Source organism: Ictidomys tridecemlineatus, chromosome 4 (genome assembly GCF_052094955.1).
Source record: "Ictidomys tridecemlineatus isolate mIctTri1 chromosome 4, mIctTri1.hap1, whole genome shotgun sequence".
In the NCBI taxonomy this organism is placed as follows: Eukaryota; Metazoa; Chordata; class Mammalia; order Rodentia; family Sciuridae; genus Ictidomys; species Ictidomys tridecemlineatus.
The window spans coordinates 156,928,276-157,216,633 of NC_135480.1; the positions used below are offsets into that span (position 1 = coordinate 156,928,276).

Sequence of the window (288,358 nt, forward strand, 5' to 3'; positions counted from 1 at the left end):
CAGTCTTTTTTATTTTATTTTGAAGCAGTCTTGCTAGGTTGCTAAGGCTGAACTTGAACTTGTGGTCCTCCTGCCAAAGCCTCCCGAGTAGCAGGGATTATAGGCATGTGGAACTGCACCCAATGGAGAATCCCTTTTCTCTACTATGGACAGTATTATGTGAAGAGTGAAACCCATAATGTCGGGAGCTGCAACAGCACAATGTGACTGAGCAGAGTTTTAGCTTTCAGAATATCCTCAAACTGATAGAGATGAAAGAAGAAGGAACCAATAGTCCTAATGAAATGGTAGAGCTGCACTTGACCAGTTGAAGAATTAGCTACCCTTCAGACTTCTAGTGAAATAATAAATCCCTTTATAATTTAATGCACTCTGCATTATGTTTTCTGGCACTTGAGCTGAAAGCTTCCTCAATGTTACCTGAAAACAGGCATGGATAATGGGTTTTAGAATAGATGACTAGATGAGTGAGGTGTTTAACCTTGGTTGCCATATTCTATATATGTACATTCTATATGCATAGAATGTATATGCATATGTATAAAAGTCTATATATCCACTTATGTACATATGTAAATATACATCTTTTTCTATCTTGAATCAGTATGACATAGTAGGAAAGAAATTGAGCTTAGGAGTCATTCAGCTTCTGCCACTCCCTAGAAGTGATACTTTGAAAAGTTTATTTGTCTGAACCTTAGCGTCATCAGCAATAAAATGTTCTATACTCCCTACTTCATACATTACATGAGGATTAAATTAAATAATATAAATAATTAAATAATATAATCTTGGCACAGTTGTCTTATAGACACATGATATATGTTAAGTATATGATATCTACTGATTTTGTTTCTTACATACAAATGAAAAAATATTGAGTACTTTTCCTAGGCATTGATTACAATGATTAAAAATCCCAATATGAATCCTGTTCTCAGGAAGCTTATAGTTTGATTAATAATGATGCAAATAAAGGTCTAATTCTGAATTGAGATGAGAGATATGAAGTAAAAGTAAATAGTGCCATGAAATTGTGTAAGAGATGCACCTGACTTTGTCTGGGATTAAGAAAGATTTTATTGGGAAAGTGGAGTTTGAGTTTGAGAACAGTGATGTGCTGGTGAGGTCATCATTCTAAGCTAAACAGAAAAACAAATGGAAAGCAAAAACATGCAGTTACTTGTTCCTGGATGGTAGGCTTCCAAGGTCAGATCATCTTGTAACCATTTATATTCTCTGCACCTTGCACAGTGGCTGGCTTATCATAGACAGGCATAAATATTTTGTACTGAATGAATGAACTCCTCTAAATTTCGATGTCCTTGGAGAAAGAGAGTTAAAATGTCCCCTCCTTGGAGATAAGGGATCAGAAGCATACAAACACACAGTAAGACCTCAATAATTGGTAGCTCTTATTGTTGCTACTGTTATTTTTGCCTTATAATTTGCATATATTATCTCTGCTACTACATTATCAGCCTTGGGGTGACATCTTATTTATCTTTGAATATCCTAAGGTTCTTAGCACAATGTCTTACATAGAATAAATTCTCTGTAAAAAAAACAAATCAGAGAATAATTGACATCTGAATTAGAAATTCAGTTGACAGGTTAAGGAAATTATGTAGCCTACCTTGGTAGAGGATTATAATTCCAACTCCCATTGAAATCAGGCTTGCCATATGATTTGTTTTGGACAATTAAATATGATGAAAGTCCTTTGTGGTGTATTTCAGAAAATCTTTAATAAATCATTCACCATGTTCTCACTCTCTTTGTTTCAGACAAGAAGACCATTATTATTCCAGAGTGTGGAATGGACCATTGTGCTCCAGTCCAGAGTATGGGTCCTGGAGTAATATAGTGCCGAGATAGAGCCAACCTATGATGAATACATCCTGTGTGCAAGAAACAAACCTGTGTCTTTACACGCCCCCCCAAAATACATATGCTGAGAAAATAATTTTATCAAAGCTAGGTTCAATCTTCACTGAAGGGAATGCTTAATTCCAAGTTTCTAGAATACAAATAAAATGTATAGGGAAAAAACCTCTAAAAAACTGTTGTAAGAACAAGTCAGCATCATGTCTGGAGGAAAAAAACCTAAAAACCCTTCTGCAGAATATTCATGCAGATAATTAAAATTGCACAGCTTTAATGTCACCACTCAATCTAAAATTATCAATCTCTGTTTTACTCCTTTGCATACCACTTATAGCCATCTAATATTTTTCCTTTTCAGTTGCTCGATGGATAAATTGATTAATTTTTGAACTACGTCTCACCTTGCTGGGATGGAGGCTCCATAGTAGCAGGGATCCTATCTGACCAGTACCTTTGTTGTATTTTCAGCCCCCCAGAGCTGTACGTTGCACACTAACAAATACATCCTCACACATATAAAAATAATACCGTGTACTGATTATGGATGTGAATAGAAATGCAAAAATATAACTAGGAATTGGAAGTGTAAACAAAAATCTTCAGGGGGTGGAATGTAGGGTGGGTGGGAGTTTGAGGGATGGGACTCAGCATCCCATGGAGGGAAAATTTCTTTATATCCCAAATGGTTTAATTCTTTTTAAAAAATGACTAAATGCAGAAGATGGCAAAATGATAATCATCTATTCTGGCCATGAGAATTTTGTATTTGTTATAGATCCTTTTCTATGCTTTTATGTCTAAAATTTCTCAAAACAAATTTTAAAAAAATAACAAAAAGAGGAAAGTCTGAAAGGAGAAAAGTGAATTAATACCTTGTGGTTTTATAGGATCTAAAGTTTCTCTGAAGTGCTGTTACCTATAGTTGATAATCATAATAATATTGAGGTAATTATTATCAACCTTTTTTTATGAGAGGAAAATGAGGCCAGGATTTATGAAGGGGATTGCCTTGGGGACCAAGCAAGCCAGGGCAATGTTTAGCTGAAAACCTAGGGATAATTTCTATTTAAGACATGACACAAATATGCTTCAGATGTGAGAGGTAGGTAAAAGGTAAGAAATTCTCTCTGAGGCCTCTGGATAGGAGACCTCAATCTAAATTGACGGAGGACCAACGAGCAAATATTTTAATACAAAGAAAGCATATTCTAAGTGATTTTAGGCAAGTTTTCAAACTTTTTCAAGGCTTCTTTTTCTCCCTTATAAAATGGGGTGATTACCTACATCACATGGTTTTTGCAAGGGTTAGATTTTCTACTTTCTTTAAAAGCCATCACACATTATCTGGACATTAATAGATGTCTGATATTTGTGTATTTCCTCCCAGTTTCTTACACTCCCACATATTATGATGAAACATTAAAAACTGCCCTTTTTACATATTAAACTGGTTGTAAATAGGCCATTTCATGAGGTTCATGCTATCACTCCATTAATGTTAGCTCCAATGGAGCTATCAGCTTTCCCATCTGGAATTTACATGTGAGCAAAGGGCAGAACAGAGTTTGAATGAAAGAGAGAGCTGTTTGGAGCCTAGGCTTTAGAGTCTATTTGCAAGTACAGATAAAAGGGATATATGCAAAGATGTGAGGAAAAGGAGATTCCAATTGGGGGAGATAGGTTTACATAATCAGAATAAGGCAGTTGCAAACTAGACAGCTGCTCAATAGCTTTTGGCATCAAAATATATTGACCAGCTGGGATATCATTAATGCTGAACAATTTTATCCTTATGACCACATATTGGCCAATTAGATTGTTTTTGACCACCAAAGGGTATAATATATTCTGTTGTAAATGTCACATGTGTATCTATGTAGCTCATATTCTATTACATTGATGTGTTTCATAATACACACTAAATATAAATGCATTTGCTTCTTTGAAACACCATGTTAGATAGTGTGATTAAAGAGGAATAGAATTAAAATTTAAATTGATTTCTTTTCAAAAATTAATTAGTTATTATTCCATGAAACATTTGTTTGTGTGTGTTCGTGTGTGTGTGTGTGTGTGTGTGTGTGTGTGTGTGTCTAGGCACGAGCTCGCATGTGTATGTACTGAAGTAAAGGAATCCAAATCAAGCAATTTTTTAAAATGAATTTTTGAATAATTATTAAAAAATAATCTGGTTGGGAAAAGTCAATTCGGCACAATGTCACAATGTATGCATACAAATAAATACAGGCAGGAAAGACAATTGCTAAATGACAGTGGTTCAAAGGCTTAAACCACAGGCTGCTTACAAAGTCAGAAGAAACCCATGGGTCAGTGTCATAACCCCACAGAGACATTCAGAAACACTTCTAGCTGGGTCATGTCCCAGTGGTACCTTTAAATGATGAGACAGACAAAACAAATAAGGGCCAAACATAAGATATTTACATGCCACAACATTTCCCAGAATGCTTCATACACTAAAATTCAATACATCAAAACATTCAGAATATTGTCAGACCTTTTCATTGTAGTCTTTGCTGAGTAGAATTTATCTTACAAAGTTTTATACAATACTCAAAAACAGTGACCCAAACTCAGAAACCTTTCTTATTACCTAACGCAAAAGCCATGTGGATATTTCACCATAAATTATTTCAATTTTAAATTATTTATTTACAATTTTTTAATTTGACCTCTGCTGAATTTCTTGTTTACTTTCATTAGTGTTTCTGGAGTGAGCTTTAATCATGGTTCTCATCATATAGTTTTTCTTTCTCATAATATAGGTAGCTATTTGGCTACCAAAGATTGTTCCTCTTCCCTATGTAAACTACTAAAAGTAGCATCAATGTTACTTCTTCAAAGACAAACACCAGCCATTAAGAACTTTATACAAGGAGGCCAAGTGCATGCCTGTGATCCCAGCTACGTGGGAGTCTGAGGCAGGAAGATCACAAGTTTGAGGCCCTCAGTAACTTAGCAAGACCCTGTATTAAAATAAAAAATAAAAGGCTGGGTTTGTAGCTCAGTGGTAGAGCACACCTGGGTTCAATCCCCAGTACCACCCCTCCCCCCCCAAAAAAAAAACAATTTTAAAAAGGAGGAGGAAGATGGGAGGGGAGGAGAAACCAAGCAAGTTACTTCAAACATCTATGAAAAGAATCATCTGATAGAAAAAGGCAAAACATTCCCTGAATCACAAATGCAGCTACAAGCATGAGAAATCCCTTCTAAAAATATCCCAACTTTTTTTGTTTGTTTGTTTGTTTATTCCTGCTGGTGACTTGACAAGCTATTGAAGAAGCCCATTTTTATGATGTAGTTTATTTCTTTCCCTTAGACAGAAGGCTTTTAAAATTTTGAAGAAAATCAATCATGTACCAGTAGTGGAAAAGGACTTTGGCAATCAACTGGGATAGTCTCTCATTTGTAGATGAAAAGCTTAAGATGATGCAAATTTTTACAGCTCCTTAACATTCTACAACCAGTTAGTGGTAGAGCCATCACTAGATTCCAAACATCTATCAAAAACTAGAAAAATATTATTTCTTCTAAATATTGCCATCTTGTAACTACTTTTAAAACTACCTTTCCCTTTAAGCATTATGTACCCACTTATCATTTCCAGACTGAATAACCATTGCCTGGTTGTGGTGGTTTTGCTTTTCAAAGGTAATAGTGGGAAAAGTTTTTAAGTTGAAACCTCTGGGATAAATGAATCCTGGGAACCAGCCTGAAGGGGGTGTCCATCTCCATGCTCTGTCGTCACCGCACACTGGCACTCCTCCACCTGCATCACTACCTTGATCACGGGAGCAAGGCCAGTGCAGTTCAGCTGCAAGTGCACTGTGGTGAACTTAGCAGGTGAGCAGTGGGAGCAGAAGGTATGGGGGTGCGGTGTCACTCCAGGAAAATGAACAGACCCGCACTTCCCAAAGCAAAGGTTGTTCTGAACAACGACTTTTTCACAGTCTTCATGGGTGATGGTCTAAAAGACAAACACATTTCCATTATGTTATCTTGAGTCATTTCCCTATTGTACATGATGCAAAGAAGCTAGAGAGTGTAAATCAGGATAACAGACTAAAATTTCCATAGCTTTTCCATTTTGGATACATTTTGTAATGTCCAAGTGAGGGTATCTATTAGGGCATAAAGCCAACTTAACTAAATGTATTGAGTAAATTATTAGCCTTTTGGTATCCTCAACTTAATATGAAAATAGTTGGTACTATAAATGTCAGACTAAGACATTTTGTCTAGTTGAATGTGACCAATTGGAAAAATTCTAATGACAAACTTCTTATTTAAGTACTCTGTGTTACCATTTTATTCCTCACAGTACATTTCCCATAGTAGGCTCTCTATACATATTTTGTTCAATTGATCATAAAATAGACCAGAACATCACAAGTTTAATTCTGTCCTATTTTGCAAGAACTGTGGTGCATTCAAATCTACAAAGTTGCATGGCAAAGTTGCAATGTATGCACCTGTTACATCATCTTTGCCTCTCTCGTAACCTCATACACCTAGTTTTATGTGCCTTCCAAAATATACAAGAATCAAACATCTTAATTATAATTTAATTAGCAATATAATTCAAAATAAGAATTTCAAAGGAAATTTGATGGCTCAATTCTTAGAAGTAATTTTCTAATTGCACATGGGCCACAAAGCAGTCATTATTATTTGATAATTGACTTGTCAGTGCTGCATATCCTTGCCTTTGCAGGCAGAATACTTAACTGCCTCACACAGTCAATTGTCTTATAACACTGCCTGCTTAATTGGATAGAGTTACTGGACTGTGAAATTTTACTTTTCCCTGCATTACTTTTGGTTCAACATCTTCATGTTTACGTATCTGATGCATTTTGTCTTAATAGAATTGGAATTGATCGTGGTAAGTATATGTCAGCCAATACAACATAAATCTGGAGATAGGGTGGGGTAGGGGATGTCATATCACATCTAGATTATTTTTTGAGAGCTTATGTAAAAATAAGTTAAACTAAATCATTTTCTATCACAATACTAGAAATAACACAGCAAACATTTGTCCCAAGAATCTCAATATAGTTTGAGGTTGTGGATAGCTTTTTAAAAGTTGGATAGCTTAGACAACTATTAAAGAAACTTTCATAAACCTATGGTTAGGTGTGAAATAGATTAAGATTGTCACAATGAATGTGAAATTTGTTTGGGGAAAAATTCAGTACGTCCCATGTCCCACCTTATCTACAGAAGGAGTTGACCTGTTCACCCACATCCCAGAGGTGCAGAGATGTAGCTACAAATAAGTCCTGTGATTACTCTATATTCCCAGTTTCCTAACTGAGGGCAGACTTACTTCTCTGGATAGGACACCCCCAGTCTAAAAATAAGTAAATAAAACAGAGCTCTGTGTCCTTTGATTATCATATTGACAGTACCATTATACCATTCTTGTAGCATTTCTGGCATGCCAAGAAATAACAGAGAGATGAGAAGGAGATGTAGGGAATAGGATCATACTTTGCCAAATCCTGTGGTGACTATCTAGGACCAAGTTTGAAGTTAAGCAAGACTGATTCCCCACAGCTGCTTCCCCTCCTCTCTCCCTGTCTCAGCTATTTCCCATCTTGCAAACCCCAATCTACTCTACCCCCAGGACACATACCTGGCTGAAGGGCACTGTCCTACAGGTTTCCCAATGTACTTCATGGCTTTTGATGGGCAAGATGACCCCTTGAGAGGCTGGACCTTTTCTGAACATGAAGTGGTGCCAGAATTTCTTGGCTTCTTCTCGAAGAGGAGACTTCTCTATTTTCTTCCTTTCCATTGGCTGAGGGAGGGCCTGGGTCCCAGGTGGGGAGTACTCACTTTCTAAGTCCCCAAGAGGGTACAGTTCTCTCTCAGGCTTCTTCCAGATCCTGCCAAACATGGACAGCATCTTCTCTTTCTGCCTCTGGTCTTCCACTGCCAGGCTGGTGCCTATCAGGTGTGGCACTGCAACAAACAGATCGGGCTTGTCCTCAGCTTCCTCTTGGTTGCTGGTGGAGAGTTCTCGGCGGCTCCTTTCTAGGAGCAGGAGGGAAAGAGAACTGTGACTTCCATGGTCATCCAGGCGCCAGCCAGCCTTCCCCAGAGGCAGGAGCACAAGCAATTGAAGTAAAAGCAGATGCATGCTATCAGAGCCCAAGATTCCTTTCGGTTCACAGATGGTGAAGCCCAAAGAGGCTCACTCTACAGGACTGTGAACAGGACAGCCTATATAGAGAGACCTGCCTGGTGGGATGGAGGGCAGGTGGTCAGTAGCCAGGCGGAGTAAACACATTGATTGTTTGCTTGAATTATGTGGTGCTAATGGTGTCCTGCCTTCACTTTGGTTTTGTGTATTTTAGAAGGCCCCAGTGAAAGCCTGAGACCCAGGGGGTAATTAACTGACAGTTTAGCTCTCTGTCTGAGACTTAAAGAGCTGTATTAGCAAAAACAGCTCATTCTTTGCTGGATTTCCCATCACTGTTATTAGAAGAAGGAAGACAGTCAGCTAACATTTGGTGTATTTCTTTACTGTGTTGGGATAGAATAGGCATGACATGTTTTTGAGAGAAGTGTATCAGATAAAAATCAAGGGCACACATTTAACAAAAGACCAGGCCCTTAGGAAAACTATTTACACACACATACACACACACACACACACACACACACACACACACACACACACACACACACTACTAAAGAAGTATATCAAAATGGTATGGAAAGGAAAGAAAGAGGGATATTAACTTTGTTGAGAAAGAGATTTATCACCTTTTACTTCTATGTGGATTAAGGTGGCTGTTGTGTAGTAACAGAGTAAAGGGAATAAATACATTCTCCCTTTCCATACATGGAAACTCATAATTCACAAGTTAATACTCTCACATTAAGTATCAAATACTGGGTGCTAAATTTCACACCTGGCCAGTCCTCAGTAAACTTTACAATTGTCCTTAAATTTCTCAGCAAGAATCCTAAGGTATATCAGCTGACTGCTCATCAGTCTTCAACGAGGATGGAAAAATGTTCCCCAACCCCCATTATCAACTTGTCTTGGGAAGGTGGATTCTAAGAACCAGGTTTGATGGCTTCCGGTGTGAGGCTGGCTGCTCAGTTCCTTACCTTACTGAATCCACATCTTCCTCCTTTATTCTAGTAATTGATGATAAGGTTAAATAAGATTGAGACAGACATGAGTTTTCAGGGATAAAAAGAAAACTTGTTAAATCACTATCTAAAATCAGCCAAGGGAAGAGAAACAATTGCAAACTTGAAACCCCAGAACTGAATCCAATCAACTCACCACACCATTCCAACAGCATTCCCTCTGGGAATCAACGAAGTGCTTGCTTATATTCCTTCCCCTTTTGATTCAATCATCACATTCCCTTCTTCACAAACACAAATAATCCTGAAATATGTTTCCCTTTTTTAAAGTAACAATTAAGATTTCTTTCCAAAGAGTGGCCAATTGGAATATATCTTCTAGGCTTTCGTGTTCTATCGTGATACTCATGCCTGATTTCTATGAGGTAAAGCCTCAGCTAAGTCCCTTTACTTAGAATAATGAACTATTTTTAATAGTTCATAATTATATGAGAAAAGATACATTTTACTAGCTCCAAATACCTGTGGAACTTGTGCTAAAATTCATTTAAGGTGCCACTGAACTATAATGAATAAATCTTAATATTTGCTATTTCTTTGAAAACACTTTGAAAACACAATTTTTTTCAAAAATTGCCTGCTATTTGAAATTTAGTCCCTGCTCTAATGTAGGTTAGATAGTCTAGTGATGTTTTACACTCGCTATTTTTATTGTTATCTGTAGGGATGTCAACCACTTTTCATTATTTTTTTAGTCCTAAGTTCTTCTTCCTCTGAATCTGAATTTTTTGGGGAGGGGGGTGGGCAGTGCTTACAGGGGCTTGAACTCAGGGGCACTTGACCACTGAGCCACATCCTCAGCCCTATTTTGTATTTTATTTAGAGACAGGGTTTCACTGAGTTGCATATCGCCTCGCCTTTTGCTGAGGCTGGCTTTGAACTTGCCATCCTTCTTCCTCAGCCTCCCAAGCCACTGGAATTACAGGCATGTGTCTCCGCGCATGGCCTGAATCTGAATTTTGATGCTGATAAATTTTATTTAAAAATTACTCCTGGAGCTGAGCAGTGATGCACAACTATAATCCCAGCAAATCAGGAGGCCTTGCAAGTTCAAGGCCAGCCTCAGCAACATAGCTAGGCCCTAAGGACTTGGCAAGAGCCTGTCTCAAAATAAAAAAAATAAAAATAAAAAGGATTGGTGTTGTGGCTCAGTGGTTAAGTGGCGCTGGGTTAAATACCTGGTAATGAAAATAAAAATTAAAAATAAAAATCACTCATGGAGAATTTCCTTTTGCTATTCTGTCATTCCTTACTGAGAAAATGTGCAAATATCCTGAAGGGTAAATCTAGAAAAGAAAAGCCTTCTGTGATGAGGACAATGAAACAAGCCTGATTCTGGTCCCTTTCTTTTGCAGCTAAGGGTAGATGACTTTTTTTCACCACCACATGCTCTTACCAATTTCTAAAAGTACGTATGTGATAGTTACAGTCTACTCTTAAGAACATAAATAAATATTTTATAGCTTTTAGCAAAACTTTGTGGTTTCTGCCAGTCTTCAGTTGGTACTGGCATATAGTTACCTCTGAGTTTGGGTTAACCAAATGGAGATAGGTCTGGAGGAGGCCTCCACACACAGCAGGAAGCTGTTGTGAAGAGAGCATCACAAATTGTTGATGTACTGTGTACCAAATGCCACAATGAAACACAGGCCTGAGCTTGCAAGTATGAGTCCAACCAAAAGGCAAAATCCGCTTCCTGGGCCAATTTCAGGCATGCTTGAGAGTAGGGGGCCAGACTCAGCATTCATTCACTCCAATTTACAAGTATGCTCAACTTGTAAATATGACTTTCTGTTTTCAACTTGGCCTGGTTTTCAGAGGCTCTCAAATGTCTTCAGAATTCCTACAGGGCTTCATGAGAAGGTGCCTAAATAAAATGTCTCTGTATGCTAGTGACACTTAGAAAGCAGAGGGACAGGGCTGTGAAACCCAAGGTGTTGAAGATGGGCGTCTTGGTGCCTTTTCAGAGAAGCCTTTGAGAGGACAATAACAGCTACATTTTCTGTCTTTACAGAATCTCAGAAGGAAACTGGAAATGTTTAGTGCTTTCTGAAGGGAAACAGCAGGGCTTTTTCCTGAAAACCCCAATCTCAAATCAACAAGATGGGAGATGGTGTTGAGGCAGAGGATGGGCACAAAGCCTAGGAGAAGGAAATTCAGGTTGATGGAATTGTGGGAGAAATATTTGGGATGCATACCATTTCCTCATAACTACTCTTCTTTTCAAAATGTAGAACAACAAAGGTATTATGAGAGTTTAGATTATTTTTAAAAACTTAAAAGGAACATTTTTTTTTGCAGGGAGGGGACACTGGAGATCAAACCTGGGGGAACTCTACCACTGAGCTATACCCCCAGCCTTTTGTAATTTTTATTTTCAGACAGGGTCTCACCGAGTTGCCCAGGCTGACCTAGAAATTTTGATCCTCCTGCCTCAGCCTCCCAAGTACCTGGGAATACAGGCATGTGCCCAGCTGGAGAAACCTTTTTTCCTTGTTTTCCAAACCACAAAGAAAGAGGTAAAGTGAGTTATTTCCCCTTAAATGATTTTTGTCAGCAATTTAGTTTAGTGACTTATTTAAAATGTAGAACTCTTCCTGCTCCCTCCCCCTGTCTTTCCTATGGAAAGGACACAATGGAAGAGCCTCATTCTCCAGTATTTTCCATATGCAAGACTCATTCATTCATTTATTCGTATAGTCTATATATGAGTGCCAGCACTGTGCGAGGTCCTGGGGATAAATGATGAGGGTGTCCTTGTCCAGGTCTCTTGGATTTGCAATCTATAGTAAAAATGTAGTTCAAAGTAAGTAATACAAGGAAATTTTATACAAGGAAAACCATTTCTGTACTTATCAAGGAAAACCATTTCTGTACTTATCAGGAATTTTCAAGTAGATCCAAATGCCAAAGACACAATCAACAGGACAGTCTTGTGTTAATTTTATTGAGTAAATGCTTTTTGAGCATGAGGGAGCCCATAAACCTGGTGCAATACATTTCTTTTATTTTGGGGGATGGGTGCTGGGCATTGAACCCAGGGGTGCTTCACTACTGATCTGCATTCCCAGTCCTTTCACTTTTAATTTTGAGATAGGATCTTGCTAAGTTGCTTAGGCTGATCCCAAATTTGTGATGTTCTTGCCTCAGTTTCCCAAGTCACTGGGATTACAGGTCTGATCTACCACATCTGGAAATTTTTGTTTGTTTCTGAGTAAATAATAAATTCATATTGTAGCAAGATTCAAATAATACAAAAATGCACATGAAAGATGGATCTTCTGACATCCTACCCTACTTTACTGCATAAGCTACCCATCCCTACTATGGAAGCAACCCTTGTCGTTGATTTTTCTTTTCTTTTTTCTTCTTTTTTTAAAATTTTTTTAAAGATAGACACAATATTTTCTTTACTTCATTTATTTACTCTTAGTTTTTTTTTTTTTTATGTGGTGCTAAGGATGGAACCCAGTGTCTTACATGTGCGAGGCAAGTTTCTACCTCTGAGCTGTAACCCCAGCCCTTGTCATTGATTTTTCAATCAATCTTTTCAACTGTCACCCAAAGAGACCAAAATGTGTAATTGATAGAAAAGGTCAAATATTAAATAGTTTAACAGCCTACAAAAATTCCTCATTTTCACTGTTTTTTCTTTGGGCAGGGAGCAGTTACTGGGGAATGGACCCAGAGATGATTTACCACTGAGCTACATCCCTAGTCCTTTTTAATTTTTATTTTGAGACAGGGTCTCACCAAGTTGCTGAGGGTCTCACTAAGTTGCCAAGACTGGCATTAAACTTCCAATCCTCCTGCCTCAGCCTCCCAAGTTGCTGATATTATAGGCAAGTGCTACCACACCCATTTCCCACTTCCACTTTTAGGAACTAAATCACTAAATACAATCTGTTTGTAGTTTCAATGATCTCGTTCCCTCTGTTCAGAGCAATCCAATACCACTGAGAAGCATCTGGGTTTTTTGTTGTGTTTTGTTTTGTTTTGTTTTGTTTGCAACAGAGGATGTATCTATCATTTTACACAAGTTACAGACAATAATGTGTCTAATCAGCAGCTTACTGAAAGTACAAAAAGAATTCCCACAAATCTGAGAGGTGGGCCAAGGCAAGATGGCCTTTACCATGTGTCCCACCCTCTCAACAGCCCATTCATCCCCCATAGTACACACCTCTGCTTACATCCAGTCCAGGATGCTTCACTAAGACTAAGCCTCTGTTATCCTCCTTCTTCTTCATCTTAACTTTTGCCTTGTTTTTCATTTTGCTGAAAGCTGCTTTCAGAACTGAGTAATGTAAATGGAAGTAACTTTGGACGTAAAGCCAGGAAAAACTAAGTCTGATTTCTGGATCTGCTTTATACCTTGTAAACTGTATGCTCTCAGGCACTAACTTTATGCATCTAAACATCGCCAGGGACAATACTGCTTTCCTTGTCTTCCTCATCTAGCTTGTTACCTTCTTTTCACTCCAACTCCTAGAATCTCTCAGTGTCCACAGGGATGAGTCTGATAATTTTGTATTGAGAGTACACTGTCAATAGAACATGGATGTGCCTTTCAGTTCCCTGGCTGAGATTCGATGACCCCCCTACTCCAGGTGGCCTCCTCACCTCATGACATTCTGACCCTTGTTATTGTGAAGAACTGCTGCCCCTCTGAACGGTGTCCTTAGGTCACACTGTCTCACAACCAATCCTGTCATCTCAGTTCTCTCAGTTGCTCCTTCTTGTAGTACTCCCACAATGGTAATTAAATAATTTTTTTTGGTGTTGACTTTTGTTTAACATCTGTCTCCCCTAGAGTTTACCTTCTATGAAAGTATCACAATATCAAGTGACTCTTTCTTAGTCACACTCTCAGGGTGTAGAACAGTTCCTTTCACATAGTAAATCCTCAAAATGATTGTCTTAATACTGAATGGATGAGTTCATCAATCAATGGATATCTGTAAGGCCTCTGCTCTTCATTTCCTTCCCCATCCAGCTTGGATTTCATGGTCCATCACTTCAAACCTCTGTAATAGTTTCACTTTCCTTGCCTTCACTCATTGCCTTAGACCCATCCAATATGATTCCAACCCCAGAGACTTCCAGCAGTGAACATTCCCTGGACATACACCTGGGGCCAGAGACAGTGACAAAACAGCGAAAATTGATTCTATATAAATGTCTTCAGTCTCAAATGAAATCTCTACTCTGCCCAGTGATCTCTACCTTACTATACTCCAGCCAGCTCTCTTCATTTTCTATATAGGTTACTTGAAGTCTTCCCTAATTATCTCAACCTGTTGACTACTCTACCTACTGTCATTTTTAGTAAATGACCTCACTCTTTCTTCTGCAGAGAAACATAGAAGCCATCAAAACATACCAGCTCACCTCTCCTTTCCCCTCTACTCTCCAAATCACATCCCTTCCAGCCTGCTTTGTTGGCGAGTCTTCCCCAAGTCAAACTCCTTCCCTCTCCTGGCTGCCTCCCACTAGCATTTATACAATAATTGATTGTTTCAGATTCTTGAAAAACATCTCTTTTGATTCCATAAAAGTTTTCAGGTTCTGCACTTCAGTGTCATCATGTGACATCTGTGTCCAACCGGCTCCACTGTCTCAAATCCCCTCACACCAGACCACTCAAGTCTGGCTTTTGCTCCAGCATGCCTTTAAAACTTGCTTCCCAGGATCACCCCTGCCTTCTTGTAGCTACTCAAACTCTCTACAACATTTAATTAATTTCTCATGAAATGGGTCCTAAACAGAATGGAGAAAGACAGGGAAGTCAGAGTAGGCAAAAAGCTATGAGAATCCCAAAGTTTTAGGCTACAACGAGAGCAGACCTGCCATCCAGTCAGCTCCCAAGTAGTTGAGGATTTATAAGGAAGCCATTGTGCCCATAATGCTGGGTTGGTTTTTTTGTTTGTTTGTTTTTTTTTTTTTTTGGACTCTGAAAGCTGGGTTCTTTCTTTATTCAGCCACTTAGTGATTCCTTGGGTTTGGCTTAATTTGGGTACATGTGTGTCTTCTTAAGCAGGGAGTGACAACTCTCCAAAGGCAGGGACTGTGTTCGTTGGAGACTGTGTGGTTAGCAACTCTGGGCACAGGGATTTGGTTTAATTCATTTTTCTGTTTCTTTCCTGTCCCTGGCCCCTCTCTTTATAGTTAGGAGGTTAGTGAATGTTTGTTTTAACATAACGAATCTAATACAAATGTGGATGGAAACTTCTGGCCCAGGTCCTTGTTGTGCTTTGACTTTCTGAGAGGTATCTCTCTGTCCCAGAGAACTTATCCTTCAATCTCTGTGTTTAGACTCTTATTTTTAAATCAAATTTGCACTGAATCAGGAAAGGCTCAGAATAAACCATTCTTTATTTCCCAGCCTGGCCACAATCTGAGAGTAGGTCTTTTGGACTTTGTCACATCGCCACAGTTTCCAGGCAAGTCTCTCCTGAAGGACAATGACACTCCTGAAAAAGGTAACTCATGCCAAGGGCTGCTATGTCTGTTAGGTAACTTCAGGAAGCTTGTAAATGGTCGCACTCCAGCTGGAAGATGGAGGTGGTATGTCACCAACAGAAATGAGTGTAGGGGCATCTGTCTGAAAACTGTTCCCCTCCTGGCCACCTTGCCAGTTTCTGCTGATACAATGCAGGCAGCTTGGGGGAACCATATTGTCCCTATAAGCTCATAACACATGGACAAATGATTAAAAACACATGGAAAACAGTTCCACAGCTAAGCTGAAATTCAGATGGGAATGGAAAATCAACTTGCAAAGCTTTCAACTGACTCAGGGCCAAATGTAGGACAGAATGCAAAAAGAAGTTGCCAAGAGAGGGAAGTTGAGTGGGGGGAGCAAGTCATGGATAGGAAACCTAAAACAATGACGCCTTTGTATTGACAACCCTTCTCTAAGGCTCCCCAAGAGTAGGCACCAAAATCAACTCTTTGGAAATATTAAAACCTCATTTCATGAAAGATTTTAGACAGATTTATATTTTCTACCCTCTATAAATAAAAGTTGGCTTGACTATCTTGGCACCACCTATGTAGAAACATAATCTTAAGTATCTGTAACATAAATATTAAAATATTACACATTTTCCCTCGGAGGTGCAGGAATTAAGTAACAAGGTGGCACGAGACAAACTGTGAAAAATCGTGACAATAAAATGCAAAAGCAAAGCAGATTTTCCAGCCAGGGTTTGCCTTCTGCTGTGTACCTGATGTTGGGCCCAGGTTTGCCATAAAGCTGAGCAGGACTTAGACATATTTGCAAAAAAACTCCAATTTGGTTCAAATATGAAACTCTAAGAAGCCTTTACTTGTGTCTACTCTCCCAAATGACCTCAGTGATTCTGCCAGGTAGGAGAGCTGTAGGCAAGGAATCAATTTACTGGGAGCCAGTCTCTGCTGGTCCTGTCTGTTAATTAGCTTCTTTCTTGAATCCTTCCTGACTCCCACATAGAAAGAACCACTTTTCTCTCCACTTAGCACCATTTAGATCTTCAAGTGTTGATTTGGAGCTTGATTTGTAAACACAGTCCTCTTCTGTATATGCAAAAAAAAAAAAAAAAAAAAAAAAGTGTCCTTAAATGCTGAATGCAAAAGGAAACTTCAAAAATGTGACTCCAGGAAGAGTCATGTTTAGAAAATAGCTATTACCCAAGTCCAGTCCATTAGCAAAGCAAACAATCCTTTATCAAGTGAAAAATTATTCCTGAGAATTTGTCTTTTTAGAATGAGAGTTGTGTGTGATGGTTCTTTTCTGAAAGAAAGGAATACTGGGGTTTTAAAAGGGCTCCCACAGTCATAAGCCAGGCACAGTAAAACAAATACCATGTGATCTGCACAATCTATAGAAGTTGAGCTCATAGAAACAGAAAGTAGAACAGTGGTTAACCAGGGACTGGGGTGAGGATTGGAGATATGCTGGTTAAAGGGAACAAAGTCTCAGAGAGGGGGAATAAGTTCGTCAGATCAACAAAACTACACCGTGATTGTAGTTAATAACAGTGTGTTGTATTCTTGAAAATTGCTGATAGATTTTAGGTACTCTCACCACAAAAAAAAATAAGTATAGGAGGTAATACATATGCTAATTAGTTCCACCGAACCATTAAACAATATGTACATATTTCAAACAAGTTATATGCAACAAATATAGACTTTTTTTTTTGTTTTTCATAAAAGCAGGGGGCGGGGGCTCCCTCATTCATCTTGATATCTCCAAAAATAAAAATATCTCCATGTCTAGCACAAATGTCCTAACATGTGGGAAAGTTCTCACTGGGAATAAAGAACCTTAAAACCCCAATCCTCCCACTCACAGCTCCTCCTTTCTGGGGAAAAAATTGATGGGAAATCACTGATGAAAACAGGTCCTGTTGGAAGTTATTGTTCTTCCAAGCAGAGGCTGGCTTTTCATCACACACACACATACACACACACACACACACACACACACTCTCTCACACACACACACACACACACACACACACCATAGAGTGAAGCTTTTAATTTTTATCTTAGATTGAGGGCTTACTATGTCCAAGTCATCTTCTTTATAGTTTTCACATTTAATTTTCACAGTTCTTCCAGGAAATTATTGATATCTTCATTTTATTTGTGAAAATCCTAAGTTTGGGAAATTTAGGATTCATGGCTAGCAAACATAGAATTGAGATATGACCCCACCTCATGTTTTTCTCCCATCAGTTTGCCTATTACCATGAAGCTATTAAAAAGGTGCATATATTATTTTACATTCTATTTTAAATTAACACTATGTGAAAGAACTATCAATTTAATGAGGCAATATAAAATTCTATTAGTTTTTTTTTATCATTGGACATTTTAATCATATAATTTTGCTCCAAATATTTATGACCCTGAAATAAAGACATCTTCATGCCCATTCATGCCTATCTGCTGAAGATTTTCTAACATGTTAGAGAAATTGTTTCTTTTTTCTTTAAACAATTTTTGTTGAAGTAGATTTGACAAATAATAAACTATACATTTAAAATGTATGACTTGGTAAAATTTGACATATATAAGAGTATATATTTATATCTATGACACTATTATTGTGATCAAGATAGTGAATATATCCACCACTCTCAAAGCTTTCCTCATGATCTTCCCACCTAACATCTGATTTATTTTCTGCCACTATTACTTAGCTTACACTTTCCAGAATTTTCTATAAAGTACTATATAAATGTGTACTTTGTGCTCTTTTTTGGTCAGGTTTCTTTCACTCAGCACAATTACTCTGAGTATCATCCACATTGTGTCAATAACTCATTTGTTTTATTCCACTGAACACACATTCCATAGGTTGCTTATTTATCCATAAATGGACTTTTGGGTTGTTTATAGTTTTGCCTATTACAAATTAAACTACTATGAACATTCACACGTACTTTTTTTTTTTTGTACTGGATATTAACCTGGTGGGGATTACCACTGAGCTGTATCCGCAACTCCCTTCCCACCTTTTAAAACTTTTTATTTTGAAGCAAGTTCTCACTAAGTTTCTGAGACTGGTCTCAAACTTGTGATCTTCCTGACTCAGCCTCCTGAATCTCTGGAATTATATATGTACTACAATGCCTGGATCAAGTGTTAAATCTTTGAATAGAAATTAGGCTTTCTTTTCTCTTAGTTAAGAGATGCAATGGCTATATCATATGGCAGGTATATGTTTAACTCTTTAAGAAACCACCGAATCATTTTTCAAAGTGGTTGTGCCATTTTATCATTCCACCAGCAGTGTACAATAGTTCCAGTTTCTCCACACCCCAAGAACAGCTGGAATAGTACATCTTTTTCATTTTAGCCATCTATTAGGTATGTAGTACTATCTCATTGTAGGCTAAATTTATATTTTCCTAATGACCAATGATTTTTACATATCCTTGTGTTTTTATTTGTGATCCATATATCTTTGTGTGTGTGTGTGTGTGTGTATGAAATAACGGTTAAAATCTTCTCCCCATTTAAAAAATCCCATTTTGAGTTTCAAGGTTTTTAAAAATATAGTCTAGATACCATTCGTTTATCAAATGTATGCATGTAAACTTTCTCTCCCAATCTGTGTCTTGTCCTTTCATTTTCTTAACAATAACTTGGTCAAGATGTATTATCCGTCTGTATATCTTGCTTTGTTTGAAATGGTCAAATTTTGTTTACAATTTTTTTCCATCAATATTCATGAGGAACCAAAGTTTTCTTTTCTGCTAATATCTTTGTATAGTTTAGTTTTGGAGTAATATTGGCACGTAATGTGGAAAGTAGCCCTTCCTTTCAATCATCTGAATGAGTGTTTTGTAGAACTGGTAATATTTCTTCCTTAAATATTTGTAGAATTCTGTAGTGAAGCTACCTGAGACTGGAGTTTTCTTTGTGAGAAAGTTTTAAACTACAAATTCAGGTTTTTTTAGTTACACGACTTTTTAAAATTATTTATTTATTTATTTTTGAGCTTCTATTGTTTGTGTTTTCAAAGAACTTATTCATTTCATTTAGGTTGTTGAATTTACTTGTGTTATGCTATTTATGATATCCCCTTACTGTCCAAACTTTATAGAATCTACAATAATGCAGATTGTTAGTAATCCATGTCTTTCTTTGTCCAACTCAGTCTGGAGATGCACACACACACACACACACACATACACACACACACATTATATACATATAAATTCTCAATGAGTCAGCTTTTGATTTCATTTGCCTTCTCTCTTGTTTTTCAGTTTGCCATTTCATTTGACTTTCGTTCAGATCTTTATAATTTCCTTATTTCCGTTTTTCTTAAAGGGCAAGTGAGGTTATTTCTTTCTAATAAAAGCATTTAGTGCTATAAAATTTCCCCTAAGTATTGCCTTAATGGCATCCCACAAACTTTGATATGTTGTTCTCATTTTTATTCTGATAATCCTTCTTAATTTCTTCTTTGATTTCTTTTTTAACCTCTGTGTTAAAGAAGAATATAATTTAGTGTCTAATCACTTGCGGATCTTTCAGAAATATTTGTTATTGCTTTCTAATTTGATTCCACTCTGGTCCGAGAACACATTTTATATGACTTGAATCCTTTTAAACTTACTAAGACTTGTTTTATGTCCTACAGTATGTTCTCTTCTGGTAAATGTGTCATGTACTCTGGAAAAGAAGATACATTCTGCTGTTGTTGGGTAAAGTGTTCTATACATTTCATTCGTGTTACTTTGGTTAATAGTGCCCACACTTCTATATCCTTCTGATTTTCTAGCTATTTATTCTGACAGTTACTGAAAAAGGGGTATTAACATTTCTGACTATGAGTATAGATTGATCTATTTCTCTTTTCCATTCTACTAGCTTTTCTTCATTTATTTTTAAACTTTGTTATTAGATGCATATATGTTTTGGATAATTAGATTTTCTTAATGTATTGATGACATTCTAAAGTGCCTTTATTTATTCTTTGCAATGTTCATTCATCTAAAATCTACTCTAATATTACTATAGCTGCTTGAATTTTGACTAGGTTTAAGGTATCATATCTTTTTTCATCTTTTTTGGTGAATATTCTATAGAATGGCTTCATCGTGGCACATTTGCGCATACATAAAAACATAATTTGTTCAGTTTCACTGTCTAGTACCTTCCCCTCTTCCCTTCCCAGATTGTCTTCCTCTACCATACTGGTCTCCCTTCTAATTCCTCCTTTCTTTTACTTTAAATGTATTGCATATTTACATTTAAAGTATATTTCTTATGGACAGCATACAGTTGAGTGTGAACATTTTTTTTTCCTTGTCAGGTAAGTTGAGATTGATTGCTTTTGGAAAGGAAAAATACAGATGGAGATAGAAGCAAAAGGTGAATTCATACATCATTGCTTGGAAAAAGTGTTGCAGGTTACCATGAGGCCTTTAATGGAAGTGTTGGTTGATTTTTGTTCCTTTCTGTCTTAAGATAAACTGAACTTTATTGCCTAGCAGAGTATAAGGCCTATAAAAACTGCTCAAAATGAACAGTTATATGTGCATGTTATGAGGATAGTATATTCATTTCCTGCATGATCCTGCTCTAAAGGCTTGTAAAGTTAATTTTAAGAAATCATGGTGTTCTATATATTACAGACATCCAGACACTCTCTGCCATTAGTAACATTTCTTTTCCATGATTGATGGGGAGAAAGGAGAGGGAGATCAATGAAGCAGTGCTGTAAATTAAAAAATATGTCAAATCAGCATTCCCTTCTCCTTAACCAACACACACACACACACACACACACACACACACACACACACACACATAAAATAAACAAAAATATGGGTGAGACATAGGGAAAAAAATTGCAAAACGTAGATAAACACATCATCCCATTTGTAGTTTTTGAAATAAATTTTATTTGGTGATTTTTAACAGTATGTTTTATTGAGATACACTGCGTAACACAAAATAAACCAATTTAAAGTGTTCACTTTGATGGCTTTTAGTATATTTACTATGTTATCCAACTATCATCATCACCTAACTCCACATTCTCAAAAAGAAACCCTGTACCTACCTATTAATAGTTTGTCCCAGTTCCCCAATTCTTCCACTAATCTATTTCATCTTTATAGATTTGCCTATTCTGGACATTTGATATAAATAGATTCATATATTATATGGTTTGGGGTCTACTTTCACTTACAATAGTGTTTTCAAGTTTAAGGTAAATATTATCATACTTATCATTCAAAGGTGTTTTACTGAAATATAATAAAGCCATTTGCTAAGGATAGGATACTATGTGGAACAGGGGAAGAGATGCAGCCTAGCATTAGGAAGACCTTGGTTGTAAGTACTGATTTCTTCTGAGGATCTCAGTCTTTTCATCTCTAGATGAGATGATGTCATAGATCTCTCCCTTTAATTTCTGTTGCCCCAGAAATCTCTAAGGTACAGAGATACATACATGTCATTTCACCCCCCCCCCAAAAAAAGTGTTACAAAATCAATTAACTACATCTGAACCCCTCATATCCTAACAATCCTGGAGACAGGAAATTTGGGACAACTGCTATCAATAATACTTTGACCTGATTATAAACTCAGGAAGTCAGCACCAGTTCCTTAATCAGGAGAGAAATATCACAAAAATCACCCTAAGCTGATGTATCTGAGTGTGCTTCCCTCCGATTCTAAAAAGTGATAATGTAATCAATGATTTTCACTGTGAGTTTCTCCCTGATAAAAAGCTTAAGGCTTAAAAAAAAAAAAAAAGCTATTAGAAATTTGCATATAATTGCCAAGCTTTTATGCTTTCGGTTTCCTATCCCATTCACTACCATTTCTTTATATAGAACAATGCCAGTTGCAGAGTTGACACTTATTGAATATTTGTTGAATGAATGATAGGTATATGGACGAATGGAAGTCAGATAACTAGAAGCTGCTCTAAACAGTAAACACAAGAGACATACGAAGCTTTCTACCCATTCCTTCTTATGATAGACAGACTCATTGAGATTTAAAAAAAAAAAACAAACCCACATGCCCCTGGGGGAAAAAATATAAAATGTCAAAACTAAAGGAACAATACCTGAGAACTAGAAATAAATTTATTTTTTAAAATGTTGATACAATACTAGATAGAGTACATTTAATATGCAGCTTTGTTGTAGAAATCAACACCAATTTATGGCTTAAAATTACACAGAACCATAGTGTTAATTAAAATAGGTACATAGCTTTTGGGCTGTATTAAAAATAAACAAAAACAGAAATGCAAACAAATGTCACCTGTTTTATTTTTTCCACTCCTTGGAAAGAGAGGAAATGATTATCATATGCCTTTAAAACTTATTTTTAGCAAATTATATGTTCTGTAGTAAAGACCCATATCAACAAGATTCTGGAAAGTGACACACTGCTGTGCTGGGTTAATGCCCTTGGATACAGGGGAACTTTCCCAGAGTCAGTGTTCAGGTGTGGGGAGGAGAGCTGGTGACACTCAGGTCCTCCTCCCTGCCATTCTTTTTCATAGCTACCATCATCATCACCCTTTCCTACATGACCCTTCTGCTCAGCCACTCTCTTTCTCTTCTATAACCTCCATTCCTCCACTCTAATATGTCTAGTTTTTATAAAAATCAAACCAATCTCCTTTATGATAACATTTGCAATTATAGTTGTGTCATTGTCAATGCAGAAAAGAGTAATAAATTTATCATGCCAAATTTATTACTCAGTTTCCACACAGTTGTTATAGTTCTAGACTTCCAGTTTTAAATAGTTTATACACTTTTAGACTTCTAGTAGGAAGTAATAGCCCTTAAATTCCTTATTCTCAGAACTTTTACTTTTTCCCTAGGATTTAACCTTTCTGGTTTTTTTTCCCAGGAACCCCACCTTTCCACTCTGCAGAGGGCAGTGAATCACAAGGAATTGGCTAGAGCTGGTATGGAGGATGGGTTTGGCGTATTTGGGTTAAACACCAGAGGATGCTTACGTCCTGTGCATATAGGAATCAGCCATCTAATGTAAGGAGCTCCCTTCCCTTACTCTGAAATCACATGGAGACTTAACTAAGAGACAGAACGTCTGAGTCTTATCATAACCTCTCTATGTAAAATTTTCCATTAGTCAAGACTTTGATAAATGAACAGAAATAAAACAAATCTGTCATGTTTTCATATCCAGAAACTGGAATAACTTTCTCAAACCATTTTTAGTGTCTACAACACTCAAGTTATTATCATAGAAAAGCACTCTGGTCTTTCAGAATCCATTTTAATTCTGAAATTACACTGGTGCTCAGATAGCAAGTTACATTTGGCACAACCATATTTTTCAGTGATTGTGAAAACAAAAATTTTAATAAACATTTCACAAATAAAGTTCTAATTTCCCTATAATTAAGCCTTGATTTCAGAAGGGAGTTCTGTGAAGGTTACAATGTGTTCATTGCTATGAAAATGTTTCACTCAGCTGAGTTCATAAATTAATAAGGTACTTTTCCATTAGAGAGTCTAGTTAACACAGCATTTCTAAAAATATTAAAGATTTAAGGGCTAAAATTGCATCGAAATCTTTTCTGAGAATATAAGCTTTCAAAGGCTCTGTTTTCAATATTACTTTTCTTTGTTTGTCAGCATAGTTCATGGGAACACTTCTGAGGAAGCATTATTTTCCTTCCAAATGTCAACCATCACTCATAGATACTCCTTATTCCAAATGTCCTTGAGAAACACTAGTTGGTACAATAAACACCAACAAAGATGAAGAGATTATGTTACTGCAAATTTCATATGACTCTGGAAGCCTGGGGAAACCCAATCTTTAGCTTTGGAATGGCACAATGCCAACATTCATGCTGGAAAAGGAGTTTCCTGAGTAGCGATGGGTAGGTCTCTAAAGTACAGATAGCTCCCTGAATTCTCATCTGAACTACACCTTTGAAGTTGAACCTCCATCTGCAAGATTCTTCCAACTAAAAGAGAATTTTTTTACATCCACAGTTTCTAATTTTAGGTTTCACACTGAAAGGTCCCCAAAGGGATAAACACACCCTTTGCAATTCAATGTTGACTTAATGAATGAAGGGGTCGTTCCTCTGACTGAAGTGCTAGGAGCACCTGTCATGGAGGCTGCAGAATAGACTCACTTGATATAATGAGGATAAAAATATCTAACGACCATGAACATGGGCACTGCTTAAGAAATGGAATAGGGGGAGGGAGCAGGTCTTCTGGAATAAGCAAATCTTACACCTCATAATACTGCAGGCATTTATTTTAAAAGGTACTGAAATACAAAAATTGTATTTCATCCTGTAAGAAGTATTCATTTATCAATCTTCCTGAAATACTAATCTAGGTACTCTATTTTTACTGGATAGAATCACAAAGATGTACACACTCAGTCAAGACAATTTGTCTGTATTGAGTAATCTTCAGAAATCCTATAAATAAATAGATGAGAACTCTCTGGTGGCTTCTGTAGAGCTAGTTACATTTAGAGTTTCCTGGAGCACATGAAATTTTGAGGTTTGCCCTTCATACAGTTCTTTGTTTGCCATTTCCCTCCTCTTTGAACCAAAACACAGTTCTTTCCAGGCTTTGAGTATTGAGGGGGCTCTCTCCTCCAGTTGGTGAAGGTGACAGGTTCGCCTCCAATCCATTCCCAGTGGCCAGCGTGTGCTTGGTCATTCAAACCTAATGTGAGCCAAAAGAATGTGCCAAACAATTTTATTACATTGACACTTAGATAGCCTTCTAGTCTATTGTTCTAACCACAGTTATGACATGCCAATGTAGGTCCAGGTTCTAAAACAAAGAATAGGAACTAGGAATACTATAAGACATAACAGTGTAAGACTTTGGAATCAGACAAATTTGAGTCCAGATTCTAGCTCCACCAGTTGCTAGCTAAGCCTCTTTGGGCAGGTTACTTATGCCACTGAGTTTCCTTTTTGTCGTCTAAGGAATGGGTATGAAAATACATGTAGGGCTGTTTGGAGGATTAAATAAAATAATGTATATAGAACTCTCCACATATGTGTTTAATAAACATCAGCCAGTGTCAGTATGTGTATCATTCTACACATAGAACTCTTATCACAGGGCTATAGGTATTTTCTTGCTCCTTGTTCTTCTTCTACTTTACTTAAATGTCTTGGTTTTCATATTTGAAAGTAGCTTATGAAGTATTATTTTTAGTCTGGAGCTTAAGATGTTTCAATCTGCTACAATTCCAATAAAAAAAACGGTTTTCTCTTCTTGCCTCTCTATTCCTACTGGCAATTGGTGCAAATTGCATTTTAATGTTGTACAGCTTCTGTAATATTTTCTTAAAGAAGTATTCTTCCCCCTCACTCTCATTCATTATAGAAATAACAAAAGAAAAAAACTGAAGGGATCCATTTTAATAGCATGATCTAACATTTTCCAACTCAAATTTGACCCTTACAACAGTCCCAGTTACAGAGCATGTTATCTTTCCCAACTGATTTTTAGCCAATATTTTTGGGTGAAATCAACTGAAATGTTTTTGTTTAGAAATACCCTATGTTCATGTAGATTGCTTCCTTGAGTTAATGATCAGATAATAATACTATGCCTAAGTACTTTGTGAGCACAAAGTCTTAAAAAGCATGGTTAAGGATGTAGATAAAACTTATGTTGCAACCCAACTCTTAATACTCTCAATTCATTTCTGAATTTAAAGATCCACTAAGTATTACAGAAATTTTGAGAAGCCAAGACTGGATTTACCATAATTCCCTCAAATACAGTGCCTCTAAGGAGCAGTTAAGAATACTGACTTTGATGTGCCCTGAGAATTCTATTTCCTAAAGTAGCTTATAAAGAACTTGTTATTATTGTCAAGATTATAGAAAATAGGGCTGGGGGTGTGAATCAGTGGCAGAGCAATTGACTACCATGTGTGAGGCACTGGGTTCGATTCTCAGCACCACATATAAACAAATGAATAAAATAAAGATCCATCAACAACTTTAAAAAAATTGTAGAAAATATTTTAAAAACTTCAGAAACCAAGGAATAAAAGTAAAAGCATCTATAGTTCTTGAGTAGAGGTAAACTATTTCAAATTCTTTAGCATATATTTCTCTATATTTATACATATACCTTATGCATATGAATTTCTTTTTTATTCTAAATTATTCATTATTATGGCTGTGGATTTTGATTTTTTTATTCACCACCTCGTCACAAATGCAAAGCATTACATATTTTACATATAGTATGTAGCCAACATATCTTTGTTGAATCAATTAATAAACAAGCATAAGGCATTTTGTCATGCCTTTAATAGCTAAAACCTTATAAAAGCATTAAATATATTTTATTTCAATATTAAGTAAGTGTGCCTTCACATGACCATATTATAATTTAGCCATTCCCTATTTACAAATAATTTTAATTTTTAAAGTTTAGAAATATCATTGTAATATATTCTCCTAGCTATCAATCTGACCACATCCCTAATTATTTCTTGGAACAGATGTCTGAAAATGAAGTATTGTGTCAAAAGGCTTAAGATAAGGTTTAGTTTTTGGTGCTAGGAACTGCTAGTTTCAAAAGACAGATGATTAGACTAATCATCTAATCATTGCCCGTTATTGCAGACTACGATTACTTGGTTGCTAGAAGGGAGCAGGAGGTGTTGGTACCTATTCTCTTTGTGTTCTGCCTCCCTCTTCAGCATAACAGATACTTGCCTATCCAAAAGGGCTTTCTTCCACTGATGTCCCAGAGCCACTGCATGTGCTGCCTGGACAATACAGTTACAAGATTTCCCAGGTGTCTATACACAAATGAAAATAAGAATGTCAGCAACAGGGAATTGACATTTTTGCTCATACAAAATGCATAACATAATAAAAACAATAAGTTTAAAACACCAAAAAAGGTGTTATATGTAGAAAGGATTTTTCCAAGACTTTAATACTCTATTTTTTCTTTCATGAGTGTCTGCAGGGTAGGGATAGTTGACAACAGGGAAAGTGTTCTTATAGTACCTACACTTTAAAAAGCACAGTTCAATGAGTTTCATGCATCTTTTTGTAAAATTACCAACTGCTTACTTATAAAAATTAATTACTTAATGAAAAAAATACTTTATCTCTTATAAGAGATTTTTTTCTCTTATAAATTTAGCAATTATCCAGTTAATTTGATCAGTAAGGTGAGTGGATTATCCAGACAAAATGACTTAAGATCTAAATTTTGAGTTTAGTGTATTTAGTCAAATTACCCAATAATTATAACCATTTCATTATACTCAGTGAAATATGTATATCCCATTATCAAAACTTCATGTATTTTGTAGAAGTTAAAGCATCTGTTCTTATAAACACATATAAAAAATTTCCCATAAAACAGAATTCTCTCTGAATTATTTTTGCAAACAGTTGAATTATACAATAAGGAATATTTGATTGTGCCTAACTCCCCAGCAGTTCTTATTAAAAGCTCTTTTAAGATGCTTTACTATAAAGACAATAAATTACATCTTTTCTTTAAAAAAAAAGTTTTAGAATACAAATCCACAATGTATACATGTATCATAACATCACATTGTGCCCCATAAATATACATGATAATTTGTCAATTAAAATTAAAAGGAATAAGTTTTTTTAAACTGTTTAAAAACTTGAAAAATCAAACAAAAAATCTTCATGATTTCTGGCCTGGTCAATATCCATTGACATGAAAATAAGTAGAAAACAAAATTAGCAATATTTATAAGGGTTAGATGACGATTGAACTAAATTTTATACATTTTTCCAAAGTTCAGATTTATTTCTCTAATTTTGCCACATACATTAAACATAATTTGTCTGTTTCTTATTGATTTTTCCTCATTACTATCAGTGCTTTGCTGCTCTATAATGCAATGTGGCCTTTCTGGTCCCTGAAATATGTAAGACTCTTTGCCCTTCCACCAAATGACTTCAGGTACTGAATTTGGGTTCTATGACTTGGTTCTGATCTCGTTATTTACTCTCAGCTCCTGTCTGACAGTTACAGCAGGTAGGATGGGGCAGTTTTCCTCCCCTTTTTCTCACATCCAATATGGTCATTCTAATGTTCTGTGGGCTTAGAACACAGAATATCAAACTCTGTTCAGTGTAGGCCAAGGGAGGGCTTGAGTGGCTGCCTCAGCCAGTATTGTGTAGTGGACAGAGCAAGGGACATGAGGGCTCCACTTCCTTTTCTACCCCTTCGGTCCTTACTGAACTCCCTGATTTCCTTACTGAACTAATTTCCTTATTTCACCAACCTCACACACTCAACTTCATCATCAGGAAGCAATGGGTTTATTCAAGTATATTCAGCTTTCCTCTAGCTTGAAGATTCCTGAAACTATCTTTAAAACAGACTTTGTAAGTTATGTTTTAGCTGCTTAAATACAATTTCAGTTTTCTATCTGATTCTCCAAAAAGCAGGACATCCCATAAAAGAACCAGATAGGAAAATAGCTTTCCTTCAGATCGGTCAAGTGCTAGAGTGCAGTTATATACAAAAGAAATATTTGTGTATTTGCATGTTGATTATTTTATAAAAATACCATTCCTTTCATTTTTGCTCATATACCCATAAAATATTGTGAATATTGTCTTATAAAAATGTGCATTGTAGATATAAAAATGAAATATATAGCCACACATACACAAATAAAAATCCTTTGGAACCTCTGAAATTTGAAGGCATTCAAAGTACAAAATTAAAAACAACGCCTAATTTTTCTGGTTGTAGAAATAAACACCTTATTGTACACACATACAAATATATAACAACAAATCCCATCAATATGTAAGACCATAATGCACCAATAAAATGTGGAAAGCGAAAGAAAGAGAAAGAAAGAAAGAAAGAAAGGAAGGAAGGAAGGAAGGAAGGAAGGAAGGAAGGAAGGAAGGAAGGAAGGAAGGAAGGAAGGAAGGAAGGAACATCTATTTCTTCTAAAGTTTTTGATTAAGTATCAGTATATTTCAGGGGGATTCTTTAAGAATCAGCCAGCAGGGGTTCCAGACACTCCTGTGGGAAGACAAAATGGTTTCATAGATAATGATCTATAATAATAGAATTACCAATGTACAGTGACTGCCTAAGGAAATGAGCAGATGAGATTACAATATGTAAATTCAAGAAATGCCTAATCCAGGAGTCTGGCTCCTTTGGGTTAGAAAAATAATAAAATACCAATGGGGAGGAAAAGAGATTGGAGATAAAGATTGAGTTGAGCTACTAATCTGATTAGGAACAAGGGATGAAGTAAAATGTGCTGTTCCTATTGAAACAGAGGCATTATAAATGACCCTCTGTAAAAGATCTTCCAGTATACTAGTGAGGGAGCCCCAGAACAGAATTGAATAATGGCCCCTAGGACTTCAGCATACTATATGCATACTAATCCTAATTACAGAATATAAAACCATTTTCTAAAATACATAATAAGAATGTAAATCTCCAGGTTATAAAATGTTAAACTGTGACTTTGACCCAAAAGGAACTGACAATTCCAGAGGAGTACCCATTTCTAAGCCAACAGAGTAAATACAATGAACCAGGAAAGTAATGAATGGTGGGAAGCGTGAATGCCCAAAGGATGAACAAAAATATGCTGAAAGGGAAGAGGGGACTTTGGGGTTCAGTAAACACTTATTCTGAGGAAGTGGCCTTACCACCCAAAAATGTTGCTCCTGGAATGATTGATCCAAGGGAATATGATGATCTTTTATTTTTATTTACTTTTAATCTGCTAGTAGACAATTTTTGAAATATCTGTAACTAGTACATATAAGTGTAGTCATTCTTTTTGTCTTTTTAAAATAAATGCATGTTGAAGCATCATGAAAATGCAATCAATGGAAAGGTTTATATTTACATCCACTCAGTTTTTACATCCATTCTTTTTTTTTAAAAGAGAGAGAGAGAGAGAGAGAGAGAGAGAGAGAATTTTTTAATATTTACTTTTTTTTTAGTTTTCAGCGGACACAACATCTTTATTTGTATGTGGTGCTGAGGATCAAACCCGGGCCTCACGCATGCCAGGCGAGCGCGCTACCGCTTGAGCCACATCCCCAGCCCCCATTCTTTCAATTAAAAGTATAAGATTAGAAGTTTTAAGTGATGTTTTAAAAATACCACACCACGTGTATTTTCTTTACTTCCCTTACACACCTGGAATATCATCAGGAATGGTATTTGAGAGATATTTTAGTTTCTGAATCAATATGGGGGATAGGTAATATATAATTTAAAAAAGTTTATTTTACTGATAATGAGTTGTTTTTCTAAACTGGTGTAAAAGCTCCAGGTGTCCTTAAATTTTTTCTCTTGTTCTGAGAGTTTTTTCAGTTTTATATCTAAAAAGAAGTCACAGTTTAAAATGATTTCCTGAGACTAGAGTTTATCAAAATAATTCCAAAATAATTTGAGTAATAGTAGTTCTGAATCTGCTTATAAAAGTACTGTTGGATGTGCTTGCTATGATCACTCAGATAGATTAGCAGGGGAGGTGGGAATTCTTTAGCTATTATCATGGATTTCATAATGGGTTATTCAAGAGCAAAATGTTTTTCCACTTCCAGTATTTCTAAACTCATTTATTTTCTAAAATATGTAACCAATAAATATTGCTTGCAGCTCATATTATTGTATTTAGGCCCAGGGAGCTTCTTAATTGGACCTATAGTAAGACATCAGATCAATAAATACTAAATACTGTTTTAAAATTCAGTATTTTTCATATTCTTCACAGGGAAGGGAATGTGGTAAGGAATGACCAAATTATATGACATTAATGATGTAAAAATGTAGTATTTTTCGACTTGCCACAGAGGACAGCTGGATCGGGAGAGTTATTATGTCTATTTCTTTGATGAATAAGGAATTATTTAGTTATTGGATTGTGGGGCCAATACAAAAGAATAGTACTGTAAAAAATATGGTCTAGGGCTAGGGTCATAGCTCAGCGGTACAGTGCTTGCCTTGCACACGCAAGGCACTGGGTTCGATCCTCAGCACCACATAAGGTAAAGAAATAAAATAAATAAAGTAGGGGCTGTGGCTCAGTTATAAGGCACTTGTCTGGCATGTGTGAGGAGGCATTGGGTTTGAGTCTCAGCACCACATATAAATAAATAAAATAAAGGTTTGTCAACAACTAAAAATAATAATAAATAAATAAAGGAAAGATATTATATCCATCTTAAAAAAATCTTTAAAAAAATATGGTCTGGTGCTAAAGGTTTAGCTCAGTGTCAGATCACTTGCCTAGCATGTGTGAGGCCTAGATTCTGTTTCCAGCACTTCAAAAAACAACCAACCAACTCAACCTCATCAAAGTATGGCCTGATCTAGCCATTTCCAGTTCAATAAATGCCCAATAAACATCTGTTGAATGAATGAATCTATAAACTCAGAACTTGATTTTACCTTAGGTTTGCCCTGAAAGGTTAGCTTGATTTAAGTCCAAAGAAAATTTGGAAATCATAATTTAATAAAAATCTTAATAGTTCTTTGCTGTGAGAGATACAAAAGTCCTAGCACATAATTTTGAAAACCAACTTTTGGTTAGCCCAACACAAAGAAAAGAAATCCCCTGTACTGATGGAGCTAATTGGAGAATTATAATGGAAAAGTAACTCCTATCTCTTTCATTTACTTACTTAGATGACCATAAATGAATGTTTTTCCTTCCTTGAAACTTTTTTATTTTAATCTGTAAACTGTAGCTAATAATACCTGCTTTCCTCACAAAAGTGATGGGAGGATCAAATAAGCTAATACAGGTGAAAGAATTCTGTAAAATATAAAGCATGACATAAAAGTAAGGCGTTATTGGCAAGAAGGCACATAGAACTGGGTCAGGCTAGTGTAGGTCATGGGTGACAATGCTTAAAACCAAGTTGCAGATGAAATCTTGGGTCAAGTATGTGAGGAAGTAGGAAGGCTTTTAAATTAATTTGGGCCTTAAGTTTATTATTGGTAAGATTGAATTGTACAATATTAATGGATCTGTGAAGAAACTCTATAATTAGTGTTGCTACTCACCATTAAAAGATAGCTGCAATTAAACTGACTGATGATAATAATTTTAGGGTATCAACAAGAAGTTATCAACAATTTTACTGTCAGTTTCCAATATTTTATAAAAATGATTTTTAAAACCAAAAAGCTAGAAGATCATCATCTCAGAATAAAGAATAGTCTTTCTAATTAAAGATAATTGGCAACCGTACATTAACACCTGTGAATGGGTGAGAAGACATTTCTCAACACATGCTGTCCTTATTTTCTCACAATATTAAGACCCAATAAAAGCTTCCCTGGAGACCAGTGGTTACCAGCACTGTCCTTTGAGAACCATTGGAAGATGACCAATAAAGGGTCCTCCAAACTCAAAGTTGGCAGGGTTGGGAGTGAGGGGGAGTCCTGTCCATCTACACTTTTCTAAAATATTTTTTTAGTTGTTGATGGAAACTTTATTTTATTCATTTATTTATATGCAGTGCTGAGAATCGAACCCAGTGCCTCACACATGTAAGGCAAGCATTCTACCACTGAGCCACAACTCCAGGCCTGTCTATCTACATTTTACCAGAAAATCCTTGCAATGACTTAATCTTGATAACCTTGACTGGAGTACAGTTACATTTGCCTTCATTTCCTCAATAAAGAAACTGTAATTCTCCCTTTGGCAGCTTTTTGCAATCTTCTCCTTATCCATCCATGGAATAATTATCCAGAATAAGACATAGAACCTTCCATCATTCTAGAATATTACTTTGTGCTCAACTCACAATCCCTGCCAGCGATGATCATTTGTTAATAGCAAGATTAATTAGATTTTCCTATTCAAATAAATGGAAACATACAACATGTATTTTGCTGCACAAGGCTCTTTTCTCTATATCTGGTTTTTGATTTATCAATAATTCAACCACATAGTTAGAAGTTACAGCATTTCATTGCATTTCATTGCTTAAAGAAATTATAGAAAAATTTATTCTCTTGTCAATGGAGAAAATATCAAGCACTTCTACAAATCAATATCAAGAAGACAAATGGCCCAATTATTATTACTATGAATAATTATTATAAAATCCTTTCATATTTCTTAGCATATGTTTTTATTTCTCTTGTTTTAATACCTAGGAGTAGAATTGCCAGGTATAGGGTACATAGCTTTGTAAAAAACTTTCAGACATTCCTACAAAGTAGATGCACCACTGTATACTTCCATCAACAATACATGAGAAATAATTGCTCTGTGTCCTCGTTAGCACTTGATGTTGTCATCTTTATGATTTGACCTTTTTAGCAAGTATGAAATGATATTTCACTGTGGTTTGAATTTTCATTTACAGATATCTAGTGGCACTGAGGACCTTTTAATTTACTTATGAACCATCTTCCAGTTTCTTGTTCAGTCTCTAAGTCATGTGTGAAGCCCTTGTCTTAATGGTGTCTTTGGATAAGCCTAACTTTTAAAATTTGGTGAAGAATAAGATCTGATCAATATTAACTAGGTATCCCTCTAGTCTCAATTTCCAGCTGTAGAGCACATTAGGTTAATTGCATTGTTTGGATAATATCTAGGTTGGCAAGTCAAAAGGAGGGTCAGGGATGGTTGCATATACATTTTAAAAGTCCTTCTGGACTAGATAAGTTTTGTTGTCATTATCTGACGTGAGTCTTCCTTCACTAAATGCTCTATTTCCCAGTGAGCCTTCATCTAGCTTGGCTTTATAAGCGTCAGTACTTATTGTCAGAAGCCTGATGCTGTAAGGCCTTTCATTACTATTTCAAATCAAGTATTTTCAAATCAAGGGGCAGGAATTCCTAGCACATAAAGAAAAAAGAAAAAAAAAAGGTACCAGAACTTAAAATGCTGCTGACTCAGAAAAGCTCCTGTGACTTTCTCAAAAAGACTAAGACAGAGAAAAGGAAGAAATATATACATTATTAAGGTTAATCACAAATTCATTCTAAACTACAAGCTCCTCCACGCTCCTCAAACAAAGCCATTCTGTTGAAAGAATGAATCTGACTTGCAATTCCATGAGAAAACAGAGAAATTATGCAAGAGAGGATCAGTCAAATGTGAAAGAGGGTTCCTTACTGTTCCCTGCAAGCTCGGGTAGCCGTGGTCCAGGTGCCTTTCTGCTTTGGGATCAAGGTGTGACAGTAGCCTGAATGAAGGTGCCATCCAACTGGACAAGATTTGTCTTCCACTTCCTGAAAAATAGTTGTCTGTGTTCACACAACAAGGGACTTTACAGTCTAGAGTCTGCTCTCAACATAAAGAGTCGTATGAATCACTTGACTCCAATGTCATCACCGCAGTCACCCTAATTCCACTCATCATATTGAAAAATGCAATGGCTTCATATAGAAAACACTACCACTGTAAGCAAAGTTTCAGTGTTACACCTTGGACACTCTGGTTAACTAAACAAAATAAGTAAACATCTTTGAAAGTCATCTCTGTTTAATAATGTATTTTGTGATAAAAAAAAATAAACAAACACTTAGGGGCGTTATTCCTCTTGACCCTTTAGGTGTAATAAGGGCAGGCAGGAAAGCATGGTTGGTAGTCACACACCAGACCATTCTACTAGCCCATCACAGGGCACACTGCAGGTAAAGGTGCTTGTCAGTTCAGCCTGTTTCCCACCTTGGTTTGGGGGCTCCAGGATTTCCAGGCAATCCCATTGCATCCATACAGCTTTTGGGTGCTTTCTTCAAAATGGAAGAGTCCCTTTAATTCCATTGTGCAATTCTTTGGAAATAAGGGCAACTGGTCCTAAGGGAAGAAAAGGCAATCTGGAATTGTCTTCACGTAAGTTGATAACACACTTACCTCCTTTGGATCTTCATTTGTTGGGTAGCTGTTTGTGTTGAGCATACGATCTCCAAGCTTGGAGGCTATTTTGTGAATTAAGTGTGTTTGTTGCCCAGCAGTTTGTTATAAAGTCAATAGGAAGAAAAAAAGATTTTCCTACCTGTCTGGGGAAGTGAGAGTCAGTTGTGGATTCCACCTTATCTACTGCAGGCAGCTCTGCCACTTTCATTGTCTTTTGTGGCTGACTAATAATGGATACTTTGGCCTTCCTTTGGGGAGGTGGGGCACTGTCATCTTCCAGTTTCAAGGAAGCTATCCCATGATACTTGAGGAGAGCAAAAAGTAACAATAAAGAAAACGCTAAGATAGTAAATACAAAATTTTGTTATAAAAATGAATAAGTTCAAAAATTGTTTCCAAGTAAAAAAAATTTTTCCTACTATTCAATCTTCTAAAACAAATTTCAAAGTAAATTTTTTTAAATAAATACATAAATAATAGTTTCATAAAAATTTTACATCTATAAAGAAATTTAGCAATTCTCTGACTATGCTTACATTATAGATGATGTCTGTTCTGTTTCTATAAACAGAAGATGGATGAACCTGAAATCACAAAGGACAACATGAACAAAATTGGCTTGAATAATGATTAGCAATAGAGTAAAACCCTTCCAGTAAGATATTAATGTTCAAACATTTTAAAAAGCCCGATAACTAAGTTTTTTTCATGCCCAATCATTGGAATTTTATTTAAAAATATTTTTAGTTGTAGATGGACACAACACCTTTATTTTATTTATTTATTTTTATGTGGTGCTGAGGATTGAACCCACTGCCTCACATGTCCTTGGCAAGTGCTCTACTAAGCTACAGCCCTAGCCCAATCATTGGAATTTTAAAAGATATTAGGTCTAAACCACAACTGATAATTGTGTTGATTCATGGATATATGTCTCAGTTAGGGAGAAAAGATAACTTTATTTTTTAACACATCTGTAGCACACAAAGAAGACACACATACTCACTCTCAAGAGTGTGGCTAGTTAGAATGCTGTGCCGAAAAGGTCAAAGTCATGACTTCCACACTAAAGTGTATCCCTTCATCTCTTTTTGTTCTAGGGTCCCTGGTTATTTTCTGTTTCCATCACAAAAGGAACCAAAGCGGAAGTCATGATGAATTAATGTATGGATGAATCAATGGATCTATCACCTCAATTAGAATAATTAACAAGATGAGGTGGTATTGTGACTTTTGCATATAAAAGGCACCACATGACTCTGCAAGAAATCATGGTTTCCACTCACTCCGAGAATCCGTACAGCTTCTTCGGTGTTTCAGAATGCTTATTAGCATGCATCACACACATCCACTCCCACAAGGTCCCCATCCTTACTGCTTTGCCGTTCCAGTGGGTCCTCAGCTTCCTCTGAGAAAGAGCTGTGGAGTCAAAGCCCTGTAGGGAGTCTCCCCTGGTGGTCACCAGCTGCTTGGAAGATGGAGGGGGTCTTCTTTCCAGATGAAGGGAACCAGAAGTGGTGGGCGAGGGAGACCCTGGATGCAACGGGCGCCAAATGCCCTTCTCCCATGTGTTGGGCTTGCTTTGGTTGGAGGAGTATGAAGGATGGCAATGTCCTGGAGGCATGCAAGATGGCAGGCGGTCAGTACACTTTACACAAACAGATAAGCGATCACATTGACACAGCTCCTGGAGCAGCCTGTCATTAAACTTAGATGGATGGATTTCCCACCAGATGTTGCCTTTTTGCCATTTGCCAGAAACGCCTTTACTCTCCATCAGTTTCCACCCAGGAAAGCAGTGCCCTTCTGCACACCTGTGGGGTGATTATGAAGTCGTGAAATTGATTTCACAAATCAGAAATGAAAATCTTTGTCATGGTTTTATGGTCACTCTGTACGCTTGGGAAATAGTCTCATTCTGCTTCCTCCCACAGTTCTTCTCAACATTCCAGGCTTATTCACTGATCAAGTATTTTTACACAAGCAGAGTTCAGGTTTTCCCTGATCTCCTACAGGTAGCAACTGGAATTGCTGAAAGAGTCCTGTATTCAAGTAATAGTCATAAAAATTTGCATTCAACTATTACAAAACAAAAACTTAGTCAATCTTATCAGAGCTGCTTCTATGAGAAATCTTCCAATTAGTATTCCTGGGAAAATATGAAAAAAAAAATCTAAGACCAGAACCCTCACCTGGGTATTTTGCTTGTTTTGTTTATATTATATTTTGAAGTGCTGGGGTCAAACCCAGGCCCTCCCACATGCTGGGCAAGCACTGTACCACTGAGCTACACCCCTAGCCCAAGATACTTTCTATTTCATATAAAAATGTTTAATTCATATATGTTGTGTAGTTAATGTAACCAGGAAATTCCACTGGAAAATAAATTTGGTGAGGAGATAGGTGGAAGGGAGAGATGCTGAGAAAACATGGCTATTATTAGGAAAGAGGATAGTGCCCATTTTAGTATGAGGAGAAAAGAAAAAGGAGACAGTAGATTCCAGGTTTAAAAAAAAAAATAACAGACCACAGAGCATGGCAGGTGTGAAAGCGGGGCATGGGATGGTGTCTAGTACTGGACACTTGTCAAATACTAAACAGACAAGACACTAGAAGGGATTTTGGAAGAAAAAAAAAAATCAGAGCACCAAAAACATTTACTGCTCTTCGTTTTATTTGGTTCACAGGTTGTTCTTTAGCGTATACTACCCAGGACCTGCTTGGCTCTGTAACCCAAAGTTATTCATTAATATTCTCCAGCTGCTTCTGAATCCCCGAGCCAGCTGCATCTTCGCATCTATTTTGCTCCAATTCCTTCCCTTCTTAGAATTTTCCTGGTCACACTGCAGTGGGAGCTCGGGTTTTGGGCTTTGAGAGCTCTCTTTAACCGAGGAAGATAATTACAGCCCTTCAAACTCTGGGGGAAAATAATTGTCGATAGATTCTCACCAACATTGTTTCCCCCTCGGTGAGAACAACAAACGGTTAGGAAAAAAAACAACCGCGGTGCTGACTTGTTGCTTTTCTCAAGCAATAGTTCTTAGCAGGAGGAAAACCACATGAAGCAGAAACTAGCATAAAAGGCCTGCATCATGACGGAGGCTGCTTTCTTGACAAGAAATTAAGCATTCTGATTTGAAGGTGTTATCAAGCATGTTGGCTGTTGAAAGCAAGCAGCCATGGCGCCAGGACCGCTCCTGATTTCAAGATGAGGATCAAAAGAATACCTCCTTTTGAGTCCAAAATTTTCACTGCAGCTTTTGTCTTCATGCCAAGAACTGCATTCACAGGGGAGTTCAGAATTACTTCAAAGACCTCATCATCTTCCTCTAATCCGTCATAGGTAATTGCTATATTCCACATCTTAGTTGACATTCCTACAAGAAGTAAACATTTTAATTACTCTTTAATTGCTATTTCAATCACCTAGGTGTCAGAGAAATATATTAATTAACATGTCTACAGCTAGACTGCAGTAGCCTGAGTGAGCTATTGTGTTGCCACCAACTCGCTGAAGCCCTGCTGTTCTCCCCAGTACTATGAAAAGACCACATTTGTTCCTGGACAATGATGATTCGGTTTCAATGCAAACACTGTAACAAAAAAGTAAGCCGAATTATGCAAGTGATGAAAAAAAAAATGGTTAGTAGATGAGATCCAAGATGTAATTTCCCCCCCAACCTGTACCTTCTCAAGAATAAACAAGTTCTATAATCTTAAACTCTTAATACTTTCAAAAATCTTAAGGTGTTGATGCAGACAGAAGTGATTATTGGATGGTACTTCATGCCATTCATGGAACTCTTGAAATGATGGATTTCTACAGACGGCTGCCTGCATCAGTTGCTCTACTTCCTGTGATCCATCCAGCCCACAAATGCTTTTTCTGATGATGTAATACCCAGCAGTTTGATATCCTCCTAGAGAGAATTTACAGGCTGGGGATTCCAGAAACAGACTGAGGAGCCCACGTATTTCCCTCTTCCTGTCCCTCTGTATTCATGGAGTTATAGCTGAGCTTGTAACTTTGTAAACTTAACAAGACAGTTTTGATGTTATCAATATATCCCAGCCATCTTCTCACCCTGAGGATAGGAGGTAAAGCAACCCCAGAGACACAAAATATGAAGTTGGAGAAGCTTTAGAGATTGTCTAATCTGGAACAGTTTTCACGATGTGGATTGCAGGACATCTTCCTGAGTTTATTTAGAAGAGAAAGTGGAGGCAGGAAGTAGAGAATGCTGTTTAGTGGAGAAAGTAGGCTCAAGCTTATGGTTTAACCTCATAGGGTTAAATTTGAAAAGCTCTCTCTGCCATGTACTCATGGCCCATTTGAATGCTTTTGCTCCCATAAATCTTTCTGTATAAGGTAGTTAAACATTTCCTAGCCTTCTCTTCTAAAAGTGAGACTCTTTTTTTGCTTCAGATTGCCTTCTATGATTTATGCCTCTCAACTGTGTCATCTACATGACAGCCCCTTTCTTGAAAGTATGTTTTATGTAGATCTCATGACCTAATCAAAGTCTCATTAATCCTCAACAGAATCCAAGGAAAGATGAAACTGTTCACTTATCCTATTCTTGGCTGCACTTACAGGGGAAAATTAGGTGTATTTGGAATAATTTTATTTTAAAAAATTAGACTTACAGCTAATTTATTAAACTTTCAGTTATAGACTGTATTCTTAAATCAATTATATTTGCAGTCTTTACAAAAACAGAAGTTGATGCACCTAATATAAAATACTATATAATTCCCATCTTGTGGATGGATGAATCAATCCACCAAAATATACATTTTTATACTTAAGTGCTTACTTTTGCATTAGATGCTATGGAGAATACCAGAAGTATAACATAAGCCAAACTTTAACCTAAAGGAATTTAAAACTTCTCAGAAGACAAAAGACAATTATGTCCATGAGCATCCACAAAGGATCAGCTCCAAGATCCTCCTCAGATACCAAAATGTGGCAGCAAACACTCTAGTTACTTACATAAACTGGCATAGTACTTAGACATAGCCTATATATATATCCTCTTGTATACACTAAATCATCTCTAGATTGCTTATAATACCTAACACAACGTAAATTCCATGTAAATAGTCATCATTATACAGTATGGCTTAGGGAATCAAAACATAAAAGTCTGTGTATGTGCAGTACAGATGTAATGTTTTTCAATAATTTTTATCTGTGGTTGGTTGAATAGGTGGATGAAGAACCTGTACCTACACAGGACCAATTGTACCAGAAAAGTCAAATAACTAATCAAAGCTATGTATGTTTAGCTGCCAAAAGATACAGAATAGGTGGCATAGATTTATATATATGCCATCCACAGTTGGAAGGATTTGGAGGGAGGAAACAGGAAAACAACATCAACAATTGCAGAAAGTTAGTAAAGTTGAAGCCTTGATGAGGGAAGGGTGAGGAGATAACCGTCTGAGCTCATATGGCAGAGCTCACATGGGTGAACAAGAGGCCATAAGGCTGCAGAGACAGTCTGTAGCCAGGTGCAGAGAGCCCTGGACCCCAGGGGGCCAGATGCAAACTTTAAACAACAGGCAACAGACTTGTCTCACGCAGACAGTTGACATTCAGTGAGTGGAAGGTTTAACACAATGAACTTGAAAATGTTACCTGTGAAGGTTTGGGCATCAGAGCAGGTAGACAAAGAGGCTGAAATTTGGGAGACCACCCAAGGCAGCCATTGCAATAAAATGGGCATGAAAAGATCAGAGTTGGACAGTAAAAAAAGCATATGGATACTAAGATCTTTAGTATTCACAGAATTGTTTTGACCCTCAAGCCCCATAAAGTTAAGCATTATTTAAATAAAAATCCGGTAAAAATATTTCCAAGTCTCAATCAATTGTCCTCTTATTTTAAGAATCATTTTGTAAAAATTATAGTATACCCACTCCTAGAAAAGAAACTCAAAAAAGTTTTTGTTGGGCTTTGTGGAGTAGAACCAGGTGGTTGGAGAAAGTCCATGCTGAGTTTCATTTAAGTGCTTCTGATTTGTTTGTCTGCATTTCAGCTTTGTCTCTGTGCCTACCAGGTGTGTGCATGGGACCTTCTTATTTAGGTTAATGAGATTGGAAGTAAACTTCATTGTTGTTGTTTCCCTTTCCTCTTCCCCCGTCAAGGTGCAAAGTATTTGTTAAGTCTCTGATATACACCTGCATTTTCAGAAGGCTTGACCTGATCTCCTCTCAGTTTCCACAAAACAAAAGGTGCTGAATAGGAGAGAGAAGGTGTCATTGTATACAGACACATCCCACTTTACTGAGTAGGAATTCCTGGATATTCTCCTCTCTACTGGAAGATATTTTTTCTTTCTCTTTCTTTCTTTCTTCTTCTTTTTTTTTTTCAATAAATGCCACATTATAGATTTGTTCCTTTGGGAAACATTTTGACTCTCAGGAATGATGAAGTTTCAATTAAGAATTTAGCAAACCTTTCAAGAACACGCATTTTAAAGGAAAACAATCATTTTCTTAAGATTATTTATACATCCACTCTAGATTAGTCACAATAGCTGAAATGCAAAGTAGTTAGAATTTTTCAACCTTATACTACCCCGCCATTCTTGATTGCATGTGTCCTCTCCCCCTCAAATCAAGGTACCTGTTATTTTTAGAAAAATGAATTGGTTTGCTCTGGGGACAAGGGCTTGAAACACCAGACCCGAAAGAGTCAAGGATTAACAACACAGGAGCACATCACTGGACTGACTGGTGGGCATGGGGAGTTTCATGACTATTTCTGACTTCATAAAGTCCCAAACAACAAACAGTCAAGCATGTGGGTTTTTTTTTTTTTAATTTATAAGATATGTTTATGTTGTTTTTAAATTTTTAAATAATTTCTAAAATCATAAGACTATTCAGAGCCCCCAGAAGTCATTACTGTCTACTCAAAACAGCATGTGAACTCTTCTAGACAAATAGGTATTTATCTTATCCAATGAAATCTCTAAGAGGTAAATTTCAGAGCTGCCCTAGTGTGATACGTTGTAGTTCCTATCAATCCAAACAGAGCACCTGGTGGGCTGCTCAAAACTAATGGAAGCCAAAATCACTCCTGATCTTGTAACAACCAGACATCAATAATAAACAGGGCTTACGGCAAAGACTCTTGACTCTCAAGGCTGAAAGTGCCCTCATATGAAGGACAAAAGGGAGAATGCGGCTGAGCCTAGGGCCCTGTAATCCCAGTGGCTCAGGAGGCTGAGACAGGAGGATCACAAGTTCAAGGCCAGCCTCAGCAATTTAGCAAGGCCCTGAACAACTTAGTGAAACTCTGTCTCAAAATAAAAAATTAATAGGGCTTCGGACATACTTCAGTCGATAAGTGCCCCAGGTAAAAATCCCAGGTACTACTACTACTACTACTACTAATAATGTGGGAGATGAGGAGGCACAGAATACAAATGCATCAAACCTTTTCATATTACAGTTGCCTAGGACAGAAGAGCCTACAGAAACCTAGGGGCAAACCCCAAACACATAACAAGAGTAGAGCTTCCTGACCTCCTAGGTCAGAGAGCTAAATATACAGGAAGGAGGAAAATAATAACACTTGGGTTCCTGCCTGTCAACTGAAGGCTCCTGTGTCATGCTGAATTGTGTCCCTCAAAAATTTATATGCCCAAATCCTCACATCCAGCACCTCAGAATGTGACCTCAGCAGACAAGCCTGTTGCCTGTTGTTTAAATGGGGTCATGGCAGGTGAAATTAGTTAATATGAGGTCCTACTGGCATAGAGTGGGTCCCTAACCCATTATGACTTATGACCTTATAAAAAAAAAAAGGGAAATTTTGTCCACAGACATGTACACAGAGAACACCATGTGAAGAAGAAGACAGAGACTGAGGGGCTGGGGCTGTGGCTCAGTGGTAGAGCACTCACCTAGCATGCGTGAGGCACTGGGTTCGATCCTCAGCACCACATAAAAATAAAATAAAGGTATTGTGTCCACCCACAACTAAAAATATATTTAAAAAAAAAAAAAAGACAGAGGCCGAGGTGATACAGCAGAAACCGAGGAACACCAAAGACTGTCAGGAAACTGTTTGAAGCATGAAAGACAGGCAGAGATATCTTCTCCCTCCCAGCCCTCAGAAGAAATCATCTCTGCCAACATCTTGACCTTGGACTCATAGTCTCCAGGACTGTAAAACCATCAACATGTATTTTCTCATCTACCCTGTTTGTGATACTTTGTGACAGGCAGCCCTGGGAAACCAGCACAATTGTCAAATGCCATACTATTTAGGATGACCTGCAGAGTGGCTTTCCGTCATTGTATAATGATGGTCCTTTTAGGGGGCACCAATGGTATTTAGGCCATTTTCTTTTGCCTTTGCACAAAACCTGATGTGTTAGTGGTGGACAATGTCAGGCGTTTGGACTAGGTCACCTCTTCTCTCAGAGTGCAGGACGACTCCTCCGTAGAAAAGCACAACACTTTCCTGAAGCGTTTCCCTTGGAAACGGACCCAGGTCCATTTCCATAAGGGAAGAGAAAAGCATGCAGAGCAGTGAGGTAGACCTCCTAGCCCCGTCCACAGAAGCCAGGGGGAAAGGATGCTGCCCAACCTTGGTGTGTGGGTGCCCAAACGTGTGTGGGTACTTTTGTGGTCGTTCTTCAACCTGGCATTTCCCCATCTACCTGCTAGAATGCTGCCTCCACTAAGAAGTCTCCCAGGATTTTCTTTAGTCAGAACAATGGCTCACCCTTTGAATCTCAATGAACTATTACTGTTTTCAAGTTTATGTGTCATACAATATAACATTCTTGAGACCTGAGAAAGGCTTTTTTCCAACACTGGAAATGGAACTCAGGCCCTTGCACATGCCAGGCAAGCACTCTACCACTGAGCTATCTCACCAGCCCCACACCACACAAAAACAAAGCCACCGCTATTTAACTAAATAATAATTTCCCCTGGAATCATCTCAGATCAAACTATTTCTAAAGGGATGATTTAGGAATCCATGCAAATACAACATTCTAAAAATTTTCATCACAATATGAGCCAGTTAGATTATTACAGCTTTGTCCCAGGATTTTAAATCATTTTTAAATGATTTTTTTTTTCTGGATGGTTTTGGATGTTTGCTTTGATATTTGATATTTGTTATGCTCTTTCTTCTCATTTTAAATACATATTAACTTGCAATAAAAAAAAATAGGAGGGTAGAATATCAGGCCCAAGCTCCTCTTGTCTGGAGTGGGGTGATCTGGCTCCCTGAGGGGCTTCTGGTTGGTTGAGGTTGATGATAGCCTGTCATCTGCAAATGACATCTGCAGACTTGTTCACCAAAACATGAAACAAGCTGTAGATACAAAACCTACCTGGGTCAAACTGAATCAGTTTGGATGGAGTCACGGTGAAATCTTTTCCAGCTGCAGCTGACACTTGATTGACCTTAAGAGGAAAAAAAAATGTCTTTTTAAAATAAAAATAAATATGCTGTAATAGAGAAACATTTATTCTTCTCAATACTAAACGAAACTCCTGCTCCTAAATCTGCTTTTAATAATAAGTAGCAGTTTTTTTTTAATTCTAATAAACCATTTTAGAGGCTATAAGGATCTTTCTTAGAGTTAACTTTTTGTTTTTCCAATGATTCAATCATTGGGAAAGCAGAATAGATTTTAAAACTGCATTTTTCTCTTTGTTACGAGCACAGTTTTATTTCATGACCTTCCCTCTACCCCCAGCTTGGTTTTAAAATAGAACCACAATGGAGAGGGAGGGAGAGAAGTGAGAAGAGAGTATACACTCCCAACAACCTGTGTGATGGCCTGGCAGTCTCTGTAAAGGATCTGCAGGCTCCAGGGCTCTGAAAACCTTTAGACCAGATTAACTTGAACAAGTCTGCTCCATTTTCCGGTCTGGATGAAGCCATTGCTCTTCACGGACATGAATGAGAGCTTTGTGGGATGGACAGACCTGGCAGAGAGCTGTGTAAAGGCAACCCACACCCAGACTCCCATGTCTTTAGAGGACTCCAACCAGTAAGTCATAAAAAAGAAAAACTGCCCTAAACAGACCGTTGACTGCGTCCCTGCTTCACCAACTCCAGTATGAGAAACCAAGCAGTTGATTTTAGGGCTCTGAAGTCTTGGGCTTAAATTCCCCCCAGAGGGTGCCTAAATATGTGTTAAGAGGTATCATCAGCTGATTTGAAAAAGAACTCCTTGAACAAGATCCTGTGAAAGCATAAGAGGTGTTTGTTATTTCTGTGGATTTTTGAGATGTTGAAGATGGTTAAGAAAGTGAATTAATATATTTTCATGTCTTTTTTACAAAGGAATGAAGTGAGTGCATAATTTAAAACTTTAAAATTCCTATCTGTATGACCTCAGACAATGTCTCTATTTCAAATCAAAGGCCCCGACACATATTAATGGGTCTGCAGTAGAAATATTTTGCTGAAGAAGAGTAGCACCTCCTAGACTTCCATTTGCTCTTTGTCCACAATGCCAAGGCTCCCCCTGAACCTCCTTTCATTAGGAAAAGGCAGCCCATTGTACACCTGTATCCGCCATATGCTGGAAGTGATATTTCCCTGCATGGTTCTTGCACGTGCAATTACCTAGTATTTACCACCACTGAGTTTACAGAATCCTCAGAGAAGCAGTGGTCTGAGGCAAGGTGTTTAGAGAAATGAGCCAGGTGATTCAAATGAGGGAAAACAGCATGGGGTAAAAGTACGTCCTCTTTCTCTGTTCCTGGTCATGTGACCAGCAAGCTTTTGTGTAAGGTGGCAGGTCGCCCTCTGAATGAAATAGTCCCTGAAGACTCAAGGACCGTGTTTGATGGAGGCCTGCATACTCAGCTGGCAGGATCCTGGTGCCCCTTCACTTAAGCATACATAAGGGCCTCTGTAGGTTCTTTCTACCTGGCAAGGTAAGTGGCAGTGTGGCCCAAAACTCCAGACTAGAGAATATGGTATTTTCTATGGAGGACCAGGGGATTATTAGAAAGCCACCCAGGTACATTCTTTCCTTTGCCTTAAGTCATCTCCTGGAAAATTACAGGGCACACCAAGTGTTCCACTGGTTTCATAGCAATAAGCTACCAACATGCCTCGAAAAGGAAGCACCTGTGTTCACTAGAAAGAGAACACTGAGTCTGGACATAGGCAGATTGAGGTGCACCCTGTCCTAAGGTTATCTGCCTTTGCTATTATAATTGACATTCAACTGATGCCCTTTTCCCCCCAGGGGATGGTATCAGTGCTTTTTCCATCAGAATGAGGAGTCTTCCCATCAACGCTGTGTACTTTCTTTTCATGCTCACCTTGTCTTGATGGGCTATTGCTATGATGACTCCTAAAAACCTTTCAGTTCTAGAAACTAGAGACTGTGCTCTATGTTGATGTCAATGGAAAGAAATAGCAGGTTGATGAATTCAAAAGCTATTACCTGAAAATTCTTCATATTTGGAGGCACCCATATTAATATATGTTCTCCTAATTTTTCATGATTGGATGGCCCTTAAGATGGGCTTAAGTTTCCTGATTGACTCACCCACTGTGACTATGGAAAGCAATCCTGTCGCATCCTGGGAGATGCCCATCAGGGGACTGAACTTTGCTCTGGGCACACCACAGAATGCATTCTCTATGACTTTTCCTTTCAAAGCAGAATTGAGCCCAGTTTCACTAAGTTCAATACAACCCACTGTGAAATCAAACTTTAAAACTTGAAGAGTATATAGAAACTAAAGATCAGATTTCAGAAGTAAACGTGTTTTGAAAAACTCTATCCAGTAGTTGAAATGTAGCTCAGTGGTACAGTGCATGCCCAGTATGTGTGTAGTCCCAGGTTCAAACCCTTGCACCACAAAATGAACACCTCTATCTAGGAGCTGGTGAACCTAGATTAAGGTGGGGAGACAAGGAAAATTTGTACTCAGAATATACAGAATAGTGTCGCACCCTGCAGTTTGAAATTTTCTCGGGAACTCTAAATTTTGCTAAGAAAATCATCAAAGGCACCAACTAATAAGTTTTAACTTTGACAATGTGCATCTCAGTGTTGTTACCTTTACTCCCACAAAGGCTGAGTCCATGGAATATCCCCTTCTGGTAACTTCTAAGGACAACATGCCCACATTCTCACAGACCTCATATTCAGTTTGTGACCATTCAATATGAGACCACTTCAACTCCAAACTGTGCATGAAAGGAAAAAAAAATAAGGAAAGAGAAAGAGATCATAAGATATATATATAATTAACATCTGTTGAAATTCTCTGCTGGATGAGAGACTGAGCAACTGGTTCCGCTTAGAGTGGCAAAAGTGGTTGATCAATCTATGCCAATGACAGAAACTCTTCACACATATTTGGTACATTTTAGTTCACAATGAACTTTTACTAACATTATCTTATTCCATCCTTACAGTGACTTTGTAAGGTAGACAGAGCAAGTTTTAGAAATTTGTTTTTAAAATAAAGAAACTAAGGTTAAAATATTGCTACTGTTACTAATGATACAATAAGGGACCATCAGTGGTCAAGTTCAAGGAAATACTTATTTTTGGAAAACAGATTGATATGAAATCTCTTATCTTTTTTCCTCATTGGTACAAGATCGGTTTCAGACATAGATCTTTTCTGAACTTGGGTTAAGGTTAATAATGAGTTATCCTTCAGGATATGCCCAGCAATTAAAATGTTCACGAGTTTTGTTACTATGAAACTATGTAGGGCTGGGAGTTTTGTACATATGAAAGTATGTAGGACTGGGAGGGTAGCTCAGTGGTAGAGCACTTGTCTAGCATGTGCAAAGCCATGGGTTCACCCTGAGCACTGCAACACACAAACAGACAAACAAAAGATAAAAGAACTGTAATAGAATGTGGCTTGGTGACAACTGTAGTCATCTCTCAATATGGAGTATTGGTTCCAGGACCCTCACCCTCACCCCGCAGACAACAAAATCTGCAAGCACCTAACTCCCTATGTAAATGGCGTAGTATTTGCATATAATTTTGCCCATCCTCCTGTATTCTGTTAATCATCTCTTGATTATTTATAAAACCTAATATCATGTAAACATCATGTAAATAGTTGTTAAGTCTGTTGTTTAGGAAATAAAGAAAAAACACTGTTCATGTTCAGAACAGATGCAAATATTTTTTTTCTGAATATTTTTGACAAGTGGTTGGTTTAACCCATGAAACTGGTGGGATATGAAGGATCTACTGCAGGCAATTGAATAAATCTGATAAATAGAAGGTGGTCTTTTTTTTTTCCTACAATGTATTTAATGAATCTAACATTTGATGGTTATTATCTTCATTGATCCTTATCAGGCTAGAGAGGAAACTTCCTCCCCCACCGCACCCACCAAAAAAACCCACAAAAAAAAAAAACCAAACCTCAGAGAAGATTAGATAACTAGCTCAAAGACCAAAAGCTATGACAAAGCAAGGTAGCAGAATAATATTCAAGCATAAATTTGATGCTAAATCTTCTATGCCTCCTCTACCATTTCCTTCTAATTGAAATGTTTGAGCTCAAGCAAAGCAACACGATTTTATTATTACCTTGCAATATTTCCCTTTTTTGGCATGGGAGTACTTGAATGTTTCACTTACACGTTTCTCACTAACCTTGTCCTGGCATTTTTTACTCCCTTTATTTTTATACAACAATATACAGGACATGAGCAATCTTCACCATACCCGTTGTTTTATTTGTTCCTCTTTTATTCTGGAGTTACAAAACCTTTGTGGTCACTTCTTATTGCACTTCCCAAACTTCCAATCAGAGTTGAACTTTCAAGTTTAAATTTATTTTTCACAATAGCTTTTTTTCAGAACTAGAAATTCTGGGTGCTACCATGTAGAATATGAGTTCACACATTTCACGGTCTCCCAGGCTTTCCTAGGGCCCACCAACATCAGGGTGTGTCACAATCACATCCTGTAAATAAAATTCACTAGCAATGGGAGGAATAGATGAATTGTAAGTAGGAAAGAGGGGTGGGAGGGAAAGGGAGGGGGCAGGGGATTAGCAAGGATGGTGGAATGTGATGGTCATCATTATCCAAAGTACATGTATGAAGACACGAATTGGGTGCCAACATACTTTATATACAAACAGAGATACAAAAATTGTGGTATATATGTGTATTAAGAATTGTAATGCAAAAAAAAAGTACATGTATAAAGGCAAAAAAAAAAAAAAAGAATAGTATTACCTTAGATTAGGTAGAGGGAAGTGAAAGTAGGGGAAGGCAGGGGATGTGGGTATAAGAAAGATAGTAGAATGAAACAGACACTATTATTCTATGTATATATGTGACTATATGACCAATATGATTATACAATATGAATACTCAGAAAAATGAGAAATTACATCCCATCTATGTATGATATATCAAAGTATATAAGTGCATTCTACTGTCATGTATAGCTAATTAAAACAAATTAAAAAATTAGAAAAAGAAAGAAATTCACTAGCAAAAGGAACTCAGTAACACTGGTTCATATCTAAGGATCATGGGCCTCAGGGAAGAGTACTGTTGGAACATGGGATTATTAAAGGAGGTTCATGCATCTATATAAACATACATGTTTATTTAGTCCATAGATAATGAAACATAGTTCCTGCATGCTAGACTTCATAAAATCCTTGATATAAAAATAAGATTTTTAAAAAATGTATAATTTTTTATCTTATAAATTAAATTTATTTACAGAATTATCACCGTGTTAATCTTTTTTTTTGGGGGGGGGATTATCAGGGATTGAACCCAAGGGCATTCAACCACAGAGCCACATCCACAGCCCTATTTTGTATTTTATTTAGAGACAGGTTCTCACTGAGTTGCTTAGCACCTCACTTTTGCTGAGGCTGGCTTTGAACTCAAGATCCTCCTGTCTCAGCCTCCTGAGCCACTGGGATTACAGGTGTGTGCCACTATGCCCAGTAACATGTTAATCTTAATGTGATTTTGCCCTGGAAAAAAAACACTGACCAAAAACTTTTGTATTATTGTACAAAGACTCTGAGAGAGACTGTACTAATGATTAGTGAAGTCTTGGAAAATTTCAAAATGAGATGGTAAATAGAAATCTATGAAATTTATCATAATTTGGTTTTCACTAAAGAAGTGCAAATTTCTCTCTGCAATCCAAACATTAAATATATTCATATTTATTACATATAGTTTTATATGGAAAACAGATATTTATATTGAAAACCTCATTGATATTTGATGCAACTGAATTTAAATGAATCATATCAAACATGAATCAGATCAAGAAGTATAGAAATAAATAGGTATGAAGAATTATAAGATATCAAGCAACAAGGACAGCACAAATGCTAATAGACATATGTTGCAAAAAAAACTCCTAAAGGACCCCAGTAAATGAGAAAGGAAGAATGTCAGCAAGAGGAATTAGGGGAGAAGACAGGAAGAAGAAATGAGAAGGAAAGGAAGGTGGTGGGGGAAAATGAAACATAAATTTGAATGGATTTAAGCTAAGTCTTGGTAAGGTTCAAGTGAATTTCAATGTCTGGTTCAGAGAATCCATCCGTTGCTGATTCTCACCAGGACACACACAAATCCATCAATGCCATTCTACATATCCAAGAGACCTCAAAGCCTGAAACTAAGTGCAATCTGATTGCTGATCTAGATCCAGAAGGGAATAATTCAGAGTACTGTTTGGTTTTACAGTACAAAGGTCTCAGTGTTTGGGAATGCACGTAGATTTCCCTGATGCACCATCAGAGCATTGCATAATGCTTATAGGTTAAGGTTGTCATTACACAGCGTTCTATTTTATTTTCTTAAAACCATTCACTACAAATAATAAAGCTCTATTGAAAAGCCATGAAATTTAAGCCAGGCTATATATTTTCCAGAAAAAAATATTTAAATAGCAAAGCCCTCGATAACCTACAGGATATGTGCAACACATGTTTTGAATGCAATTTTTTTTTTTTGCAATACTGTATCTGAGATCTTTCTATGCTGAGACTGTGATTGCTTAAACTCTAAATAAACACTTGAAAGAAAAATAAGAGATATAGACAATCATTTGGGAATTCTCCCTGCAAGAAGTCAAAAAATTATGTTTAGCATCAGATAAACATCCAGATGCAGGAGTCCAGGAGAGCAATCTGGAAAGTTCTGGATGTGTAGGCATCATGTGCATAAGGGTTGGTTCATGTCTTTACATTTTAACGATCCCTTCATTCTCCCATTACCGTTGAGTAAAGCTCATTCTAAGGTCAGAAATAAAGGTTACCAACACACTATATGTGAAACCCCCACATAGCAATCATTTCAAATCATTTAGCAGGAGGTGAAAACTCCTCTCACCCTCAGCACTACTGACATTTTTGACCAGATAATTACTTGTGGGAAGTTATCCTATGTATTTGAAGATGTTTGATAGCATCCCTGATCATTACACATTAGACACAGTAGCACTTCCCCAGAGTCACAACCACCAACACTATTTTTAGACATTGCCCAAAATCCCTTGGGGGGAAAGTCACCCCCAGTTGAGAATTATCTCCACAAGTAGTTCTGGGCTACTCATCACATAGAAAAGCTGGTTCAAAGTAAAAGCTAAATTTTGGCCCCCAACAACCACTTTTGGAAATGGAAGACATAGCATGGAGGAGTTGAGTTAAAATTGGGTTAAAGTTTATGAGATTTTGGATCCTTTTGTGACTCATTAACTCTAAGCAATCAGGTATAAGAAAAGCTGTTTGGACACCCAATTTAACATTTTCACTTATTTGCCAAAGCTTTTGATCCCCTTTATCTTGGCCATCATTTTTTTGGTTGTCATTGTATTTAGCCTACTGTTTCTTAAACTAAGTTGACAATCAAAAATGCTTTTTATTACTTGGAATGAAACCACCGTTTGACCCAGCTATCCCACTTCTCGGTTTATACCCAAAGGACTTAAAAACAGCATACTTCAGGGGCACAGCCACATCAATGTTTATAGCAGCACAATTCACAACAGCTAAATTGTGGAACCAACCCAGATGCCCTTCAGTAGATGAATGGATAGGGAAACTTTGGTATATATACACAATGGAACATTACTCAGCAATAAAAGAGAATAAAATCATGGCATTTGCAGGCAAGTGGATGGAATTGGAGGATATAATGCTAAGTGAAGCAAGCCAATTCCAAAAAACCAAAGGCCAAGTGTTTTCTTTGATATGAGAGTACTGACTCATAATGGGGATGGGGGAGAGGGCATAGGAGGATTGGAGAAACTTTAGCTTAGGACAAAGGGGAGAGAGGGAAATGGAGGGGGCAGGGGGGTAGGAAAGATGGTGGAATGAGTTAGACATCATTACCCTAAGTACATGTGTATAAAGACACAAATGGTGTGAAAATACTTCGTGTACAACCAGTGACTTGAAAAATTGTGCTCTATATGTGTAATATGAAATGAATTGTATTCTGCCATCACATATAACAAATTATAATAAAAAATAATTTAATAAAAAAGTTATATGCTAAAATAAATAAAAAATGTTTTTTATTCCCCAACCTTATTAACATCATCTTTCATACAGCTTTTTTTAAAAATCTAAGCTAGAAGATTCTTGCAAGTTTTTTTTTAACCCTGACTTACTCTGGATTCTTTGACTACTATTACACTTCATTGGGGAGAAAGGTGACATTAATAAAAGCATTCCATCATAAATCATGATTTCTCACACATTGTTTTCTAAAGGGTATGTGTCGTTCTCAACATTTGGCAATGTCCCGAGACAGTGCTGATTGCCACAACTGGCAAGAGGCTGGTACTGGCATTCAGTGAGTAGAGGCCAGGGATCCTGCAGTGCACAGGATGTTGCCCTACAACAAAGAACTATCCCTTCCGAAATGCCAATAGTGCTGAGGTTGAGAGACTCCGTTCCAGCGCAAGAAATCTGTACTTTCTGATATTTTATTTTGTGACCATTTGATTCATTTACATGAAGGAACTGAAACCTCTTAGGTTGAAACACCAGTTTGGGATTTGGGACATTAATCTAGGTTAATAAGAGTCTGTGAAAAAGGTACTTAGCCTCTGTATGCCTCAGTTTCCTTACTTCCCAAAGTGTAATAAGGATGGCTTCCTACTTCAAAGGGGTTAAATGAACCACCATGAGTGCTAATTAACTATTAGCTTCTTAGTAAAATGTTTTATAGAAATTGTGGTTCAATTTTTTATTATTATAAGTAGGTCTTCATTTGTAATCAGGTAGCATGACTTCAGAAAATTAAAATGTTAAAAAATATTCTTTCAAATTCGGTTTAAGATTTTTCAATTCAAAGATGATGCTATTAAGCTCCACAATCTAATGCTTTGAACACCTGTTTTCAGTTTTTTCATTTTCCCTCGATAATGGGGAAACAGTGCTTAGCCAAGAAGACCATAACGAGTACTCGAAACAAGTTCTTTGGGGGGAACACACCTTGCAACTAGTTATTAGTGTGTGAATATGGTCAGTTCCTCGGTCTCTCCAGGCTCAAGTTTTCATTATCTTAAAATGAGGAGAATTATGCTCATGTCACATGATTATGATCAAAATTAGTTAATATATATAAAGCACCTGTACACAGTGGGTGCTTAATAAGTGGCATTTTCTTTTCCTTCCTCTGTGCTTTCCTAAGATCTAGTCTAGAGACAATCACATTCTGGCTTGCAGGTAATGGGCAGGCATTAGCAAGCCAATAGTTTCAACCTCTTCCCCTACAAGGTGTTTCATAAAAGCTGCTCAAACATTACAAAGTTTGCCTGATAAAAATTCCTTTTTACTTCTTCCATCCCTTCTCTTCCCAAGCCAAGAATGAATATTAGAACAGCCAGGATGTAGGCTGTTAGAGGGAGGATGGGAATCACAGTGGAGAAGCAGCCAGAGTTACCAAGAACATCAGCATGGATCAACAATTCTTTTGAAGTTAATTATTTTCAGTGGGCACAAGGAAAAGGTTTACATGGAAGATATATTAGGAAAATTGTGACCTACAATGGTGTTTTCAATGAGCCATGTGAGTCCTGCGTATCTTAGTTTGGGGGTCCTGCAGATCATCTTAGGGTCCTGCAGATTATTTTGGACTAAAGAATACTCAAGCTTGTGAGTGAGCCACACTTCAGTGGGTCTTCTTTGAGGTCTGCAGGGCAAGGTTCATTTTCATATCTGTTAAGTCTTCCCGTGACCTTGGGATAATCTTTTGAGCCCAATTTCCTTATTGCCCTCACGTGATTATGTTTTGTAGTTTAAATGAGACAACACATGTGAAAGCACCTAGCATAGCACCTGAAATTTAGGCTCATAGCCAAATCTAAATCTTTAAGCAAACGGCCCATGGATTTCAGTGTTATTAAATAATTTCTATTTACAACAAAGTATCTTCCAAATGTATTTGATAAAAAATTTGTTCCCCAAGCTTTTCTGGAGAGGGGATGGGGAATGGTAGTTCCATAGCCTGGTTAGGTTGAAATCTGCTACATAATGATACCCCTGTCTCAGGGATCCCAATCCATGCAAACATCTTGATGATTCTGGAATGTGATGCAGTTAAATTTTTAAAAACATGGAAATTAGTCAGCTGGCAATAACTTGATTAATTTCACCTAAAACAACATTGCCCTATATTTGTAAAATAAAATCTCGACTGATCCTTCAGGACTGACACTACATAGAAATACTACAATAGCATGACACAGCATTTGGCTTATTGATTAATAATCATATGATTGAACAGACTGTGAATCACCCCAGAATCAATTTCTAATTAGAGCTGAACTTTCAAATCCAGCAAATGTTTCCAGAATACTTCTTCAGTCAACTGAATTAACACAAACACCCACACGAATTAACAACAATAGTAAGCATCACCCCAAGTCGCATTTGTTAAGGACTTAAAGTACACAAGAGACTTTCATATATTTTATCTCACTTGTTTCCTCTAAATTGTGGTATTGTCCTGTTTCACAGAAGGTAACTAGGCGAATGGAAGAACTAGAACTCGGATTCTGTCCTTCAGCTCCAAGTCCAGTGGTTTATTATCTATACCATAATTCCTAGGGATACTTATAATTCATATTTAAAAACGAAAATAATCTTGACAGGTAAGAATTTTTTTCTTTTTGCTTCCTGGCCAACGAAGGCCTGCAGAAAAAGAAGGGCAAGGGCAATAAACCTCCTGTTGGATTCCCTTAGTCATCTTAGCAGTTATTAAAAGTGGACAAGAAGTTTGTTAGTTAGCACAGTGGGAAAACAATGCACTCTTAAGCCACACTTCCTGGGCTGAATTCCAGCTCCCTCATTCATTAATTGCATTAAGCTGGAAAAAGTTACTTCCCGGCTCTGTGCCACAGTTTTCTCATCTGTATGTTGGATTATAATGGTAGCTCAGGTGGTTGTGGTTATTGAATGAATAGCATGAAATAGAGAAAAAAAATTAAATTACAAATGCCAATGACTTACATTGTACATATAGCTAGGCTCTTGCTGGTTGTCTTGAGAAGATAAACCACTATTCAGAACATTGTTTCTTATCAGAAAAATGTGCACCAAGTTCTAGGAAATATTGACTTAAAAATGAGATTGGGGAGGCAGCAAATATTCCAGTAAAAAATTGTAAAGATAAATACTGCGTTCTACCTCCTTCTGCCCACTCTAAAGAAAATAACCTAAAGTGCATCAGAATCAAATCAAAGTTATTTCTGTATTTCGTCCTGGGTAGACGTATATTGCAGCATTGGTTCCAACCGCTTAGATTTGAATTAGAAGCATCTTCAGCCTAGGCACATGAAAACTGATGCCCAGCACAAGCAGGAGACTCTTTAAAATAGCCTCAATTAAGATTATCACTGCACTAAGTAGATTTTGCTGTGATTCTCACATGACTTTTAGGGTTATTTTAAAACATAAATCATCCTCAAGAAGCAATGTCCTTGGTAACAACAAGGAATAAAAAGGGCACATGGGTGAAGCAATATCAATCTACTGCCACTGCTAGGGAAAAAAGATTACTATCTACCTTACATTATTCACATGTGGAGGACAAGAGGTCAGCAATTGGTCAGTGACAAGTCTGAATCAACATTATGTTTTTCGAGTTAAACTATTAAAAAAAACTGTTAAACCAAATAATGCCAATTTATCATTTTTGGAATAGAATTTTAAAAAAAAGTTTTCTTAAAAATTACAGAATTTATTTGGAGTTGCAAATAGTTGGTATGCTTTCTTTAAAGGATGTGATACTTGTGGAGATCTCTTGGCCCACACCTGTAATTCCAGCTATTCAGAAGGTAGAGTAGGAGGTTAATAAGTTCAAGGTCCAGCCTGGGCAATTTAGGGAGAACATGTCTCAACCTAAAAAAAGAGATGGGGATGTAGCTTAGTGGTAAAACCCCCAGTAGATACACACACAAACACACACACACATGAAATATATAGAGAATATATATAATGATATGAGGAATCCTTTCTCTTAGGCAAAGGCATTTAATGGGGAGGGGGTCATTCATTTTAGTTTTATAACTTCAGGAATATATTTTAATTTCAGAGGCCAGGTCTTGCTTGTTCATGCCTATTTCCCAGCTTTATATGTGCCTGGCATATACTAGCCACTTAAAAAAAGTCTGTGGAGTCTATAAATCCGGGTGAGGAACTGTACTTTATCAGGGAAATGGAGGTGGGACTGTGGGAACGCAGTTAAGGGCACCAATTTTTCCTACCAATGACTATAGAGACCTCTGCTGGCAAATGTTGGAACTGCAATTCAGGATGGGGAAGAAAAAGAATGAAAAGTGAGAAGGGTTTCTCAGTTTTCTTCTCCTCCTTTGATCATATTTTATTATAAAGGGACTATAGAAGAACCGTACTCATGTGTAGTTAAGTACGTATAAGATATGATGAATATTAAAACAAGAATGAATAACAACTTTTCTTCGAGGTGTCTGGGAAAGGCATCAAATAAAAAAGGAAAAATCACACCCAAGAAGTAAAATGACCATTTTATGACCATGTGCCAGTTAATCAATCATTCAAGGTCTATATTCCAGAGAAATCTAGAGTAGGGAACCAGTCTGTGAAATTACTATAGCCTATTAATCTTGCTAATTCTGAGAACTTGTTATTCTTAGCATTGTACATTTTACATACTTCCAAATGTCACTTTATACCCAAGACTATCTTCCTCCTCACTCTATCTTATCTGTAGTAGACTTATCAACTTGTGAAGTTTAAAGTATTAGTTTGGTTTCATTTTTGGTGAGACAAGATGTTTGGCCAACCCTTCTTCAGTGCTTCATTCTTCCCTGTCGTAGATATTTTAGGCGACTAGAGTTACTAAAATGGTCCTAGAGTGACCTCTGGCTGCAGGTTTACACATGAGCCAGCAAGCTCAGCCCCGGATACCAGAGAACTGGCAGGACAGTACCTGTGTGTGTGGAAGTGTGCATTTCCACACACAACATGAATGACGCTGTACAACTTGCCTTTAATGTTTCCATACTCTTGTGAAGTTATTAGCTTTCCATTACTAGGCAGTAATCAAAAGAAATTTCCTTTTCCAAAATTCTATGAGCTTATGAAATGGTCTATCAATTTATGTTCTTAGATTGTGTTTGAAAAGATCATTTCACTTTTAAAATCAGATACATTTTGGATATTTCAAGCAGGACTTTTGAATAATCAAAAGAATTTACATTTGAGGAGTGGCAGAGTTCCCTGTGGGGTCCATGATTTGAAATTCCACGATATCTGAATTTACTTCCAAAGATGGGTTTATGATGTAAAGAATGGTCTTACTGTATAAGTCCTTTTGGCTAAATTTCTCATGGATAAATTCACCTACAAAAAAAGAAATCAATAAATCTCATGGATAATAATCAAAACATTACATTAGAGCTGATAAAACTGTATGACTATTTTATTTGAAACACAGCTTCAGAGATTAGCCAAAGTACATTGAAAAAAAAATTAACATTGCTGCAACTTATCTTACAATTCAAATGCAATGAACCCAAATTAAGCTTTACATTTACTATTCTCCAGAAATATTTGCCTTTAAAAATATAAAAATATTGGGAAGAGTAGCAGGAAGATGTAGTAATAAATATCTATAATTCTGAACCATCCTGTTTAGTTATATATTATGATCATTGTCTTCATAAAGTAGAACTAATATACAATACAGACAAACTGTTAGGAAACTCATTTTTTTTTTAAAGAACACATATCATTTAGAATTCATGGCAGAAGTAAACATTAGTTACAAATATGAATCTGGCCCTGGCACTGTGGGTTCTTCTGAATATATTACAATCTGGCTGTTAAAAAAATAACTATAAACAGCAAACAGCTGTATATCAGTTTCTGATTCTCCTGTCAAGGTGAATTTAGCTTCAAACCCTCTTTAGCACCAATATTGATTTATAAGCTGCACGTATCAGTAAGCCCTGGAGAGTGTTTACCAAACGGACCTGCCCTTCATTAAATTACTCTCCAGTCCTGCCAGCCACTGGGTATTTTAAAATGGGCAGTTAAAAGGATTAAGGAAGCCAGTACCTGTTGTTGTATTCTCCAAATGTCCGTGTAGTGGGCCTCGTAAAATCTTAAAGATTATCTGGTGGTCCTCGGTGTCAGGGTCCGATGCCTTCAACACTCGGGAAGTGATGTAAATCCCATAACAGCCGTTTTTCAGGAGTCCCACTTGTGAAGGGGAACGCAAGAGTGTGATCCGGGGGGCTATTTTATCCAAATGCTCCACCTGAATCATCAATAATTATGTACAGTGTTATCCAAAAAGGTTTCCTCACCCCATGGGCTGTAGGGCTTTCGTGGTCCAACAATGACAAACTCAAATTTCAGATTGCTCATGCTCATTTGTTGATTTCTGCTGAAGACTATCTAGTTCACAATATCCTCAGTGAATACCAGTGTCTGGAACAAAAGCCAAGTTTCTGCCAAGCTAAGTTTGTCTAATGTCTGACTCTCCCACAGGATGTAAGTTGCATGAGGGCAAAACACCATGGCTCAAGGCCTGGGCCATACCAAAGCCCAGGGAATATTCCTTGAACAAATACAAGAATTACATTGCATACTTAATATTAGTACAACAAAAGGATTTCCATATTTTTTCAGTGTTCAATGATTTATAGAAACAGTTATAAAGGTTCAAGAATACATAGATTTTTTTTAACATGCTTTTGTTCAAATGGTGAAAATGTTGAATAAAAATAGAAATTCCATAGAACTGTTACGGTTTGGATGTGAGGTGTTCCCCAAAAGTTCATGTGTGGGACGACGTAAAAAGGTTTAGAGGAGCAATAATTGGGTTATGAGAGCCTTAACCCAATCAGTGAATTAATCCCCTGAAGGGATTAACCAAGTGGTGACTGGTGGTGGGAAGGGTGCAGATGGAGGAGGTGAGCCATTGGAGGTGTGCCTTTTGGGTACATATTTTTTTATCTGGAATGGAGTCTCTCTCTCTGCTGCCTGTTCATCGTGTGAGCCATTTTCCTCCACCACACTCTTCCGCCTCACCTTGAGCCCCAAGGAATGCAACCAGCTGTTTATAGACTAAGACCTCTGAAACCATGAGCCCCCAAATAAACTTTTCCTCCTCTACAATGGTTCTGGTTAGGTCTTTTAGTCACAGCAGCAAAACAGCTGACTAAAACAATAAGAAAATTGTGAAATGATTTTTTTTCATACTTGTTTCATTGAGAATGAGGACCACGTGACACAAAGTAGCTTGGTTTTGTGAGGACGTGGAAGGGCGATCCATCATGAGTGGGAACAGGAGCATGTGTTCTAACTCTACAAAGGACTTCGTCCAGGTGTGGTGGCATGGAGCTCAGTCCATCTTGCAAACGACCGTGGTTGTTAGGGATGAACAGGTTTGGATAAATTAACACAAATTCAACATCCGTACTAGAAAATGGGTACAAGAGTACTGCCATCATTCAACCCACTCCTCATCTCACAATTCCCGATTTTTTTTTTACCCCCAAATGAGACTACCATAAACCTTAGTTCACCCTAGTGAACCAAAGAATTCATGTCAATGGTAACATCCTACATATTCTTCTATATTATGATAAGATGAATAAGTAATAATAAGTTATTTTTCAGTTTTTTGAGAGAAGCTCCCACCCCCATGATGGCCAGTAAGAGAGATGGCTCATGGACAGAGTGCCATGTAAGAAATCCTCGAAGACAATCAAGAGCTGAATGTAGGATGGTTGTTTTAATTTTTTTGATGTCACATTTTCTTTAAAAGCAAGTGTTAAAAATGTAATCAATGCTTATTGTAGTGTTTTGTTTAAAAATAATAATATCTGAACTTTAGTTACATGGTCTCCTGTTGTGTCTCTGGGCATTCTCAGGCTCAAATATACCCTCGTCTTATTAAACTTCTGGCTTCTTCAAAAGCAGGTCTTCTGGATCAGTATACCAGAAGCATTTTTAAATGCTGGAGGGCAAGACTTTTAAAACAGGCTACATCCCATGATAACTTGTGTTGGATTTATGCAAAACATCCCACCTATGCCAGAACCATAGAATACAGGCAGGCTCCTTTCTCCTTCACCCCAAACCCTGTCCCCCTCTATAAGAGGACTACAGGTTGCATCAATATTGGTTGATGGACATGATGAATGTTAGGTTATGCCTGCTGGTATCAGTCAAGTCCATCTGTGGTTTGCATGTATTCGTGCCCTCCATTACCCAGGTACCACTATAAAAGTTGTTCACTCATGCTTAGTAGATTTATTTGGACTAATTCATCACTCAGTGGCAGTTGAGGTCATATTGTCTCAGCAGAAAGAACTCTTAGTCAGTAGACAAGGGTGCCATCTCTCCTACACTGCTGAAAGGGCCTGTCACTTCCTAACCGCATTACCACTACTCGGAGAGAGCAGGAGCTTCATAGGCATTTGGGAACAAAGTATGAGGCTCTTCTTATGAGGCTTTTACACATAATAATACTGTTTTTTAAAGGAAAACCTTGTTCTTTTGATGGAAAATAAGCCTTACAACATATATCCAACATTTTTCTATCAGTAAATTCCACAACTTCCAAGAGATAACTCTATTATAGCAAGGTCCTTAAAACAAGTTGCTGGTGTTGGGAAAGACCTGATTTAAGTTCTGGTACATTCTCCAATCTCTACCCCCCCTTTTCCATCTCTGCTCTGAACTATAGGAAGGAACTCTTATGTCTGCACACAGAATTTATAACTCTTATAAATCTGCAGCCAAACAGACCATAAAATTATTCACTGTTGCAGGTGACACTTCTCAAACTGGAGTGAAAAGTGAGAAGTCAAGAAAAAGATACTAATGACCCAAAGAGTGGGAAGGGACTAATAACAATTAAGACATTAATTTAAAAATAAACGAAAGCAATGGTTTTTAAAAGTACAACTTACTTCTCACATATTGTATCAGTGCCATCAAAACCTTCTCTTCTTTCCCAGCACATCATCATCTCCTTACGTTTCCCAGACCTCCCTCATGCCAAAGACAATCCAGTACCTACTCAATGTTACCAGGACTCCCTGCCTTAGATAGAGACTGTGAAGGTTAATTGTATGTGTCAACACTGCTAGGCTCTGCTTTAGAGGCAATTAATGTTTTAATCAGTAGACTTTTGAGTAAAGCAGATTGCTCTCTGTAGTGTGAGTGGGCCTCATCCAATCCATTCCAGGCCTTACAAGAAAAGATCAAGTTCCCGCAAAGAGGAAGGAACTTGTCCAAGAGCACCCTTGGACTCAAGGCTGCGACATCATCTCCTGCTAGAATTTTTATCAGCCAGCCTGCTCTAGGTATCGTGGATATGCCAGGTTCTGCAGTAGCATGAACCAGTTCTTTAAAGGAGATCAACCTCTCTCTGTGTCTCTCTCAGACTTTCTACATGTATCTATATTATCTCTACACCCATAGATAAAGGTATAGATATGTGCATACTGTGTATCATTTACACACATACACACACACAGTCTGTTCTGTGTTTTTATGGAAAATTCTAACTAACATAGAGACTAAAGAGCAAGGAAAAAATGATCATTTTACTAGTCAGAGAGTACTCTGAACAAAGAGGCAAAATTATATATATTTTGCCATTGGTGGAAGTGTGTAGAAATGGGTGAACTCCACCCAAGGAGGGTAGATTCCAGGGTTGCAGAGCCAGAACATACTTGATGTGCTTTGATTAAAATAAGAAAAAACACATTGTACCCTTCAGGAATCATTGTAAAAGTCAACAAAAGTGGAGGTGTAGTGCCAGAGAAAGAACACAGAATTGGGGATCAGAAAGACTTGAGGTCTTTGTATATATTGGATCAAATTATTGAACTTCTGAACCTCAGTTCCTTCATCTCTAAAATGTAGATAACAAAGCATACTTCATAGGACTTTTATGAGAACCAAATGAGATTCACGTGAAGTGGGTCTGATCTTCAGTTAACAATAATTGTAGCTGCTGCTATTATTATCTTCATTATTGTTGTATAGGTAATAGCAATTCTGTCTTGTAAGTTTTCGTATGTTTAGTTGAAAAGAGAAGGCTGGGGATATAGCTCAGAAGTAGAGGGCATGCTTAGCGCACATCAGGCACTGATTTTGATCCTCACAACACATTTGCACATGTGTGCCTGTGCAAGCACACACACACACACACACACACACACACACACAGAGGAAAACTGTAAAATGCCAGTAGATGATATGGACCAATAAGCATCATAATAATAGCATAGTTATTCATGTCTTATAACTGAATATCAAATATGTTTCAGGCAACATGCTAGTGCCTTGGACCCTGAATCTTATTTAATTCTTATCACAGTGCCGAAGGCATGTTTTTCAAGGAAGGAAAGGTAGATCCAGCAGAACTAAAAATCTTTTAAAGTCACACAGCAAATAAGTGACAAAGCAGGAATTCAAACCTAAGTTTGTCTGACTCTGAGGCTCATGTTTTTGTTCCTTTCTATACTACTGCCCACTCCTAAGGTCAGTCCCTAGGCCATATACAGGGACCGCATTGTTTCAGTCACATGAATGTGCCTGGCATGCTGTAGATGCACAATCCATATCTGACTGGAAATGGGAAGGAAATAAGGAAATAAAGGTTGAAGCTACTTTCCTCATATCCCTGCCTGGGACGGCACAATCGCCATACTTACCTGAATGGTGAATGGAACAGGCTCTTCTCGCACCCTCCCATCCACAACAAAGCCTTGGTTTGTCCTATCTGTGGCCATGAAAGTGAAGTGGTCAATCTGGGAGCTGCCTCCAGAGTGCTGATAGGCCACATTCCCGCTGTCCACATCCCACTGGGTGAAGTTGTGTCGAAGCAGTACAGTTCCCCGCAGGTAGAGCCGGCCGTGCTGTGGGAGCTGGACCAGGAGGAAGGTGAGGTTTTCGGCAGGAGTGTCAGGGTCAGTCAGCTGGAGGAGGTCAGGAGAAAGCAGGCCCATGGCCCCCTCAGCCAGCCTCATCCCCTTGTTCCTGGTGACCACAGGCAAGGCTCTGTCTACAGTCTCCAGTGTGATCTCAAACACCCCGTGCTTGGTCCACAGTCCATTGCTGACGATGAATCTGGCAAAGAGAGGCAAGGCAGCCTTCAGCATGGATTCTTGTGTCACCATCTACTGGAATGAAACGATAATAATACACACCTTTACTAAAAGATATGTCGTACTGTGACTCATTAGAAAAATCAAGGACAGATCTTTCAGAAGATGCCTTTTTATCATTAAACCAGTCACTGGGTAGCACATTAATTGACCATTCTACAACCAAGTGTATTTTCTCAGAAACTTTGGTGATGGATTCTTGGGATGGAAGAGGTACGCTTGTCACTACTTAGTGTTATTCCTTGTCCCAAACAGCAATTATACACATAACAACCAGACCCATTATAGGAGTTTTAAGGGTATACTCACTTTATGTAACTAAAATTTTGCAATTGTACTTTTTCTTGGAAATGTTAATAACCTAAATTTTTAAGACTGAGAGTTGGGGAACCAATATAATGAAGAGCTAAATAGACGGAATTTGCTTAACTCATTCTATTTGTGTTTTCTTGGTAAATCTCCTAAAAGAAGACCACATTAATCAGCCATGTACTCTTACCTAACTCATCTCCCCTTTCTGGTTCTCATTTTCCCTCTTCCATAAATTTCATGGAATGAGTCAGATGATCACCAAGTACCATTCAACTCAACAATAATATAACAGGTGCTTGTTTCTTATGGTTTGAATGCTCTTTTTACAATGTGTAGAAATCAGAAAAAGAATGTGTAGGAGTCAGAGTAGACAAGGATTTTTTTCCCTGATTAAAAGAAAGATTCAAAAATTTTGTGGGAAATCATGAGGAAGGTAGGAGATGGACTGGGACTTGAACTCAGACGTTTTGATCAACACCCTTTGGTCTCATAGAGTTTCTAATAAGTACTGGTTTAGCAATCTACCAAGAAAGAGTTGTGGCACCTGAGCACAAATGCAAAATTATAAAGAGAAAGCTGAAAGGATACACATTCAAGGTAAGTCAATCCTCTTGTAATCTTGGTCTTGTGATACCGTAATGTGCTTTTATGTATTTTGATCACTAAAACATACCCTACCCACTGCAATCAGCCTCGTGATCATACTAATTTAAATGATCTTTATAACATTTCAATGTAGTATTTAAATTTCAAAGAAAATTGAGTTTACTATAAAATTATACAAACAAACCACAATATTAAAACTCCAAAAAGTTAGGAAATCAGTACTATCAGATGAGATTGACAAATGTACCATAGACCAAAGAAATGTATTTAGAATTAATCACAGAGCTCTATGTTGTTATGGTTTGGATCTAAAATGTCTCCCAAAGTCTTACATGCTCAGAGGTTGGGCTTGGGGGCTCTGACATCATCAGTGGATTAATGGGTTACTGGAAGGTGAGACCTTATTGGAGGAAGTAGGTCACTGGAGATGTGCTGAGGAAGGGTCTCTCTCTCTCTCTCTCTCTCTCTCTCTCTCTCTCTCTCTCTCTCTCTCTCTCTCTCTCTCTCTCTCTCCAGCTATCCTGAACTGGGCAGCTTTCCTCTGGCCCTGTCCTGCCATGATGTCATGCCTCACCTCAGGACCAGAGCAGACCATGGACTGATCCTAGAATAAACCTTTCCTCCTTCAAGTTGTTCCTGTCAAGTATTTTGTTCATAGAAATGACAAGCTGACTAACACATACATTTTTTTTTTAAAGAGAGAGTGAGAGGAGAGAGAGAGAGAGAGAATTTTTAATCTTTATTTTTTAGTTCTCGGCGGACACAACATCTTTGTTGGTATGTGGTGCTGAGGATTGAACCCGGGCCGCACGCATGGCAGGCGAGCGCGCTACCGCTTGAGCCACATCCCCAGCCCCATAACACATACATCTTATTAGTTTTTCCTCCATGTACAAGAGTTAGAAATATTCATGAAGGAAGGATACCCTCTTATGTTTACTCATGTAAAAATCTTTTAAAATATTGTACTATAATATAACATTAAATTAAATAAAACTGTCTTTAGCAGTTTTTTTTTTTTTTTTAACTAGAGAAGGCATGGGTTATATTTGTTTTACTAACCTGGCAAATATGACTAACAAATCATTCTTTGCAATTATGTCTCATCCTTCAGAGTTCGAGGTTTGTTGCTTTAATATATATATTGGACTTTTATTTTTATCTGTTGAACCTCTATTTTTATTTATTAATTTATATGCCATGCTGAGAATCAAACCCAGTGCCTCACACATGCGAGCCAAGTGCTCTACTACTGAGCCACAACCTCGCCCTGTTGCTTTACTTTTGACCATGATGGAACCCGAAATCAAACCAGGAGAGCACAGCAAGTCACCCTGCCTGCCTGTACAGGAGTCCAGGAGAAGAACAATTAGATAAAAAGTAAAGAGAGAGGAGGCTGGCTGAGTACAGATTTTGCTTTGAAGACTAGGCTAAAGTCTTTGAGCTTTTAAATTATCTAGTTACTAAGACTGCTGACAAGGAAAACATGTGATACATAGAAAAAGGAATGTGATCTTCTTTTCCTTTTTTATTTATAGCATCATTTTTGTACAGTTTGAATAAAGCTATTTAATACCCTCAGAATTTTAGACTGAGCCAAATTAGTTTCCTTAAAACAAATCAATCAGATTTCCTTTTGTAAAGCTAAAGCTTTGATTAACATATCCTAAGCAAATTGTTCAATTTTGTTACTAGAGTAAGAGGTATTTATAAAATTAATTGTTTACAAAAACAAAAAGTGCACCTAGAAAACATCTGTGTGTTCTTGAAACTTCTTACTTGAATCACCCTGACAATACCAAAGATATGCATGTTTAGGGATTAAAAATGATGCTCTTTTTCACAGCCTTTCATGGAGTGCTGCCTCGATTCTGTTTTTTTCCTATTACTTTTTTCATATTCTCCTTTCCCCCTACATCTCTTCATCTGACCCAAGATAAGAAGATGGCTAGGCATCTCCTCAGTGCCTCCAAATTCTTCTTTTCCATTTTCCTCCTCCTGAAATGTGTTTTACACCTCCTTTTCCACAAATAAAGTGGCTCTCTATTCCCTACCAGATCCCTATGTCTAACGTATCCTTGTAGAGAGTTTTAAACCAGCCACTGATAAGGTCTAGCACCAGTGGTGCACACCTCCTTTTCCACAAATAAAGTGGCTCTCTATTCCCTACCAGATCCCTATGTCTAACGTATCCTTGTAGAGAGTTTTAAACCAGCCACTGATAAGGTCTAGCACCAGTGGTGCCAAAGGACTTGCATTTTTTAGTATTCGCATAAACTATGGGGTTAAAGACTTTATGCCCCCATTAAAAGTGTGTCAAAAGTCAGCAGAGAAGGAAGGAGAAGAAAGGGTAAAGGGTGGAAAGACAGACAGGGAGATTCAATGTGAGCTCAGGTGAGCACCAGGGCTCCATCCAAGGTGGCCATTTTTAAGATCTGACTCTGACTTCCCTCTCTGGAGACTTGGTTCTGAAAATGTCCTTTCGGGATGGGGTCCTCAAAGCTCTGTGACCGCACCACTGCATTTACTTCACGTGTGTGTGTGATTTCTATGAGGGCACTGAAGTTGTCTTACGACCCTGGCTGTCCACCTCAAACTCGTCTCTTCCTGGTGACTGGGATGTGACCACATTGGAAATAGGCAGCCTGCCATCAGACAGATGGGAATGAGGGCAAACAGGCCAGGGACCCTGGAAGGGTAAGAAAGATGTTTACTGAGGCCGGTGCTCCCAGCTGGGACGCCAAGGCAGCTGTCGGCACTGACCTAAAGCTAATAAGCCAGGGGTGAAAAGGATGCAATTTCTAAACATGACTGGATCAAATACATCATTCCACTTTCATGAGTAACAATGCAAACTACTCCCAGGCAGAGAGACATTATCAGAGAGAGAGAGAGAGAGACAGAGTGAATGGTTATGGTTGGCTTCCCAGTCAAAATGAAGCTAGCAGAGCAAGTGAAACAAGGTCAGTACTGCTGCTGTCTGCAGCCGTCAACACGAGGATCTTCTGAAAGCTGCACCCCCCCCCATCCAGTAAAAATCTGGTAAATATATTCTCAAGATTTAAAGCTGTGTTGGTACCCACTCTGAGGTGAGGACACTGGTAATAAGAAGGTGGCAGCTCCTTCTGTGGGTCTGTTTTGTTTAAAACCCTTATTGAAAACCCTACCCCCCACCCCCACCGCCACCAACAGAGGGACACGCAGCCAAGATGACCACCATTCTCATGAAATTTGGGGAATGACTCTCAGATTTGTCTGGGGTGTCTGCCTGGTCTGATTTCACCATTGCCACGGTGCTTTCAAGCTTTCTGCATTTCCTGGCATTAGAGTTGGCTGAAGAATCTGCCATCTGTCATGGCATTTAAAAGATAAAAATGGAATCATAAATAGTGCCAGCTCCTCAGGAAAAAAAAAAAAAAAAGTCCAGCCGGCATGTCAAAATGGAGGACATTAGCATGTTCTTTTAGTACCCGGCTGCCAGCAGCTGAAGTCAGCTTGCTAATCACTTGGTGTCATCTGTCCTAGAACATGCTGCCAAATCTCTCTTCCAGGCCAGCAGCACCAAACAATGCAGGGGAAATTTATGATTCACAAAATATTTTTGCAGAAGGTAAAATCTGACCATTAAACTCCCCTGTTTAATTAATGCTGCCATATCTTACATTCAAAAGGAAGGGGGAGAAAATCCTCTGCCACAGAATTTATCTCTTCTACCCAGCCAAATTCCTTGCCAAATTTAACAGCAAGCAACATAAATTTAGGTGATTAGATTGGTTGCATATATTTAATTTTTAAAAAGCACCACGATCACACTTTCATTAAAACAGGCTTTCGGCTTTGGTTTAGCGCCACTTGACAAACAACACAGCAGTCCATGATTGGGTTAGTGAAATGACAAGATTAAAAAGCGGGTCTTGGGCAGATGCTAGGCTCTTCCCTTATAAATATGTAAAACTGCTGGCCAAAACCCAGAAGGACACATTGAGGAGGTTCCTTTGCACAAACTCAGAGTCTCCATGAATTTTGGGTACAACAAGGTAGAATGGAAAGAACTCTCCAAGGGAAATGAACCCTTATCCCCAAACTTAGTTTTGATACTCAGTGATGTCGATTTAGGTGGCTTCCTTTGTCTCTTGGTACTTTGGTTTTCTCATGCATACAATGGTAACAACTGAGTCTCTCCCAAGGTGGGGGTGCAAGGCATAAGGGAAATAAGGTACAGAAAAAAGGCTGCCTTGCATGCTGTAGGTGCTCAAGCAATGCTGGCTTCTTACAAGTAAACCAAGAGATTGGTTTGTTTCTCCCTGTATCCCTGTTTCCTGATCTTAAGTCATTTCAAGACCACTATCATAATTTTTGTCAACATGCCTGTACTAACTATACTCTTGTTATTTAATATTTTGTTCTATACTGATTTATTTTGTTTACATAAAGTAATTTACTTACAAGGAACTCTTTTAACTACTAAAAACTGTAAGTTTTATGTTCTAAAAACTTGATTCCATAAATACTGCAAAAATTAATATAAGAAAACAATATTTTTAATTCCAGCTAGAAATTATTTTCCAATGGTTCAGAGTCTGAGGCCTGCACACTGTTAAAAAGGAAAAACTAAATGTGAAGGGATGGTAATGACATAGCACCAATCTGAGACTTCTCCCTTAAACATCAGAAAGGTAGAGAGAACTGACAAGGAATAGTTCCTCACTCTTGATTCCCTGTTCTGTAATCAGTACCTGGGCCTGTACCAGCCTACAGTATCTCTATATCCCTGGGATACAAAGCATGGGCTTTAGGAAATAGAACCTCAGCCTTTTTGCTAAAGAAAATCTTACCCAGAAGCCAAATGTATAATACAAACTAGAAAACAAAGAATCAAAAAACAAACAAAACAAATTAAAGGAAGGGCCCACCTCCTCATCTTCTGTCTCTGGGAGGGCCTGCCAGGGCTTCTGGAAATTCTCAAGGCTCCTTGGAATATACTCAGATCAAAGGACTAGACCACTCAATGACTGCTAGTCCTGACCGTCAGAAGTGCCTGCAGGGCCACTACAAATTCAGAACCTGGGACTGAACAGAGATTATCAAAGCTGCCTCTATGGGATGAGACCCAAGAATTTGTATTTCGTAATTCTTCTTGGTAATTCTGAGGATTTTGAAATGTTGAAATTCCTAGGATAAATTATTTATAAAATGCTATCTAATATGAATTTCTATGGCTGCAAATGAGGAAAATTTCTGTAATATCACCCATCCTTACACAAAGAAATTTTATCTTCTAGCCTCACCATTAGATTAGGACCTAGCCTTTATTTCTCAACATCTGTGCACATTCATTCATTGGCTTCTCTAGCAGGGTACTAGAGAAGTACCTTCAGCAAATTCTCCTATGGGCCTTGACTGGGGGGAGCAGGAGTGGAGTGAAGCAAGAAGTCCAGAAACAGGTGTAAAATAAAAAGCCCTGGATCTGATATTCATGTGTTAAGCCAAGAATCACCTGACTACATCAGCAAACAGGAGGAAAAGAATAAGCACTATTCCTCTCTGTAACTCCCTGCCTCCTTAAGGACCATGTTTGATATTGTAAAAAGAGGAAGGGGGTCAAGGAAAGAATAAAATAAAAATGACAACCACAATAAGAGCACTAATGACAGCAGCTATTACCTATTTAGTTCTCCCTATGTGCCAGATACTGTTTTACATACTTTACAGGTATAAGGTCATTTATACCTGTATACATACATGACTCGGTTAAGAGAGTGTTGAACTAAATGATTGTCTGCTTGTTAAAGGACACTTGTCAAGAGATGAAAGAAGATATTTGTTCGGCTTCCCTGGATTTTTTGTTAGTTTAACTGTTGGACTATCCAGATCATCTTTCAAAAATCACTTTAAATACTCAAAAGATGAAGTCATCTTTACTGACATCTAGACAGTACTTATCACCATGATCTATTAAATGTGGAAGAGTAGATGCCAGAGAGGAGTGATATTTAAACATGGGCATGCCCATAGTGCTTAATATTTTATGGGAACACACTAAATAGTATAGGAATTTGCCACATTTATATCATTTTATAATGTTCTTTAGAAGGTTGTATTGGACATGGTGAAAATTGTACTGGAAGCCAGAAGCCCCATGTGTATGCAGACAAATCTAGGCTCTTGGATTCTCCTTCTTAATCAGTAAAATTCAGGGTAGATTATGTGCCATGGTTCCCCAAAAGGCTATAACAACTTTCCAACCCTCACCCCTGCTTGGGGTCTGCACTTTGTCAAGAACCTCAAGTTTGGCCAGTTTTGAGAGCTGCTGGATGATAGATCTTCTTGAGTTTCTCCTGTTTCATGTGACTTGAAACAAATTTCCACGTTTTAAATGAATATGCATTTTCATTAATGTTGTATCTTTGCCTTTTCACCAGATTGTTATTCATCCCAATGATTTATTTGATGCTGAATCCTTGAACAGGTGCACAGTTCTCCAATTATAACATTGTTTCTGTGGGGAAACATGATCTACTTTGTGACAACATGATTTATGACACAGTTATGGGAACATGTTGTGTCAGAAGTCAGTGTCTACTTATGCCAAACTTATTATGCTAATAAATGCCTTTTCCTCAGACAGAAAACATACTTTAAAAAGGAGGGAAATTACTTTTCTATGTGTATCCTTAGCTAGGACCCTCAACTGTTCATGCCCCTACTCACAGAAGAGCTTGCATTTGTATCTGCTTATTGCATTTATTCTTCAGCAACAGGCCCTGATTTCTTGTCTTTTTGAGGTCATTTTAAGGCTCATTTTATGAGCCTTTACCTTTCATATAGCAAGGCAGGAAAAGAGGACACTGGAAAAGCACTCAATTCTGCTTTCTTCTTCTTTTTTTAAAATAAATTTTATGGTACACATTTAAGATATATAAAAGGACATCATAAGACATAAAGAATAAAATGTTACTATAAGAAAACTCATTAATATACTCCTTTTCTCTTTCTAAGCATTAATCCAAAGAAAGGGTTCAGAGAACTTTTCATAGGTCTCACCTGAAGCTGTCACTGGGCACAGGTGCCCCACTCTTATGTATGTAGCAGACTGTCTGCCCCGCTATGTCCAATTGGCTGAAGCTTGTAATGGGGACCCCGGGATAGCGGACATATTCCACCTGGCCATACCGCGGCGGAGAGGTAATGGCATACAGCAGTTCCTCAGGCCTGTCTGTTCCATCCACAGCCAGAAGAGTGGCGGTCGTCAAGAACCCTCTGTCGCCTTTAGATACCACAAGTGGTTTTGCAAGAAGGACAATATCACCTGCAGGGCAGAAGAGACTGTGGTCAAGAATCCTATTTAAAAACACAGAATGTTCCAAGAAAAGGTAAAAGGCAAAGGCCTGATGTCAAAATTGAATTAAACACAATATAGGAAGGTTTATGTATTTTTTTTTTTTTTTTGGTACCAGGGATTGAACCCTGGGGTGCTTGACCACTGAGCCACTTCCTAGCCCTTTTATGTTTATTTTGAGACAGAGTCTCATTAAGTTGCTTAAGGCCTCACTAAGTGGTGGAGGCTGGCTTTGAACTTGTGATCCTCCCGTGCCACTGGTTTACAGGCATGCACCACTACATCTGGCTTATGTAACTATCATAAATAAAATGCAAAAGAAATGATCAGGCATTTCACATGAAGAGGAAATATGTGTGGCCAATAAGGATATAAAAAGATGACTGATCTCATTAGTAATTGTGGAAATACAAACAAGATCACATGGGGCTGGGGATGTGGCTCAAGCGGTAGCGCACTCGCCTGGCACGCATGTGAACCAGGTTCGATCCTCAGCACCACATACAAACAAAGCTGTTGTGTCTGCCGAAAACTAAAAAATAAATATTAAAATAAAATTTAAAAAAAGATCACAATCAATTGCCATCTTATAACTCTCTGATGAGCAAAGATGTAGAAGTCTGATTATATTAAGTATTAAAGAGGATGTAGGTCAAAATAATCTTATGTACAACAATGAAGGGAGTGTAAATTGACACACAATTTGAACTATTTTGTATAATTGGCCATTCACATATACCTTGGCCCTGCCATTGTACTCCAGGGGTGTACTGGAGAGAAACTCTTGTACCTCAGGAGACATGTACCAAAATGGTCAATGAGCTCTATTTGTATTAAAAAAACTGGAGACAACCCAAATGCCTCTTCAAAAATGAACATATAAAACAAACAAACAAACAAAAAAGTGGACATATAAAACAAGTGTGGTCTATTCACACAACTGACTCATGCGGTAGAAAAATGAATGAACTACAGCTACACATGGCAACACAGATGTACCCTGTAAACATTTTCTAGTTGCATGAATAAGTCAAGAAAACTATAAGGAAAAATTAGAAGACAACACCGAATTCAGGATAATGGTTGTCCTGGAAGATGGGAACAGATGTCTGTTATTGCCATATTTCAGGCCCTATTGTGTGGTAGTTGCACACATGTTTGTTGTATATTTTTAAAATATTTGTTTATACACTCATGTCCATAGCAGGATTATTCACAATTTCCAGAAGGTGGGAACTACCTGAGTCCCCTCCATGGATGAATGGAGAAACAAAATGTAATGCAGGTATATAATGGAATATTATTTAGCCATAAAAAGAAGGTGGATTCTGCCATATGCTACAGCACAGATGAACCTGAGAGCATTATGCTAAGTGAAACTAGCCAGTCACCAAAAGACAAATATCAGATGATATCACTTATATTAAGCACCTAGCCTGGAGTCAAATTCTTAGAAACAAATGGTGGTTGCCAGGGACCAGGGGAAAGGAAAATAGGGAATTATATTGAGTATGGAGTCTTCATTTAGCAAGATGAAAACATCCTGGAGATTAGTTACACAACAATATGCATATAATTAATACTACTGAACTGTACACTCAAAACAGCTAAGATTGTACATTTTAAGATATGCATATTTTACCTCAATTTTAAAGAAAACGCATAACTGTGTGATGATTAGATACTGCAGAAATGGATCATGTGTGGGCCAATGATATTCACCTGAGATCTATTAAAAACAATCGTATCTACAGAATTTGTTCTTTGTATCAGGCACAGGACTAAGGGCTCTTACATGTTCATAACCATCCTGTGAGATACAGTAATGTCATGTTCCCAGATCATAAATAAGGAAACTAAAGTATAGAAATGCTAACTAACCTGCTCGTGTCTACACAATTAGTAAAAAGGTGGAGATCCAATTTGTACTCAAGCCATTTGAAATGAGAGCACAAACTCTTAAACACCATATTGCTTTGTTCCTCTCTCTAATATATAGGGAGTTCTGTATGAATACTTTAAGGTGAATATCCAAAAGGAAAAAATATGTGAAGTAAATACCAGGTCATTTCTGCATTGAAAAACACAAATGGTCAATAAGATCTTGAAGATATTCAATCTCATGAGAAAACAAAAAACAAAAAAGGAAAAATAAAATTAAACATGGAGATGGTATATTTTTTCCCTTGCTCTGCTTAATGAATTCAACTGTATCCTTTATTGCTGAGGAGTGTACCCTAGCACTTTCAAAGTGAAAAGAGTGACAACCTCGATCTTTTTCAATTTCAAAGTTTCTTTTTGTTATTTCTTTAATTTAAAAACACATTTGCTTTACTTCCTTTCATGTTATTGCATTGGACATATTTTTCTTTGTAACTCTATTTTCAAATGATACTGTGTTTCCAGAAGATAAAACTAGAGTTAGCACATCAATTTGGTAAGATTTTAGTTAAAGCAAAAAGTCCTGACTATTAAATCAGCCTGTGGAGTTGTATCATGAGCAAGGCTGGATTTCTAATAGAAATAGGATTGGCTGCTCCTCTGAACTTCATAGATCCAGGAGAAGCAGGTGTGGAGTTATAGCATTGAATCATGAATGATGGAATTTCAGGAATGAAGGATAGAAGGAAGAGAGGTAATGAGGGAGACAGGGAGAAGGAACAAATGTTGAGTACCTGTTGCAGCTCCTTTCCATTTATAAAAACTAATCCCAATAAACACTGTTAAACATCCTTTTACCTTTTCCCATATCCTTGATGATGATGTGACAGTCAAATGCAGGTGATCTGTTGTCACCATCCCAGAGGTAAAAGGTGAAGCTATCTCGATTCTGGGAATCCATTGCCCCGGTGTGCGTGTATCTCAGCAAATTCAGATCCACTTCTTCCTGGGTGCATTTCATGCCCGGGGAGAGAGAAACCCAGTCTCTCCCTATCTGAAAGGTACCAGAATTAGACAGCTGCCCATGTTTTTTTCCCCCAGTTGAATTAGTGAATATTTTATATATATCCTCTGAAATCCTCCAATAGAAATAATATTTCAGAATAATTTTCAGAGAAATTTCAAAATATATTTTTCCATGTTACTTTGTTTTTCTATTTTCTAAGAAATATGTTACAATAAATCAAGATCGTGGCTAAAAAAAAACTAGTTTGAACCAAAGGATTTTCGACATAGTCATGTGACAATTTAATAGCATTGATTCTTTCAAGGTATTTATCATCAGCAATCATAGCTGATTAAATATTCCAATTAATGAGAGCAGGTGGGTAATCGAGCTGCTGGAATGTGTTCTTTAGAAATTAGATGTGTTTCTTTTGGAGTTCCCTTTTTTAGTTCCTATCATTGTACAACTAATCAAACCTATTTTTGCAAAGTGGTTCATTACTAGGCTTCTCTGATAAGACAAAAATAGAATGAATGCATTTTATTCTCCAGTCCATTTTCTAGTTTTACTGAAGCCTGAAGAAAATGATCCAGACCCCTGTCACTCCCTAAATTTATATCCTAAATCAGCAAAAAATATAATCTGCAAATATCACATGTACTATTTTTATCAGAATCTTCTAAAAACCAGCCAACATCTATTCTGTAGAGCTCGGTACAGAAATTGTGGCATTTTCAATTTAAAGAGGTTCTTATGCTGGAGGCTTGGTTTACAACAGAGAGAGAGAGTATTAGAAAGTGAAATAATAAACCTGAATCTTATTAATAATCCTGTTACTGTTTTAAGATATACACATGGCAGAATAGCTCATAAAAAAGTAATTTGATATAACTGAAGAAAATGTCATTTTAGAATTTTACAGTATGAACTATATTGCACTTTTTCTGTCTGATTTAAGTAACTAAGAAACATGAATCATTCGCCTTTTATGTCCTTTCAATACATTATTCCACCAATTCCAGGCTTCTAGAAGAGAAGCTCTGTCCTGCTCTCTCCTTATAATCTTGCCACTTGTCTCTCTGTCATTCTACTTGATGAGGTTTCTTCCTCTTTAATACTCTTGCCCATCTGATGCTTGCAACATACGTTCAGCCCCAGGGCTCATGGGTGAAAGTTAATTATATTGTAGTAGTTAAGCTCAGTGTTCATTTCCATAATAAGATCTATTTGCAAATACACTTTTTTTTCCAAGCAGATTCTTTTTCTGGTTTTAAACTAGACAGTCTACAGTTATATTTATAACTTTTCCTCATTGTAACCTTGTCCAGGAAAATAAATACAGAATACCAAATCTTTTGCTCTCTCTTGCCTTTACCAAACTCTTCTCTTACACTCTCAAATGGGAATTTGATCTGACAGAATCATCTAAAAGCCAAAAAGAGGGAGAAAATAAGAACTGGACTCCAAATGAGAAAAACTAAAGAAAGCCAACAAGAAAACTTGATCTCTTGAGACAGTCCAGGAGGCCTGGAGTCCTGGTCCCCAGCCTTGGAAAGCCTGAAGGAGGTGCAAGAGAATGGTGGGGAGCCCTACTGGGAATCCGAACCCATCTGGATTTTCACATATCCAAAACAGTTCAGTTCCCAAGCCACCCAAATGTGTGAGCTTTCGCTGCATTTCTGCTTCATTACTCTTCAAAATGAAATAAGGACCCAGCTGCACCTCAATTTAAATCAGCAATTGCTCTTCACTCTGATTCTCTATGGTGCCCACACTCTAAGACAACCAAGCTGTTCCACACAGAAAGCATCCTCGCTGCTTCAGAGGACTGTGTTAAGAAATCAGTCGAACCATCACACCAGACATTGCTAATGGTCGTTGCTGGTCTGACTCCACTATTCAATAAACATTTTGGCGGATTACTGGACAGACCTTTTCAAGGGACTAATCCTTAAGAATCATTCACATGGTCTGAATAGACTGAAATCTGGCCCATTCTAGGACGAAAGTGAAACAAGGAGGTACTATCAGATCACAAGCAGTTGGAAGAGTTAGCAATAGAATCCACTATTAGGATCCCCTAACGTTTCCATGCTTATAGTTTCCTGATACAAATCAGTGATGTGAATTACTGCATCGTGCAGTTTACTGGATTCAGGTATGGCAGCTGTCACAATCTGGGGTGGGATGGCTTCCACATGAAGTTTCTGCCCAGGGTTTTTGGTGCAAGATGTTACTCACTGGAACCTTTGCGTGAGGTCTCTGGGGTGGCGAGGGAAAGTGGGATTGCAGAGTAAGGGCACCAACCCTCCAGCTAACCCTCCAGATAACCCTCCTTCATCTCAGATAAAACACAGAACAATTTGGTAAATGAACAGTGAACTGTCTCCCTAGAGAAGAGACAGGATTGTCACTGCTTGGAGAGGAGGATGAAGTTTGAGAAAGAAACGTGAAGGCTCCCTTTGCTGAGACTCATTGAAAAGGCAGAAGGTGATAACACTAAGGTAAGGTTTGGAGTCCCACATGGAGGGGGCCTTGATCCCTGGGCTGCACTCTCAGGTCTCTGAACTATAGTGTCAGGGGACAGAGGCTTCATTTGTTAGGGGACTAGAGCAGAAGGAGCTAGAGATACTCTCTTCATATTTTCCTAGGCCTAACTGTCATGAAAAAAAAATCAATTTTTTCATCTTTCTGAAAATGATCTGCATCTTAGCTGGGAGAGAGAGAGGTCTTGCTGGTAGATTTGAAGGAGTTTTGCACTTGACATGGTAGATGGTAAAGAGAAAAGTTACTTGGGCCATAAGAAAAAAAAATCTGGTGGGAATGAAGATATCTCAAAAGAAGCTAGATTCTTCAGAACTAGACAACTTCCTTTACCTGGTAACTTCCTCCCTCAGCATTTAGGGAAAAGCTCTGGGGAAGGGAGCAATAAAGAACCTTAATATTGGTTGAATTTACCTTTTAATTGACTAAGAAAATTTAGAAGGACATGAGTTCACCCTGGTTTAGGAAAATTCATCTCTGGATAAAAAATATGACTAAGAATAAATTCCATTGCACAAATGTGTGTGTTGAGCAAATTTAGAACTGCTTTATTAATTTCAAAAAAAAATAAGCCTTAAAACCACTAACCTTAAGCTGAAGTTGTCCATGTTGGGGAAGCCTTTCAAATAAATAGTAAATCTTCTCCCTGGGTGAGTCTTTGTCTACAGCGGAAAGAACAGCGCTAGAAATAATACGGGTATCCCCCATATTCATTTCGATTTCAGCCTTCCTGCAAAAAGGGAAATGCCTAAGTTGATATGAAAACGGAAGGTGTTTCTTTAACAGGGAATACTTATATTGACTCTCACAGTTCCCACCCTTCAGCACCTGAGGAAGGATTTTCAATATCCAAAGTGCCGAGAATGAAGTGCAGACATGAAAACAGCTCTCATTTCACTTTACGTGCAAAAGTCTAAAAAGAAATGAGGCAGCAGCAATGAATAGAGTAGCACAAAATTAAAACACTTCTAACTGCTAACATGTGTAGAACTTACAATTTTATAAGAAAAATTCAGTTCAGCCAGGTATGGTGGTGCACACCTGTAATCCCAGAAGATTGGGAGGCTAAGAGGCAGGAGAATCAAGAGTTCAAAGCCAGCCTCAGCGAAAGCGAAGTGCTAAGCAACTCAGTGAGATCCTGTTTCTAAATAAAATACAAAGTAGGGCTGGGGATGTGGCTCAATGGTTGAATGCCTCTGAGTTAAATTCCTGGTACAAAAAAAAATTCAGTTCATAAAATGATTATTTCTAATATTTCATTTAACACTCACTGCAATAGCTCCATAAGTAATGGGCCAGGTACTATCACTGTAATTTTATAGACAGAAGCTTACTGAAAGAGATTAAGTGACTTATACACAGTGTTCCAGTACCCTTTGTGATATGCCATTCTGAGTTTGGTAGTATTTAGGTAATTTGGGGGCCTCTAAAATACTCTTTGTCTCTGTGGTTATGTTCTGGTAGCCTGTGTTCTCTTTATCATGCCTCATCTCTGCCCAGTGCTTGGGCCACCAGGTAGCTGCTGGCATCTTGAGCTGCAGGCTGGCACAGCAAGCAGGCTTGGGTGAGAACAGCTGGTGCTTTTAACCTGGACGCTGCTGCTGTGGTTTTTGCAGGGTCTCTCTGGTGCTGCTGCTTCTACAGCCAATATGGCCACTTTCCCCAGTCTCATCCTCTCATCCAAGGGAAGAGACCTCCTCCCACCAGTGCTTCCAGCTCTCAACCATGGACATTACACATGCCTACTCTGTCCACCCTAGCGGGCTTGTTTCTGAGAAATATTGAGACATGTGAATTACTTGGGATTCAGAGCAAGGACTTTGGGCATCAACAACCGGCACCAACAAACAGCCTTCCGGTCCTCTGCCGTGAAACCAAGGTCAGGACACTTCAGTTTCAACCTGACTAGGGGAGGTTTCTTGTCCACCAGGATTGATATCCCCCTTGGCAGTAAGAGGAGACTTTGGTCTATCTTTTTACCAGAGAGTATATTAGTCCCATTATTCTAGAAGGCAAAGGGATCTGTTGCATCTGTTGGTTGGGGGCTTAGGGAGATTAGTGGTGCTTTTTATCAAAAGAGATAGAAGAATCTAAACAGGAAGCCAGAATGATGAAGGCGGAAATTTGGTGAGAAGAAAAGTGTCAGTAATAAATATCGAAAAGAAAAGAGGTGTCTCTAAAAGGGACCCTGGACAAAGACTGTGGTGCAAGCAATTTGTTTGAGAGGCAATCTCAGGAAGGAGGAGAGAAGCAGGGAGTGAGAAAGGAAAAGACAACAAAGGGTATATTTCCTGAGTGGGCAGCTGGGCTCAAACCTACTAGGAATACTTTTTTTTTCTTTTTCCCTTTTCAAGAGACAGGATCTTGCTGTGTTGTCAGGCAGCCCTAATATCTAGGCTTAAGAGATCCTCTTGCCTCCGTCTCCCAAATAGCTGGGGTGATAGGCATGTGTTATACACTCCAGTTGCTGGGGATCTCTTGAGGAGCCATGGAGGATGTCACTAAGATTGTGCTTCTGGAGGACAGGAAACTGGCACATTTATCTCATTTGTTAGTCCTGAGGCTAAGGGCTGTCCCTACAGTGCTCTCTGCTGTGCCTGAATGTGGGCTAAATGAGCCACTGCAGCTCAGAGAAAGACCCAAATTTGAAAAGTGGAGCACGGCACTGTGGGCATCTGAGGTGGGGTGCTAATACTGAGCAGGGTACATTCCCCCACAACCATCAAGAGAATCACAAGTAGGCTGAGGGGCTGTGACTCAAGCAACTAGAATATTGACCCAGCACCTAAGAGGACCATCAAACAAATGATATCATAGGCTCTACCAGGGTCCAGTGAGGTGACAAGAGTCACGGGATTTGGTGGGAAAGCCAAGGGTAACTGCTAAGGGAACAGCTTTAATAGAGTGGTAAAGGTTGGTTACAGACATTGGCAGAAATGGAAGAAACCAGAACAAGCTGCTCTCGCAAAAAGTTTGGCAGTAAAATGAGTGTGGGACTGGGTTGTCTGAGTCCTCAGAATGAAGACAGTTACTTACAATAGTGACGACAAGGAACACTTTAGATTGTGCATGAGCTGGGCACAATGGTGCATGCCTGTAATCCCAGCCACTCAGAAGGCTGAGGCAGAAGGATAGTTCAAACCCAGCCCCAGCAACTTAGTGAGGCCCTAAGCAACTCAGAGAGACCCCAACTCTAATAAAATATTTTTAAAAGGGCTGGGGATGTGACTTGGTAGTTAGGCATCCCTGGATTCAATTCCTGGTTCCCCCCTCCCCCCCAAAAAAGATTCTGCACAATGTTTTAGCCATTCTTTTAAGCGCTTTTAAATGTTTGTTGTTGTTGTTGTTGTTGTTGTTCATTTAATCCTTGCAATAGCCTATGAAGAGGATACAAACACTATCCCCATTCACAGAGAGGTTAGCAGATACAATGAAGTAGTGTACTCAAGGTCACACTACCACACCAAAGTACAGAATTACTGAGTCAATCTGACTCCAGCATTTGCTCTCTTAACTACTAACCATATCCCTGTGTCTTATTGATAGAAGGAAGGAAAAGGGAGAAATTGAAGATGCAGGAGGGGAAAAATTATGGAGGTTATACTAGAAGGAGGCAAAAGGTGATCTATTCAAGGACATATGGGAGATAAAGGGGGAACATCGCTTCCTCTCCACAAGACAGAATGAAAGAGAAAGATAAGAGAAAGGAGGAATTTGCAAAAATTATAAACATCTGAGGTAATAGAAATCCCAATTACCCAGACCCAGTCATTGCACCTTGTATACCTGTACTAAAACATCATACTGAATCCCATAAAAGTGTACAATTATTATGTCAACTAAAAATAAAAATGTATTTTAAAAGAAAAAAAAGGGATTCTGAAGCAATCAAAGAGGTGTAGTAATTTTGTAGCTATAACTATCTCAGGAAGTTTAGCAGCAAGGATGTGGCCTTCTATTACCAAAAGGGGTGTTGATACATGTGGAACTTGGTAGAAATATGGTAGATCACAAAGAACCAAGATGATGAAAGGAGTATGATTGATTATTTTCCTCTGTCACTCTTATTTAAAAGTTTGAGCAAGTCCATTGTGAGGACTGTTTACAGTTAACATTACCACTCTTGAGTAGAATACACATATTGATTGAACTTTGGTGCATGTGGGCATAGGTCTAAATATTTACTAGCATATCCCTTCTATGCGGTATGCTCAGTCATTCTTATTTTTTTATACCTACTTGGAAATTTTAGAAAAAATCAAATAATTAAAGAACTTGTTAAGAGGAGGTTTCATTCACTGGCATTTACATTAAGTGTTCCAGGTGCCTGTGTGGGTGGAGCAAGTAAGACGGACCAAATGATGGAATACTGGCTTCCTTAGGGGACACACACTTGTTCTTCACCCAGGATCACAGACTTCACAGAGCTTCATAAAAATCAGGAAGGGACTCTCTTAGGTGGCTTACTTGCTTAGCATTGGTTTCTCATCATTAACCGGAGTGATCTCTACTGAAATGGTTTTAAGTATCTTGTGTTTCCCATCTGACAATTGGATTGTAAAGTCATCAGCAAAGCTCTCAGAGTCATCATGCACATAGGTCAACCTCATTCCTAGAAAAGGAGAAAAAGTAAGTAAAGCTCACTGGATTGAACCATCCCAACACACATCACAGGTAATCTGTTTTAAATCTGAGGAACTGGTACTAGCAAGATTTCATGGTGGGGACCAGTGATGTAGCTCACTGAGCAGTTGGCTAGCAAGACAAGGTCCTGGCTAGTTTCCCCTGCATGGGGGGAAAAGGTATACTAATCAGTACACTAGGGTGAAATAAAACTTGTCTTAGAAAATTAAAAAGTACTTTCATATCCCATTATAAATTCTTTATTTTAAATAATTTAGAATTTGACAGGAGTCTTATTCTAAATCAATGACAAAAAGATGTATTATTAAGTAAACCATATAAAAACAAAGGTGTCAGAGAGTTTAAATGAAATAAAAACTTAATTACTTGGGAAAAATTAGAGAGATATAGCCCTATCTTGAGCCAGTCCCCAAGATAAAAGCTTAAATATTAAAAACCATATTTAACTATATTTTTTAAACCTGCCTAATATTCACATGGAAATACAAGAGACCCAGAATAGCCAAGTCTTACGAATTGGTGCAACCACTCTGTAAAGCAAAATGGAGATTGCTCAGAAAACTTGGAATGGACCACCACTTGACCTATCTATCTCACTCATCAGTATATACCCAAAGGACTTAAAATCAGTATGCTACAGTGACACTGCCACATCAATGTTTATAGCAACTCAACTCACAATGGCTAAACTATGGAACCAACCTAGAGCTGAATGGATAAAGAAAATGTGATATATATATATATATATATATATATATATATATATATATATATATATATCACATATATATATACAATATGATATATATATGTGATATATCTATATATATATATACAATAAAATATTACTCCGCCCCTAAGAAAAATAAAATTATGGCAGTTGCAGGTAAATGGATGGAGGTGGAGAATATCATGCTAAGTGAAATAAGCCCAACTCAGAAAACCCAAAGGCTGAATATTTTCTCTGATAAGCACATGCTGAACCATAATGGCAGGGGTGGAATGAAGGAACTTTGGATTGGGTAAAGAAGAGTGAGGGGACAGAGTGCGGGATGGGAAGGACAGTGGAATGAGATGAACATTATCACCCTATACACATGTATAATTACACTACCAGTGTGACTCTGCCCCATGTCCAGCCAGAGGAAGGAGAATTGTGCTCCATTTGTGTATAATGTGTCAAAATGCATTCTAGTGTCATATATAACTAATCAGAACAATCTTTTTAAAATACAATTTAAAAAAAAAAAAAAAGACAACATGGAGAGGAAACGGGTAGGCAACCCAGGGGAAACTGACAGGAAGCTGCATTCTGAAGGCATGTCCTGGGCTAGCCCAAAAGGAGAAGGACCCTGCAGACTGGGAAAAGAAAACAGGTAGGAAGGAAGGAGAATGAGAGTAGGCAGTAATTCTGAAACTGAACCATTTGGTCACATTTTTTAAAAGTATTTTTATAAGTGGGAAATGGGATAAGATCAGTGTTTTTTAAAGGAGAAAAGTAATTAAAAAATAATTCAGGCTGCTATTTCGATGTGTCATTTCCCTAAAGAGCAAATTATCTCCTCAGAGACTAATGAGTCCTTATTATATGTGGTTCTATATTTGTTTCAACTATGGAAATTTTGGCAGACAAAGCTCTTAAAATTTAGTTCCATGATCTCATTAATTTTAAAAGGGGATTTTTTATTATGACATAAAAGTTTACATTAAAATACCAAAAATTGCAAATATTATTTTTAATGGCACCCTAAAAGTGAAAGAAAATATTGCCTTTCCAATAAGCTATTATTTCTAGCCAGGACTTCATGCCTATCAATATTCTAGAGCCCAGAAGTAATGCTGGAGGGAATAAAAAATAAAGTGAATGCTATTTCTTCACCCTCCATTTCTATGATTTATAATCATCTTTGCTCTGTTAAATTACATTCTAAAAATATTTGTTCCATATATCTATAAAATATATACATTATAATGTATATATATAAATTGTAGATGGAAACAATTATTTTCTTTATTTATTTTATGTATTTTTATGTGGTGCTGAGGATCAAACCCAGTGCCTCACACGTGCTAGGCAAGCTCTCTACAACTGAGCTACAACCCCAGCCCCTTAAATTACTTTTTAATTTGTTAAACTGATAAATAAAAATTATATGTAATTATAATATACAACATGACTTTTGATCTATGTGATATACTTGATATATATTATATACATATACACACATTGTGATATGGTTAAATCAAAATAATTAACATGTATTACTTTATAATTTGTCTGTGTGTGTGTGTGTGTGTGTTGAGAACACTTAAGATCTATTCTTTAACAATTTTCAAGTACACAATATATTTTAGCAACCATAGTCACCAATGATGTACAATAGATATCTTAAACGTATTTCTTCTGTCTAAATGAAATTTTGTACTCTTTGACTTGCATCTCCCCCATTCCTCCCATCCTCCAGCCTCTGGAAACCATCATTCTACTCTCCACTTCTGTGAGATAGATTTTTAGAGTCCACATGTAAGTCCAAATTAAATTATTAAATCAATAGCAACAAATGAATGGAAGTGGGACATGATATACCAGTCTTGAAAAGTTCCAAGGAAAAGCTGTGAACAAGTTCCTGCTTCTGGTCAGGGTTGGCTGGCTGCTTATTCTGAGGAGAGTCTTTGCTGAGCATCCTATTGATGAGGAGACCATGACGTGGTTTCTGAATGATGCTGAACAATAAGAGGTCCTTGGGAATGTCCAGGTCGGCAGCACTGATGACAGAAGAATCCAGCTCTGTCGTCTGACCCTCACACACCTAACAGGAACAAGTCCAAAAAGTCAGCTGTGTGTGCAATAGAATCTGTCCACTAGTTTCTTCTGACTAACTACTAAAATTGTCATTTTAAGATACCCGTATTGCAGATTTTCCATAACATTTATATATAATGAGTCCTAAAAAGAAATTGCTCGTTCAATAGGAACATAAAAAGAAACATCAAATCTATTAATCTCCCTCATATTTTTTGAAGATTTTAAAGCAATTTTCATTTCCATGAACAAAAAGAACATATGATTTTAAATGAATATATTACTCAAAAGTTTAAAAGTTGGGGGAAAAAAAGCAACCAAAGAATGCATAGTCTTTAGAAGTCAGAAAAGTTCAGTTGTAAAATCAAATCTAGAACCTTCACCTTCAGATACCAATCTGTTATTGTAACCTCCTGGACCTCATCCTTTCTACAATTCTCAGGTTTCTAACTGTTTTAGGAATAGCACAAATATCTATGTATACTGCATGTATTTGGTGTTTTAACTTTTATTATAGCAGTAATATCTTCTTTATTTATTTCAGTCAACAATTGAGTAGGATGCTTCTGGCAGCAGACAGTGTGTATTTTAATTCTGGGTCTTTCATCTTTCCCTAATCCTCACACCTCAAATTTTCCTGACCCATTTTCCCACACCCCACTTCAGGTTTGTAATCCTTAAAGCACAAAGAGAGTGGAACGTTCATGATTTCATGCAGGATCTAGTCATTTAAACAATATGATACTTAGATATCCTGACCTTTCCCCCCGCCCATAGTGAGGATAGGAAGAACAAGGAAATATTTTTGCTTCCTATTTTGAAATATGGCAGAATTTCAGTAATAAAAGAGAACAAATTCTATACATGCTTCTTGGGAATCTGCAATATCACTATGCTACATGCTGTGGAGAATATGAATATTCTCAAGAATTTAAGTCAGGAGAGACTGAAGGCCTCTCCACCAATAACTGTATGATGAGGAAGACAACACCCAGCACTGCTAGATACCAATAAACAAGAAGCACAATAGGGTGGAGGACACCAGGATACCTTTATGGCTGAGAGTACAATCAAAGCTTGAAGGACAAATATGGCTTAGAATCTCATGGACTTTGAAGGGAACCCTCCTGTAACCACTTTTTACAGAATGCACATAAAGAAGAGTTACTTACCATACATGATGCCTGAGCTAAAATGATGGTAATTTTAATTTTCTGACTGAGGCAGTATCATAGATTAATTCATAATGATACACTTATAAAAGTTATCTTTGATCACAATTCACCTATTTTTCAAAAAACTTTAATAAAGCAACTTAAAAATATATTATTAATCATTATTCATCATAGAAATTAACTATGAAGCCTTTCCCCCCCTGACATACTGTATAGGACAACGTTTCTTATTTACAAAATGGTAAGTTCATTCACAAGGGTACTAGGAAATTTTACTGAAAAAATGTGGTATTCTTTGTTGGAGATTGAATTTTTTATTGAGATTATGACAATGCAAAATTTAGATCAATACTCATAAAAGGCAGACATTTGTAAGTTGACGGGTTTGGAATGGATTACAATAAACTAAAATTTCAAGTGTTTTTGTAGCACCATGTGATAAAAGTCCAGCTATCCACAAAATAAATATATTTTCTCACAAGAAAGAAAAATATTCCTTGAAGTTTAGTCGCCTCTGCCAATGATACTTGTACTCCATATTTGTTACCCTATAATAGCTTTCTCTAAGGAAGACACACGTAAAAAGCATGATTACTTCTAAAGAGCAAGGGACAACTTCCTAGTAGCCTAATTATTTCTGAGGCCCCAACCCTAGACACATACAACACAATGGAGGTAAGTATAGAAGAAATCTTTTGTATATTTTTTTTTTTGTCTCACATAATTACTGAGGGGCTCTCCAGAGAAACCCATGTGCCAACAAAATAGGAAAGGCAGGAGCTGCCTCTTAAATTTAATGCTGAGGTGACTCTCATGTACCATTAAGATTCAGTAGAAAATTAAAAACAAACAAAGACTTTCACATTTAGAATGTAATTTTTTTTTAGCAGGAAAAAAAACACAAAATAATGACTTTATCAATAACAGAAAAAAGATAACAAATACAACAATGACAATAATAATGATGACAACTGTTCATTAAGCATCTGCTCTGTGCCTGGCCATCTCAATCATCATGGCTAACCCTCAAAGAAGATTTTATATACAGTTTGCAGATGAGGAAACAGAAGCCCAAGATCATATACCTAAGAAAAGCAAGACCCCTAAGTCCCTCTAATTCCAAAGCTTGTGTTCATCCTATTTCTTTAGGATTTGCTAATACATATGTCTGGATTAAATAATCATTTACATTTATATGTACTTATACATATAAATTGCTTAAAAAGAGTTATATACTAATGTGAAAGATTTTAAATCTACATAATTTTGTTTTTAGGAAACGAACTATAGAGTAGTAGATAAAATTTATCCCTATTTAAAAATTAAAAACAAAAACAAATCACAATATCATACCCATTACTAGTATGTGCAAGAATTATTTAGGCTATTTAGTTAACCTCATTAAGCCTAATTTCTTCAGTTACAAAATGACAATAATAATGCCATCCTCTTAAGAGTCAACAGTGAGTATTAAATACGAATGCATATAAAGGGCTTGGAATCTACAATGTAGTAAGTACTCCATTCTATACATATGCAATGTAGTAATTGTATCCATGCAATTGCCCAATGCTACAAATAATTATGATTATTGCCATTATTGTTATTATTAGAGTAATAGCTTTCAAGTAATCACATGACATAGGTTACTGCATTCCCTACCCCTCACCAAATTAGTGTATTTAGAGCTTCTGAACCAATTTAAATGAACTAGGTTAAAATAAAGATAAAAAAAATGATGAGAAATGGAATATTATGATAAGGTTCTTACAGTAATATTCTGCACTACAAAGTCAGGAACTTCATCATTTGTGGGGTTGATTATAACATAAAATGGAGTCTGCAAGGAGCGTTGCTTCCCATCTGTGACGTACACCACAAACTGGTCAGTGGTGGGTTCCATCCTCAGGTGTCTGGATTGCACATAGTTGATGTGCAAAGCCTTCATGTCTTTCCAGTGAAAGGAAGCTAGAGCACACCAAGGAACAGGTAAGTAAGAAAAGCATTATTTGCGAGGTACTGGTCCTTATCTTTAACCCAATAACACCCTGTTTTTCAGCAATAAAAGATCATGGCAGTTCACCTAAGTATCTGCTGTCAGGGACAGCTGCAACATCTGCCAACCATTAACATAAAAACAGATAACCCTAGATCAAAAGATTCAAATATACAGGGAGAACAGAAGAGCAATAGCTACAAACCAGGATGCAGAGGAACTTCCTGACCACTCTTCAGATCCTCGGAATGAATGCTGGGAGACCGTTATCTGACCACTGCTGCTGCCTGAGCAGCTCATGTTATACTTCGGTAAGAAAGAGCCCACCTCTTTCACATAGAGGCAAAACAGGAGACGATTCTTGACCTACTTGATGTGCACATCAAGCACCTGATTGAATTGAGTGGAATTAGCTGATGTAATGTTTGGGTATTAAGATGTAGCCTTAAATCAAAAAAGGGCTCCATGTGTGAATTAAGTCACAGGAAAAATTGGGCAATGTTTGATGCAATTAATCTTAAATCCAGACTTTCTCATATTTAAAGTAGATATGCCTAAAAAAGGGCTCGCAGAATCATATACTTCTAAAGTAACTTAAAAAAATATTATTAATTATTATTATTATCTTAGGAAAATTTGGATTTTTGCTCTCTGCTTTTGTTTTGGTTGTCTTGTTTTTGCCTCAAATACAGGAGCTATTTTATTATCTGAGACACATTTTTATTTCAAAATTAATGTTTTATCTGCTTAAACTTTTCAGACTTTCTTTCTATATAACACTCATAGTATGTTTTCCAATCTTTTCCACCAGTATATAATAAAATGATGAAAACTTGTGAGACTGAGACCTTGTAAGCTCCCACCAGATAAATTCTATTACAGCATTCTGTGCTACTATAAGGGCCTTTAAAAACATTATCTCTTTAATATATATTCTCATTTCTTCATAAATGAAATCTCCACTTAGTTTGATGTTAACTCATATGCATAGGAAAAATAAGAATAAAAATTTAAAAATAATAGATTCAAAAGTATCAGCAATAATCATATTGATAATAATAATTTCTTGAATGTACATGGTGCTTTGAACTTTTTTGGACTCCTTGCCCAGTTATTAAGCATGATCTGGCCAATTACATCCATAAATAAAACAGTTAATGCTAGTCACGAAACCATCACTTACCTATACTTATGCCCATATTGCTTTTCTCAAAACCCACAGAAGGAAGTGTGTTTTCAAGGTAACCAAATTGGGGAGGAGAAACCAAAACAAATTCCAAGTCATCTGCAGCAGTGTCAGGATCACTGGCAGACAAATGGTTAATGGTAAGGGCTGCTGAGAACCCCTCGTCTACAAGGAACAAGGTACCTGCATACAAATAACAACACAATCATGAATTAGCATGAAATCTTCTAATCAGAATAGGGAAGACAAAAGGGAGTGATTGAAGTTCCAATTCAGAGACGCCTCCCCTATGCAAATACACTTCCATGGGAGATGTTCACTTCCTTTGGCATAATTCTCTTTATTCTCTTTACAGTGAAAATATTCAGGGATAACGGGTGGAATTTAATTTGACTTATGGAATTATATCTTTTTTCTTGTACAAGCAAGCCAGACAATAATTGAAAGACAGCCGAAATACTAACTATTCCTGCACAGCCTTTTAGTCATTCTCAAGGAACTCTGATTTCCCTTGTGTCTCTACAGAAGTGACAAATGAAAATGCGAATTGCCAAACTGTTTTAATGATAAGCCACTAAATGTAGTTTATGTACTCTTCAAGATCAGTTGTTACCTCTGTTTGTCAGAGCGTTAATTGCCTGAGAGCTATTATGAATTGCTCATAACGAACATTTTTTTCATGCCTTGGTGCTTAATTATTCTGCTGGGATAATGCTTCCTTTCCAGAACATTGCTTGGGAGATAGTTTGCAAATTACAATAACATTCATACATATGCTTATATTTTTTTTCTGAGGGACAGAACGTATACATAATGCTTATGAAGAGATGACTTTCTAAATAGCAAATAAGGTTAAAAGTATATAAATGGTCTCTCTGGTATACTCATTCTTTTCTAATAGAAATTACTACGGATAAAATAAATTACTCTTTCTCTCTCTCTCCAGCAGGCAAATAATATTTTCCCACATGAAATCAAACCAGAATATTTGAGGATTCCAGTGTTGTCCTTGTCCCAACGTGTTCACACACACACACACACACACACACACACACACACACACACACACACACACACATTCTCTCCCCATGAAGAAGTAACTAAATTTCTAAACAAGTGAATTCTTTTGTCATATAATCTTTTACAGATTTGGGGTTTTCCACAAATTTCTGATGAGCCAGTTATTTGAGGGTAATTGTTGTATAATGGTTTTCTATTATGACTCTAAGTAAAATGTATTATTTCACTGAACCATGGCTATGACCCTAGACAAGATAATAGTACTTTTACAGAAAAAAAAAAAAAACATTGTTACCTATTGCAATTGAAGGTGGCTGATTGTCTACTGGATGTACTGTGATGTTGAGATCATACACTGGAAAGGACTCATGGAGAGGAACAGATGGATTAGGTCCACTGTAACAACAGCCATTCACAAAAGGGCCAGCTTCTCCATCCGAAATCACCAAAGTAATGGTATCGAAACAAGGCACCAGGCCAATCTCACCACCTGGAAAACACAACTATGGTTGAAACCTGACTTTTTAAAAATTACAGGATACCAAGATGGAATCTACTCACACCTCCTCTGTCAGCATTGAACGGCAAGGAAAGGAACTTATGAGAATAAGTGTAAAAATGTAAAGCCCAATTTTATCACTATAAAATGAAGTACTGTCATGAAAATAATGTGAAAATGCTTGTCCATCTGTTGCCTCGGGGAAATTCCTGCCAGCCATCAATCACCATATGGAGGGGCAACCCAGGGCAAACCAGGGTCTGACAGTTCACAAATGAACAAGGGAGAGGCACGAAGCTGACTAGTGATGGTTTTATTCCTCCAGCATAATTCTTCAGGGGTTAGGAAGACCAGCCTCAGGCAAAGGCAGAACACACCCTCCTCCCCTTGGTAATTGCCCTTCCTTTTATTCCAACCACCTTGAATTTATAACCATCAGCCACACAGCAGTTATGAGAATCAGAGGACACTGGATAGGTGAAAGTCAACAACACTGCAAATTTTGATCATTTCCTTCAATGTTTTCTTCTTTTTATATACTGGCCAAGATGTTTTTAAAAAGTAGCAACAGTGCCTTGAAAAAAAGTAGCATTTACTTTCACCTTCTTCCTATTACTTGTTAGATCTTACTCTCTACAATCCAAAGTGGCCTCAACTTGAGCCTTGAGAGATAGAAGGAAGAAAAAGCCAGGGCTAGATAGCTTATCTGGAAGAGGATAATCTCCTCCGAGTTGCTAATGAACAGCATGGAGCCAGAGTGCTTGCTCTCCAGGGGGCAGAAAAGCTCTTGGTAATTCTCACCTTTAAAAAGCAATTAATGCTGGGAGCATCCATGAGACTAGGGCACAAAAGAAATGTCATATCTTCTCACCATTCACACTACCCAAATTGGCAGAGTCCTGTGCATGGGATTATTTTCCCAGTTTAAAGAAAAAAAAAATGACACGAAAAACCTACAGATGATATCATTAAGCAACCAGATGATTAAAGCATGAAAAATTGGAAAAAACAGAGTTGAGTTCTGAGAGTTAGAAATGATCAGTCTTCAACTCTGGGAGTGACAACAGTAAGAGGCCTCTCACCTGTTTATAATGATTAAAAAAAAAAAAAGCAGATTGTCCTAAAAACATTGATTCATCAGTTATTTAGTCAATAAATATCTATTTAAGGACCACTGTGGGATGATTTGTATACTGGATACCCCATCAGAAAAAAAGGTGGACATATCACAACTATCAAAGGTATTTTAAAAGAATGTGAAATGTCAAAAGACCCATTATGTGTTGGACACAGTCTAAAGGTAGAGAAGTAAACAGTGTGATCAAGATTTCATAGATTTATGCATTAGTTTGAGTCACACCAAATTGATGCAATTAAATAATTTCTTATCTATGAAGTGGCAATTTCGTATACAGTAGGCCTTCTTTATACACACCTTCCAAATCCATGAATTCAATCAATTGCAGGTCAAAGATACTTAGAAAAATATTGCATTGGGACTGAATATATAGATATTTTTCTTGTCATTATTCCCTAAACAATATGGTATAACAACTATTTACATAGCATTAGTATTTTAAGGAATCTAGAGATGATTTAAAGTATATGAGAGGATTGTATAGGTTATGGGGCACACAGTAGGCCATTTGATAAGGAACTTGAGCATCCAGGGACCTTCTCTCTATGGGGGTCCTGAAACTAACCCCCTGAGATAGATAGTGACAATTGTGTATCAGCCCTGTAATATGCAAGATGCTGAAAAAAAATGAGAGTTTTGCCTGACAATGGCCTGGGCCAAGGCATGTATGCCAGTAGAAAAAAATCTTTCGGCCCCTATCTCTCACCATGGACAAAACTCAACTCAATGTGGATCAAGGATCTAGGAATTAAACCAGAGACACTGCGCCTAATAGAAGAAAAAGTAGGCCCAAATCTCCACCATGTCGGATTAGGCCTTGACTTCCTTAATAAGACTCCTATAGCACAGGAATCAAAATCAAGAATCAATAAATGGGATGGATTCAAACCAAAAAGCTTCTTCTCAGCAAACGAAACAATCAAAGAGGTGAACAGAGAGCCTACATTTTGGGAGCAAATTTTTACCACATGCACATCAGATAGAGCACTTGAATCTAGGATACATAAAGAACTCAAAAATCTTAACACCAAAAAAAAAAAAATCAATAAATGGGCCAAGGAATTGAACAGATACTTCACAGAAGATGAGATATAATCAATCAACATATATATATATATATATATATATATATATATATATATATATATATATTCAACATCTCTAGCAATTGGAGAAATGCAAATCAAAACTACTCTTAAGATTTCATCTCACTCCAAACAGAATGACAGCTATTAAGAATACAAACAACAATAAGTGTTGGGAAAAAGGCACACTCATACATTGCTGGTGGGATGCAAATTGGTGCAGCCAGTATGGAAAGCAGTATGGAGATTCCTTGGAAAACTGGGAATAGAACCACCATTTAACCCAGCTATCCCACTCCTCGGTTTATCCCCAAAGGACTTACAAACAGCATACTACAGGGACACAGCCACATTAATGTTTATAGCAGCACAATTCACAATAGCTAAACTGTGGGACCAACTTAGAGGCCCTTCAGTAGATGAATGGATAATGAAAATGTGGTATATGTACACAATGAAATACTATTCAGCATTAAAAAAGAATAAAATCATGGCATTTGCAGGTAAATAGATGGAGTTGGAGAATATAATGCTAAGTGAAGTTAGCCAATCCCAAAAAAACAAATGCCGAATGTTTTCTCTGATATAAGGAGGCTGATTCCTAATGGGGTTGGTGGGGAGCATGGAAGGATTAGACGAACTCTAGATAGAGCAAGGGGGAGGAAGGGAAAGGGAGGGGGGCACAGGGGGAGGAAAGACAGTGGAATGAGATGGACATCATTACCCTAAGTACATGTATGAAGACATGAATGGTGTGACTCTATGTACAACCAGAGATATGAAAAACTATGCTCAATATGTGTACTATGAATTGTAATGCATTCTGCTATCATATATAACAAATTAGAATTTAAAAAATTTAAGAAAAAAAAAAAAGTCTTTCAGGATGGCATCACTGGCTTGTTCTGTGTGTTAAAGGGTAAGTAAAAGCCTGTCAAGCAGATAAGGCAAGGAACTGGGAGGTAGGAGAGAAGAACAGAAGAATGTTTACAAAAAAAAAAAAAAAAAAAGGCAAACATAGCACATTTCAGTAACTGCCATTTCTCTATGATAGAAGCATAGGATATATCTATAGCAATAGCTAGAAAAGTAGGCTGAGCATTGAATCACTAAAAAGGCTACAGTATAGATGGGAAAACTCTTTACCTTGGAATGAATATAGGCCAAGGACATGATTTACACTTAAAATGTCAATCATAGTGTTATTATATTAGCATTATGTAAAAGAAAATTTTTGAATGACCCCGTTTTTAACATTAGGAAATTAATTTTGTACTTTTATAGTAAAATACTATTCAATTACTAAAACATTTATAATAACAATATCATTTAATAGATATTGGGATAAACATTTTAGATGATAATCTAAATGAAAAAAGTAACTAATAAAAGTGCATATATATCATAATTGTAACTAAGTGAAAAGTAACATCTAAAAAATTAAATACTGTAATACTTTAATGTTAACAGTGATATCTTTGAGAGGTATAATACAGTGTTATTTGAAACTTCATTACACTTTTCAATTCTTTTTGAGTTTTCTGCAATGAGCAAGCATTATTTTTATAATTACAGAAAGCAAATAAATAATGCTAGTAAAATTATTCATGGGTAGTTTTATAATCAACATATAGAAGCAATAGTGGAGTCAAGCAATTCACTTCAGATACTAACCAGACTGGGATTCTTTCCATTGATTCTGTCACAGTGTTAAGTAACTACCTATTGAATAAACGAGTGAATATTACAATATCAAATTGTCCTTTGACTCTAGTATTTCTCTTAATGTTATAACAAAAGAAAATCTTTTTAAACTAATTTAACCCAATATCTTTCTAGGTCTCATTAGCTAATAATTCTTTGCATGGCCATTACACTAGAAGAGATTTGGACACTTGAATACCCGCTGGTTAGCCCTTGGAATGAGATAGTGGAAGAAAATGTAACTCATGTCACCCTAATTCATCTGTACTTTATGATCCTGCCAAAAGTGTTGAAATTATAACAAACAACCACCACTAATCTTTGAATCCCTGTCCTGCAAGGTGATTTGAGATCTACTGAGGAAACATATAAGAAGTATGTAGTTGTGAACTCTTAAGAGATATCAAGCAAGTGCAAAATATGCTCCCCGAGCAAGGAAATAACCAGTGAAACCTTTCCTAAGTCTCCATGCAGATAAGAGGGAGACACCATTTAAAGAAAAAAGCTGTTTGGCAGCATGAAAAAAATGTCCCATGTTCATTAATTATCCTTGAGATAACTGGTATCCTGATAAATTGCTATTTTCCAAGATACATATGAAAACATATTATTTCAAAGTGTTTTCTACCATTTCCAAATTAATCCTTAGCAATCTCAATATTTCTCCTTGAGCCCTCTCTCCACCTCACTAATTGAATTTTCTCTATGTCATTTCAAATAAGAAAATTACTTGAATTCTGGAAGCTCTTACAGCCTATACTACTCAGCTGGCCTTATACACCCAATTATACTTCCACCATGGAATTTTCAGTTAAAAGAGGCATATCGATGAGTAAACAGGAAATTGAAATAGTGTGCAATTAACTCCAGTAAGAGGAAATATATGGTATTATTACTGAGGAAATGCCCCTAACCCAGACCTCAGAAGAGTACAGGGGAGATGATGTCATGATGGGCAGATTTGTCATTCTGTCATCTGAAAGGATTTTGTCTGCCTGCTTGAGTGAATCATCCTGCATGGCAGGATCTGGATTTACACTCCATTGGAACCCCATGGGGCTTGGTGATGTCATTGCAGATATCAGATGATGAATCAATATTTTCTTTAGTTGAACAGTTTATATGAGGAATAAGTGTCACCCAGGAAACAACATAATGTGATGCCAGAAATGTAAGCACAGTGCCTATAAACAAGCACTTCCTGAAGATTTAAACTGTGTTAAGGTTAAAAGGTACTGTGGGCAAGTCCCACAAAGTGTAAGAGATCATCTTTGCTTCTTAGAAACTCAAAAAGCTGACTAGTTACTTCTTAGGAGTTAGCTGGTCATCAGTAAACTTTTAAAATTCATCATATCATTAACTTAGAAAGTTTACTTCAAGAATTTCTATTATGATTTATGGATCCATAAGCTGAAGTGACCAATTTAAGTCCTTAAATTGACCCAAAAGTAGGTGTATGTGGTAGCATCAAGAACAGCAGCAAGCTGGGCGCCGTGGCACATGCCTACAATCTCAATGGCTCAGGAGGCTGAGACAGGTGGATCACGAGTTCAAAGCCAGTTGCAGCAACTTAGTGAGGTCCTAAGCAACTCAGCAAGATTCTGTCTCAAAATAAAATATAAAAAGGAGCTAGGAATGTGGCTCAGTGATTAAGTACCACTGGGTTAAATTCTTGGTACCAAAAAAAAAAAAAAAGAACAGTGGCAAGTGACACCTGATTTTTCTCAACCCTTCAAAATTAACTATAATACTGAGATCAGAAACACTCCTAAATATTGGTAACTGTAATTGAGAAGCGTGGTGCAGGCTGCAGCTGCATCTTTTACTCTATTTTTTTTTAATTGAAGCTAGCATGAAGACTGTTAGATTATCAGAGCCACAGCAATAAGTGGAATAAGGCTCTCATATGGCTTGTGTTTCCTCACTAGTCACAATGCCGTCACTTACCTGTGTGTCTGTATGTCACAGCCCCTGAGATAATATCTCCCTGAGAGAACTGGTCTACTTGAACACCAGCCTTCCACACCACCCCATGCTGAGGTTCTCGGGCAATCAGAACCATCAGTTTCAAGTCATCACTGTCCATATCAGTAGCAAAAATGTGTTCAGGGGTGATGACCACCTCTCCACCCTCGGAGCAATGCATCATGGGGATGAGGTCAGGCTTCAGGATCGGTGGCTCATCATTTATAGGGAACACCTGAGCAGGGGAAAAAAACAAAAACAAAAAAACCACATGCTTTCAAGAAAAAGAAAGAAATGACAAATTGCCCAACTGGCAACTCCTAGCTCAAAGTCACAGTGACAGGGATTTTCGATCTTCCAGACACATGAAACAGTAGCCATGGAATTTGGCCAAGCAGCCTGTTTTTAACTTCCCCCTACGTACCATCTTTCAAGGAATACTCCACATGAGAGGCATTTTAGGGAGAAATGCAAGAAATACGTTTATGGTTTGGGACTCAAAACTCTATCTTCTTCTAAACAGACAAAACATAAATGTGATATACAACATTCTTCATCAAAGCCTCTATCCTTCCTTCTTTGTCAAAGTCACACATATTCCTGAGGGATTCTGGTCCTTGTGGTGTGATGCTGGTACATTCACAGTGCCCAGGTTATTTTTATTTTGCATTATCTGGTGATTACAAAGCTTCTCTCCACCCTCAATTTCCTGCCACCCATGAAGTTGGGTTCACAATAAGCCACAGCTGCATTTCAAATGGTTTGCATTACATGTGAAACTCCATTAGCCAGGTTTCAACTTGAAAAAAAAAAAAAATGCTTTCCTCTCACTCAAGAAAACAAAGCTCCAAGATGAAAGGAAGGAGAAACAACATGGGATCACACTGGCTCTCTGCCTTTGAAAAGACCACATTGAAATTTTAAAAGAAGGGTCTTTTAAAGGGAACAAAGAGCACTTCTCCTTGGAATTCATAGCCACAACCTGGGGTGGGCTGCAAGGTTTATCTTGTCAGGTTGGCCCATGAGTCTGCTCAACTTTACATTTCCTCCCTCGGCACTGTGGCCAAAGGGGTCTGTTTTAAATGTCCATTTCAAGCTGCTGCCTTGTTGGGACCTTCATTGGCTTCCCAGTGCTCCTCCTGGGAGTCACTGGCTCATCCATGCTCTGGGATGTGCTGGCCACCTCCCTCCCTTTTCACCCCAGCACACCTTCCTCGCCATCTCGGGGCCTGCGCAGCATCTCCTGCATCTGCCCAGCATGCCCTATCCCTAACTCTTCGCTAATTCCTGCTTTATGTTCCGTGTGAATCCCCCAGGGAAGCCCTCCTTGACTTGGGCTCATTTAGGAGCTTCTATTACTTAGTTCCCCTACTTATTTATAGAACACATACAAAAATCAATTCATTATTTTGGGTGATGATCTGTTTAAAGCCTGTCTTTACCCCTGGTCTGTAACCTTTAAAAGAATAGGGTCCCTGTTTGTCTGCCTTGGTCATTGTATTTCAAGTATAGAAGATCCAGCATAAAAGAAGGCACTTACAAAACATTGGCTAAATAAATGAATATAACTTTGTATCTAAACCCTGAGAACCCTGCTATTTAAACAGGCTAACATCTGTAAACAAATACACATGAAATATATGAAATTATCAACACTTTCCTTTATGGGTAGCGGCATGGATTGATAGAACCCCTAACTTAGTTATTTAATAAAAGATTTTTTTAAAAGCATACAATATTCTCTATTTTTCTGTTGTCTTATTAAGGAAAAAGTTTCTTTTTTCAAGCTTTCTGTGCAAATTCAGTAAGATCTCTATTATTGTTCTTGACTCTGTCTAGGGAATTTCACCAATTAATTCAAATGGATAATAAAATTTAAAGGAGAAACAATTAAGAATATTCCTGGGACTGGGGTTGTGGCTCAGTGGTAGAGTGCTTGCCTGGCATGTGTAAGGCATTGGGTTCAATTCTTAGCACCCCATATAAATAAATAATATATTAAAAAATGTGTGAGGCCCTGTATTTAAAAAAAAAAAAGAATATCCCTTTCTGGTAAAATCACAAACACAAACATTTTGTCCCTGGCTTTCAAAGACCATGCCCTTTTATTTTAAAAGTATAAATAAATATATTCTTTTCTCAAATTTCTCTGCCTATTACCAGTAATAAGAAAGTCATGAATGAAAGATAGGGTTGAGGCCTTTCCTTTGAAATTTACTTTTCAGGATAAACAAAAGCAAAATTTTAGAAGAGATTTCTCCGCACATAAAAATCTGCCAACAAAGAAAATATTTTTTTGAAGTGAAATAATGTACAGCTTTTCATCAAGACCTCCAAGGCTATTAAGAGGACAAAGTGGAGGAGCATGAGGAAGATGATCCACACTGTGCCTGGCACAAAATGGTACTCGGACCTGCTGGCATTAGTCCCCTGGAAAGGTAGAAGTATGGCATGGCAAGAAGGAAGAACACTGGCCTAGCTACTGGAGTGTGGAGATGCCAGACCACATTATACTGTCAGGCACATGACTTTGGGCAGGTTGTCTAAACTTTCTTGGGCCTTAGTGTCCTTATCTATAAAATGGGAATAATTGCTTCCCTATCTGCTTCATAAAACAATACACATGTGAACATTCATTCTTTCTTAATAACAATTACAAAATATCTTATAAACACATTGTTACCACTAATAATGAGTGTGTATCACAAAAATCTGGACAATATTTAAACCAAAAGAGACAGAATTTAGCACAATGAGAATAATTAATGGCTCTTCAGGGAATGTGGCAAGTTTTTCTGCAGACCTTTCTTGGTCACTAGTTATAAATAACCACAAATCTTATGATTTGTGCTCAGGAACTTGGGTAACCACTCAAAAGAGAAATTCCAGAGTCCTCGGAAGTCCTTTGGGTATATGAACATATTTTTCTTTGTTTGTTAAAAGGTAGAAGAAACATGGCCTCAAACAGACCTTCTACCAAGGCTACATGGTGCAGAAATTCACAAAAGAACACCACAAACCTACACACATGGCTTCTTCCATAGGCCAGGAACCCCCAGAGATGCCAGCCTAACCTGCTGAGCTGCTAAATAAACATTTCTGAGTGTTAGTGTCAAAATCATTGTAAATAATTTATATATGGAACCCCTTACTTTGTGGGGGATTCTTACTGGGGATTGGACTCAGGGGTGCTCTATCACTAAGCTATATCCCAACTTTTTAAAAAATTTGAGACAAGGTCTCATTAAGTTGCCTAGGCTGCCCTTGAACTTACAATCCTCCAGTTTGAGCCTCCAGAGTAGCTATTACTTTTTAAATTAAGTATCTGTGTTTTAGGTCAGAATGTTTCTACTCTAAATGGATTGGGGAGAAATTAGTATGTTCAACCCATCAGTATAACCATGTGCCTGGCTCAAGATATACAAAGACATAAGGAGGCATCCTCTTGCTCTGGGATTTAAGTTATATTAGGGACTCAGGGAGATTTTCAAAATAGACATTTTATTTTTATATGACTCAGGGAAGAAACATTCTACCCACCTCAACGTGTAAAACAAATTCTGCTGAATTTGTGCCATCTGTGACCTCCAAACGTATGTCATCCTGAAGAACCTCAGATCCATCATGCTGATACCTATGAGGATAATATTTGTAACTAGTCTCTCAAGAACACTGTTAGACTAAATTGAGATGCATGATACAAGAGCTCTTCTTGTGTCATGTGTTCATTAAATACATAAGTAAGAAAAAACCAGCATAATCATGAAGTCACATATTTAACCATTCAAGTACCCGTCAACATAAAATTGCTCCACCTAAAAAAAAAAATTAAAAAAAATTGCTCCACCTTAGGAAAATCTGTTATATGCATTGATAATTTATATTCATCCCCAAATCAAAAAGTGGTCCTTCAGTTGCCACTGTGACAACAGAAACCATTTGTTGTAGCTCTGCCTACTTGCAGAATGCACTGGTTGGGGCCAGAGAGAGACCCTGAGAATGAGCTTAGACAGGGAAAAGTGGGACACTATGTGGAACTGGTGACTCCTTCCCCACTTTCAAGGCTAATCTTTCTGCCAGTGTTCAGGATCTACTAGGCTCTTCTCTAAAACCCTGATCCCTGAGTTCTGTATTGCCTCCCTCCATTCTCTCTCTTCCATTTACAAGCTTTCCTCCTCCCAACCCATAAAGAATTTCAACTCTCTCCCAGATTTAAAAATACCTTTCCCTGGTCTAGGCTTGGCCTTATATTCCTTTAAGACTCCGCCAAAATCTTGAAGGACTAATTTTGCTCCTTAGAATTCTTGGCTATTCTTGGCTTTCCATACACTCCCCAGCCTACTGTGGGGATGCCCAGTAAATTCTAAATAGCTGTTGGATTTATTTGAGCCAATTTTTTAACATATTAATGATCTGTTTGAGATACTAGGGAATGGAAATAAGTCCTAAGAATTTAAAATTAAAATTGCATTAAAATTAGCATAGTATATAGAACCTATATGATATTCATCTATGGAAAAAAAATAGGGCTGTACCTTACTCAGAACTAGTTTCACCAATAGGGTGATATGAATTCAGGTGGGAGAAGGTCCTCATCCCTACTACTTTCCTTCCACACACTACCTTCTATGGTTTATTTTGCCATGCTCCCTGCTATTTTTATCAAAAATATATTTACAAGTGATCATATACTAATAGTATATTATTATGCTAAAACTTCCCAAAGGGTCAAGTGAACCCAAGAGCACACATCCTAAGTCAAGCCTGTGGAGTAAAGAAGTTCTTTGAAAACCTGCCTCCTTCACATACCAGCTCAGTGACCTTGAACAAACTCCTTAACCTCTTTGTACTTAGTTCTTCAACTATGAGAACAGAACTATCCACTTTGTCAGGTTTTATTACTATGAAGATTAAATAAATAAATAAAACATTGATTGCAAATCTCTAGCAGAGTACTTGACCTAATCGACTTTCTAGTCAAAGTACGAAGCTAAGTTTTTGATGTCTAATACTTCCTCCTATATGTTATCAAAAGGGCTAAAGTTTCCACTTATAACTGGTGTTTAGAAGTGAGAAATCAGTCTGTCCATCTAGCCATTGTTTTTAAGTAGTTTATGTTGTTTTCCAGAAAAGATGTTTTTCTACAGTGTGTAGAAAAGTTTCTTGCAGAACTGCATTACGTAGAAGAAATGAAAGACTTAAGGTGAGGATACTATAGGACCATGAAGTAGGGCTTTCTCTATCCCTGGCTCTCAGCGACCCGAGTTCTACTCCATGGCCTACTTACCCAGACTACTCCACTTGTTCACCTGCAAATCCCTGCCCTAGTAGAATGGACTAAAGATTACACTAAAGACATGGATCAACAGAACTCTGTCCCAGAGTGTCTAGGGTATGAAATTGGCTCCTAGAGCTGAGTTCAATTATGTAGATTAGTCCCACAGATGATTTCAGTCTCTGTTCATCTAGTTTCTATGGCCTCTTGTGACATGTGCAGTTGTAGCAAAATTAATATTCATGGTAATTAATTTTTGTTGTTCACATAGCCATAAAGTCATCCCCACTGGTACAGTAAGCCAGAGGGAAAGAAACTATCTGGAGGAAAATGAAAAATTTGTCACTTCTAATTTTTAACTATTGAAATTAGTAAGTGGCATATTGGTATTCCTGAAAGAATTTGATGCATTTCTTTTTTTTCTTGCTCTGTCTCACAACTGATCCAGATGGAGAGCTAAGTTATATAAAGAACACATTACATTTCTAACCTAACTTTTAAGGTACGAAGGTCTCCCCAAGAAAATGTGTCCCCAGCATCTAGAGGAAATCCATTCAACTCCAGCCTTCCATGCAGAGGCAGACCCTGCAGGGCAATGTAGATATTGTCCAACATGGTATCCACATCAGAAACCAGAATGTGCTCTGTGCTGATGATGCACTGGCCTCCCTCAGCCACTCTCAGAGGGGTGGTGGATACCTAGAAAGAAGGAAGAAACATTCAAAGCCTTATTCCATGAGGTACCCCTGCAGACAGAACTCATTGGATTACCATGAAACTTCCAGTATCATCTTCATATGTCTACTAAATTTTCAGGAGTATGGTTCAGGGACAAATTCATAACTGGAGTTTGGGGATGAAAAATATATTTAACTATAAATGTTCCCAATTCCAAGTGTTGATGTACACAAAGAAGCAAGACAGATCTATAAACCTGAAAGTATCTACATTTTATTTATCCCAGAGCCTGTATCATAGAATCAGCAAATTGTTGACTATATAGAGTTCTGACTTAGTGAAATAATAACTTTCATCCTGACCATTTAAATCATTGTTTGACACATATCCATCTCAGTCTATAACATAAACAAAACCTGTGCTAAATTCTCCTGAAGAAAAGAATCCATCTCCTTTTTGCACCCTAAAACTTCTTAAAGACTTGTGAAACATATTGAAGCTTCTTTTGTGTTATTTTGAAATTAAAATTGGAAATCTAAGATTCCATGGAAAATAGATTCATTTAAACATTAGACTTAAATATCAAAGCCACAAATATAACTTTAAATAAGGGAAAAACCCAAGGCTCAACTGACTAATAATTCATTTGTAAGTAAAAAAAAAAATCAAGTTAGAATGGCTTAGAATATTTTATCACCACACTGGGAGAGGGCAAGAAGTGTCCTATGATCAAATCAGTCTAGAAAACACAGACAATATCCTCACCCTGGAGGTTTATAAGGCACATGTGCATGTTCAAAGCTTTGACACTTAGGGTAGGAAAACCTGTTAACTTTGCTTAACCTAATTTTTTTTTCAAATTAGTAATACCACCCAAAAGCAAGAGCAAGAAGATGAATTTGAGATGTGAAATCATGGGCTCTAAGGTCCCTCTCAGATGGTCTGAGGTGACTGCCGTGCAAATTGGAGGACACTGTGTTCTCCTAGGGAGCAATTGCTCTCCCCAAGAGTAGAATGTTCCCTAAGGACAGAGTTGGTAAAAGGCAGGGAGGAGCAGGGAGAGACACAGCCAGGCAGAGGGAAAGGAAGCAAGATGAAGCAGAGGGCTCGGCTACAGGGGGTCCACTCTCTCCTCCTGCAACTGTGCAAAGTGCTGGGCGGAGCTCCATTCCAAGGCACCAGGGGCACTAGGGGATGTCCTAAAGGGTCATGGAAACTATGAGAGTGCATAGAGGTGGCTGTCTTCTATTCTATCACCAGAAAAAAAATAAAATAAAATGATAGACTTTTCTCTCTATAATCACCCCCACTCCAGCCTTTCCAAGTGTCTCATTTTACCAAACCTATATTTTCACTGTAGGTGGGAGGAAGAAAGGGAGCTCTCACTCAAGGTATTACCTTTAACCAAGGTCTGCATTTGCCAGCCTCACTTTCCTGAGTAGGTTACAAATAAGTATCTCAAGATGACAATGTTTCATAAAATATAATTTATACTTTAGATGATCTTTCAAATCTCTCTTTTAGAGAAAACTTAAAAAAAAAATAAAAACATGAGACTAATTTCCCCTTCCTCACTAATCATTAAATTCTCAGGCCCAGTACTCAGAGGCTGGGGACTTCAAGTTAGCATGGGGTCAGTTTCCCCTAATGATCACCACTCAACTTGTCTTTATGTGGTATTTTTTTTTAAGTTGTAGATGGACACAATACCTTTATTTTATTTATTCATTTTTATGTGGTGCTGATGACTGAACCCAGTGCCTCACACATGCAAGGCAAGTGCCCTACCTCTGAGCCACAACCCCAGCCCTTTATGTGGTTTTACATATCAGAGACCCATTCCTGTGGCTGGTTCCACTGAAACTACAACTTGAATTTTATTTCTAATATGCTTTTTCTTTGAAGCTCTGTGTCATTTGATTCATGTGCCATATATAAAAGAGAGAAGCCACTATGCCATTTTAGATCCAAGTCCTCCCAATTATTCTCTCTGCTTTCAAACGAAGGTAACTTTTCCCTTTGGCCTTTATTTTTATTTATTTATTTATTTATTTTAGAGAGAGAGAGAGAATTTTTAATTTTTTTTTATTTTTTAGTTCTCAGCGGACACAACATCTTTGTTGGTATGTGGTGCTGAGGATCGAACCCAGGCAGCACGTATGCCAGGCGAGCGCGCTACCGCTTGAGCCACATCCCCAGCCCCATCCCTTTGGCCTTTATATATTCCTCCACACCTCATCCTTCTCTTTCAAAAGGCCTGGATTCCTTGGCATAAAAGATTATTTCCCCATGATTGTGCTGAAAAAAATTTTGGCTTCTTCAGATGCTAGGCTATTTCAGGGCCTACATCTCATACACAGAAAGGGGCACTTCAACTAAACTCTAACAACATTAGCTCCACAGACATTCCAAACCATTTTCATCACAAGGAATTTGATCTGGTCCCTGAGGGAGAAGTTATAAAAGGATGGAGCTTGTTTAGATTCCTCAGTTTGGACACTTCCATAGCCTTCTATCAAAGATTGCAAGCTCACCAACCTGAGAAGTCAGGTCAGTGATAGAAGTGAGTATGGTAAGTTGGTAGGGATGCTGGTGGTTGGGCTCAGTATTGCTAGAGCTTCCAGAGGTTCAGGAGGAACCCCAAGTCAGAACTGATAGGGAATCTTTTTGTTTTTAAATGTTGCAACTTATTATTTTAAAATACAGTTTAGATCCATTAGAAAACTTTTGCATATTGGACAGCTCCCCCCTGCCACAGTCCTCAGAGAAGCCCTCTGTTCCACAACCTCAGGCACATGTAGAGATGGTGAGGAGAGACCAGGAAAAAGAACAGCAGGATTGGCTGTATTTCAGGCCAGTACCTGGGAAGGATGACCTCTCTCCTTAGGGAACAGGTTTGGATAGGCTCTGGGCCCCTCTGGTTTGTAATACATGAAAAATGCTCCTTTGTCCTTCCACTTGTAGGGGGAAATAAACCAAATAATAGCTTCACTAATTAAGTATAGCATTCTGACAGCAGAGAGTGGACAGGGTACAGGAAAAACTCTCAGCATGACACAGTCTTACAGAGAAGACCCCAAGGTAGCATTGCCTTTGCAGTTGGGTTTTAATGAAAGACCCAAGTCCTTCAAGACTTACATAAACATCGGGCAGTGGGATAGAGTAGAACAAAAGGGTCCATCTTAATTCATTTTGGAAAATTAAAGAGCCTCTTTGGATTACACAACAGCATACTTGGCCTGCGGTGAGAGCAAATAAGCCCTTCTGGTTGCTAAGAGACCCATAATTTAATCCCCTTCCCCTGATCTACATGTGAAGCCCAGCAGAAAGAAAAAGGAATGAAAGCAATTTTGAGAAAGCTTTGAAAATAATGCCAAATCCAGCAACGAGAAAATCTTACCTTTTGGATAGAAAGTTCCACAGGAGGTGAAAGAGTCCCCTCCCCCTGCTTTTTTTCCTATACTGCAGCTGCAAAATTAAAAAGTTTGTTTTTTCTTTCTTTTCCTCCTTCCATCCTCCATATCAAACATGGTGCATACCTCAGGAACTTGATTGTCCACTGGGAGAATTGTAATATTAAAGCAGATCCCGTGCAAAGTGCCACCATGCTGGTTACTGATGGAAAAGGTAAACTGGACATGTCGGAGATGAGGGCCTATATCTTGCATGGGTGGCATGTAGGCCACTTTCATATAGTTCACAGCATGCTGCAAAGCAAATTGAGACGGACATATGAGTATTGATTTGCAAGGATCAGAAATCTGTGTCCAAGAAAATCATCATGCTAACTGTTATTGAATACTGTAAATACCAACATCACCAATTTAAAGATTCTCAAAAGTTCTATGCAATAAATCACATTTTCTATACATAAGGAAGAAAAATGAAAAAGAAATTAAAACGTCTAGTGCTTAAAGCCAGCCAACTCTATAAAAGGAAGGAGACTAGGGTGAAATACTAGGATGAAACACCTCTGCCTTCTAGTAATTGTGTGATATGGGCCCAGCTGCTTAAATGTGTAGGCCTGTTTTTTTTTTTTATTTGTGAAATTAAAAAAAAAGTACTTACCACATGGGGTTCACATACTCATTTACAACCTCTAACTATGAGGAGATTAAGCCTAATTAGCTCCAAACCACAGAAGTATCTGCTGCCTAAGCACTCATCACCATTACTGTGACCCCCACAGGATCATCAGAGTAGAGTCCACAGGTGAACACGCAGTGAAGGATTTTGGAAGGTGGTTAAGTATTATGAAATGAATTGTGCCCACTTCACCACCCTGCCAAAAAACAGATATGCTGAAGTCCCAACCCTTCCTACCTCCAAATGTGAACTTATTTGGAAATAGTGTCATTATGTATGTAATTAGATAAGATGGGGCCATCCCAGGGTAGGGTGAACCCTTAATCCAACGTATCTGTTGTCCTTGTAATAGGAGGAGAGAAAGACACAGGGAGTCATGTGATAACAGAGGCATGAGAGTGACATATCTCCAGGCCAACTAGAAACTAAAGATTGCAGGCCAACAGCCAGAAGTTAAAAAGAAGCAAGGAAAGATTGCCCTAGAGGGTTTCAGAAGGAGCACCTCCCTGCCAGTATTGTGATTTCAGACCTCTGGCTTCCAAAGCTATGAGGAAATAAGTCTCATAGCTGTACACCACCCAACTGGTGGTATGTTGTCATGGTAGCCCTAGGACACTAATGGAGGAAAAACAACGCGTGAAGTGAATTTGGTGGAATAAAAATTCAGGCGTGGGGGGTCCCAAATCAGAGTCTTGCTGCTGGAAAAATAGAGGGGATGGGGAGCTGTATTAAATTATGACAAGATTCTAAAATCATACCCAACCTGACAAAGCATTTTCAAATAGATGTCACATGCTTAGTAGAAATATGCAAGCAGAATGAATAAAAAATCTCAAGCATTTGTGGCAGGTGACAAGGGCCAACATTCTCAGGTGCGACACTAAGCATGTCATATCTTCTCAGAGGACACATCATGTGGTTCAACATTATAGCAAATCATCATACCTGAGTAAATGACCTCAGCCCCAGGGCTGTAGGATTTTTGGTTAGCTTTGGTATGCTGTCCACCATGAATAATTTCCCAGCATCCAAATATCTAAAGAGAAATACAGGAAAGAATATATCAGCTAATTTTCCAGCTAAGAAAGGTGAAGTCAGATGGCTAATATCAAATTTTCAAAAACTAAAAGACCTTATCATGAGAAGAAATAAAGTGTTCCATCTTTATATTCCCTTCTTATGTTAGGGGCTACTAGCCTTAGGTCCAGTATCACCAATTCCACCCTCATCATGATTGCAGAAAGTATGTACAAAATTTTTTGCTTTACCATCATGAAAGGGAATAATTATCCTAAACATTCTAAAATTTTTCCTTGTTACCATGAATACAGTACCAACCTAAAATATATTCATGCTACTTTTCTGGATTGAGATCATAGAATATGATAATTTCATGGCCTATAATATCTAAAAAAAAATAATGTTATGAAGACCTTAATACATTTTACCAGAAAGAAAATCAATATTATTTTTAGAAAATAGGAATTGAAGACCATTTTCAGCTACCTATGCTGAAAACAATGCAAGCACTTACTAAGGAATAAGACTTTAAAAGGGAGGTATGATACAAATTTGAGGCAAAAGTAAATGCTAAATTGGATATAAGTTCCCACTGGCCAACAAAGCAATTGAATCATAGTACTACTATACATAAACACTTTTGTTTGTCCAACCCCAGTAGACCATATGATGACTTTTCAGATATACCTGTCATTGAAAGAGAAACAGGGAGGAGTGGTTATTGTGTAGAGCAGCTCCCTATCATAAGATTCTGTATCTAGGAAATGTAGATGCTTCTTCGTTATGTAGGCCACCTCTGTTTCCTTGACAACCAAATGCCGAGAAACCCCAGGAGCCTCTTTTGGAAGCTGGTCATCCACTGGAGTGATATGGATGGTCACCACCTGGAATGAAAATACACTATTCATTTAGAAAACACCAAAGAGGATGTCCCACAACCACCTAGTCACAGTTAAGATGACATTCAAAAACTGTCATTGATAATACACCTCTGTCAAATGATTCAGGAGCTACTAAGGAGGTGATCTAAAAATGGAACATCCTTTACTCATTGGATATTGTATTTTTAAAATATAATTATCACAATTATAGTTAATTCAATCAGAAGGGCTATTGAAAGGGCATAGAAAGCACAAAATAGGATCTTGATTTTGATTTCCATCTCCCAACTATCTGTGCATTCTCTGATACTTCCTACTACTCAATCATTGATCCTAGCAACATTAATATACCTCTTGATTCCTCCTTCTCCACTCACATTGAACACATCACCAAGATTCTACTTGTAAAATCTCCCTTAGAGAAACTACCCCAATCTGCAGGTGTCATTCCTACTTACACTGGCCTAGATCTTATCACTTCTTCCTTGACTGCTCCAGTCTTCTGTTAGCCCTAACTCCAATCACTGATCTAGGTTTTTCATATTCCTAGTGTTATCTTTTAAAAACACAAGTCAAACCTCCTTAAAAATCTTAAACAAGCACCCAGGAAATATAGAAGCATTCAAAATCCTTAGCCTGGCATTTGAGATCCTTCACACATCCTCTATTTTCAACTATATTTTTTTTACCAACTTTCAACATTAATTCAAAAACTCTTGTTGCACACAGTGGTGGACCATGGCTAGCCCCTAAGGACATGTCTATGTTTTGTATCATGTTTCTTCAATCTACTTCACTCTACTCTTGCTTTCTTTAGCAATCTGTCTCTATCACCCTTAAAGGCTCTTCTTGAAAACATCCTTCAATTTCTCAGTTGGAATTAATTGTGTTCTGAATTTTGTCCTAAACATTCTAAAAATATTTCCTTGTTATCAATGTATATAGTACCAGCCTAAAGTATACCTTATTATGGTTTAAATGCTGTGTCCCCTCCAAAATTAATGTTAAAACTTAATCTCCAATGCAATGGTGTGAAGAGGTGGGGCTTTCATGAGGCAGTTGTGTCATGAGGGCTCTGCTATGGATTAGTGCTTTATAAAAAGGCTTGAGGGCATGAATTCATCCTTCCATCCTTTCTGCTTTGTAAAGACACAGCATTCACCCTCTCCAAAGGATGCAGCGACAAGGAGCCATCTTAGAAGCAGAGAGTAGCCCTCACCAGATACGGAACCTGCTGGTGCCTCGATCCTGAACTTTCCATCCAGAATTTTGAGGATTATGTTTCTAGTATTTATTAATTACCCATTCTCAGATATTTTGTTATAGCATTGTGAATATGACTAAGGCATCACTTAAATAACATACTTATGTCATCATCTTGTATTGTCTTTTTCTTAGACTGAAAATTTCATGAGGACAGGATCATGGTACAGTACAAACTACATTAAATGAAACAGTAAGCAATCAAAGTCCTAAGTGTGCTGTTTACATACTAGCAGTTAATTGACCTTGAACATGTTACTCAACTTTTTTTGCTGTCAATTTTCTTATTTCTAAGTTAAGCTAAATATTAACCTCACAAAATTCTACAAAGATCAAATATCGTCTTGTAGTTCAGATGTCTGGCGTGTGGGTAGATGCTCAATGAATATTACACTCATCTCTTTATCTCCACAACATCTTGCACAATACCTTGTGGAGAGGAAGCATTTCATCAACGACGATAACTGAATCAGTCAACAGACCCTGTTGGTGATTTTAAGCAGTCTAAACCACACTCACAGGTTTGGGTCATGCTAGATAGTAAGAAGAACTGGCCAAGCTGCTTTTGCCATCACCATCAACTCTTTAGAGTAACCCATGCTTGGTTACAAGAATGCTGTGACTTCCTCCCTCTGGAAATGGCACACTGCATATTGCTTAACATTGCGGGTCTTTTCACATTCTGCCACATGAAAATATTCTTACCTTGGTTTTGATTTATTTTGATGTTGTCATTGAAGCACAGATCAGCAATGACAATTTTGTCTACAACAATGGTGTTTACGATACCAATTTGAAAATGAAGATAATTCCCTTTTAGACTATCATGAAAATCAGAAACTAAAAAATGATTAAGCTTTTGTTATGATATAAAAAGACCTAAACATCAGTCAAACCTATAAGCTGTGCTCCCTGGTAGAGATCATTTAACCCCTTGGGGACTCAATTTTCTTCTTTTTCTGTACATTAGACAATAACAATGGCTTTTATTATGAGATATATTGTCAGGATCAAACAAGACAGCAGCACAGTGAGTACTAGTACTTAGTAGGTGCTCACAAAGTTAATTCCTTGTCTATAACCTTTCATTATTTTTACAAAAGCTTACAGATGTTTACTATCCATTATGAAGCATTTTTGATAATTAAAAACTAAAGCCGGTTATCAAAATAAAGGAACACAATGATAGTCATTTCTCTAGTCTCTTGGAATCTGTGTCATGATTTTTTTTCTCTAATTATAGTATTTTGCTAATCTACAAAGTTCAGAAATTCTCTATGGGACCTGCCAGCCATACTGTGGATCAGTGAGTCCCCACTTAATTGAAAAACTGGATTTAATAAGGAAACAATAGTTATTGTGCCTTCAAAGAGACCATTTTCCATGCTAATTTATTCTCCGACGTATTCTTTATGTAAAAAGAATGTACAACCATGCTTTTTTATACCCCTGTAGTAATTCTTGGTGGGCACATTTTTCAACATGCTTTATGATTGCCTAAGTTGATGTTTCTTTAAATATTTATGCATGTTCAAACAATTATTGTGTGTTTGTCTGTGGGTGACAAAAATCCTATTTTAACAAAATCCACAGAGAAATAAAGCATTCTCTTTGTACTGAAATCTGGTTATAACAAAAGACATTATTAAACACCCATTCCCAGGCAAAGAGTGGAGAACTAGTGCTCAAGCCGATCACTAGGCCTTTTGCCTGCTATATTCCCCCAACTCCCTGCAGTCACACACAGACTTGTAAGGAACCTGAACATAATCAGAAAGTGAAAAATCAGCATTCAAAATGATACAGTCTGACCTTGGCCTCAAATTCAGGCTCTAATATAATATTCCACCAGCTGGCACCTGACTTTCTTATAGGCCCGAATTCTTGATCCTTCCTCTGCCCTAAGCTCTGATTCCTGCCTGATTGTGATTTTGCTTCTTCTTTTGAGAATATTCAGAATCATTTCTCACTCTTGTGAACTATTTCCAGGGTCTTTTGCCCGCCCTTCTAGATATAGTAGTTTGTGCAAGTTTTTAGGGAAATACACTAAGCGTTTCTTTTAACAAGGTGACTTTAAAATGCTGTTGAGATAGACATATAGTGGTGTCAAATGAAGCTGAGGACATAGACAAGTGTAAGCTAGAGAAATAGTCGTCCTCTGGTATCTGCAGGGAATAGGCTCCTGGACCCCTCATGGATGACAAATCTGTGGATGTTCAAGTCCCTTGTATAAAATTGAATGGTATTTTCATAAAACTTAGGCACATCCTCCCATAAGCTTCACATCATTTCTAGATTTCTTATCATATCTAATATGATACAAATGTTATACAAATACTAGTAGTATAGTATTGTTTAGAGAATAATAATGAGGAAAAAATAGTCTATATTTTCAGTACAGATCCAATTCTTTTTCTAGTATTCCCTATCTTTAGTTGGCTAAATTTGTGAATGCAAAACAGACAGACAGCCAACTTATTTGGGAGACAGGATACGTGGTACATAAAGACAGAACAAATGTGTAGACTTGTCTGTCTCTTAAAATAAGTTAAGAAGGAAGTAGGGCTGGAACACTGATGCATGCAGATAATTCCTGCAACTTGGGAAGCTGAGGCAGGAGGATAGCAAATTCCAGGCCAGCCTCAGCAACTTGGCAAATCCCTCACTTAGAGAGACACTGTCTCAAAATAAAATAAAAAGGCTGGGGATTTAGCTCAGTGGTAAAGTGCCCCTGGATTCTATCCCTAGTACTACCAAAAAAAAAAATAATTATTATATTTATATATATAAATTATATATATATGTATATATAATACATATATACACACACACACATATATATATATAATAATTTAAAGGAAGCAGATAAAAATGTGGTTATGACCTCTTTAAAAATTTATCCATCATAGGGATAAATTTATATAAGCAGATCTACAAAGTTTAGTCTGATTTATTTGACCAGATTTAGAAATAATTCTCTTTGATTGTTTCTATTACCTTGGACTCTACTGAAGAGAGATCTCACATTCATATTTGTGCATATAACACAATGATGTATAAAATATGCAGTAACAAAGGAAGATAAAAGAAGTCAGCTGGGTATGGTGGTGCACGCCTGTAATCCCAGTGCTCAGGAGGCTGAAGGAGGATCATAAATTCAAAGCCAGCCTCAACAATTTAGCAAGGTCCTGAGCAAATCAGCAAGATCCTGTCTCAAAAGTAAAAAGTAAAAAATAAAAAGGCTGGGGATGTGGCTCAGTGGTTAAGCATCCCTGGGTTCAATCCCTGGTACCAAAAAAGAAAAAGGAAAAGTTCTAAAGATTTACTTTTAAAAAGACACAGAGTCTTCTGAAAGTAATATGGTGTTCTAACTCAGGTTGAATAGATACAAAGGATTAAGAAATAAATCCTATTCATAATTTCAACTTATCAAGTCAACTAAGGAATCAAAAAAATTTAACAAAGAAATGCAGTATAATACAGTGATGAAAAGAAAGTATTGTTATTTGAAAAGTATTTGACTAGTTAGTCCAAAGGCAGATGAACTGAGAGTTTTATTCATTCCTCAGTCCATCTTAAAAGGAATAGTGGAGATCCCTCAATTTCAAAGCTCCCTGACATCATTCTTTCATCTCCTTCCATTAAGTCATCTTAGCAGACAGATCAATAGCTCAATCATCTGTACATTAGCTAATCTCAGTGACTGTGAAATTATGAGAAGATATCATATGACAAACAAGACACATGCTTTCAGTAGTCATTCTAGAACAGGTTTGAGATTTGCTTCCATCCATAAACATGTTACCTTTGAAGATAATAGGTATAAAATGCCTGGCACAAAATACCATATATAGTAGATGTTTGCTTAATTTTGGCTGTCCTTGATTATTTTATTTGTTGTTTTTACATGTACATGACAGTAGGATGTATTTTGACATATTATATATACCTTGGGTATAACCTATGTGGCTTCATCACTATAGTAAGCTGATTTCAAGTCCTTTGGATATACACCAAGGAGTAGGATAACTGGCCTAAATGATGGTTTCATTCCAGGTTTTATGAGGAATCTCCATACTGCTTTCCAGAGTGGTTGCACCAATTTGCAGTCCTACCACAATGTATGAGTGTACCCTTTTCCCCACATCCTTGCTAATCTTTATTGTTACTTGTATTCTTCATAATTGCTATTCTGACTGGAGTGAGATGGAATCTCGGTGCAATTTTAATTTGCATTTCTCTAATTGCTAGAGATATTAAACACTTTTTCATATATTTTTTGATCATTTGTATTTCTGTTCAGTTCTTTTGCCCATTTATTGATTTGTTTTTGTTTTGTTTTATTTTTGGTGTTAAGTTTTTTGAGCTCTTTTTATATCCTGGAGATTAATGGTCTATAATGAGGTGCAGGTGGTAAAGATTTTCTCCCATTCTGTTGAATGGGTTTGTTTGATGCATGTAGGTGCTCCACTGTTTGGGGCATAGATATTTACAATTATTATGTCTTGTTGATGTATGGTTTCCTTAAGCAGTAAGAAATTATCTTTTTGGTCCCTTCTGATTAACTTTGGTTTGAAGTCCACTTTATCTGATATGAGGATAGAAACCCTTGCTCAGTTGCAAGATCCATGTGGATGCTATGTTTTCCCCCATGCTTTTACACAGTCTATGAATGTCTTTGATTATGAGGTGAGTGTCTTGGTGATAACATATTGTTGGGTCTTGTTTTTTAATCCAATCTGCCAGTCTGTATCTTTTGTTGATGAGTTTATGCCATTTACATTCAATGTTATTATTGAGATATGATTTTATTCCGTGTAATTTTAATTTATTTATTTTTAATTTGAATTAGTTTCTCCTTTGATTGATTATGCTTCTAATGTAGCTCCTCCCTTTTCTGGTTTTCATTTCTTCTTCATGAAATACTTTATTGAGTATATTTTGTAGTGCAGGCTTTCTGGTTGTGAATTCTTTTAACTTTTGTTCATCATGACAGGTTTTTATTTTGTAACCAATTCTGAAGCTTATTTTACTGAGTTGGTATTCTTGTTGGCATCCATTTTCTTTCAGAGATTAGGATATATTATTCTAAGACTTTCTAGCTTTGAGGGTCTGGGTTAAGAAACCAGCTGAGACTCAAATTGGTTTCCCTGTAAATTTTGCCTGTCACTTTTCTTTGGAAGGCTTTAAAATTCTATCCTTATTTTGATTAACTTTGGTTTGAAGTCCACTTTATCTGACATGAGGATAGAAACCCTATGGTAGGCATTTTTACAATGTGCATTGGTGTGGGTCTGTTATAATTTTGTATATTTGGGGTCCTGTAAGCCTCCTGCATTTGGTTTTCCATTTTATTCTTAAGGTTTAGGAAATTTTCAAACATTATTTCACTGAAAAGATTATGTATTCCTTTGGTTTGTATCTCCAAGCATTCATCTATCCTGATAAATCTTAATGGGTCTTTCATGCTATCCCATATTGCTTGAAATTTCTCTTCATGGTCTCTTTTTTCCCCATGTTCAACTTTATTTTCTTGATCATTTATTTTTTTTTCTTTGCCTGAAACTGTCTTGTGTATTGGTGATGCTTTCAATTGAATTCTTAATTTGGCTATTGTTGTCTTCATTTCAAGGATTTCTGAATGATTCTTCTTCAGGATTTCTATTTCCTCGTTGAAGTGATCTTTCATTAATGTACTTTCTTTCTGATTTCATTTCTTACATCATCTTTTATCTCATAGATCAGTTGAACCATGAACTTTCTGAACTATATTTCTGACATTTCCTACACTGTGGTATCAATGGAGTCTACTGTTGAGTTAGTTCGTGTTGTTTGGGATGGTTTGTTCCCTTGATTTTTATATCGTTTATATATCTACCCATCTATCTGGATGGATCTGATGCTGCAGAGTTTCTACCTTATGGGTTTATAGTGTCCCTCTGTCACTAGTATCTCACAGATTGGTGAGGGGGGGTGATAGTAACAATGTATGCAAACAATATATAGGAGTAGAGTAGGTTCTATTTTGATGTCTAGTTCCTATTTTGATATCTAGTGTTAATTGGTATAATATGTAGGAATAGTGGGATCAGCAATTTCCATCAGTAAAAATAGTTCATAATCACGTATTATGTCTGGCTTAAATCAAACAATAGGTATTGTCTTTGCCTTCTGTTGTATTGATTATTGCTGTGTCATTGGTGGTAGGGGTAGACATTATGTACCTCAAGTAGTATTAAGAAGTGTTAAGGATAGAGTTGAGTATAAGGAAAGAAGAAAAGAAAGGAGGGTAAAAAAGTGTTTGCAATTTCAAAGGGTAAATAGGACAGATGCAGTGATAACTTAGGATATGTTGTTAGTCTGAAAGGGGATGAAAAATAGAAGAATATAAAGGAGGAAAGAGAGAATGGAATTTGGATATGAGGAATAGAGAAATGAGAGAGGGAGAGAAGGATGAGAGAGTGGTGATAAAAATGATACAAAACAAAATCCAAACAAGTTAATCCTAAGTCATAACCCTTAAAATACAGAACATGAAAAAATAACACCTTTGGGGAAAAAATGAAAGAAAGAAGAAAAAAAGAAAAACAAGGCGAGAAATGAGGAGAAACAAGTATAAATATGTGTAAGAGTTCTTGAATCAGTCAGTATACCTTCAAATAAAACAAAAGTTCAATATGGAAACTCCAAATCAAAAGGCAACACAGAACTACTGCCACAACAAACAAGTCACAAGAACCAAAAAAAGAAAAAAAAGATAGAAATAGATAGATAGATAGATTGATTGATTAATCAATCGATCTTGGTGAAACGTTAAGGATTTAAGGAGTTGTATCTACTATGGTGAACAAAATAGTCAGTAAGCACATGTGTTCACTGACTGTGCCCACCTGGTTTTCTTTCCATTTCTTCTTGAGGTATGATCTAAGCTTGCAAGTATGGGCCATGGGTTGTGCATCCTTCCTTTTATTGTGTTGCTCACCGTGTTGAAGGTTGGGGTTTAAGACTTTCTAATTCTCTTCTTGGGAGAGTAGTGTAGGCAGGCCAGGCTGCAGGGTTGGAGGCAAAGTGGTGCTCTGGGGAACCTGGACTGTGGGTGGATAGAAAAGCAGCTGGCCCATCCAGGTGGCAGGTGTATCAGGGCCTGGCACTGGATCCTGTGAGGCTGTGTGCTGGACTGGGCGAGTCTGACAACTAAGCAGCATGTGGGGCAAGTTGGGGCCCAGCCATATCAGAGGCCTACCTGTTCTGCACCAGTGGGTCAGGCCCAGTATCTACAGGCCAGCCATGAAGCTGTGTGCTAGACCAGGTGGGTCTGGTGGTGAAGCAGTGGCCTGGCATGCAGAGCTATGGGCCCATGGCTATGCTGTGGGCCTAATCTCAGAGCAATGGGCAGGGTTGGGGGCCAGGAAGGGATTGAGGCCAGGACACTGTGGACTGGAGAGCCTGAGAACCTGTTGATGCCAGACTGATGCCAGACCTGACAGTTCCCAGGGACCAGGAGATGCCAGACATGGGAGGGAGTCAGGGACCAGGTTGGGGCCAGGACCCAGCAAATGCCAGCCCCAGGGGTCCCCAGGAACCCAGTGGGTGCTGGACCAGCTGGCTGTGTGAGCTGAGAGCAAAATGCCCTCACACTCTCTTTTCTAACCTTCTAACCCACTAAAACCAGCCCCATCAGTCCCCTTGAGCCACAGGACTCACAGAGCTGGGAAGAGCCCAGCTCTCTCCAGCTTCTCTAACTTATGTTCCCCTGGCAAAATGCTCCTGGTTTCTGACTTTCCACAGGTGCTAGGCTCAGATAAGCCCACACAGGCCTAGTTGCAAACTCACAGACCTGGGTTTCCAGTCTCCATAGGCTCCCAGGAGGGCTCCCAAGAGGGCTCCCATATGGGCTCTCCACAGGTGGTTGAGAAACTCCAGTGGAGAGGGTTTTTTTTTTTTTTTTTTTTTTTATCCAATTAAAGAGTCAAGCAGTCTGTGGTTCAGCTAGGGCAGACTGCCCCTCCAGTCTCAGGATTTCTTTACTTTAAGCTTCAAGGAGATGTGGTATTCCTGCTGTTTGAGTTCTGAGTAGCCAAGCTAAGAGAAATGCTGCCTCACACTAATCCACCATCTTGCCCCTCCCTGGCTGTCCTTTTTATAACCCCTACTACTTATTACACTCTCCTTGCAAAAAATCTACCCTTTCACAATTTTCCAGACACTAAACTGGCTCCATTTTATGTAATTTATATATGACAATGTTGGCTTAAGCCCAATTTCTGCATTCTATACATACATTATAACCTCTATGTATCATATATGATATATATCTCTCTATCTTCTAAAACTTTTAGTTTTTCAAAATAATATATAATAATAAAATTTATTTTGAGTGTTTACCATGCACCAGAAAGTTCAACACTTTGTGATTGTTATATCACACCCTCACAATAATTCTGTAAGTAAGGTTCTATTATTACCTGTTTTTCATACAAAGAAAGAAGAGCACAGGATGCCCAGTTAGTATCAAGATCAGGAGGAAACTTGAGTTTATATTTTAACTGCTATATATGAGATAAGTATTTTTTTGAATGTCAGGAAGCAAGCAAAGTTTTCAAGATGTTTTATATAAAAGGGTCCCAAGATTAAGTAATGTTGAATTCATAGATAATCACAAAACTCTTTAAAAAGAAAGTACTCAGGCAGGCATGGTAGTGCATGCCTATAATCCCAGTGGCTCAGGAGGCTGAGGCAGGAGGATCGCAAGTTCAAAGCCAGTCTCAGCAACAGTGGGGTGCTAAGCAACTCAGTGAGACTATACAAAATAGTGCTGGGTATGTGGCTCAGTGGTTGAGTGCCCCTGAGTTCAATCTCCCATACCCCCCACCCCAAAAAAGCAAGTGCCTAAGTAGTCACATTGCAAAGAAACCTGACTTATTTTGCTTAATCCATTGCTTCTCAAACTTTGAGTCTCACAACCTGTTTTTGCATACTTCCTGAAGACAGAGCTGATAACTATGTAGAAGACATCGGATAAGTGTTCAGAAATAGTTTCTTACCTGTGGCACTGAGAGATTTGGAGGTTCGTGGCTGTCCCACAGGACAAATTCGAAAGAATCTTCAAAGATTTCTCCACCAAAGTGATGATAGTAAATGATCCCATTAAACAGATCCCTCTGAAGAAAGCCAGAGACAGGATAGCCTAACGGGTCCACAAAATACCACACACTTTTAGGTGTCTGGGCACAATGGTATGGGACTTACCTCCCCAAGTCTTCTCTGCCTAGTAGGTTATATGCACTCAAAGAATCGGCTTAAATATTTTTTTTAATCAAAGCTTATAAATAACAATACAGTCAAGCTAAAATGTCTACCCCTCTCTTAATATGTAGAAAAGCTACCACTGGAAAAATATTTCAAGAAACATAGTCTTACTTCAAAAGAACCAAGTAACATTACTTACTCAATTCCTATTTTGTCAAACCTGTGGCCTACCTACTTCAAGAAGTACTTATAAAATGATTATCAGTATGTGCCAATCATCTAGAACAGGCATAATTTCTCCCTTTGGACTTATTTGTTCTGCACTTTGCTTGCTAACTTAACTTTTCATAGTGCAGTGGTTACCTTGAGGCTTAGCTCTAGAATTTTCTAGATGCACAACCTTGGCTATATTAATTTCTCTGAGTCTCAGCCTTCCCATCTAAAAAAAAAAACGGGAATTATAATAGTATTTTACTTTACACATATGATGTCTACCTTGGCACAAGGTATTCTGGGACACGATTTCAACAAACTCACAGGAGCACAGAAAGTTCTCTATTGAAGAATCGGTTCCACTCAAATGATCCTAACTGCTTAGAACTTACCTATCAGCCCTGGCCCTGGCTTCTTCATGATCTCTCCAGCCTGCGGGGGTTTTGTGATGTTGAAGAAGATGTAGTCGTCACTGGAGTCCATGTCTGAGGCTCTCAGCATGGAACCCTGCACCAGGATGGTCTGTCCTTCCTCCAGTTCAATCACAACATTGGTTATGAGGAACGGGGGACTGTCATCCTTGGGCAAGATGTTGATGGGAAACTTGTGACGGATGCTGTGATGGCCATCGAAGATCCTGAAGACCACAAAGTCTTTAGTGGAGTCGCTGTCGTCATGGTGATAGCGAACAACTCCAGTCTGAAGGTCAGCCACCGTGAAGAGAAATCCTTTCCCCCCTGGAGGAGAGAGCAGAGATGAAGCCGACCGACCAGGCAAGGGAGCCCAGAGGCAGCGGCTGTCAGGAAGGCTTCACTGCAGGAGAGGGTGTGAAGGAAAGAGGTGCTGCCTGACCTCCCTCGCTGGGGGAGATGGCACAGATGCTCCTTGACTGACAATGGGGTAATGCTCCAATAAAGCCAATACAAGCCAAAAATATCATAAATCAAAAACTCCTTTAGACCAGCCATGATGGTACACATCTGTTAATCTCAGCAACTCGAAAGGCTGAGGCAGGAAGATCACAAGTTCAAGGCCAGTATCAGCAACTTAGCAAGAGCCTGTCTCAAAATTTTTAAAAATGGCACTAGGGATTGAATTCAGCAGCACTTTACCACTGAACTACATTCCCAGCCCTTTTTATTTATTTGTTTTTTATTGTGAGACAGGTTCTTGCTGAATTGCTGAGGATGGCCTCAAAGTTGCAATCCTCCTGCCTCAGTCTCCTGAGTTGCTGGGATCACAGAAATGAGCCACCATGCCTAGCTCAACATAAAATTTAAGAAATGGTCTGGGGATATAGTGCAGTGGTAGAGCACTTGGAGTTCAATCACCAGTATCTTTATTTCAGAGTCTCTCTCTCTCTCTCTTTCTCTCTCTCTCTCTCTCTCTTGCCTTTAACAGCTCCAACAAACCACTCAAAAAAGCATCCTAAGTCAGGGACTGTCTGTGGATTGTTCAGTGAGGCTCTGGGACACCACATCATTGGTCAAGCTATTTATTTGACTCATCTGTAAAACAGGGATAACTATATGTGACAGTAAACTTTAAATGCCAACTTAACTGGCCTAAGGGATGCCCAGATATCCGTCAAAAAATATTATTTCTGCATATTTCTGTGAGGACAGTATTTCTGGAAGAGATTAGTATTTAAATCCGTAGACTGATGATCTGTCCTCATCAATGTGGGTGGTTATCATTCAATCTGTTGAGGAAAGAATAAGTCAAAATGGCAGAGGAAGGGTGATTCTCTCTCTCTCTCTCTCTCTCTCTCTCTCTCTCTCTCTCTCTCTCTCATGTGTAGGAACATCCACCTTTTTCTACACTCCAACATCAGAGCTCCTGGTTCTTGGGCCTTCGACCTTCAGACTCTGTAACTCCTGCCAGCCAATCTCCCATCTCCCCTGCCAAAATCCTCCTTGCTTCTCAGGCCTTTGGCCTTGGATTGGGAGTTACACCATCAGCTGCCCTTGTTCTTGGAACTTGAGTTAGAACTGAATTATTCCTTGGGCCTTTCTGGTTCTCCAACAGCATTTATCATGATACTTCTCAGTCTCCATAATTGCATAAGCCAATTCCCTTAATAAATCGTCTCTTGTATGTGCTGATAAACATCCTATTGGTTTTCTCTGGAGATCACTGATGTATACAAATTCCTACCTATGTTTCGTAGCAAGGATGAGAGAACCTAAACAATAGAGAGCCTATAATAAACACTGTTTATTCTCCAACTTATTGTTGGCATTCTGCCTGGCAGCAGTTCCTGCAGGAGGGATCTCAAACCAACAGCATCAGCACTATCTGGGAAACTATTAGAAATGCACATTCTCAGGCTCTGCCCTAGACCTACTGAATCATTAATTCAGGAAATGGGACACAATGATCTGTGTCTTATCAAGTCCTTCTTGGGAATCTAATGCATGCTCAAGTTTGAGAGTCACTGACTTAAGGATCAAGAGCAATAGCTGTAATTTATTTCAAATACAATGGTTCAACTCCTAGTTCTGCCACTTTCTAGGGTTTGACTTTAGATGAGTTAACTTCTCTAAGTCACAGATTCCCCATTTGTAAAATAGGAATCCTAATAATATCTCATTTCATAAAGTTGAAATTATATTCAGAATGCTTTGCATAATATCTCCCACAAGTAAACGATCAATGACAAAATAAATGACTACTTTCTACCTTCTCTGATCCAAGAACATCATTGCAAATGTGGACTGCTGTTATGGTGTGGATGTGAGGTATTCCTCAAAAACTCACGTGTGAAACAACACAAGAAGGTTTAGAGGAGAAATGATTGGGCTGTGAGAGTCGTAATCCAATCAGTGAATTAATCCCCTGATAGGAATTAACTGAGTGGTAATTGAAGTGTTTTAAGGTGTGGCTGGAGGAGGTGGAGATAGGGGGCGTGGTTTGGGGGCATACATTTGTATCTATCCAGTGGAGATTGCTCTTTCTGCTTTTTGATCATCATGTGAGTTACTTCCCTCGACCACACTCCTCTGCCATGTTGTTCAACCTCACCTGGAGCCCTGAGGAATGGAGTGGGCTATCTGTGGACTGAGACCTTTGAAACTGTGAGCCCTCAAATAAACTTTTCCTCCTCTACAGTTGTTCTGGTTGGGTCTTTTAGTCACAACAGTGAAAAAGCTGACTAAAACACTGCTACTCCCAATTTAATTTCTTTGGAGTTAATAAGCAGTGTTTTGTTTTCTGCACTGACTATAACAGTTCTCAGTGGCAGGTGCACCCTATTACTCTCTTCACACCACACGGCTGCATTAAAGACCTCAGAAGAATAAATGATTAGACATTTAATGTAACAATGGACATTACTATTTCCTTGTCTAGTAACCACTTTCTGCTTCTTCCTCACTCCTAGAATCCCAGTTTTGTTTGACATGGCAATATAACCATTTGAATAAGTTCCAGGTTCCATTGTGACAGTGGATTGGTTATATGTGGCATAACTAGGTGAGAAGGCAGAAGTGAAAGTTGTCATATTGGGCTCCTAGAAACTTGCTAAAGAAACAAACTAAAATGCCATGATTTCTTTCATTGCCCTTCTATCTCTTTCAATCTGGAAGACATGAAGAAAATAAATCTAATTATTAAGCCAATATAATTGGGTTACTTTTACATGCAACTGAATACCCCCTCTAACCGACATGGCCACGTTTAAACTGGCCTCCCACTATCCTGAGATTTGACAGGAGAATTTATCATAATTTATCATTTTGTAAATTTCAAAATTCCCTAATGACAAATGATGATAAATGAGACCTACCTCCTTTCTTTACAGTTAGGCAAACTAAGAGGCTAATGAAATCAAATCCTCTGAGCTCATTATAAAGAACAGATTTTTTTGTCATAAAGTGTGACTATCATCTTAATTAGGGCTACTATCTTGTTAACTATCATCCTTATAATTATAAATCCATTTATTTTAAACTGTGGCAACTAGTGATAATAACATAATAACATCATTATTATTGAAGTATTTAAATAAACAAGATTTTTGTTTTGCAGTGTATTTCTTTGAAGCAGGAAAATATTTTGTCATCCAACTGGATAAACACATTAGTGAAGAAGATATCTTGACAAAGTTCTATGTGACATACAGAAGTCAAAACTTAGATTTAAATAAGAAGCCAAGTACACAATACCTTTCATTAATGCTTATACCTTGATTTTAGCATCCTACACCTGAGCTCAAGATCTCCAGATTTTTTGGACATGACAATTTCACTTAGAAATGGAACCCAAGAGATGCTGCATGAGTCCTCTCCAATACAATTTGTTTTTGAAGAAAATACTTCTTGAGCCAGGTATAGTGGTGTATACCAGTTACTCAAAAGACTAACACAGGAGAATGGCAAGTGCAAGGCCAGCTTTGGCAACTTAGCAAGACTCTGTCTCAACTAAAATAAAAAAGACTGGGGACGTAGCTCAGTGGTAGAATATCCCTGAGTTCAATCCTCAATACTGTGAAACTGAAGAGGAAGAGGAAGAAAAGGAGGAAGAGGAAGGGGAGGAAGAAAATCCTTCTTGGGTTCTTTTCTAGGTCTGCAGGTAGACCACTCACCTCTCACTGTAAGCTGTCCGTGATGCAGGCCATCAACAGTGACCAACTGGACAGCACCAATGTCATCATTGTCAACAATCTGAAACTGTTCCCAAGTGATAGCCCGAGACTGTCCCTCCAGGAGATTCAGACCTGCAAGAGTAAGCAGAAAAATGTCTTGGGAAGTCCTGTGGCATCCAACATCCCTGCTTAAGGAAAAACTAAGAAAATCTACTTAAGAAACTGAAAAATCATATTTCAGATGCTTTTCAAGAAACCATTCCAGCTATATTCCATAGATTTTGCTTCTAGCAATATATTTTAGTATATTTCAATATAAGAACTGTTTCCTTAAGATATGACCTATTTTTTTTTTCTTTTTTCAATGCTGGGGGTCAAACCCAAACTCATACATGCTATGCAAGCACCCTGCCACTGAGTGACATCTCCATCCCCACGATAAATCCTTAAGAAGCATGATGATGCGAAAAACTACTGAAAGAAAGAAGAGATATGTTCACAGTGGTCTCAAGTTCAAAAATTTCCATAGGGAATTTCTCAAAGGTTGAATTCATATATTTTAAGTAGGCAAGAGACATAATTTATGAGAACATGCACAGCCTGCAGTAAAGTGGTTCAGATGCATGTACAGAGCTATTGTGCCTAAGGGTACTCAACAGTGTTAGATGTGAAGTGCCAGAAACTTTGCAGAGTTTAGACTATATTAAGGAAGGGGCTTGTGTAACTGAAGGATTAAAATAAAACTTTCTTCTTGGACCCAATATGCCAGAGGAAATCTATGGAGAGAGAATTGTTTGCTGATCAGAGCAAGAAGAATATATACTCTGAACTAAACATTCAGGTTATAGACAGGGAACTGTGGCATCATCAAACAGCCCAATACAGTTGGGTACTGACAGCTTGTCCAAGCTTTATCCTCCCTCCCTTCAACTCTTCCCAGATGTGTGGTTCCATCTGCTCCAGTAGCACTACAGAGCAATCTACTTTATCTAGTGACCAGCTCAAGGAGACAGTAGCACTACAGAGCAATCTACTTTATCTAGTGACCAGCTCAATCACATCGTCTGCTGTACTGCAGATCTTGAATGTGCTCCAAAGGCCCCTCTGTTAAAGGCTTAGTCCTCAGGGTGGTGCTATTGGAAAGTGATGAAACCTTTAAGAGGTGGGGCCTAATGAGAGGCTTTTAGGTCACTGGGAGCATGCCCTTAAAGAATAGTGTGGGACCCTGGTCTCTTCTTCCTTTCTTTTTTGCTCCCTGACTATGAGGTAAACAGTTTTGCTCCACCATATGTTCCCACCATGATATGCTACCTCACCTCAGGTCCAAAGCAATGGGTACACTCAATTGTGGACTGGAACCTCCAAAGCAGAGTCAAAATAAGCCTTTTATTTTTATAAGTTGATTATCTCAGGTATTTGTTATAATGACTGAAAGCTGACTAATACACCACATATTATTTGCTTTCCCCTTAGTCTGAATTTCAGTGTAAGGTTAGTACATATGATCTGCCTCAGGGTCTCTTTTCTAGAGAAAATAAACTAAAACATACAATATATAAATGAAAGAAAAAGAGAAAAGAGAAGAGAAGGAAGGGAAAGAGAGGAAGAAAGGAAGGAAGGTAGGAAAAAAGGAGGGGAGGAAGAAAGGAAAAAGAAAGAAGAAACAGAAAGGGAAGGGGGAAAGAGAAGAAAGAGAGAAAGGAAACAAGTGGGGAGAGGGAAGGCAAAAGGGAGAGGGGAGAAAAGGAAGAAGGGAAGATGGACATCACATGTTTAAAAGAATTTCCATGACTGGTGTACAGTGTTTTCTTTTTTCTTTCTTTTTCCTTTGGTGGCACTAGCAATTTAATTTAGTAAGGATTTTGAAGCCACAAGTACACAGTGCAGCACATGACAGACATCATAGGACACAGCAGACAAGCAACCAAGAAGACTAGAAAACTATATAGCAAAATAGTACTATAGGTATACCTTCACAGTGGGATAATAAATAATTTTAATTCTATTTAATGTGTTCTCCAAATTTTCAAAGATGGCAAGCACTAAGTTTATAATAAGTAAAAAGTCATTTTAACAAGAATTCTAAATGCCCAAAGTAGGCAAAACCAGACCTGGAGCTCCCTCAACAACCACATACACATAGACTATCCCATCTCCACACTCAAGCAATGATCTAGGTAATATGTGATTATTCCTAAACTTTCAGGTAAACAATTCCTGCCTTTCTCTCATTATCCTTCAACAGAGGTACAGTGGAACATGGAGCCAGATTTATAAATCATGGCCTCTCAGCCAATGTTCTCCATCTCTCTTAAAATTCACACATATAAATACATGTGGAGGATTCAAGATGGTGGACTAGAGGAAGACTGCATCCCTAGTGTCTCTGTGGGATTCAAGCAACAGAAGTACCACCTCTTTGTCAGTTGGGTGAAAGAGGGATTTCACTAAAACTCAATATTGGACAGTCAGAGTGTCTTAGAGACTCAGAAATTTGGGTACATTGAACAAAGAAGAAAGAGTACATTGGAACCACACCAGTTGCAGCAGCAGCAGTGGTACTGGTTCAGCACAGAGAGACAAAGGACACAGAAAGGAATATAATGGACAGATTTAGTATGGAAACACTTGAGATCACAAAAGCACCCTGTCCTTGGCTTATTTAGAGGATGTACTGTGCACTGGTGGTTGAAAAGTCTCCCATGTTTCCCATCTGGCCACAGAGAGTTGGGGTGGGAGCCATCTTGATCACACCTATGAGGGGTCTCCATCTAGATCACTCTGGGACACTTTAGCAAGTGAAGACTGTGTCCTAAAAAGGCCCACACAAAAGAGTGGAAGAAAAATTCCTCCAACATATGCATAAAGCCCAACACAGGAATACAAGAAATATGAAAAAATAAGCTAACACAAAAGTTCATAATTTATCAGCAAATGAGCCCCAAAATACTGAAGTAGAGGAAAAATTGGATAAGGAACTCAAAATAACCACTATAAATTAATTAAAATTAACCATGATAAAAATGATTAATGAATTCCAAGAGAACACAGAAAAACAACTAAATGAATTAAGAAAGTCAGTACGGACTATGAATGAGACACTCAATAAGGAGATAGAAATATTGAAAAAGAACCAAACTGAAGTCTTGGAAATGAAAGACACAATAAATCAATAAAATGTTCAGCTGAAAGTCTTTCTAGTAGAGTTGACCATGGTGAAGACAGAATCTCAGAACTGGATGACAAAGTGGCCAACCTTGAACATTCAGACAGCAATAAAGAAAATAAAATAAGTAACCACAATCAGAATATTCAAGAACTGTGGCAGAACATGAAGAGACCAAATTTAAGAATCATTGGAACTGAGGAGGGCTGTGAGATGCAGACTAATAGAATGGATAAACTCTTCAGGGAAATAATAATAGAAAATTTTGAAACATATAAAGGTGTACACACACACACAGACACACACACGGCAATGTGGTTAAGCTGCCACCTGAGTATTTAAGTCATAGACATCTTCCCCCTAATGCATCCTTATACACATGTTTTGAATGCTATTAATGGTATTAGTGATAAAGGGAAAACCTTCATTTACACTCACATTTACATCTGATCTAAGTATATACATCACATTATGAGTCCATTTAGTATGGAGAAGCAAAATCTTTTTTTTTAAAGCAGCTGATGCTCTTATTTATGTATTTGAGTTTCTATGCAACCCAACATAAAAATAGGAAACTGCATCCCAGTCTGCACCTTCCTTCCATTCCTCTAAACAATCTGAGTTAGGGCCTTTGCTCTAAGTCCAGCTGTGGTTCAATATCACAAATAGTCTTTTTTTTTTTTTTTTTGCTTCTTTCAGTTGAAAGGTGTCCTTTTGGCTCATCTCCCCCAAGAGGCAAGAATATGGCCTCAGACATGAGGATACTGGATTTTAATTTCTCATCTGGCCACTAGGATAAAACAAAACAACTATCTGACATCCTTAGCCTGTATCTCATGCGTGAACTGGGAGTAAAACTACCCTTCTTTCCTGACCCATGACTTTCTGGTGCTGTCTTCGGGGCTCTGCTGGCTGTTGCCTCATTCTGGGCTTCACCTGTATTCCAGGACACCCGGGGGGCGTTGGTGTCTGCTGTTCTGATGGAGATATGGACTGTGACAGGTGCACTCCTTCCAAAGAAAAAGTCATATACCTCCAACTCCACCTGCAAGCAAACAGATGTACAGGAAACACACACTGAGAAGTTCAAGTATCAAGTACCACTAATGCTGGGGTCATACCCAGGGGTGGAAGGAAAAATGGACTCAACTTTTGGCTCCTGAATGTTTCTCTTTTACCAAGTTGTGTAGCCTTCACATAAAGTTAAGAAGGATTTCCATCACCTCAGAAAGTCCTTATGCTCATCCCTGTCAATTCTCCTCACTGTCTACCCCACCCAGGTGCCAGCAATCTGCTTTCAGTCTCCATAGATTTGCCTTTTCTAGAAATTTCATTTGAATGAAGACATACAACATGTGGTCCTTCATACCTAGCTTCTTTCTCTTAATGTTTTAAGATTTATTTGTGTCATAGCATGTTGTCAACAGTTCTTTCCTTTTAATTGCAAATAGTTCCATTGTAAGGATACACCACATTTTATTTGTCCATGATGAACATTTATACTGTTTCAAATTATTAGTCATTTTGTAAGAATATTCACATGAAAGACTTTTTTTCCATTTTTTTTTCTTCAGTGCTGGGGATCAAACTCAGGGCCTCACACATGCTAGGTAGATGCTCTTCCACAGAGCTACACCCACAGTTCTTAGGTACTATTTTTAATTGTCGTTTTAAATATTTTGATTTTTAATTGACACAATTATATGTATATAAGGTTTATTATGACACTGCAATGCATGTATACAATGTGTAATGATCAGATCAGGTTTACTGTTATAAACTTCACTTCAATATATAATTTCTATGTGTTGGGAACATGCAAAATCCTCTCTACTAGAGGATTTTTTAGTTAGATATTGAAATATCTAACTAAATGTTGTCAACCACAGTTGACAATCTTATTGTCCTTCAGAGTTATTCCCCTCAACCAACTGGATCTCTGAACCTAATAATGATCCCCCTTCTCAATTTCTCTCTCTATTTCTTTTCTCTTTTCTTTTTTTTAACAACCTGATTTTACTTTTTCAGACCCCAGATTTTGTTCCTTACTTTATCAGTATTTTTAAATTTTGTTCTTCATAGAATTTACTAATCTGAAATTAGCAAGTATGTTGGAGAAGTATCCCTTCATTTGCTAAACAAACTGCCCTTAGTCCAACATGAGACCACTCCAATGTTTCTCTAAGGGAGAGACTTTATAGCACTGAGTCTCAACTGAGGGTGGTTTTGTGTCACCCCACCCCAGGAGATATTTGGGAACATCTAGAGATACTTTTGGTTTCACAAATAGTTGCATGGGGTGGGGTGCTACTGGCATCTAATGGGTCAGGGCCAGGGATGCCAATATCCTGCACTCACTGCAAAGTATTATCTGATCCAAAATGTCAATGGTGCTGATTTTAAGAAACCCTAACCTACAGGTGCTATCCTGTTAAACATATTTTTAAATATTTTTTAAAAATTTAAGTATAGGGCTGGGGTTGTGGCTAAGTGGTAGAGCACTTGCCTTGCATGTGTGGGACCCTGACTTCTATCCTCAGCACCACATATAAATAGATAAATAAATAAAATAAAAAGATCCATTGACAATTAAAAAAAAGAATAGCCGGGTGTCATGGCTCACACCTATAATCTCAGGGGCTTGGGAGGCTGAGGCAGGAGGATCTCAAGTTTAAAGCCAGCCTCAGCAATGGCAAGGTGCTAAGCAACTCAGTGAGACCCTGTCTCTAAATAAAATACAAAATAGGGCTGGGGATGGGGCTCAGTGGTTGAGTGTCTCTGAGTTCAATCCCTAGTACCCAGAAAAAAAAAGTGCACCCACCATGAAGAAAAACATTTAAGTAACAAGATTTTTTTTTTGCTTAGTTGTGCTTATGAGTTATGAAGTTCATAACTAATAAGTAGAAGCCATGTGATAAGATTTGAGCTACATGCTATGTTTACATAGCACCACATTCTTGAAAAGAAAGATGAACTGTAACAGAGGATTACAAGAGACACTACTTATTTCTGAAGAATGTGGAGTCCATTTGAGAAGATTAAAAAAAAATTAGTAGCAACATATCCCCAAATACTGAATAACAAAAGAAACCAATTCAAGGTGCCAAAGTAACAATCTAAAAATGAAACTCAACAGGGACACGAGATGACTTTTTGAAAGGTGTAAATACACATTAGATTGGGCCCTAGGCACAGGGCTTTCTGCCCACAAACCTGAAAAATGCATAATCTCCACTGAGAAAATTGGGAGTTACTGCCTAATAAAAAAAAAGGAAAAAGAAAAAGAAAAAGACCACATTTAGACAGGTTTTGCTCTAAGATTACATTATATAATGCCAGAAAATACACATAGAACACAGCCGGAATGGCAGTGCTTTGTTTGTGAGCTCAGGGTAAAACTGGATGTATAATGAAAAATTTCTTCGAAGGAATGAGAGGCCAGGGAAGGAAAATACAGCTGCCACACACTATTAAAAAGGGAAGAAAATAAAAGCAAAGGGCAATGCATAGCTCTTACAGCCTGAAGCCTTTGGATTGCCCTTGAAGCTAAATGCTGCAAATGCCTAAATTACATGGAAGACAGTCTGGTAACCCCAGGAACACTCATTTTCCTTAATAAACCTGAACTCAAGTCTTTCTCAATCTGCTCGTTTAAATTTTCCATCCTGTCTGAATGACTTGCTGGTAGGTCTTTAAGGATGTGAAGTGTTATCATAGGCAAGACAGTAACCAGCTGCTCTCAACTTCCACTGAATCCAAAACAAGAGGAAAGAGGCTGAACCTGCAGCAAAGGGGATTTAGATCAGACAGAAGGAGGACTTCCCCATGGAGAGTATTTGATAGCAAAATTAGTTATCAGATCAGACTATGGCTTCTCCTTCCTTGAGTCAATATCGTTAATTATAAACAAGATAAAAAGAGAAGGTATTAATAAAAAAGATAAAAAGAGAAGTTATTAATTTAAAAAGTCATGGACAAATTCATCTCTCACTTCAGCGGTCTATATAATGCAAGAAGGCTGTAGGGGGACACCAGAGTTCTCAAACTGGCAAGCCCTGGGTGAGATGTGGCCCTCAGAAAGACTTTGTTGTTGGCAAAATATTTTTTACAATTTTTATGTTTTCTATATTTAGAAGGTGAAGATATTTTTATAAGAAACTATAGGTTTCCAGCTCCTCTGGACAGATGAGAACCATGGTGAAAAGAGACCCATGTGGCTTTACACGGCAGCAACCAGTTAGAGCTGAGTTGCAGCTGCTTGCCGAGGGACCAGCTCTCTCTTCAGCTGACCACCACCATGTCTCTCTGGGTTGTCTCTGCATGGCTTCCCCTGGCATTTAGTCTGCATCCTGAGTTACACTGATGATTCTCTTCGGAAGCAAAGAATGTATCAACATAACGGAGGATTGACAGAAGTAGCCTCTCTCTTTTTTTTTGGAGGGGGCGCGGGTTATAGGGAGTGAACCCAGGGCCACTTAACCACTGAGCCACATCCCCAGCCTTTTTTAGTTTTTATTTTTGAACCAAGTCTTGCTGAGTTGCTTAGAGCCTTACTAAGTTTCTGAGGCTGCTTTGAACTTGAGATCCTCCTGCCTCAGCCTCCCAAGCCTCTAGGATTACGGGTATGTGCTACATCATCCAGTCAGAAATGGCCTCTGGAATCATTGAATAAAAATGAGGCTGGAGACTCTGCCTCTCTTCCTTCTTACCTCATAATTTCTCCTCTCAGAATGGCTGCTGTTAGGAGGCTGATAGGCAATCTGCATGTCGCTGAGATCCTTCCAGGTGAATGAGGAGACGGGTCTGGTGTGATCCAACAGGTGTGTCATGTAGCCCTGGAGTGGGGCTTTTGTAATGTTGAACACCAGCAAGGGTTTGGGGGTCTCATCCTCTTCACAGTCCAGAACTGACGTAGTCAAAGAGGTCAGGATGAACTGATCCACTTCCAGAATGAACATGGCCATGAACGCAGCCCTTGGAATCTGGTTCGGAATGCCAGCTCTGATGTAGACAGGCAACCACGCACTCTCTGACTTTTGAAGGAGAAGGAAAATAGGAAGAGGGAATCATATGAATAGAGCTATAATGCACAGGATTAACGGCATGATACATAATAAAGCTACAGCCCAAAGGACACATCCAACTGTGATCGAAATCCTGGCTGCACATTAGAATCACCTGGAGAGTTTTAACACATGACAGCCAGAATCCACCTCCTAAGGTTCTCACTTAATTGTTCCAAGGAGGGGATCAGAAAAGTAGTATTTGGTATTTTTAGAGCTCCCCAGTGACTCCAATATGCATCAAGGGTTAAGAAGGGAACACCTATTTTGGCATCAGAAATAACTGTGCTTATGATTCCATCTCCTGCACTTATAATTTGTGTGACTTTAGACAAGTTCTCTAACTTCCAAATCTTATTTTGCTCCCATAAATAAATGGGAATTCTAGACTCCCAAGTATCTAGTAAGGATTAAATGAAATAGTCACAACAGAGCACGTGGCAGTGTCTGGCACACACACCAGCTCCCTGTCCACCTCCTGGCACGTGGTTTTAAGGAAGTCAGGGGGAAGAACGAAGGAAGAATGTCTTTATGACTCTGTACTTGTGCAATTGAAGGAGGCTCACTCTGTTTAGTAGCAAGTAAACACTCGAGCTAGAAAAGCATCTCAAAAATTGGGAGCTACGGCTGGTTGCAGTGGCGCATGTCTATAATCTCAGCAGCTCGGGAGGCTGAGTCAGGAGGGTCTCGAGCTCAAAGCCATCCTCAGCAATGGTGAGGCACTAAGCAACTCAGTGAGATCCTGTCTCTAAATAAAATACACATAGGGCTGGGGGTGTGGTTCAGTTGTTGAGTGCCCTAAATTCAATCCCTGGTACCAAAAAACAAAACAAAACAAACAAACAAAAAAAAAAACATTGGGAGCTACACATAAGAGAGCTTTCAAAAGAAACCATGCAATTACATAATAGAATCTGTGGTCTCAATGAACACCTTGGGTGGGAAGAATCCTCATAGCAGTAGATGCTGCCTGTCACAGAATGTGATGGATCCCACTGTTGACAGAACCAGGCTCAATTAGCCAGTGTCATGCTGCTGGACACTGGCCTGGACTAGGAGTGGTCATCTATATGCAACACAAAGTTAAAAATGGAATTCTTGGCTCAATCTCAAATGACATTCCAATAGAAGGGAAATCAGATTTCTAAGGGAGTGTGAGACAGATCCCATATTCAAAATTTACCTAGCAAATTGTCTAGGAATATGGTTCTAGACTCCAAGACTCTCTCCTCTGCTATAAGAATACCAAAATGTTGAGAGAGGTATGTATGAGACAGAGACATATTTAGACAGAGGAACCCTCTGCTGTGTGGACTCACTTTTCCCACACACACACACCACACACCCCTCAAGGCAGGAAAGATGGGTCAATGGCACATCCCTTGTCTAAGGTGTCAGAAGAGAAGTTTCCTTGAGATAGCCTGTAAGTGTGCTCTATAGGTGGGGACACAGAAGGAAATTCCAGGCTCATACCTGAGCAAGGGCAAAGGCCAGAGCAGAAGAACAATGGTGGCGGTGCTGGGAGCAGCCTGTCATTTTTGTGGCAATAAGGGACATATGAGTGCTTCCAGATGTGAGCCACATGGGACAGAGGGTTGATTGGGGGTTATCCTGGGCCCTGACCTTTAGGGAACATCCTTCAGAGGCCAAAAGTCTAGCAGCATAAAGCTAGAAATAGGAATCACATCCTAGGGACTACGGGAAAATTTGCAAATGACCATTCAGGTTAGAAATGCATCCTCTAAGAGAGCTAGAAGGAGAGACCCCTGTGACAGGGCTGTCCAAAGAAACCATGAACTTGCTCCTGAGACATTGAAGCAGCTTGAAACATCTGTCAGGCGCACAGAACATGAAACCATACTCCATCAGCGCCTGAGAAAACAAGGCCCCTCTCTCTCCAACAGCCCCCAAAAGCACCAGCCCAAAAGTTCAGAAAGCAGCCAGCAAAGCTTGGAAGAAGAGAGAACTGCAAGAGAGAATCAGAGAAGACAACCCCTCCTCTTCCCACTGCATGGCTACACGGGCAAACGAATGACATCCAAAGATGTGCCGTGGGAAAAATATTATTTGAAGATGCATAGTATAAAAAGTCAAAAAATGGTAAATCATGATTTAAAAGGACCAGTGTAATACACTGAGATAATCAATTAAGTCTTAAGTCTAAATAAATGTTATTTTAAATGTTAATTAAAATGGATACCAATGTCAAAAAATGCTTACTTAAGAGATAGATGATATGAGAAATAATAAGGTATCACGATCATAAATTAGAACAGAAGTTGAAAATTATATAAACAAAGCATGGGAGTTGGGCAATTGCCAGGAGAAAGGATCAACTGCATTCGCCCTCAGCATACCTAGGAAGGATCCAAGAGACTCATAAAATATAAAATGAGATAAAGGACTTCTATAAACAGGTAAGATAAAGGCAAAGAAAGTATAAATTGTGTGTGTGAGTGTGTGTGTGTGTGAGTGTGTGTGTGTGTGTGCGCGTGTTTGTGGGTGGTACTGGGGATTGTACCCAGGGCTTTGTGCATGTGAGGCAAGCATTCTACCAACTGAGCTATATCCCCATCCCTTAACCTATTTTGCAAGACAAATTTTTTGTGTCTGTGGTTCTGAAGATGGAACTCAGGGCCTTGTACATGGTGATAAGCAAAAATGTTTTCAATTAGCATGAAGGCATAAAAACAAGAAAAGTAAGAAACACATGTATCCATTACTACCACAAATATAAACAGTTTGTATTTCCTTATTTGAGAAAATTCTTATGAAATTCTGTGAAAATGCTTAGTTAAATGTACCTTATAGAAAGGAACTGAAAGTTATACTGAAAGATCAAAAGTGAAAGGATGACCCACACATATCATGTTAAGGGAGAAAAGCAGAATAACCACATTAATTTCAAAAAAAGATGAACTTAAGGCAAGAAGCACTGAAAAAGTCAAGGTAAGTCATTAAGACGGATAAAATATAGAAGGCAAAGATGCTTGTAAGCAACATTTTATTTAATGTATTCTGGTCAAACCTGTGGGGAATAGAGTTGAAGAGGAAAAATTACAGGAAAAGACCAAAATTATCACCATTTGTGATAAGATGTAATTATGGTCTTTGAAAGTGCAAAGAATTTAAAAAAAAACACTTTAAATAATTAAATTCAGGAAAGAAGCCAGATAAATGAAAATGATACCAAAAAATAGCTTTCCTGTTTTTCATCAATAACCAATGAGAAGATATCATGGGGGTGGAATTCTATTCACAACAGTTTCACAAAAATAAACTGCCCAGGACTGGGTTTAATTTTTGTGCTCAACTTACATGAAGGAAATTATACACATTATAGAAATGTATAACATTTGCCCAGATAAAGTGAGATACCTTATTTCCGGACAAGAAGATTTAATATCCTAAATGCCATAATATTCTAACTCTGCCTTAAAGAATTTATAGTTTTAATCCAATACTGATAAACTCCTTAGGGCTTAAAAAAAAACTAACATAAATTATTTAATTATTTATTTGGGACTAAAAATAGGGGGAAACAGCTTTACAGAGGAAAGAGCGTGACAGACTGATTATACATAGGATGATGTGGTACCAGCATGACAATAAGTAGATAAACCTAAAGAACGAAAGAGCCAGCCTTGAAACAGCATTCTCTATATCTCACCACCCAATAGAAGAATCATTAATGTCATTGGGAAGCAAGGTGGTTGTCCAACAAATAGTGTAGGAAATTTGGCTACTGGAAGAAAAATAATTCCTTATGTTCCACCATATAATAAAATTTATTTCAGATGAGCCAAAAGGCAAATGTAAAGAGAAAGACCTTTAAAAATGTACAAGAAATTATGGCTAAATGGTCATATAGTTACTTTATGAGGATGAACTCTACAGTCATAAAAATAACCAAAAGAACTATGTACAAAACTTCATGTGTAATATAAATTCAATTTCATAAAACCAGTTCTGGTATGTGTACCTCCCCTCTGGGTATGTCTCTGTATATAAAAATGGTAGCAAAACAGCTCATTTTATTTTCTTCTTACTTTGTTCTGTTTTTTAATATTCTCTGCCATGAGCATATTCATCTTCAGAAATGGATCTGCTGTGAAAAACCAAATTGACTATAGGTTAATGCTAAATAAAGTATGGAGGTCATTCAAAGGGATAACCTCCCAATGAAACAGATCTAAAAATATAGTAAAACCCTAACTCAATACACTGAGAAAAATAAGAAAAATCAGCTGGAAAGAAAAATGTCTCTAAGTTTTTAGACTGAGATGAGAAATCATTGAAAGGGAAAAGAGTTTGTGTCAAAACAAACAGAAAACATCTAGACCTAGAGTTTTGATCACGACATGCATAAAACAGGCATGCACGTGTGGGCCAGGTACATAATTTCTCTGCGTCATCACTGCCAAAAAAGGGGGCTTAGACTCAACCAACTATTTCCAAACCTGGCTTATCCTAAACTTTTTACTCAGTGGCTTTTTAAACTAGCAAAACATAAATATGCTTAATATGGGTCTGGCTTTGTGCCAAGCACAAATATGGTTTTATTTATAAGTATGGTTTTATTGTCTCTTTTAATCCTCTAGTTTCTCTAAGAAAGAGGTACTACTATCCTTATTTTAAGCTGAAGAAAATGAAACATGAAGTCCAAAGTCACATGGATGGATAAGCAGACATTTGAACCGAGGCAAGTGTTCAGATATTAGACTCAGAAATCCATCCTTTAAAAGCTCCTAATAAATTAGACCCGACTACCTGGAAGTGATTTTTTTCCAGATCTTAAATCTAAAATTCCATGATCTTGTTTTGTCATGTCTTTATTACTTCTTGAATTATCAATTCCATGGGGTAATAATGTTCACTATTTCACTGAGCCTCTTAGGACAGATCCTAGGGGGAAGGCAGATTGTAAAAATGGAAGTCTTTCCAGATGTCATCCTGGATTGTCTTACACGAGCACAAACCGAGCTTTTTAAGCAGGTGTGCTCTTGTCCCCAGTTTCCCAAATAAGCAGACTGTAGAGTAACAAGCGTGTTAGATACTTCATAAAAGTTGATTCCACTTCCAGTCGTCATTTCAGTGTGCAGAAATCAAGAAGAGGTGGGGCAAGAGAAATTAATGGGAGACAGGCTGGGACAGCCCAGACCTCTGTCCTGAAGTCTCAAAGAGTGAAAATGAGATCCTTGGTCACAACCATGGAAGTGGGACTGAGGTTCCCCTCCCTCCTGGTTGCCTGTGGGTTTGCACAGTGGAGTCCCTGATGTCAAGGAAAAAGGAAATATCAAAGAGAAGGTGCCACAGAGGGCCAACCAAGAGGTTGAAAAGTGTTGGAAGGGCCTGGGGGATGCAGTTCAGTGGTAGAGTGCATGCTTAGCATGTGCAAGGCCCCGGGTTCAATTCCCAGCACTAGAGCATGGGGCGGGGGAAGTACTGCTGGTAAAGAGCAAAAATGGTTGTTAACATGTAACCAACCCCAATCCTTTCCAAGCTGCCTTAGTGATCGAGAACCAGAGAGAGAAATATCTAATATTACACGTAAAAGATATCGCTTTAAGCACTTGTTGGCAGAACAAACAGGCTGCAGTTGCGTTGAGATGCCAGGCAGTGTTACCCTCCAGGGCCCAGGAACTCTACCTGGCCTGGGAAGTGGCATGAGCCCTTCTGTGCAGTTGACTGTCCTCCTGTGAATCAGCCAGGTCATCAACCCATAACCCCACTGTACCTTGTACACGATTTGACTCCTGCTGTCTGTGAGGTCCAGTTGGATGGAGATATAGTCAATGTTGGGAGAAGGGGGTTGCAGGTGTTGATAACGAAGCCCCATCAGCAGGAACTCCTCACAGCTCACTTGGAGACTTGCTATTTTCTTCAATTCCAGGGTACAGCTTCCACCTGGACACTTCAGTTCCATTCCCAGTTCTAAAATGAACAATGCTGCATTAGGCTTGCCACTTGAATACCACGGGTGTAAAAACAAAAACCCACCTTTAGACATGTATTCATTCTTACAGACCCCAGGAATACTCAGATGTACCTTCCAATCCCTTCCTAGGGTTAGCATTATTCTGAAAGCTTATAATTTCCTTCAGTGAAAAGAACAAGGGACCAGTTCTCTTGCCCATCCAAAGTTAGACTGAGAGGAAAAAAATAAAACATGTTTTCTGGTGATTGAATGTCTCTAATAGACTGTTCTACTCACCAAAATGCTCTCCCCACAGTGCTCATCACACACTCAAGTCCTGCATGTCCTTCTCAGTCTAATTAATCTTTTATTTTTCTAAACCTTCCCTTAAACACTCAGTGAACCACCTTGACCAACCTGTGCCGTCTTACCAAAAGCCATAATTCTCTCTCCAGTAGTCTTCGTGTCTCTACCCAACTGCATTTTTCACTTGTTAGGTGTATGACACTCATAGGCTAGTTATTTTTTGAGTTTCATTTCCATGTCACATAAAACAGATGATCCATTTTATAGACAGGTGGTTGTGAAGAGGAAATGAGATGATTTTTGCTCAAGTGTATCTTTAGTGGTAAACTTCTGTCCAAATGCAAGATATTACTACAAGCATGATTATTCCTTATATTTCTTGTTCTTCTCATAGTTCCTAAGACATTATTATGCATATAGGAAGTATCCAACATATTGATTGAATGACTAATGGAAGGAACCTTATCCATTAATGCTTCCTGATTTAAACCATGCTACCTACCAGCTCTACTTCAAGCTAGATCACAAGGCAATAATATCTAATGAAGTATAAATAAACCACTCTTACTGCTGCTGCCATTGCTTTTACTATAACAATTGATAATTAATGAAGACTTCCTATGAGCCGAACACTGTGTTAAGCCCCTCCTGTGTGTGATCTCCTTTACTCCCATCCTTATTTAATTCTATGGAGCAGCTATTATCTTTTCCCATCTCCCAGAGGCTTAGGCAGAAGATTCATAACCAAAATAACACAGAAAATGAATAGCAGAAGGAGTTTTCACATCCAGATCTTTCTGATTCCAAAATCCATGCACTTAACCACTAACCTACATTTTCTTCCCAAGACGCTAAAATTATATTAAGTTGAACTATTTGTCTAGCGGAAGGTGACCATTCATGGATATTTTTGTCAGTTTTAGTAATATCCAGATAAATACTGAAAGTTATCATACGGGACTCAGGGAAAAAACTGTGTGGCTGATCTCCACGGGGTCCTTCTGGGCGAGGCTCCACCACAACCATCTGGCCGTGAGCTGGCAGCCTAGTTCTCAAAGGATCCAGTCTGACGGTACACTCCAGGCCCACCATCCTCTCATAGTCGAATCTGAGCAGGTTCTTATCAATGGCTCGGGACAGGCCGTAGAATTCAGACACCTCCAGGACATTGCTACTCATGCGGATAATATTGCAGTCTGGCTCCATGAGATAGACCCGCAGGGTAAAGGTTTCAGTGAAGGTGTCTGTCTCAGTGAATCTGTAGAGAGGACAAAGCAAAGGAAATAAGTATTGGTGCTCAGACACTTCTGATACCTGAGCACTTAGCTTGAAGCTTAAAAACCGGCCTTCACACATTTTTGCATCAGGTGGAGTTTTGATTTAATTTCCTGCTATACTCTCAACCTCTCAGGTCTCATCCCTTCTCTTTACTTTGGTGTCGATGCTTTTCCTGCTGCTTCTTCCTCCAATCCTTTTCTTTCAATGCCTGCTCTCAAGCTCATCATCCATACTGACAGGTAAGGACTGCAGAGACTTTGGAGTCTCACCTCCAACATAACAAATTTAGGGGTATAGGGCCTATATTTTTTTTTTTTTAGAAAGTTTTTTAATATTTATTTATTTTTTTTAAGAGAGAGTGAGAGAGGAGAGAGAGAGAGAGAGAGAGAATTTTTAATATTTATTTTTAGTTCTCGGCGGACACAACATCTTTGTTGGTATGTGGTGCTGAGGATCGAACCCGGGTCGCACGCATGCCAGGCGAGCACGCTGCCGCTTGAGCCACATCCCCAGCCCCAGGGCCTATATTCTTTATGGATTGAGTTTTAATTCAGGAGTGAAGGGGCAAGGAGTTTCTGTAGTATCAAGGCCCTTTTGCTCTTCAGAAATACCACAAAACAGGTGGACATTCAGGTCTGCTTGCCATGAAAATCGTATCAGCAATGGTTACTTCCACTACTTCTATCCTCTGCCGACTCTGTTCTCAGGGTATTTGCAGAGGCTAACAGAGATGTGTTGTCATGTGGTTTTGTTGTTGTTGTTGTTTGTTTTGTTTTTTTGAGTGTTTGAAATTACTGAGTGATGTATTTGCATTAACAATTCAGCTCTTCGTTGATATGCTTTTATTGAGACCCATAACACACTAAACTCTAGGCTGAACTCCTTACCGCGGTATCTTTTTCAGTACTGAGAAGAACCTATTGAAGGCATTTTCATTCTTACTTTGCAATGATGAAACTGAGGCACAGAGAAATCAAATCACTTGCCATAGAAGCTCGAGAAGAGGGAGGAGGGAAATAAACATGCTCCCTGGTCTCTGCCCCCAACTATGCTGAATATTCTATTTCAAATGACATCAAACGACAAGCAGTGGCAGCCTTCCTGCGTGTACTTTCCCAATCTTCGTAAGATCTTTGAAGTCTGTCTTTTAACACTAAAGTCTTGGAAAGCCTTGCATGATGATTTTTAGCTTTCTAAGGAAAGTGGGTGCCACTTGATTTTCTGAGCACAGTATTTTGCCTTTTTCGAGGCATTTGTGGTCTCTGCATTCTAATTATCTGCCCATCTTTCGCATTTAACCATGAGCACCAAGAGTTTGTGCACCTTCATCCTTGAGTTTCCTATGGTCTGTGTGGACCCTGATCTGTAGTGGGTGGTTATAAATGTTGTAGAATGATTCACGGTTCCAAAGTCGTCTTCAAAACTCTAATGCATTGTTGTAGTACTTACAATAAATTTATACCAACCTGTTTTAATCAAATACTCTTAAGAACAAAAAAAGACAAGTAAACAATTATATAAAGGTCTACTCCACCTACCCTGTCCTCACTTGCTTCTATGAAGTCTGAAATACTATAACTATAACCTTAAAATTAATTTTTTATATAATTCACATATCATGAAATTTATTCTTTTAAAAAGTACAACTCAATGGTTTTTAATATATTCACAAAGTTATATAAATATCTCAACTATCTAATTCCATAATACTTTCATCACCCCAAAATGACATCCATACCCATGTAGTCACTCCCCAATGGCCCCTAACCCAGCCTCTGGCAACCACCAATCTACTGTTCCTACGGATTTGCCTACTTTGGACATTTCATATAAATGAAACCATACAATATTTGTCCTTTTGTGTCTGACTTTTTTCACTTAGCATAATGTTTTCAAAGATCAGCCAAGTTGTCCCATGAATCCACGCTTCATTCCTTTTCATGTCTGAATAATATTATATTACATAGATTTGTCAGTTGAATTCGTACAACTTTTTGGCTGCTATGAATAATGCTGTCATGACATTCCTGTACAAGTGTTTGTACAAACATAGGCTTTCATTTCTCTTGTGTATATACCTAGAAGGGAAATTACTGGGTCATAAGATCACTCTATGTTTAGCTTTGTAACTGATTTTAAGCACATTTGAATTATTTAATGTTTAAAAGTGGAAGATATTGTACTTCCTGTAACTGAACAGCTAGTCACCAAAAAAAATTTCATTCAATTTTGGAGCATATTTCCTAATTGATTCTCATAAACAATTTGCTATTTGTAACTTTTTTTTCTTATTATAGATGGTAGGTTGGAATACCAGAGATACTTGCATAAGAACACTAAATAGAAACAGGATGGAGTTAGTAATTTGTAGAAAAGCCCCAAGACAATAATTCAAATGAAGATGATTGAAAATTGGCCACAATTCTTGCCTTACCACTCAGGCCTCCAATGTCTATTGGTTACTTTCTTGTTTAGAATCTATTAACTCCCCTCATAATAATATATAGCGACAGAAAAAACCCTAAGTAAACAGAATGGTTGTCTGGCAACACATAATCAGAGCTCCTAGTCCACTCACCTGTAAAGTCGAAGCTTCACTGTGTCTTCATCAAGAATCGGGCAACCATTGTGAACATATCTGACTTCATTGGGAAGGAAATGGCAGTCAAAGATCTAGTTCACATAAAAAATGGATAAATACACGTGAGAAAATTGGTACAAAGTTTTATTTTTCCATATCTCAAGTACCTCCTGGAAAAACTATGGCCTGTGAGTGGTATGCACACGTGTGTGTGTGTGTGTGTGTGTGTGTGTGTTTGTGCGCACGCTTGCACGTATTAACTACCACCTCTATCCTACCCCATGCCCACTCACCGTACAGCTGAGTCTTGTTCAGTAAATATCTAAATTATGAAAATCCAAGCAGATCAAACAAGTAAATTAGGGGTAATTACTGCCTAAATGGCTACCTTTTTGCAGACTTTTAAAATATGGTTCCATTTATCAAAATTTCTATTTACTCCCTTCAGGGGTTTCTAGCAATTGGGTTAAAGGGATCTTTCTGTGTGTCTGTATGAAAAGGCAAGCATTAACCCACCCACCAACAAACTGTATTTGTTCTGTATACATGTGTTCTCCTGTTTTTTCTTTCTTTTCCAAATAGCATTTTTACATTTAAAGAGGAAGCCACTGTGAGGAGGGGGCGGGGTGCTATTGTGGTTGATCAGAGTCAAATATAAACCACAATTGTGTCTTATATACTTGCAAAAGACAGCTTTTATTAGTTATATAATAGCAGAAATGGATGATGAGACATAGAATTCTAAAGGCAACTTCTATTCAAATAAAGATAATTAACCACACCACCTCATTCAAAATGATTAAGGAAATGGCTGGTTTGGGGAAATCCTAGTTTTGAAAGAAAAGTCTTCTCTTTCAGACTCAGCATGACCTTCATTCTGCCCAATCTGAGTTGGTAGAAGGCTGAGAAATACCCCTGAGGTATTTACACATCCTCACTATGGAGCTGATGGTGTCCAGTCTTTACCTTTTTCAGTCTCAACCATTTTCAGACAACAGAATCCACCCTGAGAAGATGTTATTACCGATATAAATGACTTTCTTGTCTTACAGATATCACTGGCTCTCCTCTTCATTTGATAACTAGGAAGAAGATAAAGAGAAGCCCTTCCCCACCCCATTGACAAATAGTCGTGGTAATAAAGAGACAATCTGCTTTGCTAAAAGAAACATCTGTTTAATGTTTCATAATATGTTTTCCTTTTATAAAAGGCGACAACCATAATTGTCCATAAATTTACTAACTAAAACAAAGGAGAGCTAAATCCTTTTCTAATTACTGTCTAGCTTTGTTTTTTTCCACTTCAACTGCTTTTCAATTACAATTTATAATTAAATTGCCACACATTCCTAACTCATTACTCACTTTAACGACAGTAAACTAGTTCAAACTAGAGATATTTTCTTACTGCTTTATTTCCCATTCAAAAAAAAAGCAAGCTCAGCGCTAAACTGAGGTGCTTTTCCACCCAGGAAACTTCTTGCTCTGGGTCAGGTGTCAGAACTGCTAAGTGAGGCTGTCTTGTCCTAAAACAGGAGTACGACACACGACCATCGACCTTGTCTAATTGACTCTATCAAGGGGGTGATCTCAACAGAAGGCACTGGCATGCACCCACTGAAGTCCCTTTCCAAATATCTAGTAGGAAAATGAACCTGTTGGTTCTAAGACAAACTTCAGTAATGAAATGAAAACACTAATTGAACAGATGTTAAGCAAAACATTTTCTGTGCAAATCACATGAAACTGTTCATTACACAGCAGGGTGTTGTTAATACAGTCATCTTGCTAGAAATGGGTTCACATAAGCCTAGCTTTAAGCTTAATATTAAGCTCTATTAAAGAATAATGTTTAGGGCTGGGGTTGTGGTTCAGTGGTAGAGCGTTTGCCTCGCATGTGTGAGGCACTGAGTTCGATACTCAGTACCACATAAAAAAATAAAGCACAATAAAGTTATAAAAAACAGTGTTTGTAAATATATATTATATATTTATATATGAATAATATTTAGGCTGTGTATGTGTGTGTGAGTGTGTGTGTGTGTGTGTGTGTGTGTGTGTGTGTGTGTGTGAACTTGGCTATGCTTAATTTCAAGAACTCTATAAGCAATAAATCTCTGGAGAGGGCTGAACCAGCTGGGGTTAAAAACCAAGCACAAATTCCCTTCAACTCAGACTTTACATGAGAATCTAGTTTTTTATAGAAATTATCAGAAATTTTAAAAATAGATGGCTGGAGAAACTGTTTCCTCACTATATAAAATTTTCTATGGCACAAAGTTCTGCTATTTGGTAAACTGGAGATGAGACTCTACATTTTAATGGACTCCTATACAATAGAATAATTTTTTTTGTACTAGGGATTTAACCCAGGGGCATTTCATCTCAGCCCTTTTTTATTTTTTATTTTGAGACACAGTCTCACTGAGTTGCTTAGGGTTTCACTATGTTGCTGAGGCTGGCCTTGAACTTGTGATCCTCCTGCCTTAGCTTCCTGATTTACTGGTATCATAGAATCAATTTTGGAAGATAAAAATCACATATCTACTTTAGATTATGTAAATCAACTTGAGATATCATATGTACTTCTAGAAATGCACACACTGAATATTCAGAACTTAATACTTTTTTAACATGAGCACTAGCACACTAAGGGATCAATAATACTTTTCTTTTTTTTTTTAAGTTATCGATGGACTTTTATTTTATTTCTTTATATGCAGTGCTGAGAATCAAACCCAGGGCCTCACACATGCTAGGCAAGCGCTCTACCACTGAGCCACACCCCAGCCCTCAATAATACTTTTTAAAAATGAGAACAGAAACAAAAGGATCAATGTGGTTTGGGATATTTCCAGGCAGTCAAGAATTTCCTAAATCAGCCAGGCGTTTTGTTATTTCTGTTCCAGATTATCTATCTAGTAACCAGAGTTTTGCCCTAAAATCTGAAAGAGATGACTCAGAGGTCTACTGCAACCCTTCATCCTTGTGACCACATAGGATTTTTATCTAGTTCTCATCACCTGGATCCCTTTCTGCTCCCCTGTGCCTCAGCACCAAAGAAGCAGAACCATTAAAACTCACTATCTCGGAGGTGACTTCGTTATTCTCAGAGAGAGTGCCACAGTATTGAGGAGTCTTAGGTTATCTGGGGTAGGAAGAGGACTGACCTCAGAGGCTGCTAGGTAGTAACAGATTCATTCCAAATTGCCTTCAAGGAGGAGAAACTGGTGAATGACAGGGCTTTGTCCTGCTTGCATGGGACAACAGCTTAGACAGCTTGCTCCTGCTGGCTCTCAGTAGGAATTTACTTCTCTCTCCCCAAAAATAATGTCATTTCTAAGTGTTGGACCCTTTTTAAAAACTATGTTTATTGGAAAGGGTATCAAATTAACAATTGATCATCTTTATAAGGTGTCCATATTTGTATTAGTACTGCACTGGGTCCAGGCCTTATCGAGGACTCCAAGCCACTAGGACCAAGGTGCCATCTTGCTGCTCCTAATTCTTCACTTGGCTTTTGACCCCAATCCCTGCAGTTGCTCTGCATTGCCTGCTGCTATGTAATACAAGGAGAAGTTGGGACTACCAAACTCTCGGGAATACAACGTCTCCATACTTATGGACATGATTGTATCCTATGTTTAAGATCCTACCCAAAGGTCTTTGACTGACACAAGAAAATCTCAAAGGAATCTGGTTGGAAACATTTAGTTACTGTCACATCTAGTTTAGACATTTAGTTACCATATACCCCCATTGTGAGACTCCCTTCCATAGAATTCACATATTTCAGAATTGGACTATAAATTTAACTATGGTAAATGAAATGCCTAGAGATAATTATTGGAGCTAGCATCTATTTAAGCTTCTTTATTCCATCTCTACAATATCTAGTACTGTTTGAATCACTTCATGAACACATTTCTTAAGCCAAACGAAGAGGAAATTGTGTTCATGGTTCAGCAATTGGAATTTGTGCATTTTTCCAAAAGCAGCAGCAGTATATTCTCAAGATTGTTTACATTGGGAGAAAGTTAAGTCACAGCAGGAACAAGTGATAAAATCAAAGGTCATTTTCTATTATGTAGAGGGGTCAACTTCTGCTTTAAGCAAAGACAATATAGGAAAATAAAAGTTTAGAAGGGAATTCTTCTCTACAAAAGAAATGACTATAGAGCCAGGTATGGTGGTACACACCTGAAATCCCAGTGACTAAGAAGGGCTGAGGCAGGAGGATCACAAGTTCAAGGCCAGCCTCAGCAACTTAGCAAGATTCTATCACAAAACATAAATTAAAAAAATACAAGTTAAATGACTGGCGGATACTGCTCAGTGGTAAAGCACTCCTGGGTTCTGTCCCCACACACTCACCCCAGCCCCAAGAAGTGACCATAGAATACCCTTAAATAAAAAAGTCTCCTTTTGATTGAAGGGGGAAACATTTATGCAGACATTTTTGATAAAATGAATATTTAGTTCTCCAGGTCTCTTTTCTACTTCTCTTCCCTTACTCAAGTTTTACCCTTACTATTCTGAGGTCACAAGTATGTCCTAAAATGTTCTTGAGACCTTAATTTCTTATCAAAAGACACCCTGACTACTGGCAATGGGGAAGGTAATGTGAGGCAGGAAGAATTCCATAAGAATCTTCCATAGCACACACTGCAAGTGACTGCCCACTCCAACCCTTAAAGGTTGCCCCATATTCATATTCATATTCATTCTCTCTCTCTCTCTCTCTCTCTCTCTCTCTCTCTCTCTCTCTCTCTCTCTCTCTCTCATAGATTAGCAATATATTAAAATGCATGTCTGTACTTCTTTTACATTATGCTTTTCCCTGGATGATTAACTACTCTATAAGATCAAGCAGTTCTCTTCAATACAAAAGGAGAAATTGGAAAGCCCTGTTGATACAGTGCATTATTAAGAAAAAAATGCAAGCATCCATATTAGTTTGAGCCTGACCTCCTCCACAGGTGTTAGCATAATTAAGAGTAAACCCTGTCAGTGGTAGACTTAGCTAGAATCAGTCAAGGACATTAAAAAACAGCTTCCACCTCACATACAAAAAGAGTACAATACTCTGCCTGTGAACTTTAACCCCAGCATTTCAAATGTGAACTTCTTCACAGTACTCAACTTTGAGGGCTAGACAGGAGACCTTTGACCTCCCTCACATACTCTTGTACACTGGAACTCATCCATGCTACTGAACAGAGAATCTCAGACATGACCCACCTGTGGCATGAGTTTCCCTGCCCTCTGGGTTATCGGCTCATTCATCACAACTTCCACTTTGCAGGCATCTTTCTCTTTGGGGATGGCAAACTTGAGGTCATCTTCCGACAGGAAGGCAGAGCTGCCCTTCATCACCCTCATCCCATGGTTCAGGCTGATGAAGGTAGGGCTGGCCCGGTCCAGGAGCAGCAGAAGCAGGAGGACACTGAGGCCACCCGGACCTAGAGAGCTCATGCTGACAGGGGCCCACTCGCTTCTGGCCATCACAGAATGTCTTCAACAGAGGAGGGCTTCTGCACTTCCTCCCACAGCTCAGGTCACAGTCCCAGGGGCAGGGCGAGGGGTCCTGACAGTGTGCCCCGAGATCTTAACATGCCCCTTTCATTCCAGACTCCCACAAGGACGCCTTTCAGCCAATCCAGGGGCTTTTAATAAAACTTGCTGATCACTCCTGACAACGCCAGCAAGATTAATGTGCCTCCCAAGTGCTTTTCTAATCCTGCAAACAGAAGAAGGGATTAGAAGAAATCGAGAGACGGAAAAATTCGTGCAGCTACTCAAAGGATCACCACTCACAGAGGGATCTTTCATCCAGCCTATAATTTCAGCTTAATTAAAAAACAAATAAACTAACTTGACCTTCAGGCCCATCTGAAAGGCAAAACAGACATTTCATTATCCGGCTTGTAGCTGTTGCTTCCGGATGCAACAGACCCCAACTGGGATGTCACCTGTGTGGTCCAACAGGAGACAGGCGACCTCCCTGTCATCCTTTGAGCTCAGAGAAAGGGGCTCAACTTGCTTCCATTTCCTCGTTAGTTAAATGGGGACTACAATAAAATCTGTGTGCAAGCTGATGGGATTATTTGCACACTGATTGAAAACATGATTAACTCTGAATCAACACAGCCCAACTAAGAAATAAGCTTCACTGTTTGTTGCATTGACTGTCTAGCAATGAAGACTCCTAAGACACACTTGATGAGAAACTGGAGAAAAAAATTTTTTTTCCTAAGTGAGCATTCAACTTTTTGTGTATGTGTAATGAGGACCATGAATTGAGTGGCATAGTTTTAATATACAGAGTTAATGATATGGGTGTGTGTACATTGTATTTATATCATCTACAATACTACCTATAATGTACTCAATGCACTAATGGAGTCTGTTTCTACTTCCCTCACTTAGAATTTTATGATTATTTCTCTGTTCTAAAGAATTGAAAAGATTTTATCCAAAGTAAAATGTATCAGAGTATCTCCTAAAATTCAGAGTATACTTAAGTGAAACAGTGGTGGATTCTCATGCCCATAAAAAAGCTCACAGTTTAATGATTTTCATAAATTCTCTATATAACCAGTAGATACTGAAATAAATGTTTGCTAGAGGATGTACAAAAATGTCTCTGGCACCCCCACCTCAAGCCAGACCCTGTGCCACCTGCTCTACACATTCAGTTGTGCCCACCATGGCCACCATCTTACAGCTGGTAGGAAGATGGCACCTGCTAAAGAGCAGAGGCATTGTTGAGCACGTGAGGGAGCAGGAGTGGGAATTGCTCTTCCAAAAATGGGTTCAGTGGCTAAACAGATCGTGTTGCCTCATGCGGTAACAAATACCACACCACAAAAACCAAGAGCATTTCAGAAGCAGAGTTTTCTTATAACCTGGGAGAGAAGTGTGAACACACTTCTCAGGCTGCTGACAACTTTCCAAACAGCATATTGGTTCAACATCAGGAATGAGAGGGGAAGGCAAGCGCAGAAGCCCAAAAATTGGAAGATGGAAAATGAGTGGTAGGATGCATCATGAACAATGTCTCTTGTACTCAAGACTATGAAAAAGTAGAATGAAATCCCACCATCACTTTGAATCAGAACAAGCTCAGTTCAATGAGCAATCTCTATTTGCTGCTATTTTTTTTGTTCATTATCTTTATTGCAAGCATTTTACATGCAACTATTTCAAAGTGATAGTTTAATTAGGAGCATCTCTTTGGTTGATGAATAAATGTGTTTGTGCTAATTTTAAAAATGCCTCTATTAACTACCTTTATGAATACATCAGGGGAAGACAGCTTATGGTGCCACTGTTTGAAACTTTTCACTTTGGAGGAAGCACCTGACCTGTGTCACTGAAGGACAAGTATGCTTACAGATTAGCCTGATTTTTATGGTGTCAGTCCCAAAATAAAACTGTTCACACACTCCCACTGATCCTGTTGCCCAGAGTTAGCATAAATTTGTCTGGCTTATTTATGCAAAAATGCAAATTTGGTTGTTGAACTTCCACAAAATACAATCTTTTTTCCCATTTACATATGCCATCTAAGTCCATACTGAAAAGCAGTACATTTAGAGACTCTTAGGTAACTGAGCAGATAGGTGTCTTCCAAACAGGGAGATGAACAAGTAAACTGCTTTCTGAGATTTGAACCGGTTAAATCAACACATAAAAACAGCAAGGGCCCCACCCTCTCCTGCATGCTTATCTCAGTGTCCTTCACTGGCTCTTCCTATACTGCCTGACTTTTTAATATTGGAGATGGACCAGTGCTTGGACTGGCTTTCTGTCTACCCTCACTCCTCTTGATCTCATTTCTTGTCTTTAAGTACCACTTTAAAGTTTGTTTTAGTTCATTTTTTCATGAGTGTGACCAAAAGACCTGACATGAACAATTAGAGTAGGAAAAGTTTATTTGAGGCTCATGGTTTCAGAGGTCTCAGTCCACGGTTGGCCACCTCCATAGCTCTGGACCTGTGATGAGGCAGAAGGATGTAGCAGAGGAAAGTAGCTCCAGCATGGCCAGGAAACAGAGAAACTTCTGTTCACCAGGGACAAAGGCACAATCCCAGTGACCTACCTCTTCCAGCAATGCTCTAACTACCCAGTTAATCCATAGAATGGATTAATGCACTAATTAGGTGAAGGCTCTCATAACCCATATGCAACTCTCCTTAATATCTTCATGTGGGCGTGTAACAGTTATCTCAATCCTTATGTAGCCAAAACCAAACTCTCCATCTTTCTTCCTTTGGTCTTACCTAATGACAACTCCAACTTTTTAGCTGTTCCTTTCTTTGTCTCTCAATGCCCAAACAAAAATTCCTTCTGGTTCTTTGTGGTGGACAGACCTTAGGGTAACCACCAATAATCCAGCTTCCTAGTAACCAGAAGTTCCTACTCCTTGAGTGTCAGCAGATATTGTGACATTTCAGGCAATAGGATAAGGCAAAGGTGATTACATGTCACCACACAGAGGACTCTGTCATGACTGAATGGAGCCAGAGGCTCTGCTGCTGCACTGGAAGCAGAAAGGCTCTGGAGTTCTGCTGCCACAACAAAATGACTCTGTCAACAACCTGAATGAGCTTGAAAATGGATTATTCCAAGTGAAGTCTCCCAATATGAGTGGAGCCTAGTCAACACTTTGATTGACACCGGGTCACAACCTGAATCAGAGAACCCAGCCAGGTCACAACCAACCCCAGACCAATGGAAACTATGAGACAAGAAATACGTGTGGCAATGTAGAAATCCTTCTGCCTCAAAAATCAACTACTAGATGGGTAGACATACAAACAACATGAAAAAGTAAGATAACAAATTGCCTCAAACAAACCAAATGCATCAAAAATACAATCTATCAACACCACAATGAAAGAAATGTCAGAGAAGGAGTTTAGAATGTTCATAGTTAAACTGATCTGCAAGGTAAACGATGATGTAAGGGAGCAAATAAAGGAAGAAAAAGATCACTTCAATAAAGAAATAGATACTCTGGGGAGAAAAAACAGAAACCCTCAAAATGAAGGACTCAATAAATCAAATCAAAAATTCATTGGAAACTATGGCCAGCAGACTAGACCACTTGCAAGACAGAGTCTTAGACAGAGACAAAATATATAATTTTGAAAATAAAGTTGAGCATGGAGAAAAGACAGTAAGAGAGCATGAACAAAACTTCTAAGAAATATGGAATAACATGAAAAGATTAAACTTAAGATTTATTAGGATAGATAAAGGCTTGGAGAAACAAACCATAGGAATGAATAATCATTTCAGTGAAATAATGTCTGAAAATTTCCCAAACCTTAAGAATGAAATGAAAAATCAAATATAGGAAGTTTCTAGGACCTCAAATATACAAAATTACAACAGACCTACACCAAGTCACATTATGATGAAGATGCCTAACATACAGCATAAGGATAGAATTCTTAAGGCTTCCAGAGATAAAAAGTCAAGTAACATTTAGAGGGATACCAAATCAGATCTCAGCTGATTTTTCAACCCAGACCCTTAAAACTAGGAAGTTTTGTAATAATGTATAGCAAGCTCTGAAAGGAAATGGATAACAACTAAGAATACTATACCCTGTAAGACTAAGATTCAGATTTGATGATGAAATAAAAAACTTTTATGATAAACAAAAGTTAAAACTAAAAAACCTGTCCTACAGAACATTCTCAACAAACTATTTCATGAAAAAAAAAATAAAAAATAAAAATGAAATCCAGCAAAGGTAGGGACTAAACTAGAAGAATAGTCAATTTAAAAAAGAAGGTAATTCAAATTAAAAACCAGAAATAATTCAAAATGACAGGGAATAAGAATCATTTGTCAATAATAACATTCAATGTAAATGGCCTAAACTCATCAAACAAAAGACAGACCGGCAGACTTGATTAAAAGTAAGCCCCAACCATATGCTCTCTGCAAGAGACTCACCTCATAGGCAAAGACATCCACAGATATTGTGAAAGATGGAGGAAAACATTTCATCCACATGGATCTTGCAAACAAGCAGGGGTTTCTATCCTCATATCTGATAAAGTGGACTTCAAGTCAAAATTATCATAAGGGACAAACAAGGCCATTTCACATTGCTTAAGAGAACTATACATCGACAAGATATAATAATCTTAAATATTTATGCCCCAAACAATGGAGCATCTACATACATCAAACAATCCTTCACAATCTCAAGAATCAAATAGATCAGAATACAATAATACTGGGTAACTTCAACATGCCTCACTAAACAAACTAAGCAAAGAAGTTATAGAACTAAAAAGTAAAATTAATAATTTAGACTTTATAGACATACATAGAATATTTCATCAATCAGTGAATGAATACACTTTCTTTTCAGCAGCAAATGGAACATTCTGTGAATGTTAGTCTACATCTTAGTCCACAAAGCAACTCTTAGCAATTACAAAAAATAGAGATAATACCTTGCATTCTATCAACTTAAAATGGAATGAAATTAGAGATACACCCACACCTGCAGCCTGTGTGGATCCAAGGCTCTCAGGAGGCCCAATACACTCCCAGGCAGGGAAGATACCAGTCAGAGCCTAGCCTCTGGCACAAGACTGCCCTTTCTGACCAACAGACTACTGAGGGAGGTCAAGCCCAGAGGTCCAGATCCACCCTCACCAACTTGAGCATAACCCTGATCCAGGATGCAGTATCATTCATTGAGAGACACCATCAGGGTCTGGAAGCCCAACATCAAGGTGAGGTACAGACAATCTGCACAGGTGCTACAAGAATATAGGGAAGAAACTGTAACATCTCAGATCCACACTGCAAGAAAGGAAGACACAGACAACATGAAAAAACAAGGAGGAAAGTGCCACAAACAAACCAGGACACTATAATAACAGAACCTATGGACAGCAAAGTTGATGAAATGTCAGAGAAGGAGTTCAGAAGGTTCATAATTAAAATGATCTGTGAATTAAAGAAAGACTTAAATGAGCAAATACAGGCAAAAATTGATCACTCCAACAATGAGAAAAGAGAGCAAATACAGGCAGTAAAAGATTACTTCAAGAGAGAGATAGAGACTCTGAAAAAAAAAACAGTCAGAAATCCTTGAAATGAAGAATACAATAAATCAAATAAAAAACTCAATAGACAGCATAACCAACATACTAGATCACTTGGAAGAAAGAACGTCAGATAATGAAGACAAAGTTTACAATTTGGAAAATAAAGTTGATCACACAGTGAAGATAGTTAGAAACCATGAACAGAACATCCAAGAATTATGGGACAACATGAAAAAGACCAAATCTAAGAGTTATTGGGATAGAGGAAGGCTCAGAGTTTCAAACCAAAGGAATGCACAATCTCTTCAATGAGGTAATATCAGAAAATTTCTCAAGCATAAAAAACGAATTAGAAAATCAAATACAAGAGGCTTACAGGACACCAAATGTACAAAATTACAGCAGATCTACACCAAGGCACATTACAATGAAAATGCCTAGCACATAGAATAAGGATAGAATCTTAAAAGCTGCACGAGAGAGGAATCTGATCACATAGAGGGAGAGACCAATTCATATCTCAGCAGAGTTTTCAACCCAGGCCCTCAAAGCCAGGAGATCATGGAACAACATACACCAAGCTCTGAAAGAAAATGGAGGCCAACCAAGAATCTTATATTCAGCAAAACTAAGCTTTAGATTTGATAATGAAATAAAGACCTTTCATGATAAACAAAAGTTAAAAGAATTTACAACTAGAAAGCCTGTACCACAGAACATCCTCAGCAAAATATTCCAAGAAGAGGAAATGAAAAACAATGATGAAAATCAGCAGAGGGAGGGATTACACTAAAGAAAAATCTAATCAGAGGAGAAAACAAGTCACGTTAAATACCAAAAATAAACAAAATATCTGGGAATACAAATCATGTCTCAATAATAACACTGAATGTTAATGGCCTAAACTCACCAATCAAAAGACATAGACTAGCAGATAGGAGTAAAAAAAAATTTTTAAAAAAGACCCAACAATATGCTGCCTCCAAGAAACTCATCTCATAGAAAAAGACATCCACAGACTGAAGGTGGAGGGTTGGGAAAAATCATACCACCCACATGGACTGTGGAAGCAAGCAGGGGTTTCCATCCTTATATCAAATAAAGTAGACTTCAAACTGAAGTCAATCAAAAAGGATAAAGAAGAACACTACATACTGCTCAAGGAAACCATACACCAACAAGACTTAACAAATATATATGGCCCAAACAATAGAGCATCTACATTCATCAAACAAACCCTTCTCAAGTTCAAGAGTCAAATAGACTACACACAATAATTTTGGGTGACTTTAACACACCTCTTTCATCACTAGATAGATCTTCCAAACAAAAGCTGAACAAAGAAACTATAGAACTCCATAATATAATCAATAACTTAGACTTAACTGACATTTATGGAATATTTCATCTTTCAACGAGAGAACATACTTTATTCTCAACAGCACATGGATCCTTCTCTAAAATAGAACATATAGTATGCCACAAAGTAACTCTTAGCAAATATAAAAAAGTAGAGAGACTACCCTGCATTCTACCAGATCATAATGGAATAAAATTAGAAATCAATGATAAAATAAGAAATAAAATCCACTCCATTACCTGGAGACTAAATAATATGCTACTGAATGAATGATGGGTTACAGAAGATATCAAAAGGAGATTTAAAAAATTTAGAGGTGAATGAGAAAGAGATACAACATATTGAAATCTCTGGGACACAATGAAAGCAGGTCATAGAGGAAAGTTCATTGCACGGAGTTCATTTCTTAAAAAGAAGAAAAAGTCAACAAATAAATGACTTAATAATACAACTCACAGCCCTAGGAAAAGAAGAACAAATCAACACCAAAAGCAACAGAAGACAAGAAATAATTAAAATCAGAGCTGAAATAAATAAAATTGAAACAAAAGAAACAACTGAAAAAATTGACAAAAAGTTGGTTCTTTGAAAAAAATAAATAAAATTGACAGACCTTAGCCATGCTAACGAAGAGAAAGAGAGAGAAAACAAAGTACTAATATACGTGATAAAAAAGGAAATATCACAACAGACACTACAGAAATACAGAAGATAATTAAAAATTATTTTGAAAATTTGTACTCCAATAAAATAGAAAATATCGAAGGCATCCACAAATTTCTAGAGTCATATAATTTGCCCAAATTGAATCAGGATGATATACACAATTTAAACAGATGTATTTCAAGTGACAAAATAGCACATGTCATCAAAAGTCTACCAACCAAGAAAAGCCCAGGGCTGGATGGATACAAAGCTGAGGTCTACAAGACCTTTAAAGAAGAACTAATACCAATACTCTACAATTTATTTCAGAAACTAGAAAAAGAGAGAGTACTTCCAAATTCATTCTATAAGGCCAAATTCATTCTCTAAGGCAAAGACACCTCAAAGAAGGAAAACGTTAGGCCAATATCTCTAATGAACATACCTGCAAAAATTCTCAATAAAATTCTGGCAAATCAAATACAAAAACATATCAAAAAGATTATGCACCATGATCAAGTAGGATTCATCCCAAGTATGCAAGGTTGGTTCAACATAAGGAAATCATTAAATGTAATTCATCACATCAATAGACTTAAAAAGTAGAGGATAGGAAAGGCAGCAGAATACAACAGACATTAGTATGGCAATATGTAAAACAGTGGATGTGTAATCAATGTAATTCTGCAATCTGTATACCGGGTAAAAATGGGAGTTTATAACCCACTTGAATCAAAGTGTAAAATATAATATGTTAAGAACTATGTAATGTTTTGAACAACCAACAATAAAAATTTTTTTAAAAATAGACTTAAAAAAAAACAAATAACCCAATCAATAAATGGGCCAAGAACCTGAACAGACACTTCTCAAGAGATGATATACAATCAATCAACAAATATATAAAAAAAAAAGTTCATCATCACTAGCAATTAGAGAAATGCAAATCAAAACCACTCTAAGATTTCATCTCACTCCAGTCAGAATGGCAGCTATAATGAAGGACAAACAACAGTAAGTGTTGGCAAGGATGTGGGGAAAAAGATACACTCATACACTGCTTGTGGGACTGCAAATTGGTGCAGCCAAAATGGAAAGCAGTATGGAGATTTCTTGGAAAATTGGGAATGGTACCACCATTTGACCCAGCTCTCTCTCTCCTTGGTCTATACCCAAAGGACTTAAAAACAGCGTACTACAGAGACACAGTCACATCACTGTTTATAGCAGCACAATTCACAATAGCTGAACTGTGGAACCAAACTAGATGCCCTTCAATAGATGAATGGATAAAAAAAAAAAAAGTAGCATATATATATATATACATATATATATATATATATATATATATATATATATATATATATATATATATATATATACACACACACAATGGAATATTACTCAGCAATATAAAGAATAAAATCATGGCATTTGCAATGGATGGAGTTAGAGAAGATAATGCTAAATGAAGTTAGCCAATCCCATAAAACCAAATGCTGAATGTTTTCTTTGATATAAGGAGACTGATTCATGGTGGGATAGAGAAAGGGAGCATGGGAAGAATAGATGCACTCTGGATAGGGCAGAGGGGTTGGAGGGGAAGGGAGAGGGCATGGGGTTATAAATGGTGGTGGAATGTGATCATCATTATTATCCAAAGTACATGTATGAAGACACGAATTTGTGTGATTCTACTTTGTATACAACAAGAGATATGAAAAATAGTGCTCTATATGTGTAATAAGAATTGTAATGCATACTGCTGTCATATATAAATTTTTTTAAAATTGAATGAAATTAGATTAACAATAAATAAAAATAGAAGCTCCTCTAACACTTGGGGACTAAATAATACATTATTAAATGACCAATGGATAGCTAAAGAAATCAGAGATGAAATAAAAAAAATACAGGCAAATGAGAATAGTGAGACAACATATCAAAGTCTCTGAGACATTATGAAGGCAGTTCTAAGAGGACAGTTCATTGCACTGAGCTCATTCATTAAAAGAACAGAAAATCATCAAATAAAAAACCTAACTTTAGGGCTGGGAATGTGGCTCAGGCGGTAGCGCGCTCGTCTGGCATGCGTGCGGCCCGGGTTCAATCCCCAGCACCACATACCAACAAAGATGTTGTGTCCGCCGAGAACTAAAAAACCTAACTTTACATCTCAAAGTCCTAGAAAAAGAACAAACCAGCACCAAAAGTAGTAGAAGACAGGAAATAATTAAAATCAGAGCCGAAATTAATGAAATAGAAACAAAAAAATTTTTTCAAAAAATTAATGAAACAAAAAGTTAGTTCTTTTAAAAAATAAACAAAGTTGATAAACCCTTAGACAAGGTAAGGAAGTAAAAGAGAAAACCCAGACTACTAAAACTTGTGGTGAAAATATCACTACAGACAACACTGAAATACAGATGATAATCAGAAGCTACATTGAAAAACCTATGCTCCAATAAAATTAAAAATCTTGAAGACATTAACAAATTTCTAGAGACATATGGCCTACCCAAATTGAATCAAGGGGACATATTTAAACAGATCAATTTCAAGCAATGAAATTTAAAATGGCACCAGAAGCCTAACAACAAAGAAAAACCTAAGACCAGATGGATTCTCGGCCAAGTTCTACCAGACTTCCAAAGACAAATTTACAGCAATACTCTTCAAATTATTCCATGAAGTAGAAAAGGAGGGAGCCCATCCAAACTCATTCTATTAAGCTAGTAATCACCCTGATACCAAAACCAGACAAAGTCACCTCAAGGAAAGAAAGCTTCAGACCAATTTCCCTGATGAACATAGATGCAAAAATTCTTAATAAAACACTGGCAAATCATATTCAAAAAATATATTTAAAATGGTGGTGCACCATGATCAAGTGGGATTCATCCCAAGGATGAAAGTTTGATTCAACATATGGAAATCATTAAATGTAATTCATCACATCAATAGACTTAAAAGACAAGAATCACATGATCATCTCAATAGATCCAGAAAAGGCATTTGACAAAATTCAGCATCCATTCATGTTCAAGAATTAGAAAAACTAGGGATAATAAGAACATACCTCAACATTATAAAAGGTATATGTGCCAAACCCAAGGCCAACATCATTCTAAATGGAGAAAAATTGGAAGAATTCTCCCTAAAAACTGGAACAAGACAGTGATGCCCTCTTTCACCACTTTTATTCAACATAGGCCTTGAAACCCTCGACACAGCAATTAAACAAAGAAAAAAAATTAAAGGGATATGAACAGGAAAAGAAGAGCTCAAACTATCCTTATTTGCCAATGACATTATTCCATATTTAGAAACCCCCCCAAAAAAAAACTCCACTAAAAACTTTCTTGAACTCGTAAATTAATTCAGCAAAGTAGCAGGATATAAGATTAACACCCATAAATCAATTATGTTCCTACACATCAATGACTAATGAGCTGAAAGAGAAATCAGGAAAACTATTCCATTCACAATAGCCTCAAAAAAAAAAAAAAACTTGGGGATCAATCTAACAAAAGAGGTGAAAGACCTCTACAATGAAAACTACAGAACACTAAAGAAAGAAAATAAAGAAGAACTTGGAAAATTGAAACACCACCCATGCTCTTGGACAGGCAGAACCAATATTGTTAAAAATGGCCATACTACCAAAAGTGCTATACAGATTTAATGCAATTCCCATTAAAATTCCAATGATGTTCTTCATATAAATAGAAAAGGCAGTCATAAAATTCATTTGGAAAAATAAGAGGTCAAAAATAGCCAAAGCAATCCTTAGCAAGAAAAGTGATGCAGGAGGCATCACAATACCAGACCTTAAATCATACTACAGAGCTATAGTAACAAAAAAAGCATGGTGTTAGCACAAAAATAGGACTGAAGACCAATGGAACAGAAGAGATGACACAGAGACACACCCACATAACTACAGTTGTCTCAGACAAAAGCACCAAAAACATACAATGGCTGCTCATCTGAGAGAAAAACCAGAGAACCTGATGACCCATAAAGTGCTGTGTGATGGGCTTCTGCCTTCCCTCTTTCACTGCACCCTGGTTTGTCTTCTTTGCTTACTCTGCACAGCCACACTAGCATCTTTGCTTTCCCTCAAACAAATCAAGATCAGCCTTTCCACCCCCCACCCTCCCCTTTTGGAGCTTCTCACCATTCCTACTGACATGAGCTTATCCCCCAGGCATCAAATGTCACATGGGCAGTTCAGCCACATCTAACTACCTCATTAAAATTATGACATTGTTATCTCCCAGCATCCTCTTGCCCTTTTTTGCTCTGTTTTTAACCTTAGAACTTATAACTGTCTAACCATTGCATGTTTCAGATTGGTCATTGCCATTTCCCTTGTGGAGGTGTGAATTTATCTGTTTTTTATTCATAGATTTATCCTCAGTGCCTGGGACAATGTCTGATCTGTCAACAAATATTCATTAAAGGAGTGAGTGAATTAGGGAGACATGCCTTAAATTATAAGGAACTGTCATCACCATCATCATAGTGATGATGCCATATGAAATATTGAAAGTTACCACAATGGCATATATGGGGAGAAATTTCCATTTTTTGTACCTTCAACATTGAGGTCGAGATTTCTGACTGCAAAATGCTACCATTTGAGACATTTTGATGAGTCTCAAACTGACTAGTCAGCCAACTAGTCTTACCCAGGCAGCACCTCCAGTCAAATACCAAAAGAAAAAGAGATATAAAGTCTGAGGTAAAAATCAGGACATACCACATTCTGTCACTTCCTTCCCCTGCAACACTGAGAATCTATTCTACAGAGATAAAAGCAGCCTCTACTAGGATACTGGAACAAAGACATTTGTTGCAGTTTTCTCCACACAAAGCTAACACCCATCAACAAGAAAACAGCTACAGAGAGCAGGTATATTTATACCATCAAATACACTCTGCCTTCAAAACTGGAATTAGAGATATATCACTCAGGTTGGAGGAGTTTCTGCAAGGTATTTTAGAATTTGGAAAAGCAAAAGAGAGAAGAAAATGTATGTTTTTCTTCCATTTGGTAAAATAACAATAAAAGCTATATCTTTGTATATTCGTAGATGTATATGGAGATACATGTTGCACATAATTATGTGATTTATGTGAGCATAGAGACAAATAGATAAGCCTGAGGTCATCAAGAGGGCTTATCTGAATAGGGTAGAGGAAAAGAGGAAGGGAGGATATTATGGACTGAATGTACCCTGCTACCACCAATCCATATACTGAAAACCTATCTCTATAGAGACAGGATCTGGAGGTGAATTCTTTGGGGAGGTCATCAGATTTACATTAGGTCATAGGGAGAGTCCTCATGATGGGATCCTTATAAGAGAATGAGGAAACCAAATCTTGCTTTGTTTCTCTGTTGTGGCAGAATGCAGTGAGACTTATCCCTCTACAGACCAGAAAGAAGGCCCTCTCTGGGAATCAAAGCATCAGGCACCTTGATCTTGATTCCTCCCAGCCTGCAGAACTGGGAGAGATAAATTCCTGGTATAAGAGCCATTCAGTCTATGATATTTCTGTTACAGCAGCCCAAGCTGACTCACAGCAATATTTATTTTATTTTATTTTATTTATTTATTTATTTTATTTTATTAGTTCACTTTTTTTTAATGTGGTGCTGAGGATCGAACCCAGTGCCTCACACTTGCTAGACAAGCGCTCTACCACTGAGCAACAATCCCAGCTCCGAATAGCAATATTTTTAGAAAATGGAAAGCATGCAATTTAAAAACATGAAACTACATAATACAAAAATCACATATGTGCATTTGTATGAAATCATATAGTGTATGTGTGATGTAAAAAGAAACTTAAAAGCAATTTTTTGTACGTCAAAGCTTTATTGAAAGTATGTTTGCAGAGAACCTGAAAAATAATACTCTATATTAGGAACAAATTTTTTTTTCTCTGACAAAGGCAATATAAAGAAGTCTATCTCACAGGCAAACATGCCCTCATGTCATCATGTTGCTTAACAGAAAATATATTTAAGAAAATATTTATATAATTAGTTACCTGAACCAGCCATCGAGGGACAAAGGATGGATACATCTTTCTTCTCAGATGTGGCCATTCACCTAGTGGGAGGATTATGAATCCCGAATGAAACAGAAGAACACAGCAAAATGGAGAGGCACCACAGGTTTTATCCAACAGCCAACTCCAATGGGCTATGTCTAACAAGCACAGTCCAAGGCAGAGTAGGTATGTGCATGTTGTCCTGGAATAATCTTCCCCGGCCACCCACTCGGCCAACAGCTGAAACAAATCCCCTTTGGAGGCCCACAGATGTCTCATATTCTATGAACAGGCACATAAAACAAGGGCTTTGATTCAGAGCTAAGTTCCCGGTCTTTGTACATGCTGTGAACCACTGGTCAGCCTTCTCTAGTCCAGCCCCACCCCTGACTCTTTACAACACATCCCAGCCTTGCTAACATCTCCACACTTCCAGAGCCAGACCTGGGTATATTGTAAATAAATCAATCTCAATGGAAGAAAAGTTATCTTAGAATTTTTGTCATATTTTACAAATTAATGTTTAATAATTTTATTGTTTTGGTTTAGCACTGTTTTAATAAGAAAGGCAAGATGGACTGACATGAAACAAATCAATCAAAATCTTCTGTTTCATGTTAGCCACTTCTAATATCAAATAAGCTCTCAGATAAATTTTAAAGATAATAGAGCAATTATGTCCTTCCTTTCTCTTCTGGTAACTTACTACCTCTTTTCCAAAATCTATCTGTGACAAGAATGTCACAATGGATATTTTCTCACAATATCCATTCTCACCTGCCTTTTTTTCTTTTCTTTTTTTTTTTTTTTTTTAATAGTACTGGGAGTTGAACCTGGGGATGCTCTACCATGGAGCTACATCCCCTGCCCTTTTTATTTTATTTTTGAAACGGGGTCTCACTAAGTTACTCAGATTGCTTTTATAGTCACCCAGAATACAGCCCTCTCTTGCAGTTATTTATGACCATGTGACCAGATTCTTGTCAAAGGAATTTAAGAAAAGATGTCATGTGGCCCTTCTGAGAAAACTACTTTAAGAGGAATATTATGTTCCTTGTCCCTTTTTCTTTATGCCTCCATTCATCTTATTGCCCAGACCAAGAGGTAGCCTTGCACATGAGAAATGTGCTACACCATAGGACAGCAGAGCTGGGAACTAGAAGGAGCCCAGTCTCTGGGATATTTGCAAAGCAGTCACCATACCAGCCCATTTCCCCAAAATTTTACATGACAAAGAATGTAAACTTCCTGTTCAGTTTGCTAGTATTTTGGATTGTTGTTGTTGTTGTTGTTGTTGTTGTTGTTACCCATGACTCAATTTTAATTATACCTTTAAAAAATCACACCCTTCTTCAAGTTTTTATATTAACTTAGTTACTGATCAGCTGAAAATTGCAACTTCTTACCTAACAGCCCGTGGGAAATTAGCTCATTCTCCAATTATATCATAGTAAGTCCTTAACTGGGGGATGAGGTCAAAGCCCAAGTCCTTGTGTCCATCCATCAGGAAGAGGCAAGAGAGAATGGGAAGGAAATCCGTATCTGTGGTCCCAGCACCTCCATGTTGTGAGAAGACTAGACCTGAATTCTGAAAATCTGGATTCTAATCTTGACTCTTACAACATCAGTTTCCTCTTTCAAAATTGGGATCATCTACTCCACCTGCTCCAAAGTTTCCCTTTGAGACCAAATAAATCATCAGTGTGGAAATGTTCTCTTAATTATAAAGCCCCACACAGATGTAATATTTTTATTATTACAAAATATATCAAAGAAATAAGAGAGTAAAACTTAGAAAAAACAGAGTGGCCAGAATTGGGCAAACTTGGATTTAATGACTTCAAATAAGGTATGTTTCAATGTTCTTCCTCATTGTCTTAAGACAGGAAGCATAACAAAAAAATTGAATTCTAACATTTCAAAAACAACCTGAAACAACACAATTTGGGGGAAAAAAAAATTTAAAATACCCAGAGCTGGGATTGTGGCTCAGTGGCAGAGTGCTTGCCTCACACGTGTGAGGTACTGGGTTTGATCCTCAGCATCAAATAGAAATAAATTAATAAAATAAAGGTATATTTTTTAAAAAGTTATCCAAAGTAACAACTTACAAATTCAAAGTCAAACAAAACTTATCCTTCCATCAATCAGGCCTAGATGGTGACTGCCACACAGAATAAAAATGCTATTTTTTAATTTCTGTTTTAATTACAGTTCAATTTTTCTTTTGTATTTTCTCTTGGTGTAGGGAACACCAAGTATGTGGAAATTCCATGGAAATGATGCTTTGATTTTTCTTTACTTCAAGAGGTTGCAGGGGGCTGGGATTGTGGCTCAGTAGCAGAGTGTTTGCCTTGCACATATGAGATACTAGGTTCTATCCTCAGCACCACATAAAAATAAATAAATAAAATAAGGCATAAAAAAAAGAGGTGGCAGGTGAAGGGAAAGAGAAAAGAATTGGGATGAACAAGCTAAGAAAGGGCAAAAGAGGAAAAAGAAAAATAGCAAAGAAAATAAAGATACTGAATCAAAGATGGTTTCCTAGGTGATCACGGTTCTTCTATCTCCCCCCAAGTAAGATGATGGTAATTGCCTTGTCTCTGATACAAAATTATAATGTCCAGTGGCAGCCGACATTTACTTGATCATGTCCTAACAGGAAGCCCAGCAAATGTGGAGAACCTCATTTTCTTAGGATCCACATAGGGCTAAGGCAGATGCTCAGAATCCATCTGTGCACAGCTTGCTCTGATTACCATTTTGGACACCCAAGGAATCAGCAGAATTACTGGGGTCATTTAGAAGTATAGGTAGCAAGGCCAGTCAGTTGAATTCCCCAAGGGAGCTTATAAAATGACTTTCAGCCACAATGGACTGACTTTGATCCTGCAATAGAAATAAATTCTGTCTTTGTTTCTTGTGTGGTTCAGCTGTTTCTCAGCATTTCCCAATCCTTATGTCTCCCTTGCAAGTCAGTTCTGCTTACTGACCATTTTGCCACTATTGCCTTTTTCCTTCATGTCTAAATCATGTATTCCAAGCATACCTGTACAAGTTCGTAAAAATGTTCTGAAAAGAGGAAAACCAACCTGCTTGAATTCTTATAAAAATTCATACAATTTTCCTTATCCAAACTTTCTTTCTTGCAAAATTTTCTGAGTAAAAAAAAAAATTAATTCATTTAGTGGAAGAGAAATGTGTGCTCACCTTTATTTCATCATTATACATTCAGTTAACTGCAGAAGCATGTATTCTTCATGTCAGTTAAACATGATGTTCCTGTCACTCATCTGATATCATCTGTGCATGAGGAAAAAAAATGGATCCCCAGCTAAACTCCAGCCTAAATGCAACAGGAATTCTTGATGGTAAGTAGTAATGATGTGTCCTGATGAGAAGAATTTTCCCTATTCTTCCACTCTGGAATTTTACAATGGTAGCTACACAACACAACCCAAGTCTACTCCCACTCTTGTGTCTAGCCCAGGCACTAGGATATCAATCATATAATACAACTTTTTGCTTGCTTGTTTTGCATTTTGCAGAATTCATACATGGCTGATATTCTTCTCATTGGTGATCCAAGCAGTTATTGCCATCTGTTATAGATGACATTAGCAATAGAAGCATTCTATCTTCCATGTGCATGTGTATGTAATCGAGTTCTCCTGATCCACAGCTGTAGATCTTATAAATACCTTAAAGTTCCTTAAGAATATAAAAAATAGCAAACTCGCAATAACCCGTTTCAACCCACGGGAGCACAGACATTTTTAAATCTTTGACAATATATAAAGAAAGCCCATAAAGATGTTTTGCCTTCTACTTTACATTAAAAACTTTAAAATGCAAGCCAGAATAAACTTAGAAGCCATGATGGTATTTTTATGTTTTTTAAATCATCAGAATTTTCATACAAATAAATTTCAAAGTAATTCATATAAATCATATTTAAAAGTTGCAAGCATAATAAACAAATAGCTGAGTGTAATTAGCAACACCTGAATTGAATTCAAATCACATGTGACATAAATTGATTCCTCAAAGGACACTGAACTGAAAATCAGGAGAAGTATGTCGTCGGTAAAGAGCTAGCCACCTAAACTTAGAGTAAGTGGCTCTCGGTTTTTAGTTGAGGAAATTACTAAGGGCTTCACATCCATGGCCTCCTTTAACCTTAAATCTCCCTGAGGCAGAGAAGCCTGCTCCTTGCTTCTGAGAGCAACAGAGTGAACTTTGCACACAGGTGGCCCCAGGTCAGACAAGAGCAGCTCTGTGGGGGAGCAATTCTGGCCAGGGGCTCTTCCGCCTGCCTCCATCCGGACATCCTGACAATCCCCTTCCATTCCCTCCAACACTGAGCCCCTGAGCCCCACTATGAAAGCAGTCTCAGGAGACAACCACAAAACAGGTTGCTCTCTTTCAAGAAGTTCATAACCTCTTACAGAGCTCTAATTGCTCAATAGCCCACCAAGGATAGAAAATTCTTGCAATCTTGCCCAACATAGGACTTTCAAAGTGAATTTTCTCAGACAGAGAAAACAGAATATTGAAAAAAGACATGGCCTGTGACTTCTAAGATTGTTTTCATTAGCAATTTTTAGTATGCCCTGTGCCCGCATTCCTTTGTTGTTGTTGTTTGCTTACTACAACTTTCTTATTTTATATAGGCACTGAGCTACATTTTTTATATTTATATTTCCATTTATTTCTCTTAACCAACCTAAAGTAATCTCTATTATTCTTTTGATTTTATTGATAAGTGGTGACTGAAAGAAATTATCTAATAATCATAATAAAAGCTAACATTAACTGCTTACTATATAGTAGGCATAGTTCAAAGTGCTTTACATACACTGCCTTGTTTGACTTCTACAATGGTTTTAGAAAGTTAACAGTGATTTTATAGATTTGGAAAATGAGGGGCACAATAATTAGATAACTTACCCAAGGTCATCAACTTGACCTTGTACTAGTAATTGGAGCCCAGCTTGCTCAACTCCAAGAGCCCTGCACTAACTGCTCTATTCTGCTGCTTCACATTATATCAAAACCCTTGGCCTTTACTTTACTAGCCCTGGGCTCTTTTTTCTACAGTATGCAAACCCTTAATAACCTCCTTTATGGTCCCAGACAGCAATGGAGGACAGCAGTGAAGTTACTTTCACTGGAGGCAATGATCTCTAAAGAAAATAGCTGTTACTTCAAGAGCATATAATGAATACCCATGCCCTGTCAAACAGCTAAGATGTTGGGTTCCAGGTCCTTACCCTCCAAGTACGGTTTAAATGCCTCAAGGCAAATAGGCCACTTCATAACTCCAGTCTATTAAATCAGTAAAATATATATTGATTCTGTTCATAACAGTTTTCTCCTTTTGCGATTTTTTCTAAACTGTAATCTAAATCACAGAATGTACGGTTTTAAAGGAGTCTTAGAAACCAACTAGTCCATATACTTCATTTTACTTATCAATTTATTTGCTTTTTTCTGAAAATAAGTGTTCTATAGTTTTTTGTTTGTTTGTTTTGAGTACAAAAGATACGTATCTTCACTCACTAAAGGATAAAATTCAGCAACCTATAGAAAAAGAAAAATGCACTTCCCAACATCCAAAGTAAACATTCAGGGGTGTGTGTGGGGGGGGGGGCGTGCTTAGTTGGAATCATACTACAAAAAGAGCTGTATATCATTCTTTTCTATTAATATAATATAGTATTTCCATTTCATTAAATAGTCCTCATGGTCTTATTTTGAATCTGTGTACTGCATACACCACATGGATGTACCATGGTTTCTTTTTTATCCCACTGTTATACTGAAGTAATTAATAGTCTATCGAGAGATGATCATGAAAAAAAACTTTATTATAAATCAGTCTATTTTGCTGGATTTTCCTTTTAATTGAATTATAATGTTGACAGGTGTAAAGTTACGTTAAGGCTGTTGTTTGTCTGAGAGTAAGTTACCTACTTACATGTACCCTACCAACCTTCCTCCCTGATGGCATTCAGTATTATTCTTTTTAATCTTTATTCAATTCCCAAGTGAAACGTATCCCATCACTATTTTAATTTGCATTTCCTTCATTTCATTGGGAGATTTAGCTTTCTTTTCTGTTCTAATCTCCAGGAGTCCTTTGTATTTTCTATTTTAGAAGTCCCTTCACGTTATAGATGAAAAGAAGTTCTATGGCAGTTGAGAGACTACCAAAATCACCCAGCTACCTGCACCCCAGCCTGGAATGAAACCCCAGTTCTGACATTCGGTCCATATCCCATGCAGCTTCCATACATTACAGATGCTGGGCCCAGAAATACCTCTCTTAGCTGACCAACTCTGGACTATGAGTGCAGAGAGTCCTCCCCCAGACTGCGCCATCAGGACAGGAGGGGAGGAAAAACATCCTTCCCTTCTCCCCATCTTCTATCCATCTTAGGTTCATAAGCTGGGGTCCTATAAATTGGACTGAATAGAGACAAATGAATAAGAGAAGAATGTACTGATTTTTTTAATGTACCGTGAGACATGGGAGCATTCACAAAGGAAATGAAAGCTAGAGGAAATATTAAGTATTTTTATATCAGGTTGGATGAAGAGTGGAAACTTGTGAAGAAATGAGATAGGACAAAGGGGCCTGAGCTGGGGGGAGAGGCAAAGCCTATTGTTCAGCTTCCTCTTGGTGTCACTCCATTCTCAGAAGTAAGGATGCTCCTTTCCTCTGGGTATAGGGACAGCACTTTCACATGAAAGGCAACCATCTGCTGTTCAGAGAAGGTCAGGGCATCCTTTTGGCACTTGACATTTCTCAAATTCCTTCAGATTAAGATATTCCACATACCAAGGTATTATATATTGGGGTACCATGTTCTGAACCCCATCACGACCAAGATTGTAAGGACAGATGAACCTGACTGCTACACAAACTCTTGGGCATGCTGTTCCTAGATTTTCAACCAATCAACATCTATCTTTTTTTTTTTTTAAAGAGATGAAGAGAGAGAATTTTTTAATATTTATTTTTTAGTTTTTGGCAGACACAACGTCTTTGTTGGTATGTGGTGCTGAGGATCGAACCCGGGCCGCACGCATGCCAGGCAAGCGCGCTACCGCTTGAGCCACATCCCCAGCCCCAACATCTATCTTGTTAATAAATAAATTATTGCAATAATCCTCCTGTATTGCAAAGGATTCTCCTGAAAATACATACTTTGAAGATATTAAAGTGTTGCACAAAACGTCTCCTATATCCAAATTTGTTTGAAGAACAGAAAGCTAAAATATTTTAAAAATTCACAACATAATGTGATCATAGTAAAGGTTCTAAGAAGCTCCCAAGAAAGAAAACTTTTAAGCCCAAAGTCTTCAAGTTATAGAAAACTTCCTGATCTTTCTCATTAAGATAAAAAAAAAAAAAAAACAGGTTATTTGAGAAATTATTTAGGAGATACTAGATTAGAGAAAGAACATATGGTTGAAATAGATGGCCAAATGACAGCTTCATAATTTCTGGCCAGGCCTGATAAAATCATACTTGATGTATCTATGTCTGAAATCCAAGTTTCAGGCTGCCCTTGGGCAACTGGACCCCTGGCCAATCTCTACAGAGGCCTCCTACTAAAGCTACCTTCAAAGTAGAGAAAACTGAATAGAAAAAGAAAAGATTCCATGCCATCTCTTACATTTCTGTTTTTAATGACTATTAAGGTTTCATAAACATTAAAAGTAATTTCTAGCTGGACACGGTGGCACAGGCCTATAATCCCAGTGGCTCAGGAGGCTAAGGTAAGAGGATTGAGAACTTCAAAGCCAGCCTTAGCAATGGTGAGATGCTAAGCAACTCAGTGAGACTCTGTCTCTAAATAAACAGAGACAGAGTGGATGTGGCTCAGTGGTTGAGTGTCCCTGAGTTCAGTCCCCAGTACCAACCCCCTCCCCCCAAAAAAAACAATACTTCCTTAAAAATTAGAAAGTAGCCATAATTTACATTCATTTTGCTTTCAGAGACAAATTTTCACAACAGTTCGCTTTAACTGAATTAATTTAAACAGAATGAAAAACACTGTCACTCACTATTGTTGACTACACTTCCTTCTTGACCTGGGACTAACCCTGGGCATGTATCTAAACTCAGTCACCCTGACTGAAATTGCTTTTCCTCTCCTTGAGTAAATTCTACATTTCTTAATTCACAGCTATATATCAAATTATGCAAAAGTGGGATTGTGTTTAAATTCACATTAAATCATGTTCATCTTGGTGACTAACCCCATTTTCAGAACACATCTAGGTTCTTTACTTGGATAGAACACATTCATCTGTCCGCTCATTGTGCAAACACTTGTTGAGTACCCACTTGGTGACAAGTGTTATACCCAGTGCTGGGATTATCAAGACAAAGAAGGCAAAATCTTAGCTTTAGAGAGTTTATAGTGTAGTTCAGAAATAGTGATATAAGCTACTGACTCAAAGGGTAGTAGGTGCTATAATGGGGGTATACAGAGTGCTCTAAATAGCAGTTGACTCAAACTGGGCCTGAGGGTGCTTTCTAGAAGTAGAAAGAGTTCAATTAGAAAGGTGAAAAGGAGAACAAAGGGCATATTTGAAGATGGAGAGAAAGCACTAGGCACAATCAGAGAATCAACAGTAGATGCTATGTCAGAAGCAAAGAGCTTTTTCTATATGGAAGGGTATGGAGACACAGGACTCATCAAGATAACTAAGAGGTGACCCCTACCCTTGAAAAACTGAGGTGTTATCGGAGAGAGATTTGTAATCAGGTACCTGATAGTACAGAATGTATTCACTGTGGTAGCATATAACCAAAATGTTCTAACAACTCCTCCAAACTCACTAGAGTATGCTTAAGAAAACTTTTACTCTTCGAGTTAAAATACTTCATTGTGGAAAGGCTGCTTAGGCAGGCAGAAAGCCATCCATCACTGCTCTGTAAGCTGTGCTATGTAACCTTGACTGTCTCACCTGCCATGGCAGGACAACTCAAAACTCCAGAGACCTGTAATGAAAATGACAGCAACCACCACTGGTGGTGTTCTTAAGAGATCTGCTACAAAGGAAATGTTTCTGTGACAAAAAGCACAATGCTGCTGAAGCCTAAGCCGGTATACCAAAAATCAGAGTTCTAGTTAGAAGGAGCTTCTGCAAATTTTAAAAATAATAAGTATGTATTATTTGCTTACTTTCTGCATGCACTGTTTGAATGCACTTAATCTTCACAACAATATAGGGAGTATATCTATTATTATTTGAATTTTGCAACTAAAAAAAACAGAAGTAATTTGTCTAAGGCTGCTGATAAATAGCATAGCTGGGATTCCAACCTCCACAGATAGGCTCCAGAACCTGGATGCCAGAGCCCCACACTCTGTGCTCCCCACACAGTGATCAGGATGAGGGAAAGGGGCTCGAAGAACGTAAGGATCTGCCAAAGGTTTAGTATTGGTTGATCTGCTGATTTTCCACTGATGCAAGCAGGGAGTGGAAGGGAAAGCACAATATCATCTGCTGAGATGTGTAAAGTAAAAAAACTGCAAAACACTAACCAACAAGTAAACAAAACTCTAACTGGAATCTGGGTGTTCCTCCCTGCTGAGGATCTTAACAAAATTTTGATGTCTTCAGCCACGACCTACACATCATCTTTTAAAATAATTTTTAAAAAATTGTAAATAATTTTCTGATTTAACAGTACTGAAAAATGGCAGAGGGTGAGGTGGAGTGGGGCTTGTTCTTTTAATGCAGGATTAGAGCTAAAGAGAAAGAAAATGCAGAGAGGCCTGGCTGTTAATCAGAGCCACTAGACCTGTGTGCCTTTCTTGGTTCCACCGCTTCCTTGAGCAAAGCCCTATTCTACCTTGGACTCTTGTTTCTTCATCTGCAAAGCGAAAATAACAATCAATAGTTTTGGGGATTGTAAAAAATAGTGATAATATCTGTGTATGTAAATCAAAGTCACCCACACACATACACACAGTGAGGCTCAACCAAAGTTGGTTCCCATTCTCTCCTTTTCTATCCCAGACTCTTGGAAGAAAGTTTTTCTTTAAAAAAGCTTATTTTAAAATGTATCACTGTATGGTGGATACACATCATTGAATACTTATCATTCTGTACATTCTGTACAATGCGGAGGAAACCCTAATGTAAATAAACTATGGGCTTTAGCTCTTAATAACTGGCTCATCCATGGTAACAAATGTACCACATTAATGCAAGAAGTTGTTAATAACAGGGGAATCTGGGGGGTGGGGTGAGGAATTATATGAAACTGTTTTAGTCAGATTTTTTGCTGCTGTGACTACAAGACCTGACCAGAACAATTTTAGGGGAGCAAACTTTATTTGAGGGCTCATGGTTTCAGAGGTCTTAGTCCATAGAAAGCCGGCTCCATTCCTCAGGGCTCGAGATGAGACTGAACATCATGGCCAAAGAGTGTGGCAGAGGGAAGCAGCTCACATGGTGATCAGGAAGCAGAGAGAGGCCGGTCTCCACTTGCCAAATATAAATATATACCCCAAAGGCACATCCCCACCTCCTCCAGCCACACTCCACCTGCCTCCAGTTACCACTCAGTTAATTCCATAAGGGGATTAACTCACTGATTAGGTTAAGGCTATAACCCAATTATTTTCCATCTGAATCCTTTCGCTTTGTCTCACATGTGAGCTTTTGGGGGATACCTCACATCCAAACCATAATCGGAACTCAGTACTTTCCCCAATTTTTCTGTACAGCCAAATCTTTTTCAAAAAATAAAGTTTATTCATTTTTTAAAAGTTGTCCCTTTGGGCCAGGTGTGGTGGAGCATGCCTGGGTAATTCCAGTGATTCAGGAAGTAGGGGCAGAAGGATCACAAGTTAGAGGCCAGCCTCAGTAATTTAGTGAGGCCCTAAGCAACTTAGCAAGAACCTGTCCAAAATAAAAAATAAAAGGGACTGGGGATGCAGTTCAATGGTTAAGCACCCCTGGATTTAATCTCTGGTACAAACACACACACACACACACACACACACACACACACTCAGGTTACCCACTGAGCCATTGTTTGACACTTCTAATGAGTTAGGTTGAATCGACTCTTGTGACTCCAGGCAGAGCCAGAACACTTTCCATAGAGCAGGGCAGGGCTATAAGAACAACAACAAAAAAAAAAAAAAAAGCAAACCACAGTCAGGTCTTGCTCATCACACTTCCTGACATTTGGGACTGAGCTTAGCCAGGTTTTATAACTCCATCCTTTCCGGGGATCTGCATGTTCCCTAGCTACTCAGGTACTGTCAGGTTCATGAACCCACAGGACATATCCCATGTTGAGGCCCTACTTGTGAACACACACTGCACATGTCCAACTCCTGGTGCAGCTGTGGCTCACCAAGCCTAATGGCATTAAGAAAAGTGAAACTTAGTCTGCTTACATTGGAAGAATTGGCTGGGGGTGGGGCACTACAGAGAGCAGGGGGTGGGAGGGTGTTCTCAAGCACTGGGATTAAACATGCTTCAGGGGCTGGGGATGTGGCTCAAGCGGTAGCGCGCTTGCCTGGCATGCGTGCGGCCCGGGTTTGATCCTCAGCACCACATACCAACAAAGATGTTGTGTCCGCCGAGAACTAAAAAATAAATATTAAAAAAAAAAATTCTCTCTCTCTCTCTCTCTCCCCCTCTCACTCTCTCTTTAAAAAAAAAAAAAAAAAAAAAACATGCTTCAAATACCAGTTCAAAAACAAAATTTCCATAAACATCACAGGCTGAAAATAAAGAATCTGAATGTCTGATTAGATACTTCATTATTGAATAAAGATGTGCAGAAGGACAGTGCGATGTATAAGCAGTGTGTTGTCTAAGAATTGCAAATACCAATAAGTAGAGAAATGTTTTTAAAGAAAGAAAAATACGAAGCACACAAGCAATCTTGGCTCAGACACTTTCCTGGAGTCTCCGAGACATCAACAGACTATATTCACAACTTTGGTTTTCAGTTTGTCAAGAAGTGGGAACATATTTTCCCTAGGCACAATGTCCAGACTAGCTGACAAATGTGGTTCAAACCGTGATGTCCCTGAGCACTGCATAAACTCCTCATGGTGGAAAACATTCCTGAGGAAAAACACGCCAACACATCTGTCCTGTGTAGCGTTCATTGGTCAGAGGTGTTCAGACTCCTTTTCTGGGCTTTGGTTACAATATGAATAGTTCAGTCCCATGCTCCAGTGGGACCAGGACACTGTGTACATAGACCACCGTGTGAATAGTGCCCCTGGAGTACTGTAACGTGGTGCTCACTCACACAGGCTGAGGAAAAGTTGTCACTGATAAAAGACATCACTGCCATTGCTTCAGCCCTACTGGAAAGAAGAAGGAAGCGGTTCTGTGAGGGATTATGAGGGTCTGCACTGTTCATGATAATGGCAACTCAAGATGAAAGGCTCTAAAGAGCCCTCTATACTAGTGGGTCCCATCTCTAGCTTCATATCACAATCACCCAAGCAGCACTCACAGAATCTCTGATTTAATTGTCTGGGTGGAACACAAACAGGTGATTAATGGCAAACCAGGAGCGAGACCCATTGCTGTCAATGACTGCACTTGGTCTTCGTCTCCTCTAAGTATAAGAGGTAGGAGGAACTTTAGTACCCAAAGACTAAAGTTAGATTATTGAATGTGTCTGACAACTGTCAGACTTTGTCTCTGGATCAGGGTAGAGAAAGGCAGTGAGACTACTAGAGCTGGCAATGCTACCTCCAGAATCACACCAGGAAGAGACTGAAAGCAAGACCCAGTGTGTTGGTGATTGGGAGAGGGATAGGAAAGAGAAGCGAGAGGTAAGATAGCCCCAGACACAGAGTCTGGCACATCGGGTAAAAAAAAGGCAGGAGCCCTAGATCTAGCATCACAAGGGGGAAGCTTTCATTGACAGCCTGGTCGATGGCCATTCCTAGAAAGCCAACCACATATGTAAGATGTACATACAAAGTCAGTGGCTTCCTGAATTATCAGAAAGAAATCAAAGTCTAAAATTAAAGAAATTAATAGTTTAACTACAATTTCTAGTATCAAGAGTTTCTATTGCATTTTTAACTTTATCTTGTGCTGTGAATTTTTTTTTTTTTTAAACCAAGGCTTGAACACAGGGGCATTTAAGCACTGAGCCGCATCCTCAGCACTTTTTATATTTTATTTTGAGACAGAGTCTCCCTAAGTTTCTTAGGACCATGCTAAGTTGCTGAGGCTGGTTTTGAACTTGCCGTCCTCCTGCCTCCGCCTCCTGAGTTGCTGGGATTTCAGGGGTGGGCCACTGCACCCTGATGTGCTGTGAATTTAAAACAAAGGTAAAAACTTTTCCTTGCTTCCCCCCCCCCCAATATGATATTTCAGGGCAAAATAGAAATAGGTATATTCATATTTATAGATCTTCCTAAAATTATTATTTGCTATCAATCTATTATTGATAACATAAACAAATTTGAGGCTATATGCTCCATCATCTGTTGCAAAGCAGAAAAATCCAAACCTTCTGGTCTATAAGTTAAAAACTGCACATACCCTTCCAAATTATAATTCTCCTCTGTTTCTTCATGTACCAATTTCCTATTGTTGACTCATCAGTGAAATAATGGCCATTATCCCACACCCCTAAGACACACTTTAACTTGTTCACAGACCTTGATCTTGTCCATTTGAGCCCATTTCACTATCTCTAGCCTTCTAGCCTTCTGTTTGGATGAACAATATGATCTTTTCTTTTCTCTCTCTCTCTTTTTTTCCCCAGGATGGAGATTGAACCCAATGGTGTTCTACCAATGCGCCACATCCCAGAACTTTTTCATTTTGGTGGGGGGGTGGGCGGCGCAGGTGACCCTCCTACCTTAGTCTCCCAGGTAGCTGAGGTTACAGGCATGCACCGCTGTGCCTGGCCATCTCTAATGTAGACAAATACTAAAGTGGAAGGAGGGATAGGCCAGGACCCTAAAGTCTTCCTACCAACATTTCACATAACCTGTGGTTTCTATGCACTATAAGGGATCTGGCACCATAGCAATTTACAAAGCCACAGAACAGGAAATGTCTCTTTACAGGTTAAATGAAGACCAATAGTTTCCAGCAAAGCAACTGAGCAACCACCAACAAGTAGGCCACATAACATCTATAATGCAAAATGGCACTCACTGCACTCTTCTCCGTCCTCACTGGAACAGTCAAATCAGCACCACATGGGTTTTACAGCCAAATGAGAAAGATAAAATGGGTTCCATCTGGGGTTTTTTAAAGACTCTGAGAAAGTGCAAAGCTAGCTATTAACCTTGCTTGAGGAAGTTTCTCTGTGACCCTATTCTGTATTCAAATTCTTAAGTCCAGAGCATATTATAAATTGATTTGTTTAAAAATGTGGGTCTATGTGGCTACAGGTTTTCTTTTATTTCCTTTTGCTGTAGTAATGTCTTCACAATTTGGAAGATCTACTAACAGCAGGAGGAGGTGCTATGGACATGGCTGTATGGTGAACAGGAAATGAACAGGATATAAAATGCAGTGTTAAACTCTGGGTACTACTTAAAACAATCAAATGGCCATTCAACTCCTGTCCTCCTACTGATAAATCACCCACAAGTAACATTTTAATCACCAATCAGTACCTTCAGCAGCTGCTGGATTCTTTTCCATATTTTTATTGCTGCATTATAATGATACATAATATTGTAACATAACATAATCACATATTCTTACATGAACACAATTTGACAACATAATTTGCTTATTATTGTTCCTCTTTTTTCTTCCCTCCTCCCTCCCTGATCCCTTTTCTCTACTGGTCTCTTTCTATTTTCATGAGATAACCACCCACCTCTCTCCCTCCACCCTTTTCCTCTTTAGCTTCCAAATATAAGAGAAAACATACAACCCTTGACTGAGTTCAGCTTAATTTTACTTAACAAAATGCTTTCAAGGGGCTGGGGATGTGGCTCAAGCGGTAGCGCGCTCGCCTGATATGCGTGCGGCCCGGGTTCGATCCTCAGCACCCCATACAAACAAAGATGTTATGTCCACTGAAAACTAAAAAAAAATAAATAAATGTTAAAACTCTCTCTCTCTAAAAAAAAAAAAAAAAAAATGCTCTCAAATTCCATCCACTTGCCTGCATAAGACATAATTTCATTCCTCTTTTTGACTGAATAAAACTCTATTGTGAATATATATCCCAGTTATCCCAGTTTCTTTATCCATTCACCTGTTGATGGACAACTAGGCTGGTTCCATAATTTGGCTATTGTGAATTGTGCTGTTATAAACATGGGTATTCATCTATTGCTACAGTATGCTGACTTAATTTCCTAGGATAAATACCAAGGAGTGGTATAGCTGGGTAACATGGTAGCTATTTTGTTTGACCATTTCAAAATTTCTAAGGGTTTGAGATATTAGATACTTTCCAAATCTAGTAAAATCATTTTTATAAAGAGCTGTGTCGTTTCATTCTGATCTATTATGTCAAATAGGTACTAAAGTAACAGAGGCCACCGTCAGTCAGTCTGGAGACCCAAGTTACTGGGGATTGGCATATGGTAAGAAGAATCCCATTTCCTTAAAATGAAGAAAATGTTAAAATAAGGTAAAGAGAATGAAAGTTGAGGAAAGCAAGAGAAAAAGCAATTGGTCTGTAATTCCAAATGGGTTGCTAATGCCTGGATGCCAGGGAACTGGTCATGACATCACTTGATGTTAAATGACAACAAATGCACCTTAAAAGGTGCTATTTTATATTACCTGGAATGTCCTTGCTTTACCTTCCCAAGGATGCCCTGAGACCTAATCATCCCATTTAGAAAGTTTCCCTTCCTGACACTGCAAAAGTTTTATTTTTTGTTTTTTGTTTATTTTTTAATTTAAACCCATCATGGGTGTTTACCCCATCCTACCTGTCAGTAACTACTTATCTATTTGTTTTGAAACCAGAGGATAAACCTGTCTATTGTATGTAGTATGCAGTTGACTTCTGGGTCAATAAATGAAATAAAAAAATGAAGTGTACCTTTAACAATCTTGTAAAAAGATTGTTCCTACTGAACTTAGAATTTCTATGATTGTGGGTTCGAGAGTCACTGTGACTATTTTCCTCTTCAAAAAGAAAAAAAAGAGAAGGAAGTCAGGGACATCATCACACTTAAGAGAAACAGAGTTGTGCCTCAGCTCTGTTTTTAGTTTCTCTCGTTAAACGTTTTTTAAATCCTTAAACAAAGATACAGAAGACAAGCTTATCCAATTCACAGACAGCACAAATCCCAGAGGGTTGACTTATCACCGAGGACACAGTCAAGATCCACAGCCTTGATAATCAGAGGCAGGAATGATGGACTAAAGCCAGTAAATTAGCTTTCAATAAACAAAAATGTGTAACTCTATATTTCCAAAAATTAACTGCATATGTATGAGAAAAAGCAGACCTGCTTTGGCAGCAATTTATACAGGGAAGGAAAAAAAAAAGTTTGTCTTCAAATATTTGAAGAAGGAATGACTTTACTTTGTGGTTCCAGGGTGCAGAAACAGGGAAAATGGGTAGAAGTCTCCACTTATTTTCAGATTGTTCCCTCAGTGTTGCCTGATAATGGTAGGGGCTGAGGTATAGACAGATACAAGCCAGGGGTCCTTGTTATCGGGAAGAAGTATAGATTATGTGCTTTCTGGGTCCCTATAAGCTGTGAGACTGGATTTCCCCTGCACATCTCTCCAGCTTCTTCTTTTTTTTTAATATTTATTTTTTAGTTGTAGTTGGACACAATATCTTTAGTTTATTTATTTTTATATGGTGCTGAAGATCGAACCTAGGGCCTTGCACATGCTAAGTGAGTGTTCTACCGCTAAGCCACGATCATCATTGTCTTCCTGGCCATTGATGGGCTAGTCAAACGGGCTACTTCCCTTCCTTGGACTCCCCATACTCCCCCACCAGCTTCTGAGTTTTTTCATGCTACTCCTTTTACCATGAATGCCCCTCTTCCACTCCACAATCATCCCATTTGCCTGGCTAAATTCTACCCATTCTTCAGGTCTCAACCTCCCAGACCAATTTTATCTGCTCACACAGAATCCTGTAATACCGCATCTGCAGGCATTTTATTATTTATTTGTATCCATTTAAAAACTATCTTCCTACTTTTTCCCCTGGTCTACAAGCTCCTTGAAGATGAAAACCATGCTCATCCGAGTTTCTCCAGAGCTAGTGTTGGGTCTAACACAGAGATGCACAGTAAGCATAAGTTGAGCGCCTGACCCCAGTGCAAATATCAGATAGACGAGAAAAAAAAATGGTGGGGGAGAGTATACTCCACACATCTGAACAGCTATGTTCTTCCATTTGGTGACAGTTCACAGGCTCACTATGGGATAACCTCTGCATTTCAAATCTCAGACAAACATTTCTCCCTGAAGCTGAGTCCCTGGCTACAAAGGAGCAAAATCCTGAGAAAAAAATGCTTCCTCTCCTGTACATTTACCTAAAGCAGCTATAAAATTCTCCAAAGCCTCAGGGTCAGGAAGAATGAGGACAGAATGACTTCCACCCTGCCCTGATTCTCCATAGTAGTCACTTTGATGGTTTGTGAGTTCACAAACCTGTTTCAGGCAACTCAGTCTATGAGAAAGAATCAGGCAAGAACCACGCTGCTGGCCTGAGTGAAGGCCAGGGGAGTGGAAGGCTGAGCTCTGCTCTGACCAGTCAGTGGGATTTGGAAGAAAGTTTTATTGACAATTTCTGTTTTCTTTTCACCTATAAATCAGGTAAGTGCCACATCCTGTATCAGTCCTCTCTCAAAGAAGAAATGTTTACTGAACATTTATACATCATGCATCACGCAGAGACATCTAGCACGGTAAGTATTAATACTCTTATTTTACTCCCAAGGAGCTGGCTAAGTAAGCTAAGGTTACAAAACAAAACAACAACAACAAAAAAAAAAAAACCTGAACCCAGGATTAGAATTTAATTGAAATATATTCAAAGGCCATTCTTTACTTTTTTCTCCTACTAGACCTCTCTGATTTAACATTCAGACTCTTGTATCAGTGCTATCTTTTAGTTTCAAAACAAACACTTATGTTTATTGGATGAAATAGTAACATCCTAATATGTTATAAAGAAGGTGTATGTTATATAAAATAGAACTAAAATACCGTTACTATGTTGTCTTTCTAAAAAGTAGGATCATGCCGGGTGCAGTGGCACACACTTGTAATACTAGCAAATGGGGAGGCTGAGGCAGGAGGAATCCAAGTTCAAAGTCAGCCTTACCAACTTAGCAAGGCCCTAAGCAATTCAGCGAGACCCTATCTCTAAACAAAATATAAAAAGGACTGGAAATGTGGCTCAGTGGTTAAGTGCCCTTGGGTTCAAGCCCCCGTACCAAGAAAACAGAAGAAATAAGATCGATTTTTCAGGAAAGAAAAATCAGGGCTCTGAATCCCAAAAAAACAAATGCCGAATGTCTTCTCTGATATAAGAGGGGTGACTCAAAATGGGGTAGGGAGGAAGAGCATGGGAAGAAGATTACCTCCAGATAGGGAGGAGGGGTGGGAGGGAAAGGAAGGAAGAAGGGGAATTGCATGGATGGTGGAAGGAGATCCTCATCGTGATACGAATCACATGTATGAAGATGTGAATTTGGTGTCAACATATCTTGTGTACAGAGATGTGATAAATTGTAGTATAAAGGTATATTAAGAATTGTAATGCAATAATAATAATAATAATGAGAGCTCATGTAAAAAAAGAAAAAATAAATAAAAATTTTTAAAAAATCAGGGCTCTGAAAGGGATTTTATGAGAAATTCTCAAAAACTTTTAAGCATTTGGATGAGTCTACATCTGGAGATTTCTATTCTCTCTGAAAACTTTCTAACTTTATAGAGGTTTTGGTCTACAATTTACAAAATAAGGGATTTTACATGTGTGTTCTAACAAGAAATACAGGCCTTGGAATGAAGACCCCATGACATTGAGCGGGGGCCCTTCTGAGACAAAGATGTGGCTGGTTTATCTTCGGAGTGCAGGGAGCCTTTGTAAGCACCAAGCAGCTGATAGCATTGATGGAATGCAGAGATGGGTCCCAGGGAGGGAGAGCGCCCCAGAGAAGGCCTCCGGGTTTAGGCCTGGAGTGTTTATCTCTCTAGGAAGCCAGACAGGAAAGTTTCCAGGATGAAGTTGAGAGTGCAAAGTGTCAAGCAATCTCAGCAGCTTTTGGGTGATGCCCCAAAGGAGCAATTTCTGACATGTCCATACAAATTTCCAAATATCGTCAACCCCATACAAATAGGCAGGAATATGAGTGAAAACAAAACTCTGTTTTCTTTCTCCTGCAAAAACTAGCCAATGAGGGGCAGAGAACATTCAGTTAAAAATGTCCTAACTTTGCAAGACCCCTGTCCTTGTCCTCCAGTCCACAGTTTCCCACCCAAACCTAGACCTTCAGACAGCTGGAGGCTGCACTTATTAGAACAGCACATAGGTCTTCTCTCTATTGCCGGCCAAGTTTTAGAGGCTTTGAAATGGTGTCCCAGCCACCACCACAAGAGAAGCTCCATCACCGGCAAAATATAGTACAGACAATTTTTTGTTAGGGAGTGGGGATTTTGTTTGCTTTTTCTCTTTCCAGACCCTCAAAGGTTTCAGATGGAGCCTCTCACCTGGCTGCACACAAGCCAGAGAAGGGCTTAAATGAAAGTATCAGGTTGCAAGTCATGCACTTTGGAAACTGGCAAGCCCTCTCAGACCACCCAGCTCTCTAAAGGGAACCAACATCAGATTCAGACAAGATAAGAGGCTGCCCCCGGGAATGACCTGGCCCAGGGAAACAGCCTTTCTGGTGAGTTACATGATCCCATTGTGAGGGAGGGTTATGTGCTCTGAAAAGGTGGCATTTGTCTGACTGGGTTGAGTCTTGCTTTTTTTGTCAAAGGAAGAAAAATTTTAAGAAATGATTGTTAAATTTTGAAGAAAAGAAGTAGGCCAAGTGTTGAGGCCTGTTCCCAAAGCAAATGCTAAAACAGATCCCATCCTCCATATCTGCATGTAGAAGACTGAACCTTTTCTATCAGTGTCAGATATCAGAGATAGAAAGATACATGAACTCATTAATCCAACTCATTTTACAGAATGGGGGAAGTAAAGCTTAGAGTACTTTGGTGACTCATCCAAGGCTGGTTGGCAACAGCTGAGATTGGAAACACCTTGAGGACAAGGACCTGTCCATACTATTCACGCTGGTCACTTAGGAATCCTTAGAAACTAGCACTGAGCCTGGCACATAGCATATGACCCCCAAATACATGAAATGAGGAAAAGCGAGAAAGGAAAGAGCTTTAAAGACGACATCCTGTTCTTTTTACTTTAAATATTAAATGCCATAAAAACATGAGGTTGGGATTAGAGGCTGAGTTCTGGCTTTAATGTGTGGTCAAATGAGGACTTTAACCTGATGGACAAACCATTTCCTGTTTTTTCAATCCCTGGGGGTTGCTCCAATATAAACTGTTTCTAGAAAGAAGTTTCCTCCTGAAATTTTCCAAGAAATCCAACTCAGTTCAGCGCAACTAAGACGAGCCCCAGGAACAGAGCATCCCCAGAAAGCTGATAATAAATTAAAAACAGCCCCAGGTTTCAAGTGTCCAACACAAACATTGCTTAGCCGTGCAGGGGCAGGTCAGTCTATAGCCCAGCACCTGACAGCAAGGAGACATGGTTTTCAGGTTTCAGCTCCTTTTCAAACTCACGGGAATGGAAAAGCAGAGATGGAAAAGGGAGGAAGGGAAAAGAAAGATGAGACTGGTGGAAAAACTGGTTAAAAGCCCTGATTCGGCAGCCAAGCATGCAAAAACCATGTTGCACTTAAGTTAGCTTCAACATGAGCGCAAACTCAGGTTTATCATTTAGACATGAGATTTGGTATTAACCAAGTACATGACAAGAATTTTAACTGCTAAGCACCAGGTAGTACAATGTTTACCCAAGTGTGATGTCACCTGCTTCAGATTCACCTGGGCAGATTCCCAGCCTCACACAGGCCTAAAATCCTTTAGGGGTGAGTACTAAGAATCTGCTTTTCCACCAAGCCCCCAGGAGGTTCTCACCCACTTTAAGTTTTGAAGAGTCCCAGTGGACAAAAAGAGCAAAGATCCTTTGCATTTTCCTAGACATACACAGAAGTCACTTTTAATATGTGGAGGTGGAGATGGGGGCTAGGATGCAACTCTTCAACTTAGCTAGAGCCCAGGATGCTAACAATTGTCCAAAGTAGAGACCTGAAAAGAAGCTGTATTAGTGGATCTGGTCTCCAAAACAGCCCTGAAAAGGTTAATCTCTCCAGCAAGATTTCCAGCCCATAAACACCAGCCAGCCCCCGGAAATGCTCTTTTTAAGCTTTGTAATTCACACCAGCAGCAAGACTGAAGGCAATAGTTTAAAAATAAGCAAACAAACAAACAAAACTAAAATCAAATGCCTTAAAACTGATTCCTTGTGATTCCAGATGAAAACTCAAAGAAATGATTTCTACAGCACCAAAATCTCTAGGCCAAATCTCAGTAATGAGCAGAAAGTCTAAAAAATCAGAAACAAAAACTTTAGATTTGATTTCTTTGCCTTCCCAACTCTATCTCTCAAGTCTTTTAAAGGTCATATTTTTAAATAATACATCCAAATATAACTAAACTTAAGCAAAGGTATCCAGAAATCATCTTCAAATTTCTAGATTTTTACATCCTGGGGATATTGTCTGTTCTGTTCACTTTTGCAACTCTTTCCTTGGCTATTTCATTTAGCTGAGAAGAAACATTTTAACTTAAGGGAGAAAATAACAAAATTCAAAAATGGTTACTTCGTTGGTGAATACCATTGGCAATGAATTCAGAAGAGAATTAGAAATGGGTGTCAGCATTTGGTTTGCTAGCAATGCAATTGCCCACCTTCTGAGTTAACAGGAGAATTAAACTTTTGCAAACTGCCTCTGCAGACTTCTTGCATTGTTACTCAGTGTTAATGATCATATGCAAACAGCCTCTGGGGCATTCTGCTAACAGAACATTCACAGTCAGAAGGAGAGGAAGCCCGGAAAGCGGATACTTACAGGTAGTGGTTTTCCTTTCCAAGCCAAAAAGCTACAAACCCTTGAAACTGGCGGGCTGGATAAGAGTCACTGACCCGGTAATCTGGTTTAAAGGGCTTTGAGAGGAAGGGGGAGGAAACTATCCCAGGGAAGGAAAAGAGCTGAAATTCCAGTCTTTCAGGTCAGCTGGGTTTGAGTTTTCTTTGTAGTAAAAATCCATTAACCCACACAACCAAAAAAAAACATAAAATTGAAGTTCACATACACGCTGCACTCTTTTTGCTGGTCTTCTCCAAGGCTGCTGCTGTGGCTTTGAAAACTTCCCGAGCACCCAGCTTCAGAACTCCCAGAGAGACGGGCATGATGAGGTTGCCTGCAACTGTTTGCAGAGAGCCCTAGCTCCCAGCTCCCTGGCTGAGAGCCACAGCTCGCCTGTCCCTTCTGCTGGTCGGGTCTGCAGGGACAAGCTGAGCTTTTGTTAATAGGTTGGTTGCTTCTCTTCCTAGCCTCTTCCCAGCTTGCTTTCTCACTATTAGTGATGTACTAACTGCTCTGCCACTGGCTGAGCCCAAGAAGCTCTCCCGCCTGCAGTAGAGAGGCGCGCGCCCGCGTACACACACACACACACACACACACACACACACACACACACGACATGCATATACACTCAGCCACACAACCACAGGCAAACACATACACAGGCATGCACACATTGCCACCTGCATCCTTGTGTGCATGCATACTCGCAATGTTACGCACACATCCACTCCTATACACACAATCACACTCTTCAAACACACTTCTTTTTTCTTGCACCTCTTTTCTTTGAACAAATTCCCAACCTGAAAGATCTGTATTCAAATTCGAATGAAAAGTACAACCTTCAAGAAGGAGGGGGAAGGGAGGGGCGCCTTTTAACTTTTGTTATGGCATTTAAAGGAAAAGAAGGAAGAAGGGTCTAGATCCTAGAGTGCTGTTTTTAAATACCACCTCAGTTCTTCATTTATCAAGATTTTTGTGTCTGGTTCTTTTGGAAAACCCACAAAAATCTCATTTTTCTGATTCTATTTGCATATAGCTTATGATCCCACTGATTCAGATATATGGCATGTCAAGAGCTGTTCTCTCAACAGAGATTCATTAGCTACACTTCTCAGGACTCAGTGGGTGGGTGAATCTTTCCTTAACAACTGTTTAATAAAATGCTTCCTCATGTTTCAGCCCACCAGGAAAAAAAAAAAAAAAGAACAATGGCATGTTATTCAGCCTAACTTTAACAGTGACCATAAATAAAGAAGTTGGAATGTTCTCTCACTTTGAGGGAACTGCTCATTTGACACTTGTCTGTCTAGCCTAAACCTTAGTCCCAAACAGGAGGTACTAGATTTTTATATCCTGGAGATATCCAGTTCGACCAGAATTGTGCTATCCCCAACAAAGTCACTCCTTTCTTTAGAAGCAGCAAGGGGAAGAAAGAGGGAAATAAAAAAAAAAAAAAAAGGAGAAGAAAATTCTGAGAGCAAGGAAGGAAGAGATGGATGGATGGCGGGAAAGTAAAGAAGAAAAGAACTGAAAAAGATGTAAAAGAAGAAAACAACTATTGTATTTTAAAAAAAAGTGTTTTATGGATACTTTGGCAATGAAGATGTGTATACACAAAGTCAATAGAGATTTAAAGACCTAAAGAATTTTCTGATTCATTTTAATTGCTCTGATAACAAATGGGTAAAATTTAAAGAATAACTAAACTTTAAATAAATACTGTTTATAAACTTAATTAAATATGGTGATAATGTATGAGTCATGAATTAATCTTAAAGGGTAAGAAATAAAACCATAATGACAGACCAAAAAACACAACAGTAAAGACAATTTACTCTCTAACTGAATCTAAAAATTGCCCAAGTTTTAATATCTCACCTGCAAAGAAACAGAGAGGTTTTTGTGTGCTGTGAGTTGAGGTTCCAAGGTTCCTGACAAAGGAATGACAGGCCACTGTGAGTATTGCATCAATGGGCCTCTGTACCATGGGTGGGAGAAGGCTTATGAGTGAGTTTCAAAACAGAAACACGTGTTTTATAAAACTCCTTTGGGAAAAAATACCTTCAATAAAAATACCTTCAATAGTCTAAGCAATAAATAAACAAACAGATTAAAACACATTTCAAAGATATCTGCAGTAAATATAATGGTTGGCATGACCGTGTTGGACATATCCTAGAATAGATCATCAAAATGTCCTCACGTCTGAAGTACCATTTATGCAAGGAAGTTACTATTTCTCTTTTATCTCCCACAAATGGAGGGGGGGGTGCCGTTGAAATAATGCAGTCATCAATTTGAATCAACAAAGTAGCCTTTGAACAAGTTGAAATGCAAAGCCAGGGTATTTTAAAAGAAACAACAAGAAAGCATAGGCTGCAGAACTTAGTGCTAGAACTAATGCATTTAAAGAAATCATTTTATTTCTAATTTTGGTTGGAATGGTACAAAAAAATAAAAAATGACAGGTGTGGGAGATTAGCATACGCTTTTAGATTGTAAATATGAATGATTTTTGTGAATTGCTGTACAATGTAGCATTCTCTGAGAAGCACAGGTAAGGCTCAACAATGATTCATATAAAAGAATTAGGAGTGTGCAAAGAGGTGAAATTCATTCTACCATGAAAGTGGTTTTTCACTGAGTTTATAAAATCAAATGGCAATGTGAAACGATATTTTACCAAAGAAGAATATCAGCACAGGAGTAGAAAGTTTTTACAAACCTACACTGAATGGATAAACATTAAAAAAAAAAATTTAAGCAAAATAAGCCTGGCACAGTAGCACATGTCTGTAATCCCAGTGGTTGGGGAGGCTGAGACAGGAGGATCAAGAGTTCAAAGCCAGCCTCAGCAACTCAGCAAGGCCCTAAACAACTCAATAAGATCCTTTCTTTAAATAAAATACAAAAAAAAAAAAAAAAAAAGGGCTGGGGATGTGGCTCAGCAGTTAAGGGCCAGGAGTTCAATCCCTGGTACAAAACAAAAGGAAAATAAACACCTTCATGTGTCATAAAAGACCAGAAACACAGCTCAGGAAAGTGTAGGGAGGGAGAGGCTAGCTGACTGTTCAGAGCTGACCCAGTGGCTCAGGACTATCAGGGAATTAACCTCTGATGGAGGCAGAAGAGAGGCATGCTTGCTTGAAATCAGAAGAGTATAGACAAACTTCACTTTTAAATATAAGTTCAAATCCTAAATAACATATTTGCAAATCAAATCCAGCTCTGCATTTTTTAAAGATATTATGACCAATAAGGTTGTTTTTGTTTGTTTGGTTTTGGTTTTCAGGATTGTAAGGATGTTTCAAAATTAGAACATTCAACAATTTAATATATTAAAGGCAGGGGAAGACACATTTTGTTGTTGTTGTTGTTTGGGTACCGGGGATTGAATTCAGAGGCATTCAACCACTGAGCCACATCTCCAGACCTATTTTGTGTTTATTTAGAGACAGGGTTCCACTGAGTTGCTTAGCGCCTCTCCATTGCCGAGGCTGGCTTTGAACTTGCGTTCCTCCTGCCTCAGCCTCCCGAGCCACTGGGATTACAGGTGTGCATCACTGTGCCCAGCAAAAAGACACATCTTTATTATTATAATTTTGATTTGAAATGCCCTCAAAGTCCCATGTGCTGTAGATTTGGTGGCCAGCCTGTGGCACTATTGGGAGATGGTGGTACCTCTAGGAGGCCGGACCTAGTAGAAGGAAGTTAGGTCACTACCTTGGGTGTGCCCTTGAAGGGGCTATTGGGACTCCAGCCACTTCTCTTTCCCTGTCTACCTCCTGGCTGCCATGAGGTAAGTGGCTCTGCTCCTGTCACACTCCCCAACAGGTTATTCCACCTTGCCACAGAGCCCACCAACCATGGACTGAAACCTCTGAAATCAGGAACCAAAATCAACCTTTCCTCCTTCAAGTTGTTAATCTTAGGCATATTGTCACAACAATGGAAAGCAAGCACATTAATAAAGAAAAGAGACATTGAGTAAAAATCTATCACCTGTTCATTAAAAAAAAAAAAAAAGCCAAAAGGAAGACTTTTTAACCTTTCCAAGAGCATCTTGCAGGCTGGGACTGTGGCTCAGCAGAAGCGCATTTGCCTGGCATGTGTGAGGCACTGGGTTCGATTCTCAGCACCACATATAAAGAAGTAAAATAAGGATCTATCAACAACTAAGAAAAAAAATTTTTTAAGGAAAATTTTCAGAAAAAAAAGAGCATCTTGCTACAATTTCACAAGTCAATATTGGATAGGAAATCTGAAGCAACATAGTATAAGAAAAAATGAAGCATGGAGATTGGAAAGGAAGAAAATAGGCCTCTTTTTATGTGCAAAAGATACAAGTCTTTGTGTAAAATATGCAAAACAATTCACTATTTAAAATATTAAAGTAGTTCAGCAAATTTGTGGGACATAAGACAAACACTCAAAGATCCATGGCACTAATGTGTGTCAGTAACAACTAATCACTAAACATGGTTTTGGGGTTTTTTTTAATCTTTATTTTGTTTATTTATTTATTTATTTTTTATGTGGTGCTGAGGATGGAACACAGGGTCTCACACATGCGAGGTAAGCGCTCTACCACTGAGCCACAACCCTAGGCCCAACTAAACATGTTTTTAAAAGACAGTTTACATGATAGCAACAGAACTTTGATAAGCCTGAGAGTTAATCCAAATTAATTAAATTTAGGTGACCTTTTTATGAAGAAAATTAAAAATTGTAAATACATAGAAGATCTAAATAAATGGTTAGCATGTCTAATGGAATGAGAAGATTCACTTCTATAAAATCTTGGTTCTCTCCAAACTAAAATTCCAATGCAATGTAACGGAAATGACAAGAAGTCACTATTTACACACACACACACACACACACACACACACACACACAAAACAAGCTGATTTTAAAATTTACATAAAAGAGTAAAGGCCAAGAATGGCTAAGACAAATCAAAGAAGACAAATTTAAACATGAATGTTATAAAGTACATCTTAGTATTTTATATTATAAAGTTTAGTAAGTAGAAAATGTGCAATTGACACAGTGACAGAAAAAAGCAAAGAAAGAGATTATCAATGATTGAAGCAGCTGAGCTCAGTCATATATAGCAACCTGATATACAACTAACATCAAAATAGGAGTCAGTGGGCCAGGTGTGGTGGTGTACATCTATAATCTCAGCTATTCAGGAGGCTGAGATAGGAGGATCCCAAGTTAGAGGCCAGCCTCAGCAACTTAGCGAGACCCTGTCTCAAAAATAAAAAAAGGCTGGGGTCTTCTCTAAATTCAATCTCCAGTACCAGGGGAAAAGTATAGAGGTCAGCGAATAAATCATGGACAATTCAATAACTGATACTGAACAATTGTTTGTTATGGAAAATAACACACTAGATTTTTACCTCACACTATATATCAAAATAAATTGTAGTTGGGACAGAACTCGCATAGCATAAAATTCACCCATTGAAAGTGTCCACTTCACTGAGTTTTTTTTTATTTCCTTATTTTTGTATTGATGAATTATGGTGGTACACGTTGAGGGTTTTTTTTTGTTATGTATTTGTACATAAATACAATATAATTTAGTCAATATCATTCCCCAGCACTTCCTCCCTCCCTCCCTATCTCTCACCCTTTGTGAGTATTTTCTTGATATGGAGCTAGGAAGGATTTCTTAACTAATACACCCTTAAGTAAAAACTATAAAAGAAAAACTTTATTTGATTATTTTATATTACCGTTAAAATTTTCCATAGACAAAACTACAAAGATTTTTTAAAAACACAAATCGGGAGAAGGTACTTACACTGTAACTAAACTACAAAAACTTTGGGATTTAAAGAACCTCTAGAAACTCACAGAAATCATTTTTTAAACTTAATGTTCTTTTTTCAGAAAAGAACATACACAAACAGTATGTACAGTTGTGTGCTACATAATGACATGCAGTCAATGATGGTGTCCTATAAGATTATAACTCCTAGGGACATTAGTGACATTGTGTTAAGTGCAATCACATCCACACAATGATGGTATTACTAACTACACATTTCTTAGAACATATCCCTGTCATCAGCTGAGGCTCAACTGTACATGAAAGCATCCGCAACCTCACTAGTAATCAGGGCAACAACAACAACAAAAAAAAGAGACTAAAAATGAGATTCCATCAGATATGCAAGGTTGTTAAATCCTGTAATATCACATTTGGTCACAGATGACAGTGGAAAATTTCCTACTGGACCATTTTAAATCTTTAAATTCTTACCTATTAACTCTTAAATAATTGCAAAGAGTGAGCAAGTTGACAATTTTTAATAAATCTGAATATTTTAAAAAATTTCAACAAAACACTTCAACTTAAATTCTCATATATGTACAATGAGTCTTGTATATTCCTTGTCATTGTGATTTAAAGATACTGAAATAACTCTCATCCAAATCCAAGAGATGTTGAGTGAAGAAACCAACTTGCAAAAATATAGTGATAGATCATATCTTTATTTCTTAAAAAATTTTTGAAAGTGAAGAGAATTCATTTTTGCTGTTATTTAAAAAAAAAAAAAAAGGTGAAACATAATGTCCCCCGTGTACACCTATAGATTTTATGAAGAGACAGCAGAAGGACTGTGGGCACATTTGCCCAAAGTAGGCTGACCACACTTGCACTTCCGTGAAAGAGGGTCCTCATGGTACCAGGCCTGCGGCAGGAATCACCAGGTCAGGGCTGCCAGCTCCTGGGCCCTCATAACAGGTTCCTTCCTGCAGGGAAGTACTCCCCCTCCCACAAGGGAGGTCTTTTTTTTTTTTTTTTTTTTCAGGGAGGTCTTAATGGGGTGAAGAAACTGTAAAATGTTAAAAAGGAAATGGGGGTGGGGGCTGAGGTTGTGTCACAGTGCTAGAGCACTTGCTTGGCATGTGTGGGGCACTGGGTTCAATTCTTAGCACCACATAAAATAAATAAATAGAAGTATTGTGTTCATAAAAAAAATTAAGAAAACAAGGAAATGGGAAGATTTCTTTCTAATTTTAGCAATGATTTCATGAATATAACACCAAAAGCCAAATTAGACAAATGGGACTACACCAAAATAAAAATCTTCCTCATAGCAAAGTAAAATCATAGTAAAAAGGAAAACCTATAAGAGAAAATATTTTCAAACCATGTGGCTGATAAGGGATTCATATTTGAAATGTACAAGCAACTTCTGCAACTCAACAGCAAAAAAAAAAAATTAAATTGGCAAAAGACTTGAATAAAAATTTTCTAAATTTTTTTAAATGGCCAATATATTTATAAAAAATGCTCAATGTTGCTAATCATCAGGAAAATGCAAATCAAAATCACCATGAGATATCACCTCCTACCTGTTAGGATGGATATCACAAAGTACACACACACACACACACACACACACACACACACACACACACACACAGAGGGGAAAAAAGTGTTGGTGAATATGTAGAAGAATGGAACACTTGTACACTGTTGAAATTCAAAATGTTATGGTCACCATGGAAAACAGTATGGTGGTTCCTCAAGAAGTCAAAAGCAAACCACCATTTGATCCAGCAATACTACTTTTGGTTATATTATCCAAAAGAATTGAAATCAGGGCCTCAAAAAATATATGCCTTCCCACATTCAGTGAAGCTTTGTTCACAATAGCCAAGATATGGAAACAACCATGGACAGAGGAATAAAGAAAATGTAATTTATAGAGACAATGGGATAGTGTTCAGTCTTTAAAAATAAAGAAATCCTGTCATATGTGATAATATGGGTGGACCACTAGGACATTAAGCTAAGTGAAATAACACAGTCCGAGAAGGACAAATACTTCATGATTCCACTTATATGAGGTATTTCAGGTAGTCAGACCCAGAAACAGTAGAATGGTCGTTTCCAGGGTTGAGAGGGAGGGGGAAATGGAGAGTCACAGTTCACTGGATATAAAGTTTCAGCTACCAAGATGTGCAATTTCTATATAGCACTATACCTATAGTTCACAATATTGTTATGCATGTATTATGTATTTTTTAGTTTGTTAAGAGAATAGAACTCATGAGAAGTGTTTCCTACATAAAATAAAAATAAAAATATTAAAAAACTTTTGAAGGTGAGCAATACGTCTATTACCTTGATCATGGAGTACACGTATGTATAAATCCATCAAATTGTACATAATAAATATGTACAGCTTTTTGCATATCAGTTATACCACAATAAAGCTGTTTAAAAATACATGTACTTTTAAATCCACGTCATGTAAATTTTAAAACTCAAAATTAATATAATATATTGCTTATTGATATATCCATGATAACAATATTAAAATAGAGATGTAAAAGACACACACCAATTTCAATATGGCAACCACCTCTGAAAACATGATTATAATTATAGAAGAAAGAAGATAGTGGTATGGGAAAGCAAGAACCTTTAACTGTACCTATAATATTTTATTTTTTAAAAGGTTTGAACACAGCCAAATGCCAAATTGTATTCATGTAGAGTGATATTTCATAAAATTATTTACATGTTGGAAACTTTTATAGCTAAACAACATTAACATATTGTGTTTATTTTATATGAAGAAAATCAAAGTCTTGTAAAGCAATAAAAGTATGAGATGGCAGGGAAAGCATGGATTCTAGAATTAAAGAATCTGGGACTAAGGCCTAGCCAATTATCTTAATCATTTAACCTCCCTTGGCCTCGATTATATCATCTGTGAAATAGGAACAATAATAATAACATTGATCTCACAGGGTTGTTGAACAACACCCATGTGTTAATATATTTTTTAAGAAAATATTTAAAGAGGAAATGAGAAGCCATTTGAGTTTCTCAAAAGCGATATCATCAAGCATGAGTTTTATGTATCAGTATTTCTTGCAGAAAGAGGAAATACAAATTGGGAAGGGAAGAAACTAGGAACAGGCCCCCAAGCAGCAAGCTATTGCAATAATTCAAACAAGAAGCTTTCAAGAAGTGGCCTGAATGAGGGATTTGGAAGAGGATACTCCTGCCCCGAAAGATATTGAAGAACTTTCCCAAAAGCACACATGCACACAACATGCAAGCATGTAACTGCTAGTAACAAAAGAATCTCTCTCCCATGCTTTCTTTCTGGAGTTAATGGTCCAGCTGGATCTCTGAAAGGATGAAGGATTTGGCAATTCCCAAATCATGTGCTTCAGTGAATCTATTTAAGCAAGTTTTTTAACCTCATATTCAAGGCAATCAGTTGAGGACATGGGAACTTCAGTCTGAAAATTCTATTCATCATATTAGCATTTCCATATTTGCCTACTAAATTTAGCCAGGAAATTGAAATAAACTGACTCATTCCATCGAACTCTGCCCCTTACAATGGAAATCAAGCAAGTTGTGCATTTTCCTCATTAATGATTAACCACAACACAGCTTCAAATCCTAGCATTAAACAGACATTAAGCTTTTGCAAAGACATGAAAAACTCATTAGAAATCCTTCTTCTATATACCAAAGGCAATATGAAAGATTTAATTTCAAAATGCTTTCCATTTGTTTTGGGGATTGGGAGTGATTTGGTCTTTTCATAGCTTACCACCAGGATCAATTTTATCTTCCCAAGCACAGTTCATGGAGTCCTGCAGTTGAGAGTCTCCTTGCTGACTTTTAAAAAAATATGATTCCAAAAACATTTTCTAACTGCAGCTCACTCAAAAACAATGCATTCGATGTCTGGGCTGGCTCAGTAGGAACTGGAGCAAGTCTGATGGTTGACAGTCCAGAAGGGCCTAAGCTGAGATGGCTTCTCTGCTCCTCATCACTCTCCATGGTCAGGGTAGGGTCCACAGAGCTGCAAGTCCCAAGCACAGACGCCTTCCACACCTCTTGCTGTGTCATATCTGCTAATCTCTTCTGAAAGCACTGGGGGAAAGAGACCACTTCTTAAGGAGAAGGGGAGCAAAACCACATTGCAAAGGGGTGAGCACAGGGGAAAGGAAGAAATCATGGCCATTTCTACAAGCAGAGGATGGAAAATTGGTATCACCTGACATGTAAGCCACAAAATAAAATAAAAATTAGCCAGCATTACTAAAAATAAGACAATGCATTTTACATGATGAAAAATAAAAGTTGTTATATACAAACATTATGGGGGCTTAGTCCAAGTCCAAACCACTCTGAAATGAACAAAACAAAACCACAGGCAAGTGATGCTTTTCACATCTTAGGGGTAAATGGCATAAATCTACTGAAAAATCACAGATTTGTTTATAAAGATGAGGCTGCAGCCCGACATTAGCTGCATCTCACAGGAACCAGAATGTGCTGATCCTTTCCATGAGGGTTATTGAACCTTAGTAGAAGCTAGGTGCTGCTGATTGCTGAAGGGGCAGAGATGAGTGAGAAGTAGTACCCTCTCTCAAACACGATACAATCTTGTTGAGGATAAGAAGACACAGAAGGCTAGGCATGCAACTCAGGGCTTAAGACCATGTGCTTAACATGTATGAGGCCCAGGTTTGATCTCTATCGCCCCACACCCCAAAAAAGAAAATACATATAAATATTCTATATGAACATGTTGTTAAGGATAACTAGCAATGATTAAACATGTACACTCTAGTGTACATTTCTATTTACATGCATTTATTAACCAACTCTAATAATTCAGATGCATCTAGAAATTCAAATCTGAGTATCAGTCCTCTCTCCTTCAAAGTAAGGCTCTGCCTTTGCTTTTCTATGCATATTAATTTTATTTTCCCCTGCCATATAAAAGCTTTTTCATGGGAAAGAAGAGTTTTAGCAGTTCAGACCTGCATTTCTATGACTTGAATCCAAAAGGAACAGAAAAATCCCCAGGCAACTGGGGGAGGAGGTTGGATGTTACATATTAGATGGGAAAAGATTTTCCAAATGGAAGCAAGAAAAGAAGGATGAGAAAACAGCTGAGCAGGACAGTCAGGCACTGTGAATGATGTCTAGTTCAATCTTTGAATCAATAAGGGAGCCACTGAAAGTTCTAAGTAGGAGATGGCTATGTCTCTAATCCATCCAATGAATGGACATTGCCCAATGATCAGAATATGCATCTTCCCATGGCTTTGCTATTCTCATTGAATACATGATCTCCATAAATTTCCAAATCAATCTTTGGATAAAGTATTATTTCCCCTATTTTAAAGGTGAAGAAATTAAGTGTTATCTTTAGAGATTTTTGAATTTCAAAAATCTAAATATATATAAATATTATATATGAACATGTTATTAAGGATAGCTAACAATGACTAAACAAGTATACTCTGGTGTACATTTCTATCTACATGCATTTATTAATTAATTTTGGTCCTGATAACAACAAAGCATTTTACATGAAGAAAAATAAAAGTTGTTATATTCAAACATTATGGCAGCTATTTTAACACTCATGTTCATCACAGCATTGTTCACAATAGCCATGATGTGGAAGCAACCTCAATATTTATAGAAGGGCAAATGAATAAAGAAAATGTGTAATATACATACAATATAATATGGTCCAACCATATTATATTGTATGTATATAATTTTGGTTCATGATACAACCCATGAGTGAACCTAGAGGACACTATGAAAGAAGTCACTCACCAAAAGACAAACACTGTGTGATTCCACACATGTGAAGTATATAAAGTAGTAATAACTACAATAATGATCACCAGGGGCTGTGGGAAGAGAGAAAAAGGGGCTGTTCAGTGGTTATGGAGTTCCAGATATATAAGGTGAACAAATTCTGGAGACCTATCTTACAATAATATGAATATCTTAACAGTATTGAAATGTACACTTAGAAGGTTTAAGATGGTTTTTTTAAAAGAACATCAATATTCACAAATTTAAAAAAAAAAAAAGAATTTCACAAGGAACTCTTGCCCTATAACCCTGAAATCACTAAGACTCTAGCATCATTTGAAGACTGACCAACCGTACATTGACCCTTCTTTATTTTTTTTTTAATTCATACTTTTACTTACAGATTCAGTTACAGGTTCTCAAGTTGCTTCCAAACAACTCGTTCAACCAACTCTGTTCAGGGTGCAAGTAGGCAGTATGATAAAGTTATTTTCCCTAAAAAATTTTGGTTCAGGATTTCAAATTCAGGATTTTCAAATTATTATTTACTACTGAATGTGAAAACCAGCAGTACTTATTTAATTTTTTAAAATTTTTAAATTTTTTTAAATTTTAATTTGTTATATATGACAACAGCATGCATTAAATTCATGTTACACAAATAGAGCACAATTTTTCATATCTCCAGTTGTATACAAAGTAGAGTCATATCCTTCATGTCGTCATACATGTACTTAGGGTAATGATGACCATCGCATTCCACCATCTTTCCTAACCCTATGCCCCTACATTTCCCTCCCTCCCCTTTTCCCCTTTGCTCTATCTAGAGTTCATTTAATCCTCCCATTCCCCCTCCCCACAGCATATTATGAATCAGCATCCTTAAATCAGAAATCATTCAGCATTTGTTTTTTTGGGATTGTCTAATTTCACTTAGCATTATATTCTCCAACTCCATTCATTTACCTGCAAATGCCATGATTTTATTCTCTTTTAATGCTGAATAATATTCCACTGTGTATATATACCACATTCTGGGAAAATTGTAAATCCATATGCAACAAAATGAAACTAAACCCCTATCTCTCACCAGGCACAAAACTCAACTCAAAGTGGATCAAGGACCTAGGAATTAAACCAGAAACACTGCATCTATTAGAAGAAAAAGTAGGCCCAAATCTCCATCATGTCAGATTAGGCCCCAACTTCCTTAATAAGACTCTATAGTGTAAGACTTAATAACAAGAATCAATAAATGGGATGGATTCAAACTAAAAAGCTTCTTCTCCAAAAAAGAAACAATCAGTGAGGTGAATAGAGAGCCTACTAATTGGGAACAAATTCTTACCACACGAATGTCAGATAGAGCACTAATCTCTAAAATACATAAAAAAAACTTATTTAATATTTTTAATTAAACATATTTTGTAAATAAGAGCATTTTCCAATACCTAGGAATCATTTTCAGAGCTTCTCTAGAATAAGATCAAACACACTTCTCAAGTCTTTTGCATGGAGTGGTAACTGTAAACCCATGCAGTGGCATAAGCCTGTAATCCAGCAACTTGGGAAGCTGAGGCAGGAGGACCGCAAGTTCAAGGCCAACCTGGGCAACATGGTGAAACCCTGACTCAAAAACATAAAAGGATAAAGTGATAACCCTAAAACTAGTAACATTTAAGATGAAAAGTATGTCATTCATGTGAGCAGAATGTTCTTGGCTTCAAACAAGAGGTGCAAAATTTATAAGACAGCTTTTCTACAGTATGCAGACCTTTTCTCTGGTTCTTTTTCTCTGAACAGGAGACCTTCCTTCATCTTCTTTTACCTTCTAAACTCATGACTAAATTTTGCTCTCTTAAGTGGGAACCAGGTAAGAATATGCAATTTCACAAAGTCTTCCCAGCATTTCAGACATAAATTACATGCACCAAGCCTTGTCCACAACACTTTAGTCACAGACTTTCTTTAACCTCAGCATTGTAAAATTCTGTCGTTTGTGTAGCCTGTTTAATGCACTGTGCTTTTAATGTTTATTTTTGAGATTAATTATTTAAAGAAATTACATAAACTATACAGTTTAATTGTACGAAACGTATCTGTGCATCTTGCCTAGAAAGCACATAATATAGTGACAATTTGTGTTCATACTCCAAATCAGTATCACAAAAGGGCTGGTCTGAGCTTTCTCCTCGCATCAACAAAAATGTATTTAGGGAACAAATACAAATGTATTTAGGGAGCTGTTTTGGAAATCCATGGAAGAAATGTTGGAGATGGCTAAGCAGAAGCGTAGGTGCCCTTGCAATGAAATGGTCTCCTTGTGCTGCTCTCTTTGATTTTTATTCTGCAACAAAAATCCAATTCCTTCCTTCATTTAACATTTATTAAACTCTAAACTGAAGACCTTGGTGCTGAAAGTGTAATAATGCATATAATACATATAAGAACTATGGAGAGTCTGGGATTTTCTCCTATGTGCAAGTGAACGAGTTATCCTGCACTATATAATGGACACTAGCAGAAGGCACAAGACTTGTGGTTCTTGGACAAAGGACAGTTAATCCTTCACAGCAATAGCAGTAATCAGTATCTTAACAGTAATCAGTGTCTTAATCAGTGTCTTAACCACTTTCCTAAAATCAAGGCAAAGCTCCACAAGGACAGATAATACCTGTTTCTGCGGTGGCATGCATCATGAGAGAAAGCAAAAGTTTGAAGAACCCAAATATTTTATTATGAGAAGCATATCAACTTGCCTTCCCTTTGTCCTGGAGTAAGATATTATTTTCATTATACTGAACAGTAAACAAACATCTATTTGCTCCTCTATCTGCTAACACTGTTTGCTCAAACATCCCTGAAAGGGTAGGACAAAACAAAGGAAATGAGTGCCTTTGCTCATAAGACAAGCTATATGTTGGGACAATTGTCTTCCAAAAATAGACCCTGCCCCCCAAGAAACTTTGTGTCTAAAATAGGGATCAGAACTGTTAAAATAACCCATACAAGATGGCAGGTAAAATGACAGGATATATCCAAGACATCACAGGAGCATCAAGGATGAGCTCTTACCAGCCAAAATTGTGGAAAGGATCATTCAGAGACTTCTCAGAGGACCTAAATGCCAGAGTTGATTCTGAGAGAATAGATTCTGGGGTAGAAATAGAAAGGGATAAAGATCATTTAACCAGTGGTCTGCAAGATGGAAGGAGATGAGGGCAGTTTGTTACAAGTAGAAAACTGCAAAAAATCAGGGTTGCTGAAGCTAAAGGCAGAAGGCCAAGGGTAATGGAAGATGAACTGAGGCAAGCAAGCAAGACCCAGAGTTTGAAGGGCTTTTTCTCTCTTACCAAGGAACTTATTCTTGGCCAATGGGCTTTGGAAGCTCCTGTAGGGCATAAGCCAATGGTTAAATTTACATTGGATAGAACAGAAAGGCATTCATGCCTCTGGTTTAGGATTGTGACTTTGGATAAGATACAGCGGACCCCCAGTAATCTCCTGCAATCTCTGATACCACATGACCATGCGTATGATCGCCATGGGCCACCCCTGCTTGTGTGTCTTTATAATGGGGGAAGGGCAGTTCGCTCTTCTTTCAGTCCTGATAAAAGTGCTCTTGCTCTCACCGTCAGCTTGTCTCCCAGCGTGCACTGTGACTGTGCTTATTACAGCATTCTTATCAACCCCACTGTTTTGGGAGTAGTTTTATAACTTTGTTCCCTGGAATTCACAGTCAATCGTGAAGGTAACCAATTCAGCATTTTTCTATAATCTAATTTAACCTCTGACAAATACTGTCACTGAAAATGATAGTGCATTTCCTGACACATTCTGTTTCCCTTACTGTGGTCCCTCCAGGGCATTTCAGCATGTGCTGTCGAGTTTTAGAATTTTCTAAAACACATTTTGCAGAACAATGTATAAATCAAAGTACCTTAATCTTTTTTTTTTTTTTTTTTTTTTTTTGTACCAGGGATTTAACCCAGGGGTGTTTAACCACTGAGCCACATCCCTAGTCCTTTTTATATTTTGAGACAGGGTCTGCCTAGGTTGCTTAGGGCCTCACTAAAGTACTGAGGCTGGCTTTGCACTTGTGATCCGCCTGTCTCAGCCTCTGGAGTCACTGGGTATTACAGGTGTTCGCAACCACAGCCACAAGTATGTCAATCTTAAGTGCAGATCTTGATGAATTTACACACCCTCTACACTCATGTAACTGTCACTCAGATCAAAAGGCAAGACATCTTCAGCACCCCAAAAGATTCCCTCATTTCCCTGCCTCATCAGCATCCTCCCCACATTATCCAGCCTCAACACTACAGATTAGTTTTGCCTGTCCTTGGACTTTGTCTACATGCAACCATACCCTAGATGCTGTCCTGTGTCTGACTTCTTTCAGTCACCATAAGACTCATGAGATTCATCTGTTTTTCACATTCAAATAGTTTCTTCCTTTATTGCTATGTAATGTGCTACTGAATGAATATTCAACATTTTCTATTATCCATTCTCTGTTGATGGACATTTGGATTGTTTCCAGTTTGGGGTCATTATGAATAAAGTTGTTTTGAATATGCATGTGCTTTATGTACTAATTTCTCTTGGGTATATATTTGGCCTGAAATTGCTATGTCATAAAGTAGTTATAGGTTTTAGCTGTAGCATTTTGAAGCAGGATTTTAAAACATAGTACTAAACTTCTAAGTTCAGTCAAACAACCCGACTCTAATTCTCTGGGCTAATTACACTGTCATTAATTCAACAAATGTTTGCTTAGCATCCATAGATATGGGAGTGGTATTGTAATGGTTAATTTTATGTGTCAACTGGACAGGGCTAAGGCATACCCAGATAGCTTGTAAAACATTATATCTAGGTATGTCTGTGACTGTGTTTCTGGAATAGATTAGCATTTTAATTGGTAGGCTGAATAAAAAAGCTCTTTCATGGAGGTAGGAGCCAGTCCACAGAGGCCCCGATACAGATGAAGGACAAGCTTACCCGCTGCTTCAACAGGAAAGTCTGTTTCATTCTGCCTTCAGACATTGATGTTCCTGGTTCTCCCACATTGGCACTCAGACTGAGACTTACACCATCAGTGTCCCTGGTTCTAGGCCCTCGGGTTTGTACTAGACATATACCACAGGATTTCCTGGGTCTCCAGGAAATCCTCAATCTCCAGATGGCAAATCATGAGACTTCTCAGCTTCCAAAACTGCATGAGCCAATCCACCATAACAAATATTTTTTTATATATCTATATATCTCTTATTGTTTCTGCTTCTCTGGAGAACCTGACTAAATTACAGGATTATAGCAATGAATAAGGCAGATGTGAGCCTGCCTTCATGAGCATTACCAGTTAGGGGGACATTAAACTAGAAACTAAAACATGAGGAGCATTATGAAGAGGAAGGGGAAGTCACTGTGGGAGCTTGTAACACAAGTTCTGCCTGGTCTGAGATTGAGGGATTCCCCAGTTTCTACTACTTTGCAAACCAAATGGGCAAGAATGAGTCAAGATAAAAGCACTTTCAGTTCTATTTACAGTTTTTTCATCAAGCAGTTTTGTGACCTGAGGCAAATCCTTCCCTCCTTGAGTCTCATCTGCAGGAAGAATACCATCTTAAAATTGTAAGAAAGTGAATGGTTGGTTCATCATAACTTATATGAAGAAGTGAGTTTGTAATCTAGTCACTGATTATACAAATAAGCCAGAAGAGAAATAAGCCAGGCAAGGAGTACTGATGCTTTTCTGACCTAAAAAAGATTCTTATTCTTTCCTGTATGTGCAAGTGAAGTCACAGAACACTCAGTTCCCCTGAAAACAAATTTGTCTGTATTTTTGTATCTTTGGCTCTAAAGATACATGTCAAATTCATAGGGGATTATCATTCACTTAGAGGGTCTTTATATAACAGCCCAGAAGATTTTTATGAGTACTAAATCAGATTTAAGTACAGGTCATTATGACACAAGGTACTCTCTTCACAACTTAGGATGCAATGTGTGTGCCCTCAGATCACAAAGTAGTCACGGACACGCCTGGGGTCCCTGAGACCAGGGGATCCAGGAGGTGGACATTATTTTTTATAATAATACTCAGATATTCTTTTCCTTATTCACTCACATTCTCTCATGAGTATAGAATGTAATTTTCCAGAGACTATATGACATGTGATAATCACAAGAGATTGAATACAGAAACAGATGTGAAGATCCAGCTGTTTTCTGCTAAGCCAGAGAATTGTAAAAATGCAAAACACTACTTTTTAATTAATATTTTGTTTTGAAAATGGTAATTGTTCATCGAAATATCTATTTGTAAACTATAAATAAACATTTTTAGCTTTTGTTTTCTAGTGCACAAAAACAAATAGATACATCTCAAGTAAACAAAAGCTCTTTAGGGTCTTTAATCATTTCTCAGGATGAAAAGCAACCCTGAGGCCAACGAGTCTGAGAACTTTTGGTATTATTAAGAGAGAAAGAACAAGATTTGATGGGTGGAACAGAGAGTGTGATAAGAATTTTCCTTCAAAATAACCTTCTTAAATTCGACTAGAGAATTCCAAGCCACCCATACCACGATTAAAATGGAAGATTACAAATTTGCCAGATTTTGCTGATTTGGAATTGTTTTTATAAACAGAATGATGAAACATTATACTTTCCAAGAACAAGAGCATGAGGAGGGAAAAATCCCCCAGTCTCTGCACAAAGTGCCTTCGGGGTATCAGGGAATGGCAAATCAACACTAAGTGGCATTTTCTCCTAAGCAAGTCACATTTCAGCAGCAATTTAGCTGTAGCAAAGACAATAATAAATTTTTTCTCTAAAAATGTCAACCAGTACGGTCACAGCTTAGACCATATGGTCATCAGAGAATAAGAAGATAAAGCAAGCTTTGAAAAATGTGACCCACTGTGCTTTTGATCACTGCCAAACCCGGCTACAGTAAAGTGCTCCTGGACACTGGAAAGGCTAGAAAAGCAACTTCACGAGAATAGTGGGTGAAAGTCCCTATTTCTTCTCATAGCCTGCCACAAAGACTCTTCACCTGGATTTGAGCATCACTGAATTTATCTCTCCATTAAACAGAAGTCATCATCAATGTAAATGAATGGCCCTCTAGTCCACAGATTAAAAGGTCGGGAATTTAGAAAAGAGGTATCATCCAAAGAGGACTGGAATGTCTTTTTCTTCAAACCACCTTCTATTTCTATGTCCAGGCAACAGCGCAATGGCACATTATTTTCTCACTCCATATTAAAAATTTACAGCATATATTTTCAAGTCATTTACTAGAATGCATAAATATTAATTAAATGGATGGCTTCTTTTAAGATTAGGTTTAATTTCACTGTAACATAAATCTTGGCAAAGTAAATATCTTCAGACATTTATGGAAGATTCTGCCCCACAGGCTGTTTTCTTGAGCTCTGCTGGGAAGTGCAGCATCTGCTTACTATCAAGAGGCAAGGGAAAGCATTTTATGGGGACTGCTTCCTGGAGAGATAAATAGAAAGGAAAAAAAAAAAAAAGCCTAATTTTTCAACATCCATCCTTTGAAACCTTAAATTAGCAGCACTTTCATAACCACTGATCTGCTTTAACAATGGGAAACTAGAGCTGGGGGAAATGTATTTCCTTTATATCATTTCAAGAAGACAATGACTCTGGGGGGTGGGTGGGGGAGTCTATTAGATGTCTTTACAAAACTAATTTTAAGAAACCTGAAATAGTCACATCTTTTCAAACAGGTCTGAATCCTAGGTAATTAAAGTATTGTTTCACAGCATTTTTATGCAAACAAAACTGTTGGTTTTGTTTCCTTTGGTATCAAACCAAATAAAACTCTTCTGTTTTAAAAAGTCTTACATCAGAATCTAATTAGGAGGAGGCTCTTTGTTGGTGGTCTCCTGGGCATGTGCAGGAATGTAGTCAAACATTTAGGGTACAGTCATCTGGCAAGCAGATCAAGCTTCAGTTTGTTACTAAGTTGCAGTCCCCGGAGTCATGGATTCTAATCCTGGGGCAAAATTGCTTTCCTTGGGTTGTGTTTTAGTCAGCTTTTTTGCTGCTGCAACTGAAAGACCCAACCGGAATAATTATAGAGGAGGAAAGGTTTATCTGGGGGTTCACAGTTTCAGAGTTCTCAGTCCATTAAAAGGCTGGCTCCATTCCTCCGGACTCAAGGCGAGGCAGGACATCGTGGTGGAATAATGTGGCAGAGGGAAGCAGCTCACATGATGATGAGGTAGCAGAGATTCCACTCACCAGATACAAACGTATACCCCAAAGGCATGCCACCAATGCTCTACCTCCTCCAGCCACACTCCACCTGCCTTCAGTGACTACTCAATTAATCCCATCTGATAAATTCACTGATTGAGTTAAGACTCTTGCAACCCAATCATTTCTTCTCTGAGCCTTCTTGCATTATCTCATACATGAGCTTTCTGGGGGAACACCTCATATCCAAACCATAACAGGTTGCACATTGGCAATATTCTCCTGATTTACACGAAGGGATAACTATGTATAAGTGAATACCCACTGTTGCACTTATTATAAGATTGTGACTTTGAAAGTATTGTTAGTTGCATGATGAATTTTAAACTAATATTTGTAAAGTTTTTTAGTATGTTACTTTTTTCATATTAAAAAGACAAACTGAGGCATAATAAGATTTTTAGAGTTATTTGAGCAAACAACAATTCTGGAATTAAGCAGAAATGGCCCTGGAGCTTCACCCAAGGAACACAAGGAGAGGTTGTATATGACAAATACAATACTTGCAAAAAAAATACTTGCTTGGTTACAATTTTTTTTGGACATACTGGGGATCTAACTCAGGGGCACTCAACCACTGAGCCACATCCCCAGCCCTATTTTGTATTTTATTTAGAGACAGGGTCTCACTGAGTTGCTTAGCACCTCACTGTTGCTGAGGCTGGCTTTGAACCTGCGATCCTCCTGCCTCAGCCTCCTAAGCCACTGGGATTACAGGCATGCCTCACCGCGCCCAGCTTGGTTACAGTTTTACTGGGACTTATTTCATCTATCCTACAGGAAAGTCCCTAGTTATATAATCATAAGTTTGTTGGCTGATTCTGATTGGTTTGAGCTTAGGTTCTAATTTCCTTAATTACAGGAATTTATAAGAAATAGCTCAAGTTAAGTTCCACATATGTTGAGTTCACTTATGACGCCTAACTGACTTTGTCTGCCCTAAGACTCTTCAGACCTCTCCAATTTAATTTAAGAGAATGTCCATGATATCTCATGTGAACTTTGCAAAAACACTGTGAGCAAGGTTTTTTTGTTTTTGTTTTTGTTTTTGTTTTTTAACTAGGGATTAAACCCAGGAGTGCTTAATCAGTGAGCCACATCCCTAGCCCATTTTTATTTTTTTATTTTTCAACATCCATCCTTTGAGTTGCTTAGAGCCTTGCTTGGCTGAGGCTGGCTCTGCACTTGTGATTCCTACACTTCACCCTCCCGGGCCACTGGAATTACAGCACACCATAATTACAGAGCACCACCACACCTGGCCAGGAAGTCACTTTCATTCTGCTTTTGCCCAAAGGAAACAAAGACTTAGAAAGGCCCAATAACTTGCCTACGAAGAGAAGGTAATAAATGTGAAAACCAAGACTAGACCCAGGTCTCTCTGATGCTCCAAACCAGTTATTGCTGACAATAACCAAATGAGACCTTCCTGGGAAATCTCCCTCTCATCTGCTCACCTGAGAGGCTACTTTTCTGGGGTCAGCTTGCTTTCCTTTGAGAAAACAAAACCCAAACAACCAGACTGCTCCTTCCAATACCCTGGTCACCGCTAAGCCCTGTCCTCCTCCCCGTTTTCTTCCTCTGCCCCGGTCTCCTTCTCCTTCTTCAGAAATATTTCATCACTTTTCTTTATAAGTCTCTTAGGAAAACAAAAAGCAATACAGAAAAGTACAAAGGAGAAAGTTTTCTACGTTAACAAAATTCTCCCAGCCAGAACTGTTTAATTCCTGAAAATCAGATGCTTCTGGAGAGGGAGGTCACTGGTAGGACGTGATGTGGGTAAGTGAGAGACAAGACAGACACTCAACATCCTGCTAGTGCCACAGACAATGGGAAAATTCCTCTGGCAAGCCATTTGGCCTTGGCAGCGAACTGCAGAGAGTTTGAAATGCCAGTTCCTTTGACTCAGCAGAATGATTTTGAGACTCCTGTCCTGTAACATCAGGAAAATGAACCAAACCTTGTGGTTTTCATAAATTATTTTATAAATTCATAAAATTTCATATACAGTACTATTATCATAAAGGTATTATTTACTTAAAAAAAGAAAAATAGCAACAACTATAGCCCTGAAAAAGAAAAAATTTAAACTTAAATTGTGATACATGCAAACCATAGACTATCGTGCTTTGTGAAAATCAAATTATTTATGATATATTTTAATTGAAAAAGTAAGATATAAAATAATAATTGTCATGTAATATCATTTTAATAAATGTATTGCAATAATGCAAATATATTGATGTTATTACTAGAAATTAACATTAATGTACTAATGCTATTATTGACATGTAACTCTAATATGTACATCAAATAATAATATATTGACTTAAATGTATAGGTTGATATTAATATATTTAATACACTGATATTATATTCATGTTTGTATTAATAATAGCTAACTATTGAGTTTTTACCTCTGTGCCAGGCTCTGTGCTAATTCCTTTTTATGGATTATCTCATTTAGTCTTTATAACAATAACTCTAAGAACTTGTTTCTTTTTGTAAAACTTTATAAACTATTTTGAAATAGAAACTTATATAAAACTTGCAGGAATGCTTCAAGGACCTCTTCTACACCCTCCACTTGGATTTGTCAAATAACAATTTGCCACATGCCCTCCTCATCTCCTCACACACGGCAACAGGCACATGCGTTGTCTGGACAGCTTAGTTACCCCTTTACACATAAAGACTGTTTCCTTAGCACAAGGGTATTCTGTTATAAAACCACAAAATAATGATCAAAATTAAAATTTTTATTTTATATTATATCATCTTAATAATTTCCTTTATAGCCAGAGGAAAAAATGCTTTCAGAGGAGCTAGGAGCCAGTCATTGCATTCAGGATCATTCCTGGCCTTCATGTTATATCCCTCCTTTAGTTTCCTTTGATCTGTAACAGTTCGTTTCTAAAGATAGAAATATTTTTAAGTGTGCAGGCTGCACATTTTATAGATTTCCCTCCTTTCGTGTTTGTCTTCACATCTGGCGAGGATGGTAAGCGTGTAACCTTGTGTTCTTACTGCATCACGCCAGGGGGCATGTGAAGTTGGTCCATCCTACTGTTGGTATTGTTAAACCTTCCTGAAGCCACTGGATGGTATGCACCATGTTTCTCCACTGTAAAGTTACCTTTCTTTGCTATTCTTTGAGAGTGCATGTACATTGCCTCTTGAAACATTCACCTACTAATGTAATATTTTTAGATATTTGTTTGAATTCATTATTACTATGCTGTGTGCAAATTTTCTTCGAACCATCATTCCTGGATTTTTCCCATAAGAAAGAATTTTTTTTCTTGTATTTTTATTATCATTAGGGGCTCACAATTCTTATTCTTTAATGAGTTATAATAACTGTTACCATTATTTATTTTCATTTTTCACTGGTCCTGCAATGATTATTTTCATATGTCAGCTTGATTGAAACAGGGGAGGCCTGGACATTTGGTCAAACATTATTCCAGCTGTTTCTAAAGTTTGCTTTTGGGTGAGCTTCACACTTAAACCAATAGATTGAGTAAAGCCCTTGCCCCCACAATGTGGGTGGGCCTCACGCAATCAGCTGAAGGCCTGAAAAGAACAAAAAAACCTGCCTCCCCATGTAAGAGAAAATTCCTCTAGCCTGATGGCCTGAACTGGGACATCACTCTACCTGAAGCCTTGGCTCTTCCTGGGTCGTGAACCTGCTGGCCTTTGGATTGGCACTGCACCATTGTTTCTCCTAGTTCTCAGGTCTTCAGATTCAGGATGGAATTACATCATCCACTCCTAAGAGTGTCCAGCTTGCCAATCCCTGCTCCCCACCCCACAGACCTTGAGACTTGCCTGCTCCATTATTGCATGAGCCAATTCCCAATAATAAATCTCTTCATATGTCTTCATCTATTCTATTGGTTCTGTTTCTCTGGAGAACCCTAACTACCAGGTTCCCAATATATTTCAAGTGCTTCCTTCCTTTTTGGTTTAAAAGATATTCCAGCTCTTCTTGGTTTTTCTCTTCTTTGGCTCTGGAATAGTCATGAATTCAATATTCACTAGCTATTATTAATGGGCCATGATATTTGAAAATAAAATCTGTTGTTCTGATTATTATTGGCTTCTAAGTCTTTTCAGTGGGCAATTAGGAAGTGTGTGTGTATATATATCCAGATATGTGCATGTGTGTGTGTATGGGGGGGTGTATCAATAGTATAAATGAGTGTGGAGCTGTATCAACATTCATACCACAGTCACCAATTACAACCCAACACCTAACACTACAGTGTTCTTGCCAGTCTTTCTCTGGTCCATACTTGCATCTCTCTGTGAAAAATCTAGCCACCAGCACAATCCCCATATTTACACATTTGCTCAGAAGCCTACATAATGAAAACTAACATAATAAATATATTTCAAGTTCATCTTTTAACTGACAATAACCAAATTACTGTATTCAGTCACTTGACTTAGTTCTCCTTGACCAGTGTAATTCTGTTATTCATTGAAAGCCTAGCTCTATCTTCTGTTTGTTTTCCACTGCAGGGTTTTCTCCCATATCCTTGTTGATTTGTTTGTTTGAGAGTAAAAACCATTAGCATCATTCCAAAAGTCAAAGCCATGCACAAAATCGTCCTTAGTGAAGTGTCACTTTCCTGTACTTTCTATATTGTTCTCACTGATCCCCCGAAGGCAATCACATTAGTTTCTGGTTTTTATTATGTTTTTTTCTTATATAAAAAGAAGTGTACTATACATACCCCTTCGTACTTCACCTTTTTCAGAGGAAATTATTCTGTCTCCATTTGTGGAGATATTTCTCTTCTTTACAGTTATGTAGTTCTTCAAGATGTGACTGTTCTTTACTTAATTCAATAAAAACTCTATATTTGGACATTTAGGTTATTTCCAATATTTACAATTACAAGTAATAAATAACCTTGTGCATGTATATTTTCTTATTGTCGAGATAAATCTTCAGAGTAAATCCCTTGAAGTGGGATTATTGTATCAAAATGTAAACAGATGTATAGTCTGGTTAGGCATTGCTGATTCCCTTCTGTAATGGTGTGCAATTCTCTGCTGTTACTTGAATGTATGAACACATCCATTTTCCCCTGCCTTACTGGGGAAGGGAGTTCTTTAATTGTTTGTTATTTATTTGCATTTTTATTATGAGTAAAACTCATAATATATATTCAATGGCCATTTGTTTCTTTTCTTAGTGAGATATCCTTGATGTCTTGTGCCTATTTTTCTACCAGGTTTTCTGATCATCCTCTTTAACATGTGAGGCAACAGGCTCAGAGAAGCAGAAGAACCCAGGGTCACTCACGTAGAAATTGCTGGAGCCCAAACTGAATATTTACCATGTAAAGAGAAGATGGTAGCCTGGGTGCAGTGGTGCACCAGTAATGCAGCAACTTGGGAGTCTGAGGTAGGAAGATCACAAGTTCAAAGCCAGCCTAAGCAACTTAGCAAGACCCTGTTTCAAAATAAAATATAAAAAGGGCTGGGGATGTGGTTCGGTGGCTAAGCACCCTGGGGTTCAATCCCTGTTAAAAGAGAGAGAGAGAGAGAGAGAGAGAGAGAGAGAGAGAGAGAGAGAGAGAGAGAGAGAAGATTGCAATTGTTGTTTTGGGATCTTTATATCTAATCATCTAAATTTCCTGCCACAGTATATATACATTTCTTTGATAATTAAGAAGGAGCTAAAGTTTAAAGAGAGAGAGTGAGAGAGAAGAAAACCCAGCTGCTCCTTAAGTCACAACAACTTTCAACAGTCTGCCAGGATGATCTGCACCTCACAGGGAGAATCAGCCAGGCATGCAGGCTGCCAGCTGCCGAAGGCTGTAGGAGTTTGCCATAGTTGTGTTTATTTTAAAGGAAAAAGTAAAAACAAAGGAGGAAATAAAAAGAAAATATTGATAAGGTGACAGTTGAGAAAACGGATACTGCACACTAAAACCAGGCAGCAATTTGGGAACACAGGCACACTTCTAAAATCAGTGCCTTGTGACTCATGGGATATCTACACATGAGGGAGAGAGAGGAGAAAACTTACCAATAAAACACCCAACTTAGAGGCTGTGTGGGGTCTCAGGTGCAATGAGGGTAAGGATTTCAGCACAGAGAGGAAAGAAGGAAAACAACAAACCTGCTACCTTACAGAACTGCAAAGTGGCAAAGTCTAAGAAGATGAGCTATAAATCAAGTCTTCTGCTAGGCATAAGTTCTCAGGTTTGACAATTAACATCCAAAAGGAAACCTTTAGAGCATGGATGTCTGTGCCCCACTTTAGGGAATGAAATCAGAATCTCAGGAATGCAATGCTGCAATACTGTAGAGAGCCACAGGTCTAGCCAAAGTAGAAGGGGATCCTCATGAAAGTCTTCAGACTTTCTTTGAAAGATGAGAGGAAGAGGTCAGCTCTATATTTTGACTCAGCAAGTCTACCCATCAGTACATGGGAAGGGATAATATCACCATCACCTCCTTTACCACCATCATCATAGCTCCCAATCAGTAACTACCTTCCAGTCCAAATCCTGTGCTAGGACTTTAATTCTCTACATGTTTTAATCATGGTAGTGACCCTTCATGGCAGGGATTATCTTTACTTTGGAGTTGATGAAGCTAAGGTTCAGAGAAGCTAAAAGGTTTAGCCAAGCCAGTTCTAGGCATCTTTTCCATCCCATTCAGCATTATGATGGCACCATGTTGTCCAATTTTATCTAACTCACCAGCTTCACCATCTCTACAATATGGCAATGACACTCCTAGATACATACACAAGAGAAGTGACTTGCATCCTCAAAACAGGCATCTATAGTCACACAACTCTATTAGTAATAGCCCCCAAAGAGAAACCATGAAGATGTCTCTTGGCAGAAGAAACTGTAAGAAATCAGAAGAAAGGTTATACTCGTGGAAGAATGAACATGGTCATATAGGTGTACAGGTATATAAAAATCAAGTGCTATAAATTTGAGATCTGTGAGTTTTAGTATATGTAAATGAGACCTCTATCAAGAATTGTGATTACATTTTTTTAAAAAAAAAAAAAAGCTTGCCTAAGGCTACAAAGTTAGTGATTGAGCCAAGAAGAGAATCCAGGTTTATCTGAGATAAAACCTATTATCTGGAAATGGAGCCATTTTTTCCTTAATATGTATTAATTACATCCATTCAAGCATCATAGTTACTCAGTAAATTGAAAATGGCCCAAATGCCTTACTTTAAGATAATAATTAATTAAGGTATGCTCACACAATGAAATATAATTCAACCTCTAAATGATGATTATTGAAGGTTTTAAAGCAATAAAACTAAATGCTTATATGTAATGTGTATAAAATAATTAAATTGTACCTGTCAAAATGCTTATAATTACATAAACATGAGGAAGGCAAATACATAAGGACTATATGGAAGCATTAAAAACTCCTAACTTGTCATAAGTGAGAAATTGTGGATTTTTTTGCAGTTAATTTTAATTATTATGGTTACAATATTGTTTTAGCAATGAATTATAAAGGAGTTACATATGAAATCCTTAAAACTCTTTTTTGGGGCTGGGGATGTCGCTCAAGCGGTAGCGTGCTCGCCTGGCATGCATGCGGCCCGGGTTCGATCCTCAGCACCACAAAACAAAAAACAAAAAAACAAAAAAACAAAAAAACAAAGATGTTGTGTCTGCCGAAAACTAAAGGAAATAAATATTTAAAAATTCTCTCTCTCTCTCTCTTTAAAAATAAATCTTTGTCATATTTCCAATGAAACAAACCTAGCATTGTCTGTCTACAACCCATAATATAATACCATCCAAAATTATGCTGGAGAGTGAGTGAGGGGGCAATTCAGCCAGAAACTCCAAAACTTCCAGTAATTGAAGCTTCTTGGATGGGATGAATTTTTAGAGCCAACTCTTTCTGATTTGTATTAGTGACAATATATAATTATACTAAATTAAAAAGTAAAACCAGAGACATAAGATAAATATGCCACTTTGAAGGCTAACTTTAGTATATTGATGACTGAATGAATGCATATAATTTTAATCAATGTAAGTCACTATTGCTTTTGATAGCCTGCTGTTATAGGGTAAGGTCAATTCTAATTTGTGTTCAATTTTTTGTTTAAGTGTTTGTCAAGCAGAAGAAGTACAATATATCTGTAGTATTAATTTTAAAATTATGGCATATATTGTGCATTAACTATATAAGATTTAACCTTTATTTTTCTTTACTTCTTTCCCAAATCTTACAAAAATTTCATTAAAGGAAGAAAATTGTAGGCAAAACAGAATAGTGAGACAATAGCAGATGAGCCTATCAAGTGCTGAATGGATAAACAAAATGTGGTACAACCATATATCTTTCAATTATAAAAAGACATGAAGTACATGTTACAATATGTACAAACCCTGAAAACATTATGCTAAATGAAAGAATTCAAACTCAAAAGTCATACATGTTATGATTCAGTTTATAGAAAATATCCAGTAGAGGGAAATCCATAGAGATAGAAAGTAGGTTAGTGCTGCATAGTGGTGGTTGGGGATGGGTATGAGGGAGCTTAAGGAAGACAGCGTTTTTTTCAGGGGATGATAAAAGTGTCTTCGGACTAAGTAGAGGTGGTAGTTACCCAACACTGTAAATGTGCTAAATGCCAATAAACTTTATTTATTTATTTATTTATTTATTTATTTATTGGTATCAGGTATTGAACCCAGGGGCACTTAACTACCGAGTCACATCTCCATCCTTTTTTTATACTTTATTTAGAGAAAGAGTCTCACTGAATTGCTTAGGGCCTTGCTAATTTCCTGAGGCTGGCTTTGAACTTGTGATCCTCCTGCCTCAGCCTCCCATGCTGCTGAGATTACATGCGTGCACCACGTCACTCAGGCTCTGAATTGTTCTTTATATGGTTAATTTGATGTTATGTAAATTTTATCTCAATTAGAAAAAAAACAGCAGATGAGAGATAAAATTTAGAAGATGAAAAACAAATTTAAAAAAGGAAAAAAATAAAATAGAAAAGAAAACAAATGGACAAATAGTAATCAGCTTACCAGAGCTGAGAAAGTAGAAACTTAACATGTGGGACATTAGAGATTTTTTTTTTCCCTAGAGAAAATTAACAGCCAAGGATAAAAGAACTGTCCCACAGTTGTTACTGGATTCTGTCTGTCTACAGGCCCTACCCAGAAATGATGATTAGATGCCACACTCTTTAAACAGGAATAAAATTGATAACCACAATCACAAGACAGGAGAGGAAATATTGCCCCATGAACTCAGAACAAAAGACTGGGCCATAAAGAACATTAGGAAAGCAAGAAGGAATGTTTGGAAATGAAGTATATGACAGCTTGAAATTAAAATTTCAAAGGAAGGTTTAGAAAATAAAGTTAAGAAAAAGTAGTATAGAACAGAAAGACAGATGAGGAGCATAGAAGTGAGAAAAGAAAATGGTCAATTGAACTAGCTGGCACTTGAGAAAGAGAAAACAATGGCAGAGTGAGGTTGCCTGACTAAAGGCCTCCAAAGGCATCCAGGTCCCCATTCCCTGAACCTGCAAATGCCACCTTACATGGGAACAGAAAATTTGCAGGTGTGATTGAATTAAGGATTTTGAGATAGGGAGGTTATCCTGGATTATCTAGGAGGGACCCCAATGTAATCATGAGTGTTAGACACAGAAGAAGGGAAGACAGTGTGACCCCCAAGGCAGAGGTTGGAGAATAGATTCTGCCCTGGAGCCTGTGGAGGGAGCATAGCCCTGCAAAAGCCAAATGATAGCTAGGGGAAAGGGTCTACACTAAGGAAGGAAATCCCATGACACTGCTCCCCATAGTAAATACATAAGGTTTTTCCTTATTGTATTTCTTTAAAAGATAATTATATATAAAAAAAAAAACCTCTAATAATGTTGTGTGGGGTTTTATTGAATTTAAGTAAAATTCATGGTGATAACAAATAAAGTGGAAGGAAAGAAATGGAAATAAGATTCTTACACATGAACAGTATAATACCATTGAAAAGCAGACCACAATAAATTAAATATTTACATCCTAAATTCTAATGCAGAGTTTCTCAAAAGCAGCTCTATTGACACTTTCAAACTAACCTTCTGTTCATTTCCAGGGTTCTGAAAAAAAGTTGATTTTGACCATTTTTGCCAGAGTTCCCATTGCTTTCACTGAAGAGAGAATTTCCAGCTATCCTTTCTCCACCACTTTGCTGACCTAATAACACACTCTCTTTAGGTTGGCTTTGCTTGTCTTTGTTTACATCACCTGTTGATGACTTTATAGTTGAATATTCAGAGAACAATCTTAATCCCTTATTTCCAAGATCTGGAGGACACTGCCCTTCAGTCTCCTTGTGCCCTGGTATTAACTATCATCAAAATATCTTATCTAGGGGCTGGTTGTGGCTCAGTGGTAGAGGGCTCGCCTAGCATGCATGAGGCACTGGGTTCCATCCTCAGCACCACATAAAAACAAAATAATGTGTCTACCTAAAACTAAAGATACATAAATAAATAAATATTTTTAAAATATCCTATCTAAATCATAGTCTCTAAGTGGCAAGTCATTTGTGCCCACTATCACTTTGACTAATTAGAAGGAGGGAAATTTGATCAATCATATTTGTTCAATACAACATGAAGCCAAATAATACTAAAGATAGTTGAGTAGCAACAAGTTATAAAAGGTTTGCAGCTGAGAGCATACTTATCATTCCTGGGCAATACTGTAAGTACTAAGTGGTTACAGCCAGCCAGGACTTGACATTGCGGTACGTGCTTTCCATTGACTGATAGTGCCACCCACTCTGCTCTCTATGATTAGAATTGACCCTCATGTAAAGAAAGCATAGAATACAGTGTTGCTTCAGCTCTTATAGAATCAGGGATGTGTGGGACAACTTGTGTTTATTTTATTATTTTTTCTTTGAGGATTTTGTTTGCATATCTTCGGTTTTTTTTTAATGCCATTTTTTTAGGGATTCCTAGTAAAAGAATCCCTTAAAAAGTTAACATAATTTTTATGGGTTCAAGGGAGCCCTGGTGACTTTCAGAGCTTTCACCTGCCCTTTCTGTTCTTCACTCACACAATTTTATACAAACACTTTCATTAGAGTCCATTGCAATAGCTGGGATTTGCTGGATGTCTCCGAGTTTTCTAGAGGTTATCCAATAGCACAGTCTCCAAATTGGCTCAATAAGCTAGGGAGCCCCAGCTGATGACAATCCTATTGTCTGCTTCTTGACACATTGTTAAGCATTATCTACATATTTTAGTAGTTTTGTACTGAAAAATATACTGTAATGAAATTATGAACCAGTGACTATTTTCCTGCAATCCATATGAACTTGTTGCTCCCTTAAATTACTAACAATTGTCTATTCCAACAAATACAAAGAAAAAGGAGCAAAAAATAGCCTGCTTAATCAGTTCAGGCCAGTTCCTTCATGAAAACAATTTGGAAGAATAACTATTGGAGTACATGAAATACACAGTGTGCAAGTCACAGATTTTAAAATCTCTTCCTTTATGGAGACAACAACAAAAACTCTATCAAGCATTGCCAAGGATTGTAATTTGATCTCCGTATATCATAAGCTGCAGGCAAGTAGGTAATTGCACGGAAGGAAATTAGACAGTATCAAAGACCTTTCACCCATAATGACAGATGTGATCTTGGCTCTCAGTCCTCTTAGTGACATGCAGGATTTCATTGATTCTAAGGCCCTATACCCTTCCATTTGTTTTTCATTCTGTCAGAAAGATTGCCATCTAAAAAAATTAACTAAAGTATAGCAGCCAAATACTAATGAGAAGTGTCCGGAGTCTTCCCCATCTCATCCAATTTCAAGTAATTATTGGAATTCTAGAGTACTCAAGACTGCTAGTATTTGATGGAATCTGGGTGGAGACTCTTCATTAAAATAGTCTGTGAACTATCTGAGAGAAAACACAAAATGTGGACTTGTCAGAAATGCCTACTTCTTCACTCAGTATGTATCTGTCTATGCACATGCATGTCCAGCCTCTTCCAGAGAGCACTTAATGCATCTATGATATTTCTCCATCTGTACAAAGCAATTCTTTTTTAGTTCGTTTTGCAACCTGCAAATATTTACTTCCATTTCCAGGCCAGGGTAGTATAACAATAATAAATAAATCTCCTAAAGGTTAACAATCTTGAAAGAAAATGTTTTGCCTTTCTAAATAAAGAAATGCAGTAAGTGGAGAAGAGGTTAGAGAGGTAGGGAATGTTGAGAATGCCAGTTATTACGGTAAGGAAAAAAACTTTAAAGAAATTGGGAAATTAACAAGAGCCATTATCAAATTATTCACAACAGCTATGGTAGACAGACAGCTAGAGGGTAAAATCCCAAAATTTGTTTCAGGGGTTGTTGATTGGCTAATTAGGATATTTCAGTACCACTGGGGAGAACAAATGTCAACAGCATCCATCATCAGATATATTTCCATCTCAGGTATCTTCGGGACAAGACTCCTTCTGATAGGATTGACCTGGAGAGCAATAAATTTGAGATCCAAGAATTTTACTATATGTAAATGAGACCTCTATCAAGAATTGGGCCTCTGACACACGGATCATATATAACTCCATAAGAAATCGGAAATCTGCCAAATGAGCCTTGATGTTTCTAAAGATTTGAGAGTGTGTGCCCTTCTTCAGTAAAGGACAACAATCTAAAATATCAATTGAGGACCACATGCAGAAAGCCTTTTCTTTCTTTTTCTTTTCTTTTTTTTTTTTTTAGTCTTCCAAGAAGGATCAGTAGAAAATATTTTTATCCACTTTAACAATATAGAGAATAACTTCCACTTACCCCCAAGTCACTTCCATTCTTAATGAGGCTGGGAAATGAGTTCTGCTTTCCCAGGCCTGGCTTAGTGTTGACAAGGTACAGCTGACCATCACCTTGCCTTTTTCTTTCTCTGTGCAATTCAGTCACTGAAGTCAACATGGGCAAAGATGACAATGAGTCCACCTTCTTGTCCATGCCATCACCATGGAAGAACCCAGGGGAGGGCTACTAGAGAATAGGAAGCCACAAACAAGTGGCACAACCCAAGAAGGAGGCACCAGTGGTTGGGGAAGACCATTAAAAATCTTCACCTGAGAGGAGAGAAGAGGAAGGAAGGTCAATTATTTTGGCTCCACTGCAGTCTTCTCACCCTGCCTCCGCTACCAGATCCAGAGCTTCAGGAAGCAAATTTTTAAACTTTTTATATGTGTGTGTGTGTGTGTGTGTGTGTGTGTGTGTGTGTGTGTGTGTATAGTTGTAGCTGGATACAATATCTTTATTTATTTGTTTATTTATTTATTTATTTATTTATTTTTATGTGGTACTGAGGATCGAACCCAGTGCCTCACAAGCACTAGGCCAGTGCTCTACTGCTGAGCCACAATCCCAGCCCCAGGAAGCAACTTTTATCTCATAAGAGATGCAGACTTTTGAGAAAACAAGTCCTAGGAGATTAATTTCTTTTTTGTATATATATATATATATATATATATACACACATAATTTTTTAATCTTATAAGAGACACAGACTTTTGAGAAAACAAGTCCTAGGAAATTTTTTTTGTATATATATATATATATATTATATATATATATACTAAAAATACTTATATATTTAATAATATTACATATTATTCCTTTTATTAGATTCTCTCAACTTGTCCAGAGAGGACTGGTAGACTCCTCATTCCTGCCAAAGAGTCAAACAAAAGATTACAGCACTATTAACAGTTAAGTTCTAACTTACTTCTAAGAGGGTACCAGAATATTCTTTGATTCACAGAAGAAACTCTCTGCATTAACTGATAACTCCTTGATAACCAAGTCTCTCAGTTCTTTGGGTTAAAGGAAAACTTCAATTGCTAGCCAAAGGGGGCAGGTATACTTACCCTCCAGAGGCATTTGAAACAAAGCCCAATTTATTGGAATAACATAAGAGAAGAACAAAGAAGTGGCACTCAAAAGAAGGGTAAGAAAGTAATCTATTTTCTCTGTTTCAGTTTCTAATGGTTTCATCTCAAAGGAACATACTGAAAGTGAATTGTAAAAGGGAAAATGCAAAAAAAAAAAAAAAATAGGAAACCAGAGTGATGCCAAACAATAATAGACAAAGAGGGGAAAAGGAAAAAAAAAAAAAAAAGGTTTTCTCCATAGCAAAAGTTAGAAATAAAAAAATTAAAAAGTTTTTAATTCACATTCAAAACAATGACAAGTCTTCTGAAAAGAGGTAAATAAATTGAGGACAATGTGCAATAGAGGAAGAAGGAGAGACATCCAACCATCCAGAACATGAAGGTGTTCAGATCAGACGTGTCCTTACCACAGAGTCTAAGCTAACAAGCCAACTGCTAATAGAATCATAGAAGCTGTTTCTAAGAAAGAGACTTGAAAAAATAAGTAAAATGCAATTACCCAGGCTCCTCCCATTCTTTGTCCTTTGGTTTCTTCTATTCCAGGGAGGGAAATCAGAACTGATATTTTAATAAAGTTAGCCTGAGCTGCCTGACTATTAAAACCTTATGACTTTTGCCAGACCTTAAAACACCCTCCAAAACATTTGGCCTTTATGAGGGCCTCTGATGGACTATAAAGCAAACCATGTGTCCACTTTTTATCCAGTCACAGCGCACAACTATTTTTAACAGGCACTAAATCATATCTTGGAAACTTCCAATTGGAAACAGTCACTTGGACATCTCATCTGAGGCCAGCATAGGATGCACATGCCCCGTGGAGCCCAGCTACTTGTTCCGTTTGGTTTTCAATGCCTCAAGGAATATGATCTTTCTTTTGCCCTCCACTTTGAGATATTGCCTACCATTGCTAGGACCCATTCTAGGAGAGTCTCTGTAATGCTTGCTCCCTGCTACTTATGTGCTGAGAGAATGTGGGAAGAGAACATAGAAACCAGGAGGCAAATAATACTTGGAAATAAAGGGTTGGGTTTCCCACCTTGTTATTTAGACACCTGATATTTACTTTCCTCATCCCCTAGCACTTCTTACCTTCTCAACCCTGCAGTATATTTTTCTGTTTATATACTTACCATCCTATCAAAATGTCCCAGTGTCCATATTAGATACAACATAGGTTAAATGTACACGGATGGGCCTGGTGAAGAGAAACCCAAGTTCCTTTGTTAAGACAAGGATGAATGTTTGGGTTTTGCTGGGTGATTGGCTTTCTAGACATGGAAAGGAGAACTCATGTGGGAACAGAAAATCCTTTGATCTGAGCCAGGCACCAGAATGATCCATGAGTTACCCAAACCATATCTGGTTGGGAAGACTAAGCAGCCCCCTGGACAGTGCCAGGCCCCCCATGCTCTGACAATTCAGACAGCTGTGCCCAGGTCCTCTCCTTAAACATAATGATACCCCCACCTTGCCTCAGGCTTCAGGAAGAAACAGAAGCCAACATCCAAGCCTTTCAGCACCCTGTTACCATGCAGTCTGCAGCTTGCCTGTGTCTGGGCTACCCATTCTTACTTCCTTCCTGTTAAGAGAATCGAAGGCCACTTTACAGTTGAGCTGAGAACCCATCCTCTACAACCTGAACACAAATGGTACAGAAGAACACAGAGACAAACCCACATAAATACAGTTTACATCATACCAGACAAAGGTGCCAAAAATATTCACTGAAGAAAAGATAGCCTACTCAACAAATGGTGCTGGCAAAACTGGAAATCCATATGTAGCAAAATGAAATTAAACCTCTGTCTCTCACCCTGCACAAAAATCAACTCAAAGTGTATCAAAGACTTAAGCACTAGAACAGAGACTCTGCACCTAATAGAAGAAAAAATAAGCCCAAATCTTCACCATATCAGCCTAGAGTCTGACTTCCTTAATAAGACTCCTAAAGTGCAAGAAGTAAAAATAAAGAATTAATAAATAGGATGGATTCAAATTAAAAAGCTTTTTCTTGCAAAGGAAACAATTAGTAAAGTGAGGAGAGAGCCTACAGATTGGGAGAAAATCTTTACCACATCCACCTCTGATAGAACATTAATCTCCAGGATATATAAAGGACTGAAAAAACTTAACACCAAAAAAACAAATAACCCAATCAATAAATTGGCTAAGGAACTGGACAGACACTTCACAGAAGAAGAAATGCAATGGATCAACAAATATATGAAAAAGTGTTCACTATCTCAGCAATGCAAATCAAAACTACTCTTAAGATTTCATCTTACTCCAGTCAGAATGGCAGCTATCAAGAATACAAACAACAATAAATATGGGGAAAAGGCACACTCATACATTACTGGTGGGACTTCAAATTGGTGCAACCACTCTGAAAAGCAGTATGGAGATTCCTCAGAAAACTTGGAATGGAACCACCATTTGACCCAGTTATCTCACTCCTTGGTTTATACCCAAAGGACTTAAAATCAGCACATTACAGTAATGCAGCCACGTCAATGTTTATAGCAGCTCAATTCACAATAGCTAAATTATGGAACCAATCCAGATGCCCTTCAACAAATAAATGGATAAAGAAAATGTGGTATATAATGGAATATTACTCAGCTTTAAAGAAGAATGAAATTATGGCATTTACCAGTAAATGGATGGAGTTGGAGAATATCATGCTAAGCGAAATAAGACAGTCCCAAAAAAACAAAGGCTGAATGTTTTCTCTAATATGCAAATACTAATTCACAATAAGATGAGGGGCACTAGAGAAGAATAGCGTTACCTTAGATTAGGTAGAGGGAAGTGATGGGAGGGGAGGAGAGGGGATGTGGGGATAGGAAACATAGTAGAATGAAAAAGACATTATTACTTTATGTATATATGTGACTGCATGACCAATATAATCTACAACATGTACACTCAGAAAAATGAGAAATTATATTCCATCTATGTATATCAAAGTGCATAAGTGCATTCTACTATCATATATAACTAATTAAAATAAATTTTTTTAAAAAATCTATGTGAGTCTCCCACTTCCCATTGTCTCCATGTAAAATTATGTTTCTCACCATAACTCAAAGGCCTTCATGAGGTGGTTCTCTCCACCTCTCTCACCTCCCTGTGACTCTGCCCTAGCTCACTGAGTGAATTGGATCCTGTGGCCCAAATCTGTCTAGTATGGGTCCCTGCGTTGCATGGACGGAACCTAAGGACCACATTTTCCCATCTTCCTTGCAACTAGAGACAGCATGTGCTTTAATTCTGCTAATCATAACCAAGAGTGAGACTTGACTTTGGGCCAAAGTAAAGTGGAGGAGGAATAAAGGAGGAAACATCTATTTTGCTGGTGCAGACAAAATCAAAATCAGTATGGTTCTACCGTCCTTAGTTTCCAGATTTGGTGGTTTCCTGCAGCATCAGCAGTTTTCTCAAGCTCTCCCCCCACCAAAATAAATAAATAAAATATAGTGTCATTCTAGGAGCTGGAGGAGCGGGTTCTCTGGAAGCCCTGCCTAGGCTTTTAAGCCCCAGAACCTTCCTTCTAGCTAAGTCAATGCTTTTGTAAACCACTGAGTACCTGATAAGTTACTTCTTCCATAAACTACCTAAGATGGTGTTTCAGACAGCATCCTCCAGAGATAGAGAACTGATAAGAAAAAAGGATGATAGATGATAGATAGATAGAGAGATAGATAGATAGATAGATAGATAGATAGATAGATAGATAGATAGATATCATGAATGGTGCATGTGTTGTGGGGGAGTGGAGAGAGAGGAGAGAAATGGGGGGGAAGAGAAATAGGAAAATTAGTCTATCACAGGAATTGGTTGACATGATTTTGAGGCTGAGAAGTCCCATGGTAGGCCATCTGAAAGCTGAAGAATCCGGGAATCTGGTTCTGATTCAACCATAGCTAGTCCAATTCAGAAGACTTGGGAACCAAGGAAGCCAGTGATATACCTCTCTCATTCCAATCCTGAAGGCTCTAGAGCCCCAGCGCCATTGGCATGAGTCCTAGAGTCCAAAAGCAGAAGAACCTAGAGTTCTAACATCCAAGGCAGGAGAAGAAGGATGTCTGGCTCCAGAAGAGAGAGCAAGAATTCACCCTTCCTCCACCTTGTTTGTTCCATCTGGGCCCCAGCTTACTTTGGCTGGTGCCTGCCCGCATTGAGAGCTGATCATCCCCACCCAGTCAACTGACTTACCTGTCAATCTCCTTGAACATACCCTTAAAGACACACCTGGAATACCCTGATCATTCTAATCAAATGCCAAGCCACCCAAGTTTCCATTTAGCAAAAGAGAAATGGGTTCAGGTCCAAGAAGCAATCACTGGGACCAGTGATCTGGATATCCCTTAATCTGGTCGGGTGTATACCAAAATCAGCCATCACAGGCAGCTTCTGTGGTCTGCAACTCGACTCTTAACAGATGAACTGACTTCTGTTTACTAAATTTAACCAATATTTTGATTTAAAATGTGTATGTTTCCATCATCCAGCCTGAAATTGAACCACCATTCCAACACTATATCACTTTGGAATGAGTTACTCAATCTCTGTAGCTTTGGTTATACTCATTTGTAGTGTGGGAATAAAAGAATAGCATCCATCCTAGAGGATATCTGAAGATTAAATGAGATAACACTGGTAAAACTCTTGATATAGTATTTGGCACATAATAAGAGTTTGCTTAATGTTAACTCTTATAATTACTACAATTATTATTATAGCCTCACTTTGTGCCTCAAAATCTGCTTTTTCTTGTGCCTGGAACATTTTTGTTTTGGGGGGTGGGGCTTGGAGTGTTTTACCAGCTCTATCCCCACTCATCCTTCAAATTTTGGTTTATATATCACTTATTCAAAATTTACTTCAAAGCCCATTTTAATTAGAACGATTGTCTCTCATAATGGCTGTTTCCCTCTTAGAGCACTCATCGAAATCTGGAATCATGTATGTTTGTATGTTCATGTATCTAATGCTAATCTCCTCACAGCTACAAGTTCCATGAGGACAGAGGACATGACTGAAGGCAGAGTCTGTACTTCTATACCCCAATAGAGAGCCAGCACCCAGCTTGACATTTTGCTTGATACACAAATGAGCTCAATAAGCACATCTCAAATAAATGACCCAGTCATCCTGGTGGCAAATGCATCCAAAGTCACTAAAGATATGGAAAGCTGTGTCACCAACAAGTTCTAACAGAGGGAGCCCAGATGTGCTGTTATGGTTTAGATGTGGGGTGGCCCCCAGAAGCTCATGTGTGAGACAAGGCAAGAAATTTCTAAGGTGAAATGGTTGGGTTATGTGAGCCTTAACCTAATCAGTGGGCTAATCCTCTGATAGGGATAATTATAGGCAGGTAGAGTGTGGCTGGAGAAGGTAAATGATTGGAGATGTGCCTCTGGGGTTTATTTTTGTAAACTTATATTTACTAAGCAAGTCCTGACCTGCTTTCCTCCACCCCCCTCTTCTGCCATGATGTCCTGCCCAGATGAATGGAGCTGGCTATCTACGGACTGAGACTTCTGAAACCGCTAAACTTTTCCTCCTCTAAAATTGTTCTTGTCAGATCTTTTGGTCACAGAAATGAAAAACCTAATTAAAGCACCTGATTTGTCATAAAGCAGCCCAGAATAAGTTTAAGAAATCATCTGCAAATAGTCTTAATAATATTACAACACACAGATAACACTCTACAGCTTTCTAAGTTCTTTTAGATACATTCTTTTAATCCTATGATAATCTAATTGTCTTTTGATCCCATCATACAGAAAAGACAATGAGACTCCAATGTGTCTGCAACATGCCCAACATCATACAGATAAGAAGCAGCACATTGCATGAATCACAGACTGATAAGAATGAACTCTCACCCTTTCTCACTGTGTGGACTTGGGCAAATTGCTCAACCTCTCTGAGATGATTTTTTTCATCTGGGAAAAGGTGATAATATCTGAGATGTGCACTGGGTGAACATCCAGGGGTTGTTATCATCACTGTTAAGTCATTCAGTTTTACTGGGAAAGATGATGAATCAGACTTCTCCATAAGACCCTGGAGTTCTACACTATCGATGCCTCAGAATTGCATGTGAATCTAAACTGAGGTGTGAACTCCACCCTCCCTTCTATTAACGAGTTAATTCCCACGTCACCAGGCACAGATACACAAATCTAGCTTGTATGCCCGCTTGTTTCACCTCTGCAATTAAAGTATCACTCCTTGATTTTAGGAGCTCCAGCCTCCTGTTCCTAAGAAAAGATGATTCTGTAAGAGAGATGATCCAAAGCAGAGCCAAAGACCTCATGCTCCAAACTTTTTTTAAGCCTTAGGGAAAAGAAAAAAAAAAAGTTCTGCATCTGTTTCCAGGAGGAAAAGAAATCAACTATGATGAGGAAACTGTTAGGCATTTTGCCACAACAACAGTCACGGGTTTTGCCATGGTTCTGATTGACCTGGTTAAGTCATCATGAAGTAGGTGGCTCCTTGTCACAGGAAACTCAGAGAAGTAAGAACAGATGACAATAATCAGGTGACCAAGTGATGGGCTGAATTCTCAGATTCCATTTTCAGCATCTTTGCAATGCCGTCTACTACAAACAACAAATGAACTGCATATAACAAATGTTTTCAAAGGGGTTATGAGTATTCCCAGTTCCTTCCCCAGGGCCATGACTTCAACATCTTGAATATCCATATTAATAAGAATCCCTGGTTTTAATCCTATGAAACCAACCACATCATTTCCTGTTTGCAACTCAGGGGAACACAGTGGATGGGATTCAGAACTCTTACTGCCCACCATAGCAGGTCTCATGTCCCGACAACCTTCCCACTGAGGTTGCTGGTCATTTTGTTTCCACACTGATAAGTAAAAAAAAAAAAAAATTATTCCTCACTCTGGAAAGTCTGCCCAGATGTGGCGGAAGTACTAACCATCAGTGAATCTGTGGTCAAGCTGGAAGTGATGAGAAACCAAGCTTGTTATAACTCTAGTCAACCTCTGAAGCATTCCTTTGAATTTCATGTTTTAATCATAAAAATATCAGCAGCTATGTTGGGAAAACAGATAATATGTCTTGGAAGACTAGTAGCTAATATTTATTTAACACTTACCCTTTGCCAAGAACAGGACTAGATTTCTGGGAAATTAACTCTTTAATCTTTATCAAAGGCAAGCAAAGTTAAGTACTACAATTGTTTCCATTTGAAAGATGACAAAATTGAGGCTCAGAGAAGTTAAGAAGATTTTCTGAATCACATAGCTGATTAGCAATGAAAGGGATACTCAAATTCAGGTCAATCTGACCTGAGAGCCTTCCTTAGCATTCCTCTATACAAGGAAGTACTCCTCTCATTCCCCTAGGACAACTATCACTAAAGCCAGCTCCAAAGGAATACTATTTCTCCCACATTTTTTATTCTGCAGTTATCAATTGAGAGGTTTCCTCTTCCAGAATCCTTCTTGATTTGCCCCTAGTATTAGGTTTCCTCATGTACATCCATCGGTATAAGCTCACAGAGGGCAGGGGCCAGGTATGTCCTGTTCTTAGTTAGAACACCAGTAGGTAAAAAAAAAATGTACTTCACAAGCACTCAAGAGATATTTGAGAGTCATATGAGTTAATGAATAAAGAAAGTTATGATAGTTAATTTTATGTGACAACTTGACTGGGCTAAGGGATGCCCAGATAGCTGGTAAATCATTATTTCTGGGTTTATCTGTGAGGGTGTTTCCAGAAAAGATTAACATTTCAGTAAGCAGACTGAGTAGAGAAGATCTACCCTCACCAATGTGGGCAGGCAACACCCAATCCATTGAGGGTGTGAATGGAACAAAAAGACAGATGAAGGGTAAGATTGCTTTCCTTGAAGTGGTGCGACCATCTTCTCCTGCCCTGTGACATCAGCATTTCTGGTTCCATGTCTGGGCCTTTGTACTTGAATCTAGACTTAAACCATAAGGCCCCAATTCTTATGCTTTGGATTTGAACTGGGACTTAAACCAACATCCCCAGTTCTCAGGCCTTCAGGCTTATACTGGAACTAACTGGCTTTCTGAGGCTCCAGTCAAAGATAGAACACTGTGCAACTTTTATGCTCCATAACCAATGATCCAACCCCTTATATAAACTTTTTCCTATATATAGCTCTCTCTATATATATGTCCTATTAGTTCAGTTTCTCTGGAAAACCTTGACTAGCACAATGGTTCTTTTTATAATGTGAGAGCAGAGAATCTCACTGCTTTGTGTTGATAATTAGAGAATAAGGTAAAATGAGGAGCATGTTTTGGAAAATGCTACAAATCCCCTGATAACATTGCTGCTATGATTTTTAAAGGAGCTCAAATTCCTTTGCAGCATGTGAAAAAAAAAAGCTATGCCTTAAATATACCACACATCAACTACCTTTTAGCTTTCTTGCAGTGGCAACAGACCAGAAAGCTGGCATTTGAACACTCATGCTCAAAGGGAAACCTTTAGAATTCCAAGCATCACATTATCGTCAGCAATAGTAACTACATTAGAAGACAGCACCAGCTAAAGCCATGGTCTTGCCCCTTTGCCACTATAGGGCTGGCTACAGGAATTATGGAACCTAGTGCAAAGTGAAAGTGTGGGTTCCTTGTTCAACAAATAATAATAATTTCAAAAAAGTGACAATGGAACATTAAACCCAGTGTAGGTCCCTTCTAAGCAGAGGTCACTTGTGAAGTCACCCTGAGTGTAGGCCCATGATGTCAGTCCTATGAGTGACACCACACAGCTCTTAATAGAATTGCTATTTACTATTATATTAGTATTATCACTTGTGTATTTGATGTACTTTCATCCTCATAATAGCTGCCTGTGGAAGATACTCATACAGACTAGACCAAACAGAGAAAGGTTTTGTTCCAACTGAATGGTAGAAAGGGGTTGACAACAAGAAGAGGAAGAAAGAGACAAAGTTGGAGACAAGGGACCAGTACAACTTGTGATGCTCTGCCACATTAAAATTCAGGTGTATCTTTCTTCCATTTGATTTGGAAAAGGACAGGGAAAAAAGAGTTGAGATAGTTTCAGATAATGGTTGCAGATAGTTCAACCAAGGAAATAACTATCTTCCCAGCATAAAGAAAAATAAATACTTTAACCACATCCTCTTTGTTTTTTACAAAACAAGAATATGGATAGTCACAAACATTATTTCCAGTACTAGTTACTGGACCAGCCTCTTCCCATTCACCTTTCATGATCTGAGTGAATTTCTATACCTGCCAGCAGGTTGAAGTCACCGCAGAATGAACTGGGGTGCTGAGGAGTGGAAGAGCAGAAAATCAAGAACACAAAGACCATTTCACTCTTATATCAGCTATGCTCCTTCCCTTCCTCCAACTGGAGGGTAAACAGGAGGTCCAAGCAAGATAGGAGAGAACATTTCTCCTTCCCAGGACACTGCACTTTTGATTAAAAGGTCTAGATTTGTCAGGGAAAGGTTTTAGATACTCAGGAAAAATAAGAAATATTTCAAAATGAGTCTTGATGTCATTTATGATGAGATTTACAGAGACAAGTTTTAAGGAAAGAGAAGCCATTCATAAAATCCACACAGTATTACCCAGGTCTCCAAACATAGCCATTGGCCTTAAATGAAATCCCATATTATTAATAAGTTCAACTAAGATAATCCTCTATTAATGGAAAAGAACCAAGCATCAGCTCCAGTGTTGTTCCCTCCCCTAACCGAATAATTCCAGCAAAACAGTGTTAGACTGCCTTTTAATGATGAAGAGTTATTGTGAACTTTTAAGGTAAAAAGCCATTAGACATGAAAGAGTCCCACAAAGAGTAAAATGCTGGCTTCACTGCTTCTTTGCTTTATAGCTTCAGGCAGGTTACTTCACCCCGCAAAGCCTCAGTTTCCTCAACCATTAAAGGGAGGTCATGATTTATATGGCACATAATTACCTATTTAATCTTGATGACGCCACGTAAGAGTGTCATCAAGATTAAATAGGTAATTATGTGAACCCCAAGTAAGGAAGCTGGTGCACAATAAGGACTGAATAATAGGTATATGTAGATGGGTACAGATTTTATCATTATAGTTATATACTATATTATATATATATATATATATGTATGTGTGTGTGTGAGTGTAAATATACATATATATGTTTATATTATCATTCCTATGACAATAAGGTTCCAACTTACAATTTCAAGTTTGGTTAATGGTTCCTGTCACCATAATCTTGTTGCTAAGAATTTAAACTAGTGCCTGTCAATAGTAGATACTTGATAAATATTTTTCAAATAAGTAAATCACTTTAAAAATCAGTTTAACCATTGAAACTGAAGCCAAAAATTAACTGTTTATTCCCTTTTTCAAAACATATTTATTGGGCTTTTATTGTCCCACCCACTCTCACTAGTATGCCCTAAAATTATTTATTTCAGACAAAGCAGATACTCACCAATTTCTTTTTTAATTATTTTATTTATTTTTAAAAAATATTTCTTAGTTGTTAATAGACCTTTATTTTATTCATTTATTTTTAATGTGGTGCGGAGGATTGAACGCAGTGCCTCACACATGCTAGGCAAATGTTCTACCACTGAGCCACAGCCCCCGCCCCAGTTTTTTTTTTTAAAATAAGAACTCTTGATCACTGTTCTAAAACTCGATTGCAACACAATGGTTAACATTCTTGAAGCCTTAAAAAAAAAAAAAAAAAAAAAAAAAGCCCTTCTGGACTCTTTTGACATGCAGCCCATGATTTTCTAGAATCCTCCATCTCAGGGAAAATAAAAGTTTGTCAAGAAAACTATGAAACAATTTTCCCAAGGAATATGCACCTGAGTTAGAAACTATAAAGTTAAAAGGAAAGTGAATAATAAAAATCTGTATTCATTTTGCTTTAGTTTTAGGGTTTTTTTTTGTTTGTTTTTTTAAATAGATGAGTGAACACACACATTTATATTTATGTTCACATACATATACACACAGACCTGAAAGGCTATAAGTACTTACACCCCTTTTGTTTATAACCACAATACCAAAACAACTCTGAACTCTAAAGGCTAATAAAAGGGCTTCTTGCTCTACAGAGCAAAATGGATTTCAATAGGTACCATTCTCAGCCTCCTACGTGGAAAGAACTATGTACATGTTTCCAAACCTCAAGAACTACCTGTTAAACAGTGCTCACCATGGTAGATGAACAAAATGTGGACATGGGGAATTCTCTGGTTTGCCTCAAGGTATTAATTTTAGAAATTGTCAGAATGAATAAAGGGGGTGCAATTCATCCTCTTTGTTTACCTTGGCATTTTGATTTTGTTCATTCTATAGCCCCAGTCAATGCAAAATGGAAAGGCAAGCACTAAGTAGACATTTGCCCTGTGGTTTCAACTAGAAACTGGTGCTTTGGTGGGGGGGACTATATTTAAATATATGACTAATAAGATCAAGTTTTCTGCAGGTAAAGAAGAGAGAGCTTGCTCAGTCCCCCTGCAACGGGGACCAGCAGAGGAGAGGAACTCTAGGGACTGTGCTTTTCCTGTCTATTGCAACTGTTTCAGTTGCTTCCAGGACTGGCCTAGCAAATGGTTTCATGGCCTTCAAATAGCTAAGAGTGCTGGGAAACAGGTGGGAGGGGGTGGTACCTGCAAAAGGCAGTATGGCAGGTATAGAGAGTGTGGGCTCTAGAAGAACTCTAGATTCAAATCCATGTGTGGACTTTTCCTGGCTGCATGATCCTAGACACGTTTTGCATGCTCTTGGAATTTTAGTTTCCACAGTAAAAAAAAAAAAACATAATGTAGCTATTAATATAAGAATATAAGACCAAGTTTTTCAAAATTCAAGTCACTGAGCATTAGCAGGTCATAACTTTTGTTGAGTGAGTTATAACCAATATTATACCAAAATAAAATGGTAAAGAATAGAAAATGTCCAGGATGCATCACATTTCATAAGACTATTATTTCATGAAATAATTATTGCATTTTGTATATGCATATAATTATATATATATTATACATACATATAACTAAAATGTATTTCTTGCTAAAGGTCACACACAAAAGACACTCCCTGTGTTTCACATGGATTAAAAAGCGGGCATATATACAAAAGTATTGTTTTCCATTCCAAGGAGAAACTACAATATTTGAACAAATGTATAATCAAACCCCCATTTTATGTACATGCCCATAGTTTCTGTTTCTTTCCTTTTATCACTGACTGAAACTTTCAGCAGTTTGTAAAACTAGCTCCTATGAAATATGATATGTTTATATTTAAGGAGAAGCCACTTTAAGATTATTTAGGAGGGGAATTCACAGAATGGATCTCCCCAAATTCAGGAATGGGCCATTTATTGGGGATGATTATGAAAAGGGAAATCAATTTTTAAAAGTTTGTCTTTACCAATTTTGGGGGTGTCAGATTTACTTTTTGCAAAGAAAAGTAGCATCTACAATGAAAGGGGATGAGAGTACAAGAGAAATTAGCATTCACTGAGTGTTTTATATAGACCAGCCCTTTGTATGGACAACTCTGTGCAGTAGGTACCAGTACTGCCTGGGAACTCAGGAAACTGAAGCTGAGAAAGAGGTAAGTTGACCAAAGTCATTCAGGTGGTTTGTGATGGAGCCTGGATAGAAACCTGGCTCAAACTACCCTCCAAGACCATGCCTTTCTCATCCACTATGAAATGGAGCTCTTAGGCTACATTTCTCAGAGCAACTCATTATTCCCTTTCACTCTGAGAGGGAGATGCATTTCATCCACTGGAGTGAAGAAGAAATCGTTCGTTCTCTGTCAGGGAAAACAACTCAATGCTAATTCCATGAAGAGCTATTGGGGCTTCCTATATTTCTGAGCATATGAAGACTCTTTAATTTCCTGACCTTTTCATTCTTCCAATGGATAAACCAGGAAATGTCCATGTTCCCATTCCCCAACTAAGGTACTAAACTAAGATTTAAGGAAATGGAGGAGCTGGGCACAGTGGCACTGAAGCAGACCAGATACCCCCACCCAAAAGACCCTTGCCATAATTAAGCTTCTCTTCTTGTCAGAAAGATTTTTACAAAGAATGTCAACAGAATGTCAGTGGGATTTCTGCAGAGAGCATTATAGTTTGAAGCTTCTTTTTTCTTGTAAATGCCAGGTTTGCAAACAACAGGTGTGATGGAGTTAGTGACTGAAATCAAGCTTGTTGTGCAAAAAAAGATATCATCTCAATTTTCTTGGTAAAAACTTGTAAAACCTCTGTCTGGCCTAAGAATATGGACAAAAAGTATGTTCCCTCCCTCTACCGCGTAACCACCCACTGTGTATAAATCTAAAAAAATTTCCAGACTTGGGGTACAGAGATTTTTAGGCATTAGCCCCTGGGCTGCTGCAGCTTAAATAAACCTCCTTCTGGAAAATTCCTCTGGTGTCCAGCCTCTTCTGTCCTACATCTGTGCATGCCTGTAATCCCAGTGACTTGGGAGACTGAATGGGAGGATCACAAGTTCAAGGCCAGCCTCAGCAACCAAGTGAGGCCCTAAGTAACTTAGTGAGACCTTGTCTGGTAATAAAAAATAAAAAGGAGTGGAGATATGGCTCAGTGGTAGAGTGCCTCAGAGCGCAATCCCCAGCATAAAACACACACACTCAACTAAAGAGATGGAGAAACTAAACACACCACACATACACACACACCGTGCCTCCCCCCATGAGTTTTTCTCAAAGTGCTTCCTCCCAAAAGCAAAAAATCTGCCATGGTTTTCTCACATTTGGCAAGGGCTTGAGTGGACTATCTTTTCTAGACAAAAGCCAGGCCAGGCAGTACACGGAATGGAAAATATCTGTAAAAATTTATCTCAGGAAAATAAAGCATTATCACTGAAATGTCAGGGGGTGGGGAAAAAATCTTGACTTAGCTCAAAATACCAGAAAATAAAACAACAATATTCTGAACAGCTCAGTATAGGATACTGGTGTAAGTAAATTAACAAAGAAGATTGATCCTGTACTGTGTTTGGGTCCAAGGGAAAAACAAGAATTTTAACAACAGGGTTAAGTTCATTCAGTATCTTTAATAGGAAAGGAATTAAGTTTATCACCTTAATCTCTCATTGGTACCTTTCTTGGTTAAAGATACTTTTGCCCTCAAGATTTCTTCCCCCCTCCATTAATACCAGTTCTTAAAAGATTTTTTTATTTGTTTTCACTGAGGTAGAAATTAATGATATAGTTCAATGCGTTACTTCTGTAGGGTTCTCTCTCATAACTAGAGATAGGAAGACAAATGTGGTAGTTAAAACACTTCAGTGGGCAATCTATCAATACATGAAATAACATTTTTGAAAAAGCATAGCATGAAAGGAGAGAATCAATACTAATTGAATCTAAACCATAAACAATTATTGTTACCAAGATGTCATCTAACACTAAACTTTAATCAATCCTAAGTGATAGAACAATGGATCCCATACTTAAATGTGTTTGGGAATCTTGTAAGATATATATTCCTGACCTCTGCCTATGAAGAGGTGGCTTTCACAAGACTGGCATGAACCTGGGACTCTACATTTCTAGTAAACACCATGGGCCATTTTGATGCATGTGGTCTCTAGACCACACATGGATAAACATGAAACCAAAAGCAATAGCAAAATTTAATCTGCAAAAAAAAAAAAAGTAGATTAAGAGATTGATAATGCCACAGTCACTTTACTCCCTAAAATTGGGAGACCCAAAGGGTGGGGAGTAGATGCGAAGCAGGCAGGTCTCACCAGTCCCCCAACTCATAAGAATTTTAGGCTCTGATGGCAAGGAGAGATTGTTCAAAGAATGAGGGCATCTGTGCTGCTGGGTTTCTGAGTGATTTAAGAATGTTTCTAATTGTTTTGATGTCAGAAGAAACTGAAATGTATTTTTCTTCCCCACCCCCATGCTACCACAGACAGGCCTTAGAGCAATGTTTATTTCAAAACCAAATCTAACCCATATGTTTGTCTTACTTAGACTTGAGTCAAAAATGTTTTTAGTGTTAATTTACAAGCAAGAGAAAACCTTTACCATGAAGACAGCAAAGAGGAATTTCTCTACCTTTGGTAAATATATTTGAGCAAGAAACATTCAGGATTGAAGAATGGTAGTTTAAAATGGGGGGAAAGTGGGAGAAAGAGAGGTAGGAATTCAAAAGCAATTAGAAAGGATTTTTCTAGTGATGCTTTTGTCGACTTCAGTTCAAACCAAACTTTCCCAAGGCTTTGAACTCTTAATCTACTTCTCTGGTGTATCCATTCTTTCACGATGGGCATAGGAAAAGGGCACAGTTTAACCAAGAGCAAATTAGTTTTAATATTTTATTATGATCATTGCATTACTCTAAGCTATTTTTTTAAATAAACTTTTTCATACAAGGGACTAGCTTTTTATCACTAACAAGTTACAATGCTATTTATGTTTATTTCTTGAGAATGAGCCAAATGCTTTAGAGAAGTGGGTCGGTTATACTGTCCTGTAGGTCTGAATTGAGTCTCTGCTTTTATATGACTCCTCTCAAATTAAAATGCGCATCCTAAGAATTTGAGAGACCAACAATAACCAAAGTAATTTTGCCACCAGGGACAAAATTGGTCCTCATCCATTACCCCAAGAGGTATCCTACTGTCCCTGAGATTTTAGAAGCTGCAATGGTTTGCCAAGTCCTTGGCTAGATGAAAGACACGCTTAGGAGCCTGATATGTTTTCCAGGCCACCCTGAGGAGGCAGGATGGGGTAGTAGGACTAAAAAGGTTTGTACACCTGAGGTTCTGGGTTTAAATCTTGATCTGCCTTATCTAGCTGTGTCCTTCAATAAGGTCCTAAGTCTTTTCAAGGCTGATCTAGAAAACAGAAGTGGAGTGACAATACCTTGTAGGATTATTCTTGGTGATAAAACAGCATATAAAGCTAGAGAAGTTGCAAACTGGGGAGGAGGAGCCATGTACTTCAAGTACAAGCAAAAAAGGGATTGTTATCTGCGGAGAATTTGCTGAAGATTGACAAGCACACTACCACTGAGCCACATCCCCAGCGCTATCTGTACAGAATTTAAAAACAATAATAAAACTTAAGTAAAGACAACCTGCTTTTTATTATGATAGTTCATGGGCAATATGAAACAATTTCAATAATTAAATCCTTCTCCCCTAGTTCAAGCAGCTCCTACTGTACCCCTCCTCACTTTGGTATTCTACTGGCATAGTGACTAGTGCATAGTAGGTCTTCAGGAAAAGCTAGCTTTTTTTTTTTTTTCCTGGAAATGAGCCAAATCTGTGTGAAACTAATTCTAAAATAAGATAAGAGCCTTTGTACTTAAATCCTATTACAGCTCAACTTAGCTCCAGTTGAAGACATCAAAAAATGATGTCAGACCTGATATCTACTCAGTTGGCTGGTCCCTACAATCATCTTCCAAAGGACAAATTCAAGAAAGTCTATCAGTTTAAGCCTAATAATGCACTGATTTTTTATTTCTTAAAAATTTCATGACACACACACACCTTGATAAAATGGAAGCATTCTAATACTAGGGTTCTGGGGGGAGATCAGGTAATGTACAGGACATTGAGTCCAACCCACTCTTTTTACAGAGGAAGGATTCTTGGTTATAAGCAGTAGAAACTACTTAAGCAGAGAAATTATTTATTGGAAAACCATCGGATAGTTCACAAACACAGAGAGAAATTGAAAAACAAAGCTAATAGGCCAGAACAAGGGAAGTAACTTATTGGAACATCACCAAATTCATTCCATGGAAAGTGTTTTGGACTGTCACTGGAGGTGTCAGCAGTGGACCTCTAATCCCATATAAATAATCCCTGCACCACTGTGCCATGCCTTCAAGGGCCAAAGTCCTAGGCAGGAGTGTGCAAGTGAACCAATCCTAGGTCACATTTGCATGAGACAATAGCTCCTTCATGCTAACAGTTATATGTGCAAGAATGAGTCCCTATAAGTGCCTTGTGCTTTAGTTTTTTTTTTTTTTTTTTAAATATTTATTATTTTTTAGTTCTCGGCGGATACAACATCTTTGTTGGTATGTGGTGCTGAGGATCGAACCCGGGCCGCACGCAGGCCAGGCGAGCACGCTACCACTTGAGCCACATCCCCAGCCCTGCCTTGTGCTTTAGTATCAGAGAATCACGAGGTGGGTGACACAGGTCCAGGGAGAGGTGATGACAGGTCATACCTGCTTGAAACTAGTCAGTCTAGCTGGGGGTGTGGCTCAAGCAGTAGCACGCTCACCTGGCATTCGTGTGGCCCGGGTTGGATCCTCAGCACCACATACAAACAAAGATGTTGTGTCCGCCGAAAACTAAAAAATAAGCATTAAAAAATTCTCTCTCTCTTTCTCTCTCTCCTCTCTCTTAAAAAAAAAAAAAAAGAAAGAAACTAGTCAGTCTCTACACATCTTATTCTAGTAATGACTAGTGAGGCTGAGAGGATTTCAAGCATAAACAGGAGTTTTCAAACCCACCAAAGGGCTCCAATGTAATCAATATACCACCCAGGTACTCCTCCAGTGTCTGCCATTTTGAGGGGGCTCATGCTTTTTCTGTTTCAGTAGTGTTGTAGCCAGGAGCTCCCTGGGGAGGGAAGTCCATGTTGTTAAGCCCAGGCAGGGTCTTCATCTGTGCCTTAACAGCTACTTTGTTCGAGGGATGAGTTATAAAAAGCTGAGTGCAGAGTTTTATAGTGAGCATTTACATGAGACTCAAATACCCTCACACTTTTGATCCATTCCAATAGATCCATTTGAATACCCACTCCCCCTGGCTATTTAGCTAAATAAGACCCTCTCCATGACTTGGTATGGAACCTTACCTCAGGCCAACCATCCTTCTAGCAAAGTGGGCACATATAAACTCTTCAACGTTCTATCTTCTTGGTGGCCCTCCATCTTTCAGGGCCACCTCTGATGTAATCCTCTCCTAGTTGGTGCCAGACTACTACACAGAGCCCCCTGTAACACTGACTGATCTTTTTCTCTTCCCAGTTCTCCTTTTTGCTAAAGAACATGAACCTGATTATAAAAAATAAAATAAATTCCTGTGGGAAGGAAAACGGGAGAAAGGAGACTTTACTTTCTAATTTAATTCTACTGTGGTCAGAGAACATGCCCTGAGCACTTCAATCTTGTGAAATTTCCTGAGACATTTTATTAGGTTGGTGGTGAATTTCCTCTGTGCACTTATAAAGAAACTCTTCTGACATTGGTGTATTTTCCAAATGGCAATGGCATCTAGGAAACTGATAGTTATTCAGATAATCTAAGTCTTCCTTTTTCTCCACTTATTCTATCCATTACCAAGGGATGGAGGGGTATTAAAATTTAAGATGATTCTAGATTTGCCTATATCTTCCTCTAGTTCTGTCTATGTCTGCTTCATGCATTTCAAATCTGTTAAGTATATACATACATGATTGTTTTGTCTTTCTGAGACATTGACCTTTTAATTAAATATTATGAAAGGTTTCTGTTATCTCTTATGACTCTTCATCTATTGGTCTAATTCTGATATTAACATAGCCACACTACCTTTCTTATATCAAGCATAAACAGGAATTTTTAAAGAGGACTTTGTGGACTGAGCTAAAAATTATCTATCCTATGTTATTTAGCCTTAAAAGGAAGTTTCGACACGTTAAACATGGATGAACGTGCTAAGTGAAATAAGCCAATCACAAAAGGCAAATCTTGTATGCTCCTACTTATGTGAGGTGCCTAATGATTTCACTTATATGAGGGACTTAAACCATTCAGATTCAAAGAGATAAATAGTAGAATGGTGGTTTCCAGGGATGGGAGAGTGGAGGAGATAGGGAATCATTTCATTTATATAGTTTCAGTTTTGAAGAGTTCTGGAGACTGGTTGCCAGACAATGTAGATGTACTTAAGACTGCCGAACTGTGTATTTTAAAATGGTGAAGATGGCAAATTTTATGTTAGATGTACTTTAGCCCAATTGAAATATTTTAATTGAAAAATATTGTTGCTGAGGGCAATGAATTGCTCAAGGTCATTTCTAAACAGAGAAATGGCATCATATGGTGGTTTAAGAGTGCCTAGCTAGGGAGATAGGTGAGAGGATAGAGTCAGGGAGGACATATAGAAGGCTACTGAACTCAAGGTGAAAAGTGATTAGAATCTGGACTAAGGAAGAGGTAGTGAATAAAGGGAAGGAAAGAAAAACAAAAACAGCCATTTAACAGATTCAACAGAACTTGGAGATCAGTTGGGAACGTGGGGGAAAGACAGAAACTTGAAACAAGAAATCAGAATTTTGACCTGCTAACTCAAGAGGGTGGGGATTATTCCACCAGATGGAGATTATATTAAAAAGATAAAGTTTGAGAGAAAAAAAATCAATTTAGACATGTTGGGCTTAAGGAAAAGAGATGTTTTATTGATATTGTAGAACTCCAGCTTGACATGACTATAGCCATCTTGGTTGTATCCACTATCTTGCCTGCCAGATGACCCTGGCACACATTCGAAACCCTACAGGATAAACAAAATCATTAAGACTGTCAGCCAAGATGTCCTGTGAGGCTGGCCAATGAGGTCTGGACTATTAATTGACCTTTGACATATTAATAGTGTGGTTCTGGTGTTGTTTTTTTTTTTTTCTTGAGAAAATCCAGATACATTCTGGTTGCCTACAAGCCACATTTGTCTAGTTCATCTTTTAAACCCCTTCCTTCGCCTCCTGTCTTGCTATCACCCAAGACTTGCTTCTTCCAAAAGTTCCTAATGGATCGCACTCTATGCAATCCTGAGTTTGTCTCTTTCTCTTGGGTCCCTTAACACCTTTGATGCCCAGTTATCATATACCAGGTTTTTTTAAAAACAACATTGAGCACAAATTTAAAAATGTTTATCCCTAAAATAAAATAAGAGAGGCTGTCACATGATGTCAGTAGTAATTATGCAGAAGTCTTTAAAAATCAAATAGAATTATGAGTAAAATAAAAAATGATACACATTTTTTTCAGATTTGGTGAAATCTCTTCTGAGTCAGACTTGAACCAGGGTATATTTTTATTTACATGGCTTATTGAATATCATAGAATATTAAAAGGTTCTAAGATTAGGCTAGCAATAAAGTCTCCATTGGCCCTTACGTGCTCCAAGACTTGAAAAGAGCTGTGCCAACGAACAAAAGTTCTGGTCACATAAAAATATTAAAGATAAGGTCTTCAAAGCACAAATATGTCATATCATATGAACTTATTTCAAACACAAAGGATCAGGTACTTATTATTGCTCCATATTCTAAATAGTAGGTTTTTGTGCATATGCTAATACTAACTTCAACAATACTGAGTTTTTCAAATATGGCATGACCACAATAGACTTCATTTGTTTTTTTATGGGTCCTTTTGACAATTAAAGTCCATCATTATAAGCAATATATCTCACATCAGTTTTATAGGTATCAATAACAGAAAAATTAGAAAATGCATATGAGCAAAAGGAGAAAAATGAAAATCACCATTAATACATATCTTTTCATATCAATAAGTTATTCTATAACATCATTTTCCTGACTCCCATTTTAACTATTAAAGTGTGCCTAAACATGATTCATAGGCAGGATATAATGTTTTGATGGTCAGTGGATTGATAGCTACAGCACCTTAAAGTATTGCTTGTAATAACCACCAAAGTACATGCTTTTAAGAGCAGAAATAAAATTCATTGGGGGAAAATTAAATTTTACTACTAAGTACCTAATTAAGCAAAGTTTAATGATCTGCTTTCAGGGTTTTCTCAAAGGCTACCTTTGCCCAGTTTTCCTTACTACATTAACTTCACCCCCAACGCAGGAAATCCAGAGTAGAGAAATGAAATGTCACTAAGGAATTACAGGGAAAAAATAAAAGTATATGGCAAACACTACACACTCACTTAGTATATTCAGTCAGATAATTAAAGCTCAGCTGCTTGCACAACTAAGTCCTAAATAAATTCTTGTTAACTGACAAGGGAATGACCGAGGAAGTCAGGAAGGAAAACGATGATGAGATTTTTGGCTGCACAGCTTGAAAACTAAAGGGAAGGGAGAAGGAAGCACACTGTGTCAGTATGTCACTATCAGACCACGGTGGAAAGTCAAGACAAGGAGACCATGCACATACTCCTTTTTGACCTTAAATTAAGAATTGGTTTTTCCTAACTGCAAGATAACAATATCAATAGCAATGAGTCTGCTGAGAGGTGCAGAGCAAAACAAGGATGTAAGGAAAGCTTAGGGAAATGGTGTTGTCTCTTGTGAAGGAAAATCCTTGGGACCAAGGATGACAGGCTGCTCTATATAAAGCAACTTTGGATGAGTGGAAGGAGGGTCATGACACTCAGGATAGGTGTGCATAAGCTGGGGATATGTGATCCCCAGATCACACAAACTCATAAACTTTATATTTGGAAGTGATCTCAGAACTTCATCATCATCCCAACCCAATTGGAGAATCCACTCAATACAAAGTCTGAGTTGACCCGAGGGTTGTGGGGGTGGGGGTGGCCTAAGGGTGAGCAGAGTAGAAAGAAAATCTTGAATCCATAAGTCCATGAGAATAGAGCTTTATCTGTTTTCCCCGAGGAAACCAGCAGAGAAAAAAAAATGAAATTCACAGGGTCTGGTTTTCGAAGAAAACTGGAATATCATTTAGCCTTGAGGAAAGAAAAGGATAAGTGAACTTCAGGATGATGTTTTTCTCTCGAAGGATATGACCAGTTTTCTGAAAACTCACAAAGGCCACAAAAGGAAAAAAAAAATCAATGATAAGGCATTTCACTTGCTTTGTCATTTTGTTTACATTATATAGAGCAGAGAAAGGTCCTAAAAGGGAAAGGCTAAATGTTACACTGAGCTCCCGAGGGAATGTGGCTGAACCTACTCTTTGGAGATGTTTGAAAACAAACGTGGCTAGATGACCCCGGTAATCTGGGATCTTGCACACTGCATTGGTGCTCTTCCAGTGTCTTTCATGAGCTAGCAAAGAATTCAGGAAGTTCAGAGACTCTAGAGGTCAAAACTAAGAAGTCCAAGAATTCTATAGCAGTGCCAAGAAACGCCAACTTCATTAATGATTTTTAAGGATGGTGAGCAACTTCATGAAGGACAGAGAAAAAAACCAAGTGTTTTAGTGAACACCCAATCTTTCTCAAAACATTTTCTAATTTTTTTTTCCTAATGCAATAAGCCTGGGATTTGATTCTATCCTATCTACAGTTCAAAAGTTAGCCTGGTACTGTTTCGTGAATGCTGGCAGAAGACAGAAGATTTCTGGTTTAGAAGCTAAGGACTTCTTGCTCATGGAACACTGTGATATTTGATCACTTCTCTCTGGCCTCTGACTCCCACAGAGTGATGTGGGGGGGGCTACACAGTTCTGGATATTCCTTAAACTATTGAAGAAGAGCACTGAGCATGGGGGACTCGCCATTTTATCACAAATAATAAGCAAGTTGGCTCTGTTTCAGAAGGAGACATACTTCACCCTTTAGGGTTGCCCACTGAAAACAGCCTTGAGAAAAGGCCCGAAGATAAAGTGATGGTTACCTTGCATTCTTGGCTTATGCAGCAAACTGTGTGGGAATGCAAGATAGCGAGGCAACATGGTGTCTCCCATGACGTCCTCACTCTCCTGCTCTCGTACCTAACCCCTGTTCCTCTCCTGAAAATACAGGGAAAAGGAAACCCCAGTGAATGGGCTCAGACACTTTTTATAGGCTAGACCATCTTATCTTTGAGTTCTGCGACCCATGAAGATCTCCCAAACTCAGAAGTTCTTGCACGATTTCACATCCTGAGAACAATGCTGCCATCTCACCTTGTCTTTTCTAGGAGCACCCAGGAGGAAACTTGGCTGTTCTTCTTCTCTTGGCTTCCCTGAAGACTGGCCACATACAGATTTAATCTACTCCCTGTTGGTGTCTCACTTCCATCTCTGTTTGTTGTCATAACAACACCAGGAAGATCTTACAACACCACATGCACAACTCCCCCAAACAAGATGTCTTCCTAGTTCTATCATTTGAAGCACTGAATCCATAGGCATTCCTGAGAAATGTAAGTTTCAAGAGACAAAACCTTGAAGGAAGGAGGAAAAGAATCCATATGTACTGGGAGCCTCCCAGGAGCTCCAGACAGCACAAGGAAATTTCACCTGTGTCATCTCACTCAATATCATGATCAAGTAAGAAAATAGGCAGTGACAAGTGTGTCTTATGAAGATCTCACAGTTTTTTGGAAAAGTTGGTAAGATGTAAAGACAGATCTATGGAACCTACTGTACTTCATCATGTTTGTTCAAACACACCATAGGACTTGCACAAGTTGGACAAGTGACTTACAAGTCTTCCCCATTGCCATGAGCTGTGCTATTACATATGTAAGTTTATGAAAATATGAATTTCAGGTTTAAGAGAAACCAACCACTTACCCAAAGGAGAATGGCTTACATGCTTACTACCTACACACATATGCACAGCTCCTGTCTTGAATCAGAGTTTTGCATCTAAATCTATCATGCATTTCTGTTACACATTTGTTCTTTTTGTCCTAGACTGTGTTATGTGCTCCGCTATGTAACAATGAGAGGCAGCAGTGTGTGATAGAGTGCTGTCACTGTGACAAAATACCTGATATAAACAACTTTAAAAATATTTGGTTCATGGTTCTGGATATTCCTTCCATGGTTCCTTGGCCTCGTCATTATGGGCTTGTGGTGAGGCAGAACATCATGGTGGGGAACATGTGGCAGAGCTGAGCCTTTCATCTTCTGTTGGCCAAACAGCTGAAAGAGAGAAAGTGAAGAATGAACTGGGGACAAGAGATACCCTCTAAGGACATATCTAAAGCTTACACTACCTCCAATGGTGCTACCAGCTGGGGACCAACCCTCAACACATGAGCCTTTGGGGGCCATTCCAGATCCAAAGCACAACACTGTGGAATCAGCTAGAGAGGTCACCTAAGAAAGGAGCCCGTGGTTTCCAAGGCCTCTGCTCTGAGTCACAAGAAGCTAAAAAGAAACAACACAAGAACAAGGACAAGGACCAAGTGAGGCATCTGGGCTGACCATCGCAAAGCTCTATTCAGTATTTAGCACAGAACCAGGGCCAAGTTCCCCTGAAGGTTATGACAGCTTCCTGGCCAGGAATAATTCATGAACTAAGCCACCTGAGGGTTCTTGGGGAGCTTCTGCTGAACTCAGAGAAGTTCAGTGCTCCCGAGAAACCCCAAATTTGGTGCCCAATCCCCCTCTGGCTTCTACCCTACCTCCATCTTCATCTTAAGGGAACATAATAGGAAGCCGACAGATTCAAAATTCTGAAGCTCAGACCTGGTCTACAACCTTGAGCAATCATATAATTGCTCTTGCATGAAAGCCCCACAAAGATACAGGCTGCATCTGTCCCTACAAAGTGCTAAGCATCTATTAGGGACTTCATAACTACTGAACAATAGATTTTGCCAAGCCTCAGTTTTCTGGAGGATGGATACACACTACAACGATTGCTAGGGTATAATGAAGCAATGTATTGGCACTTCCTGGCAGAGTGTCTAACCTACCAGAGAGTCTTAGCTTCTGGTACCCTCTCTATTCCTCTCTAGACTGATAAAGATGCTGTGGTACCTGTGAACTTCACTCTGCCTCTATAACCTCCCTCCTAAATTGGACAAGACCCACCAGAAGTTAACCGTTAAGGAATAGGCAAGGACATGGGAGCCTTCTTAATTGATTCATGTTCCAATCCAAATTAAGGTATTAAAAATTATGTTACATACATTGCTGATGGGACTGCAAATTGGTGCAACCACTCTGGAAAGCAGTATGGAAATTCCTTAGAAAAGTTGGAATGGAACCACCATTTGATCCAGTTATCCCTCTCCTTGACATATAACCCAAAGGACTTAAAATCAGCATGCTAAAGTGATGCAGCCACCTTGATGTTCATAGCAGCTCAATTCACAATAGCTAAGCTATGGAACAAACCTAGATGCCCTTCAACAGATGAATGGTTAAAGAAAATGTGGTACATATATACAATGGAATATTACTCAGCCATAAAGAAGAATGAAATTATGGCATTTGCAGGTAAATGTGTGGAACTGGAGACTATCATGAAATAAGCCAATCCCAAGAAACCAAAAGCTGAACGTTCTCTCTGATATGCGGATACTGACTCACAATAGGCAGGGAAGGAGGGAGTAGTGGAGGTTTACTGTATTGGATAGGGAAGAGTGTGGGGAAGAGGGGGAATGGGAATGGGAAACACATTAGAATGGATCGAACACATTTTTCCTATGTTCACATATGAGTATATGATCAGTGTAACTCCACATCTGTACAACCAGAAGAATGGGAAGTTATATTCCACATATATATGATATGTCAAAATACATTTTACTGTCACATATCACTAAAAAGGAATTAATAAAAATAAAAATAAATGATAACAATGAAAAATAATAACATAAAAAATTATGCTTCAAAAGCTGTGATTGTTTAATGACAGATCTGGGAACTATAAGGCTCTTTTTATTTTGCCAATCTGCTCCTGCCTCAGGGCATAGATATTTCTCTTTCTACCTTTGAGTCAACACCAGCCCAACTGCATCCCCTTTCCCTCCAGGCTCATCTTACACAAGCAGTTCCTAACAACCCAAAGCCAGTGACACTTACATCTTAGGTCCGGTAAAACTCCCCCAGCCAGACATACTGCCACCTTCATTTTCTTCACCCAGGAAAACAGAATGACAGCAACTAAAAATAATATCATTAGAGAAAAAAAAGTCAAATTCATTCTAATTTGATTATTAAGTAAGTCCTCTGCAAGCCCGACTCCTTTAATTACTAGTGATGCTACTTTTAAACTGCTGGCCACCCGCTCCCAGCTGACAACTGGGGTCACACAGCACTGCTGTGAACACTGGTGTGCGACTTGGAGCCACTGAGATCTTACAGAAATTCCCATAAAAACCATGCTCTGACTGGATCCGTTTTAGTTAACTGAGAGGTTGATCAAAGTTCATCTTTAGTTTTCTCTCTAGGTTAATCGAGAAAAAGTAGTAAGAACTTGTAACTGAGCTTTTTAAAACTGTGGAGCATTTCAATTTTTGCTAAGAGAAGAATCCACTTCTGTTAGCTTGTTACACACGCACACACACGCACACACACACACACACACACTCCTATGACATTGTCATGTATAACTCTTATACTTAATAAAGATGCCTTATCATATTTGCTTGGCTTCACCACCAACCAGAGACTTATACAATGACTGGGGAGTGGAGCAGGGATAACCTCAGAGATAGGCCCAACGCAATATTTTGAAAAAAGTTAACTCCACAAACTACAGTCCCACTCTTTCTCCTTGGTTCTATCTTGGGAAGCTCTAAAACTGAGCCACGCGTCTACCGACGGGCAGGTATGTTTTCCATCTCTATTTTGCTCTCTCTCTCTCTCAATATCCAGTGTCTTCCATCTCTCAGATTTCTGTGCTCCCTGACCACACTCATTGCTCAGGGACCATGTGGAGAGGGAAGGAGAATCTCTCCTCTTATTTAATCGGTAACATTCGCATGAGGAGTCCCCTGGGGTTCAAACCGCCATTTATGCCATCCTACCCTGTGTGGGTGCTGTGCTCTGTCTGTTTGGTGTCCTTTAACCACAGTCCCCTGAGTGTCTCCTAACAGATGAGAAAACAGATGCTCAGTGTGGGCCTGCTTTGCCCAGAGACCCAGTGTCAGGCTCCAGAGCCCAGGCTCTGTCCAGGAGACTAGGATGCCACACACGAAGGTGGCCTCGGAGCCATTTTCTAGAACTTGAAGTGTCATTGTAAGGAAGTCATGTGTCCACTTGGTTTTTTTTTTCTGCTAAGGCTCAAACAAAAGACTGTGAGCTTAGGTTGCACAGAATAAAAAGTTGTTTGAGAACGATCCAGTGACACAGAAAGCGGGAGAGCCAGGGCTGAGGCTGTAGCTCAGTGGCAGGGCACTTGCCTAGCATGTGCAAGGCACTGGATTCGATCCTCAGCATCATATACAAATAAAATAAAAGCATTCTGTCCATCTACAATTACAAAAAAATAAAAACAAAAAAAAAGAAAGGGGGGAGCCAGCGACGCTCCCCACTGGATAGCACCTGCAGGAGCAATGGCAGCGGCCTGTGGTGGGTAGTTTGGGGGCGCATACGACATCTTTCTACTTGCAAGATTGACTGGCCCAAAGAGAAAAATGTAATCAAAGGAATTCTAATTGCTAAGATTCATGCAGTGTTTTTTTTTTCTTTTTGTCAGACTCCAGGCAAGTGCTTCATATTAGGTAATGGAATTGCAGATCCTAAACAGCAAAACATAATTTCTTTATTGGGAAAAAAAAATTCTCCATAAACTATTTTAAAAATGACAAACAATAAAGTTCAAATATTATCCAAATAGAACTTCAGGTCTGTGGGCAGCTAAAAAAGGGTTGGGTAGGAGGGTGAGAAGAGAGAAAATAATAAGAGGGGCAAACGGGGTCAGCAGTGGGGAGGAGAGTACAGAGAATGCTAGGGAAGAGGAGAAATGCTGAAAGGTAGGGAAGGGAAGAAAAGAGAGGGAAAAAAAATAGGAGAAACTGAAAGTCAAATAAGAGGAGGAAGAGATAAAGGAGAGGAAAATTAGTAAGATTATTTTACATTACACTCCGCTGTTCCCTTCGATTGGGCAGACTTCTGCTGTATCAATGGGCCATTTCCTTTTATAATGCCCAGGTAACTCTTTAACCATTGTCCACAGGTCTTCAATGTTTCTTGCCAAACCTTCAGGGTCTCGGTACCAACTAAAACAACAGCAGTTATTGAAAAAAATTATTTCCAGATCACTCTACAAGTAGCCAGGGACCATTGCTTTCACACTGAATGAAATAAAATGAAAAATAAATTGACCTCCAGGTTAGAAGTTACTTGAATACTACCTGAGAAAGTGGACAGGACTACATGGGTTGCATTTTAGTTCCATGATTACAAATAAATAAAATCTCTCTAGAAGAATAATATTGTGATGCAAACTCAAAGGGAAAAGTCTGTCCTCAGCTGGACTCCGGATTTCCTCCCTGTGTGGAACAATCCTTTATCACAATTCTCAGGCCAGTCACATATCTTCCTTCTAGTCTGTATGTCCTGCTGCACCTCCTTAAAGAAGTTCTCTGAGGTGCTCACTCCATCATAACGTGGACTGGCTGGCCCAACCTCTGTCATCCGGGCTCCCCCTTCATTACTATCTTCCACCCCTGCTCCTGAAATCCAGTGATAGTAGCACTTTTTTGAAGTTAAGATGAAATTCTTCCAAGTTCCCTAAGTCTCCACAGACAACTTTACAGATTTGTATAACACAAAATGGAATTTTGAAAGCAGAGTAAAGCTTTCTGGGAACAGTCAGAAACTTACCAGATGTTGCTGTTACAGAGAATACAAAATGCTTTCTTCTAAATGTGCATGTGATTAGACCTTACTCTATCATTATAGTCATGGGGGTTTTTTTTTTCCTTTCAAAATTGCATTTTTCCTTCTCAAAGTCTCTTTTGACTAAATGAATTTCATATGTGTAATCAAAACATTATGCATGTCATTGTACTCTCAGTTAATTTGAGCAATTTTTGTTAAAATTTACCCACATGGTAAAACACTCTTGGAAAACAATTTCATGAAAGAGACATTTGAAAGTTATTATTTTAAATATAACCATGCATCTTTCCTTTAGCTGCAGGACTATTTTTCTCTTGAATGACACATGTGTCCTTAGATGCAATGTGTTTTTACATCAGTATTTTGTTTCTTGAGGAATGATTAAGTTTTATATTACTGCACAGGAAAACTTCAAAACTTCCTGGAAGGAAAAGGAATTTTTCAAAAAAAAATATGATCAATAGTTAAAAATTGAAAATGTCAACAACATTAATTCATTTAACAAATAAATATTTATTGAGCACCCCTACTTTGTACTAGCTTTGTTCTAGGCACAGGGAAGCCTCAGTTGCTGGAACAGTTCTTATCTCATAGAGTTCACATTGTACAGAAACAGAAGATTGGTCATATTAAAATACATTGTATTCAAACAATAGAATACTCTGTAACCCTATGAATGATGTGGTACAAATACATTAATAAAAATTATGCTCATAGTACAGTGAAAAAGACAGATTATAAAGGGGATGGCAGTGTGGTGATTTCTACTTAAAATGTGCTAGCAAGGTAACAGCTAACCATTATTAAGGATTCACAATAGCTATGCATTGTTTTAAATACTCCATTTAAATTATTTCATTTTATCTTCATTATAACTCTGCATGGAATTTGGGGTTCATATTATTAATTCCACCTTATATGTGGTGGAATGGGAATTGAGGCAAAGAGTGATTTATTATCCTGCTTCAAGTCACAGTAGCTTGTAAATAAAGGAACTGGAATCTAAATCCAGGCAGTTTGGCTCTGGAGATGCACACTGGATCAACATGCTGCCCTGAATCAACTGTGGACTTATCACATGGACAAGTCTAGAGGGGTGGAGAATAATATTCTGCCTACCACCACATTTCACCCAGCTCCCACTGATGATAACTCTTTGCACAGTAGAATTATCAAAAGTAATGAATCAACATTGGCCCAATACTATTAACCAAGCTACTAATGTATTCGTATTTTACTAGTTGATCCACTTATGACTTTTTTCTATTCTGAAATCCAACCCAAGTTCCTATATTGCATTAATTGCCATGTCTCCTTTGCCTCCAATCTGTGACAATCCCTAATTCTAATGACAATCCCCAATTCTAATGAAGATGTTTCTATGTCCTTATTACTTCTACTTATATTTCCTCAATTATTTACATATATCTGTATGGACTCGTAGATGTTTATCTTATGCTATGAATCCTAATTCAATATTATTTATTTTGTTGCTTAAATTGCTACAGCTTTAGCTATTAGGAGGGGTTTGTTTTCCCCCCCAGAGTTGGGGACCGAGCCCCACCCCCCACCCCAGGGTCCCCCATATACTGGGCAAGCATTGGACCACTGAGCGACATCCCAGCTCTGTTGGATGCTCTTTTTGATCGGCTCCCGTGTTCTTTTAACAAGTTCCTGGTTCTTCTTCTTTTCTCCTCCCTCCCTCTTTTCCTCTTTGTTTCCTCCTCCTCCTTCTCCTCCTCCTTCTCCTTCTTTCTCCTTCTCTTCCTCCTTCCTCCTCCCTGCGCCTCCTTCCTTCTTCATCTTCTTCCACTCTGCTCCACCTCCTCCTCCTCCCTTCCCCTTCCCCTCTCTCTTCGACAGCTCTTCTTTACGTTCTGACACCATGAGATGTTCCAGACACTCACCTCGTGTTTTCCTTGCACTGACCCTGGACTCCATCACTTCTCCAAGAAGCTCTGATTCCTGTCACAACAGAACAGTATTTAGACACCAAGGTCTGGGTAGGTCATGGGAGTTCCTTGTTACTGGGCTGTCGTTGCTTCTAGGCCTTGCCAAAGGACAGAGTGTAGAAATATATGTAGCCACATTGACTCTTGCTTACACACCTATTCCCCTCCCCTCTCTAAATTGAAACTACTAATACGTCTAATCTGATCCTATGAGAATGTGGTTCATTCTCCTTTCCTGGTTACCTTTCTTAGGTGGCTGCCTTTCTCTGGCATCGAGAAGCCTGTTTTTGTTTTTATTTTTTAAATCTACTATGTATTTACCTGTTTGTTCAATCCTAGTACGCACACAGAGTCATCTCAGAATTGGTGACCCATACCTCTGTAAGAAACGAATTTGCCAATGGAGTCTAGTACCTACGTACAGTTCTTTTTGACGTTAGCCTTACAGCATTCAGTCTGAGCACTATGGAATGACTCAAGTTGGTCTTTTCTTCCCCACTCCCTTTAGTATTATGTTATTCATTCATTATAGAGTTAGGTTCATTTACTACTCTTTGTATTCTGCTTTGGGTTCCTCTTACATCCTGGCTGATTTTATGGTAAATATGCATAGACACATCACTCTTTGTGGTGTGCAGTTTTGTGGGTTTTGACAAATGTGTGGTCATGAGTTCACCACCGCAGTCATACCACAGAGCAGCCCCCAGTCACCCCTACACTCCCTCAGGCCGCCCCCTCCGGTCAGCGCCCCCACCCCACTCACAAAAGTGCTTTTATCTTTTGCTCTCGTAGTTTTGTTGTTTTCAGAAAGTCACATGAATGCAATCACACAATCACACACATAGCCTTTTGGACCTGGCTTTTTTCAACTATCAAAATGCAGTTAAGACTCGGGGCTGGGGTTGCTGGGGTTATGGCTTAGCGGTAGAGCTCTTGCCTAGCGCATACAAGGCACTGGGTTTGATCCTCAGCACCACATAAAAATAAGTTAATAAAATAAAGGTGTCAACTATAACTAAAAAAAAAAAAAAAAAAGATTCATCCAAGTGCTGAGGCTGTAGTACAGTGAAGAAAACTGGCCTAATATGCATAAGGCCCTAGGTTTCACACATAAAAATGAATAAGTAAAATAAAGGTATAAAAAAAAGTTGTATCTGTTTTTTAAAAAATTATAAAAAAGAAAGCTATGAAACATTACAATGAGTATATTGAACATGACAGTTTTTTTAAAAAAAAAAACATGATTTTTACTACCTAAAGAGTATTCCATTAAAGGGCTATATCATTATTTATTTTAATACTTATTTAGTATTAAATAATACTACTCAGCAATAGAAGAGAATAAAATTATGGCATTTGCAAGTAAATGGATGAGTTTGGAGAAGAAGTGAAGTTAGCCAATCTCAAAAAACCAAATGCAGAATGTTTTCTCTGATATAAGGAGGCTGAATCATAGTGGGGTAGGGAGGGGAAGCATGGGAAGATTAGACAAATTCTAGAGGGGTGGGAGGTGTAGGGAGGGGCCATGGGGTTAGAAATGATGGTGGAATGAGATGGACATCACTATCCAAAGTACTTGTATGAAGACAGAATGGTGTGAATATACCTTGTATACAACCAGAGATGTGAAAATTTGTGCTCTATATGTGTAATATGAATTGTAATGCATTTTGCCATCATATATATCAAATTAGAATAAGAAATTTAAAAATACAATAAAATAAAATAAAGAGTATTCCATTAAAAGGCTATACCATTATTTACTTTAGTAATTATTTACTATTAAATAATCATATTTTTCTGCTATGTAACTAATGTAAATAAAAAATGAATTAACATTTTTATGTATCAACCCTTGTATACATTTATGCCTATCTAATATAATTAATAAGAAAATTCTTGGAAATGCGGTTACTGACACAAATACACCATTAACAAATTTTCACTTTTTCCTTCTTTTTAGATATACATGACAGGGCTCAGGATGTGGCTCAAGCGGTAGCACACTCACCTGGCATGCGTGCGGCCCGGGTTCGATCCTCAGCACCACATACAAACAAAGATATTGTGTCTGCCGAAAACTAAAAAATAAATTAAAATTCTCTCTATCTCTAAAAAAAATAGATATACATGACAGTAGAGTGTATTTTGACATATTATACATACATGATGTGAAGCATTACTTATTCTAATTAGGATCCCATTCTTGTGGTTATACATGATATAGAGTTTAACATTCTTTCTTTTTTTTTTTGCAGGGGGTGGTACCAGGGATTGAACTCAGGGGTACTCAACTACTGAGCCACATCTCCAGCCCTATTGTGTATTTTATTTAGAGACAGGGTCTCACTTGAGTTGCTTAGTGCCTCACTTTTGCCCAGGCTGGCTTTGAACTTAAGATCCTCCTGCCTCAACCTCCTGAGCTACTTTGATTACAGGTGTGCACCCGGCCCCAGCTGAGTTTAATATTCTTAAAATAGGTTGCCACGTCTCCCCAGAATTCTTCCACCATGATAGGATGGTTTAATTCGTACTCTCTATCCTTTCTAGTAATCAGTTCAATTCCTGCTGTAGGCTATTTGTGTCCCACCAAAATTCAAATGTTGATGCTTGATCATTAATGTGTGATATTGGAAGGTGGGACCCATGGGAGGTGATTTATAAAGGCAGGGCCCTCACGAATAGGATTAAAGCCTTTATACAAGAGACTCCAGGACTGGGGCTGTGGCTCAGGGGTAGAGTGCTCGCCTAGCATGTGTGAGGCACTGGATTCAATCTTCAGCACCACATAAAAATAAAACAAAGATATTGTGTCCACCCACAACTAAAAAATAAATTTTAAAAAACTGACATTCAAAGAGAGAGAGAGAGAAGGCACCATCTATGGCAGGAAGCCAAGAAGCAGGCCCTCACCAGACACAGAATCTGCCAACACCTTGATCACAGGCTTCCTAGCTTCCAGAACTGTAAGAAATAAATTGCTCTTTTATAAACTACCCAGTTCATAGTGTTACGGGAGCCCTAACAGAATAAAAAAAGTCCCCCGATATCTGTGAAGCCTCAAGTCCCCCAGCAGATTAGAGGGAGTTCTGCATTCCAGTGTGAAGGTCCTTCTACACGGACTAGTGATGCACAGGTTGATTCACAAATTCCTATTTCTGGCAGTTATTCCCCATGTGTTTACCTTCAACATGTCACTCTCTTCTCCCCAGTTATTTTTCCATCTTTGTAATGATTTTAAAGTATTTCACAGTCCAAAACTGACTATATCTTACAATTCTGTTCTGAACTTTTGGGCAGACTTCGAATGTTTTACTGAGCCAATAAACATGTGTACTTTAAGCTGATGGTTTTCAGGTATCATATTTAAAGTAATTAGAAAGATATGAAGTATCAGCATTAACACCCAAAATCTCCACTGGGATCACCAATGAACCCTTAGGGAAGTTTCACATAAACAGCATAATTCTGTGCACTTTTCAATAAGAGATTGGACAGGCTTTTGCTTACATTAATTTACCTAGAAGAGAACAACAGAAACAAAAATTTACTTTAAATTTTTACATCCCACACATACGTATTTCTTATACCTTTTGAATACTGAAGATTATTCTAAAGCAAGAAATGTCCATGGCAGAGGGGGTGGGGAAGAGCTCACCTCATAGGGAAGCATGGCAAAGTGTACATGAAGCCACACTTTACTACAGAGTGGGGTGGAATCGAACCAAATCCTTCCTGAAATCTAGTTATGACTCACACACCCAACTTGGAGACATCTATGTTTTTCTGTAGAAAATCTAGGAATTACTGTTCTAGGAAAATTATAAAGAAAAAAGTGTTCTTTTGTCATTGGCAAATGGTCCTTATAATAACTTTGGAATAAATTCAGACAACCTACAGAAGCTAGAAAGGTTTTGTCAGTGCTAGGTGGCTGAAAGGACTTGTCTATCAATTCTGGAGAAGTTTTGTGGGTAGGGTATGAACAAAGATGCCCTTCTGCACAAGCTCAGAAACCTAATGGTCATACGAGCCCCTACATTGCTGATCACTTGATTATAAAAATACTGAGTCTCCATCACCTGGGGATGGTAGTGCCTACAGAGAAAAACTAGGGAAGCATAAATGTTGCATATTGTTCAGATACATTTTGGAAAGTACAAACCAATGAAATTGAAAATCAGTGCATAGGGGCTGGGGATATGGCTCAAGCGGTAGCGCGCTCGCCTGGCATGCGTGCAGCCCAGGTTCGATCCTCAGCACCACATACCAACAAAGATGTTGTGTCCGCCGAGAACTAAAAAATAAATATTAAAAAAAAATTCTCTCTCTCTCTCTCTCCCTCTCCTCTCTCACTCTCTCTTTAAAAAAAAAAGAAAGAAAGAAAATCAGTGCATAGGAAAATTCTAAAATTGACTACTACTCAGAATTCAGAAAAATTTGGGAAAGAATATAACATCACTATGAGATTCTCTAGGCTCACAAAAATAAATCAGACCAGATTAACGTCTTTACTTTCAGCAAAGAATCACAAGATTCAGCAAATAAGAATACATCATAGAGAGACTAAATCTAGATCTCATTGAGGTTTTTCGTGTCTTTCTTGACACCTGTGGCCAGTAACAATTCTTTCCCCTTGTCCCTACTAAGACAGCCATATTTTATTAAACGTGTTTGCATAGGTGTAGCATTTACCATCATCTTCGCCTCTTCCACAATGCCTGTATATGGTAGGTACTCGGTAAGTATCTGCTGCATTGATGAGTAAATTATGCTGTACTTCAATTCCTTTGGAGATTCTATTAATTTTTTCAATGAGAGTTATATTTTTAGAAAAAGAGTCCTAAAGATAAATGTGAACAAAGGGCTCTGGTTTCCTATAGCACAGGCAAGTAGATTTTCCCTCTCAACTTCCTGGATGAGGAGGCATTCATCTGTTGGTGCCTACAAAACAAAACAGCAAGAACAACAACAAAAACTTTTGGGTTCCATTAGATTCCATCGAATGAGGAGAAAAATATTTTGTGTTTATATTTAGTAGCACAAATAAAGTAGTTATTTCTAGTGATTATTGTAAATCTCATTTTAAAAATATGGAGACCCTTTATGTTTGTCCACAACTACTACCACTGCACCCTCATTCCCAATCCCAAAACCTACATGGCCTTAACCAGCTCACTTTCCCCAGTGTCCTTGGAAGTCAACTTTTTTTTTAAATTTGTTTTGATTAGTTACACATGACAGTACAACGATCTTTAAATTAAAGGAAACAGCTAATCTCCCTAAATGTTGAAGTTAGAACATAAATTACAGGTAACTCCCACCATCAACACAGCTGCGCTATCTCATCTCATGACATTAAAGGCAAACACTCCTCCGTCAGGATCTCAGGAAGAGCAACAGAAGTCTGCCTTTGTGAGGAGCAAATTAAAACAGTCCTGCAGGCATCCCCCCACCGAATGCAGTGTGTTTGAAGACGTGGGCAGACAACCCCTGCCTCCCATCCATTCTCCCTGGCTCTGAGATAAGTAGAAGAAGCATTTCCTTTAAACAGCTTCTAGATGAAAGGTCAGGCTTTCCAGTTGGAAGGGGGGTCTAGGAGTGGATGACAAACACATGCACCCAATGTCAGCAGCACGCCAGTCCCAAGCACTACAGGAAGCTCCTCAAAGGACTGCTCACATCACCATAAAGGGCCCATACCCCATAAGGTGAAAGACTGGGCTTCGGTCACGTAAGGAGGCAACAGACAAATCAATTCATTCCTTCTTTGGTTGTTTTGTTTGTGGGGGGGTGTTTTATTTTGTTTTGGTACTCGTAATTGAACCCAGGGACGCCTTACCACTGAGCCACATCCCCACCCTTTTTATTTTTTATCTGGAGACAGGGCCTCACTAAGTTGCTTAGGGCCGCACTAAATTGCTGAGACTGGCTTTGACTCCCGCCTCCAACCCCTGAGTCGCTGGGATTATAGGCATGGGCCACCACCCCCAGCTCAGAGTAACTCATTCTTAAGTAACTCCATTAATTTGTGTCACTGAAACAGTTTCAAAGCACCTAAGGACAACCAAAGGAAAAATAAAGAGAAAATATTTACTTTTTTTTTTTTTTTTTTGGTACCAGGATTGTATTTACTTTTTAATGCACTGTGTTCCTAATGTTTCTTATACATCTCATTTTTAAAGTATGAAGAAGGGAAAGACTACTCATGCCAGTCCTTAGGTGAATTTACTATCAAAAAATTAATGAATAGAAAAACTGGAAATTTATAGAAATAAGAAAGCCACCTTGATATGGAAATAGGCTGTTAAGTTTTTTGTAATATTCCAGAGAAGTCTGTTTCAGTGAAACATAAGCACATATATATGACAGACATAATTAGAAAATCTAGTATAAGGACAAGAGGGGCCCCAAGAGATCTAAGATTATGTGATAAGGAGGCAACAGCAGAAATGGAGTCCCAGAAACAAAATCTCCAGTTCTTAAGTAACAACCTCCCACAAGGTCAATAAACTGTGAAGGATTTGAGATAGGTAAAGAGGTCAGCATGGTACATATCATCATGAAAAGTTTTACAAACATAAAGGCATCCCAACCACCCTGTCTGATGACCTGCATTGAGCTCTGAATGTTATCTGTGTAGAAAATACAAGAGAAATTTTCCTTTTGTATCTATTCCAGCCCATGCATCTTCTGATACTCAGTAAGGCATTGCCAGTCACTCCCTGGATGTGGACAGCAAGCCTTTTCGATCTGTGAAAATCAGTTTATATTACAGAAGAAGAATAGAAACAAACAATCACAAAACCCTCCAACTTTTAGCCAGATCTATCAAGTACCCCTCAGACAGATACTTCTACCTGGGGAAACTGGATATCTTTGCCTCCTCCATTTCATTATCTCTTTTCAACACTGCATGGCGTTCTAAATGCTGTAACCCTCTCACATTAAATGATCATGAGCCAGAATCCTTCACCAAGTTCATAAAAACTCAGATCCAGACAAGTGCATGACACTTTAGTCCAACCTTCCTTCCACAGCAGGAATCCCTCCAAGTCTCTGCCAGTAGATTCACTGCCTCAGTTAAACACTTCCAAAGATGGGAGCCTCTGGGTCCTAGGTTATATTCTGATACCTACTTTGACATTCCGTCATTGTAGCACAAGCTATGTCGCCTTAAATGTTTCTTTCCAGGAGACATGCATTCTCCCCAAGAAGCTACTAAGGAAAGGTGTGCTCTTAAAATCTACCTGCCACCCAGGTCAGCTTGCTCTCGTCCCAGGTATAATGCATGATCACCTCAGGAATGATCTATGCTGCTACATAGCCTCAGATCATTGCAGAAGACCCTTCTGTGTCCCTGCTTCCCAGATATAAAATGAGCCAGTGTCATGGTTCAAATATGAAGGGCCCCCCCAAAAAAAATTGAGTTAATGCAGAAATATTCAGAAGTGAAATGTTGACATTATGAGAGCTGTTACCTAGTCAGTGCATCCTCATTTGAATGGACTGACTGGGTGCTAAAGGCAGGTGGGGCGTGGCTGGAGGAGGTAGGTCACTGAGGTTAGACCTTACAAGTGTTCATCTTCCCTGTGGTCCCTTTCCTCTGCCCTCTCTCTGCTTCTTGGCTGCCACAAGGTGAGCAGCACTCCTCCGCCACACCTTTCCACCATGATGTTCTGCCTCACCTTCCACCCAGAGCAATGGAATCGGCCCACCAGGTACTAACCCTCTGGAACTGTAAGCCAAAGTAAATTTTCCCTCCTCTAGGTGGTTCTTATCAGATATTTTGTTCACAGCAACAAAAAGCTAACGAACACAACCAGAGTTCTGTAGTGTTTCTGAGAAATTTCCCCTGTAAACTGCTAAATATATATATAACTGAGCATTTCTATAGCTATTCCCATTTACCCTAGAATAAGCTTTCTTCTCTGCCTACGTAGCCCCATTCTACAGGAGCCAAAGTCAGTAAAGTTACCTCCTTACTATAGACTCCATGAAGAATATTGATGCTGAATAATTTTCATCTTACTTAGCATAGTATTCATAGAAGCATCAGTTTTTAGAATCAGAGATGACTGGATAATTTCCCACTGCTTTGGTTTTTAAACTTTTTCTTCTTTTTACTTTTCACCATAGATTGAACCCATGGGAACTGAACCACTGAATTACGTCCCCAGCCCTTTTTATGTTCTATTTTCACATAGAGTCTTGGTAAGTTGCTTAGGGCCTCACTAAGTTGCTGAGGCTGGCTTTGAATTTGTGATCCTTCTGCTGCAACATCCTGAGCTTCAAGGATGACAGGTGTGCACCACCACACCCAGCTTGGTTCTTAAACTTCTGTAGGAAAAAGGAAATATAAAAATAATTGTCTGAATGGGATGGAATCAAACTAAAAACTTCTTCACAGCAAAGGAAACAATCAAGAATATGAACAGGGAGCTTACAGAATGGGAGAAAATCTTTACCACCTACACCTCAGATAGAGCTTTAATCTCCAGGATATATAAAAAACTCAAAAAACTTAACACTAAAAGAACAAATAACTCAATCAATAAATGGGCAAAGGAACTGAATAGGCACTTTCAAAGAAGAATAAATACAAACGGTCAACAAATATATGAAAAATATTCAACATCTTTAGCAATTAGAGAAATGCAAAGTAAAACTACACTGAGATTCCATCTCACTCCAGTCAGAATGGTAATCATCAAGAATACAAGCTACAATAAATGTTGACAAGGATGTAGGGAAAAGGTACACTCATACGTTGCTGGTGGAATTACAAATTGATGCAACCACTATGGAAAGCAATGTGGAGATTCCTTAGAAAACTTGGAATGGAACTACCACATCAATATTTACACAGCCACATCAATGTTTATAGCAACTCAATTCAAAAAAGCTAAACTATGGAACCAACCTAGGTGCCCTTCAACAGATGAATGGATAAAGAAAAATGGAGCATATTTACACAATGGAATATTACTCAGCCTTAAAGAAGAAGGAAATTATGGCATTTGCTGGTAAATGGATAAAACTGGAGAATATTATGCTAAGTGAAATCAGCCAATCCAAAAAACCGAAACTTGAACGTTTTCTCTGATATGCAGATGCTAATTCACAATAAGAGGGATTAGAGAAGAATAGAGGTACTTTGGATTAGAGAGAGGGGAGTGAAGGGAGAGGATGAGGCATGGGGGTAGAAATGATAGTAGAATGAATCAGACATTATTACCCTATGTGTGTATATGATTACATGACCTGTGTAATTCTACATGTGTACAACCAGAAGAATAAGAAGTTATACTCCATTTATGCATGAGGTGTCAAAAATGCATTCTACTGTCATGTATAACTAATTAGAACAAACTTAATTTAAAAAAAAAAAGGACTCTGCAGTTTCAGGCATCCACTAGGGGTAGTGGGATATAACTCTGTGGATGAGAAAGGAGTGCTGTAGTAGGCTGTACAAAGTCACCATAGGTTATGATAATAAAAATGGGAAATGAAGTTGTGGTCTATTATTAAGAGTTTTGAGTAACATGCCAAGGACCTTAGTACTCAAGAAAGTCCTGTAATCTTGGTGTTTCAGTAGGGAATACACAGGCCTCAACTATCACATAAGCTCTGCCTTTACTTTATTATTTGTTAGGTATCATTAAACATGATAGCCACTATTATTTTTCCAATAGGAATGAACATTTATAGGTTTCAATAGTGGATGTAAATTATATAAATGTCTGTGTTGAAATAAACTATGCACAACTTAAATAAAAATGATTGTCAACAAGATGATGTACTAGAAAACTAAAGGTCCTCCTCCTTCTGTCCCCAGAAACACCAAATTCACAAGAGTATATGGAAAAAAAACTCTCTGAGAATTCTAGAGACAGTTGAGAAGCCACAGTACTCAGGCCATTGTAAAATGAAGAAAGCAACCAGCGAAATGTGTAGAATACTTTGCAGTAATTGGTGCACAGACTCATGTCATATCATATGTATAATTGTGCATACCAACTATATGGTAAGATGCAGAATAACTGTGAGAATATCTCCATAACAGGGCTCTTCCCTCAGGACAGAAATAAGAATAGATTAACCCACTCTTGTGGTTTATCTGTGGGCTTCCTGAGGGACTTTTTCACTTGACTTGAGGCACTAGAAAGATCTTTGCCAGATTTTGGAAGCATCAACAGCACATGAAAGCTATAGTTTTACAGGAAGATGCCCAGGAAAGCAAGAGATCAGAAAAGACTTGAAAGGTTCTAAAACCTTCAGTTGGGCTGATTGGTAAAGGGTTTTTGCGCAAAGGCAGTATGCAAGGACTGGGAGAAGTGGCTGCTGTTTTTTAAAATACTCAAATTTCCTATCCCCCTGCCCCCAAAATATACCACATACAAAGAAACAAAGAGACATGACACAATCAAAAGAACAAATAAAACTTTATAAACCAACCCCAAAGAAATGCAGATCTATTATCTACTTGCCAAAGCATTTAAAATAACTGTCATAAAGATGCTTTATGAACTAAAAAAGAACAACAGTAGATAATTAAAAGAAATCAGGAAAACAATGTATGGGAAAATATTAAAATATCAACAGACAAAATCTCGAAAAAAAAAGAATCAAACACAAATTCTGAAATAATACATCAATAAAGTGCCTAATATTAAAAAAAAAAAATGGATAAACTCCTAAAGCACACAACCTACCAAGACTGAATCATGAAGACCTAGAAAACCTGAACAGATTAATAATTAGAAAGTCATCAAATCTATATCAAAAACCTCTAAACAAAGAAAATCCCAGGGCAAGATGGCTTCACTGGAGAGTTCTGCCTAATATTTAAAGAACAATTAAAATCTTCCAAAAATTAAAGAGAAGGGGACCTGTCTAAGCTGATTCTGTCAGACTAGCATTATCCTTATACCAAAGCCAAAGACATTACAAGAAAACTATAGACCAATATCCCTGATGAATATTGATGTAAAAATTCTCAGCAAAATACTAGCAAAGCATTAAAAGGATTATATACCATTATCAAGTGGGATTTATCCGTAGGGTGTGAGGAAGCTTCAAAATAAAGAATTAATTGAAGTAACACAATGAAGGACAAAAATGATATAATCATCTCAGTGGAAGGAGGAAAAGCATTTGGCAATATTCAACACTCTCATTATAAAATAAAAAAAGAAATCACTCAATGTTGAGAGCCACAACCAAGTCAAGATGGCGCCTGGCATTTTGCCAGAAGGAGTGATTGAGAAGTAACGCCAGCGAGCCATTAAGATGATGATAATTCAGTTAAGCTGTGTATAATTATTAAGATAATGACTGACTGCTGTAACTGGATGATGCTGAATTGAAACAAGCTGTGTAATCAGTTGTGTATATAAACCTCTGCTGTCCGGCAATAAGGCGGCTCCTGCTACCTCGGATGCCTGCTACTTTTGAGTTCCCGTTGGTTCTCTCGGAGTTTTGGTGGAGTTCTGGTTGTGTTCCCGTGGGGTTCGGGCAATAAAGTAGTTATTGTTTGAACCTACAAGTGGCATGTGATCTCCCGGTTATTTTGTGCCCAGCCAGACTGCAGCAACTCAACAAACTTTAGGACTAAAGCAAAAATATCTCAGTACAATAAAGGACATTTTTTGAAAGCTACAGCTAACATCATATGGTGAAAGACTGAACTGAAAGTTCTTTCTCTAAGATCAGGAAAAGTTGATGAGGTTTTTTGTTTGTTTGTTTTTTGGGTTTTTTGTTGTTGTTGTTGTTGTTTTTTGTTCCAGGGATTGAACCCAGGGGCACTTAACCCTGAAGCCACATGCTAAGACCTTTTTATTTTTTATTTTGAGATAGGGTCTCACTATGTTTCTTAGAGCCTCTATGAATTACTGAGGCTGACTTTGAACTTAAAATCCCCCTGCCTCAGCCTCTTCAGTCTCTAAGATTACAGGTGTGCACCACTGCCCTGTTCTCAACACTTCTATTCCATATAGCTCTGGAAGTCCTAGCCAGAACAATTAGGCAAGAAAAATAAAATAAAATAAAGGAATCTAAATTGGAAAAGAAGAAGTAAAATGGATCACTACTTACAAATGGCACAATCTTATACACAGATCACTCTAAAATACCATACACAGCTAGTAGGGGCAGGGGACCCCATGAGAACTAATAAATTCAGCAAAGTTGCAGGATACAAAATTGATACATGAATATTGGTTGAATTTTTATATACCAACAATAAAAAATCTGAAAAGGAAATTAAGCAAACAGTTCTGTTTACAATACTATCATAGAGAATAAAATCCTGAGGAATAACCTAAACAAAGAAGTGAGAGACATACTTAAGTATTGCTGAAATAAATTAAAATAGATACCATAAATGGGAAGATATGCAGTGTTCATGGATTGGAAGTCTTAATATTGTTAAGCTGTCCATACTACCCAAAGCAATCTATAGATTCAACATAATCCCTATCAAAATCCCAACAGCATTTTTTCAGAAAAAGAAAAATGTATCCTAAAGCTCATACAGAACTCAAAGAACTTTTAATAGCCAAACCAATTTTGAAAAAGAATACAGTTGGAGGACTTGTAACTGCTAATTTCAAAACATGTTACAAAGACTCAGTAATCAAAATAGTGTGATACTGATATAAAAACAAATAGACCATTGGATAGAACACAGGTCAAAGTTTTTTTGATAAGGGTGTGAAGACCACTCACTCACTAGAAGGACAGTCTTTTCAACAAAAGATATTGAGAAAAGTGTATATCCACAGGCAAAAGAACAAAAATAAATCCTTATTTTACACCATATACAAAGCAACTCAAATGAATTAAAGACCTAAAAGTAAGACTTAAAACTACAAAATTCTTATAAGAAAACAAAGAGGGAAATCTTCATAACATTAGATTTGGCAACAATTTCTTACATATGACACTAGTAATAAAAAAGAAGAAATCAAGAAAGCAATTCCATTCACAAAAGCTACCCTACCAGGCTGGGGATGTGGCTCAAGCAGTAATGCGCTCACCTGGCATGTGAGGGGCGCTGGGTTCGATCCTCAAAACCACATAAAAATAAAATAAAGGGGCTGGGGATGTGGCTCAAGTGGTAGTGCGCTCGCCTGGCATTCATGCGGCCCAGGTTCGATCCTCAGCACCACATACCAACAAAGATGTTGTGTCCGCCAAGAACTAAAAAATAAATATTAAAAATTCTCTCTCTCTCTCCTCTCTCACTCTCTCTTTAAAAAAAATAAATAAAATAAAGATGTTGTGTCCACTGAAAACTAAAAAACAAATATTAAAAATCTCTCTCTCAAAAAAAAAAAAAAACTACCCTACCCAAAATAAAATACTTAGGAATAAATTTAATCAAAGAATTGAATGATTTCCACAATGAAAATAAGACACTAATGAAATAAATTATATAGAATACAAAAAATGGAAAGAATGCATGTCCATGGATTAGAAAAATTAATATTGTTAAAATGTCTGTACTATCCAAAGTGAAAAACAGACTCAATGCAACCTGTATCAAAATTAAATGACTTTCAAAATGGCTATAATACCAAAAGGGCTCTACAGAATAATGCAATTCCTATGAAAATCCCAGTGACATTCTTCATAGAAATAGAAAAACAACAGTCATGAAATTCATTTGGAAAAAATAAAAAGCCTCAGAATAGTCAATGCAATCCTTAGCAAGAAAAATAAAACAGAAGCATCACAATACCAGACTTTATACTACAGAACTATAATAACAAAACTATAATAACAAAAACAGTATGGTGTTGGCACCAAAACAGACATGGAGACCAATGGAACAGAATAGGAGACACAGAAACAAACCCACACAATTACCTCATACTAAAAAAAAAAGCCCCATAAACATACATTGGAGAAAAGACAGCCTCTTCAACAAATGGTGCTGGGAAAAATGGAAATCCATATGTAACAAAATGAAATTAAACCCTTATCTCTCACCCTGCACAAAACTCAACTCCAAGCAGATCAAGAACCTAGGCATTAGACCAGAGACCCTGTGTCTACTGGAAGAAAATGTAGGCCTGACTACATCATGTGGCTTAGGAACTGACTTCCTTACCAAGATTCCTAAAGAACAAGAAGGAAAATCAATAATCAATAAATGAGATGGTAGCAAACTAAAAAGCTTCTTCACAGCAAAAGAAACAATTTGAAAGAATGTGAAGAGAGAGCCTACAGAATGAGAGAAAATTTTTACTGCATGCACTGCTGAGGGCCATTACCAAGTAGGAATGACGCATCGAAATTTCCTTGCCAAGCGTACCCCATGCTGCTTAGAGGACATTCGATGGGACATTGCATGCATACTTTAATAAGGTGACCTTGCTCAAGGACCAAGGCGGATCCGGGTTTAGAGCTGATCAGGTTTGAGGAAGTAACCGGCTCCTTGAGTTTAAGGCGTTGCCAGTTTAAGATAATGGGTTTTAGGGAAGTTGGAGGTTTAAGATTATTGCTGCGATTAGGGTGTTCCTGTTGCTAGTTCCCGTTGAGTTCTCGTGAGATTGTAAGGGGATTTGGAGAGAGCCTCGTGGAGTAGGTGAATTGTGCGGGCAGACAGCAGAACGTTTTGCCCCTGGACCTGTGTGGAGGCGGTGTGAGAGCGGGAATAAAGAATTGCTGTTTGAACCTGCAAAGGTGTGTGGTGGCTCGTGATTCTGGTGCCAAGCCGAGACTTTGGCCTTGGCAATGCACCTCAGATACAGCATTAATCTCCAGGGTATACAAAGAACTCAAAAACTTAACACCAGGGCTGGGGTTGTGGCTCAGTGGTAGAGCACTTGCCTAGCATGTGTGAGGCACTAAGCTGGATTCTCAGAACCACATATAAATAAATGAATAAAATAAATGTTCATCAACATCTAAAGAAAATATTTTTAAAAAATAATAAAATTTTTTAAAAAAAACAATAAGTGTGCAAGGAACTAAACAGGCACTTCACAGAAGAAGAAATACGAATGGTCAACAAATATCTGAAAAATGTTCAACATCCCTAGAAATTAGAGGAATGCAAAATAAAACTATACTGAGATTCCATTCACTCCAGTCAGAATGGCAATATTGAGAATACAAGTAACAGCAAATGTTGGCGAGGATGTGAGGGAGAAGGTACACTCATACACTGTTGGTGAGACTGCAAATTGGTGCAAACACTCTGGAAAACAGTATGAAGATTCCTCAGAAAACTTGGAATGGAACCACCACTTGACCCATTTATCCCACTCCTCTGTATATACCCAGAGGACTTAAAATCAGCATACTACACAGCAACATCAATGCTTATATTAACAGTAGTGAAGCTATGGAACCAACCTAGGTGCCCTTCAACAGATAAATGGGTAAAGAAAATATGGTACATATATACAATGGAATACTACTTAGCCATAAAGAAGAGTGAAATTATGGCATTTGCCATTAAATCAGTGGAACTGGAGACCATCAAGCTGTTATAGTTTGGATGTGAGATGTCCCCCAAAAGTTCTTGTGTGAGACACTGCAAAAAGGTTCAGAGGAGAAATGATTGGGCTGTAAAAGTCTTAACCCAATCAGTGATTTAATCCCCTGATAAGGATTAACTGAATGGAAACTGAAGTGGTAGAGTGTGGCTGGGGGAGGTAGAAATTGGGGCATGGCTTTGGGTATATATTTGTATCTGGTGAGTGGAGTCTCCCTCTCTCTCTGCTTCCTGATCTTCACGTGAGCTGGATCCCTCTGCCACATTCTTCCACCATGATGTTCAGTCTTACACGGAGATTGGAGGAGTGGAACCTGCTGTCTATGGACTGAGACCTCTGAAACCATGAGCCCCTAAATAAACTTTTCCTCCTAAAATTGTTCTGGTCAAGTCCTTTAGTCACAGCAGTGAAAAAGCTGACTGGAACCCACACTAAGTGAACTAAGCCAACCCAGAAGGGCTGAATGTTCTCTCTGCTTCGAGGATGCTAACACATTATGGGAAACAATATGGCATTCCTCAAAAATAAAAAAAATAAAAATAGAATTACTATCTGATCCAAACATCTCAAGAGTATATATGTATATATTCTCTCTTTCACACACACATATGAAATGAAATCAATATAATAATAATAATAATCAATATAATATTGTAGCACTATTCAAATAGCCAAGATACAAAATCAATCTAGATATATTCATATAATGGAATATTACTCTGCCATGAAAAGAATAAAATTGTGTCACTTGCAGCAACCTGATGGAACTAGAGGGTACTGTGTTAAGTGAAATAAATCAGGTACAGAAAGATAAAAATGAATGTTCTCTCATATGTAGAAACTAAAGAGTTAATCTCGCAGAAGTAGAAAGATATGGGGAACAGAGGATGAAGGGAGAATGGCTAAGGATAGAGGGCTGCTGTTGGGTAGGAAGAATAACTTTTAATATTCTACAGCATGGTAGGAAAAGTATAACAGCAATTAATTGAATATTTCAAAATAACTATCAGAGATTATTTTGAATGTTCTCAACACTAATAACAAATGTGCCAGATATAAAGATAATAGATATACCAATTGCCTTAATGTATTTATTACACATTGTGCACAACTGTACTCCATAAATATGTAGAATTACTGTATGTCAATTAAAAATACAAATATATTCCCCCCAAAAAATTGTGGAACCCTTTGAAGACCTGATGAAAGGGTTTTCCAGAAAAAATGCATAGATTTTCCATCCAAGGATCCTATGGAGGAGATCCAAAGTAAGAACTGCTGATCTAGGTCAAGTTTTATCCTTGAAAGAGAAGAAAAATAAGGAGCAGAGAAGCAGACTACTTGTCTGAGATCTCAGAGCTCAAGAGTGGCACAGCTTGCATTAGCCTCTGGGTCTCTGAATTCCTGGTCTGGCGCCCTTTCTTCCTCATCCCGTGGTGGCTTCTTCCTGGGGAGCTTTAAAACTGATCAGAAAGTGGGATTGCAACTCAGTCGCAACCAAGGCTCAGCGGACCCGCTAGGGAAGGCTGGAGCTGGGTGCCCCTTCCTAGTTGCCTGAGTTGGGGAGGCAGGTGGGATGAGAGGCCTGGACCTTCATTCTCCCCCATCAGTCAATAGAAGGGGCGCTCAGGTGTGTGGCCTGGAGTCAGCCGAGAGCCACCAGTCACCAGTCACTACTTCCTTCAGGGGAGTGGAAAGAGAATCTGAGCTGGCACCTGGTTTGCCCTCCAGCCAGCCTGGGAATGCTTGCCCCGCCCCCACTCCATCTCCAACAATCCTCAGAATTTTTAAAGTCATGCTTTCCTCTTCCCACTTCCTATTTCTCGAAGAACTAAGATCATTTCAAAGATTAAGAGCAGAAAGAACACAGCTCTGATGCCCCCAAGTATATCTGAGCAGACTGAGGACTCAACCTTGTGACAACAATTGACCTTGACAAAATTGGGGAGTCCATTTCTGAAAATATTCTCTAGAGGATCCCAAGAGGGATGGGATGAAATCGATCGAGCAACGCACTGTTTCGCTTTATGGCCTTTCCATTTGTCATACAAATTATAATGAATACTTATTTCTTGATTTACATTTCGGCCTTCACACAATGCAGCTCCTGCCATGCTTACATGGACCATCTGGAAGAACTAATGAGCCAAGGAGCACCAGAAATTATAACTTGCTTTGACTAAACCTAAAAGATTTTTACTGGCAATAAAATGATTTTTTTTTTCTGGAATTGCAAGGAGATTAAAATGTGAGTTTCACTGAATATAGGACAGAAATATGCAAAACTAATTTTAATAGAATGAACCTGGAGACATCTGGCCTTCCTAATCAATTCAGAATAATTTAGTCATTATAGCCATGGTCTCATGATACTAAGTCTCTTCTGACATTGGAATTCTTAAAAATGATTACCTCGCCTATGAGCAAATGTCACAGTGGGTCTCAGTGGACGTAGGAGGGAACACACAGCATAGAGTTTAAAAACTTGGACATGGTTCTCCCATGATAATTACTTTGATATCACTCTGGACAGGTTATGTAGCCTCTTTAAATATCTGGTGCCTTGTATAAAACAGTAATGATAATAGAAACTACATAATGGGCTTATTGTGGGAATTAAATGAGATAATGCAAATAAATTACATTGAACTGTTAAGGCATCTGCCATCAAAGAAGCACTAACATTTGCTTTTTTTTTTTTTTTTTTCTGCCCTTAGGAAAAAATAGATTCTTCTTTCGAAGGCAGTTTTGAGTGAAAATTGCCCTGGGTAGAGGAAAACTAAGGATAACAAGGATGAATAAAATAGAGCCATGGTTAAGTCAAAGTGCTAGCTTTGTCCTATGATGGAGTGTGAAGTTCTCCAGGTTGGTCCTGACCCAGCAAACGAAAACTAATGGATTTCAGAAAATGAAAAGGAGTATACAGATGGTGCCAACTACTTGGGAGATTCTTAAATGTTAAGTTTAGGAAAGAAAACAAGCAACTATTTCATTTCTGTTGCCACAACACACATCTCTTCCAATGGCAAAAAGAAGGGGGAGAGGTAAATATTAGGACTACCCAATAATACAAAAGTATTATTGAAAGTCTCTCCTAAAAACAGTATATTCAGTTTAACATGCTGGTATGAATGTAATTTTTATAGGTTCTATTAAATAGTATTTGTCATTTCTCTTTGTTAAAAAAAAAGAAAAAGAAAACATATTGTAGAAAATCTCAAAATTACATTAAGATTTTGAAAAAAATAATAAAAATCACCCAAGTCCTACAATTCAGAGACTATACATTCATGAGATTGATGGATTTCTTTCTAGTTTTCTTCTCATGCATGAAGAGGTTTGTTTTTCCCCCCAGAATCATGATCAAACTATCCATTCAATATTTTATCCTGTTCTTTCATTTAATATCACATGTGAACACTTTTCAGTGTCATATTGTTTTTTGAAAACACGGCTTTTAGCAATGTGTAATTTCCTCTTATGCAGATTCCTTCTATTAATCCTTAGTCATTTTTAACTTTTTACTCGAAGAAATAAACCTGCAGTGAACATCTTCATACATTAATTCTATCCAAGTCTTTGATTTTTTTAAGGATAGATTCCTTATAGTGGAATTACTGCTAAGACTGTATTTATAAACCATGTGCCTTCCAAAAAAAGACAGTGACTTACATTCCTATCAGCAATGCATGAATATCCAGCTTACTAAACCTTTCCCAGCACCAAACTCAGTAATTTTTAAAATGGAAAGTATAGGATTCCATCACCAGCACCTGACAAAAATAAATAAGTAATGAAATGGAAAGTGTATCTCATACAAAGTAACTGATATTTTGGAAGTAAAATTGTTTTGACTACTTAAAATTTAAATTTGAAAATTAATTTGTGACAATTGAATCAGTTAATTATTATGTACTTTTTCTAATGGTCAGCCTTAAAGTTGAACCAGTTGTGTATCTGTTGACGTCACCACTAGTTGACAAGTCTGTGGGAGACACCAAAGGGTCCCGCCCCCACACCACCTAGCAGTATCTTGTACACAGTTCATGTTCCACAATTATTTATGGACTGGACCTGATCATGCTATGCAGCCTTGTATGGGATGATTTTGGCCTATCCTATGAAAGAAATAGATTAAATTACAAAACCCAAACACACCTCTCTCCCAGTCACCACAGTCTTAGTGGTCAAGGGAAAACACAAGCCAACCACAAAAGACCAGCTCTGCAGCCATGACATTGGTACACCTTATTGCAGACCATCAGTTTTCATGCTTTTTTGGACCATGACCACGTAAGAATAACACATCTTCTTAAAAATATATTTAATCTTAAGTTCTAGGTGGTCGCAATATACTTATTTTACATTTATGTGGTGCTGGGGATTGAACACAGTGCCTCGTGCATGCTAGGAGAGCACTCTACCACTGAGCCACAACCCTAGCCCAGTAACACATCTTGACTCAAAACACACACACACACACACACACACACACACATCACAATTAAAATAAATATTTCATATTCTCTTACTTCCTGTGATGAACACTAGTGTTTTCTATTTGAATTTTTAAAGTAATTTACATCACTGTTTACCAAATTATTTCACTTTTTATGGTTTGGGAAATAATTCAGTAGAGAAAGATTAGAACTGTCCAAGTTCTATGGCAGCCCTGAAGATTGGCAGTTTCCATGCCCAAGGGGGCTGGTGGAGACTTTCCTTGACCCCACCCTGCTCCTTGTCATATGGAAAGGCTGCCTTCATCCTGTAGGGTCTCACAGGTTGGGCCCTTGTGATCTCATCACAGCTCTAGGCAACAGCATATAAATCTGTCCTTGTGTCAAAAGAGCACAGACCTTCAATTGTGAAATGCAAAATGTATGTAATGAAAATGGATGCAACGTTACAATCAACATAAATGGATGAAAATGCTTAGGAAAGAGGTACAGATTTCATGTCAGACTCAAACGAATTAGTCCACTCTAGAAATCAGAGCAACTCAGAAGTCTGACTTCTCAGATTCCAAATACTTCCCAGGGTGCAGCTTTATCAAATTTCCAAACATGAGCTTCCATCCCAGGTCGCTGAAGGCCACAACACTCTTCACAGGGTTCCAGAAGCGACCTCCTTCCTTCTCAGAAGTTTTAGCAATCATTTTCTAACTCCATCAACACCTCTTCTTAAGCCAGAAGCTTAAGTCCCTAAGTATGGCATTTCTGATGAAGTCTACAAACGCGACAAGTAAGTCTTGATAGGATGAAGGGGAAACTGCAAAGATTCCCAGAGTGCAAGTTTTCCAACAGCCTTCTGAAACACCCCAAGCTTATCTCTCCACGTCAACACAGAAAACTCCAGATTGATGTGAAAGCTAAAGCAGTCGCTTAACCATTGTGGTACAGCATCTTTTCCTAGGAATAGAGCTTGAAAATATATATATACAAGCTAAAGAAATTGTTTGATAAAATCTACCCTAACAAAAGGTAAGAACCCAAGAGAACTTATGTTTCCTTTTACTCGTTCGTTAATTGAATAGTTATTAGGTCCCAGATACCATCCTAAAAGCCTTATAAACATTATTTTATTTAAGTTTCATGATTCTATGAGATCAATCTCATTTTTCAGATGAAGTGAATGAAACACAGAAAATGCAAATAATTCCTCTGTAGAAGAGGACAGTTGTCTCTTAACATCTGTAATCCTCTGATTACAGTAATAAATCTGAGTGTTAGCTGGGCATATAACCACCTGACTGAAGACATTTGTTGGTATGGCCCTTGTCTTAGCTTGGGCTGCTACTACAAAATACCATAGATGGGGTGGATGAAACGACAGAAATTTATTTCTCACAGTTCTGGAGGATGAGAAGACCAAGAGCAAGTTGCCAACCAATTCATCTCCTGAACAGGGCTCTCTTTCGAATTTGTCTTCTTACTATGGTTGCTTCCTAGTCTTGCTTCCTATAGCAAACCTGAATTTTTCGCTATTAGACCTGAAAGATCTCCAAGTTTTTATCCAACACCCCTGCCCACACCCTCTCCTCTTACACTCCTTGCTGTTCTGTGACACTGAGACACTGGGAAGAAACACTTTCTTGTGAAGATTGTGAAGAAACTCTATGGATTTCTTGTTTCTGTGAATCTAAAGGGATTATTGGAGTCAATTCGGACTCATTGACAGAACTAGGGGGCCACATCTCACAGCCAAGCAACAAGCCTTCTGGGACAAATCAACCCCAGCTTTTACATAGCAGAGGGAGAAATTTACATAGCAGAAAGAGGAAGGGGAAAAGGGAGGGAGAGAATCTGATGAAGTCCTCAAATGAGTCAAACCATGATGGGATGATAGAGGAAACTGTGAAGTCTCCCAGGGTGGGGGAGAGAGAGATTGCTCCCTGGTCTCTTCTTTTAAGGATACTAGTCCCATCATGAGGCTCCCATCCCCAAGACATCATGTAAATCTAATTCTCTCTCACAGGCCCCACCTCCTAAGACCATCTCAATACAGGTGGAGAGCTCGACGTATTATTTGCAGATCACAAACATCTAGTCTACCACGGTCATGCAATTCAGTCCTGGGCAATGGGCTGCAACAAGATTTCTGATTTCAAGATTTCCCACCATGATTTCTGGGTTGTTCCTTTAAAGGAACTTCCTTGCCTCTTCTTCCCCTGGGCTGCAGATTTGGCAGTGTAAGCTGGAGCTACCATCTTGGACCATGTAATAGTAGCTGTAGGTTGAAGGTGGAAATCAGCAGAAACTAGATACCATGAAATTGTATCTAGTATTCACTTTAGTGAATACTCCACTGTATGAGAGCAATATTAACTATCCTATTAAAATCAGTTTACTTTGGCCCTTATTACAACAGCTGAATCTATATCATTACTAACTCATTTCCTAGGTCACACTGATGATAAATAACAGAGCATGTTATTTAAAATCAAGTCGGTGTGACTCTAAAGTCCCTCGTCTCTTACTGATGATACAGTACTGCCTGCAAACAACAACACAGACAGTGTGCCAAAAGGATGCCAAGCTGACCCCCAGGGAAGGCATCATATACAAATCAATTTGATCTCTAATGCATGAAATCAGCCCATGCCACCTTACACCTAAAGTTCAGGTCTCCCGCTGAGTGAAAATACTAATAACCATCTAAGGGACAGGGGCACTGTGCATGCACAATCCCGAAAGTTGCATATAAGGCCTAGACTCCGGTTTGCTATAGGAACCACAGTGATCCCACCAGGTCAATGATACTTCCCAGCTGAAGTGCGATTGGCAGTGTCAAGGTTCATTGCCTCCCACCCGGTTCCTCAAAAGTCTCTTAGGAGCACCCTGGAGCCTGAAACTGTAGAGAGGTCAAGTCCAAGTCTACACCACTAAAGAAACAGGTCCAGCTCCACCAGCCACCACACCTGAGGGCCCAAGCAAGCAACACCCCCCTTCAGCAGGAGAAACTGACTTGTGGTCACAAACCTCCTGCAGGACATTCATTGGATTTAGAGAAAACAAACAAACAAACAAAAACTGAATTCTTCAATACTAGATCTGAAAGATTTCCATGTTTTATACCCACACTCCTGCCCACACCCTCTCCTCTTACTCCCTGCCATCCTGTGACACTGAGACACTGTGACACTGAGACACTGGGAGGAAACACTTTCTTGTGAAGATTGTGAAGAAATTCTATGGATTCTTGTTTCTGTGGATCTGAAGGGATTACTGGAATCAATTCTGATTCACTGACAGAACTAGGGGGCCACATCTCACAGCCATGCAGCAAGTCTTCAGGGAGGAATCAACCCCAGCTTTCTGTCCCTGTGGAAGAATGAAGGCCAGGCTGCCTGGGGGCAGAAACAGAAATCCAACACCCTGGAAAAAGTCCCGACTCCCTGTAAACAAAGAAGAGAGGAACTGTTTATTGCAGCCACAGAAGTCTTAGAATATAAGGCTCCAAGTGTGTCAAGCTCACCAAACAAATTTAGCTTCACCACCTGTTCCAGAAAGAAACGCCCCTGCCAAAATCCCTCCCCCACCCCCAAAAAGTGCATAAATATTCTCAGTGTGGATTAGCTGGGAGTCTTTTCAAATATGTTCTATATTAGAGTTTGTAAACTGGGCACTTCATGTACACCACATGGCTGCTGTGTAAGACACGAAGTTTTTGTTCTAGGCTTCAGAAAAAAAAAAAAACACTCTTTTACTCCACAGTTTTTAGATGAAATCGAACAAAATGGTTAAAGGCCTAAAACAAATAAACAAACCAAGGAGCCCAGAGTCTTACTGGATGGAAAAGATGCATACTTTAAAAATTCCATGCCATTATCCAAAAGACGTGCCAAAAGAGAACAACTGGTAAAGGAGTGGGCCAGAGGACAATTGATAAGATACACATGGGTATATTGGAGCTAAAAAGTTATAAAATGTCATGTTATAGTCAGGTGACAGCAAAATAATGCCTCAGTTAAGCCACATAAAAAGATCCAAAAAGTAAAGTTCTATGCAGATGCCAAAGTATAGTTCCACTCAACAATTACATGTGAAGCATAGTACCCTCTAGTCTATGGACTCTAGTAGATTAAAAGACCCTAGGGACATGCCAGGCACTACTAAATTTTCACCCAATGTTTGTTACAATGGTTGCTATTGAGATGACGCTGCCCAGGGGCATGTTTTGCAGCCTGGGAAGCTGTGGAACTAGGAGTCCGCCTCTAAGACCCATCTCAGAACTCTTCTCTGAAACCCTCCTCAGCTCCACCCCCTACCCAGGTGGCCTTAGGACCAGCAGGTGGTCCTTTGTCAGCCTGCCAGTGCAGTCTCACTACACAGTCCCCTACAAATCCAGTAATTTAAGGGTAAGTCACCAAAACTATTCATCTGCTCTATTCATCTAGGCATCTAACATCTAATTTGAAACCTGCTTGATGAATGGGTGAATCTGAAGTATCCAAAGGCAAGAAGGCAGGGGGGCAGGCCAGTGGCAAAACCCGAATGTGCCCCCAGGGTCCCCAACCTATGATACATTTGAGTCTCACCAACATTAATACGCAGTGTGAGAGCAACAAGCCGCCCCCTCTGTGCTCAGACGGGAATACTGTCCCTGGCAAAGTCCCCCTGACTTATTTCTGTGGTTCTCCAGAGAATGTCTCCCAGAACTTCTGACCACTACTTCCCTTTCTCTTGGTAAACCCAAGCCTATGCCTTCCTTCCCCTGGGACGTCTCTGCCTCAGCAGCTGTCCCAGACTCTGCCCAGGCCCAGATCCCTGTGGCTTTACCCAGACATAGGCTCTCAATTCCAGCTATGCCAAAATGGCTGTATTTTTAAAAAAGAAAGGTAGTCTCCTCTCCCCACGGCACCCCAGGTAGCTCTAGGCAGCACCCAGGGGCTGTGGTGGGAGTAGGTGGAAGAGTCAGATGGGTAAAATGGGTCCTCAGCATCTCTGCTGGTCTCTCTGAGGTGCACAGGGGTAACAGGTGGGGTGGGTACAAGTGCAATGATCATTCAGCTTCTGAAACTCTACTGAAATAAACATTCAAAATGCACTGATCCACAAGGACAAAGGATATGAGACAAATGCCAATGAGTCATAGCAACAAGTTGTCAAAGGTAGAAAGCTGACAGGGGAGTATTAACTATAGCAAAGGCAAGGAATCCAGCATCTAGGAGGAAAATAAAAACACATAGAGCCAGATCATCTGCAGAACCAGGGAGAGGCCAAGAATGGAAGAGCCAGGAACCAGAAGGCAGGATGAGAGCAGGAGGCAGATCTAAACACAGCAGACCATGACCAGGCACTGGGGACCTCTTCACTCTCTTACTCCCTCTGTAACCAGGCCACAGCTTTCTCCCCATAGCCCAGCAGACTGGGAATGCAGTCCCTGGGGAAAACTGACCTGAGAGACTCAAAAGAAAGTGGTAGCAGAGGGTTGGGTTAAACCATGGAGCTCAAGAGTGGAGGCTAAGGCAAAGCCTTCAACAGTAAGGACTGGGGCTACATCTCCCTACTGCTGGGAAGTACAGGCCCTCTAGGGAGTAGATTCAAGAGTTCTTAGAGAACTGGGGGCTGGGGGACGATAGATATTGGTATGAGAGCATCTCTCAATGAAAGAGTCAGATCAGAAACCAAAACCCATGCACCTCCCCATCAGCTTCCAGGGTGCATTGAAGTGATTATGATTTTAATGAGAACATAGAGAGGGATCCTCAAACATCTGACAAAGTCACAATCCTTACACTGCCTGACTTCAGGACCTGAGATACGACAAGCTGCAGTGACACTGGTGTAAGGATAGATTTAAAGAACAATGAAAAAGAAACAGACCCATGCATACATGGTATCTTGGTCCATTTTCTGCTGCTATAACAAAATACCACAGGTCAGGGAATTTATTTCTCACACTTGTGGAGGCCAGGAAGTTCAAGGTTAAGCTAAGGGCCACATCTGATGAAGGCCTCCTTGATGTGTCTTAACAAGGTGGAGGGCATCCCATGGCAAGAGCAGGAAAGGACGCAGCTTTTATAACAAAACTCCTCTGTTGCTAAATAACCTATTTCCAAGATAAGGTTTTAATCCATTTCTGTGAGTTGGACACTTGTTGAGAACCACAGCCAAAGGGGCCCCAGCAAACTTCCAGCTGCCAGCTGATTGGCTCACAGCGGTCCCAGCAACATCTAGCTGATTGGCTCCTCTGCGGTGATGCTCATTGGGCTGTTTCCCTGCCCTTTCAGACCACGGAGCTGCTCATTGGGGGACTTCTTTGGCTCCACCCACGCAACCCAGCCAATCGGCCTCAAGAGCAGGAGGATTGTGGGAGGTGGAGAGGCTGGTGTTGGGGTGAGAGGCTTGTGGGAAGCCAGTGGTGGCAGTTGGGCTCTGAGGGTTTTTTCCTGAGGAGCTGTTTTATTTGGCCTGTGTAGTTCCAAAAATAAAGTTAGTTTCTTTTGACAAGTGGCTCCTGAATTGTGCCCAGCCAGACTGCGGCAGACACTCATGACCTAATCACCTTTTAATGGTCTCACCTTAAAACCGTCATGGTAGCAATTAAGTTTCAGTGTGAGTTTTAGAGGTGACACTTAAGCACATTATCTGGTTAAGAACCAGATGAGCTTTAACAAACATGACAAAGCAATTCTCTTAGGAAATAGAAATCTTATCAGCAAAAAGTGCTGGAACAACAGGATATTGATACGGGGAAAAAAAAAATCAACCTCACATTGAGCTGGGGTTGTGGCCCAGTGGTAGAGTGCTTGCCTAGCCTGTGCAAGGCACTAGGTTTGATTCTCAGCACCACATATAAATAAGTAAGTAAAATAAAGGTCCATGAACAACTAATAAAAATATTTTTTAAAAAAACCTCACAGTGCACAAAATTAATTAATAAAAGCAAAAACCATAAAACTTCTAGAAGAAACATAAAACAAAGTTTCCACTGCCTTAGAATAGACAATGGTTTTTCCTTTTTTCTTTCGTTCTTTCTTTTTTTGTTTTGCCTTTGGTACTAGGGATTGAACCCAGGGACGATTAATCACTGAGCCACATCCCCAGAAATACCAACCACGTGTCACATAAAATTTATTGGAGCCCATTGTTTTGGACAGAGCTTTTCACTAGGCCTCTAAACTAGACCAGACCAAACCAGGATGGAATCACACATGTTAAGTGCCACACAGTCAAACTGAACAAATGGGCCAGTTTTCAAAACAGGAGATTTACCATATTCATTCAGAAGAATCCCCATCAGCCTGAGCCAGCACCATAAGGAAGCCCCCTCTGTTTCAATCTGTACAAGGAAAGTCACCTGAAATAACTTAATATTAATCCACTTGTTCTTGCTCATGCTACCTAAAAAATAAATAAGCAACAACAAAAACCTGTTCATTCATTCCTAGAGCAACTCTTGTCTATTTGTATACTGAATGCTGCCTGGTTCATAAATTGGTAATAAAAACCAATTGGATCTTTAAAACTCAATTTGCTGAAAGTTTGCTCTTGGACTCATAAAAGAAGTTAATAACATTTAAATTGAAAATTTTAATTATTTCTCTTTTTGCAATGTCCACTAAGAGGTAATGGATAAACACGGTGCTGTATCCACACAATGGAATACTACTCAGCAATAAAAAGGAATCAGGATAGACACAACATGCATGAATCTCAAAAACGTGATGCTGAATGAAGAAACAGATACTAAGAGACTACACAGTATATGATTCCCTTTACATGAAATTCTAGAATAAGCAAAAGCAATCCATAATGGCAAAGAAAATCAGCAGATACCTAGCAGCAGGGGCTAGATTGGCAGCAAAGAGGTATGAAGGAATTTGAGAGGTGATGGCAATATTCCAAATCTGGATTATAGTGATGGCAGCACAGGCTTATACACTTGCCAAAACTCATCCAGCTGTATGTTTACAACAGGCATATATTATTGTATGGAGATTATATAGGGGATTTTTTAAAGGAATCCCCGGCACCACCCCTTCTCCAACTACTACTGCTTTTCTCTGTCACCTACAGCTACACTCACAGAGTTGAGGGCAACTGCTAACTTTACCCTTTCCACTTGTCCCATTCTTAGGATACCATGCCAGCCCAGGCCTTCGACCACACCAGCTACCAAGACTGTTCTTGTTAAATCACTAACGACTTCAAATGTTCTGAATTATCAATTTAATTCGATTTCTCACTTCCTTCTTAGAGACTTAGAGACACTTGTCTCTTTGTTTCTCTCCCCACCCCACTGCCACTTCTTTATCTACCTGACTGGTTTCTTCTCATCATTCTCACCTGCAGTTGGCATTGCCCCACACTTAGAATCCTCTGTTCTTTCTATACAGTCATCTCCAAAGGGACCCCATTCATCTCTGGCTTTAAATGCCATATATAAACCCATGGCTCCCAAAGCTGTATCTTTATCCCAGACCTTTCCTGAACTCCAGACTCACAACAGCTGCACCTGACATTCGCCCCTGAAGGTCTAAAGGTGTCTCAAACTCACAATGCCTGTGGTAGGTATCCAGGTCCTAATCCCTGGCACCAGTCAATGTTTTCTTATATGGCAAAAGAAACCTTGCATGTGATGATTAAGGATATTCAGATGAAGATTACCATGACTTAACCAAGTTGGCCCTAAATATCATCTCAAGCCTCCTCATGAGAGGGAGGTAAAGGGAGGGGTGATACAGAGGAAGGAGCAATGACTGTGGACTAAAGGCTGGCTTTGAAGAGGGAGGGAAGGGCCTCAGCCAAAGAATGCAAGGAATGCAGTTCTAAAGGCTGGAAGGAGTGAACCAATGGTCCCTTAGAGTCTCTGCAGGGCACATGGCCCTCCTGACACATTGGTGGGGGCTGTCACAAATGGGTTTTGTATACTCCCCAGTCCAAGTAGTTAGAGTCAATCAAATCTATTTCATTAATGCTCATCACACTTCAACACGCACATCCTAATTCTAAGTCCTAACTGAGTCTAGTCCCAGACGCTCACCTGTGACATATCTTAAGTCCAGGTTGCTGGAACTTGATCTGGGGATAGAGGAGTCTGGTTCAGGGTGGCAACAGCTTTGGAGGTCTCCCGGTCCTGTCAGGCCCACCAGTCACAGAAGTCCAGGTTTTTAAGTCCTGAGTCAGCTGTGTCTTCAACTGATAGCTGGGTGGCATCTGGGGCTTACTTGGTTACACCCGGGGTGTATCCTATGACATCACTAACTTAAGTCTATCTAAGGTCTGCAGTTCACATTACATCATTGGCACACTGCTTATAGTCTCTCAATATTTAATCTGTACACAATCAATAATCTGGATAGTCAATAATCAATCTCATAATATTTCTGGTACTCATATCAGGGACCCAGTATAATTGATTTTAGACTAGTGACCTCCAGAACTGTAGAATAAGGTTGTGTTCCTTCAAGTCAAAACATTGGTGGTAATATGTCCTAACATCAGTAGGAAATTAATACAGTGCCCGAAAGCAAACACCAAGCTCTCACCTCCAAATCCCCACACCATTCTTGTTCTCGATAAAATTGTTCAAAAATATCCTAGATACACATTCCATGAGAAGAGGGGCTTTGTCTTATGCTCTACTCTATCTCTAAAAAAAAATATTGCCAAACACATAAGTTTTAGTCAGCTATTTTGCTGGTGTGACTAAAAGACCCAATCAGAACAATTGTAAAGGAGAAACAGTTTATTTGGGGGCTCATGGTTTTAGGGGTCTCTGTCCCTAGATAGCCAGTTCCATCTTGGGGCTCCAGGTGAGGCAGAACAACATGGCAGAAGAGAGTGGCAGAGGGAAGCAGCTCACATGATGATCATGAAGCAGAGAGAGAGAGAGAGAGAGAGAGAGAGAGAGAGAGAGAGAGACTCCATGTGCTACTTACAAGTATATACCCCAAAGCTACGCCCTCAATGCCCCACCTCCTCCAGTCACACCACACATGCCTTCAATTATCACTCAATTAATCCCACTGGGGATTAGTCCAGGGATTGGGTTAAGGCTCTCATAACCCAATCACTTCTCCTCTGAACCTTCTTGCATTATCTTACACGTGAGCTTTTGGGGGACACCTCACATCCAAACCATAACAAGTTGTTAAAAAAAAATCACTTGTTGAACTTGTGAATAAATGTAGAAAACAAAAGATCAATATGAAACTATAAAACTTAATATCACAAAAGTGTAGATATTATATTCATGAAACAAGGATGAAATAATGTACATAGTATTAAGAAGCAATATAAACAGCCCTTTACAACTGAAAATATCTTGGCTGAAATTTTTGGAGATTCAATATAAGGGAAGAAAGGGTAGAATGGAAAAGCATGTGATAGTATAAAAGATTGTTTAAAATTAGGATTGATTTTTAATTCTAGTCCAAAATTAGAATTGAGACCTATGGTCTATTTATCAGAAGTTTCAGACAGAAAATAGAAAGAGAAGAAAATAAATTACTAGAGAAATAAAATTAAAGAATTTTTCAAAACAGGACATGAGTCTTCGTGTTGATAGAACCCACAAGTGCACATAAAATGAATCATAAAAGACCTGCACCAAGGCACACTTCCATGGTATTTTTTAATACTACAGATAAACAGAAAATCCTAAAGGATTATACAGAGTTAATAATAATAAGCCACTTATAATGAGGGCTGGGGGTGAGACTCAATGATAGAGTGGCATGCATGAGTCTCTTGTTTCAGTCCCCAGCAACATCAAAACGGAAGGAAGGAAGGAATGAAGAAAGAAAGGAAGGGAGGGAGGGAGACAAAATTTATAAAGAAAATGGGAGTTAGAATGTATCTGATTTTTTTTCTCCAAAGCTTTACTAGGGTATAATTGACAAATAAAAATTGTATACATTTAAGGCATACATAATGTGTGGAGTTTTGTTTTTTGTAGCACTAAGGATTGAACCCAGCAACTTGAACTCAGCCCTCCTTAATTCTTTATTTTGAGACAAGGTCTTGTTCAGGTGCTGAGGCTGGCCTGGAACCTTCCCTCCTCGTGCCTCTGCCTCCTAAGTGGAGCAGCAGGGATTTTAGGTGTGCATCATCACCACACTTAGCTACATCATGTTTTGAGATGTGCATATACTGTGAAGTGAACACCCTCATCAAGCAAATTAACATGTCCACTGCCTTACACAGATACCTTTCTGGGTAGGTTGTGTGATAAGAATACTTCAGATCTACTCTCTTAGCAAAATTCAAGTATACAATATATTATTATTAACTATACTCAGGGTGCTGTAGGCATCTGATTTCTTAACAATAAAATTGTATTGGCAAAGGCTATAAATGAAGCCTTCAAAATCCTGGCAAGTGGAGGGTCTTCAACCAAGAATTCTACAGCAAGCCACATCATTATAATTAATCAAGGTGTGATAATGAATAATGTTTTCAGAGTGCACATGATCTCAGAAAACATGCTTCTCAAACACAGACTGTGCTTCAAAAGAAAAAAAAAATCAAAAGAAACCAGCAAGGAACGAGGTACTCAAGATACAGGGTTCAAAACCAAGGAGCTTCATAGTGATCCTCACGCTTAAGGCCTGTGGAGCAAATACTAGGGTTGGTGGTAAATGCAGAAGGAGAGAGGGAATGGAGCCTAGAGTTTATGTGAACTTGGTTTGAATGTTGACAAATGTATGAGAAACCTATTGAAACATTTGGAAACAAAATTATTAGTGAGTTCATGGGAAACTAAGCAAATGAAAAAAAATGAGACCTTCATCAACATCAAGATTAGAAGGTTATACAAAAAGCAAATGCAATCATCAAACATTACTTGTGTCTGTAGTGAACAACTTATAGGGTCATCATAATGTAAATGCTGAGCATTGATTTAGCCAAAACTTTGTAACTCTACATTAAAAAACAGGGCAGGAGCCAAGCCAGCGGTGGTGACAGGAGGAGAGAGAAAACCTACACCTCATCTACAATAATAATGTCCAAAATTGGGGGGAAAAAACACCAGAATCAGCATATGGGTTAGAAGTATGACAACAAATACAAAAAGAAACACCTAGAAGACCATTTAGACTCTTAATTCTAATGTGATCACTTTCATGGAGACCCAAGATGGGGGTAGTGGGAGCATGCAGGGGTTCTACGTTTTTCTGGTGGATTTTTTGGTCCCATTTGGTAGCTCATGTATGTTGGGGCATTGCTTTGTTACATAAGTAGTGCTAAAGTAAAAATGAGCATAACTAAACAGAGGGCTCTGGAGCAAGGACAGACCTAGAGGAAGAGATTCCTACACACAGTAGTAAGGGCTGTGACACATCCCCCATCACCTGGAGCAGTGTGGGACCAGCAGAAGAAGGACAGCCAGAGTGAGAAAGAGTGATTGAAGAGCGACACATCACTTCCTGGCTAGCCACACACAGAGTTGTTACCAACCCCTTTGTGAGAAGGGAATTAATGTCATACATTGTTCTTTCTAGGCTTTTACACGGGAAGGTTTATGTAGAAGTAAGTCTAGTCATTCCCAACAAAGATGTTCATCAGCCCCGCGCTGGTCCCAAGACCAAGAGTCCTTCAGGTGTATGTAAGAGATGGAAATTTACACTGGCCAGAACAAAGGGACAAGTTTAAGGAAAGAGGTCCTCTGACAGAATGGTAATATTAACTGAGTATTTGCTTTAACCATTAATACCCACATACTCCGTGTGTCTGTGTGTGTGTAGGTAGGGTATGCGTATTCTTTTTTTTTTCTTTTTGGTACTGGGGATTGAACCCAGGGGTGTTTTACCAGTGAGCCACCTCCTCAGCCCTTCATTTTTTATTTTGAGACAGGGTCTCACTAAGTTAATGAGGCTGACTTTGAACTTATGATCCTCCTGCCTCAGCCTCCCAAGTTGCTGGGAATAATCATCACCTAAAGTCCACAGTTTGCATTAGGGTTCACTCCTAATGTTGTACGTTCTGTGGCTTTGGATAAATGTATCATGACACATATTAGAGTATCGTACTGAATGTTTCTACTAAAAATCTTCTGACTTTTCTACTAAAAATCAGGACTTTTTAACTGAACATCCAGTTTGATTTCAACTAGATAAAACTATATTTCTCGCTGTAAAGCTTGATCTTGGAGGTGAGTGAGTGCAACAAAAACTGAAGAACCACCACTCCACCCACTAGTGGCAGAAAGACTATTGGAAGTATTCCATCTCAGACACCCGCTCTTTAAGGAGTGTGTTTCATATTGAAGGTACAAATGAGAGGCAATTACAAACCTGCCCTGAGTCAGAGAAGAGCTATGGGTGCATTTGTTATTCCTAAGACAATACAAAGTTCACATGGAAAACAGCACCTGGGAAAACAGCTCAAGAAAGCAACAAACCCCACACAGAGCTAAGGATCATAAAGTAACCCCAGAACAGACCTTAGCCCACAGCACCAAGGCTCTGAAATAAGAACGAAAGAGGAGTTTGTAAATGTTTTGAGTCACACCAAGAAGTACACGGTTTCCCACAGGGGTTCTCTGAAGAACACAGCGCGAATTTAAAAGTGGACATTCCCATTGGTTTGCTAAAATCCAATCTCCTTTCTTTGTATCAGCTTTATGTGTGTAATGGAAGACAATTTGAGGGAAAGGTGACATCAAGGATTGGATGACCCAAGGAAAGCTCACCACAGGAAGTCAAATTTGCACTGGTGACCCCATGTTCTGCAGGAACACATAAGTAAAGGAAGTGCGTGTATGTCCCAAGCAAGATGCTTTTAGTGACAGCAAGCAGTCAAGGTCTGAATGCAAAGAAAGAGGGGTACTTCGCCCTTGTGTTTATGGGGGAAAACGCCTACCAACTGCTCCATTTCATAAAACAGCCAATGCTCAAACATTCTTGTTAACTGGAGACAAAATTCTGAAGAACACAACTAGTTGTTTTTCTTGTCTGTGTTTTCAATTAGCAGTCCAGCCTCATGTTTTTTTAAAAAAACAATCTTTTCTTCCCATTATTTTAATGACAAATATCTCTGCACAAATTTTTTAATACCATCATCGTCTTGTGAAAAAGAAACATCCCATACCAGGAAGGAAAGAGAATCATCATTTCTCCCCACTCCTCAGGGGCAAGTCATGAAGAGCAGCAGTTGGCCGATAGTTTGGGATCTTCCAAGCACGTGAGGGCTGGAAAATGGAATCACTTAAACAACAACTCAGACGGCGTCCCCTCACAAACCAGAATAATAGTGGGAAACTTTTTGTGACTCCAAGGAAGCAAGTGTTTCTAATTAGTGAACAAGATCGGCTGGGGTAACTGCTCGGGGGTCCACCAGCAGAGCCGCAAAGCGGCCTGAATTCTGTTTGTGAAGACTGCCACCTACCGAACAGCATGCGGCACTGCAGACAGCTTCGAGAGGGATACGCCAGCGGATAAGAAAAACGGGGTGAGATTGACAGGGCAGCAGGAGCACCAAGCCAGCAAGGCGCCGACTGAGCGACTGAGCAGGATACAGCTATGGGGACGAGAGGGCTTGGTCCAGCCGGAAGGCTCTGTATAGAGCAGGTCTAACGGCGCTTTCTGGGGTTCCTGGGAGTTTAACCAAGGGTTAAGGGGAGTATGCAAAGTGGAAGGGGCCGGGGCACAGACACAGGTGAAGAACCACCACAGCGAGAAGGTCCAGGGGGCAGGCACTGGCTGTAGAAGACCACTTGCACTGGGAACTTGTAGGAAAGGAGATTAGATACTGAGAACCTTGGGCTGACAAAGTAGGACGTTTCCTCAAAAGCAAAGAGAAGTCTTCCAAGGGTTGTCAAGGCCTCACTGGAAAAATGACAATTAAGAACCAGTGATGGGATAAGGAAATAACTCAATTACAGATTTGGTGTACAGGCAGCAAACTCTTGGCTCTTTGGAAATTATCTACTAAAAGAAAAGAAATGCTGAGACTAAAATAAGAATTTGACAGGTAAAATGGTGACCCCCAACACCCTGGGCCACAATCCTCTACCTAGCACCAAGAGCTCCAGCAGCTACCCCAAAGATCTGCCATCTTAGAGCTCAGCTCTGTCCCTAAGATACCAAAGTCCCTATTCTGCTCACACGTGCCCCTCTTTCTCTGTCCCAAAGCAATGCTCCCACATTTCCACCTCATACATTTGTGTAACTGAGGTCCCAACGGCATTAACATTAGGGGAAAGGTGAAGGCAGAGTCCCTGGCACTTTGGGTCTAGCAGACAGGGAGTCAGTAATTAAATAATCACATACACTAGTACAAGAGTGACAAGGACTCTTCTTCAGGGTTGTAAGAGCCTAAATAGGGACAATGAGCTATTCTGAGTGAAAGAAGGAGCAAAAGAATTTCAGTAAGGAAATTCTTACTGAGGAAACAATAAATATTTGTCCAACACACATTGGTTTATGGCTGCAGTTGAGGAGCACCCTTGGAGACTCCAGGCCTTGCTTTACCTCTTAACAGCTATGTCTCTTTGGGCAAGTCACTTTGATTCTAGACCTATTTGCTCATATATAACATGGAGAAAACAGTGGGAATTAAATGAGAAAATCCACAAGTGTTTAGCATAATGACTAGAAGAAAGTATATCTACGATAAATGTTCACTAACATTATTTTTTATATGATTAATCCTCTGACTTTATGTCAGGGTATGAACAGTGAGGAAGGAGGGACAGAGAAGACTTGTATCTGAATACTGGGAATGCTTTATGCTATTTATATGCCATATGCTATTGAACTTTTAGAGTCCAGACAGATCATCAGAGTCATTATGGGCCAGAAGCAAATAAAAAATAAAATGCTATTAGAACCCTCTCTTGGCCAAATTGCTGGAAATTGAACCATTATTTTTAGCATTATTTATCTTGGAAAATGTGTTCCAATCCAAATTGAAATAATTAAACATTCCTTTGGAATACAACATGTTAGCATATTGGGGACAGTCAATTTCAAGCAGAATAATTCTATAGATGAGACCATTGTTTCATACACAGTAGAAACAGCCCAAACAGGGACTGTGGCCCCCCTCATCAAAGCCCAGGAAACAGCCACAGAAACTACAAAACTTACCCAGTGATGGGCAAATGTACCTGAGGGTTATAACCTCCTAATCAAATCCTATGAAACTTCTGCCCCTTGCTTACAGTGACTTTCTCCTGTGTGCCTTTAGTTATGTTCACAGGACCGATCTCTAGGGGGAAGAGGAAGAAAAGCAATTTGCAGAGTTTCTGATGACTCAACCTTTTGGAATAATTTGGCAGTTCAAGCAAATTTCTGGTTTGATTTTTAAAATAAACATGTGTTCCTGAAATGAAATGTTGGAGGTTAAAATGTTTTAACTCTTTACAGAATTACTTATAAATGTGAGAAAACCTGTGCATCTAAAGATTGAAAGAATATGATTAAAATGTGCAAAAACTGATCAGTTTCCTTTTTTAGTCTTTTCTATATTTTTCAATTTTTCCTTAGTTTATAAGTTTAACATTGCTAGGATTTGTATGTGAGAAAAAGCTCACATGTGAGACAATGCAAGAAGGTTCAGAGGAGAAATGATTGGGTTATGAGAGCCTTAACCCAATCAGTGAATCAATTTACTGCTGGGATTAGCTGGGTATTGACTGAAGATAGGTAGGGTGCAGCTGGAGGAGATGGGTAATTTGGGGAGTGTCTTTGAGGTATATATTTTGTATCTGGCAAGTGAAGTCTCTTTCTCTCTGCTTTCTGATCATTATATGAGCTGCTTCCCTCCGCCATACCCTGCCACTTTGATGCTCTGCTTCACCCCAAGCCCCAAGGAATGAAGCTGTCTATCTATGGACTGGGACCTCTGAAACCTTGAGCCCCCAAATACACTTTTTGTCCTCAAAATTCTACTTGTCAAGTCTTTAAGTCACAGCAGTGAAAAAGCTGACTGAAACAAACACAAAGAGGAAAACATTTTTACATGGGAAAAAAGGCCTATCACAGAACAAAACCATGTAACCTCTCATGGTTTAGATGAAAGTTTTCACTTCTAAAACTCTCAATAAGTTCTCTTTACACTAAAGCACCGTGAAATATAAGAGGAACTAGAGGTCAATATTTTTACTTTTTAATTCTACTGCCTGGAAGGAGTCCAATTCACTAAAAATCAATTCCCAGAAAATTATTTCAGTCAATTGCCAAATTGACTTAAGGAAAATCATTTTCAGACAAAAAGGATGTAAAGTTGCATTATCCAACTTTAGGATAAAAATATGCCTGTTGTGGAATAAGTAGAAGTGTTCAGTTGTCCAAACTGACCTCAAACTTGTGATTCTCCTGCCTCAGCTTCTCAGTAGCTAGGATTACAGACAAGCACCACCACACCTGGCTGGAGTTCAGTGATTTCTAATGCCATTTCAGCAGTGTTTCAACTCACAAAAACTCTAAGAGAATAGCTGTTTTCCTATTTTGACATGAAAATAATACAAAAACACATCAGAACCTGAACTCTTGCCCAAGTTGTCTTTGTGGAATACGCAGGGAAGATTCAAGACCTCCAACTCAGTTTCCCAGACCATACCTGCCCTATTAGGGAATATTCAACAAATGCAGTCTTCACTTTAAAAGTGAAGGCTTTAAAAAAGAAGGCTTTGGAGCTGGGGTTGTGGCTCAGCAGTAAAGCACTCGTGTAGCACATCTGAGACCCTGGGTTCAATCCTCAGCACCACATAAAAATAAATAAATAAAATAAAGATATTGTGTCCAACTACAACTAAAAAAATAAAAATATTAAAAAAAAAAGAAGGCTTTTGGGCTTGCACTGTGGCTCAGCTGTAGCACACTTGCCTGGCATGCATGAGGTACTAGGTTTGATTCTTAGCACCACATACAAATAAATAAAATAAATAAATAAAGGTGTATCAACACCTTAAAAATATATATTAAAAAAGAAGGCTTTTTTATGTTCCTACAGTTACATGGCTCATGTGACATTTCCCACACAGTCCCACCCCATAAATTCATAGATTCCTTTCTGTTTAATATGATCAGTTTTAGACAGACCAGGAACATCCTGTTATGCTAAAAACACTGCATCATTATCCACTGTCCCAACACTGAATGCCTTTAGTGTGTTTGCCAGGAGGTCTGTCGTTTGTGTGTTTTAAGGAGATTTGACCAAGATATCTTTCCTTCCAGGGAGTTTCACAATAAAAGACAGAGAAATGATTGTAGGCGTCATGCCTGTCTTTCCAGCAAACAAGAGAAAAATGATTTATTTTAGTTGCTTCCTTATTTGAAAGCTTTACTTTCTCACTTCAAAAACAAGTTTCTTGCAAAAAATATAAGTAAGAAAAATAAAAATATTTAAGTTCGACTGAGGGTATGGCTCAGTAGTGGAATACTTGCCTAGGAGGCCCTGGGTTCCATCCCAGCACTGAAAAAAAAAATTTTAAGTCAACATAAAATGTATAGTTTTAATGAAATGACTACAAGCGAGTGGTCCTTAAGACATAGATAAATTGTAAACAAGAAAGAGGAATTGATTTCTCAAATGGCAGTTTAAGAAGCTCTGCAAACCTTCTCCCTAGCAAAATAATTGTAACTATTAAAAATTATTTTTTAAAAAGTTAATGTTTAACAAAATCCCCTAAGGACATACAGCAAATATAGAAATATTTACTCAAGAAAGTCTACTTAATCTCCATAAGAACAATAAGAATTGATGGCATTCTATACCCACACACATCCCACTACAGATCAGAATGATGGAGGACTAATCTAGGCAGGCACAGCCAAGACCACCGCTCAATCTGGGGTGATGGAATCCCCAGGAGGGCCAGGCCAGCAGCATGTCTCTTCTCCCAGCTTTATGCTGCTGCAGCTGTATTCCAGGTAAGAACGTCTGAAAGGTCTAGGGCTCCCTTCCTCCACCCTCAACTCATAGGTCCAAAGCTCTCCTCCAGGCATAGCAGGATGAGAGGTACAGGTCCTAAACCATCCTCATCCCAGCTCACTGTGCACAGAGAGGCCATGCCAGAGAAGTAAACATGGAGACCAGAGTCTACCCCCCACTCAGCATCTTGCTCATCAAGCAAAGGTGTCACCCTGAGAGAAGTGGGCTGATGTCCCTGCCCAAGGCTGTGGATCAATCGAGGTTTTATTCCCCAGACAGTGAGATGGGACATAAGAATAGAAATGTTACAATCTTCTGGAAGGAATAATTTTATTTGGAACAGAGTTCAAGCCTCAGGGCACCATTGAAACCTATAGAGATTTTTTGTCACTAAATTAGTAAGAAGAGACTGGTAGCTTTATGAGAGCAAGAAGCTAAATTAATAGTAAGCAGAAGTTCAATAGAGAAAAACAGGAGGAAAGTTGATTAAGAATAGTCTCTTGGGGTCAAAACAAACCTCAAAGATTGACCTCAAAGACTACCTCTACAAAGGGTCCCAGATTTTTAAAAATGTTTTGTTATTGATGGACCTTTATTTATTTATTTGCTTATATGTGGTGCTATGAACTCAGTGCCTCACACATGCTAGGCAAACACTGTACCACTGAGCCACAATCCCAGCCGCCACCCCACCCCCAGAGCCAAGATTTTATTAGATAAGACCATGGGGACAATTTGGGGCCCAGAGCATTTTCAAAAACAATAGAATAATCAGCTGGAAATTAGTGAAGCTCAACAACTGGGTGTGATACCAGCAGAGGTGGAGAGAATAACAGAGAGATCGGGAAAGAATAAGAGCAAGCTCCCCAACCTGTCATCCAGGGTAACTGTGTGAGGGCCATAGCTCAGCTCCTGGGGAAGAAATAGTCTGCCAGCCAAGTCACTATTCACATAAAGAGAAAATGACACAAGGAGTTTCCTGAGTTACAGGAGATAGGGGTGTGAAGGTTGTTTCCTGCAACTGTAAGATACAGCATTTGAATCCACAGAGCAAATGAAAAGAGACAGACTGAAAAAGAAGGTTAATGTAATAAACACCATGGATAAAGTGCTAAAAGCCCTTTGTTATGAAAATTGTTCCTTCAGTTAATGTTCTAGCTCTATTCTTCTGGATACCTGATAAAAGTGGTGAAAAGTTTGACTCCATGGGGGAAAATACTGGGGCAAGCAGAGAGGTGCCTCTTG

The 288,358-nt window shown here is 38.3% G+C and overlaps 2 protein-coding genes across 7 annotated transcripts; both read right to left on the reverse strand.

Annotated features, from left to right (window-relative positions):
* Positions 1-5,374: 5,374 nt before the first annotated feature.
* On the reverse strand, positions 5,375-8,056 carry Cer1 (cerberus 1, DAN family BMP antagonist). The gene is made up of 2 exons (XM_005327992.3): positions 7,550-8,056; positions 5,375-5,875 (listed from the first exon to the last, which is right to left on the reverse strand). The coding sequence occupies exons 1-2, from the start codon at positions 8,054-8,056 to the stop codon at positions 5,579-5,581; spliced, it is 804 nt and encodes a 267-aa protein (XP_005328049.2). The 3' UTR covers positions 5,375-5,578.
* A 14,615-nt stretch (positions 8,057-22,671) lies between these two features.
* Frem1 (FRAS1 related extracellular matrix 1) lies at positions 22,672-184,417 on the reverse strand. 6 transcript variants are annotated; one of them, XM_078047648.1, is made up of 37 exons: positions 184,133-184,417; positions 147,842-148,340; positions 142,598-142,692; positions 139,698-139,999; positions 138,256-138,452; positions 132,165-132,488; positions 128,392-128,500; positions 124,290-124,421; positions 120,097-120,441; positions 119,287-119,429; positions 108,786-108,982; positions 108,024-108,114; positions 106,532-106,699; positions 102,805-103,013; positions 100,580-100,673; positions 97,022-97,274; positions 90,944-91,138; positions 89,626-89,811; positions 88,218-88,414; positions 85,056-85,278; positions 82,292-82,436; positions 78,413-78,554; positions 75,133-75,328; positions 72,099-72,363; positions 63,684-64,098; positions 59,062-59,263; positions 58,200-58,344; positions 47,542-47,671; positions 44,841-44,913; positions 38,700-38,849; positions 36,848-37,086; positions 36,009-36,056; positions 35,612-35,776; positions 35,284-35,412; positions 34,729-34,844; positions 27,314-27,399; positions 22,672-25,286 (listed from the first exon to the last, which is right to left on the reverse strand). In XM_078047648.1, the coding sequence occupies exons 2-37, from the start codon at positions 148,103-148,105 to the stop codon at positions 25,087-25,089; spliced, it is 6,570 nt and encodes a 2,189-aa protein (XP_077903774.1). In that variant the 5' UTR covers positions 148,106-148,340; positions 184,133-184,417; the 3' UTR covers positions 22,672-25,086. The 6 variants fall into 6 exon arrangements, with proteins under 6 accessions (XP_077903774.1, XP_077903773.1, XP_077903775.1 ...); XM_078047647.1 differs by lacking the exon at positions 184,133-184,417 and adding an exon at positions 183,889-184,115; XM_040285828.2 differs by lacking the exons at positions 22,672-25,286; positions 27,314-27,399; positions 34,729-34,844; ... (8 more) ...; positions 59,062-59,263; positions 184,133-184,417 and adding an exon at positions 183,889-184,120 and having other exon boundaries at positions 64,013-64,148.
* Positions 184,418-288,358: the final 103,941 nt, after the last annotated feature.

Excerpts from the sequence above, each read along its gene's own strand:
- Frem1 (XM_078047648.1), bottom strand. The coding sequence starts at position 148,105 with ATGGCCAGAAGCGAGTGGGCCCCTGTCAGCATGAGCTCTCTAGGTCCG. Across the intron at positions 120,442-124,289 it reads CGGACAGCTTACAGTGAGAG|GGGGGAAAGGATTTCTCTTC; the intron begins GTGAGTGGTCTA and ends TCTCTCCTCCAG. Across the intron at positions 44,914-47,541 it reads CAGCCTTTGTGGGAGTAAAG|GTCAATCAAGTGTCAGCTGC; the intron begins GTAACAACACTG and ends TTTCCTCTTAAG.
- Cer1 (XM_005327992.3), bottom strand. The coding sequence starts at position 8,056 with ATGCATCTGCTTTTACTTCAATTGCTTGTGCTCCTGCCTCTGGGGAAG. Across the intron at positions 5,876-7,549 it reads GGACAGTGCCCTTCAGCCAG|ACCATCACCCATGAAGACTG; the intron begins GTATGTGTCCTG and ends TTTGTCTTTTAG.